Genomic DNA, 288358 nt, shown 5'->3' with positions numbered 1-288358 from the left:
GGCTCCGGCCTCCATTGTAAGCCACTTCCTAACATTACATATAGATAGCCTACCCTAAGCTTAGTAAAGCAAAAAGATCTCAAAAGACCACATACCATTCACTAGTTCTTATAAAAGCAACTGACAAGTACTGAAATCACTTGGTCAAAATACAAGCGTCACTAATACGATCATCCCAATAGGACTAATCCAAAAAATACACATAAACCAAATCATAACATCATATGTAATCACCAAAAACAATACTTTCAGGCCTCTAGTAAACATCCTAGAATTGGTCAACACTCTAAGTCAACCCCAAACTCGACATACAAGAAAACATTCTACAAACAGTGTAATTTCATAGTTTTGTTTGATTTTGAAAACACACAGTTTGAGTTTTCAGTAAGGTTTAAGTTTCCATTTTGTTACCAGATTTCAGTTTGCTAAAGTTTACAAGTTTTTTATTCTGCTTTGCACATACAATATCATAATCCATTAATTCTAATTTTAATTAAATATTATTAATATTTAATTCAATAATCATTAGATTATTACAGACAATAATAATCACTAATTTATTAATATATATAATTATTAATACGTAATTATTCATCTAATAATAAAATAGTAACTATAAAAAGAAAATAATAATAATAATGTTATGTTATAACATTTCTAAAAATTTAAAACTAACATTTAATAATTTGACATTTACTAAAAATTAACATTTTAATACAATATTATTAATTTAATATAATTTAATAAAATTAAATTAAAAAAAAAAAAAACCTTATTGTGCGATAATTTTAAATCCTGTAGTGCCATGGCAGCTCTGCTGTTGTGACAACAGTGTATTGCCACAGACAGTACTTTTGTTGTCATGACAACAAGGTCTACCGTATAGCCCTTTAATGGCCACTGATATCCCTCTCGATGTCGTGGTCAACGGTGGGGGTTTGGTGGCCCCGCTCCCACTCAATTTTTAATTAATTAATTTTTTTTTTTAATATAAAAATTTTGTTTAATAAAAAACAAAACAACCCCCTTCTATATATATATATATTAAGAAACTATGAAAAATACTTTGATAGGGGAAACCCAATAAACCACTCAATTTTGCATTCTAAAAATTCAATTTCTTTTCAAAACCCTTCTTGATTAAAATACTCAATTGTTAAAATTCACAAAACGAGGGTTCTAAAAATTCCATCACTTGAATACAAATAAATTTATTATGAATAACTATAAAATTTGCCATGAAAGATTCATCTCAAAAAAAACTCTTAAAATAGATTTATCAAACATGATGAAGACAGGAATTTCGAAGAACATAAATCATTGTGCGAATAAACCACAAGAATCTACCTAAATCTAATGCTAATATGCAACTGCACAAAGAACACAAGAAATCCTCTTTCTCTCTAAAATTCTTCTTTTCGAAAATTCTTTCTCCAAAATCTCAGTCCCTACGAAATGAGCTCTAGATCTTTGATAAAGAGTTCTCCTCTAAATTTGGGGCTTTGATTGTGCAATCATGTGAGGGAACTTGTTGATCAAATTATTTTTAATATTTTATTACTTTTTGAATATTCATGCACACTTTTTACAATTTAAAATATCTTAATTAAATTAATTTCTCTTTCTCTCTTTAATTAATTTTCAAAGCATTTTTGATAAAAATATTTATTAACTTAAGTAATAATAATATTTAGCATTTATTTAAAAATGATCTCCTAAATATATTATTATTAAATTAAATAAATATTATTACACTATAAAATTAGAACTATAATTTTCTCTTTAAATTTTATTCTTTTATTTAATACGAACAAGACAAACTATGAAGGGTAACATCTACAATACTTGTCCTACTTTATAGGAAAAATGGTTTAAGGATAGGATTCAGACTCAAGAGTTATCTCCCCTCTCTTACCATTGAGATATTGTGATAGAGTACGCTCATCCTAGCAATTCAGGGAAGTCGATACTCGATACCTGCAATCTGCATCAAAATCCACACATGTACAACCACATATATTCTAAACTAAATGGGCAATCGCAGGAAGTGGTGCATCATGTAGATCTTGACTAGTAGGTGGCTACGACTCCCTTCCTCAACCACATTAGAAATGTCAACATAAAGAAAACATACACCATACACCATACACATGTAAGTATGGGGTAAGTATCCATAGAAAACACGTATAAATAATCTATCTAACATCATTAAATAACTAGAATCACTGTAAAAAATCATCATCAAAGTATGATCATGCATACATGAAATAACTAGTACCAAGGTAATCTCATCATATAGTCAACTGAGTATGAAACAATATTCAATAATTTGAAAAACAATGTCACTGATCATCAAGCATAAACATAAAGCTGGTCTAAAAGAGTTTGACAATAACAACTAAAAAGTAAACTAGGGGTAGGCACTACAGTTTGCATGTAGGTGATTCTTCAGAGTTGTGGGGTTGATCTTTCATCAACTTCAACATGGTATCAGAGCTCCAGATCTTCATGCCCTTGTTATGTTCTTGAGAGTTTTGGCATCAATTTTTAGATCTAAGCTTTCAAAGGATTTTTTTATTGGATCTAGGGGACCTATTTTTGAAGCACTATGAGCTCAAACAAACATCATTGTTGAGCTCAGAGCACTTGAAAACCCCCATTTCCATATAAAATATGTCTAGTTTGGATGTTGAAATCTGAGACAATTTTTTTTTAAACTAGGTCGTTTTGACTTGGGCACACAAATCGAGGTAAAGTCAATGATTTTTTTATGCGGTTTTCCTTTTTGGGAGATTGCTGGTTTGTGGAAGATTTGTGGAAGTTTTACGGGCTCCCACTCATCATAGCTAGTTCGGTCAACCTCTATGTTGATGTGTTAATTGGCATTTTTGGTGGGAAAGGGTGTTTTTGGCCCTACGCACATTCTTTTTCGAGATCCCTCCATCGATCTTGAGCGGTCATTGTGAATGAAATATTTTTTTGAGGGCACATGAGACTTGTGGGTACACATGTGATAGTGCAAGGCCCACTTTTGCTTTACATTCTCCTAGTCAGTGGTGCACTAATTTTGGAGATCGGGTTCCTGTTTGGGGTACCCCGCACCTCTTTTTTCAAAGACTAGCAGTGAAATTTTAGGAATATTGCACTTTTTCTTTGTCCTTATTGGTGGTTTCATTCTTTTGGATGGTTTTTCTAGCAAGGAAGGTAAAGCCACTAGTTTTAGACCTATGACATATATTGGAGGGCATTGGACAACAGGCCCATGTTGTTTTTTGGCCACCACACCTTTGGTCAAAGCTTGGCCCACACCATTTTTTGATTGGAGAAAGTGCATGTATTTTTTTGGAGAAAGACCACACACTTGTCTTTATTTGCATCTACTTTTTCTTGGACTCCACATTTAGATGTGTGTGGGATAATTTCTCCTCATTTTTTGCAAATTGATTTTTTCATTTATGGAACATGTGGGAGGAAAATGAAGATAAGGTGTTGGTCAATGGCTCTTTATTGGAGCCGATTGTTTCTTAGCTAGGCTATATAGCCCATTAACCACCTCCAGCTCTGTCTACAACCCTTGTTAATGGAAAGGGTAGTGATGAAGAGAAGGTGATCGAGCTTACCATAGATGAAGGCTTGGATTTCTAGGGTGAAGTTTATGAGCCACCAGGTTTCTTCTGCCTTCGCCCCTTTGTTTCTCTCTAGCTATATTGATAGGCAGCTTGTTGTGTGGGACATTAATGTTTGTGCCCAATTTTGAAGGGCATGTTATTACAAGGTTGGCAATTTTTTGGCCACATCAATGGACCCATGATTGTGCCTATCCATCGCATAACTCAAGTCCTTAGATTTCCTAATCAAATCAAGCATCTTTTTCTGTGCTTGGTAATTGTCCTTTGAATGTGTCCTCTTTTCCTTTGATAGTGGTAGTCTCATTTAATGAGAGTTTGGACTCTACCTAGGCCTTGGATTCCACATGACTTTAGATTGGCACTTACCTTTTGGCCCACATTTTTTGGTTCCACAATTCGTGATGCTGAAACTTTTTGGTCTCGAGCCCTTTGTCATCTTGTGAATGTACATGATTGCTTGATATTTTCATGCCCATACATAAAGGGGTATCGATGTGGAATTTTGTGTGGACCGCCAACTCAGTGACTTTTTTGGTGGGAGTGCATTGTTTTTGGAACCAACTCTCTTTTTTTCCAAACCTTTTCATGCTGTCATCTTCATTATTCGTGGAGAATGTGATGCTTTTTCATGCATCCCCACAAGATTATTTATTGCATTTTTTTTTCCTTTTTGTGGCATTTTTTTGCTTCGACGATCATTTCCCCGTCAAATTTGGGCTCGTCACTTGCTAATGTCAGTGCCATGTTAGTATTGCATCATCACTTATGTCACCTCTTCAGGCTCTATTTGGACCTACCTTCATATTTTTGCTCATATCTTGGGCATATGGACTCTATTTTTTGCAAAAAAGATATCACTGAAAAGCTGATTTTGAGCCCATCATAGTGGTATAGTTAGTTTTTAGTTTTGATTCTTTTTTTATGGTTTTTTTGCTATCAAAGTTAGAGGTACAATTTTGCATCTGGGAGACATATCTTGAGCATCTAATTTCTGATTTGGTAAATCTTTATATCCTTGGAAAGGTCTTTCTGAGTTCTTTCCAGTGATGCTAGCTATTTTTTCAGATTTTTCTCTAGGCACATTCTATTGAATCTTTTGCATTTTTGCATTCTGGTAGATACGTTGGTTGTTTCAGGACCAAGGATTGATTTTGTTACTCAAGATGACCTATCATGATTTATACTATCTATTGCATTAGTCTTATGTCTCTTTTGGTCTATCTAGACATCATTTATATGCATTCTTGCAAATGCATTGAGATAAAGTGTCATATTGCATCTATATTTTTGTTTTAGTTATTTTTCCTTGTTTTGCCTTCTGATTCGAGCAATGTCATCTGAGGACACTCATAAAAATTATTTTATTCTTGGAATCCACCATATTTTGTGCCTTATTATACATGCACTACTCTAACAAAGTCTCACGGGGGATTGATGTTTTGCCTTTGTTTGTCATCTTCCTTTGTCTAGTGAGTTTCCCTTTCATGACATTAACCTCATGACATGTCTGAGATTGATCACCTCAGTATACACATATGTACTCTTTTTTGCATCTTGATCATGGTTCCTTGACATGTAGTTCTTTGGCCCACTTTTTTAGTTGCCTGTCACCTAATCCTTGTTTGCATTAGGGGGGTTCTTCTGTTGTTTCTCATGCTTCCTTAGTTTGATTGATCAACTCTTCAAACTTTGGTGTTTAATGCCATCTGTATCTTTGATTTCACTTGTTTATCTTTGTGTGCCTCCTGATTTGATGTAGATTATAGTCTTCTCTACCTAGTCAAGTTCTATTTCAGTGGAGGTTCTTTAGATCAAAAGTTAATTTTTGATAGAGCTTTGCAACTTCTATATGCTTTAGTTGTATTCTTTATGATCATCCTTTCTATTAGAAATTTTTTTAGAATAATTGAGAGGGGGGGTGAATTAGTTATTCAAGGTCCAAATGTCCTGATAAAATGTTTTCACCAAGTAAAGTGAGCCCAATTAAACTACTCATGCATCCAAGCTAAACATTTTTCTTAGCAAGTTACTGTAAAATCAACATGCAAGAATAAGACATGAAAGGTCAACACATAACACAGTGATTTACATGGAAACCCAATTTGGGAAAAACCACCAGTAAAATGCTACTCAATTCTCACTCTTCAAAAGTGATGCCCTGTGAAAGGCTTGCCTTGTTAAAGGGTACAACACATTGTTAAATGTGATCTGGTTAAAGGATTTCATGCACCCTATTAGAAGTGGGCCTGGTTAGAGGACTTTAGAGCATTCAATTGGAATTCCACCCTATTAAAGGATTTACAAATAGCTATTAAACCAACCTAAGTCCATAGGATTTTACCCTAACTGATACAATTGTTAGAGAGTAAAAATAAGGGCTTTTGATCTGATACAACTTACAACTTAACTTGTAGATTTTAGATCTCTATTTGGCTTTCAATCTCTATAGCTCTGACAACTTGTCCTCCTTTCAAGCTTCATCTCCTCGAGTCTCCATGCTAGATATACTAGTGTAATCTCCTATATAGCCACTTATCAAAGCAGTCTTTGTGCTCTATTCTTCCTTCTCAATGCCTTCACTTTAACACCCTTCAACCACTTCAACCTAGCTACTCTAGCTTCTTGACCTATGACTCCTTAAATAGAAGTCTGGAATGCTCTTCCCACTCGAATCTTCTTGCTTTTAATTTTAGATTAAATAGATTAGGTAGGATTTAATGAATCTACCCCTTATCTTGTTTCTTCTAGAAACATCATGAAGAATCCTCTTGAATTCACCCAAAAATGGTTTACCTAAAATTTTTTGCTACCAACTCATCATCCTTATCTTCCATCTAGTTCACAAAATTCAAGGTAACAAACTTGTCAGCTCAGATTTGGTGAATCTTTGACTTTTCAAATAATGTAGCAGCTCGACACTATTGAATTCCTGATGCTCATCACATATTGTGTTACTCGGCACCAACTACATTTTACTAATGCTTGACACCTACTATGGATTCACTCGACATCAACTAAATTTTTACTGATGCTCGACACCTACTATGGATTCACTCGGCATCAACTAAGTTTTTACTGATGCTTGGCACCTATTACTTGCTCAGCACTTGAATTTGTTCATCTCCTTCTATTTCACTTGGCACACACTAGATTTTACATTTGTTCGACACTTATTCAAAATCTGTTTGGCATAAACTAGCTTTCTCAACATCCAGTAATGAACTTAGTTACGCTTTGTAGACAATCTTGTTACAACTTATTCTTCTAGATTTTCTAAGTGTGGCCAACCTCTATATCTTCAAGTATATTATCAATACATCATTTTATCATTGTCTTAACTGATCCTTGTACTTCATTACAAAACCATAACTCAACCTTTCCCTTAGGTGGTTTTGTTACATCTCATTGATTAAATCCTCTTCATCAATCAACTAAGTGATAGCACTTGGATCTTATAAGAAATTGTCATTCCAATGAATACCAGGTTTGACATCAGTGACAAAATAATGATTGAAAACATTCTTTATACCAACAATTTCCCTCTTTGCAATAGTCTCCCTTTTTCAATAATGATCTTTTCAATCAGATTTCCAACAATCTCCCTCTTTGGCATTGATGGAAAATCAAACTGATCAACCAAGTTATCAAAATGCCAACTAGGTTAAAATACTAAGTCAAATGCCAAAAAGAAATTTGTTACAATTGCTATTTTCATCAGCTTTCATATCTCCCTCTTCTCTGATACATTTTCTTCTTATTGATCTTTGAGCTAATATTTCCCTTTCTTCTTGTTTTCTACTATTCTCCCTTTTTAAAATTTGCTACTTCTCCCTTTGCATATCTGATTGCTCTTCCTCTTAACTGTTATTTCTCCCTCTTATGTTTTGTTCCTTTAAATGTGCCATTTCTCCCTTTGCACATTATTCCTCCCTCTATATGCATTGATCAGTTTCTGCTATTTTGGTATCTCTTTCTTTTGATCAGTTTAGCTACTTCTCCCTTTGTCCATTTGCTCTATAGTAGATTTGATCAATTTCTACTATTCTGGTTCTCTTTCTTTTGATCAATTTAGCTACTTTTCCCTTTGCCAATTTGCTCTAGTAGATTTGATCAATTTCTGCTATTCCTCCCTTTGTCCTTTTTCTCTATTGATCAGTTTCTGCTATTTCTCCCTCTTTGACAACAATGCCAAAGATACATTATTTCAACATCTTATCATGTAAGTATAGCATTTACAGGAACTCCAATTTCTCCCTCTATCACCTTGCTTGTGACTTGTTTGGAATTTTAGTACTTTGATTACTTCAGGCAAAAACCTAAAGTAAATATCCTCTGCATCAATTTATAACATGTCAACAATCAACTCATTTGATGCAGGGCAATCTTTCTTATGCTCAAACAACCTTGGATAGGGGTATCACCCCTAACTTACTTCTAAGATACTCAAATGCATCTTTAGGTAATGCTTTTGTGAAGATGTCAGCAATTTGTTTCTTTGAGTTGACATATTCCATCCTCACTTATTTTTCTTCCACCAATTATCTTACATAGTGATACTTAATTGCAATATGCTTTGTTTTGGCATGCATCACATGATTCTTTGATATGTTGATGACACTCGTTTTATCACAATAGAGTATCACAGGTTCAGTTATTTCTTCATTCATACCTTGCAACAGACATTTGATCCATACAATATTGGTACAATTGATAGCAACAACAACATACTTGGCTTCTACTATGGACTGTGAGATACAACTTTGCTTTTTCCTAGTCCAAGTGACTAATCTTTTACCTAAGAAAAGTGCTCCTCCACTGGTTCTTTTTTTGTCATCAATATTGCCTCCCCAATCTACATCAATGTAGGCTTTCAACTCAAACTTTTCAATCCTCTTGTAACATAATCCAAAATCATCAGTTCCTTTTAGATACCTCAATATTGTTGTTACTGCCATAAGATGATTTTCTCTTGGATTGGTAGAAAATCTTGCCACTATTCCAATAGCTAATGCAATGTCAAGTCTACTATACACAACATACTATAACTTTCCAATCATTGATTGATACATTGTCTGATTTACTTCAGCTAACTCATCATTGTTGGATAACTTATGTCATGATACCATTGGTGTACTGACTAGTTTTGAATCTTCTAAGCCAAATGTCTTGAGTATCTCCTTGATATATTTTGATTGGGTCACAAATATGCCATGTTTTAGTTGATGTACTTGCAATCCAACAAAGAATTTGATTTCTCCAAACATTGACATCTCAAACTCATGTTTCATCTAATCAACAAAATCTTTGCATAGGGCATCTTTTCCTCCAAATATTATATCATCAACAAAGATTTCAGATATCAAAATGTCTTTACCTTTTTCTGCCTTGATATACAACTTGTTATTGTCATCTGTTCTCTTAAATTCTATCTTTACAAGATATTTGTGAAGTCTCTCATACCATGCTCTAGGTGCTTGTTTAAAACCACAGAGTGCTTTATGCAGTTTTCAAACCACATCCTTGTATTTATCATCAACAAATCCTTTTGGTTGTTCTATATAGACTTCCTCTTCTAGTATACCATTCATAAAAGAAAACTTTACATCCATTTGGTAGACTTTGAAACCTTTGTAAGTAGCATATGCAAGTAGATTTCTTACTCCTTCCATCCTTGCAACAGGGGCAAATATTTTCCCATAGTCCAGTCCTTCCTCTTGTGCATAACCTTTGCAAACTAGTCTAGCCTTATTTCTTGTGATCTCACCATTCTCATCTAGCTTGTTCCTAAACACCTCTTGGTACCAATCACATTCTTATCAGTTGGTCTTGGAATTAAGGTCCAAGTTTTGTTCTTTTCAATCTGCTCAATTTCTTCTTCCATAGCTTTATACCACTCATCATCTTGTAGTGCATCTTTCACTGTTTTAGGTTCAATCTTGTTCAAAAACCATGATTCATTCCTTAGTCTTTTCTTTTTCATTGTTTTGGCATCCTTGTCACCAATGAATTTTTTTGCAGGGTGATGTCTTCTCACATACTTGGATAGTCTTGGTTCTGTCCTTCTTTCCATTTTTGGTCTTTTAGCTTCAGAGTCACTGTGCATGTCTCTTTCAGGTATTTCTTCATGTCTTTCATGTGTACTAATTTCAGAATCAGAATGTGCATTTTCTTCATTCTATAACTTAGCTTCTAAATGCAACTCGACATTCATTGTTTGTGACTCAGCTGATACTAAAACTTGTTGTTGATTCCCAACTTGATTGGCAACTTCTTCTTCAGTAGGCATTCCTTCATAGAAATATACAAAGGATATGTACTCCTCTGGTTTCTTGGATTCATCAACCTAAGCTTTTGCATGCTCATCAAAATTTATATTTGCACTCTCTACAATCTCGTTAGTGTTGGTATTCAAATAGTTATATGCTTTACTTTTATTGGAGTAACCAAGGAATATGCCTTCATCACTCTTTGCATCAAACTTGCCATTTCTAGTATCTTTAAGAATATAGCATTTACAACCAAATACTTTGAAACATTTTACATTGGGTGAGTGGCCATGCCATAATTCAAAAGGTGTTGAATTTGTACCTTTCTTGACTTGTACTCGATTCAGGGTGTAAACAACAATGTTAACAACTTCTCTCCAGTACTTTAGTGCAACATTCTTTTCCATCATTAATGTTCTTGCACAGTCTATCACTGATCTATTCCTCCTTTATGTAATTCCATTTTGTGGGGGAGTTCTTTGTGCTGATGTTTGTCTCTTAATTCCTTTTTCATTGCAAAATGTCTCAAATTCTTTTGATGTAACTCTCCTCCTCTATCTGATCTCAGGCACTTTAGACTCTTTCTTGTTTCCTTCTCAACCTTGGCCAAATACCACTTAAACATTTCAAATGCATTAGATATTTGCTTTAAGAACATGGAAATCATCATCCTAGAGTAGTCATGCACAAAAAACATTATATATTTGTCTCCTTTGTAGTTTTGCACTTCTATTGGGCCACATACGTCTATATGGACTAACTCTAATACTTCTTTGGAAGTGTAAGTTTTGCTTTTGAAACTTGACTTGGTCATCTTTCCTAGCTGACACTATTTGCACATTGTTGTCAAGCTTCTTCATTTTAAGCAATCCTCTGACTCTCTTCATTTTGCTGATGCTAATCAGATTATCAAAGTTGACATGACATAACCTTTTATGCCATAGCCACACATCATCAAGTTTTACAATAAGATAGGTTTCATCTTCCATATCTAGGTAAAACAGATTACTCCTAGTTTGGTCACCTTTTCCTATCAGATTTCCATCAATGTCATAGATTTTGGCAGTTTTGTTTTCAAATTCTACTTTGCAACCTATATTGCCTAATTGTGACACACTCAGCAGATTTGAGTTTAATCCTTCAACATAATATGCATTATCACATGAAATTTTCTTTGTAATTTTAATAGAACCTTTTCCTTTGATTAGAAATTGAGCATCATTTCCAAATCTAACACTATTTCCATCATACTGAGTAAAGGTACTAACCTTACTTTCCTCTCCTGTCATGTGATGTGAGCATCCACTATCTAGGATCCACTTGTCATTTTTGTTCACATAGGTTACCAGTGTTGTTGCCTCATCTTTATTTGATTCATCCTTCATGGCTACATAGACTACCTCATCATCATGTTCATCATAATCTTCTTCTTCAATAATGTAGCACTTTTTTCCTTTGTCTTTGTAATCTTTGCTATCATCTTCTCTTATATTCTTATTCTTGTTACCTTCTCTGTAGCTCTTCTTCTGAGTGTACGTTGCAACAATATGTCCTACTTCATTGCAATTGAAACATATGATAGGCATCTTACCTTTGAATTTACCTTTGCCTCTATGAAATCTTTTGACCAGTAATGCTTCCAATTGTTCCACATCTTCTTCATTTGTGATGCTATCACCGGTTGCATATTTTACCTTTTTCTTCTTCCTTTTTGGTTTCTCTTCCTCGGTGTCTTTCAATGATAGCTTGGCCTTGAAAATAAATTCAAGATTATCGGGTCTATAGTTATCAAAGTTGGATAACTCAAATGCAGTAAGTCTTCCTACTATTCCTTCAAAAGTTAGTATGTTTCCTAGTATGCATCTTAACTCTTGTATGGCTGAAACTCTAATAGCATAGATGGGGAGCAAGGTTCTTAAGAATTTTCTATTGATAGTATCATCTTCTAAATGACCACCCAAACTTCTTATTGCACTTACTACTTCCTTTATTCTAGAGGCATATTGAGCAACATTCTCACCCTCCTCCATTTTCATGTCATCAAACTTTCCTCCATAAATATCAATCAAGGCTCTCCACATCTTGAATGCAGAGTCACATCCCTTGATGTCATCAAATTCAGCATAGTTGAGGGCAGAGGCAATCTCTAGCATTGCTTGATTGTGCTCCTTCTTTTTATTCAAATCTTCTACAATAGGGGCTCTAGTTGGATCAAGATGTTCCACTTCAATTGAGGTTTTTGCATGATCACCTATTGATCCAAGGTGCAACTTCATTAAACTTTTCTATGCAACAAAGTTATCTCTTTTGAGCTTTGGAACTTCTCTCTTGGACATCTTGATCTTCATGCTTCTAGTACTTTTAAACTAAATTAGCAGACTGCTCTGATACCAATTGTTAGAAATGCTTTTAGAATAACTGAGAGGTGGGGTGAATCAGTTATTCAAGGTCCAAATGTCTTGACAAAACTTTTTCATCAAGTAAAGTGAGCCCAATTAAACTACTCATGCATCCAAGCTAAACATTTTCCTTAGCAAGTTACTGTAAAATCAACATGCAAGAATAAGACATGAAAGATCAACACATAACACAATGATTTACATGGAAACCCAATTTGGAAAAAATCACCAGTAACATGCTACTCAGTTCTCACTCTTTAGAAGTGATGCCCTATGAAAGGCCTGCTCTATTAAAGGCTACAACACACTATTAAATGTGACCTGGTTAAAGGATTCCATCCACCCTATTAGAAGTGGGCCTAGTTAGAGGACTTTAGAACATTCACTTGGAATGCCACAATGTTAAAGGATTTACAAATGGCTATTAAACCAACCTAAGTCCATAGGATTTTACCCTAATTGATACAATTGTTAGAGAGTAAAAACAAGGGATTTTGATCTGATACAACTCACAACTTAACTTGTAGATTTCAGATCTCAGTTTAGCTCTCAATTTTTCTTAGCTTTCAGTTGCTATAGCTTTGAAAACTTGTCCTCCTTTCAAACATCATCTCCTTGAGTCTCCATGCTCGATATACTAGTGCAATATCCTATATGGCCACTTATCGAAACAGAGTCTCTATGCTCTATTCTTCCTTCTCAATGCCTTCACCTTGACACCCTTCAACCACTTCAACCCAACAACTCTAGCTTTTTGACCTGTGACTCCTTAAATAGAAGTTTGGAATGCTCTTCCTACTTGAATCTTCGCACTTTTAATTTTAGATTGAATGGATTAGGTAGGATTCAATGAATCTACCCCTTATCTTTTTTCTTCTAGAAACATCATGAAGAATCCTCTTGAATTCACCCAAAAATGGTTTACCTAAAATTCTGTGCCACTAGCTCATCATCCTTATCTTCCATCTGGTTCACAAAATTCAAGGTAACAAACTTGTCGACTCAGATCTAGAAAATCTTTGACTTTTCAAATAATGCAGCAGCTCGACACTATTGAGTTCTTGATGCTCGACACATACTGTGTTACTCAGCACCAACTATGTTTTATTGATGCTCAACACCTACTGTGGATTCACTCAGCATCAACTAAGTTTTTCCTGATGCTTGACACCTACTATGGATTCACTTGGCATCAACTAAGTTTTTACTGATGCTCAACACCTATTACTTGCTTAGCACTTGAAGTTGTTTGGCTCCTTCTGTTTCACTTGGCACACACTAGATTTTGCATTTTCTCGGCACTTACTAAAAATTTTCTCTACATGAACTAGCTTGCTTGACACCCACTAATGAACTTAGTCAAACTTTGCAGATAGCCTTGTTACAACTTATTCTTCTAGAGTTTCTAAGTGTGGCCAACCTCTATATCTTCAAGTATATTATCAATACATCATTTTATCATTGTCTTAACTGATCCTTGTACTTCATTACAAAACCATAACTCAACCTTTCCCTTAGGTGCTTTTGTTACATCTCATTGATTAAATCCTCTTCATCAATCAATTAAGTGATAGTACTTGGATTTTATAAGAAATTGTCATTCCAGCAAATAGCAAGTTTGACATCAATGAAAAAACAATGATTGAAAACATTCTTTATATCAATGATCTCCCTCTTTGCAATAGTCTCCCTTTTTCAATAATGATCTTTTCAATCAAATTTCCAACACCTTTCTTCCTATCTTCTAGGAAATTCCCTAGTTTGGAGGCTTCTTCAATCCTTCACTAGTTTTTTTTCAACATTATTTCCATCTATTTTTGGAGTAGGGTTTTTTCCATGTGTTTTTCTCTATTTCTCCTCTTTTCAGAGATTCGGTTGTTCTTGGGTACCTCATTAGGCTTTGTTTTTCGGGACCTATTTCTACTTTCAGTAGTAGTTTCTAGATTTTTAGCTACTCCCTAAGTTTATTTTAAGGGAGGGTGTTAGAGAAATTAGACATTTTTTAATTAAATCTAGTTTTCTTAACCTAAACTTTAGGCATCTTATAATTAATTCTTTTATTAATTATGATGATGCAACCTAAGTTAGACCTTAATAGGGTTTCAATATCCTTTATAAGGATGATCTCTCATTGTAAACATTATTGAGATTAATTCATTATTGATAATAGAAATATTTTTTTTGCTCATCAAGAATGTCTCATCTATGGATCTAGCAATTTTAGCTTCCATAGCTTTTTGCTTCTCTCTTCTATGATAGGTGTTTGCATATAGGTGATTTTTGGGAGCTTTGTGGTTGATCTTTCATTAAATTCAGCAAGTGTTCGTGATGTTAGATATGAGGAAATGTATGTAAGGTTATTCTTGGAGACTCTACAAGGTGTGGCTACTAATTTTTTTTACCATTACCACCATGTACTTTCACAAACTAGGCTACTTGACTACTCTCATAGCCAAGTTTGAGGAAAGGTTCAAGCCTCCTGAAGATTCCCATACCTTGTTGGCACCACTTTCTCAATTGAAGAAGTCATCTCACATGCCTATGTGTGAATTTGATGCTCATTTCAACAAATTGACACAAAGAATTCTAGTTGTTGCTCAACCTATGATTGTAAATTTGAAGTGTTTCTTTGTTAGTTCTCTCAAATTCTTGAAGTTAGTTTTCTATTAAGAAGAGTAGCCTCAACTACTCCTACAATTACATAGGCATTGGCAATTGAAATTAAAGATGATATTATTCTTGTTGGAAAAATAAGAATTGAAGCAAGTGGATTTAAAGAAAGTCACCATTCTTCTAATTCATTTTCTTCTAGCACAAGGATGGATCTTGTAGTACAGAGATTAGCAAATGAGTTACTTTCCCTCAAAAAGAAAATAACTGAAGGCAAGTTCTATGTTCCTCATGAAGATGAACAAAGGAGGCTATTCCTCAAAGTTCTATTGTTGGGAATCAAGAAAAGTTACTTTTACCATCAAAGAAGCTTGCAATTGAGGAATCATTAGAAAAGAAAGTAGTGAAGCATCCTATATCCAAAGCTAGTGATCTTGTTATTCTCTTTCAAGAAAATAAAGAAGACATAGCTGATGATTCTTATATCTAGTGCATGCAATCTTAGAAGGCCAAAGATGAAAAGATAAGGAATGGAAATATTTCTTCCAATAATCATGTTGTAAAATGAGACATGCAAGTAAGTTCTAATCAAGATGAAAATGATGTATTTATGTCTTAAGGTCACGAACTTGAGAACATTATGCATAAATTTTCTGTCCCAAAGTTTGAAAAAGAGTTTGGCATAAACTATAAAGTCTTTACCAAGTCAAAAGTTTGTAAACAATATGTTGATCTAGGAAATGTAGTGATGTTATCACATAAATCCCATGAGCAAGATCTTCTTGATCATCCTAAGGTGTTGGAAAACAATGAACCAATCAAGCAAGTTGTATTTGGCAATAAGAATGCATAATTTGTTCATTCAAGGGGTGCCCAATCTGAAATCTTGCTTGGTTGGAGGCCAACAGAAAGCTGGAGATTCCACATGTACCTTAACATGAAAATATTGTCAAAGAAGAATTCAAAGAAGCATGTTTATTTCTGGAGTAGTTTCAATTCATGGATGTATCTTGGAGAAGCAATACACATGATCCATTTAAAAAAGGTGAATTCTTTCATCTCTTTCAAGAGGTGTTACATTAGGGATTGACAACATTGCTCTAGTTGTTTGTGTTCCATCAATATGAAGTGTCCTATGAACATGCAAGGTACTGCAAGCTGCTGAAAAAAGGTAGCTGTTTTGTTGAGCCAATAAATGGGTTCATCTAAAATTTGAATTATTGGCTAGTTTTACTTTTTTAGGTTTTTCTTTGGTTTTAATGAGAGTGCTTGCACATTTTTGTTTTATTAGCTTTGATTTCTGTTAGCCACATTAAATATTTTTTGGTTTTTGGTTGCTTGACTCTATCGCCCAATGGAGTGGATAAAGGCACCTAAAAAAGATGATTCACTCTTTGTTTTCAAGAACAAACGAGCAACATTCCCCAAACAGAGCCAATTGTTGTTCTACATTTTGTCACTACAAAATGTAGGTAACTATAAAAAATTTAAAAAATCAACTAGTTTCACATTTCTCTAAGATAGTTCATTATTTAACTAGCTAATATTGATCAATCAATCAACTCCGATTCATATAATGATCCATTTTGCTAAATGATTTCATCAAGTCTTTTTCATTTTTCATTTTATAAATATTTTGCTTTATTTATGAAGCCTTCAATGCCCTTTTCACTTTTTTGAGTGTGTGTTTTAATGATTTTGGTCTTTTAGTTTTATTCAAACTCTCTCCTTTAGGTTTCTCTTTGATTCGGTATATCTTAGGCTTAATTGAGCTTGGTTGTCAAAATATATGACCATTTAAGTGCCCAAAAAGATACCTCTATATGTAATTGCATATTTTAAAATATCATGTTATAGTTTAATGTTGACATTCAATTTTTGAAAAATATAACATAAATTGACTTTATGTTATGTTTTTAAGTCATCTTATTACTTAGATTTATCACTTAAGTGACTATAGTGCACTTTATGTTATATTTTCTCTTTATGTTATATTAACTATATAGTTTGATTTATTTTTGAGTTACTTTATGTTCTATTTAAAATATTTAAGTTAAATATGATATTTGCACATAATATATTACTTATATATTAAATGTTATTTTTTGACCCAATTAAGTGACTTTTCCTCAAAAATCAGTAGACATGTGCTTAATATATCACTTAAGTTATAGTGCATATACATGTTTTTCAACCCATTTACATGATTACATGCAATGGACCTCGAGAATGTGTTTTGCACTAAAAATGCATGTAATAGACTCCCTAGAGTCCATTTTGCATAAAAAACCTCCTTTACATGTAATTGCATCTAGAGTCCACGTTTTCCCCTTCCAAGGTCAAATTTGTCAAATGCATGTTACTTGTTACATATTTTTAAAAATATGTAATGAGGGTTGGAGAGTGCACTTTGCATTGTTTGCCCATGTTTCATATTTTTATAATATGTGACAAGGGTTGGAGAGTGTGTTTTGCATAAGATTGACACTTACATGCATTTTAAAATATGTAATGAGGCTTAGAGAGTGCATTTTAGTACTACTTGCATTGTTTTACAATTTTAAAACATACAAATGCACTCCAAGAGTATGATTTGAACTTCCAACCAATGGCTTTTATATTTAATGTGTCTTGGAGAATCCAATTTTGCATTCAAAACTCATGTAATCACCCTCCAAGATCCCACTTTTGCATTCTAAAGCCAAAAATGTCAAAGTACATGGCATGTATTACATATTTTAAATATTAAGGAGGTCTTGAGAATGTGATTTGCACTTACATTCATCATATGAATACAATGTAAGCATGTGAATGCATCCATAGACCATGATTTGGCATTTCAACACATGCAAATGCTATTGGAGACCATAATTTTACATTCCCAAGCCAAAAATGGCTTAGATACATACATTTTAAGGGCATGTTTATGCTAAGAACACCCAAAAAATGGGTTTTCTTTCACATTTTTTACATTTTGGAGCCACATTTTTGCTAGAAATGCCTAGATTTTGGCATTTCCAACTTACATTTTTGGTCCAATAGGGGGCGTTTTGGAGTTTTGATGCATGTTTATGCATTTGGTGATCACATTTTGATGCAAGAGCATCCAGAGGTATAAGGGAAATCCTGTGTCACCCAAAAAAATGTACTTAGACTTAGTTTCTGTTTCATGTGTTTTCATTTTTGGACACCCATTTGGGTCAAATAAAGGTTCCAACTCTCACAGTTCAACTATCAGTGTGCTAGAAAATCCTGAAAAAATAGGAGCATGCAATTTGGCCATCATTTTGGTGACCTAGAAGGTGTGAATTGGCTAGATGAATGTAATTGTGATTTAGAGCATTCCAGAAAAAGAATCAGGTCAAAAGGCCCCACGGTTTGAGAGTTATTGCAGTTTTTTGAGTTTTGGAGACCTCCTAAGAATGCTTCAAAGTCAGTTAGGGGCACTAAATGACCTCAAAAAGGGCCAAAAAATGGGGGACAAGCAAAGATTTTCCATAGGGCTATAGAGCGCTTCGAGAGCTTTTCAAAAATGTAAACGATTCATCAATTGGAACTACAGTTCAAAAGTTATGCCTCCCGAAAGTTCGGTTACCATTTCTGGATTTTTCTAGATTTGCACTGACTTCTAACGTAGCTTCTGGAACCTTCTATTTGGTCGATGGATGCCTACTAGCACTTTCTAGAATGTACTCCTAGTCCTTAACCCTCCGGGGTCTATTTAAGGAGATTTTTGGCATTTTAAAAGGCAGTTCGGAGTGGAGTTTGAGAGGAGGTACTAAAAGGAGAAATTATCTCCATATTTATGCTATTGTAAGCCCTTAGGGCGTGTTTTGAATTTTATTTTCCTGTACTATTTGTACTAGCTTATTTTTTCAGTTAATATAATTTGCCCTTTTCTGTTGTGTCCATTATGTTCTTGGTATTAATCCCCATCAAGTGGTATCAGAGCAAGTTTTCCTGAGTGTGTAGACAGAGCGTCGACTGTGAGCCAGTTTGCACTAGGACTGTGTGGTTGTGGATTTGAGTTAGGAGATGCCTCCACGAAGAGAGTGTGGTGGAAGGGCCAGAGCTATTAATCTCGAGGAGGTTAGAGCCCTCCAAAGGCAGGTGCAGGCATTACAAGAGGAGCTCCGTAGAGGAGCAAATGTTGCCGCAGGTGACGACAGTGAGGATGACAATGAAGAAGAAGTAATGGAACCAAAAGGGGAATTTGACGGGGAAGTTTTGAATCATGCAGAGGAAAGACTTTTTAGGGCCATTACTAAGTTTGGGAAAAGACCTACAATTGAAGTGGGTGTATTTTCAGGAAATCTGAAACCAGATGAGTTGATCAATTGGATCAATGAACTGGAAGAATACTTTGAGTATGAGGATATAAGGGACCTAGATAGGGTTAAGTTTGCAAAGGCCAAACTGAAAGGCCATGCCAAAATCTTGTGGCAAGAGGTCCAATTGGAAAGAAACAGAAGAGGAAAGGAGAAGATCACAAGATGGGATCGCATGGTGGACAAATTGAAGAAGCAGTTCATTCCTGTGGACTACGAGCTTGATTTGTTTAAGAAGATGCATGGGTTAAAGCAAGTAGGAAGATCAGTCCAAGAATATACAAAGGAATTTTACTGACTCTTGATTAGAGCGGGACATGCAGAAGCAAATAAGGAGAAGGTTGCTCGTTATATCAGTGGGTTGCGACCTAGCATCCAGGAGGAATTAAGTCTGGTAAGAATGACCAGCATTAAAGAGGCATACCAGTTTTCCCTACGAGTTGAAGAGAAGCTGAATAAAAGGTTTGAAGGAAGAAAAAGAGGGTGTGATCAAGGAGGAAGGGGAAGTGGTAGATCATCTGGAGGCTGCAATGAAACCCAAAAGAAAAATGAAGATGTAGGTACTAGCAGGAACTAGAGGAATGAGGGTTTCAACTACTCCCATGATCAAGACTTTGGAAATCAGAGAGGAAGAGGTAGAGGATGTGGACAAGGAAGAGGAGGCTTCTGTGGTACCTTTTTCTATTGCAATGAAGAAGGTCATCGTGCCTTTGGATGCCCTCAACGACAAGGAAGGACAGATAGGAGAGCTGAGGGCCAAGCTAGGGTTGCTCATGTGGATGAGGATGCACAATCATCACATTCAGAGGATGCAGAAAGAGGAGAGACCTTGATAAATGAAAGAGTCCTACTAAGTGGTGAGATTGAACCAGGACAACGGAGGATTTTTTTTCGTACCAGATGCAAGTGTGAGGATAAATGTTGTGATGTGATCATTGATGGTGGTAGAACTGATAACTTGGTATCAGAAGAGATGGTCTCTAAGATAAAGCTCAAGAGGGAGAAACATCCCCAACCCTATCGAATTGCTTGGGTAAAAGATGATCATGAGGTCCTGGTAAGTGAACAATGTTTAGTAAAATTCAAAATTGGGAGTTACCATGATGAAGTTCTCTGTGATGTTATTTCGATGGATGTTTGCCATCTATTTTTGGGTAGACCATGGTAGTTTGATAGACATGCAGTGCATGATGGACATGCAAACACATACTCTCTGACAAAGGATGGAGTTTGCCACAAATTGAACCCCATGAAAAAGGAAGGTGAAAAGGTATGTAGCAGTGCTAGGATTTGTCTTGTTGATGGAAGGAAGTTTTTAGATGGCATGAAACATCAGCATATGTGCTATGCTTTGATTCCTAGGAAAGATAAAGAAAGTAGTAGTGAAATACCACTTGAAGTTTCAGATTTACTAGGGGAGTTTGGAGATATTATCTCTGATAATGTTCCAGATGGATTGCCAGCAATAAGGAAAATCAGTCATCAGATAGATCTGATTCTAGGAGCTAGTTTGCCTAACAAGGTTGCTCACAGGATGACTCCTACTGAAACAGAGGAGCTAAATAGACAGGTTCAGGAGCTGTTGAGGAAGGGCTTGATTTGAGAGAGCCTGAGTCCATGTGCAGTACCTACAGTACTTGCACCAAAGAAGGATGGAGAGTGGAGGATGTGTATAGATTCTCGAGCTATAAGTAGGATAACCATCAAGTACCAGTTTCCTTTGCCAAGGATGGATGATCTTATGGACTGCTTGAGTGGAGGTCAGTACTTCACAAAGATAGATCTCAAGAGTGGCTATCATCAGATATGGATTTGAGAAGGAGATGAGTGGAAAATAGCCTTCAAGACCAAGGAGGGTCTTTATGAGTGGTTAGTCATGCCCTTTGGATTGACGAATGCCCCAAGCACCTTCATGCGGCTCATGAATGAGGTACTTAAGAAGTTCTTGGGAAAATTTGTTATTGTTTATTTGGATGATATTTTAATTTTCAGCAAGATTTTGGAAGAACATTTACTGCATATTCGTAGTGTCCTTGAAAGGCTAAGGGAAGAGAAACTGTTAATTAATCTGAAGAAGTGTATCTTTGCAAAAAGGGAGTTAGTCTATTTGGGGTTTGTTATATCACCTGAAGGTCTCAAAATGGATCCAGAGAAGGTAAAAACCATCTTGGAATGGCCTACTCCAAGGTTTGCTACTGAGGTAAGATCATTTCATGGTCTGGTTAGTTTTTATAGGAAGTTTATTAAGAATTTCAGTGGCATATGTGCACCCCTAACTGATACAATAAGAGGGGATAGAAAAGAGTTCAAATGGACTGTAGCAGCTGCGATAAGTTTTGAATTGCTGAAGAAGAAGGTAACAGAACAGCCTATTTTGGCACTTCTAAATTTTAGAAAGGTTTTCCAGGTAGATTGTGATGCCAGTGGCAGTGCTATTGGGGCTGTATTAAGCCAAGAACGTAAGCCTATTGCATATTTTAGTGAAAAATTGAATGATGCAAAGAAGAAGTATTCTGTTTATGATCAAGAGTTCTATGCAATAGTTTAGGCCTTAAAGAAATGGAGGCATTATTTATTGTCAAAGGAATTTGTTTTGTATACTAATCATCAGGCATTACAGTACCTAAATAGCCAAGGTAAATTGAATCAGAGGCATATGAAGTGGGTAGAGTTCTTGCAGAGTTATACATTTGTGTTGAAGCATAGAAGTGGAAAATCTAACAGGGTTGCAGATGCACTAAGTAGGAGATAGTTGTTGCTTACAGTAATGCAAGTTGAAGTAATTGGGTTTGACTATTTGATTCAGGATGGCATGTTGTTTAAGGGTAGTCAATTGTGCATTCCAAGGAGTTCCATGAGGCAAAATCTGATTAAGGAGAAACATAGTGGAGGGATGGCAGGATATTTTGGTCGAGATAAGACCATTGCCATTCTTAGAGAACATTATTTTTGGCCTCAAATTTCATAGGATGTGAAGAAGTTTGTACAGAGTTGCCAAGTTTGTCAAATTTCCAAGGGGTTTAGTCACAATACTGGCCTATATCAGCCATTGCCTATTCCATCAAGGCCATGGGAGGACATAAGTATGGATTCTGTTCTTGGATTGCCAAGGACACAAAGGGGTAATGACTCAGTATTCATGGTGGTTGATAGGTTCTCCAAAATGGCACATTTCATTCCATGCCACAAAACTCATGATGTTGTCCATATTGCAGACTTATTTTTCAAAGAGGTGGTAAGACTACATGGTCTTCCAAGGAGCATAGTTTCTGACAGAGATACTAAATTTGTGGGGTATTTCTAGAGGACATTGTGGAAAAAGTTGAGAACAGACTTCAAATTCAGTTCCACGCATCACCCACAAACTGACGGCCAAACAGAAGTGGTAAATAGAAGTCTGGACAATTTGCTGAGATGTTTAGTTGGGGATAAGCCCAAGGGGTGGGATTTGATTCTACCACAAGCAGAGTTTGCTTACAATAACTCTATAAATAGGAGTACTGTAAAATCACCATTCCAAATTGTATATGGGAATAGCCCAAGGACTGCACCAGAATTGAGGAAGATAGAGCAAGGGGAGAGGACAAGTGCTGAAGTGAAAGAATTTTTTGAACATATCAAGCATCTACATGAGGAGGTTCAAGCACACATTACCAAGATGAATCAAGAGTATAAAGCTAGGGCTGGTCAAAGGAGAAGACATAAGGAATTCCAAGTAGGGGATCTAGTCATGGTGCACTTACGAAAAGAAAGATTTCCAGCCGGTACTTACAACAAGCTAAAAATGAAGAAATTTGGCCCCTGCAAAATTTTGAAGAAACATGACTCAGGAAATGCATATGAGGTGGAGCTGCCAGATGGTATTCACATTTCTCCCATTTTCAACATTGTAGATTTAACAGAGTATCATGATGATGGTGCAGATGAGAAGCTGGTGTTAGAGCCATGTCTGATTCCTGCTTCTAAGAAGGAGGAGATAGAAGACATTCTAGATCATCATGTGGGTAGGAGTACCAGAAATAGGCAGTATGAAGAGTATTTGGTCAAATGGAAAGGATGACTTATCGAGGACTCAACTTGGATTTCAGCAGCTGAGGTTTCCCATTTGGGATTTCCTCTATCATTCATAAAGTGACTAGGTCACTTTTCAATCTACCCTGGGTGTCTGATGTAGGAGCATCCAAAGGTATAAGGGCAATCCTGTGTCACCCAAAAAAATGTACTTAGACTTAGTTTCTGTTTCATGTGTTTTCATTTTTGGACACCCATTTGGGTCAAATAAAGGTTCCAACTCTCACAGTTCAACTATTAGTGTGCTAGAAAATCCTGAAAAAATAGGAGCATGTAATTTGGCCATCATTTTGGTGACCTAAAAGGTGTGAATTGGCTAGATGAATGTAGTTGTGATTTAGAGTATTCTATAAAAAGAATCAGGTCAAAAGGCCCCACGGTTTGAGAGTTATTGCAGTTTTTCGAGTTTTGGAGACCTCCTAAGAATGCTTCAAAGTCAGGTTAGGGGCATTAAATGACCTCAAAAAGGGCTGAAAAATGGGGGATGAGCAAAGCTGGTCCATAGGGCTATAGAGCGCTTCAAGAGCTTTCTAAAAATGTAAACGGTTCGTCAATCAGAGTTACGGTTCAAAAGTTATGCCTCTTGAAAGTTCGGTTACCATTTCTGGATTCTTCTAGATTTGCACCGACTTCTAACGCAGCTTATGGAACCTTCTATTTGGTTGGTGGATGCCTACTAGCACTTTCTAGAATGTACTCCTAGTCCTTAACCCTCCGGGGTCTATTTAAGGAGATTTCTAGCATTGTAAAAGGCAGTTCAGAGTGGAGTTTGAGAGGAGGTACTGAAAGGAGAAATTATCTCCAGATTTATGCTATTGTAAGCCCTTAGGGCATGTTTTGAAGTTTATTTTCCTGTACTATTTGTACTAGCTTATTTTCTCAGTTAATATAATTTGCCCTTTTCTGTTGTGTCCATTCTGTTCTTGGTATTAATCTCCATCACATTTTTATTGTTCTTGGTCAAAAACATTTTATATTCTTGCAAAACGTGGGCATGTTTTTATCCAAAAATGTCCCATATACATGATTTTTCCAAAAACATTTTGTATATTAAGAGTTTGAGATTACATTTTTGGGAATTTACATACAAAAACATCTCATACAAAGCCATCATTTGCAAGCATTGAAAAGGTCAAAGAGTTTGTTGGAAATTTGAAATTGGAGGAGAAACTTTCTTTCAAACCTATCAATCTTCCACTTTTGGCTCTTTGATCACCAAGTAAGTAGAAGTTTTCAAACCTTTTCTATTTTGTTGCATATTTTGGCTTATCATTGCACATGTGTTCATAGATGTGACATGCATTGTGCAAAGTTCTTTTAAATAAGATGAAAACTTCAATTTTTGAATGCTTGGAATTTTCCCAAATTCCAATTTTGAAATTGTATATAGGAGAGCAACTTGATATTTTGTCAAGTTTTATTCAAAGCAAGGGGTATATTTTTGTGTTTGTTTGCTTGCTTGTTTACGAAGAAAATTGAATATTTTTTCTGAAGAATGCAAGTGCATATTGCATCCATTTCACTATCCACATTTCCATGCAAATGCATCACACCTTTTCGTATCCCACCAATTCATGTCAAGTGCGTATTGCATCCATTTCCTTCATATGCAATTACATATTTAGAGAAATTACATGTAATCTCATTCTACATCCTATATGATATATAATTTTATCCTTCATATGCATTTACATGTAATCTCATCTTCCATCTACATTTACATGTAATCCATCGTCCAAACCTAATTACATGTTTACATCAAGTAATAATTACATGTAAATCACTTCAAACATAATTGCATTCAAAAAATACAACTTTGGTAGGTCACTCTTTAAACACCAAAGTTGCCATTTGCACGCATCTATATGCATAGCAATTTGCATTCTTGGTCATACCCATAAAAGCCTATTTTTGCCCACATGCAATCCACCCTTGAGAGTTTGATTTTGGCCCTTTTCATCCAAATACATATGCTTTTTGGTTCATTTTCAACCATCACATGTTCCATAAGTATTTAATCTATACTTTGAACATTCATCCCTCATGGATTCATCATTGTAAGTCAAATCCCAAAGTTCTGAAGGATTCAATTTCATTAGAAGTTATTTTCAACTTCATATTGTGGCACACTCTTCAAGATATAAGAACATATGACATCTTGTCAAGACGATATGCTTCAGATCCAAAGAAGAGGTAATTCATTTGTCTCCATTTTCCCAATGGCTATTCGAAAACTTGAGTTCGTGTGAGAATGCGCCAAACACTTTGCTTCGAAAAAAGAGAGTTAAAGGTGCTAATGGAAAGTTGTTCTGAGTTTACATTCAAACACCATCAAGAAGGTTTTCAAATTTTTAGATATTCTAGAATGTGCCAATCTACAAAGAAGAATTCACAACAACTAGAATAAGAAAAAGCTTGATCACATCAAGTTTCTAAATGAAAAATAGAAACCCACCAAAGAGGATATAGTGGTGTTGAACACAAGAATCCTCGATCCCATAAGTATCACCAAGTACAAGGCCCTTCAAAACAATCCCTATGATTGTTTCAATTCACTTCCATCTTCTTCTTTCTTTATTTTCATGCATGTAGTTAGAGAGGATGTATTGCATGAAATTGTGTAATTACATGTAATATGATTTGCATGTCCTTATGACATGTAATCCAATAATTTCTCTTATTAGTTAGACCAGGTCAAAGTTGGTTGAGTTGTTCCCACTTTTTCCTCCTTTTTTTCAACTCATTTTCCTATATAAAGGTGTGCCCTCTCATTGTAAAAATAATCTTTTTTTGTATGCAAGAAAGCTCTGCTAAGCTTGTGCAAGCATAACTTTGATTGTGTAGTACAAATTTGGGAGAAAGGTTAGTAAAAAATGCAATCAGATTCAAAGCTTTGACTAAAGAAATTGTAATAGAGAAATTTAGAAGATTTGATTGTAGTTTGTGCCTGTTGTCTTTAATTTATGTTATTATTGTGTGTTCAACAATAGATCATAGTGAGTTAAGAATCAATTGGAGCCAAAGCTTTGACTAGGAGTGATTGTGGTAATACATAGACTAGAAGCTTTGGCTATAGCTTGTGTTACCATATCAAATTCACAAATAGTTATAATTTTCCTACTTTTGAAAGTCTTTGTACCCCAATGGTAGAGGTTTTTCTTATAGATTAGACAAACAAGACTTAGAGCTACTCTGCTATGCTTTGAGCTAACCTTTGAGTTAGTGTTGGTTTATTGACATCACCATTTAGAACTTTAGATAGAAGTGTAGGTAGAGGTTTCAGCTTGCTCATTACTCATTCTATGGGGAAGTGGATTCTTTTCTAAAATTTAAGAGGAAAGAATATTGGTAATACCCTTTCAAAATCTCTCAACTTCTTTCTTACCTTGAGTTGATCCAAGGAACTGTGAGAAGGGGGAGCCTTCCCTTTAAGGTAGGAGAGATTATGTCTCACACACTGTGGCTAGTCTACCTATTTTATGATTGGATTTTACCCAAACTGTTGGTTACAAAATATCCACGCAACAAATTGGAAAAGAAAGATAATGGTAGACATGACAATAATACAAACATTGGCCTTAACTGGCTCATTTCCCCTGGAATAAAAATTAAAATAAATTCATTAACAAGTGAAATAAAAAATCTTTTATCTTAAATAAAACATCATAATTATTTATCATATGTGTGTCACTTAAAAAATAATACGCTCACTTAAAAAAAAAATATTTTCACTTAAAAAATATATTGATATCTTAGTTTACAAATATTATTCTTATGTGTACAACTATTGAGGTAGCAATGTATACGTTAGCGTATTTCATATTAACAATTTTTATTATCACAAATATAAAAGGTAAATACTAATAAATGTCTTGATCTCTAAGCCCAATTTTCCTATTAATGTCTAACACTTAGTCATTGCCAAGGCAGTACTGGCAATCATCACTACGACCAAGCCATCTAGAGAAGGTCGAGCTACAAAGGACTTGTCTACATTTTATCATAAGTTGAGCAAGTCAGAGTTTGTTGTGCACCCTAGTAGAGACTGAGTTAGCTAGCATACATGTTGAGTAGCAGAGAAGAGACTAAGCATTTATAAATTTAGTTAATGTCGAGTGAGTGATTATATGCCAAGTGCATAGAAGTCGAGTGATAACATGAATGTTAGTTATGACCGAGTGTTAAAACATTCAAGTGTTGAGTAAACTAGTCTTGACATATGAGTTTGTAATTGCACAAGCACTTACGTAAATTATTTTAGCCACTTCTACATGACATTTAAAGATTGTAGAGACATATAAGGAGGATATTACATGTTTTATTAGAAGGCATTAATCCCAAGAAAAATAGATTAACCAATCATAAAATTAGAAGGTAAAATGGAAAAAGGATGGAATATGGATTGTTGATCCTAATCTTTAAATTTACATGATTATATATTTAAGAAGGCTTCCAACCCTAGGATCATAATGATGATGGTGAATGAATGAACAAGCTAAGTACAAAGCGAATGAAGGCTAAGTTTGAAAGGAGATTAAATAGAGCTAGTAACCTAGTAGTGAAGCACAAACTAGAGATATCAGATAAGGAGATTAGATTGAGATTATGAAGAAGGAGATCTGTAATAATATCTCAAAGCAAACCAAAAAATCAAGTACTGAATCAGTTTTAACAGATTGAGTTAGGGCATATCTCTTAACACAACGATTCTAATTAACCTATTTAAATCTCCTAACAGAGTCCTTACTTTATTGTAGGTGTAAAATCCTTTAACGGTGTGAGACCTAACAATCTTAAATGCTCTTAGAAGGGAAGACCCCTCACAAGGTAGATCATCAGATATGATCAAAATGTAGCCCTAATAGGCGAACTTTGTTGTTTTAGCAATACAAATTTGTGGGTTTCATCCCCACCACAATTTTACCTTCAACTTGAAGTGTTTGTAGGTTACCAAAATCATTTAATTATGTGTTGATATTTTACATGGATGTTATGCTTAGATAGATTTTATTTCAACATTACAAGCTTATGATTATATGGTATGATATTTGAAATATGAGATGGATTAGGTGTGAATACAGTTAATTGTTTTATCAATGAAAAGTTTTATAGATCCCAATTCACCCCCTCCTCCCCCAACCCCCCCTCCTCTCAGTATCTTGTTTCGCATTAAGATTTCCAACAATTTTGTATTTTCCCATGATAATGTCAAACAACTATAGTGTTAACCTAATGGTCCCTTTGTGTTGGACATATGTTGTATTTTATATAATAATGTGTTATTTTAATAATGACAATTTGTTTTTGCATTGCAGTATTTGTCCTTTTCTATTTGATATAAAAGTTATATTTATGATTACTAATAACTTCTTGGTCCATTTAAGTTACATATATTTTATATAGTTATATGATATTTTCTTAATAACAAATCATATTTTTAAATTTAATTACTAGATATTTTTAGATTAGGTTTTGGTTCAATATTTAAAAAGTTATTTTTTGGACACATTTCACTAGATGTGCTATTTTAATGAGTTGTCTAATGAGTTACACCTTCAAATCTTAGATGTAGGTAGTTAAATGTATATTTTACAATTCCAAAAAAATGAAGATCTTATGATATTCTATGCAACAACTACATGTTGACAAAGTTAGCACTCATGATTATTGGTCTCTCTCCCCTACATCACGACTTCACCAAATTTGGCACAAAGACATCAAAACTTGCAACTAGCACCAAAATTCAATATGTAACAACAATAATCATTTTATTTTTTTACTACTCTATTTTCTACATCAAATTATTAATATTATACTTATAACATTGTGAAAATATTTTTGGGTTTTATTCACCTTAGAAATAAATGATTTGTATAGTTCTTACAATAAATCACTTAACAACTATTAAATTCACCAGGATAAGATTTAATTCAAGATTGGAACTAAAATATCTTGTGAATTGGCTCTTGGATCCAGTTGTTAGATTATGAGGGTCTCTCATTTAGATGCAAGAAATGCTATAATATCAGGCATGCTGCGAAAAATTGTGTGCTTGAAAAGATCAAATCCAAGAAGCCCACTTGGTGGTTGGGGGCTCCATGACAACATTATACAATGGTCAAAGTGCATGAATTTGGTGTGGATGCTCCTAAAGATGATTTTGTTTTTCAATGTTAGGATGCTAATGTTGTTCCATCTTTTGTTGAGGTTACTAAGGTTGGCCATAAGGATGATATAATGGTGAATTTAAATGGTTGTTAAGTGATTTAACAACTATTAATTTTCACATAAAAGTTAGCTTTAAATGGTTTAGATCATGTAATACCTAGATAAAAACAAAACTTCCCTTTTAACAAACCATTTTACAAATAAAGCTTATAGCAATGTTGGTTTTTATTAGGATTTATTTGATTGTTCTTTTTATGTGCTATAGTGGGGGTTCTTGGGCCACCCAAACCTCCTTCACTTTTTTATCTTTTTCCTTGCATTATCTTGTAATGAAAATAGAATTTCATTTGTTTGTGATATTAATTGAATTCTTTGGATATTTTCCTATTTCTTGAAACATGAGAGCCAATGGTTACCACAACTTATTTCCCTTGTTGTTTTCTTCATCTTAAAACTCTTTAAATAATTATTTCTCATCAATTAAGAAATGAACTTGCATGGGTTATTAGTAGAAGAGAAATATAGAATGGGCGAGGTTACTAGTTCAAAAATTGCCATGCAAATTTATAGTAGATTGAAAAACACTAGTTGGGAAGATGGGTGCCATGTGGCATTATTTAATTTCTTCTGCAATGGCAAATATTAATTAACCTACTATGGGTCCATATCAACCAAGTAATTGCCACATCAACACCTAGGTGCCACCTCATCATGTCATGTCATCTTTCCATGCAAACTATATGACTAATCGTGTCAATAGGTGATTAGTGAAACTACCATATCACCTTACATTATCATGTCATGATGATATCATCATTGATCCAGCTAGTCAACCTTTGACTAACAAGCTATATACTTTACGTATGAACTTTATTTTTTAAACTGAATATAGTTCTAGAATCAATGCAAAGAGTATTATGATTTGGTGTCATTTTTTCTTAGATTTGAGATAACCAATTTCTAAGGGTTTTTTCTAGTCCTTGGTGCACCTATTTGACCAAAAATTTGACTTAGCATAACTCATACATATGAACTATATTTTACGTGAAAAAAGTTGCATTAGATTAATCTTTGTAAGCCCTCCAATTTGAGATTATTTTAGCCTTATTTGGTTATTGTCAACTTTTAGTCAATCATCTAGCATCCTCAACCATTGTTGAACTTTGATTGAGCATATCTTGAACAATTGGACTCCTTTTGACACATGAAGTTGCACCACAGATATTATGTTATGCTTTATGTATTGATGCTAGTTCTCAAAGATTCTAAGTTGGTTGAATTTTTGAGGTTTTTGAGATCCACTTGGACTAATAGGCTTTCCATATTTTTATTTTTTTAAACTTAGTTATGAAATGAAAAATATATCTTGTTATGAATTCTACAAAAAAAAATTGAATGATAACAAAAATAGTTTGAATACATTGCATTTTCACTAATGTCTCTACAAGTTTTGAAATGAGATTGGCAACATAACAAAAGATTAGATGGTTCAGATACCATATTGACAAATTTCATAGAACAAAAAGAAAGTTTGTCAGAAAACAATTTTTTAGAATTGGATCTCCTTTGTCACAAGAGAATTCCTATACCAACTCCTTTTTATATAGATGAGTTTTTTTAGCAACTTGTAATACAAGTAAATGTATCATTACCAATCAAGAAATAATTATTTTCTCATCTATAATATTATGTGTGTTATTATTACAACTCTTTTCACCTTAAATACATTATTATTCACATGAGTGCTAATTCACTAATTTCAAACATGTAATTTATTTTATATAGAGTTACAATACACTAATATTAGAAAACTAATTTAGGATATAATTGATGAGACCTCCAACACAAGTTACTACATTCCAAAGGCTCATACAAGGCTCTTTCATACTAATTCTAAATGAGCTATATAAGAGTATAGTAGATATTATTTATTACTTTTCCTTTTTAGTTGAACTATAGACACCAACCTAGGATGATTGCAATTTTCTTTGAATATAATATAATACAATCTAGAATAATTAGTGCTCAATTATGGATTTAGATGCAAGTGATCAAAGGTAGGGCGAGGCCAAATGGTGTTTAAATATTATGTCTACAATATTTTGAACAACAACATTCAATAGAAGATGGGCATGCTTGTTACTTCTTAAACCTGAGTAGTCAACATGATTTCCATTAAAACAGTAAGTTATTTCACTATTATAGAATGGATTCAGATATAGTTTGTTTCTTGACATGTTATTTGGGTCTTCTAAGCCGATTCAATGTTATCTAGACTACAATATTCTTTTGATATGCATGTTGGGTGATGGGCTACCTTATAGAGAACCTGTAAGACATATTAATAATTTCAAAAAATATAAAATTTGAGTCACATTAGATATGTTCTCTTTTATTTTATATTTATACCAATAAAATTTCAATTTGTATTCTAGGGTGATTGGGGCAGGGGAGATTGACTAAGGATCATACCCTTGCTATTGTGCACTAGTGTGATTGTATTGCAAAAGAAAAAGCTGACTGCATATACCTACAAATAGACCTTTACCTCTTATATTAGTAATTTAGGAAAATTATGATTGAATCATTACCTTATGACAATATGTCATTATTCTTACCATTTCAATCACACTTAGAAAAATTGAACTTTTCCTAGATGATAGTCTATCTCAATGCTTACTATGTCATTCATTGGTAGAAAATTTATGCTAGTTAATTACAAATGGCCTTACATTTCCTTGGCTTAGGTAGAATCTTCTTAGATTTCTCTAAGATAAGGTTATTACTTACTTTTTAACGTGGTTAATCTAGCCATTGGAATCCTTTTTCATATGTTCTCTATGGTCACTACATTGTAAATCCTAGGATTTACAAGAAGAGTACATTAATCAACCTAAACATAATTTTCCCAATAACTAATCTTGAGCTAAGGTTCTCTTTGTTCTTTTTGCAAGACTCCACTAATTTAGAAGATCCGCTTCTTCAAATTTTATACAAGGTAGGTTATGTTTACTAGGAGCTATGAAGTTTAACTTTTTTGGGAAATAATTTAGGGAAAATATGTGCCAAAAATGATGATTTTAGGGTTTGATTAAGCATGGAAAAATAGTTTGAATACCTTGCATTTTCACTAATATTTATACAAGTTTTGAAATGAGATTGGCAACACACCAAAATACTAGATTGTTTAGATACCATATTGACAAATTTCATAGAGCAAATAGAAATATTGTACGCAAACTATTTTTTTAGAATTGGATCTCCTTTGTCACAAGAGAGTTCCTATATCAACTCCTTTTTTATATAGATGAGTTATTTTAGCAACTTGTAATACAAATAAATGTATCATTACCTATCAAGAAATAATTATTTTCTCATCTATAATATTATGTGAGTTATTATTATAGCTCTTTTCACCTTAAATACATTATTATTCACGTGAATGCTAATTCACTAACTCCCAACATGTAATTTATTTTATATAGAGTTACATTACACCAATATTAGAAAACTAATTTAGGATATAATTGATGAGACCTCTAACACAAGTTACTACATTCCAAAGGCTCCTACAAGGCTCTTTGATACTAATTCTAAATGAGCTATATAAGAGTATAGTAGATATTATTTATTACTTTTCCTTTTTACTTGAAATATAGACACCAACCTAGGATGATTGCAATTTTCTATGAATATATTATAATACCATCTAGAATAATTAGTCCTCAATTATGGATTTAGATGCAATTGATCAAAGGTAGGGCAAGGCCAAATTGTGTTTAAATATTATGTCTACAATATTTTGAATAGCAACATTCAATGGAAGATGAGAATGCTTGTTACTTCTTAAACTTGAGTAGTCAACATGATTTCCATCAAATAGTAAGTTGTTTCACTATCATAGGAGGGATTCAAATATAGTTTTTTTTGTTGACATGTTATTTGGGTTTTCTAAGCCAATTCTATTCTATCTAGACTGCAATCTTCTTTTGACATGCATGTTGGGTGATAGGATACCTTATAGGTGAGGGGAATCGAACCCGTAAGACATATTAATAATTTCAAACAATATGAAATTTGAGTCACATTAGATATGTTCTCTTTTATTTTATATTTATACCAATAAAATTGCAATGTGTATGCTAGGGTGATTGGGGTGGGGGAAATTGACTGAGGATCATACCCTTACTATTGTGCACTAGTGTGATTGTACTATGAAAGAAATAGATGACTGTATATACCTACAAATAGACCTTTGACTCTTATATTAGTAATTTAGGAAAATTGTGATTGAAACATTACCTTACAAAAATATGTCATCATGCTTACTGTTTCAATCACACTTAGAAAAATTAAACTTTTCCTAGATGACAGTCTATCTCAATACTTACTATGTCATTCATTGGTAGAAAATTTATGCTAGTTAATCACAAATGGCCTTACATTTCCTTGGCATAAGTAGAGTCTTCTTAGATTTCTCTAAGATAAGTTTATTACTTACTTTTTAATACAGGTAATCTAGCCATGGGAATCCTTTTTCATATGTTCTCTATGGCCACTACATTGTAAATCCTAGGATTTACAAGAAGAGTACATTAATTAACCTAAACACAATTTTCCCAATAACTAATCTTGAGCTAAAGTTCTTTTTTTTTTTTTGCAAGACTCCACTAATGCAGAAGATTCACTTCTACAAATTTTCATGAGGTAGGTTATGTTTACTAGGAGCTATGAAGTTTAATTTTTTGGGGAAAGAATTTAGGGAAAGTATGTGCCAAAAATGAGGATTTTAGGATTTGATTAAGCATGGAACAATAGTTTGAATACCTTTCATTTTCACTAATGTCTCTACAAGTTTTGAAATGAGATTGGCAATAGAACAAAAGATCAAATGGTTCAGATACCATTTTGACAAATTTCATAGAGCAAACAGAAAGATTTTACGCAAACAATTTTTTTAAGAATTGGATCTCCTTTGTCACATGAGAGTTCCTATACCAACTCCTTTTTTATATAGATGAGTTGTTTTAGCAACTTTTAATACAAATAAATGTATCATTACCTATCAAGAAATAATTATTTTCTCATCTATAATATTATGTGAGTTATTATTACAACTCTTTTCACTTTAAATACATTATTATTCATGAGAATGCTAATTCACTAATTCCCAACATGTAATTTATTTTATATAGAGTTACAATACACTAATAGTGGAAAACTAATTTAGGATATAATTGATGAGACCTCCAACACAAGTTACTGCATTCCAAAGGCTCCTACAAGGCTCTTTGATACTAATTCTAAATGAGCTATATAAGAGTATAGTAGATATTATTTATTACTTTTCCTTTTTAGTTGAACTACAGACACCAACCTAGGATGATTGCAATTGTATATGAATATAATATAATACCAATATAATAATTAGTGCTTGATTATGGATTTAGATGCAATTGATCAAAGGTAGGGCAAGTTCAAATTGTGTTTAAATATTATGTCTACAATATTTTGAATAGAAACATTCAACTGAAGATAAGCATGCTTGTTACTTCTTAAACTTAAGTAGTCAACATGATTTCCATCAAATAGTAAGTTGTTTCACTATCATAGGAGGGATTTAGATATAGTTTGTTTGTTGACATGTTATTTAGGTCTTCTAAGCTGATTTCATGCTATATAGACTACAATCTTCTTTTGACATGCATTTTGGGTGATAGGCTACCTTATAGGTGAGGGGAATGGAACTTGTAAGACATATTAATAATTTCAAACAATATAAAATTTGAGTCACATTGGATATGTTCCCTATTATTTTATATTTATACCAACAAACCTTCAATGTGTATGCTGGGGTGATTGGGATGGGAGAAATTGACTAAGGATTATACCCTTGCTATTGTGCACTAGTGTGATTGTATTGCAAAAGAACAATTTGTATGCATATACCTACAAATAGACCTTTACCTCTTATATTAGTAATTTAGGAAAATTGTGATTGAATCATTACCTTATAACAATCTGTCATTATACTTATTTTTACTTAGAAAAATTGACATCTTCCTAGATGATAGTTTGTCTCACTGCTTACTATGACATTCATTGGTAGAAAATAAATGCTAGTTAATTACAAATGGTCTTGAATTTTCTTGGCTTAGGCAGAACCTTCTTAGATTTCTCTAAGATAAGCTTATTACTTACTTTTTAATATGGGTAATCTAGCCATGGGAATCCTTTTTCATATGTTCTCTATGGCCACTACATTGTAAATCTTAGGGTTTACAAGAAGAGTACATTAATCAACCTAAACATGATTTTCCCAATAACTAATCTTGAGCTAAGGTTCTCCTTGGTTTTTTTTAACAAGACTCTACTAATGCAGATGAATAGTGTTAACCAAGTGAGTGAGTATAGTGTTAACTAAGTAATGGAAATATGAATAAGTTATGGAAGAATCGATTTGAGGTTGTCATTTGGTGAAAATATGAATTGATCGAGAATTTTATAAGATAAAGATGAACTAAATGAGAGAATGAAATAAAGGGATTGAATTGGTTATAGTTTGATGGTGGAGATTCAATGATCAAAAGAGGAGTTCAAAGTTGTAGGAGAAAATGTGTTGACTGAGTGTCTAGATTCAATGAATCCAAGATGGAAGATGATCGGATGGTTGTGACTAAGCATCAAAATATTGGAGAATCTAGTTAAGAAAAATTAATCTTTTTATATAAGGGATGAACAAGAGGTTTACATTTTCTAATTAGAGTCATTTGTGAAGGAGAAGATAGAAGAGGATATTGAGCAAGATCTAATAAGTGAAGTACGAAATTGTTGTGTGTGAGTGGATTAGCCAAAGACAAATAAACTTGTAAAGAAGATGAGAAAAATGGAGATCTAAAACAAAAAAGATAGTTGAATTTTTATTAGATGATTTCAATATTGCTCTCTAGCAATTATAGCAGAAAATCTCTTAACTGGGTGGACTTAACAATCATATTTGTAAATCCTTTTTGAGGTGACATTACGCTAAATATTTGTAAGTCCTTTAGAGAAGGCCTCTCAATTAAGGATTGATAAGGTCTAGATGATCTTTGGTGTAAATACCCTAATAGAATCACATTAACATTGTGCATGTAACCTTTAAGAAGGTTAGTTCCTAACCAAGCTCATTTTAGAAGAGCAATTTTTTTGGGTTACCAGTCTGAGGTGGTTTTTTACTTAACAAGGTTTCCATGTTATAAATATTTGTGTCAAAATATGTGGATGATTGTATTGAATTTTGTTTCATATTTATTTGATGATTATTGTTTACTAATGCAATTTAGTATACGAGGAATACAATTAGCAATCACTTCCTCTGATACTCAATATAACCTAATTTTTTACTAGTAAAGATTGATTTGGATGTTATTGTGAAGTTTGAATCAAGTTACCGAGTTTATATTTTGAAATTTTAATTTATTAAATTGCTGAAATTCATAAAAGGAACCAAGAATAACTAATTCACTCACCCCCAGTTATCTAATAGTAGCATTGCGTCCCCATTGGGCTTTCTATCTTCATCCCTTGATGAGAAACATACTATATATTTCATTAGTCTACAACACTAGATTGACATTTTAAAGGTATATATTGAGGGAATTCTCACAAGTCTAAGTTTGATCTTAAAAAATAATTAATCCAAACCATAATTTTTGCATGCACTTTGGACATACAAGTAATCATGAGATACTTACATCAATTCAATACTATTAGAAAAGATATATAGAAAATAATGCATTAAGCCCTCCTGATATTACTTTGGACTAAAATGGCATCTCTGGAGATTTCTAGAATTGAGAGAATGACACTCTTGATAATTCATATACATATATCTCCTTCAATACTCTACCTAGTAGTCACCACATTAAGATCTTATCAGGATTTTATTATAGAATACAAGTAATATTGGGAGCCAATTCTTTAAGGAAGACACCATGTTGATTTTCTTCTTATCTCATCCTTTATTTTGGGAAATAAATACTTTATCTTGTTTCATACCCAAATATTCAAGGATTGGACATATTTTTTGAGTGTAATATATGGAGAGATTATAGAGTTTGTAATTTCAAAGGGTTTGAACAAAATTGCAAAAAGAAAACATAAATAGAGAATACAAAATAAACAAGAGAACAAATGTGATTTATAGTCATCCAAAAATTTCTACATCCATTCATGAAGAAGGGGAATTATCTTATAGTGTAGGGTGAAATGTGAAACAATCATAAAAGGGATCAATTACTCCACATTCTAGAATTAACCTTACACCTCAAAGGGAAGTTAAGGAGATTGATCCTTTCAATTTCAAAGGTAACTAGATATAAGAAGATTAGTTAAAACTAAATGATAAAGGAACACTAATGCAAACAAAGATCTAATGATTATAGAATTAGAGAAAGAATGTGAGATCCTTAAAAGCCAAATGTAGCAAGAGCTATGAAATGAAATAATGATATAGAAATGGAAAGAAGATGTGATGAAATGGAGAAAATAATTAAATTACTTAACTTGAAAAGTGATGTGGATTATAGAATCTAACTTTCTAATTTTTGTGCAACTCCAAACAATGAGCAAATCTTGTTTTGAACTTGAAATAGTGAGATCTAGAAATATTTATGCTCCTAATTAGGGTCAATATTTATTAGTGTCTGTGTTTAGTAGTCTCCAATCATGAAATAGTTTTTGAATCTCTAAATTTATTTGAAAATAGTATTTGAATTTTTTCTCTATTTTCCCTTCCAAAAGCCGCAACCTGCAAGAAAAAGTTTGTTTTTTTGTTATGAGGTTTTACCTTGGTTAACTCCTAGTTTAGGAATTAACTTTGAAATTAAAATTATAATCAAAATTTTAGAAATGTAAAGTGAATGCACGAATTCACCTGACAATATTAGGATATCTTGAATCAAATGTAATATGCTCACTTTACCAATCAAATCAATCAAAAGGATGTGAATATAGAATAATGATGAATGTAAAAGCCCTTCCTTGATGAAAAGCTTCACTATCACCAATGAAGGAAGATAGATCTTGAAATTTTATGGCACAAACATATAAGATATGATGAAGCCCCCAAATGAACTCCTTGAAACTCCTCGAAAAAACCTTGAATGAAAGAGATCTCCTCTCCAATGGCATACAAAAGGATATCCTTGAATGTACTTGAAGATGGCTTGGATGCTTGAGTGCTTGTGCATGCAAATGATGGATGTCAATTGCATGTGTATGGATCATGTATGTGATGGATAAAAAAAGAGACGAATGGGTGGGCTTATAAAGGGCTTAGAATAAAATTTCTCTATGTATCCATTTAGACTCAAAATTAACACCTTAGATCAACCCAAACACATGGCTTGAGAATGGGATCCAAAAATGGGTCCTAATCTAGAAACCCATGGGATTCCTCAAGGTCCTAAAATAGGTCCCAACTTTAGGAAATCAGGTGCAAATCTTGAGAGAACTTAGTTTTGGGGTGAAAAAGAGATTTTGAGTGATTAAAGGAAGAAATGGGAGGACCAAAGTGGATAAGTCCTACCTTAAGATTTGCACCATGAAATATGAATTAATAAGAGGATAATTAAATCCTACCTTGATTCTATCTTGAAGGATTGAAAAGAGATAAGAAGAAAAGGGAGAATATCAATCAAATGCAAGCCTAGAATTAAATCTCTCTAAATAGGTGCTAGACCATCATTACATTGAAGTGCCTCCACTTTAAGACACAAAATTTAGCCCTGAATTTAGCAAGAGTATAGAATTGATTTAAACTCTAGTAAAGTAGAGCATAAGGCATAAGATAATCTTATCACAATCAAGGAGACATAGAATACATAAAGCCATCAAGGGATTGAGCCTTTGCTAACTCCATGATCATAACAAGAGGAAAATTATTAACTAAGAGAATTAGAGAAAGAAGGGGTGATATTAATTCATATAATGGGAAGTGTACATCTCCTTGTGAATCACAAAAAATCAAAATCAGAATAGGTGCTACTTGTGTATGGGACTTAACACACTTGAATTTGAATTCATTTCCCATATACGAAATTTTTCATATGTGTTTGAATGTATTACCCATGCATGGAACTTATCATATTGAAAGTGAAAAATAAAAAGAGGCCCAATCTTAAGGATTCTCACTTCCTCAAAGAAATAAAAGGTGTGCATGAAGAATCCACTCTTTGGATTACACATAATTTGTAAAGGGATTGACAAGTGTATGTATAAGCTATAAAGTAAATGTGTGTGTGCAAAAAGTGAGAAGCTTGTATAAAACCCACGTTAAATTATTTCTATTATTTTAATAGGAGCAATAGCTTTAATGGAATGCATGTACATCCACTTAGAGATGTTTCCACTATGAAATGCCCCAAATAGAAGATAAATCAAGAGGAATAATCACAAAACATATATATATATATATATATATATATATATATATATATATATATATATATATATATATATATATATATAGAGAGAGAGAGAGAGAGAGAGAGAGATGTATCTACTAAATTCAGGGTCACTATGATCATGAGATAATATATGAATATTATTGAAAATAAAATTTAATAATTCCCCAATGAAAGTGGAACTATGACACAATGGAAGAGAGTGTGTAAGAAATAAAAACAAGGTTATTTTTGGACTTCCATCATGGATACCAAAAAGGATTGGTTCTACCATATCACAATTACAAGCGAAAAAATACAAGGATACAATTACAAAAAATGACACATGTACAAAACAACACATAAAAACATATAGAAGAAGTGAGACACAAATAGAAGAATGACGTGAAAGTTTGATTCCTTTATGACCTTGTGCTAAAAAAGAAACAAGGGTCATTTAAAGAAATCTAAACAAACATAGAAAACACAGTACGTGAGAAGCACATCATAATAGGAAAACACACAAAAGGTACTATGATAGAGAAATCACTCAAGAACATCACTTGCATCCCCAATCTCAATTTGTATAATTTAAGGAAGGTAGAAAACATCCAACATAGTAGGAATAATAGCCAGGTTTGAACAGGGATCCCCTTAGCAGTTGATATGCTTTAGACTAGATGCAAACAAAATTTATTTTGAAAGGATGTTAAGAAAGTCATTATCAAGATCAATAGTATAATATTCATCATCATTACTATCAACATGATCATCTAATGTATCTTTTTCATGAAGATTATTTATGATAAAATCCAAAATATGAATTTAATGTTTATTTATTTTATCATTATTATTATTTTCATCCATTGACATAGGATGGTCAAAGGAAGGAGGAGAAGAATGAGAAGCATGTAAACATTCTTTAGATCTAGATTGATAAAAATAAATAAAAAATTATCACGGGCATGTTAATTATGTTTATTCTTGGTGCAAATTGGTTGGGAAGAAGAAGGGTCAATAGACATGGTTCTCTTTCCATCTTTAGACAAAAGAGTCTAGAAGGAATTATGATAGGTTGAGATATAAGAGGAGGAACCACATTAAGTAAAGAATTTGATATGAGAGGAGGTGGCTCATTAGGAATGGAAGAACTTGAAGAAATAGGTGTAGAACACATAGGAAAATGTCATGCCCAAGATTTTGGGGCAAAAACACACCAATTTTTTTTTGAAATAATTAATTTGCTACACGAATGCACACTACATTGATCAGGTTAAGGAAAGATGACATAGCATCAAAGTGAGTTTTTGAATATATATTATTAAGATGCAGAGTTGACATCTTTGCAAAAAGTACAAGTTCCAATCCCTAAGTCTTAATGATATAGGTACAATAAGCTCTGGTTGAATGAGTTGATCAAACGCTTTTTAGATTCAACTTTCAAATTCAAATTACATTTTGGGTTTATTCTCTCAAGCTATATAAACAACTTTGAATCCAACACACAACTAAACCATGATATAACAATTTTAACTAATTAAATCATTTCTATTTGTCTTTTAATAATATTAAAATATTCACATCTTTCTAGGACATAACCTGATTCCTTAAACAAGTTATCCGGTTAACTTTAATCTATAATACTCTCATAACCCTAGCATCTATTGTTTTCAAAATATAACTCAAATCTCACCTCTTTTAATTTTTTTCTAATTGTTAAAGTCTACCCATACATCTTTTAGAACGTCTACCCTCAAGACATCAAATAATAATCCATTTCTAAAAAATTTATAATCATAATCATAATGATGCACATGTTTAAAAACCAAGACACTACTAGTAAATTAAAACTAAAACTAATAACACTAAAATGATAATGCTTAAATCTAATGATTATAAAATTACTCAAAACTAAATTTAAAACCTATGCACATGCTAACCAACCAAATAAACATAGACTAAACTCCCCACAAAATAAAATGTTACAACTATTCTTTCTCTAACTTTACTCTAAACTAGTTATATTTAAATCTACAATAAAAAATTTCTAATAATAACTATATAATTAAAAATAAATAGAACTAAATGACAATTCTTTAACCCAACTAATTATCTTAACTTTGAGCATGCCAACTTAACATTACACTACAGAGTCTAACTTAAATTTTTTACTAATACATTTAAACAAACAACATACTTTATAAATTCTAATACTTATCACATTCTAAAATATAACCATAACTTTAACTAACACTTATCATCTAATAATTAACTAAAATAAAATTTAGTAATCTAATTACACTAATTTAACACATATAAAAAAAACTAAACTGAACAAACAAATTTACTATTAAAAACAATTAAAACTAACTTCACTAAATTAATGCTTAAATCTTATACTAACAACTAAATAATAACCTAAAAAGAAACAACTAACCTAAACAATACTAACCTAACCCTAAGCTCTACCCACATGCCAAATTCCCCAAATCTTCTAAATAAAAACAAAAAAACTACACTCAACACTAACTAACCTCACCCCACTAACAATTTACCCAACACCATTAATCATTCCCCCCCCCTCCCCCCAACTTGCTTACCAACTAAACCATGCGCTTTCCAAGGGATGGCACGCTGAGCAAGGAAATCCAAGTGCTGACTCTCCCCTTGTACACCTACCAAGGAATGTTAAGACTAAAAAAACAACTAGCAACATAAAATTGTTCCCTCCTACTAGGCATGACACATGGTTCCATAGGCAGCAAGGAAACTGCTGAAGACAAATCGCATGGAGGGAGGGGGAAAAAAAATGCTAATAGCCCCTTGTCAAATCGCATGGTGGGGAAAGTCATCATTCAAAACAATGACTTTGGTTTAACTCAATCTGCCCCTACTACCAAAATTGACGCCTAGACCAAGGTGGAGGTAGGGAGAAAAAGAAAAAAGGTAAGTGTGAACACTTTATTTAACTAAAACAACTTGATCAAATAAATGTCAATCAAGTACATATGGGAGTGTGTAGGGAGGCAACCCATCCCATCTAAAGTATATTTTGGTCAATAAGCATGCGCCCATTCTATAGATGTAGCAGTAATGATTAATGATTTAAAGTAAAGTAGTTGGGATTTTAGAAAAATTAGGATGTTTTAGGATATTACATATATTTCTTTCTTTATTTATTTATATTTATATTTGTGAATATAAAAGAATAAATTGAAAGGAGTATCTGCAAGGAATATTCTCTGTCAACACAAAGGGATTTAAAATTCTCTCCTCATACAAACTCCAGAGAGTTTTTACTCCTAGGAGACAATTTTTTTATTTTTTTTTCTAAGTATTGAATTAATACCATCATCTTCATTAGCATAAGGGAAACATTATCATGAATTTATTTTATTTTTTCATTGGATTTAAAACATAGGATTATAATGTATTGTGTGGTACAATAGTGTAGGGTTAATTTCCATTAAATCAAACATGGAAGAAAGCAAGATGAGATCTTTATTCATGTAACTTTGAATTTACTTGACAAGATTTGAATTTAAATTGCTTACTTATATACCCTAATTTTATCAAAATAACATAAATCTAGTGGATGAAATTTCAAAGTGTATAATTGTCGCAATAAGGTGAATCATCATCACATCAAATTTGAACTAAGCATATGCAAAGGAAAACTAAAATACTAATTGACTCCAATTCAAGAATATTATTCAATCATTATTTTATTGACCACTTGATTCAAAGGCTCCGTCGGGAAAGAACCAATAAGAAAACCTGACATCCTTGCCACTTCAACAAAAACTTTAAAAAATACATTTTTACATAGGATTTCAATCCCAAACATAACTGAACTACAATAAAAAATTGAATTTTCTTCTTGGCCCTTAACAAGGGATCCATTTCAAATTTTCCAATACATCACGGTGATCGTGGAGAGAACGAAAACTAACCAGGAGACAACCAATTGCAACATGAAGACAAGATCAGACATTCACTCCCATATCAGGTTTATTTTCACAACAAATTAAACATTGAACCAAAACTAGGGAGAAGGTGGATTTTTCCAATAGGAGACATCAGATACAACACCATAACATATGCCCAATCGGGGCTAAAATATCAAGAACTTTCGTTCTTCCACAGATGTCCTTTCAAGGCTAATATAACAAGAACTTTTGTTCTTCCATTCTTACATACCAATACTCAAAATGTGGTTTGTGCTGATAGGTAGGGGCCCATAACACCCTATCCTCTTTCCCTCTTCTCATCCTAAGAAGAGACTCTACACTATTGGAGTCCAACTGAAGACCTTTCTCGAAATTGGCCACTTCTGCCCTATCCGACGGTGAGTAATGCCAAAACACCCATACAAGAAAACTTTGAAATTCAAGAAAAACATGAAGGAAAAGCGCTCAAGAGAACATGTTTCAATCCTTCCCAAGCATACCCAACATACATACAAGCATACCAATGAACAACATAATAACATAAGCATGAACCAAGCATGAAACAACATGAGCAACATGAACAACATGAACAACATGAACAAAGGAGATGAAGAACTCCTACCTTCACAATAGGGTTATGGTAAAATGAAAAAGTTGAGAAGAGCTTCTCCTTCCTTGCCTTCAATCTTCCAAAACTTCACTCTAAAACTAGAGATTGGGTAACAACCAAAACTACTCAAAAAAAAACCTCTAAATAAGATCCAAACTCAACGACCTAAAAAGGGCAATAACTTCCCCCACTTGCCTAAAGATCTAGAGCTTTCTAACTCAACCAAACCTAAGGTTAACCTCTAAGTGGAGTTGAGGTTATTCAATCCATGGTAACAACTTTCAATTTTCGCACTAAGGCAAAAATAGACTTTTTGAGTGACCATAAAAGTCAACAAAAGGGGCCAAGGGGGTGAAAAATGCCCCCAACCCATACCCATACCCCTTGAGTATTAAAATTTCATGATTTAAGGCCTTAGCAATTGATTTGGGACCAAACAAATGCTAAGAATTTTTAGGACTATCTCACAACTCCAAAATGCAGATTAAGCACTAATCTAGATTAGGGGTAACTAAACTCGATTAAAAATAGATTAGCAAAAAAGGGCACTAACTTAGTCTAACTTAGGTCTATAGGTTACATAGTCAACCCAAACTAGCATGCTAAAAAGCACATACAATTCACGAGTGTCAAGTGACACTATAAAAATATTGTTACAAACGTTAACATTTACTAAATTATGGAAAGATACATTCATACATCTCACAATACAATTAAGATACGAACAACAAGGTTTTCACGAATGGCACATAGGGATCAGTTCCATTCCTGCATTGAGTTTCTCAGCTAAAATATCCTGCATACTCATTGCACACATCAGTAGCTCAAGAAAATCACATACATATATTCAAAACCTATCTGGATAGTTACATAAATCAAAACATGAATCTTTCATATAATTAACTGTTTAATTCATTTCTACTCACATTTAATCATCAAAAATCACAAAATCAATATAACATAACTTAATCATTAATTCAAATTAGAGTACTAAAATATTCATCATTAGGCATGCATATACCTAACATCATAAACATCACCAGTTAAGAATACTAAACTGTCTGAAGGCATAAAACTTAATCACCGAGGTATCAAAATCAACACCCTCATTATCAGGTGAAATTACCTCGCATTATTGTTTGTGAAATTTTAATGTTTAACAGTCAAGAAAATGTAGTAGTTCTCAAATCAGTGATTATTAAAACACAGATGTATCCACTAATCTTGATTTTCATTAGGACCTTCACAACATAAAACATAACTTCATATCTGTTCAAATCCCCTACAACAAACTTAACAGAGAAATTCATATTTAATAAGTACATACGAGGAGGGTCCTTACAAAAAATACCACTACTAAGATCCTTAGGCATACTCAACTCAACAATCTTTCTACATTTATGAAATTGGTATGATTAGAAAAGATAACTAGGATGAGTAGGAGGTGTACTAGGAATATAAGACAAAAATAATTCAAGTGTATAAAACTTCCAAGGCCTATAGGGATGGTAAATACTATTATTGATCATCTTAATCTCACTATCATGAGGGAATTTGATGCATTTGTGAATAGGAGAAGCAATGACTTTCATGGAAGTCAACTAAAGTAAACCAAGCTAGACATCGAATGGATCAGAAGTAGGAATGATTAAAAGGATAGTATTCACTACTTTACCAAAAAGTTAAATAAAAAATGAAATGGAATCATGAGGTGGATACAAAAAACAATTACAAATCTGAATCTTAGTATTAGTTGAATGTGAAAACTCACGATGCAATTATTTGGAAAAAAAATGTTACTTAGTGGTGACATTAACCATGGAATTAGGATCAACAATATAACCATAAGAAGGATAATTATAAACCCTAATAGTAATGTGAAGAGGACCATTAGTAATTGTAATAGTCTTATAATCATCAAAGGTGATAGTAAGGTCTCTATCATGCTTAAGAGAAGGCTTAGGCTTAGGTTGAACTCGGGGTTTAGATTGAATCTTAGGAGTAGGATGAGGTGTATTATTAGGTACATACTCCATAGTTTTAATGGTATAGTCATCTCTTTCTTTAGTTGATTATAAGAAATGTTTGTAATAGAGGAAGAAGATTGGGTAATCATATTAGTAGTGTGTTGAGGTAAAGAATTGGTGTAAATTTGAGGATTTTGATTAGGAGGTGCAACATATATATTACCACTATCAATATTATCAATAGATAACACATTGGAATCAATCGAGTCTTGAATTTTATTTTTCAACGTATAACATTTTTCAGTATCATGGTCAGAATGATGATGATATTGATAAAAGGATTTAGAATCAAAGTGCAGACTTGACGTTATAGAGGGAAGATGCATTTTAATAGGAGTGAGTGTAATAATATTAGCACTTTACTTAATTCCTATAATTTAATGAAAAGAATTGGAGAGAAGACTAAAGTTATGGTTCATCAAAAAAATAGAGGAAGAAGCAATGACACATTTCAATGCAATAATTACTTGTTTAGCTACTATATTTGTATTATTGTTGATCTTGACATAGTTATTAGGTTTTTAAAATTTATTTATTTTAGGTGTGGAATCACTCTTATCAACATATACATGAGCCATTAGAGTGGCACTCTCAAACTAGCTCACTTGCAATTGATAATGATGAAGCACTACACAAACTTCTGAAAAGAGGTAAATTTAGTAAGCAAAATCTTATCTCTAATATCTTTTTTATAAATTAGCAATAAACATGTGTTGAATATCAATATCAGGCATTAGATAAGAAATTTGAGCATGGAAATGCTGAAATCTACCAAAAAATTTGTCATTTTTTCCTTAGGTCCTTGTTTACAATGCATTAAATTAGTCAAGGATACTTGAGGACCAATATTGTTGTCAAATTGATGGATAAAAGAATTAGAAATTTTTTGAAAGGAATGAATGGAATAAGGTGGCAAGGAACAATATCATTGCAAGGCCCTTTCACAAAAGGTGCATGAAAAAAACTTGGCTAAAATAATATGGTCATGGGCATAATCACTACATAGGATTTGAAAAGTTTGAACATGAGTCACAGGGTTACCCTTACCATTATAAGTATCAAGGAAAGGCATATCAACTTGTTGAGAGGCAATGGCATAGATAATGTCTAAGGACAAAGGACTACCCATGTCACATGTAGGCACACTGAACTTGGACTGAGTTAATGAAGAAAGTTGTTGTTGTAAAGAAGAAATGGTTTGAGAAAGGTTAATGTTGGTAGAATCATTAGAGGAAATGGTTGGCAATTTCACATTCAATATACTAGGAAGAGTGTATGAATTAGTTGGAATGGAAGGTGATATGGGTGGAACAATAGGAATCACAATAGTTGGAGGTCTAGGATAAATGTAAGGAATGATATTGTATGAATTCTTTGAGGTAATAAATGAAGAAATAAAAAGACTCACATATTGAAGAGAAGCAATAGGAAGAATCAGAATAAGAGTAGGGGAAAGTTTAATAAATGTAGCCATAATAGCTGGAACATAAGTAGGGATACTATATGTAAGAGTAGAAATAGGCAAGGAGGGCTCAACACTAGTGGTAGGTGGAACCATTCCTATTCCATACATAACTTTTGCCAAAGGTTTAACATGTGAATGGACAAGTTGTGTAAGACCACACAAAATAAAAGCACCATGTTCATCATTATGTATCACTTTCTTAAGTGCATCAAACATAGCAAAAATATCAGTATTATGATTCTTTTGAATAAGACAATCATGTATCTTGTTGGTCTCAGTAGCAAGCTAATGAACTTGTTTGGGAGGAACTCTTAAGACCTTATCTTCATCATGAGATGAATGAGAAAAGTCATTCTCCATAGAAGGATTAGGATAGTGAGAAACCAAAGTGTCATTAAGGTTGCAAGAGGGGTGAAGAATATTTTGGATCAAAGGAATCCATGAGAATATGACTTCCCCCAATTTGAATACTATAGGTAGGAGTTAAGTTAATAAAGCTCATACAAAAATAAAGGAAAAAGGAAGATGACACTATAGGAATATAACCTTGAGGTATGAACTAGATCCAAAGGAAGACAAAGCACATGATTTAATCTAATGGAAAAGTAAAGACATATAATATGCAAAGAGAGATCACAATATATGTATATAACAATATAATGAAATCTAAATCCAAAATATAATAGAATACAACAATGTAATTCTAAAATCAAAAGAAGGGGCAAGAATTTAGGCTCACCAAAATGTATAGGGTGAAATTTGAAATAATCATTAAAGGGCCCTATTACTCCACATTTTAGGATTGACCTTACACCTCAAAGGGGAGTTAAACAGATTGATCATTTCAATTCAAAAGGTAATTAGATCTAATAATATTAGTGAAAACTAAATGTTATAGGAACAATAATGCAAACAAAGATCTTAAGACTATAGAATTAGAGGAAGAATGCAAGATCCATAAAACCTTAATGTAGAAAGAGATATGAAATGTAATTATTATTATAGAAATAAAAAATTAGATGTTTTGAAATGAAGAAATAAATTAAATGACTTACCTTGAAAATTGAGGCAAAATATTGAAACAAATTTTTGACTTTTGTGCAACTCCAAACAACAAGAAAAAATGGTTCCAGACCTAAAATAATGAGATCTCTAAAACCTACAAATATTTAGGCTCTTGATCATGGTCAATTTGAATTGGTAGTGTCAACTTAGAGAAGTAGGGTTGATTTGCTAGGGTTGCATTGCATCCCTATTCAAGAGTGTTTGACCATGAAATAATTTCTGAATATCTAAATTTCTTCTAAAAGGGTATTTGAATCTACATTTTGGTCTCCCTCCTAAAATCCTCAACCTACAATAAAAGGTTTATTTTTGGTTGATGGTGGGGCGGGGGGGTTCGTTGGTCAAACCCCACTTTAGGAATTTACCTTGAAATTGAAATAATTGAAATGCCAAAAATTAAAGTAAATGCATGAATTCACTTTACAATAGTAGGATATCTCAAATCAAATGTAATATGCTCACTTTCCCAATTTAATGGATTAAGAGGATGTGAATTTAAAAGAAAGATAATTTTACAAGCCCTTCCTTGATGACATGATCCACTATCACCAATGAAGGAAGCTAGATCTTGAAAGCTTATGGCATGGGCATGGAAGATATGATGAATCCCCAAAATAAAATCTTTTAAGATCCTTGAAAGAACCTTGAATACAAGATATATCCTCTCTAATGGCTTGCAAAAGGAACTCCTTGAATGTACTTGAGGATAGCTTGAATTCTTGAGTGTTGGAGTACTTGTTCATGCAAACGATGGATGATGGTTGTGCATGTATGGATCACGTATGCAATGGATTAAAAATAAGACAAATTTATGGGATTATAAAGGGATCAAAATAAACTTTCTCACATCAGAAGACTAGACTCAAAATTAACATCTCAAATCAACCCAGACACATGGCCCAAGGAGACCCAAAAAGGGTCCCAATCAAGGATGCACTACATCATCAAGGAAATACTTCATCATCAAGGATACACCATGTTCCCAATTCCTAGGTCTAGAAACCTCTGGGATTCCCTTGGGGTCCCAGAATAGGTCTTAACTTTGGGAAATCATGTGGAGATCTTTGGAAAACTTAGTTTTAATGTAGGAAAAAGAGTATGACTGAATGAAGCAAGACAAGGGAGGAACCAAGTGAATAGGTTGTACCTCAATATTTTCTTCATGAAATAAGAATTCCAAGGAGGACCATTAAATCCTACCTTGATTCTGTCTAAAAGGAATGAGAAGAAATAATAAGAAAGGGGAGAATGTGATTTAAATGCAAGCCTAGAATTAAATATCACTAAATAGATGCTAAATTGTTATTAAATTGAGGTGCTTCCAATTTAAGATGGTACATTTATTAATCACTATTTTAAAAAGTATAATAATACACAATAACTGAAGCATAAATATAACTCTAGTTGGCCATTTATTATCTAACCAAGGAAGCTGAAAAACTATAAGAAATTGGAGGGGAAAGGAATTCAACCATTGAGTTTCATACACCACACAATCTCTCTCTTGGCATCCAATAGATTCTATAAAAAACTTATTAATATACTTTTATCCTATTATCACATCTTGACAATGTTGAGAGAGCTCAACAAAACCTCAAAATTCTCCCATGGAATAATCTTCATCGATGCATAAACTAGAGTTTATTTGGTGTCAATATTATCAACTTGTATCTTACCTTCTTCAACCACATGTTGAAAGTGATGATTATGAAGTAAATATGTTTATAATTTCATCAAGATGTATGATGCATATACATAAAAATGGTGTCTCTACTATCACAAGACATAACAATATCATATAGCTTGAGGCTCGATTCTCTAAATCAACCTTGAAACCATACCATATCACTTGCTCCTTTAGAGAGATCCATATATTCAACCTCTATATAAAAATACCAAATAAAAATTCCAATTTGGAACCCCAATTGATACTTTCCCGAATAGGTGAAAAATAAACCTATAGTAGACCTTCATTTGACTAAATCCCCATCGAGATTACAATCTAAAAATAATTGAAATGGTGTTTTAAATCCTTTCCAAAAAAAAAAAAAAATCAAAAGAACCTTTTAAGTACCTTATGATCCATTTGACCACCTCACAATGAGGTTTACGAGGTTTTTTCATAAATCTACTTAACATTTCCATTGCATGAGTGATATCTAGATGAGTAAAAGTGATGTAATACATGATACACCCAACCAAATATGTATTAGGAATTCCTTTCATAAATTCCTATTCCTCTTTTGTTTTAGGACACATTTCATAAGACAAATAAAATTACACTTAGCTCAAATATGAAAAATTTGTCCAATAACTTCTCAACATATTGTCTTTGTGATAACCAAATTTTTATATTGTTCTTGTCTTGAGAAACAATCATCCCAAGAAATATTTTTTAGGCCCCTAAATATTTCATGGAAAATATATTAGCTAATTATTTCTTAAGGTCACAAACAATCTGCATTCTAGCTCTAGTCACTAATATGTCATCCACATAAAGTATATGTATAAAAAAAATTATTATGAAACCATTTAAAATAGACACATGGATTAGATTTAGAGCATAAAAACTTATGGCCAGTCATAAATTAGTCAAATTAAAGATATTATTCCTTGAGGGCTTACTTAAACCCATACAAGATCTAATTCAATCTACAAAAAATATGTTCACAATCCTTTTTGAAAAACCCTTCAAGCTTCTCCATATACAATTCCTTGTCAACATATCCATGTACAAGGGAAGTCTTAACATCCAATTGTGCAAGCTCAAGATCCCATGTTGCTACCAAGCCAAAAATAACTTAGATTGTAATAATTTTTACAAAAAAAAATTCATCAAAATCAATTCTTTATTGTTGAGCATACCCCTTGAAAACTATTCAAGCACGATATTGTTTGTTAACTCCATCTTCTTCTTTCAATTTGTAAAACCACTTGTTCTTCAATAGTTTCCTATTGCAAGGAAGAGATACCAAATTCAAAGTTTGATTCATGTTTAATGAATTAATTTTTTTAGGGAAACCCTAACCAAGGCAAAACCCCTGTGGTGTTGGTACCCATAAAATGATCAACTAATCATAAGTATATTATGAAAGATATTGACCAAGTTAAGAGTCTATTATATCTGTGGAGTGTCTTGGTCCTTGTTAGAGGACTAGGCCTTGTTAGAAGGCTCAAACCTATTAGGATTTTTTATATAAAAATACAAAATGTATGCAAGATGAATCCACTTCCCAAATATGCAATATACAATATAGTTCCTTCAATACAAAGAGATAGATACAAAAACTTTTTTATTGCTACTAATATCTTGTATATCTGATATTGTCTTTGTTGCTAATCAACAAAATTTGCATTCCTCTGATCATACATCAAAATTTCAATCATATATCATTTCATCAATATCACATTGTACTACTCAATCACACACTTAACTTCGCATTCACAATCTTTCCTTTATACCTTGCTAATGACAAATTATCTTCTCATACGGCCTTCATATATTTATCAAAATACAAAATTAACTTTCACTGACTTAGGGTTAACATCTAGGATTTTTTCCCTAATTAGTTAAGTAATTATTTCTTAAACAAAATAATTGCTTAACCTTATTTCTTTTTCATACTTTGTTCTGCCCGTATACTATTGTAACTAGTAATTTGTCCATAACTTTATCTGTAGTATCTATATTGACCTGCAGGTTTGAATATGTCATCATTATAGTCTTAGGTAGCCATACCTAACTTCACACATGTAAATTTTGCCTCTATAAACCATGTTTATAAAAAACTATATGATTTTCTAGATACACTAAGTGATACTTACACAATTTTTGAAGTATAAATTGCATGTCTTTATCTCCATGATCTATCCTCTTCACACAAATGATATATGTTGCCATAAATGACAACATCAAATAGTATAAACTAGAAAAATTTACAACAATCTCCCCCATTGGAATTGATGGAAACATATGGGAAATTTGGCTAATTCCCAGAAAAAAAAAAATTCAAAATTGGCCTTTAAAAAATTTCAAATTTTCAAAATTGTAGATCATTACATATTTACCATCTTGCCTTATATCTCCTAATTGCAATCACTTCCCCTTTGACATCAATGACAAAGGTGTCAAAACTTATATACAAATCAAAATTGTATTACCTTTTGTTTATGTAGAGTTTGATGTTCTAGAAATGTAGTTTGCAAAGCTTGAATTTAGACTTTCAAAAACTTTCTACCAAGTTTCTTTAACTACCTTTGATATGCTAATAAGAACACATAAGCCATATGATTCCACTTCTTGTGCATTCATATCAGAATATACAAACTTCTCATAAGATTTCTTTGTTGCAATACATTCATTCAACTTCTTTAATTCATTGTTAATATTTAAGGTTGAATCTTCTCCTAACAAAGAAAACCTTTTTATTACTCTTTCCTTCCTCAATTTTATGTTCTTAATTTCATCATGAATCTCTGCAATATCTACCTCAATATCTTCAATCTTCATATCAAGTTTTTGTAGCTTGTTTTCCAAATCTCGCAACTCATTCATCTTTGTATTTAACTCATCATTTGTATCCTTAATATGATTGTATGACAGGGTGCACTATCCATACAATATTCTCCCTTCTACCAAAAATATTCTCAATTCCTTGATACAAGCATTAAGTGTTTGCAAGTCATTCCTAATATTTGTGCATATTTTATCAAACAACTATGCATCATGCTTGATTTGTACTTGAATCATTGTTATCTCTGATAAAGGAGTAAACTCATTGTCAAATGTGTTTACCAAAACTTTTACTCTTTTTTGGGGATCTGTCTTTATAATCCTAACTTATATAACCTTTTGCAACTTTTCTGAAACTTCTCCCAAAGTCTTTTCAAGAATTTTCACCTTCTTGTTTTTCTCAAACTATTATCTTAAAGATGATATCAGGCCTAGCTGATAATTACCATCTCCAAATAATTTTCTCATATCCATTCTAGAGGAGATTTATCTTTCTTTGGTGTCTACAATAAGATATCAACCTCATGTTGAAATACCACTTTGTCAAATTCTATCTATGTGTGTTTTAACTGAGGTAAAAATTCATATTCTTGCATTATTACCCTTCAATTAACTTTGACAGGGTCTTCTTGCCTTTTCTTCCCATCTTCTTCTTTCTTCTTATTTTCTTATTTTTCTTCTTCATCTTTCCTCTTCTGTTCTTCTTATTTCCTCATCTCCTCTTCTTATTTCTTATTTTCTTCTTTTGTTCTTCTTCTTTCCTTTTATTTTTCTCTTCTTCTTTCTTTCTTTATTCCTCTTCTTCCTTTCTTTTTTTCTCTTCATCATCTTTAGAGCTGGTGTAGCTTACCAAATTGCTAACAATATATTGCTCGTAATCCTTAAAAGGATCTTCTTCTATGTCAATGGTAATCCTTGTAATATCCACTTGTATGGTATTAATAACAATGGTTACATGTGGTGTTGGCATTGTCATTATTGTGTCCTTCCCAACCTCTTCCACTAACATTACTACTAGTACTAGTTTTGCAGATGTCTCTGGTAAGGTTACTGGTGTTGTTATAGGCTCAACTGGTGGTGTCTTCTCTTCTCTCTTCTCTGCCACTGTCGGGATTGCTCCCACTAAGTCCTTGATTGATTGATAAGAACTAGGCGAGGAGGTCATGAAATCAATAATTACATGTTATGTTTCCCTATTAACTTCTTTATAATTTCCTCCCATCAATAATATTGCTCTCATCTTATTTCCCAACATGTGCTCAATACCCTTCATTATTGTTTCAAAGTCTTCATCACTACTTACTTTACATAACTATTTTTTGGTATCTTTAACCATTTTTTTTATTAGTTTCAACACTTAGTCATTTAAAAGGCAGAGTTAGATGGCCATTACTGTGACCAAGCTACTCTATATAGGTCGAGTCATGTACATAAGAAAGTATGTACCAAGCTCTATAGGCCCTGAGGAAGTTTTTGGTCATAGAGTATTTTCTATACAATCTGAGCTCATCAACAACTGAGCGAATTCCATGTATACAAGTGTCAAGTTATATAGTGTGTGTCAAGTACAATACTATTGAACATCAAAAGAGTAATACAAGCCAAGCAAAAACAATGTTGAGCATCAAGAAATAGTAAAGACCGAGCAGTGTAGAGTTTACATAAAAGTTAGGAATGGAATAATGTTTGAGGAAAAACAATTATCCGGCTGACTTGGAAGGAAAATTTAAATTTTGTTGAGGTTGTTACAAAAAAATTAATACATGCAGAGGTTGTTACAGAATATTTACATGACATGGATCACAAATCCCTATGTTGTGTGTTCAACGATCAAGATGAAGAGGCAAAACATGGAAACATATAGAAAAATCTTTATCAAATTCTTTAAATAGTGATGATATTAACCTAGATTGTAAGCATGTGGAGTAAGAGCAAGGGTAGAGAGGTGTATGCATGCGAACAAGAAGCAATATGGAAGAGAAGGACTGAGAATAGATTAGAAGTTAGTGAAGGGTTATGTTATCATCTAATAGAGCAAGTCACCTAGTCATGGAAGTGAAGTGAAAGGGAAAGAAAAGTGATATCAAATCAGAGGAGAGGATCAATTAGCAAGGAGAAGACTTGAAATTAGTTTACAGAGAAAACTAGGAGTCAAGCACTAAATTAGTTTTAACCAACTTGAATTAGGGTAAATCTCTTAACAAAGTGGTCTTAATTGATTTTTGTAAATCTCCTAATAGAGTCCTTACTTTGTTGTAAGTGTTAAATCCTCTAACAAGTTGAGACATAGAACTCTCTTAAGCCTTTAACAGGGTAGATGCCTCACAAGGTAGATCATATCTTATGATCAAACATTATAACCTTAACTGATTAACTTTATTACTACAATAGTGAAAGATTTGTGCGTTTCATCCCCACCCCAATTTTACCTTCACCTTGGAGGGTTTCTAGCTAACAAATATTGTGTTATGTGTTTTATTTTCATGTATGTGATTGATTAGATTTATATGTTATAATAGATTTACATTACAAGTTTTACATACACAAGTTATTGATAGATGTGAATGGTGAAAATTTTGAAGTGTTAAAGATTATAATTCACACCCCCCCCCCTACCACCACCTCTCGATATCTTTTTAATCTTGTTTATTACTCAATTAATCAACAATTGGTATCAAATAATTGGTTCTCTAACAGAAGCTTAATATCTTGGAGATTGAGGCATTCAAACTAGATAAGGTTATTGACAATCAAGTGATTGACATCCAACTCATACTGCAGAAACTTGAGAAGGCAAGACAAGGTCTGAAGGATTCCCTAAAAAGGAGAAAGGAAATTGTCATCTAGATAAAATAATTTTCCTATGAAGAAGTTGAGATTGAAGGACTATTTGAATCAATCAATCCAAATGACAAAGCATTTTTTGATCTACTTGATAAAAAAACTCCTGAATGAACAAATAAGAGGATAGAAAAGAGAACATGAAATCCAATCAGTATGACTATGTGGAATAACTAAACAAATGAAGAAAGTGGAAGAAGATAGGACTATGATTGAAGAAGAAAAAAGGGTAATAGCTACAAGATTTGAAGAAAGGATATCAAATGTGCAGAAGCTCACTAATATTCAACTGGACATGATGAATCAACTAATTCTTGCAAATAAGGAATTGAATCACAAGGATGTGGAAATTGAAAATATCAAATCACAAAATGACATGCTAAAGAATGAAATGAAAAATAAGAAGGAATCTATGAAGAGATTCATCAAACCAAAGGAGACAATGAAGTACTTTGAAGAACTTATGAAGTCATCAAGTTGTTCTAATGGGTTAGGACATTCATGCACCAAGAAAGGAGAATCATCTAGGAATGGAGAACTGAGGAATGCAAAGTAAAAGGACAAACCAACATGTTATCATTGTGAAAAACTTGGTCATAATGAAAATATCTATCGAAGTAAATATGGTATGAAAAATTCTAAACCTAAGTTTATTGGTTACTATTTCTACTATAAGAAACACAGACATCAAATACCTAAGCATAGGTCAAGACTGAGGAAAACACCTAGTACACCTAGATTTGAAGGATATTGCTATATCTATCAAAAATATGGGCATAGAGCATATGAATGAAAATCACAGACAAAAACCTACTAGACAAATCAAAGAAAGAATTATCCACCTAAAAATGCATGTTCCAAATGTCAAAAGTTTGGACATCAAAGAAAGAATTGTAGGACTCAAGTACATTCAAAAAACTAGACAAAGGACAAAGGCAAAGGCAAAGTGGACATTGAGAAAAATAGGAATGAAATGAGCCAAAAATGGAAAAGGAAAACAAAAATATAGAAATAATGGAGCTAATGGAGTTGAGCTCACCCAATCCAATGGAGAAGGTGATTATGTCATATCAAACTTAGGAAGAGAGGTGTGTATGGAACTTTATACTTAATTGATATATCATACATCAGTTCCTTACATGTAAATGTGAAAAAAGTTCATATTTGCATACATAAGATGTATAAAAACAATTTTTTCAAAGGTTGTCAAGTGTCAGTAAAATTTTCTAGGTTGACCAAGCATTGCAACATAGACTACGCATTTCAAAAATGATATGGAAGAGACTGAATGGAATGATAGAGACCAAATGACATGGAAGAGACCAAGCTCTAATACAAAGACCTAGTTAAAAGGCATCAATATCGACCAAAATAGCTAGCTTCCACTCACCTAAGTATACAACATTAATGGAGACCCTTGATTAGATAAAAGAAGGTATATAATGAATTTCAAAGACATTATCACATACCTTGCATTTAGATTTTTAAGAGCACAGAGTGATTTGGTGATTTTAGCAACCAAAAAAGATTTCAAAGTGATTTGATCAAGAAGCTTGAACGAGTGAAGATCTAAATTGTTCCAAGTATCTAGAAAAGGAACAACTTCAAACCATAGCTATGAACATGGAAGCTTCATCAACCACTAGAATAAGTCAAGAGGTTCATCAAATCCAAGTAGTGAAGAGTGGCGCTTGTCCTCCACCTAAGTTTCATGCTATTCCAAAGATTTCTATGAAAGGAGACTCAATGGGTGTGTTATCCTCGATATCACCTAAAGTCATTATGATCCATGATGCAAAAGTCGTAATTGGAGAATTAGGATACTATGAAATCAAAGAAGCTTATGAAAAATTTTGCAATGAAGGAATCTTGAAGGAAAAATTTCAAATTATTGAGAGGAAAGGGTTAACTCACGCCCTAGAATTCTTGAGGAATTTCAAAATTTAGTGGATTAAATTTATTTTGAACAAAATTTATGCCATGAAGTATTGGCCATAGAATGGACTAGTAGAGATCACAAGTAAAATAATTCATAGGGTTATAGGTTATCCAACCCTAGACAAGAAGAAATCCATGAGATGTTTGAGCTATGAAGAAATAAAGGCAAACATGGGAGCAGAGTGGAATGGACATGGTCTATCCATTACAAGAATTTCTAATCCACTAATTGAATTTTCAGTGAGAGTCATTGCTCACAAATTCTATCAATCAAGCAGATTAAATAGTGTACCTTGTGTGGTTGTGGATCAAGCGTGGAAGATTGTGAGGAAAGATCATGAGTATGATCTTTCCAAGCTATAGAGATTACAACTTGTAGAGAATTTTTCATCAATAAGAAAAGAGAAGAATTCAATGTGTAAGTTTGAATCCTTCATCATTTGTATTTTCTTTTACATCCAAAAGTATTTTCCTAGTATTGGTGATGTTGTATGGGAACAAGAAAAACTAGTGACAAGGCAGATCAATGAGTATATTACTCAATTGGGAGAAAATTTTGAAAATGTAATGAATGCTTACTTTGATGAATTTAAGAAAAGGATGAAAAGGAGAATGAGTATTCCTGAAGAATTGTTCACAATTTTTTTATTCTTTTTTAAGCCAAAGTGGGGTTACCACCATATTTTTATTAATAAATAGGTTCAAAGACTCCCCCCATGGAAGAACCAGAAAGAAACCCAAAGATCATAATCATACACAAATATATCAATATATCATTTTGTACATATTGGTTTATAGGAGCAAAATACGAGATTCAAATAGTGAAGAAATACACACGCATTGACTTATCAAGCATCCACCCATCCACTCATTTTCATAAGTATAGCCATGTGAATGACTAATGCACTGATAATACCATCCACCAAACAATAACCATCGAGTGTAAATTTGAATAGTGACAGGCATCACATCTGCACACTTGAGGAGTCTCCATCAAATTCTGCCCTATCTGATTGGAGTATATGTTTTAGCTAAGCATTATGTTTTAGGATTACATCAAGAATACAAGACTCGTTGTCATGTCCATCACATCCTTTATTTTCTAAATAATTTGCTACTTTATTACCATCTTGCAAAGTATGTGAGATGTGGACTTATTGGAATTTGTTCAACAATTGCCATATTTTCTTAAGAATGTATGTGATTCTCCAGTTATGAGAGGTTTGATTAATGCATGCTGAAATTATGACCATAGAATCACCTTCAATATGAATCTATTGACATCCCCCCTTTTTTGTTAGTACTAATCCCTCAAATAATGCCTAGGCCTCTGCCATGTTGTTTGTTCCAAATGGTCGTGGGAAACATTTTATAGTGACATATGTTTTCTTGTTGATATGAAAAACACTTTTGTACAAGTAGTTAAGTCGAGGAAGGCCTTGTTATAAAGTTTTGAATATGAGATAAATAGTGATGTAGTGAGTGCAAAAATTGATACACTATTGAATGAAGAGATAGATGTTGAGCTTGAACCTTTTGATAGATATGAGGAAGCCAAAGCAAGAAAAAATTGTGGACATCAAGATAGCTTCCAAGGAGAAGAAAAGGAAGAAAATGATTGAAGACCTAGAAGATAAACTAGGCAACCTAGGCAAGGGAAAAGAACCATTACAATTGACACAAGGTCTTGATGAAGATGAAGAACAAGATAGTGGTGATGAGGAAGAGGAAGGAGAAGAAGGTGACAAGGGAAAAACCCTAGTTTTTGTCATGCCATGGAACAAGAAGACTCAAGAAACAAAGAAGAAGCGAACAGTGACACCTCCACCACCAAAAAAGCCAAGGGCCACGACATCTGCTACTGTCAAGCAGTCTGCAAAGTAGAAAGTAGTAGATTCTACTGAGCCTAGTGCCCCTAGAACCAAAAGAAGGAGATTTTTTAGAGGACCACCTTAGAGGAAATCTAATTCTATTGATGAGGTATGTGCAAAGATAAGGAGTTCCCTAGGTTTATTTAGTTTTAGATTTGTCAAATTTGACACACTAGATAATGATGATAAAAATAAAATTGAGGAGGTTATGATAGAAATGATCTCAAATTTCAAACTAGCTCCTAGTGAAATAGAGAAACCTCAAGACTTATATGATAGATTGAAAATAAGATGGGAACAGGCAGAGAAGGAAGAGAAAAAGATAAGAACTAACACATTAGTGAGAGTAATGCTTGATCTATCCTAGGAGCAACAAGACACATTTTTGAAGTAGTATAGGAGCATATTTGTTCCAAAATATAGAACATTTTTGAAGTAGTATAGGCCAGAGTTGTACAACAAGAAAGTGAGTTGATGTGGAAGATCAATTTTGGGTTAACAACAAACAAAGAAAAGACATAAGTTGCAAACATAATATATGGTTACAACAGTGTAGAAAGTTCAAGTGTTCCAAGTCCACAAGGCATCATGTTCCCTATACATGCTGACACCCCTGACACTCTAGAGGCTAAGTAGTTAAGGATCACAAATTAAAAGGTAGATGGTGAAGAGAAAGAAACATGTGTAAATAACAAGATTATTTTAGCACCTCATATTGAGGAAGGTAAAGACTCAAATAAATTTGAATTGAGTGCAACTATTGTTGTCTCAATCATAGATGCACAAGCAAGATTGAGTGGTGAAATCCTTTCACCAACTCTCAAGGTAGTGCCAAGAAACAACATTCCTTCACCTAGCAGAAAGAGGAAAGCAATAAAAGATGTTTCACCAGATTTTGAGGCTAGTCTGGATGAAATAATTAAGATGCCACAAACAGACCTAGCAAATCTCACCTTGGAGCAAACTATTTTTCTATAAGTTTTAGTGAAGAAGAAGAGACAAGAAGAGCTTAGGCTAGAGCACACACAGAAATATGTATTGTATGATGTAAAGCATATTTTTGTTGATTCTTTTGACATTTAGAATTTTGAAGAAGATGCACCAATCATAAACCAAATTGTAAATATAGTTGATCAAGTGAATTCTAGAAGTATGGAATCAAATGAGAAGAAAATGGATTGGTTTCTAGAAGACTTGAAACTAAGGCTGTGGAAAAAGTTTCCATAGCCATTGCCGAGTTGAAAATGCAACTACAAGAGAAATTACAAGTTATGATTGATTTAATTCAAAAGGTACAACATTTGCACACAATTTTTTTAGATGTGCCAAGATTCACTAATAATATTCAAGCACAAATAAATAAAATCCTAGCTAAGATGAAGATATTCAAAAACATAATTTCAGAGTTAGCATGATCAAGTATTGATCATTACAATAATCTATTGAATGCTCAAGGCACATTGGTCAAGCTTCAAGTAGCTGACAACAATATGAGATCCAAATTGATCTCTATTCAGGCAATGATGATACCTAATTTGAAGGTCATATAAAGAGAACTAAAAATAGCCTAGGATCTTATTATAGAAGATCATAATCTTTTAGTGCTTGATAGTTTAATTGATTTGGTTGCAAGATTACAGTTGTAGAATCAAATTTTGGAGGTAGCAAGAACCCCATGGGATTATGCATTGACTATGATTACTAGATTTCATAAGGAATTCACTAAAACATATGGATTACTTACACCCATTCCACCCCAGCAATAATGATATATAGTGTTCAAAAACTAGGGGGAAATAAACTTGATAAGGGGAATGTGATGTGAACAAGATGTCAAATAAAGGTAAAGGGACAAATATAGATTTGAAAAAAGGTAAAATGGATTTTTTATTCATTTTTGTATTGTTTATTAATTATTCATAAGTCATAAGACTTAGGGGAGAGCTCAGTTATTAGACTATATTGTAAAGATGTAAATATGACAAAGTGTTTTTTCCACTAGTATCAAAGGGGGAGATTGTTGGTATCTCTAACCATTGTCGTCTATTAGTGTCAACCACTTAGTCATTTACAAGGCAAAGTCAAACAATCATCACTATGACCAAGCTACTCTATATAAGTTGAGTTGTGTACATAAGCATGTACCAAGCTCTATAGGAGCCAAGTAAGTTTTTGGTCACAGATTATTTTCTATATGAGTCGAACTCATCAGTGACCAAGTGAATTCCAAGTATACAATTGTTGAGTTATATAGTATGTGTCAAGAACAATATATGTTGAGTATCAAAAGAGTAATATAGGTTGAGAAACAACAATGTCAAGCATTAGGAAATAGTAATGATCAAGCAATGTAGAGTTTACATAAAAGTCAGGAATGGAACAGAGTTTGACGAAAGACGATTATCAAGCCAATTTGGAGGAAAATTTAAATTTTTTTGAGTTTGTTAGAAAATATTTAATATATGTAGAGTTGTTATAGAATATTTACACGGCATGGATCACAGATCCCTATGCTATGTGTTCAATGATCAAGATGAAGAGGCAAAACATGGAATCATCTAGAAAACTCTTTATGAAACTCTTTAAATAGCAATGATCTTAACCTAGATTGTTATCATTCAAAGTAAGAGTAAAGGTAGAGAGGTGTATACATAAAAAAAAGAAGTAGAATGCAAGAGAAGGATTGAGAACATATCAAAAGTTAGTTAAGGGGTCTGTTATCATCTAACAGAGCAAGTGACCTAGTCATGGTAGTGAAGTGAAAGGAAAAGACAAGTGATATCAGATCAAAGGAGAGGATTAGTTAGAAAGGAGAAGACTCAAAATCATCTCGTAGTGCAAACCAAGAGTTAGGTACTAAATCATTTTTAGTTGGCTTGAACCAAGGTAAATCTCTGAATAGAGTGGTCTTAACATTTTTTTGTAAATATCCTAATAGAGTCCTTACTTTTTTGTAAGTGTTAAATCCTCTAACAAGGTGAGACCTAGTAGTCTCTTAAGCCTTTAACAAGTAAGACTCCTCACAAGGTAGATCATATCTTATGGTCAAACATTGTAACCTTAACTAGTTAACTTTATTACTGTAATAGTGAAGATTTATGGGTGTCATCCCCACCCTAGTTTTACCTTCACCTTGGAGGGTTTCTGGGTAACAAATATTATGTTATGTGTTTTATTTTCATGCATGTGATTGATTAGATATATATGTTATAATAGATTTACGTTACAATTTTTACATACAAAAGTTATTAATAGATGTGAATATTTTGGTGAGAAGTTTAAAGTGTTAAAAAATTTGATTCACCCCTTCCCCCCTCTCAGTATCTTGTTTATCATGTTTATTACTCCATCAATCAACACTTTCTTATTGTAAGGAAACTTACAACAAAAAAAATATAACCATTCCCACCTAACCCATAATAGATCTAAAATAAATATGCAATTAAAATCCACATGCAAGAGAATAGACAACATGCACACAAACTGTGACACAAGATATACCCTGGGAAACCCTCATTGAGGGAAAAACTAAGCCTCCAAAAGCATCCATCACCATGTATTATTCAACAAAAAATACTATTGCAATACAACCATGGAAGCCTTTAATGCCATAGCCACAATCAAGCAATCTATGTGAATAAGCATGAATCCACACATCTCATGCCATGCTTCCAACCTTCACAAATGCGCCCTTGGCGAACCTGTCAAGCATTGTCCACTTGACTCTTTCCCTTTTGCCCTTTTGTTTTCTCACACCAACAACTACCCTTTTGGTTGCTTATATAGTAGCAAGTCCCACAAAACCACCAAGTGGTATTACATAAACCATGTGCTACCTAACCTATTGACCCCACATTTAATATTGGAAATTTAATTATTTTCTCCAATATTAAATAATTACATGAAATATTATCACAATGTTACAATACAACTCGTCAAGTATATCCCATGGGAATCTTTATATGTTGCATGTCCATCTAGGTGCAACATTCCATAATAAAATAATATAATATAATATAGCAATATTATGCAATGTGTGCAACACCCATTATCTCAAAAATCTCCCACTTGTTGTATACATTGCATAGGGTCAATCTGTAGCCACATAAATGAACAAGGGAACAATCCCTCCTAGCACATCCACCATCATGGATCAAAATACACTATGTGCTCCATCCTGGTACTCGCAACAAAATAAAAGTATCCAACTTCTCAAACATGAATGATCTCACCTCCTATTATGCCATTGCCATTGAACATACATAGAAGCCATCCAAAGAGAAAGCCACTCAACTTGTCACATTAGAAGATCATAAAATTATGTACCAACTGAAATGCCAAGCACAAAAATCTAATCTAAAGGTAATCACATGTATACGTAGTTGTCAAAATATCCATAGCTAAAATAACACCCACAGGAAGTGCTAACCCATCCAACTATCCATACCTTCAAAGCTATACCAAGTAAATCTTAAAAAATTGATATATCCAATCTATAACCTACAATCCTAACCCTCAAGAGAAATAGCTTTCATATATATACCAAGAAGCTCCCACTACAAAAGATAATGTCAAATCTACAACCAATCAACTCACAACATCTCAAAGAAGTGAATTCATGTAGTCTCAAGGACATCCACAATACATTAACCAATAACCTACAAGAATAATTCTCATAACCAATCTCCAATTCTCTCTCAAGTTCTCCACAACCAATAGAGGAAAGAGATAAATGAATAACCATTTCATCTCTCGCATGACATACATGAGCACAATCCATTGATCACAATCTCTAACCAATCTCAAATCCAATGTAAGAAAAATTGAACATCTAGGAAGATAACCAAGACCAAAGAGAAACCATGCAAATATTAACATGTATCATATCCTTCTACACACACATCTAGATGTAAATTATGCAAGTATGATCTCCTCCATAAAACCCCAACAAGAAGTGACAACAACACCCAAACCATACTATATAACTAATTATGGATGTAAGGCTCCCACAAGAAGATCAAACTCATAAATCATTCCTAATCCAAGGAATGTGCCCAATATAAAACCATCTCCCAAACTTAACCAGCATAACAACATATGCCAATGGAGATAATCAATGCTAACCATCTCTCAAATGAACCCTTTAGAACTAACTCATGTACTTTAGCTCAAGATCCATATCCATGAAAAATAAGCATAAACATAATGCATCTGAGAGAAATAATGGGCTATACCTCTTAAGTAGTAAACCACCAAGTAGACCAAGAGTGGGGAATGAGAATTCTCATCAAGATATCCAAGTCTCCAACCAAGACTTGTCTAAGAACAATCTCTTCTCAAGTACATATCAGGTGAATGCCCCTCGGACTTTCTACTAAAATCAAACAACCATCCCAACAAATACTGCGCTAATCCAAGAGAAATCAGCATCACCATTGTCTCTATGTATCCATGATCACCTGTAACCAATCAATCCATGCCAACTCCAAATGCAGCATAGCAATATCATGAAGTATCCATCTTATGATCAATACACTCAATATCAAGAAACTAAACCAAGATCAATGTCAAAATTCCAACTATGGCCTCAGGAACATAAACATGACAACATGATCTAACCATCTCAACCAAAGAGATCACATGCTACACATGAAGATACTATAACATGTCAAAACTTTAAAGGTGTATCAAGAGTATATCATGACATAATAATGAAACCATCGTCACACCAAGGATAACCTATCAAATGAAAGCATAAACCACACCTTTACTGAGAACCCCATAAGTCCTCAAGATGCAACCATCTCCACACACCATGAAGAAAACCATCTCCACGTACCATGAAGAACCATCTCCACACACCATGAAGATAACCAAGAGCACCACACAAATGTCAAAGATTCTTGTACAACAATGGGATCTAAGAAAAACCTCCAACATCTGTAAACACTCAATAAATATATCAATTCCAACAGCTCCCACTCAACTATGGTATTGAGTAACCCATGGCATCAAAAAATCCATCTCCTACATAAAAATCCTCTAAGTCTACACTCACACATTTGAAGTGTTAATACCAAGTGAAACCAAGATCTCCAAACCAAGAAGATACAAACCAAACCAGAAACTAATCCTGCATTATCACCTCATCATTGTCACAAGCTCCCACCAAACTATGCATCCAAGCTATCCATGACATCATGATGAAAAAATCATCCTCTAACCATGAGAATCAATCAAGGCATCAAACCATCAAAGAACTCAACTTGCACATCATGAGCTCCTCAAAAGAAACTAAATAACCATGATCCTCAACTAAGAAGATATACCACCACAACCAAATTAGGAATCCAAACCAATGAAAATCAAGGATGTGCCTATATATCCAATCATGTCATGCCAAAATCTATGGCACCATGATCACATCTATGAACTAAGCAACTAACTCTCAAATTTTTCCAACCTGTCAACATAAAATAGTCAACCACAATCCTCCACCATGATTATACCTAGTAACAACATTTAATCCCTTCTACATGAAGAAAAATCAGCAAATCATGTGACTTAGGGCATAGAAAACCCAAATCTAAGCCACCAATTTGAATATGCATCAATAATATAAGATCAATGGGCAAAGACAACCCATAACCAAGCCATAAATGTAACTTGTAAGTATAGACTGCTTACAACATTGCACAACTTGTAGACCCAACAAATCATTATAAATATCCAAACCAAATATTGATAACCATATCATAATGACACCAATCTGAAATATGAACTATGTATACAATGACATCAAATCTTAAATCTCCTAACATACAATGTCATAAACTCACAATGCTACCATAGTCAATATAAACCATAAACTATTTATATTGATATATCACCAAATAAATCATGCCAAACCTACACCAAATATGAACCAATGTGTAAATCTTTCTAAGAGCTTTCTGTTGACTACTTGAAGTCCAAAATTTGACTCTGTATGCCCAAGTTATACCCTAATCTATACTCAAAATAAACAACATCTAACTTTTGGGCTCTTAAAACTTGACAGAATGTCAAAATCATAGAATCAAACCTACACCAACTTGTAGTCCTCTAAATTAGCTTTCCAACACCTATAAGAAGTCTAAAATTTGATATCTTGAGTGAAAGTTATGGCCATTTTACTAAGACAATATTTTTACCATTTTCATTGCAACTTTTTTTTGTGACAAAAATTTTGACGGGATTAAATTTGATGGCCATCACGGGCTGAAACTAAAAAACTTCTATTTCCTTTGAACATGGTCAAACTAGGGCAAATTATATATCAAAATTTATGGAAATGTTAACTTGTATCCAATGGCGAGGTCTGTTTTTACTCGGGAGGTCATTTCTGCAAGATCTCCCTAAAACCCTCATTTAAATGAAACATCCAAAAAACCTTTTTGTCCAACAATTTCACATGCTCAAAATCTACCAACATCCCATCATAATAAAAAACCCAAAACCCTCATATATGCAATAAACAACTCATATATCTTACCCTTTATTTTATCCTCTCATGTGTTCCCATGGATTCAATCTAGGGTTACAATAATAAAACCATAGCTCTGATACCAATTGTAAGAAAATTTGCAACAAAAAATACAATCATTTCCACATAATCCATAATAGATCTTAAATAAATATGCAATTAAAATCTACATATAAGAGAATAGACAACATACCCACAAATTGTGACGCAAGATATACTCTGAGAAACCCTAATTGAGGGAAAAATACAGCCTCCAAAAGCATCCATCACCATGTATTATTCAACAAAAAATATCATTGCAACACAACCATGGAAGCCTTCAATGTCATAGCCACAATCAAAAAATCTATATGAATAAGCATGTATCCACACATCCCATGCCATACTTCCAACCTTCACAAATGCTCCCTTGGCTAACCTGTCAAGCCTTGTCCCGCTCGACTCTTTCCCTTTTTCCATTTTGTCTTCTCACACCAACAATTGTCCTTGTGGCTACTTATATAGTAGCAAGTCCCACAAAACCATAAAGTGGTATTCATAAACCATATGCTACCTAACCCATTGACCCCACATTTAATATTTAAAATTTAATTCTTTTCCCCAATATTAAATAATTACATAAAATATTATCACAATGTTACAATACAACTCATCAATTGTATCCCATGAAAATATTTATATGTTGTATGTCCATCTAGGTGCAGCATTACATAATAAAATAAAATAATACAATATAACAATATTATGCAATGTGTGCAACACCCATTATCTGAACAATTATCTGATTCTTTCTTATTCTATTATCCTCATCAATAACTCTTCTCTTTCTGTTAATCAACCTATCATACAAACCTTTTGGTATCTATTTTTAAATATCCTCAAATCTTTTGTCTATCAAAATCATGTGTCTTACAACAAAATTCTCCAACTCTAATCTATCCATGTTATTATACAAATCATAAAACTTATTTATCTGTACAAATTTACTATTATCTATAATTGGAACTTTAATATCTTCAACCTTTAATTTTTAAGGCTTTCTTCTAGATGGTGTCTTCACTTCTTCCTTTGGTTTCTTTTCTTTTCTTGTATCTATTTTCTCTTCTTCAGAATCCTCAAACTCAACTATCTGTAGAGTTTTTCTTCTCTTACCTAGTCCACTAACCATCTATTTTGTTCTTTTCTATGAAGGAGAATCTACTTTCTCTTTCATGACCTCAATTAACCTCATAGACCTCCTAGTGCCAAGTGGGGTAACTATTTGAACCTTGGTAAAACTTACTTCTTCTTCATCTTTTCCTTTCTGTATTGATGTCACGACCTTTGGTTGCACTTGTGACACTATTGCATAGGGTCCACTAGCTTATGGTCTAGCTACTATGATCCCTTGTGATAATCCAACATCAATGCTAATGGATTTTCGAGTAATACCCCAGTATAAGCTAGCTATTATGATCCCTTGTGATAATCCAACATCAATGCTGATGGATTTTCCAAAAATACCCCAATTTGACCACTTTCTCTCATCTCCATAGCAATTCCCATTTTTTCCTTGTATCTTCTCTTGTCATACCAAATTCTTTCAAGATTGTAAATTTGTCACTTGCTTCATCATTAATATATATAGTACCATTATAAATCTCTTTCAAATATAAGATACTATATGTAGTACCTTTAGAAAATCATAACTTTTCCAAATACTTATCTAACCTTGCATACCAAGTTCTAGGTGCTTTCTTTAGTTTGCACATGAAAAAATTTTCAAAATTTCCTTAAATTTTTTTCAAAGCTCTCCTTTAATTCTTGCATGATCAAATGGTACTTAATAACTTGATTTTAACCTTTAAATCACTTTCAATTCATCTCTTTATTAATTACAGAAGTACACAATCAATAAAAATTTGTTTCTAATTACCAAAAGACTTGATTTCCTTCACACATTCATATAAAAATTCCAAATATATGATTAATGGTGTTCCCCTAATTACCTTAAACACATAACAAAATAAAAGAAATAACATCAATATTGTAAGAAAAAATATGGGCTTCTTATCATCACTACATATATGGAATTACAAAATCCAGGGTTACAATATGCTAACCCACATGGCCACCTTCATTATAGTAATATGCAAGAAAAAGCTTTGAACTATCACCCAGAGTTGTCCTAGATAATGTATGGGCAATTCTTAAATAGGTAATTTTATGCCACCTAGGAAAGTTCTAGATATTCAAACTTAATACCTAGGGTCGATAAACCCTAACAATACATATGAAGTCGGCCAAATACATTTTTGCCATTTATTTTGGAAGTTTTGGCTGGCTCAAATTTGGAAGGCCATAACTCTCGAACTATTTCTCTGATTGGTTATTATAACCACTTTTCAAAATTCTCACCTTCTGATATACATGATCGGATCCACACAAGTGCCCATCCATCGAGTTTTTAGGGCTCATCCAAGCACATTTAGGCCTTATACATTGAGGCTAGAGTTTGTAAACCAAAATTGTACACCAAAATTTTTCAATAAATCCATGAATACTCATGATATGACATTGGGCATCAATTGCTAGCCTAATATACCCAAGATGAATATCCACCTCTGAAATTAGGACATTCTAAACTTGTATGACTAACTTACTAAGAAGCAAGTCTCCAGAAACAACATCTCTATGCTAAGACAACCCCTTTTTTAAGAAAATAAAAGAAATACTTTTGGATGATGCACGATTACTCTTACACCCAAGATGCTCCTGCACCAATTTTTGTGCACTTAACCACAACTTCTACATATCAAGTTCTACCTCATAGTAACCATGCATATCTTAACTCACTCTCTAATATCTCTTCTATCTTTCTAGTGCTTGATCATTTATAAAAGTGCTTATTTTAGATATGATGAATCAAATACAATTTTTGACTTCAATCTTCCTTTAGGTACTTTGTTTGATTTATGTTCCAATACTACAAGTTAGCTTGATGGATCTTTAGCTTTGACAAATACTTGAATTCTTCTACATGTTATTTTAGATTGTTTTTCCAACTATCATTTTTGTTATCATTCCTATAATTTATGTTCATGTTCCTTCTGAAGTTTGGATTCTTGGTGTTATTCCTCATGTCCATTCTACAAAATCTTTCTATATGACCAAAGTTGCCACATAACTAGCATATTGGTGCATTATTTCCAAATCTATGTCCAGGCTTATTAACAGGTGCTCTACAATTTATTGTAATATGTACAAAGTTTTTGCACTTGTAACATACAATGTTGTTCCTTGCTTCGTTGTTTCTTTCTTCAAATCTTCTTTCTACAGGGTTTCTTACAATTAATTGCTCTATGACCAAAACCATGAAAATTATAACAATAAAAATTAGTGAATAATTTAAATGACTTACCTATGTAGTCCCTTTTCATATGACCAACTTCATTAAATGCATAGCATATACCTTTGAATTCATATCTCACTTCTTTATGTGATTCAGCTTGCTCATGTTGCTTAGGTTCATCAACTAGTTCAGATTGTTTGACTTTCTCAATCTCCTTAGGTGCATTATTAAAATTGATTCGACTCAATCTTATTTAGATCCTCTTTATCTCGCATAAGCTAATGAATTTTAGCATTAGGTTCTTTTCTAGCTTCATATTTCTTAGTTGGCTTTTCTCCAATGAAATATTTGAGACTAGTCTTATCATAAGAAGGTCTCTGTAATGACATTTATTCATATATCTTCTCATTGCTAGAATATAAGTTCTCACATTGTTGCTTAGACTAGGTTAGCTCTCCTTTCACAATTATATTGTACTTCTCAAGTTCCATATACTGAAGCTTGGTAGAATTAAGCTCAGATCTCAATTTGGTAAGGTTAAATCTTAGATCTACATTCTTAGACTTCAAATCTGATTCAATTTTACCATCATCATTCTTTAAGATTAACATTAGATCTTTAATCTTAAGTTCATGCTTCAAGATCTCATTTTCTTTCTTCATTTTGGAAACTTTATCACTCTCCTTGATCTGATCTTGAGGATATTTCTTGGATTTGAGATGTATCATCTTGTCTTTCAACTTTCTAATTTATTTTTTAGCATCTTGATATCTTTCTTTCAAAGATCTCTTTCTTCAGTAAGAATATCAATCTACTAGTGAGCTTCTTCTAGGTTCTTCTATGACTATTCCATATCCATAGGGATCTTACTTAAGTTTTTAAGCCTCTTCTGAGTAACTGTGCTCTGATACCAATTATTTGAAATATGAAATACTAAGGGGGGAGGGGGATGCGAATCAATATTTCACAACTTTTAGCCCAAAAATGGATATATTTAACAACTATATAATATTCATAAGAAAGTAAACCAACTATCTTGAACTGTAAACATAACCATGCAATAAAAGAACTCATAACACCATATTTTTATAACTTGGGGAACCTAAGCCAAGGGAAAACCTCGATGGGAATGGTACCCATAAAATGATCCACTAATCAAAAGTATCCTGTGAAAGATATTGACCCAATTAAGAGTCTATTACATTTGTATAGTGTCTTAGTCCTTGTTATAGGACTATCCCTTGTTAGAAGCCTCAACCCTATTAGGAGTTGTTTTAAACAAATACAAAATGTATGCAAGATGAGCCCACTTCTGAAGCGTGCAATATACAATATAGTTCCTTCAATAGAAAGAGATAGATATAAAAACCTTTTTACTATTGCAAATATCTTGTATATCTGATATTGTCTTTGCTTCTCATCACTAAATTCACATTTCGCTAGTCATACATCAAGATTTGCATCATAGATCATTTCATCAATATTGCATTGTACTACTGAATCACATGCTTAACTTTGCATTCACAATCTTTCATTTATACCTTGTCAATTACAAATTATCTACACATTCGGCCTTTGCACATTTATCAAAATACAAAATTAACTTTTTCTGACTTAGGGTTAACATCTAGAACTTCATACCTAACTAGTTAAGTAATTATTTTGTAAACAAAAAATTCATTAACCCAAAATATCCATTTCTCTCTGATACTTTGTTTTCCCTTTATATTGTTGTAACTAGTAATATGTCCATAACTTTATCTATATTGTTCGTATTGACCTATGGATTTAAACATGTCATCATCATAGTCTTAGGTAGTCATACTTGACTTCACACATGTCAATGTTGCCTCTAAAAACCACTCTTTTCAAAACTCTAGCTATTCTGCCAGATATACTAAGTAATGCTTAGACAATTTTCTAAGTACAACTATCATGCCTTCATCTTCATGATCTTCCCTCTTCACACAGATGACATGTTTTCATAAATTAAAACATTAAATAGTCTAACCTAGCCAAATTGCCAATAATTACATCCTTTCATTGATGAAAAATAACATCCTTCATAGCATCTTGAAAGTTTGTTGGCTATATTTGATAAAAAATAAACAATGTTGGATGTACATATTCAAAGAAAAACAACTCATAATCTAAGAGCCTTGTAGGAAGTTTCCTCTACCTAGAAAACCTCCTCAATTCATAAGTTTGGTTATTGTGCTCTAACTTTAACTACAAATTAATTGGTATTTCCTACACATTATTTCTTTCTATAAAATTTGGAACATTACAAAAACCATCATGTCCAAAAAAAAATATTAGCAAGTTGATTTGTGATGTGATAGTTACTAGAACCCAAAACTTCATTTATGGTGTTAATTTGGGTTGTTTCTTGTGAATTGAAAAACTCACATTGAATTTTTTTGTCATAATGTTAGTAGTTTGCAATTAATTTTCATGAACATTGCTAGGAAAAGTCCTTGGGATGATGGAGGCATGAAATTCCTTATTGACTTGGACAAATCACTATGCACTAAGGCAGTGCATGGTCTTTTAGAGGTTACATGGGATGGAAGAGTGTTTCTTACTATATGGGACTGATGAGTGTATTCCTCTATGAGCTTAATGCTAAATTCATGGATTGAAGTAGCATGATCTACCTCATCATGAGACCCAAAAGGGGAAAAAAATTGCATAATCCAAACATGTGGTTCCTTGTGGCATGATATTTTGGTCCACAAAATGTGTATACTTATTTGGTGATTATTTGAATGTGGAATCCCTAGGGGAAAAGTAAAATAAAGCTAAAATGATTGGATTGGACTAATGAATAATGCTAAAAGTCATAGAATATTGATATGAAGTAGAAACTAGGGATAAAATAGAGTTGGATGAAGACATAGAATGAAACACTTCTCTTGTTCTACCTTACTATGAATCACCTCCAGATGACCCTTGTGAGTGAGTATCTTTAAATGATGATAATGTAACATATTCCATGGTGTCTACTAGTTGTGTTTGCTAAAAAAGAGACATATTTTCATGAAATATAACATCTCTACTTTGAATGATTTCCTTATCAAGTAGACATGATCTAAACCCAAATTGATCTTTTTCATACCACAAAAAAATACACTTCTATGATTTGAGATCCAACTTGGCTCTTCTTCTCCTTAGGAACATTACTAGAGGCTTCACAACCAGAAACTTGAATATGTGAATACAAAATTCTTTTTCCTAGCCATTCCTCTTTTGGAAAAATAAAGTTCAACCAAGATGAGGGACTTTGATTAAGCAAATACAGTATGATATAATATGATTCTACCAAAAATTATTCTTAGGATGACATTAGAAAACATACAACTATAATATATATAAAATAGAATAAAATAATTTGCAAGACCTTCTATCCTCCCCTTTAATGATCTCCTAGATTCACGTTTACACTTATTCTCTTATTTCTCCTACGGTCAAGTTTCTATCCATTTCTGGTGACCCTTATTGCATCCATGAGACTTGAGAGGCAACTCTGAGGCCCAAAAATCTTAAGGTAATGGAGAGGTTGTTCCTTACCCAAAGGTAAGGGATGAGCTCATCCCTTACCCCTAGGTAATGGAGGAATCCATACCTTACTCAAAGGGTTTTCTTTGGATCTTGGGTCTATTTTTTGGTTTTTTGATTTTCTTTCCCACCTAGTGCAATTAGACCTCTTGATTTTAATTTCAAACTTTGTATGAAAGGAGGGTTACTAACTTCATTTTTACATCACATACACATGCAATAATTTAATCTACACTTCATTGAGAATTTATTATTATCCATTGAGAGAAATATTGATTCAATGAATCATCCATTCCAAACAAGATTGATTTAAGGAATCATCCATTCTAACAAGATTTCAAGAGCATATCTTCATTCATGGATCTATGATTTAGTACTAGTGGATCTATTTTCATTTGTAGAGACATCCTACATCACTCATATTTAACATCTTCTTACAAAAAATGATAATCTTTGTGGAGAAAGGATGCAAATCCTTTTATTGAGGTTATACAAGTGAGATAAATAGTTACATTTGTCTTAGTTTTTACAAGATTTATCTCTTTAAGGATGATTCCTCAACACAATTTTTACCAAGGAAAGACCCTTCCCCCACCCCCCACAAAAAAAAAAACCTTTTTTCTTTCTTACAGGTACAAATTAATAGGTTTTTAAGTTGCATAACTTAGATTTGTGAATTAAGTTTTTAAGTTGCATGATCAAATTTAGAGCCTCAAACTTGTACACAACATGTGAGGGATGACCTCATCTCTTACCCAAGTCATCACTAAACCTATATTCACCTAGAATAGGGAGGTTGTCCCTTTCTTTTGGCCTCCATATTTGAAGAATTGAGAGATCTCAGTCTACAAGTCCTGAATCCAAAACAATTCTAGTTTTTGATAATTCTCATTACAGTTTTCCAAATCTGAGTGGATCCTCCTCTTTGACCTTCAAGGTGAGTTTTTTTCTTCATTTATTATTTCATAAATTCTATTTTGATGCTTCATATATGATCATTTCATTTCTCTTGAATTTTTTTTTAATATTTCAGTTGGTCAATTTTCATGCCCTTCATAATCACTTAATTCAAATAAATTTACATCAGTATAATTAAGGGAAAGTTCCTTTTTAAAAGGTTTCCTCTAAGAATAGATTTTTCTTATGACTTGTATTCGGCATTATATTCCTCCCTTGAGTTTTATTGATCTAGTTCAAGCCCCTTTGAATGTTTGTGCTTGAATGTCCTTCTTTTACTTTCCTAATATGGCATACAAATTTATTCATAACATTACATAACCCTTCATTTACATTTCATAGATTTCTTTCACATTTCATCATTATGAGCACTTTTTGATCTTGCATTTCTTGAATTCTTGATTTAATATATTTAATTCATTATCTTTAACATTACTTTGCAAATTTTTTGTGTATGGGATTTATCACTTTGAGTCCCACCTATAGCATCCCAATTAGAAGTTGTAAATTCATGGGCTCCTTTGACCCCAAATCAACCTTCTTTTGTAAGACATTCATGAGACCAAAATGCTTCCTAATGATATTAATCCTTACACAAATCATAATTACTCTCATTCTTCCCATAACAATGATTAAACCTTACATTTCCCCCTTTCTAAAGTCCATATTCTTACCAATGAATTGAATAAAATGGAAAATTGTCTAGTGTAAGAGAATCATAATCCTGAGGCCATTTGTACTATAAAATTTGTAAGGAAGCTTATTCAAAATGATGAGCATGAGATAAATAATTTGTAGAGAATTACCCATCTCTTTTTATTCTAATGTCAAATACTTTGCAAATATTTCTTAAGCTATTGGATACATTCCCCCTCCTATGTGTGTTGAGCCTAATTCTCTCCCTATTCCCACTTCCATTGTTCCACTTATGTGTCACATATTCTCACTATGTATCTCCAACCTTCCAATCTTACCTTTATAAGTCTTCCTAATCCCACTCTCCCTATAAGTGCCCCAATTTTTCATTACCTTCATCTATGTCTTATTAAAATATTGTTCCCTTTACATATTCAAATCCTCCTCTAACCACTTCTACTATGATTCATGCCTCATCTAACCTTCCTTATATGTCTCATAAATTTCCTAAAGCATCCAATGTGTCTCTTCCTATCATTTCCTCTATCAATTCAACCATTAATATCCTTCAGAGATATCATATTTTCATAATCCATTATAATTAACATTAAAAAAATTGGATTTGATTATGTGTGTATTTTTAGCATTAACATTTTGGATCACACTCCATTTTCCATCATCAGGATAAAAGTGAGAAAGAGATGTAACAATTATTTTTGTTACATCTCCTTCTCACTTTCAACGTGATGATGGATCATGGAGTGTGATCTTAAAAATTAATGCAAAAAATACACACACAATCAAATCCAAAAAATACTAATATCCTTGTTCAATTAGTTTCTGTCTTGCAACAAACACTTTCTTCTTTCGCACAAACTAATTATAACATTCCTACATGTGACACTATTAGTCCTTTTTCCTTAGACATCATTTGAGCTATTATACCTCCTAGCATTGAGATTCTATGTCTTGACACTTATAATGGTAATGGTGATTGTATGACTCATGTGAAAAAATTCAAACCTTGTGTAGTGATTTTGCCTACGATTATAGGTTCATGACTAAGTTATTCTCTAAAACCTTTCAAGATAAAGCCTTGCAAGGGTATTGTTCTTTGCCTCCTTATTTTATTGAGTTTTCAAAAACTTTCCAATTATTTTATCCAATACGCTCAAAATAATATTGGTCCTTAAATTTATTTGATTAACTTAATGCATTTTTAAAAGAATTTAAAGAAAAGATTAGTGATTTCATTGGTAAATTTAAACAATTGCATTCTTAATTTACTTACCCTATTCCTAATGTAGATATACTATGTATCTTTATTTTTTATTTGCAAAAAGACATTAGAAATAAGATTCTTATTACTAACTATACTCGTTTTTCACAATTATATGTAATGCTTCATTATAATCAACCACAAGCAATCTAGTTTGAGAGAAGCATTCCAATGGCTCCTACTAGAAGTGATCAGAATTATTTTGCATCTCATCCTAATAATTTTTAGAACCCTATAAATCACATTAAGATCAACAAATCATCTAATGTGGTAAATTATCAAGTGGTAGCCATGTCTAAAGGTGCATCTTCATTGTCCTTTAATTTTAGACCTAATTGTGCATATACTTCTTTATCTAATTCTTTGCATAATGTGATGACAAAATTACTCAATGTTACTATTATTATGCTTCCCACCACTAGACCATTGGACACTAGTAAACCCCTTCACAAATCTTATAATGCTAACATTTATTGCCACTATCACTACCAACCCAGCCATGACATTGAATAATGTTTTTCTTTGAAGAATGCTATCCAAGATTTAAATTAAAATAATATTACAAATAATTTTTTTGATATATCCATTATTTATCCAAATTAATTACACACACATATGTGTATATGTATATGTACATGTGTATATGTGTATATGTATGTCTATACATATATATGTGATATGTATGTGTATATACATATATATGCATACATACATATGTGTGTATATATGTATTTATATATATGTATGTATGTATATGCATATGTATGTATGTATGTATGAATATATGTATGTGTATATATATATATACACACACACACACATACATACATGCATGCATATATATACACACATCCCTCTTACATTAATATTCAATATATATCACATCTTTCATGAAATTTTTTAATCTTGCCTAATAATTATAAAATTCTATATCTATTATATTAATCAAGATATTGACCAAAAAATTATATTAATCTAAAGTTATTTATTGCAATTCAACATTTGAACTGACGCAACACTTGATATAAAACTACTACCTTCAATATTTATACTCATCAACATCCATGGTAACATGATACACAAAAAAAAAGATGAAATCCAAGGAAAGAGGAGCGTACATACAAAGTGCAAAATTCTCATATTTAACTATAGATATTATATTCCACAACTATTAAGTCAAACAACTAATATCTAATGACATATATAAGGTGGTCTCTATAATTATAACCCATGCGATTGTTAGTCGCTTCTGTAAGGCAAGAGACTAAAGTTATCAAGCTTCTCCAAAGTAATAATTGTCTCATTGGAAATAGTGTCATTTTAAATTATTAGAGTTAAGACTATAGTTTACAAGATATATTGAAATTATGTGATGTCATATATAGAGATTAATATTTTCCTATTTGTTCTTATCTTTTTTGTCAGTGGTTTTTTCCTTTATCACTTCAAATATTACATAGAAATTTCCAAAATGCAATTTTTCATTTGAGGAAGAGAGTTGCGTGTTTGTTGTTGCAATTTTCCAAGCATGCAATGTCTACAAAAAAAAAACTTATTCTCCAGGCATTTTATGCATGCAATTAGGTGTAAGCTTTTGACAGAATTTAGAACATAAATATGTGTGCCAACCAAACAAAAAGTTAAGATAGAAGAAGATTATAAGGAGAGAAAAAGGCAAAGAACAAAACACCATGGTGCTATATCAGTGCACTGAAAATTGTTTGCAATAATTTCTTCTAACAGTACTTTACTTTGATCATGTTTTCATACTGACATCATATATGAATACTGAAAACCAATCAAATTATTTTTGGACACACTTCCTTCTCATCAAGTGGGTGCTAGGGCATAGTAAGAAGGCCAGGCATGTCTTTTACCCTGCCTCCTCTTGTTGTCTATACACTAAGGTGAATCCTAATTTTCTTTCCATTCTAAATCTATAATAAAGGTAATAAATGTTTAGATGAATTCATCTTTCTTTGCTTTACAAATGGATTCTCCCAGAAAGATATGTTTTTTCTTGTAGATAACATGAAATATCCTTCCCGCTTCACAAGTAAGATAAATTTAGTGGAATTTGTGATGTTGAGGAAAACCCTAGGCTTTTGCAATTAGGGTGGACAATTATGTAGCACACATCCTCTTATTTAGGTAGTGATGGGAAAAGGAGAAATTTAATTTTGGTGATTTCACTTGGAAAGGGAACTATTATAGTAGTCTGAGTTATGGTCCTATGAATACACCCACTATTTTTTTACCATCTAGATTGAATTTGGTCTTTATATTAGATGACTAATAACATTTATTTGCCTATTCAATGGTGAAATACCAGTTCCCATACTAAATCTTGGAAATGGCTCTTTTTTATCAATAGGTTCAAACATATAGAATTACATTTCATATGAACCAACGACATTATTTTAGAAAGTTTTCCCTTTTACAACCTCATAGTCATTTTATTTCAATATTTCACATGCATAGATTGTTAAGGCAATAAATATTTTTCCAACATTGATACCATCATTATTTCCTTGATTTGAAATTTCTTAAAGTTGATGATGCAATGGATTTCAGTTGGTCTCCAATAAACCTGATACCATAGCTATTTAATCCAAGGATGCGATAGGAATGAATCTGTAAGAGTGAGCTTTCCAATATTATTACTTTGAAAACTTTTTTGACATTTTCTAGTTCTAAAACAAATTGCATACATTGAACAAGCTCTGTAAACCACTATTGTCTCCAAGCCACCATGTTAGGTAGTTTAATATTGTTACTTTGACAAAATTTTTACACTTTCTAGGTCTACAAAAAATTGCATAGATTATGCTCATAGTTATGTCCATGAATATTGAACAAGCAGTGTGAATCACTATTGTCTCTAAGACCCTGTATTAGATAGTTCTCTTAAACGAGTTCCATTTCTCTAGGTTAATCTTCTAGGAATTCTTGGCCGAGCAGACCTGAGGCCAAAAAAATACTTTTTAAAGTAAGTGACTATAAGATTTACTACCAGAATGCCCATGTCCAAGATGAGAGCATGGCCCTATGCTTTACAAAAATTTAGAACATTATTGGTATTGAAAACTAATGTGTTCTCTAGCCCTAATAAAGAATATAATCCATCTCATTTTCTTATTTGTTTCCTTACATTCTCTTCTCCACTTACTACTACAAATTAGCTCACTTAATAAGTTTAACAAAGGGCAATACAAAAGAGTACTATTTATGTATTGTAAAATGCCTATAAGTAATTGATAGTATTAACAAAGTAAAAAAGTAACATAGTCTCTTTTTCTCTTTGAACATATATGTAATGTCTCTTTTGTTGTATGATGTTGTTTGTGCTGATAAAAAAGTCATATAAGTTTGGTTGGTGAACCTTGCAATGATAGAAAAAATGACCTCTAATAAAGCCTAAAAATAGAAGTATATTGTTAATGAAATTGATAATTGAATAAAGAGACAAAGTCAACAATTGATCTGAAGTTTGTTTTAGAATTAGGGTACCAACAAAGGTATAACCTTCTGTACAATTATTGAGAAAGATCGCATTCACAATTTCCTATTAACTAAAATTGAACATTACAATAAAAGGATTGTATGTACAAATTCATAAATGTCCTTGTATGAGGAACTTGTCATAAATTCTCCAATCTTCTATTTTGTAGAGTGAATTCTAGCTTGGTCTACTTTGAAAAAGTCTTGTTTAACATAGACAAACTCATAGGATAACAATAGATTGTTGAAAGTAGATACATAATTCTTATGTCAAAATTCAATGAAATAAATTGCATGTGCCCCACAATAGAAGTTCATAAATAAGCATTTTCTCTTCAAAATCCAACTCATGAGAAATATACACCCCAACTACCGATCAAAACCAACATGCTACACCAAAAACCCAATCTAATGTAAGGGGATAAAAAATAGTTGGACTAAATTGAGCCCTCTCTCATCTCACTATGTCATAATACCACTACACTATTCCTTCTACTAAATTTTGCAACTAGGCCCGCTATCATTTCCCCCCTTCCACACTTCCTTCCCCTTAAACCGCCCACAGCAGGGGCTCGAGCTGCTCACACAACACTTGTTAATATAAGATTTTGTTGATGTCTTATGTGTCCCTCGATCTTTGCTGAAATGCCCTCCTTCCTATAGTGGATCTCTTCCCTTTCAATAGTAGGGGGTAGGGGTAGGGGCCCTTAAAATAGTAGACTGATTGATCTGGAACTGGAACTAAGACTAGTTTACCGATGATATAAAGGGTGAATCTATGCGCCAACATTGAACTAGGGAACTAGAGGGGAAAGTCCACCCAAAAACATGCGATGTATAGAACGTAGCAACCGCTACCAATGACGATCGGCTCATTGTGCCTCATTGATTCACTCTTTGCATATATGTCTCAGATCAGTTTCAAATACCTTTGTTTCTTCAATATTATTCATATTAGAGTCAAAATTTTATAATTTATATTAGTTTGAATATTTTAATGTGGTATCACAATTAAAAAATAATAATTTGTTTATATATTAATATCTACATTAAGACCATTAATTATCAATTTAAATATTTTGATTTTATTTAATAGTCAAATATTTAATATAAAATGAAAAATGGACTTAAGTTGGAGGACATATTAGAAGGGGCTTCAAAATTTACATCATGGAAGTTTTGAATGATGCTAGCCTTAGAAGATAATTTTCTAGATAACTTTGTGCTAGATAATAATAAAACTTCACCCTCTAATGAGTTAGAAATTTAGCAATGGAAGAAAAACAATGCTAAGGCTTAAGAGAATAGTAGCAAAATTAGTAAAAGATCACATTGTGCCAATCATATCCAAACTTCATATTTCTAAAGAGATGTTTATGACATTAGTGAACATGTATTACATTAACAACAATAGTAGAACACTTGTACTTAAACAAAAGTTACACCATATTAAATTGACTTAAGGAGAATCAATAATGTCTTACTTTATGAAAGCATGTGAAGTAAGAGACCAACTCTCAACTATTGGTCATATTGTTAACATTAAGGAATTATCAATGCTATCCCTAAATGGACTAGCTAACTCATGGGAATAATTTGTGCAAGACATTAGTGCAAGATCAAAATTTCTAAAATTTGATTGATTGAAGTTAGATTGTTTACAAGAGGGAATCAAGATTGTTAGGAATAACGAGACATAATTTATAATTACATGAAAATACAACCAATATCATAAAATAATAAATCATATAGAAGATAACACAGCCACAAAGATTTAACATGTTTCACCCAATCCCTAGGCGATGTCCACCAAACATCGAGTCAAATATTCTTATTATCCAGTGATTACAACCTAGTTATAATCCACAATCCCTTACAACTCAATACCACCACAAGAAGATACAAACTCATCATACATTATGAAATTCCTACCCCTAAGCCATTTTATACAAGCTTTTTGGTGTGCACAAACTTAGGGCTAGAATAAGTTGTCCAATAGAAAAGTAGAAGTCAATGTCTTTTACAATAATAAAGTATTTTCCCTAGAGCCACGCGAGGGGCACTACCCCTAAACCCTTATAGAATAATCTAGGGAGAAACCACACCAAATGACGTAGGGAGAAATTAACCTTCAATTCTGATTAGGATCTATATAACAAGATTTATTACTAAAGGAATTTTAAAAAACTATAATATTGAGGATACACTTTCTCTAACCACTCAAGCTTCAAAGAAGCATAATAGGTAATATAATTTTAATATAAATAATGACAATTCATCCTCTAATGACCATTCATTCAAAAGGAGAAGATACATCCCAAAGATTTGATGTTATATTTGTAATAAAATTGGTCATTATGCAAATCAATGCAAGCACAAAACACTAAACCCAAGCTATTATTACCAAAGTTGATAAAATGTTACAAGAAAGGACTCAAATGGATTCTTATTTTTGTGAGGTCCAAACCTGACCCATCATAGTACAATTGACACATTCAAATTTTTATACCTTATGATTCGATATTTTAATACACTTTTGAGTGATTAGACAGTGACTCATATTGTTTGATGCCATGTGATGATCTACCTTATGTTGATTTTTCATATGAGGTTGACTAGGACCTATCTTATATTATTTGATTACACACACACACACACACACACACACACACACACACACACACACACACACACACACACACACACACACACACACACACACACACACATATACATGTATATATATAGTTATTCATTTTTATGCTGAAAATTGAACCATGATTAGATTTAGAATGTTAAATGAGTTATTTTTTAAAGTTAAGAATTGATGTGGATGATTATATCATGACATTCAAAATTTGCAAGTACTTTATATGAACATCTCTTTAGAAATGAAAATTTTATTTCAAATTAAGTTATGTATGTCAAGCCAACTATGTAATGTTGATTTGATATGTGTGTGTGTGTGTGTGATTTTTCCTTGGAATATTGATGCTCAAGTTTAGCGTGTAGGGAAGTAACCATGGTACTGATCAGAGAATCAAGGCTAAACCTATGTACAATCTATAAATGCCAAGGTTTAATCTCTTGAAGAGATTAAAACCTTATTGTGATGGGTTTTATTTGTAAATGTAATTTGGATGTATGTTATTAATTTAAATTCATTGTGTGATTTAGATATGTCACTTGTAATGTGAAATATATTTTAATGGTGTCACTTGATACTTGTATTGTCTATGTGAAAGTGACATATCAATTAGGGGTTGGCAAGAGATACCTAACCTAGTTCTTGACTAAACCTAATAGGATACATAAGTAATCTCATTTGATTATAGATGTTATGTGAGGTCCCATCAAAATAAAATTCGAACTCAAACATCATGGAGACTTTTGAGGGCTAAAATGTGATCCTAAGATGTCATTTTAGTAAAAACTACCAACCCATATAGTGGTACTATGAATAAGGGAATTATTTTTAACTATTAGAAGACCTAGAACACTTTTATGACCACTTTTCAAAAGTGGAGGAAAAAAAAGAATTCATAATTACCTTTCCTTGCACCCACTCTTGGTTAAGCTTATATTTATATAAGGGAGACAATAGCAAAAGAAAATGGTTTTTTTTTTTTTTACTTCCACTTTTAACTAGGGTTTTGCTAGTGGGTTTGGATGCCTTTTTAGAAGACTTTGGAGGACTTATTAAGTGTGGACCCATTCTCTAATTTTAGAGACACTTAGGGTTTTGGAGTTGGAAAAGGATAAGGAGAAAGAAAAGGAAAGGATCTCTTCTCAATCCTCATTTTCCATTTTCTCATGAGCAAGGTTGATGCTCTTGCCATGAAAAAGAACTCGTGTATGTTTTACTTTAATTATTGTTGTTGTTGTAGGAAATGAATATGTAGTTTTGTTATGCATTTCTTGTTGTGTAAATTAGATTGTTCATGTTTTGTATGTATTGGATGTGAGGATTTTGCATTATTTTATTTTTGCAATTTTGATTTTATGTTATTCTTGGGTGTACAAGGCATCACTCACCCTTGGCAAGGAAGTAGTGGACTTCAATGAAGGGATTAATTGGACCTCTCATTTAAGTGTAGGGTCTCTTATCTTGGAGAAGAGGGAATACATGGAGTATGGGCCCATTATTGCCATCTTTTTACTATTGCATTTTGGGGGTGATAAGGAGAAATATTAGATGGAGAGACTTGTATATTTTGAAGCGTTGATAAGGCATATAATTATTTGGTATAATTGATTGTATGAAATCTCCTCCTTGATTAGGCCAACCTTCACCCTTGTTCTGTAAGGAAAATTGCAAGAAAAAATATAACCATTTCCACATAACCCATAATAGATTGAAAATAAATATGTAGTTAAAATCCACATGTAAGAGAATAGATAGCATACCCACAAAAATGCGACACAAGATATACCCTGGGAAACCCTCATTGAGGGGAAAACCCAACCTCCAAAATTATCCACCACCATGTATTGTTCAGCAAAAATACCATTATAATATAACCATGGAAGCCTTCAAAGCCATAGCCACAACTGAGAAATCCATGTAAAAAAACATCAATCCACACATCACATGTCATGCTTCCAACCATCACAAATGCTCCCTTGGCTAACTTGTCAAGCCTTGTCTTGCTCGACTTTCATTTTTTCCTTTTATATTTTCGTCTTTTTTGCTTGTCACTACAACTACCCTTGTGGTTTCTTATATAGTAGCAAGTCCTAAAAAATCACCAAGTGGAATTACATAAACCATGTGCTACCTAACCCATTGACCCCATATTTAATATTGTACATTTAATTCTTTTCTCCAATATTAAATAATTACATCAAATATTATCACAATTTTACAATACAACTCATCAAGTTTATCCCATGGGAATATTTACATGTTGCACATCCATCTAGGTGGAACATTACAAAATAAAATAAAATAATACAATATAACAATATTATGCAATGTGTGCAACACTTATAATCTCAACAAACTCCCACTTCTTGTATACATTGAGTAGGGTTAATCCATAGCCACATAATTGAACAAAGAAACAATCTCTCCTAGCACATCCACCATCATGGATCAAAGTAGACCATGTGCTCCATCCTAGTACCCATAAAAAAAATCAAAATATCCATGCTCTCAAACATGAATGAAGCCACCTCCTATTATGTCACTAGCACTGGACAAACATATAAGTCATCCAAAGAGAAATCCAACAAACTTGTCCCATTAGAAGATCATAAAATCTTGTACCAACTAAAATTTCAAGCACAAAAACCTTATCCAAAGGTAATCATATGTATCCATAGTTGTCAAATTTCCATAGCTAAAATAGCACCCATAGCAAATGTCAACCCATCAAACTATCCATACCTCCAAAGGTATACCAAGTAAATCTTGCATCATCAACATATCCAATTTGTAACCTACAATCACAAGCCTCAAGAGCAATACATGCCACATATATACTAAGAAGCTCCCACTGCAAAAGATAATATCAAAACTAGAACAAATCCACTCACAACATCTCAAATAAGTGAATCCATGTAGTATCAAGGACATCCACAACACATAAACCAACAATCTTCAAGAAAAAATCTCATAACAAGTCTCCAACACTCTCCCAAGTTCTCCACAACCAAAAAAGGAAAGAGATAAAGGAATAACCATGTCATCTCTCACATGAAATACATGAACACAAACCAGTGATCATAATCTCCAACCAATCTCAAATCCAATATAAGTGAAACCAAATATCTATGAAGATAACCAAGACCAAAGAGAAACCATGTGAACCATAACCTGTATCATGTCCTTCTACACACACCTCTAGATGTAAATTGTGCAAGTATGATCTCCTCCATAAAAACCAACCAAGAAGCCACAATAACACCCAAATCATACCATATAACAAATCATGGATTTAAGCATCTCCTAAACCAAGGAATAACCATTCCAAATCCAAGGAATATGCCTAATATAAAACCATCTTCCAAATTCAACCAGGATAAAAACATATGCACAAGAAGATAACCAGTGTTAAACCATCTCTCAAATGAACCCTTTAGAACTAACTCATGTACTATAGCTCAAGATCCATATCCATGAAAGACAAGCATAAACATAATGCACTTGAGAGAAAGAATGGGCTATACCTCTCAAGTAGTAAACCACCAAGTAGACCAAGAGTGGGGAATGAGAATTCTCATCAAGATATCAAAGTCTCCAACTAAGACTCATCTAATAAAAATTCTCTGTCAAGTCCATATTAGGTGAATTCCCCTCAGGCTTCTTGCTGAAAACAAAAAATGTCCCAATAAATACTTCTTTAATCCAAGAGAAATTAGCATCAATGTCATCTCTAAGTATCCATGAGCACCTATAACCTATCAATCCATGCCAACAACAAATGAAACATATAAATATCATGAAGTATCCAAAAATTGATCAATGTACTCAATACGAAGAAACTAAACCAAGATCAATGTCAAAGTTCTAACCATGGCCTCAAGAACATAAACATGACAACATGATCTAAATATCTCAACCAAAGAGATAACATGATCTATATGATCATACCATAACATGTCAAAACCCTAAATTCATATCAAAATTATACCATGACATAATAATGAAACCATCCTAATACCAAGGATAATATATTCAATGAAAGTATAAATTAAACCGTTACCAAGAACTCCATAAGTCCTCAAGATGTAACCATCTCCACACACCATGAAGAAAACCATCTCCACATACCATGAAGAACCATCTTCACACACCTTTAAGATAACCAAGAACCCCATGAGTCCTCAAGGTCCAACCATCTTCACACACCATGAAGATAATAAGTGTACCATGCAAATGTCAAAGATGCTTTTGTAGCAATAGGATCTAAGATAAAGCCAAAAACATCCACTCAATAAATATATCAATGCCAAAAACTTTCACTCAACTGCGGTACCAAGTCACCCATGGCATCATAAAATACATCTCCTACATGAAGATCCTCCATGTCTACATACACAACCAAAGTATTAGTACCAAGTGAAACCAAGATCTCCAAACCAAGAAGATACAAACCAAACTAGGAACTAATCCCCATATTGCCACCTCATCACTATCACAAGCTCCCACTAAACCATGTATCCAAGCTATCCATAATATCATGATAAAAAAATCATCCTCTAACCATGAGAATCAACCAATGCATCAAACCATCAAAGAACTCAAAGTGCACAACATGAGCTCCTCAAAAGAAACCAAATAACCATAACCCTCAACTAAGAAGACATATACCACCATAACCAAATCAGGAATCCAAACCAATAAAAATCAAAGATGTACCTATATATCCAATCATTTTATGCCAAAATCTATGGCACCATGATCACATCCATGAACCAAGCAACTAACTCTCAAACTTTTCAACTTGTCAACATAAAATAGTCAACCACAATCCTCAACCATGATTGTACCTAGTAACAACATCTTGTCCCTTCTACATGAAGAAAAGTTAGTAAATCATGTGACTTAGGACATAAACAACCCAAATCCCAGCCAATAAGTCTAAATATGAATCAATAATGGAAGATTAGTGGGAAAAGACAACCAATAACCAAGTCATAAATGCAACCTATAAGTATAGACTGCATACAACACTACACAACTTGTAGACCCAAAAAGTCATCATACATATCCAAATCAAAAACTAATAATCATATCATCACGAGACCAATCTAAAATATGAATTTAGTATACAATAACACCAAGTGAAAATCTTCAAAATATACAATGTCATAAACTCACAATGTTACCATAGTAAATATATATCATAAACTATTAAAATCAATATATCACCAAATAAAACATGTCAAAATTGCACCAAATCTAAACCAATATGTAGAGCTCTCCATGATCTTTATGTTGACTACTCGAAACCCAAAATTTGGCTCTGTATGCCCAAGTTATGCCCTAATCTGTGCTCAAAATAAACAACATCTAACTTTCAAACTCTTAAAACCCGACCAAATGTTAGAATCAAAGAATCAAACCTACACAAAGTTGTAATACTCTAAATTATCTTTCCAACAATTATAAGAAGTCCAACATCTGATATCCTAAGAGAAAGTTATGGTCATTTTACCAAAATGAGATTTTTACTGTTTTCAATGCAATTTTTTTGTGATAAAAATTTTGACGGGATTAAGTTTGATGGTCGTCATGGGCTTAAACTAAAAATATTTTGAATTTTCTATCAATATGGCCAAACTAGGGCATATTATATATATCAAAATTTATGGAAAAACCAAGTCGGATCCAATGGTAAGTTATGTTTTTACCTAGGAGATCATTTTTGCAAACTCCCCCTAAAACCTTATCTAAATGAAATATCGAAAAAGTCTATTTGTCCAACAATTTCACATGCCCAAAATATACTAACATCCCATCATTTAAAAAAAAAAAAATCCAAAACACACATATCTGCAATAAATAACTCATATATCTTGCCCTTTCTTTTACCCTCTCAAGCATTCCCATGGATTCAATCTCGGGTTACAACAATAAAACTATAGCTTTGATACCAATTGTAAGAAAACTTGCAAGAGATAATATAACTATTTCTACATAACTCATAATAGATTGGAAATAAATATGTAATTAAAATCCACATGCAAGAGAATAGACAACATACCCACAAAAATGTGACACAAGATATACCCTAGGAAATTAAGGGAAAAACCCAGCCTCCAAAATCATCCACCACCATGTATTATTTAGTAAAAACACCATTGCAATATAACCATGGAAGTCTTCAAAGCCATAGTCATAACCAAGAAATTCATGTGAACAAACATGAATCTACACATCCCATGTCATACTTCCAACCTTCACAAAAGCTCCCTTAGCTAACATGTCAAACCTTGTCTTGCTCAACTTTCCTCTTTCCCTTTTGTCTTTTCGCCTTTTTGTCTTGTTACTACAACTACCCTTTTGGTTGGTCATATAGTAGCAAGTCCCACAAAACCACCAAGGTGAAGCACAACAAAAATAGAATAAAGATGATAAGAATGAAGAGTTGAAGGTAACAACTGCACCAAAAGAAAAAATTTTCATACAGACTCTTGTTACCCTACCAGTTTCTATAACTCCTCCCAGTAGTCATGCTCCTTAAAAGCTAAGCACACATGTGACACGTTTGCAAATATCAAGGCCAAGTGCTAGCATATCAAGGAGCACATATGAAACCTCATATGAGGATGTCAATTTAAGATGAGGTGATTTATTTGCCAAAGTTTGATTTAAACACAATCACTATAGAGCAGATGAGCATTCTACAGAAATCTCTACAAAGAAAGAAGAGGCAAGATTTGTTGAGAAGGGAGCAAAATAAAAAGCAAGTTTTGCATGACATCAAAGATATATTTCTTGATGCTTTCAGCCTTCCTAAGCCATATGAAGCCAAACCTATCATTAAGCAACTTGTTGATATGGTTGATAAGATCAAGGATGAAGACCTAGATTCTAGTGCTAAACTTGTAGAATGGTCTAAAAGTAAATTTCATTCAAAGGTACTTGAAAATATATCTAGTGTTATTTCACTTAGACAAGTTGATCTAGCAACCAAAGTGGAAAGTGTGAAGGTACTAGAGAATATTTTCTCTCTCTGCACCAAGCTATGTGATGTAAATCTATCCACACAGGAATTTCAGAGGGCTATTGACCAATTACAGGGAGATCTATAGCTTATAGGTAATACCTTACAACTATCTCTTGGTCAAAGTCAGCCTCATTTTTAGAGGTTATTGTCCACACAAGGTAGGCTTGCCAAGCTGCAAGCACATGATGCTACTATTAGAGCTACCTTGATAAGTATCCAATCCATGCTGACCCCACACATGAAAATGTTGCAGAAGGAACTATCCTATGCTAAGACATTGATGAAGAAAGATAACCAACTTTCAACTCATGGTGGCTTAGTTGACCGTGCTGCCCAACTAGATATTCAATATCACTGTCTCGAGGTAGCATACAACAATTGGGATGCAATATTGAAAATTATGATGGAGATCCATAAATCATTTTTGGATAAAAACACTATCTATGTACCACCCAGGACATAAGTGTCAAAAAAGGGGGAAATGAGTACAAAGGGGGGAATGAAAAATGAGAATAATATAGTTTTGGGTAAGGGGGGATAATAATGTAGAAATAGAGGACAAAAAATCTACTTAGCACAAGTATCAAATTCAGATACAGAAAGAAAACATTTACTCAGGGGGAGTAATGAAGAAATAAGGTATAACAATTACTCATAAGTTTTACAAATTTGCAAATTTTGAAATTTTGTATGAGAGCCAAGTAATGCATACATATTGTCTGAGTTGTGCTCATAATAATGATTGTATATGCATGACAAACTATTTTTTTTCTCATGTCAAAGGGGCAGATTGTTAATCTCATATTGGTTTTGATGAGGCATTGACAAAACACTTAGTCATTTTCTATCAATATTACAGTGCACGATGAGTGATCAGAGAAAGCCAAGAAATTAGTGTGAACCGAGTAATCAAAGCATGTCAAGCATCAATTGCTAGACAATACATGTCAAGAAGATAGTATGTGCCGAGTCACTCAAGTGTCAAGCAGTCTATATATGTCAAGTGATTTAGGTGCCAAGAAAATAGTGTATGTCGAGCCATTTAGAAGCTAAGTTACAACATTGAGAATGTAGTGATGGTCTAGCATCAGAGCCTTCAGATGCTAAGTGAATAGTTTTTGGCATAGTTGTTTTTCATGGTACAAACTTCTATGTAAACCATTTTTTGGCTAACATAAAGATTATTTTATGATTCTAGAAGATAAGTATGGAGGCATATTGTGAATCTCTATGCAGTACATGCAACCAATCAAATTAAGGGGTGAATTAAGTGGTGATATGGATCAACCACAACCATTGATTCTTACCTTACCCATTCCACCTATGTTTATTTAACAAGGAAAATCATAAAGAGTTTGTAATGCATGGAAGGAGATGAATACTAAGTGTAGAGAGAGCATTCATGGTGACTATGGAGGTTTTGACAGTGATCTAAATTGCATAATCAGTTAGAGAGAACACAGGAAATCATAGATAGGAGAGAGGAGACATATCTAATCAAAAGGATTAAGGATTTATTAGTAAAGAGAAGATATGACATCTAGAAATAGTGTGCTAACCAAAGGATTATAATGTTGAATCATTTTAACGAGTGATGCAGAGTAAATCTCCTAACAGAGTAGTCTTAACGAGCTTTTGTAAATCTCTTAACCGAGTGCTTGCTTTATTGTAAGTTTAAGTCATCTAACAAGGCACACTTTTAACATGGTGTTGAAATCCTTTAACAAGGTGAGACCTAACAATATTTGTATGCCTTTAACAAGGAAGACCTCTCACAAGGTAGATCATAGTTTATGGTCAAACTCATTGTAACCATAATTGGCTACACTTTATAGCTGCTGAAGTGAAGATTTGTGGGTGTCATCCCCACCCTAGTTTTATATTCTCATTGGAGGGTTTTTGGGTAACAAATTTATTGTCTCATGTGTTATTTGTTTCATGCTATGGATGAAAATGTGTAGTTAGCTATTAAAGTTTATATGTTAAATTATGAGATGGATGTGTGGTGAATGTTTTATGGTTAAAATTTTTAATTGTTGATTCATCACCCACCCCCCCAGATTTTACTTTCCCATTGTTATTTCCAACAATTTTTATCAGAGCTTTGTTCTCTTAAAAGGAAATTTCTACAACTTTGGAGGTAAGATCTTGAGGATGGAAGTCTAAAAGTTAGGAAAGACTATTGAGAACCATAAGATTGAAACACAGCTTGCCCTACACCAACTTTAGGAGGTAATTGATGAACTGTAATGTTCATCATGGAGAAGAAAGGAACTAGCTATTTAGCAAAATGACATTCATTACCAAGAAGAAGACACTACTGGATTGTTTGAGAATGGAAATTGTTGGTGTAAATAAGTATTTACTTATTACACTTACTTAAGTTTACTTAGGTTAATGCATTATTTATTATTTGGCATTATTTTATTATTTATTTGTGAAACACTTAGGAGTTTGTGCACTTTTTTGAGTTGTCATATTGACAACATAGGAGTACGCAACTCTATTTTAGCACATGGTGTCTACAACACTATTTTGTGTGTCACACCCTTGTAGGCTTATCCTCACATCATCACACATACTTTCATGCTTAATGGAGGATAACCATATCTGGTGGACATGTGCTCGGTTGTATGACACATCATGGTGTTGAGTACGAGGCATTCTAGATGCACCTCAGAGGCCTTTATATATAGGCACTCCTAGTGTACTTTTACATTGCATGAATTATGGAATATTGAATACATTGTCATTCCGATCATACTCTCTCTCTTTGGTTTACTGTGTGCTTGTGTTTGAGTTCTTAGTTCCTAGGTGAATTTTTCCCTTAGGAAAATTCTTATATGGTATCAGGGCATAGAGACTCTCTCATCACAGAGTCATTCGAAACCACGCTTGCTTCATCACCTCAGCCTGAATCCAGAGTACTGCAGATATTGGGAGCATCTAGAGCCAAATCTGACCTCGCCATTGCATCCAGAACATTGAACCAGTGAAAATTGACTATAAACTCACCTACCTTGGCCCAAAGTCGACCGTGAGACAAAAAAATTTGGCAAATCAGAACCTGAAGGCCCCAATTTGCAATTTGGGTATGGTCATTATTTTCAGATCTGATTAGTTATTTTTTGGATCTAAATTTCTCTATTATTTTTGGAATTATTTTCCCATCAGTTGTAGAAGCAGAGAAAAAAAATTGCCGAACCGGGCGGTGACACCTCGGCTTGGCTCTGTATTTGGTGTGGCAGAATTTTGGTATTATTGCAAGGTCTAATTTATTAATCAAGCGAGTCGTACCTTACTGTTGCACATTCACAGTGACCAGTCCCTTTAACACAAAACCCAGCCACCAAACCTCCACTGGTGACAAAGCCTACAGCCGGCAGAAAGCTCTTTACTTTGTGGTGCGCAGCATTTCCCTTTAAATAGCACAAAGCACATTCCCACCATCAATGTGGGATATTTCCCACTAACCTGGCAACATAGGCATATTTTGCCTGCAGATTCTCATCATCGACAATCACAGACTTTCTGGCAATGTGTTTTGTTTTGGAGAATTTCGGCCCCTACATCTCCCATTTCGGCTCATAGTCACAAATTCGGCAATCGCAGAGGGTTTCCACAATTTTGGCAACAGCGAAAGGATATTTCAGCAATGTTGCCACTACACCCATCTCTGGTGTCAGTGACCTTTTTTGGTTTGAATTCTCACTACAGCATTAAAACCTCTAGTACCCGACGGTGTGAAAGATTTCAGGAGGATAAAGTTTTCTGCCAATGGCAGAAGGGAAGGAATATTCTGTCGTCGATTATGTTTACTTGGCAGTTTTTTAATCTCTAACCTGCGGTTTAAAGTCACGCCCAACAAACATGTGGATCTCCTCTACCACACAGGATAGCAGCCGACCACACCTTCAGGTTGCCACACTGTTAAACACCTTACCTGCCACATAAGTGAACAGTGACACATTAGTTCTAGTATTGCCACGTCACCTGTGGAAACTGAGAAAATTTGCCACATCATTGCATGGACACACCTACACAGTCAGCATCTTTGACATGTCGGTACTACCACACCACCACATGGAAATTGATCCTATGAGTGCCATGTCAGCACATCCGTACAATGCCACATCACAGGTCATACATCCTGTCATCCGACATGTCAGCAGGAGCAAATTTTTTTGCATCATTACACTGGGTTAAAATTGATGCTCATCTGACTGTTAAACCTAATCATTTTTTAATTGCCTCGACGATTGTTTGAACGTCAAATTTATACTCACAGTTTCTCTTCCAGACCCCTCCCCAAATTGCTTTTGAGTTTGGCAACCTAACTTTGCGAGCCCATAACTTGAACATTCGAACTCCGATTCAGGTGCAATTTTTTTTGAAATTAGATAGAATTTCCTAAATTTTCCAGTGGTGGTGTTGTTTTCTAGTTTTGGTGCATATATTTTGCAAAAACTGCATTTTTTGGGTACTGTACCTACATAATCGTACGTTTTGTAACTTCAAAAGCTCTGTACAGGCACATCTAGTCACTTTTTCAGGTTCTATTTTTTTTGAAAGTGCATTTTTTTTGTCTACTTTCTAGATCTAAAGTTAGATTCTAGAGTTGTGTGCACCAATTTCTCACTTTCAAAATCAGGCCTTCTTTGGCATTGTAAAGCTTTGATTCTTTTTCAAAATTGTTGTAAAACTAAGCTACAGTGCTTAAGTGACAGATTTTAGCCTCATAAGGTAGTTGTAAAAGAAAATTTAGAAAGTCCACTTTGTTGATTTTGACTACTTATAAAGTGCCAATGGCATCTTTTTGGGGGCGTCTTTTGATTGAGTGAAAAGAGGGGGTGTACTGTGTTTTTTGTGTCTCTCTCTCTTGTGCTCTTTTCATTTTTGCATCATGGGTTTTAAATGTCCTACTTTAACTTCACACAACTATTCTGCATGGAAAGATATTGCATGGAGTAGATTAATGAAAAAAGAATATAGTCTTTATGTTGATGATACAATTACCAAACTTATTGATGCTAAAGAACTCATTAATTGGCAAAAACAAGACCAATAGGCTTTAGGAGTTATCAGGAGTTGTGTAAATGGGGATCTTCTCTTTCACATTAAAAATTGTTTAGAATCTAAAGAAGCATGGGATAAACTTAAACAGTTGTATGGTAAAGTGGATGAAGAAAAGGGATTTCAGATTGAAGATGATCTACTTCTCTTGGATCCTAAGAATTGTGACACAATTCAGGATTACATCATCAAAGTCATGAGTATAGGGCACTTCTCAAAGATTTTGGAAATCCCATGAAGGATGACAGGTTGATTCATCGCATCCTGAAGCAGCTACCTGCTGAGTACGCCAACTTTGTTTCAAGTTTTAATACTCACAGGTTGACCATGGGATCTGCTTACTAGAAGCCTTCCTTTGATGCATTTGCAGACATGTTGATTGTTGAAAAATCTCACTTGGTGGATTTTGGACTTCTCAAGTCATCAAAGACCAAAGCCTTGGTGGCTAGTGATGATCACAATCAAGTCAAGGGGGGAAAAGAAACAAGAAGAAGAAGTAGTGGAAGCAGAAAACATAATCTAAGACACAACAATCCTCCTCTCCACAAGGCAGTTCTTCTCCAAACAAGAAGGGAAGTAATGAAAAGAATGAAAAACTCTTTTGTGCATACTATAAAAAGATAAATCATGATGAGCATCATTGCAAGATAAAAAGAATCGATGAGTTAGAAAATCTACTCAAGAAGAACAAGATTCAAGTGCCAGGTACTTCCAAGGATTCTACTCCAACCTCTTCAAAGGGTAAAGGTCAAGATCTTATGGCAAACACAAGTTCTTCGGAATGGATACTTGACTCAGGTGCCTCTTACCATATGGGTTCTTCAAAGGAAGAATTTTCTTCATTGAAGCAATCAAAGGTACCACACATCTTCGTGGGAGATGAGACTAAGATGGAAGTTGAAGGGAAAGGACAAGTGGAAATGGAAAATGGGGAATTCAAAGATGTTCTCTACATCCCAAATCTAAGCTCCAATCTCCTATCAGTTTACCAAATCACTCACCTTGGAGATGGTCATAAGGTTGAGTTCCTTCCAGATTCAATGATTGTGCAAAGTCTTAAAGATGATTCATTGGTAGTAGTGGGGAAATTCAATGATGACAAGAGGCTTTATTCCTTCTCCTACTTTGTGCCTAAGAGTCCTTCTCAAGCCTTGTTAACTCACTCTACTTCACACATTAATTTATGGCAAGAGCAGTTTGGTCACCTTGACTTTCGCTCTCTTCAACAACTTTGCTCTAAACATATGGTCAAAGGTCTACCTAATATCAATTTTTCTAAGGGAGAATGTTCATCTTGTTCAGTGGATATGAATCTCAAGGAGAAGTATGATAAAGGGAAGTCTTCTCGAGCTCCAGTTGTTCTTCATCTAGTTCACATGGTATTAGCAGGACCCTTTGCAATGACTTCAGTTAGCTAAGGCCACTACATACTCACATTTGTTGATGACTTTTCTAGATTCACTTGGGTCTTCTTCCTTCATCATAAGAATGAAGTGGTTCATAAGCTTCAAGACTTCAAGACTCACGTTGAACACAAGTCAAGGAAAGCCATCAAGGTATTAAGGGTGGACAATGAGAACAAATATGTAGATAGAAGACTTAAGAACTTTTTCAAAATTGAGGGGATTGATCTTTAGAACTCACCAAAATTCAATCTATACAAGACAGATGTTGCAACTATGAGGATTAGGACTCTCAAGACCATGGCAAGTTGCATGATAAAGGCCAAGTCTCTCGATCCTACACTTGAAGTTGAAGCCATTAGCAATGCTACTCACATACTTAATAGATCTCCTCATCCAACCTTAGATGGAAAGACTCCTTTTGAGGCATGGTGTGGCAGAAAAATAGTTGTGAGTCACCTTAGAGTCTTCAGTTGTCTAGCATGGGCTAACCTATCTTCCAGGAGTTGCAAGGAACCGGCACCTAGGCCTTGTACCTTCATTGGTTATGAAGACAATGCAAATGCTTACAGACTTATGGATCTAGAGACTCACGAGATTTTTGTGGAGAAGGATGTTCACTTTGAGGAAAGTTCTCCAAGCTTGTCCTCTACTCCTCTCTGCACATCATACACAATGGAAACTGATAGTGACACTAGCGATAGTGCTTCAACAGGTTCAGACACGTCGGGTTCTATCGACAGTTGCAGTGAGAGGTCACATTAGTCAAGTCCACATGCTTATATTGCCACAGTGAAAGGTCCAACACACCATGGTACATCTTGTCTTCTAGCTCTAGCTTTAGTTGACTTAGGAGACAGACTTGAGGACTTACATCTTCTTATTGATGATGATTCTTCTATAGTTGTTGCGAGGACTCACTCTAACCCTCATGTCCATTCTCTACATGATCAATCTTCACAAGTTGGCATGATTGTGGATCCTTATGAACAGCAATTAGTGGAGGTCTCTTTGTTAGTTGAGGAGATAGATGGTTCAGTGGTATAGGTTCAACAAACATCCTTGACCAATCTGTATTCATTCTTTTTAGCACAATTGGAATGGGTGAACTTCGGCATTAGCACAGGGATACTTGAGCAGGTTTCAAGGCCACCATACATCTTCAGGAGTGTACCTTTTCCATTTTTTCTTCCTAAGGGGAGGAACACTATTCTGCATTCTTGGACCAGCTTCTTCATCGGAGCAGCTTTCACTTGTTGGCATTCTTCTTTTGGGGGGGAGCCTATTCTGTCTCTCTTCCTTCTCTCATTCTCTTTTGTATATACTAGATGTATGTTGTAATGGGGGGGTCTTGATTACTCCATCCATCGATGCATCCTTATTTATCTCTCTTTTTGGGGGAGGGTTTTTCCCATGAGTTTTCCCTCTTTCCCCGCTTTATGGGAGATTGCATCTTCATTATGTCCATGGGTACCTAACATGGCCTAGTAGCTGGGACCCATTATGCATCTTCATCCTAATTTCATAAGCTTAAGGGCATTCCCCTAAGTTGCACTTAAGGGGGGGTGTTGGTGTAAATATGTATTTACTTATTACACTTACTTAAGTTTACTTAGGTTAATGCATTATTTATTATTTTATATTATTTTATTATTTATTTGTGAGATGCTTAAGAGTTTGCGCACCTTTTTGAGTTGTCATGTTGACAACACAGGAGTACGCAACTCTATTTTAGCACATGGTGTCTACAACACTATTTTGTGTGTCACACCCTTGTAGGCTTATCCTCACATCATCGCACATATTTTTGTGCTTAATGGAGGGATAACCCATATCTAGTGGACATGTGCTTGGTTGTATGACACATCATGGTGTTGATTATGAGGCATTCTAGATGTATCTCAGAGGCCTTTATATATAGGCACTCCTAGTGTACTTTTATATTGCATGAATTATGGCATATTGAATACATTGTCATTCTGATCATACTCTCTCTCTTTGGTCTACTGTGTGCTTTTGTTTGAGTTCTTAGTTCCTGGGTGAATTTTTCCCTTAGGCAAGTTCTTACAGAAACTCAAGTGAATTTGATGGAGCAGTTGTAGATTTGATGGAAAAGAACAATGCCCTAACTGAAGAGATCAGAATTCTTAACATAGAACAAGAAGTCCAATCAGTATTACTATTTATGTGAGGTGATTGAACAGAAAAATAAAATTGAAGAATAAAAATACATGATTGAAGATAACAAAAGGATACTGACCAACAGACTAGAAGAGAAGACATCAAATGTGCAAAAGCTTGCTAACATGCAATTGGATACAATGAATCAATTGATGCTTACAAACCATGAATTGAATGGAAAGGACATTGAGATCACAACCCTAAAGTTATAGAATGATCAATTGAGAAATTAACTAAGAGAAAAAAAAAAATTTGTTGAAAGATTCAAAAAACCTAGTGAAGCCATCAAATACTTTGAGAAACTAATGAAATCTCCAAGACCTAATAATGATACTATTAGATTGGGATACACTAGTACTGAGGAAGGAGAATTATCTAAAAGTGGTGAGCAAAGGAATAACAAAGGTAAGAACTACAAACCCACTTGTCATAATTGTGGAAAGCTAGGTCATATAGCAAATCTTTGCAGGAGCAACAATGCAAATTAGAACCCTAAGTAGAAATTCAAGGGCTATTATCATAAGTGCAACAAGCAAGGACATCAGGCACTTGAATGTAGGTCGAAGACCATGAGAACTTAGAGATTTGAAGGATACTTCCACAATTGTTAGAAGTATGGACACAAAGCATATCAATGCAGATCTATGCCAAGTGGACATCAAACAAGCAGACAAAGGTACAACCAAATGAAAAATCCTATGATTGGGATTATAACACAAGGTATAGTTGTCACTACTGTCAAGAATATGGAAATGTTCCTAATAATTGCATTAGAACACATTTTAGAGGCAACTACTATAGATGGTTGAGTGAGACTACATGCTTTAGTTGTCTCAAGACTCTTCATATCAACATAAACTATCCAACTAGGTCACCTACACTGAGTAATAAAACTACAAAAGGCAAAGAAAAGGTCAATGTTGAGAAGGTAAAGGTGTAGATGAACAAGACATGGAAGAAGAAGGAAGATTGTAGCACATCAAGCTCAGATGAGGTTACTTCATCCAATGGATCAAGTGGTCACATCACCCCCAACTAGGCAATCAAGAGGTATGTGTAGGACCAATATTTCAAAAGTTATATTATACATCAATTCCAAGAATCTAAGATCTAAAAAGATTATATATGCACGAATTAAGATGCAATGGAGTGATTAGAACCGAGATGAAATCTATAGTTTTTTTTTTTTTCTATGTTAGTGCCAAGAATGGAAGACATTAATGTTGTTTCCAAACAAGAAAAGGAATAGTGGTTATAGTTAAGTTATGGAGACATGGTAGAAAGCATCAAGCTCACAATGTTGATCGAGCATGTTTAAAGTCCTATGATAGTTGAGCTTACAGTTGTGTAAGCACTGAGCATTTATTGCCAAATATGAAGGGTTATATAGTTGATTTTTTACTCATTTTCACTTACCAGAGTTTTTAGAGTGCATGAAGAGCACGAAGGTGAATTGAGAAATAAGATTCAAGTGTTTGTGAATTGGATTCAACTATTGCTCGTCATCAATCATCAAATTTGAAAGGTGTTTAACTATTGTCGAGCTATGTTGTTTGAATTTTCACAAACCCTAGTATTTAAAGTGGCATCTAGCTCTTCTGCAAATTTTAGGAAAGAGGGGAAGGAAGCTTTTAATTTTCAATTGATAAGTAATGATGTTAGGAAACCCGCTTTCTGAGCTATTTCTGAGATAGCATATAAAGGAGACCTGTCTGGTGTGTTATCGATGATACCACCAAAAGTATTGATGACACAAGAAATATTGGAGAAGTAGGTGACATGGAGATAAGAGATTCCTACAAAAAATTGTGTGATAATAGAGTCTTGAGGGAAGAATATAAAATTGTTGAATGAAAAGGGGTAAACTATGCCCTAGATTTTCCCCAAGTGTTTAAAACTGTGGATTAAAAATTTTTTGAGCCACATACATGATAACTATATTTGGTTGGAAGGTGGACCAATTAATATCACTAAGAGGATCATAAACCAAGTATCAAGGTACCCTACCCTTGATCGACCTAAGAGCATGTGAAGTGATGCGAAGGAAACTCTTGAAAAGAATATAGGTGTAGTATGGAACAAAAGAGGGATGTCTATTGACACAATCTCAGATCTCCTAATTTTCTTTGTAGTGAGAGTTATTTCTCACAAGTTCTTTCAGTCTAGTTGACTAAACAATGTATCATGTATGGTTGTTGATTTGGGTTACAAGATAGTAAAGAGGGACCATTCCTATGACCTTGTTGAGTTTCAACTACAACAACTATTAGAAAACTTGGAGGCCATCAGGAAAGAAAAAAGTGATTCATGAAAATTTGGTTCTTTATTCGTTTGCATATTCTTTTATGTGCAAAACACCTTCCCCACCTTTGGCATAGATTCTTGGAAGACCAATAGGCCAATTGCACAACAAATTTCAGAATTCATAGAATAGCTAGCAGATAACTTTGAGTCAGTAATGACTAGCTACTTTGAGGATTTCAAGAAATCCATGAAACAGAGGTTGAGGATCCTTGTATCCTTAGTGTAAAAACATTATGATGATGTTTGTTTCCTAGTGGATTCAGACCATACATATGTGCAAGCAACAATACCAAGATTTGGATGGTTAAAACCCTTGCCGTATGAGATTAATGTAGATGAGACCTCTGCAACTATTAAAGCTTTACTAGAAAAAGATATTGACAATAGTGCCACCTCATTTGGTAATTATGAGGAAGCTAAATAAAGGATCACAATAGACCTAAAGATAGCTACAATTCTTAGAAAGAAGAACAAACTAGTGAAAAATTTGAAGGGAAGATTTGGTGAAGAAGATGAAGAAGAAGATGATGGAAAGGAAGAACATGGTCAATCCCCATTGACATTAACTCGAGGCCTGGGAGAAGATCAAGGAGAAGAAATAGAAGGTTTTGAGGAAGAAGAAGTCAAGGGAGCACCTCAACCAACTAAGAAGAAGAGAAAGGAAAAGGAGAAAAAAGTGGAGAAACCTACAAAGAAGCTTGTGAATCAACCACAACAGAAGCCAACAGTATCTACTACTAGGTCTAGCACAAGGGCAGCCACCACACAAGAAAAAGAAGTTGAGAAGACTAAGGTAAAAAGGACTATTGCCACAGTAGAGCCAAGTGAGCCTGCTAAGAAGACATACAAAGATTGAAAAAGAAGTCAGTGCCTCAACTAGATTCAGATGAGGAGAAGACCGAGTCATGTGATGTGAGTCAATACAAGATGGTAAGCCATAATCCCTCTTCTAACATAGATAATTTGTGTGAAAATATTATTGCAAATGCAAATTTTTTAGGGTTCACACATGTTGATTTTTTTTTAGATCAAGGTAAAAATAGGTTTTGAAGGGACCCAAAACCCTTAATAGAAAAGAAAAAGATAATCAAGTAAGAACAACTAGGTTTTACAAGGACCTAAAACTTGCAGTATAATGGTTACAAAATCAGGTTTTACAGGGACCTAAAACCACAAAATAAGACAAAATAACGAAACCAAGTTTTACAAGGACCTAGAACTTAGTGTTTAAACAAAAGGATCAAAAACTAGTTAAAAAGCCTAGACCAAAGACCAGTTATCGGAACCACCACCAGAATAGAGACCAGTTACCAAAATCACCACTAGCAGCTATTGCAGCTCCTTGATCATTTTCACCACCTCCGCAGTGTTTTGGATGGTGTCAACAGCAGATCCCCCAGTTACCTCAGCCCCCTTCTTTCTTGAAATCTTTCTTGTTCTTTTGCTTGTTCCCCCAGGAGACATGATTTCTTCATTGTTTATCTTTCCTAAGCTAGCGATGGTTGCACAAATGCTTGAAGTGACCTACTCCATCTTGCTACCACTCTCTTTAATCAAATGATAGAGTTTATGTTCATATTCCTTTAGCTTCTCTAGGATATTGCCAACCTAAACTTCCTACTAAATGATCTTAGCATGGTCAGCTTCATGGTCATGTTGCATCTTTCACATTCTTCTTTTCAAATTCATTATCTCATTGTACATCCAGAAGTCACCTTGTAGAGAGGAGTCAGGCTTGAGCTTAGCAGTGTGAAGGAAAGAAAGCATTGTTCCCTTACCAGCAAGTTCATCCTTCTCCTTCTCCATTTCTTCCTCTTCATTCATAGCACCCTTACCAGTGAGGTCCTCCTTCTCCTTCACCATTTCTTCCTCCAAATTTTCCTCCCTCGCTTTTTGGGTTTGCTCACTCTGGTTTTTATCCTCTTCTCCAACATTTTCTAACCCTATATTTTTATCACTACTTTCCTTAGCCTCATCCTTACTAGTCTCACCTTTGTTGCCAGGGTAACCCTCCAAATTTGAACTAAAGTCTCCCATATTCATGTTCTCCTCATTCTCCATATTATTATCATCATTATTGTCTAAATTCTCAGACTCAGTAATTTCCTCTATATTTTTTTAAGGCATTTCTTGCTTTAGACTCCTCTTTCTCACACTAACCCCTTCCTCTCCCTTACTCTTCCTAGAGTAGGTTTCACTAACAGAGCCCCTCTCTTTATCAGATAGAGAGGAAGATACAATAGCCTTATCCTTATAGTAATTCTCAATTAAAATAATTAGCCTTTCATGTAAAATTAGATGAGAATCTTTTTTCCTATGGGCTTGAAGACTTCAAAGAAAAGATAATCTCAGATAAAAAGGAAATGAGATCCTATCCTTCTACTGAAAATGGTTCAGGAACAAAAAATGAAATTTATAAACATGCTTTTCCCTACCATCTAAAATGAAGTACTCATGGATACAAGAGAGAACATCCTGCCAAATATCTTTTATTTGACCCAGCTCATAAAAATCGTCATTCTTCTCTAGATTATTTTCCTTCTCTTTAGTCTTCGAAAATTTCTTAAATGTAGCATTGGAGATATTGGTTTCCTTACTGAATTGTATGCCCTCCTTAGGTAGCCTTGTAATCTCACACATGTTGATTTTGATAAGCTAGGGAGTGTAGATAAAAGTAAGGTCAAAGAAGCTATATACAAGATGATGGCTACATTTAAATCTACTCCACTAGAGGTTGTTGACTCTTTACCTAAAAGTCTCTATAACCAAGTTGAGCAAAAGTGGCAATATAGTTTGACCACTGAGAGGAAAATAAGAGAGGCTCAATTAGCCCGAGTTATGTCTGCTTTGGACAAGCAGATGATGGCTAAAGCAATGAACAAATACAAGGGGAGATTTGTCCCTAAATATAGAGCTTTCAAGATTTTGAGGAATAATATAGAAGTGGTAACTCAAAGAACATTTATTTGGAAAGACATTTATGGTTTATCCACCAAGGCCATAGTAAAGAAAGAAGATGAAGAGAAAAAGGACACTAAGAAAGGTGAACAAGAGGTATTAGATATTGGAAAAGAGGTCCATGTCAAGGATGGTAATTTGGAAGGCACTGGGGAGATAGTAGCAGAGGAGGCCACATCTGATGAAGAGAAGGAGAATGTACAAGATGTTAGGTGTCAAGTGAGAGTCCTCCACATATAGACCAACTGAGTCAATAGGACTCAGTACAAATAAAGGATGTTCCTAATAATTTAGCTTAGAATATCAATCCCTTGACTAAAGAAGATTTGAAAAAGATATTGAATAATTCCACCACAGTAACAAAACTATGCTCAAATTCCATACTGGTGAGAATTGATGAGATCTAGAATGTAGAAGTTGCATCAGCAAGGGAGTAACCAAAGGACGAATCTAATGTGACCCCTCAATCCACAGAAGCAAAGGAGAAAGAAAAATAGGATTTACAAATAGATCAAAGTGCAAACCTAGAACAAACAGTTGTTACAACTAAGACACAATTTGCAATGCCTATAGTTGCATTTTAGATAAAAGAGGCAGACACAAAATAGAAAGATACATAATTTCCCAACCTAAAAATTTGAGATTTTCCAACTATATTAACTATTGAGAAAGATGGAACTAAAGTTCACATAGGTCAGGAAACAAGTCTTGCACCTATTTTACAAACACAAGGTGAAGCACACAACATAAAGAGAATAAAGATGATAAGACTGAAGAGTTGAAGGGGAGTATTGCATTAGAAGAAGAAAAATTCCATATAGGCTCTGGTTACCCTACTAGTTTTTGTTACTCCTCCTAGTAGTCAATCTCTTTAGAGGTCGAGCACAAATGTCACACCTTTGCAAATATCAAGGCCAAGTGCTAGTATATCAAGGAGCACATATGACACATCATATAAGGATGTTAGTTTAAGATAAGGTGATTGATTTTCCAAATTTTGATTTAAACACAATAACTATAGAGCAGATGAGCATTCTACAGGAAACTCTACAATGAAAGAAGAGGCAAGAGTTGTTGAGAAGGGAGCAAAAGAAAAAGAAAGTTTTGCATGACATCAAAGATATATTTTTTGATGCTCCTAGCCTTCCTGAGCCACATGAAGCAAAAACTATCATTGAGAAACTTGTTGATATGGTTAATAAGATTAGGGATGAAGACCTAGATTCTAGTATTAAACTCTTAGAATGGTCTGAAAGAAAATTTCATTTAAAGGTGCTTGAAATGATATCTAGTGCTATTGAACTTAGATAGGTTGATCTAGCAACCAAAGTGGAAAGTGTGAAGAAGGTGCTAGATCATATTTTATCTCTCTACACCAAGCTATGTGATGTAAATCTATTCAAACAAGATGTTCAAAGAGCTATTGACCAATTGAAAGGAGATCTATAACTTACAAGTAATACCTTACAACTATCTCCTGTTCAAAGTCAGTCTCATTTTCAGAGGTTACTATCCACAAAAGGTAGGCTTGTCAAGATGCAAGCATAGGATGCTACTATTAGAGCTACCTTGATAAGTATCCAATCCATTTTGACCCCACATATGGAAGTGTTGTGTAAGGAACTAGCCTACACTAATACATTGATGAAGAAAGATAGCCAACTTTCAACTCATGATGGCTTAGTTGACCTTCTACCCATCTAGATATTCAATATCACTCTCTAGAGGTAGCATGCAACAATTAGGATGCAGCGTTGAAAATTATCATGGAGATCCATAAATAATTTTTGGATAAAAACATTATTTGTGTACCACCCAGGACATAAGTGTCAAAAAAGGAGGAAATGACTATAAAGGGGGAAATGAGAAATGAGAATAATATAGTATTGAGTAAGAGGAAGTAATAATGCAAAAATAGGGGACAACAAATCTACTCAGCACGTGTATCATATTCAGATATAGAAAGGAAACATTTACTCAAGGGGGTAATGGAGAAATAAAATATGATTGTTATTCATAAGTTTTGCAATTTTGCAAATTTTAAATTTTGTATGAGAGCCGAGTAATGTATACATATTGTCTGAGTTATGCTCATAATAAGGATCGTATATGCATAACAGATGGTTTTCTCCACTCATGTCAAAGGGGGAGATTATTAATCTCATATTGGTTTTGAAAAGGCAATGACAAAACACTTAGTCATTTTCTATTAGTATTGTAGTGCATGATGAGTGATCAAAGCAAGCTAAGAAATCAGTGTGAATCGAATGATCAAAGCATGTCAAGCATAGTTTCTAGACAATAAATGTCAAGCAGAAAGTATGTGCCAAGTCACTCAAGTATCAAGCAATCTATACATGTCGAGTGATTTAGGTGTTGATTAAATAGTGTATGTTGATCCATTCAAAAGTCGAGTTACAGCATTGAGAATATAGTGATGGTCGAGCATTAGAGCCTTCAGATGTTGAGTGAACAATTTTTGGCATATTTTTTTCTTATGGCATAAACTTCTATGTAAACCATTTTTGGGCCAACATAGCGATTGTTTTACGATTCTAGAAAATAAGTATGGAGGTATATTGTGGATCCCTATGCTATACATGCAACCAATCAAAGTAAGGGATGAATTAAGAAGTAATATTGATCAACCACAATCATGGATTCTTACCTAACCCATTCCACCTATGTTTGTTTAACAAGACAAACCCTAAATATTTTGTAATGCACAAAAGGAGATGAATGCTAAGTGTAGAGAGCATTCATGGTGACTATGGAGGTTGTGATAGTGATATGAATTACAGAATTAGTTAGAGAGAACAAAGGAAAGAATAGATAGGACAAAGGAGAGATGTCTAATTAGAAGGATCAAGGATTTATCAATAAAGAGAAGATCTAACATCTAGAAACATTGTTCTAACCAAAGGATCATGGTGTTGAATCATTTTAATAGGTAATACAGAGTAAATCTCCTAACAGAGTAGTCTTAACAGGCTTTTGTAAATCTCTTAACCGGGTGCTTGCTTTATTGTAAGTTTAAGTCCTCTAGCAAGGAACACTTTTAATAGGGTGTTGAAATCCTCTAACAAGGTGAGACCTAACAGTCTTTGTAAGCCTTTAACAGGGCAGACCCTTCACAGGGTAGATCATAGTTTATGGTCAAACTTGTTGTAACCATAATTGGCTACACTTTATAGCTATAGTAGTGAAGATTTGTGGGTGTCATCTGCACCCTAGTTTTACCTTCTCATTGGAGGGTTTTTGGGTAACAAATTTATTGTGTCATGTGTTATTTGTTTCATGCTATGCATGAAAATGTGTAGTTAGCTATTAAATTTTATATGCTAAATTATGAGATGCATGTGTGGTGAATGTTTTATGGTTAAAGATTTGAAGTGTTGATTCACCCGCTTCCCCCGCCACCCTCTCAAAGTTTACTTTCCCATTGTTATTTCCAACACAATAGCCTCCAATAATTCAATAGTCTATTCAATTAAATACATGGTCATAATGATAATTAGTAAAAGTTAGTCATTAGTAAAAATTAAGGCCTTTATACACACACATATAGATATAAATACATATATTCTATACACACACACATATGTGTATATATACCTACACACACACATACATATATATATATATACATACATACATATATATATATATATATATATATATATATATATATATATATATATATATATATATATATATATATATATATATATATATATACATACATATATATATATATATATATACATATATATATATATATGTATATACACACATATACATATATATAGTTGCAAAATGGAGAATGGATTCAAAAAGTAAATCACATGCATACTCCTGTCTTAAACAAAAAAAATGGTTTGACCAATATTTCTTGATAATAGGTCATAACCTTGATATTTGTATAAATAAAATAAAATATGCAGGTCCTCAAATCAAGGGACATACTAACATGAAAGAATTGGGGGAAGAAAACCTCTAGTTGTAGCCCCTATAACTCCTATACTACTGAAAAATCACATGATTAGATCTCATATTTTTCCTTGATTTTACATGCAAAGTAGTTATATTTAGTGCACTTAGTTCTTATATTGGCACAAGGTTTTATCCTTTCCTATTACATTTAATCCTTTTAACAGGTTACAAAGGGTTTGCCTCATATACTTGTTGTCTCTCAAGCATATATAAAATCCAAACCATAGCCTATTCATTCAAGTCCCTTCTATTATTTAGAACATTACATGAGTGTACCATTTTCTTCCTACCATGGATTATCTACTTTTCCCCAAGGATATAGTAGGTTGCTAGTTTGTAATTGTCCTTGTCATCCCAAGTGTATAAAGAGCCTAAAAATTTTCCTTGGTTAAGATTATTAGAAACTTTTCTTAGAATGAATTAAAGACAATAGAAATATTTGATATTATGAGTAAAAGAAATGTTAGACATTATAAATAGTTGTAATAAACATTATTTATAATAGTACAAATATCACATAGAAGCATCAAAATGTCTATTTGGTCCCCTCCTAGGTCAAGAAGAGACACCAAGAAGCGGGAGGTAATGTTCGTGGACATGAGATACCTCTTCTTATTTCTTTAGAATTCATGGTTGAGGACCATGAACAAAGCATAGCAGAAAAAATGTCTATTGGAATCTTCCTTGCAAACCATAACAAGAACATGCTCAGGTATCATGCCCAAAAAGGGCTTTTGCAAATCCATTTTGCTACATGTCAACCTATTTGGTGTATCCATGACAGAACTAGAAAACAAGTTGCAAACCTATAAATCTACAAAACAATAACAAATCTACACCAAACACCTAAGAAATTCTAAAAACTACCAGAACCAAGAACCCAAAATAGAATTGAGAATTTGATAGTGAAAGAGGAATTGAAGAGACTCTTTAATAGAATTTTCCTTAAATTGTTCAAGATCTTTCATATCTTTAGTTCATGTATTCCTATTAATTCACAAGTGTGGGAAATGTACTTGCATTAATGTCAAAGTGCCTACCAAGAAGGCTACAAATGGAATGTATTAATTGTAACTATCAATCCCATACTTTTGATTTTAATCTTGATGTGGCATTCACTATATTCCAATTAATGGTTGTCATGCAAAACTTGCCACGTGTCTCCATTCCAAAGAATTTCACACAGCTCCAAGTATTTTTGAGCAAATAGCCCTAAAATGCATCTTTTGTCATTGATCACCTATTAATCAATGGTCAATTAAAGTAACATATTAATGGTACCAAAGTGGTGGTAAACAAGTAGGTGACAGTATTAATATTAGACACTAGTCAGTACACTTGGCAACCATAAATCCTTAAAGGTCATTGGCAACCATAAATCCTTAAAGGTCACTGGCCACTACACTTGGAAAGTTTTCTTTCAAATTAGAAAAAGATTTAGATATTAATGTAGCCACCACCAAAGATTAGCCAAGACCATTACTATTTTGCCTCTTAGAACAACAAGGATAATTCACTACATTAAAAATGATTTTTGTTAGGGTGAAATAAATTTTGCCAACATTTAATATTTTATTTTCTTATGTTGAACAAAAAAATCACACTTGAGATGAAAATTTTCACACCCATATAATGTTGGATTCATTGCATTGTACATATTTTTGTTGATCTTGGATTGGTTTTGAAAATTGAGTGTCAACACACTTAAAATGTTCACTAAGTTCATATTGAACTAAGTAATACGTGTCGAGTATGATATGTAAAAATAAACCATGTTGAGTTGAAATGAGTGTCAAGTCACTCATGTGCCGAGTCACTTACGTGGCGAGTAGACAATACATGCTGAGTGATTTAAGTGTCGCGCAAACATTAGATGTCGAGCAGTTCAGGTGTCGAGTTAGAGATAGAATTTTAGTATGTGTCGAGCATCAATAACCTCAAGTGTTGAGTAACATAGATTTCACATAGTTGTTTGTGATTGCACAAACAACTATGTAAACCAGTTTTCAGCCAATCTAAAGACATAATACAATATTTTGAAGATAAGGATGAATTTGTATACGAATTTCCTATGTAATTACATGTAGCCAATCAAAAAAAGGGAAGGATTAAGCGGTAAAAAGGATGAATCTCAATTGTAGATTTATACCTAACCCTGAGTCTTCTAGTCTTCTTAAGGAGGATGAAACCCTAAAACTTCATTAAGAGTGAGTGTGTAAGGAATTGAAGGTACAAAGCAGTGAAGTTTGCATGGAGACTTAGAAGTTGTAAGAGAGAAAATTGTAGAATTAGTTTGAAGAAGAACAAAGGATAGAGGATACAACATTGACATATCAAATCGGAGCGGATCAAGAAGGAAACAGTATGGATTTGATCTTTAATCAGGCTACAAGAGCTAATCACAAGATCTATGCTAAAACATCCTAACAGGTAATTTTGGTTAAACCTCCTAGGCAAAGTAGTCCTAATAGACTATTCTAAATCTTTTAACAGGGTGACATTCCAAGTGGATGTTCTAAAGTCCTTTAGCTAGGCACATTTCTAATAGGGTGTTGAAATCCTCTAACAAGGTGGGACTTAACAGTCCTTCTAAGCCTTTAACAGGGTAGGCCTTTCATAGGGCAAATCATGTCTCATGGTCAACTCATTGTAACCTTAATTGGTGACACTTTATTGGTGCAATAGTGATGAATTGTGGGTGTCATCCCCACCCCAATTTTACCTTCTCATTTGTAGGGTTTTTTGGGTAATCATATCAAGTGTCAAATGTGTGATTTCTTATGTGTTTACATGTTTTAGATGTTTATGCTTTGCATGTTATTTTAAATTTATCTATTGAATTCCATGAGATGGATGAGAGGTGAAAAGTTTTATGGGTTCATATTAACTGCTAATTCACCACCCCACCCCCCCTCTCTTAGTAGTTTACCATTCCTACTATAATTCCATCAATTGGTATCAGAGCTAAGTTCTCAGAAGAAGAAGCTTTGCAGCTTGGAGGAAAGATCTCAAAATGGAAGTCTACAATTTGGGAAAGACCATTGAAAACTGGGAGATTGAGATACATCTCATACTACATCAACTAAATGAAGCCAAAGATGCTTTGAAGAGTTTCTTGAAGAGAAGGAAAGAGATTGTTATAGAAAAAAATGACACACAATACTAGGAGATTGACACCACAAATCTATTTGTAGATGGTAACTCCAATGAGTTTGCTACAGAAATTACATATGTAGTAGAAAAGAACAAAGCACAAGCTGAAGAGATCAGAAATCTCAAGTTGGAGCAAGAATCACAAGCTATATTTTTGTATGAGGTGACTAAACAAAAGAAGAAAGCTATAGAAGACAAGGTCATGAATTCTAGCAAACAGATTGAAAGAAAATTCAACAATGCTATCTAGGATCTCAAACATGCAATTGGATACCTTAAGCCAAATGATGAACACTCATCATGAGTTGAATGTCAAGGACATTGAAATAACCACTTTAAAGCTACAAAATGAACAACTACAGAATGACTTAAAAAAAGAAAAGGAATTTGCAGAAAGTTTCAACAAGTCGAATGAAGCCATCAAATACTTTGAGCAACTACTAAAATCCCCTAGATCCAGTAGAGATACATCAAGATTGGGCTACACAAGCACTGAAGAAGGAGAATCATCCAAAGCTTCTAAGGAAAGGAACAATAAAGGTAAAAACTCTAAACCTACTTGTCATCATTGTGGTAAGAAAGGACATACAACTAATGTTTGCAAGAGAAATAATACAAGTCAGAATGCTAAGCCAAAGAACATGACTCATTGTCACAAGCGCAGCAAACAAGGTCATCAGGCACATGAATGCAAAACTAGAACCATGCATGCATGCATCAAAATTTGAAGGAACACTACTACAATTGTCAGAAGTATGGATATAGAGCCTTTCAATGCAGATCCAAATCCACATGGCCATCAAGCAAGCCAACAAAGGTAAGAAGCTATGAAGACTCCTATAACTGGGATTACAATACAAGATATAGCTGTCACTATTGTCAAGAATATGGACATTTACCTAAAAACTACATCAGGAATCACTTCAGTGGTAACTATAAGAGATGGTTGAGTCAAACCACATGTTTTAGCTATCACAAGACTGGTCACATCAGCAAGCATTGTCCAACTAGGTCCAAGGCACCAAGTTGTGAATTTGATAAAGGTATAGGCAAGGTAGACGTTGAACACATCAGGAATGAGATGAACAAGACATGGAAGAAAAAAGATGTTGGTAGTACATCAAATGGAGAAGAGATCACTTCACCCAATGGGTCAAGTGGTCACACTTCGTCAAACTAAGCAAATAAGAGGTATGTGGGACTGATACTTAAGTGTTGCATTGTAAATCAGTTCCAAAAGAAATTAACATTGAAATGATTCCATTAGCATGAATTAAGATGCAAGAATTCACGGAAAATTCAAGGTTAAAATCTTCAAATTTTCATGTTGTTGCTGAGTAGGAAAAGTCTTCTATGTATACCAAGTGAAAAACTAGTTAGTGTTGAGATGCTAATTAAAGATAGTTAGAGCCAAGTCTGTAGTAGTTGTCGAATGAAGGAAGTCTCTATAGATGCCGAACAGAATAGTAATTGTGTTGAACTTCAATTGCAACAGATAAATGAAAACCTAGGAGCCATCAAAAAGACAAAAAGTGCACAATGTAAGTTTGGATCAATCCTTGTGTGCATATTATTTTATGTGCAAAATAAATTCCCATCTTTTGGAAAAATTGGACAGAAGATCAATAGGTCAGTGGCTATCCAAATAATGAATATATTGAGCAAATGGGAGAGAATTTTGAATCAATCATGACAAGATACTTTGAATATTTCAAGAAGTCCATCAAGCAGAGATTGAGGATACCTATTTCCTTAGTAGAATACCACTACAATGATATATGTTTTCTTGTATATATTGATTAAACTTATATTCAGGGAGTAGTACCCAAGGTTAGATGGTTGAGACCCCTAGGATATGAGATAAATGTTGATGAAGCCTCAGCTGGCATTACTGCACTCCTAGTAGATGAGATTGACAAATCGGCCAAGATATTTGGCAATTATGATGTAATGAAACCAAAAGTTGAAATGGAATTGAAAATAACTTCTACATTAAAGAAGAAGGAAAAACTGGTAAGAAAACTTAAGGCTCAATTTGGTGATGAGGAAGAAGAAGATGATGAAGAGAATGAAGAAGAAGAAGAGGTACAAGCTCAAGAACATCTAGCCTTGACCCAAGGCATGGGTGAGGACCAATAAGAAGAAGGTGTAGAGGAGGAGAAATCAAAGAAGCACTAGCTCAATCTGCACCAAAGAAGAGAAAGGCCAAGCCTCAGCTTGTGGCCAAACCAAAGGCAAAGAAAACAATGAAGCCCAGCCCAAAAAAGCCAATAGCACCAACAACTAGGGCAAGTACAAGGGCTACTTCTCAAAAGGCAAAAGAACAATAAAAATAGAAAACAAAGGCCACTAAGCAAGAGGGCCCAGTGCAAAAGAAACAAAGGAGAAAGTACATTGCATAGCCTGAAACAAATGATGAAAAGATCGAGTCTGAAGATATAAATCAATTTAGAGTGGTAAGTCATACACCTAAATTTGATCTTGAAAATATCTATGATAACATTAAGGAAAGTGAAGATATGATAGGTTTAAAGAACATTTATTTTGGAAAACTTGATAGAATAGAGCAAAATTTGATTGAAGAATCAATTTATGCAATGATGTCTAAGTTCAAGAATACTCCACTTGAACTAGACAATACAATGCCAAAGGAACCATATAATTTTTTTAAAAATAAGTGGCATTACTACCTGAACCTAGAAAAACAAATAAGGGAACCAACATTAGCCCAAGTAATGCCAGATTTGACCAAAGGTCAAATGGTCAAGGCAAATAAGAAGTATGGTAGCAGATTTGCACCAAAATACAGAGCATTCAACATACTCCAGAATAATATTGAGGATGTTGTAAAGAAATCCACTCAAATGTGGAAGTTAATATATGGCTTGACAATAGTCAAACAAGGAGAAGAGGATCCCTTTGAAGGAAGAAACAATGGAGAAGAAGAGGAAGACAAGGAAGATGAAGTAACTAAAGGAAAAGATGATGCTACTGTGGAGGAGACAAAAGAAAATAGATGACATGGCTATAGCTGAAGAGCAGCATGAAGAACAGAGTGTGCAAGACACACAAATGCCAAGCATGAGCCCTCCACATGACACAAGCATGCCTGCAGATACTATAATTGTAAAGGATGTTCTTGACAACTCAGCTCAGAAGGTCAATCCCTTAACTATAGAAGACCTAAAGAAGATCCTTGACCAATCCACACTACAAGCAAGATTGTGTGAGAATCCAGTATTCGTCAATGTTGATGAACTTCAGAAGGCAGTAGCTAATATTACAAGGGATAAGATGAATACACAAGAACCACCTTCTACTATCCCTTCAGCTACCAGTGCTCAACCTTTGATGCAAACATCAGAAGATACATCAACAAAGGATGACACAATTGATAAATTTGAACAAAAGCAAGTAGAAGAAGAGAAGACTATAGAAGAACAAATAGATATATTTGTACCTACAGCACAGACACAAGGTGCAAGTTAGACAATAGTAAGTGATTAAGGGAGATCTAAAGAAAAGGACATACCAAAGGAGAAGGAGCAAGAAGTTGTTCAAGCATTGGTAACATTACCAACATCTAGCACTCCTACAAAAGTCCTTCAAGAGTCGAGCACTAAAGTTGTACCATTGTAGATTTCAACACCAAGCTCCAATTCGTCCAAGGTTGCCAAGGTAATTCACTATGGAGATGTAACTTTAGATGAAGAAATAGTGATACCTAAATATGACTAAGCAACCATTACTTTGGAACAAATAGGCTTAATGCAACAAGCCTTAGAAAAGAAGAAAAATCAAGAGATACTCAGAAAGGAGTATAAATAGAGACAAGTATTTTAGGAAATAAAAGATATTTTCTTAGATGCTTTCAGTTTTCCTACACTTGAGGAATCAAATCCAATATTAGAACAACTATCAAATATTATGGACAAGTGAATGATGAAGACCAAGATACAAATGCAAAACTGATGGAATGGTTAGAAGGAAATTTCAAGAAAAATTCAATGAGAAAATATCTGGTGATATAGCATTGGTACAAGTACAATTGGCTACAAAAATTGAGACAGTGAAGAAACAAGCCATAGAATTCTGAGTCTGGAGAGAAATTTAAAGGTACATAGATTTGACATAGTTTTTTGAGATTGCACAAACAACTACGTAAACTGGTTTTCAGCTGACCTAAAGATAGAATACGATCTTTTGAAGATAAGGACGAATCTGTATGCAAATTTCCTATGTAATTACATGCAACCAATCAAAAAAAGGGAAGGATTAAGTGGAAAAAATGATGAATCTCAGTCATAGATTCATACCTAACCCTAAGTCTTCTAATCTTCTTAAGGAGGACAAAACCCTAAAACTTCATTAAGAGTGAGTGTGCATAAGGAATTGAAGGTAGAAAGCAATGAAGTTTGCATGGAGACTTAGAAGTTGTAAGAGAGCAAATTGCAGAATCAATTTGAAGAAGAACAAAGGATAGAGGATATAGCATTGACATATCAAATCAGAGAGGATCAAGAAGGACATAGTATGGATTTGATCTTTAATCAAGCTACAAGAGCTAATCATAAGATCTATGCTAAAACATCCTAACAGGTGATTTTGGTTAAACCTCCTAGGTGAAGTAGTCCTAAAAAACTATTTTAAATCCTTTAATAGGGTGGCATTCCAAGTGGATGTTCTAAAGTCCTTTAGCTAGGCACACCTCTACAGGGTGTTGAAATCCTCTAACAAGGTGGGACTTAATAGTCCTTGTAAGCCTTTAACAAGGCAAGCCTTTCACAAGGTAGATCATGTCTCATGGCCAACTCATTATAACCTTAATTGGTGACACTTTATTATTGCAATAGTGAAGAATCATGGGTGTCATCCCCACCCCAGTTTTACCTTCTCGTTTGAAGGGTTTCTGGGTAATCATATCAAGTGTCAAATGTGTGATTGCTTATGTGTTTACATGTTTTAGATGTTTATGCTTTGCATGTTATTTCAAGTTTATCTATTGAATGCATGAGATGGATGAGAGGTGAAAAGTTTTATGGGTTCGTGTTTTAACTGCTGATTCACCCCCGCCTCTCAGTAGTTTACCATTCCTACTTGTAATTCCATCATTTTTTCGGGAGAGGTTTCTTAAAGGTATCATTGTATATATGTTATAATAAAGTGATCTAATTTAAAAAGTAAATATTGAATGGGGTTCCCTTTGGTTTGGTGGACCCCACACCATACCCATCTCCTTAATATATTAAAAAAAAGCCTTTTTTAGCAAGTATGGGATGTGCCCCCCTCTTCATGTGGGCCCCACTTCTTGTGACATTGCCTTTTTTTTAATAAGTAAATTTACAAGTTGGAGGGGGGTTCATAAAAATTTGTGCACTACCCTATTAGCAAAGGTATATCTTAAAATAATTTGTTAAATTTTGTTTGGAGTATGAGACCCCAATGGACCCCACATGGGTCAGCCAGCTTAGCCAACCACACTTGTCGTATGATAGGGTGGTATGCCAAGCAGTCAAGCTTGTGTGATAGTTGTATGCCCCCTTATAGGGGTTGGTGTTAAATGTTAGGCAAGATATTTTTTAATTTAGTTTTTAAATTTTTTTGTTTTAATTTTATTTAATTTTATCTTTTAAATTGTATATTATATATTTTAATATATTTTAATTTATATGTTGTTTGATATATGTTATATAATATGATATATATTATTTATTACATCATTCAAATATATATTATTTAATACATTAGATTATGTTATTTAATATTTAATACTATGTGCTAATTAAATAAAATTTTATTGATTATAAATAAATAGGTTTTTTAAATTAAAATGAAAATAATAATCAGGGCTTAGCTAGCCTTTCTATTGGTTCAGTTTTTTGGTTCCTCAAATTGGATACAGAATGTAAATATAAAAATATAAATGAAAGGATAGTTTTATATGCATTTTTGGGAATCTTGAATGAATTTATAATCTGGGTTCAAATTCATCATTATTTGGTTTGGAATTCGTTCATACTGATAATTCAACATGATTCACTATATGCTCTGGTATCTATTAGATTTTAGATTTTATTAAGATCTTTTGAAGAATGGACTTTATATTAAACAAAGTTCTAAAAATAAAATTAATTAAGTTCTCTCTCATTAATATCTCCAAAATGTCAAATGGATTAGAATATGGGGTAGTGGAATATTGGTAACTTTAATTTTCAGATATGTTCTCTCTAATTAGGTATGTGTTTTTAATGATCTCTGGACATTTGCTCCCCTCCTTTTCGTCTCCCTTTCTTGCTACTTTTTTTTTTTGTCCTTCATCAAGTTTGGTGTGGTTTCATTCTTGTTTCTTTTATGTTTCATCCTGTATTTCCTTCTGCTAAGTTAGGTTTATGTGATTATTTAGTATGTTCACAACACCTGTAATAGGTGCAGTTAGGTAAGGATGATAATATATCGCCAGTCAATATATATTTCTTCTTCATTTTTTTAAGTCTATAAGTATTGAATCAAAAAGGAAGGTTATGTCTAGATGCTATTCTAAACCCAAATGAAGAAGTTTGTAAATATAAATATCATAATAAAAAGTAAGGTATTATAGTAAGGAACTTGGAGTCTTCTCTATTCATGATCAATTTTCGGATATTCTATCTATCTTTCGATTTATTTCAATATAAATGAGTAAGTGATCGATTATGAGAAGAACATGGCATATGTTCTATACTCACTTTGTAGCTACATAATTCAAGGTTGCAGTAGGATTTATAATGTCTCCTAAACACTGAGAATGGAAGTTTTAAATAGTCTTACTTTGTTAATATAAAGAACATATCTGTAAACATGTAGAATTCAATCACAATGCATGCTAACTTTTAACAATTTTAATGAATATTGAACTATGAATGAATTTTAATTAGCTACTAGTGACTAATGAAACATAACTTAAATATTAGCAAAGGCATTAGTATATCATTTGCAATCAAAGAGAACTCAAATAAACACTTACATGCATAGGTAATTAACCCAAAATAATTAGTAACCACAGATTAAAATGATAAGGCATTAGCATTGGTAACACTAGAGATGTAAAAAGATATATACTAGCCCAAGTATAGACATAGGCATCATTACTGATTTCCTAGATTTACTTCATTTAAACCCTATTGGGTCATTTTATTGAATAAGGAACTAATATATGCATAGATCAGTAAATACTAAAACAATCTAAAAACTAAAGACAAGACTATACCATTGAATCTTATAAGATAGTATGAGTAATTTCTCGCAAGATAAATTGTGACATTTACAATGCAAATGTAAATATAACATTGCCATCAGGAAAAATCAAATGCAAAAGAGGTAAGAGTAGGCCTCAAGGTTTTCATAATTATAATAATATGGAAAGAATAATATTAGTTATAGAACTTCCCCTAAAAAATTGTATATTTTAATAGCATAATAATCAATTCCTCCTGGAAAAATCTTTTTAATCATAATGTAATCTAAAGCATTATAAAATCTCTATTAACAAAATAGCACACAAAGGCATTATTCCTACCTATTAATTAAAGGACTATGAGGAGGAGATGTCAACATGGATTGGAAAGAATAAGCAGCCAAGTGAACCTAACACTATATAATTAGATAAGGAAAGACATCAAAGAGGATGTTAAATTAATCAAACTAGGAATTTTTACTTAACACAACTCTAATCAAATTCTTCAATACTAATACAATCTCATTTGTAAATTCTTTATAAATACAATAACAAATTTAAATAAATGTTTTTTATTAAATTAATATATTTGATAGTACTTCTTACTTACACTAAAAAAGCAATAAGATAATGATTTCTTTTTTGAGAAATAATGAAGATTTCTGCTAACAATGGTCTTTCCAAGATGAGTCATTTTGTAGCTATCATAAATTTAGGAAAAGGAGGGATTTGTTGTCACAACACCTAAGCCATATGAAGTTACATTCTCAGCACGATATTTGGTGCAAAATGAGGTTCTAATAATGTGTGCTTTATCATAAACTAAAATTGATATTTTGAATAAGGGATCCTTTAATCATTCAAACAAAGAAGAAAAGGAGGGAATTCCTTCCTAAGACCCCAAAATGACAAGGGCACCTGTATAAAAAACTTAAATTAATAGAGAAGCCTGGATACAGATGTAAATAAGGGTTAGCCCTTCATCAAGATTTGGAAATAGGGGAATGTCCCTTTTAATTTGTAGTTTGTATAGGACTCGTGTCCCAAGTAAGACTGGAAGGTTTTCTTCTTCATTCTTTCCTACCAATGCCTATTTAAATGCAAATTATGTAAATTTTGTGTATTAATATAATATATCTAGCTTCGACCTTTTACTGATAAAAAAAAAGTTGATATCAAAATAACATTATAAAATACATTTATTATTATATTAAATAAATATATTCATTTAACATAGAATTAATTAAACGTTTTATTTATACATATGTTTTAGATTAATGTAATGGTTTGAGATTAGTGATGTAGAAAAATGTAGAATTGTAATAAAGGTTATCATTTAAATTTTAAGATAAAAATTGATAATTGTTCATTAGAACAATATTTAATAAATAATTCATTTATCATCCAAAAATTATTATATATATTCTATTATTTAATTATTAGAAATGGGATAGTTGAATTAAGAAGTAATCAAATATGATGGTTAATGTGAGGATGATTGTTTGAGTAAGAGAAATTCTCAAGATAATAATGTTGAAGTTATGATCATCTAACTTGAATAAATTTAATATTCATTTTGACCTTAGAATGAATTAAAATATAAGGCAATCAAATTAAGGTACTTAGGTTGCATACTTTAGCAAACCAATTAAAGTACTAATACAAGTGTTAATTAAATACCCTCCCGTTATAACCCTTCAAGTGATCATGCAACCATGATAAATGGAGTGTGTTTCCTTCTTACCCTGATTAGACAAATGACTTTAGAAAACTAAATGAAAACTTGAAACCGCTAGTACATTCAACTTAGATGATCCACTTGTAAACCTTGAACACTCAATATGATAGTCAACCTAGTTGCAACATAATAACTTTCTCATATTTGTAGTGTAACCAGTTCAACATTTTGAAAGAAAAAAATGTTAGTATGTTTTGCCCTAGATTTTGGACATGACAATTTTATTCATCTCTTTCCAATCATGCACCTACTAAACATAGCACCTTGATAATTGATAGAGGTGTGCATCTTGTCACATTATAGGATTTAGAGGACACTTAAAAGAGTTAGCTCAAAGGAAATCATTTGATCAAGTGACCATTGGAGATAATTCAAATTATGGTGTTGAAGAAATTGGAACTACCTTCCTAAAAGTTAATTCTAGCCTCTCCCTACAATTAAATAATGTCCTGCTTGTTCTGGGAATCAAGTGAAATCTTGCCTCAGTATCACCCATGGAAGATGACAGACACTTAATTGTATTTACAAGTGGCCAGATTACTATATGGTCAAAGAATCCTAACATCAAAATAACTAAGGTTACTGGAGTTCAACATGGGCATCTTTATAGCCCATTCTTTATTCCTAATCAAGCATTGATTCACAATTCTCCTAATTCAAGTAAAATTTGGCATAGAAGATTAGGTCACCTAAATTTTCTAGCACTACTCATTATGGAGAAGATAGCCATTTCTTACCAAAACTTAGTCATGCACGTGAAGGGACATGTAAAGGATGTGCTTTAGGCAAAAGCACTAAAGGTACCTATTGTGGTTTCACAACACACACCCCAATTTTTACTTTGGAAATGGGGACCCCCTTTTTCTGGGCTCACAAACGCTCATTCATCAAAATAGGGTATCTTCCAAGGTGCCTTGGGGAATGGGACTTTATAGTTCAAGTTTAGGAGTATGGTCAATTATCATGATTTTTAACCCCTAGCACCAATATATTGATGTTTATCTTTTATGTAGGTCATCATGGCATCCTCATCATCCATAGAACAAAAAATTACCATGGTATTGCATGTGCATTTTCAAAACAAGCGCCTTAGGAGTTCAGATAGAAGAAGCAGAAGGAGTTTAAGTCTATGAAAATGTTGGGCTATAAAGTGGGCCTAAATCATAAAAAAGATCAAAATAAGTACACTAGAGTGCTCTTAGACCCCATATGAGAAAAACCTAGAAACTATTTTTAAAATTGGGAACATTGATTTTTGGGTGAATTGAGCACCTTACACACTTCCCCAAAGGTTCGTAGGTGTAAAGGTGTGTAGGCACGCAATTTGATGATTAGGTGAAAGAGTTGTCTGCAGAAGGTGTACAAGTGTGCATTGTAATTTTGAAATATGCATAAGTTGAAGGACTCTAGAAGATGTGTAGGTGTGAAAGTGTGCATGTGTGAATGTGTGGAGGTGCACAATTCTGAAGTCTTGAAGTTGCCCAAAATCCCAAAGATGCTAAGGTGCATAAGTGCACAATTTTACAAAGTTTTGAAGAGAAAAGTGCATAGGTGCATAGGTGCAAAAGGTGCAAAAATGAGCCTAAATCATCAAAAAGATCAAAATACGTACACAAGAGTGATTTAAAACCCATTTGAGTAAAACCTAGAAACCATTTTCAAAACTAAGAACTTTGATTTTTTGATGAATTGAACACCTTGCACACTTCCTTGAAGGTGCACAATTTAAAGATTGGTGAATGAATTATCTCTAAAGGTGTGCAGATGTGCATATCTAAAATATCTAGATGCCCCCCAAGGTCTTAAACATTACAATGGCTTTCTCATCTTCTGCAATAGCTAAGATCACACTCAAACCCATGACTTTCAAGTTCCAAGCAATGCACAAGAAGTCACACTTCATGATTTCCATAGGGAAGTGAGGGTAAAGTATGAAGCTTCAAACTTGTTAGCTCCTCAAGAAATCATCTCTTCCATCAAAAAGTTCAAAGGGGAACATCCACACATCAATTTGGTTGAAGTTCAACAAGACCCAAATGATGGAAACTAAAAATTGTGGACTTCAAAAAATTCTCACCTTGCAAAATTGTGAAGAAAAATTATCACCTTGAAAATTGTGGAGTTAGAAAAATTCTCACCTTGGAAAATTGTGGTTAGAAAAATTCTCACTTTGGAAAATTGTGGAGTTAGAAAAATTCTCACTTTGAAAAATTGTGGAGTTCGAAAAAATTTCACTTTGGAAAATTGACACTTAGAAGAATTTTTGGAGTTTTTGGGTCCTATCACCAAGGTGTACTTTTTGAAGGTGCACTTTTTGAAGGTGTGCTGACAATTTTGAAGAAGCAGTGCACTGACAATTAACTACTAGTTGCTATTTTAGAGCATTCTATGCATTGAAAATGCATTTTGATGACAGTTCAACTCCCAGAGACACCTAGACAAGGTCGAGCTTCCTTTTTCAAAGTTCTCAGTGACTCCTAGACCATCTCATGGCTTCTAACTTCTTATATTCTTCTTCTTTTATTGTTTTAAGTCATGTAAAGGCACACACACACATTAACTGATATAAACAAGGGTTGAGACCTACATAGCACCATTTAGAGAGTCATTTTTTATATAATTAGCTTTATTTTACTAGTTTTTTAGCAAGATTTTTCATTAGAAGAGGTCTCACTCCTAACACAAAAGGAAGAGAGGATTTATTTTAAATACATGGATGTAGTATGTAGTCCATGCCATTATTTTGATGCAATAATAAATGTTATTGGTGCTTTCATTCTAAGTGTAGTAAATCTTGTCGAAGTGTCAATTCTTTTACTGCATTGTTATGATTGTGCGATCTTTTAGTTCTAGTGTTTTCCTTATGTTAACAAATTCTACTGTTGTGATGAACTGGAGAAAGGATCATCTATGTTATTACATGGTTTTTTGTCTTGTGTGAGTCCACTTTTTGTGGCCTTGTGATTTGATGAAATGTGAAAAATATTTTGGCTATTATTTAAGTTCCCATTGAAGATTGCATAAGTGGAGTTAAGGAAGCATTGCTTCTAATTTCATTAGTTTCCTACCAGATGCTTTTGATAATTTAATTTGCAAACATGTTGTTACTTTGTCTTATGTCTATTAGGAATTTCCCTTTCAGTTATTTTATTTACTCTCTTGTTACTATATCTTTGTTATTTTCTTTTCAAACACTTGGTTAAAATAGGAATTCATATAGTTGCATTCATAAATTGCATTCATCATAAAATAGAAAATACAAAAAACATCTCTCTTTTGTGGTTACATTTCAACAACAGGTGTGCAAATTTGTGGGTACCAAAAAAGGCCTCCTCATGAACTTGCACATTTATCTTCAATTGAGTTACCCAACAGGTTGAAAAACAATCATCTAAAACCTTGGAGTTGATCATTGATCAACTTTCAAGAGAGAGAACCAAAAGGATTTATTTTGTTAAGCATCAAGCAAAATGACAGCTCAACAATTCCTTTCACAATAGAAAAAATAGATCTAAGTATATTTAAGAACTCATTCATTTAGACATATTTGGCCTTATGTCTATTTCTTTCTTAAGTGGTTTTTATGTTGTATTATTTTGTTGATGATTACTCAAGAAATACTTGGATCTATTTCCTTAAAAAAAAGAATCTTATGAAGTTCTTATGAGATTCAAAGAGTGTAAAAACTTAATGAAAAATCTACCTGAAAAGAAAACTAAAGTCTTAAGAACTGATAACGGAAGAGAATACTTCATCCAACTTTTAGAATTATTATGTTGAATATGGGATTAAAAGGAAGTTTAGTGTTCCTTATAATCCTTCAATATAGAGTAGATGAAAGAAAAAATAGAACCATTGTGGAAGTGGCCAGAACCATGATTCATGATCAAAATCTTCAAACTTCAATTTGGGCAGAGGCTTCAAGATCTGTTACGCAATAGAAGCTTGCATCAAATTTTGGATTTAAAAAACCCTAAATAATCCTTCACGGAAAAGAAACATGACATAAGACATTTTAAAATATTTGGTTTTCGTGTTTACATACACATACCCAAAGATATATGAGCAAAGAAAGACCCCTCTGGTAAGAAAGAAATTATCATAGGCTATAGTGAAACATCATAAGCCTACATGATATATATGCCAAACAAAGATCTATTGAACTAAGTAGGGATGTCACATTTGAAGAAGATATTTCTTTTATAAATCCAAGGATACCAATGTAATAGAGGAAGATGATCAAGAAAATCCTCAAACTATGAAAGAAGATAATACTTATGAGATTCAAGGAGAAGTTCATCAACCTAAAGTAGAAAATGGACCATTATATCATACTAAAGGTCCCAGAGTCATGATTGTAAATCAGAAAAGGCCTCTATGGGAAAGGAAAGTAATAAAGGAAGTTGGATTTTTAATAGAACCTAAAGGATCACATAGATAAATTAAGAGATTACACAAGTTCTCAAATTTTCTTGCACTAAGATCAAAATCATTAACTCAAAACCCACTGATGTTGAGGAAGCCATCAACATGCAATTTTGGAGAGATCCAATGAATAAAGACTATCACTCAATACTAAAGAACAATGTTTAGGGCATAGTACGTAGACTGAAGGAAAGTCAATTATTTTTTCTATGTGGCTTTTCAAAATCAAACATGCATATCTCTACTATTTCTTGATAAACATATGTCAAAACCATCATTTCCATTGTTTCCTCCAAAGGAAGGAAAATTTATCAAATGGATGTCAAAACCACTTTCCTTAATGGGATAATTGAAGAAGAATATATTAAACAACCATAAGGATTCATTATACACCACAAAGAAACTCATGTCTGCAAATTAAAGAAAGCATTTTATGAATTAAAACAAGCTCCCAAATCTTGGTATGAAAGGATTGATTCCTACCTAATGAGCTTGGGATTCTCTAGGAATGATTTTAATTCAAACCTACACTTCAAAGTATCCAATGGGGAAACATTAATCTTAGTACTCTATGTGAATGATCTACTTATCATAGGAGCAGATCATCTAATCATCAAGCATATGCAAGAGACTAGCCTCTGAATTTGAAATGAAAGACATTGGATTATTACATTACTTTCTCTAGTTAAAAGTATGGAAAAATATATATGAAATTAATATATGTCAAGGAAAATATACCATAGACATACAAAAGAGATGTGGCATGATAGACTGCAAACCTATGACCATACTCGTGGAAGCAAATTTGTATAAGTTAGAAGCAGTTGCACCTGAATGAAATTTGGCAGATAATACTCTATATAGACAAATGATTGAGTCTCTAATGTATTTGATCAATACTAGACTAGATATATGTTATGTAGTTAGTGCTCTTAATCAATTCATTTGTGAACCAAGGCAAATAAATTTAGTTGTAGTAAAACACAACTTAAGATACTTGTGAGGGAAAATTGGATGTGGCCTTAGATATTTCACAAATACAAACCTAAATCTACATGGATACATAGACTCTAACTAGGAAATTTGTGTTGCTGATAGAAAATCCACATTTTGATGTTGTTTCAGTTTAGGCTCGACAATTATTTCCTAGTCAAGAAGGCAACAATCTTTAGTAGCACCAAGTTCCACAGAAGCTTAATATATAGTTGCATGCATGGATGTTCATGAAGTTATTTGGCTCTGAAAGCTTCTTATAAGGTTATTTGGAAAACAATCAAAGTACACTATCATTCATTGTGATAAAGTTGTATAAAGCTCTCTCTAGTTCCTATGTTTCATGACAAAAAGAAGCATGTGGAGATCAAATATCACTATGTAAGAGACAGAGTAGAAAGAAATGCTATTAAATTAAAATATATCAGGACTGGAGAACAAATGACTAATATTCTTACCAATTCACTCCTCAAAATAAAGTTTGAATACTTTCAAGATAAACTAGGTATGATAGAGAATGAATCCATGACTAAGTCTCTTTGATTTATACTCAGATTTAGAAAATAAATAGTAATATAATAATTATTGATTTCATATGTGCCTATATTTTGAATGTTCTTATAAGGTGGTGATCGTACATTGATCATACACTTGTACATCATAATCCTCATTGTAAGGCGACAATCTCATAATAAATATTAATTGAAACCCTTTAAGTTAGATGTTTAATTTTCAATATCACGTGAGGTGGTATCCAAAGAGCATAACACAGTTGTTCAAATATAATTTAAGGTGAGGAACTTAATATAATGGTAGATATCTATTGTTCAATAGCATGACTTAAGGTGGTATCCAAGGAACTTAATATGGTAGTATATATCTATTGATCCATACCACTTAAGGTGGTCTACAAGGAACTTGACATAATGGTAAACATCTAGCATTCAATATCACCTAAGGTGGTATCCAAGGAACTTAACATATTAATAAAATTCAAATGTTCAAAAATCACAGAATGTGATATCTGAGGAACATACCATTATGATAGATATCTTATGTTCAATATCATATGATATTATATCCAAGGAATATACCATTATGATAGATATCTTATCTTCATTATCATATGAGACGATATCCAAGGAACACACCATTATGATAGATATCTTATGAAATGATATTTGATATCACAAAGTGCAATATCCTAAGAACATATTATATTGATAATATTGAATGAAATATTATCTCTAAGATAGAGCATAATGACACATACATTATAATTTATCTAAATATGAAAGCCTTCCTAGCTAAAGAGGGAGTGCTGAACATTAGCTTTGAAAAGCTTAAATACTTAAATTAAAATAATATTACAAATTATTTATTTGAGATATTCATTATTTACCCAAATAAATAATCTATATATAATTATATTTATTAACCCTTCTAAGATTTATATTCAATATATATTATAGCTTTCATGAACTTTTATTGTTTTATCTAATAATTATCAAATTCCATATCTATTATATTAATCAAAATATTGACCAGTCAATTGTGTTAGTCTAAAGTTATTTTTTGTGATTTAGTATTTGAATTGATATGACGCTTGAACTAAAATAGTTGCTTCCAATAGGTATATTCATCGGCATCCATGTAAACATGAAACACACAAAAACATAATGAAAATCAACAAAAAAGGCAAGTGAAGACAAAGCACATAAATCTTATATTTAACTATAGAGATATTATATTCCTATCAAGTCAAATTGTTAATATCTGATGACAAATATAAGTTGTGATTTGTAATTATAACCTAAGCAATTGTTAATATAAGATTTTTTTGATATCATATTTGTCCATCGACTCCTATATAGATATCTCAACAAGTTTCAGATAACATTCTTTCTTATATATTATTATTCATATCAGAATCAAAATTCTATAATTTCTATTAATATGAATATTTTAACAAGTCTAAAGCTATATATGTTGATGTTTATATTACTCATGGGAAAATATATATATAGCACATCCTAATCAGAATTTACAAATTTACACTAACCCTTTACCATCTCACTCTATCAATACAATTGCCCAACCTTCTTCATCCAAAAAAACATATTAGTTACAATGATAATTTTGAAGAAGTGAATTATGTTGTCAACCATGTTGAACATGCCCAACTTGAACCTGCACCTCATCCTCCACCTTAAACTCAATCCCAACCTCAACTAAAACATTGTATCACTTTGATAATACTAAGACAATTAATGCACTAGATGGTCCTCTTTACATTTATTCTAGGTTAGTTCATCTCCCTTCTCATGGTGTTTTAGTAAAGCCTTCTTCTATGGTTAATGTTATAAGTAAACAATACATCTTTAGTAAATGATTGCATGAGGATGTATATGATTAGTCTAATGTTTGGATTCAAACTTCTAATGATTTTCTTTATCATCCCCATGGTAATATATCTCTACCTATTACGTGGTAAATTTGTGGATACTATATTTGCGGCTCTTCCTACTTTTGAATAAAATGAAGCTAAGCTTGGTATTTCTTTTCTTTTTTCCACACAAGATGGAGCTTCTCTTGTGCATAAATGTCTTAAATTTCTTCATGATGGAAATATCAAAACCATTAACCATAGATTTTATCATCACTTCAGGCCTTTTGATTTTTATACTATTAATTTCCTTTGGCCATCTATTAGAAGCTCAACACCACTACATCTTGATCATCTTTTTCACTCTTATCAAGATTTTAAGGTTCAAAAGATTCTTGAACTTAGTTTACATAAGATTTTTCTTCCTCCAATGGTTCGTCCTTTGTCAACATCTCCATCACCTACTCCATACACTTTACTATCAATTCTTGTGTAGTCTTTATGTTTTTTCTTGTTGTAATTTATTTCCCTTGTGATGTACTTCTTTTTATATGTTATGAATAGATTTATTTATACAACCCTTGTTGCTTCATTGGTGCAAGGTGATAAATTAATCAAACATGTTAGAATCATTCTTCTCTTTGTAGCTATCATTCTTCTATATGTTGTTACATGGTGGATTGTACATGTGTTATTTTTTGCAAATGTATCTTTTTGTAATCTAAGTTTGGGATATTATGACATGGTAGAACCAAATTGTTTTTATTCTCTAAGATGCCAACCCAAAAGACTCTTCTTCATAAGTCTTATGTGTCTTTCTTCCATTTTGTTTTAGTTATACTTCCTTTGGGGAATAATAACATTTCATATTTGATATAATATCTTACATATTATCATATGGTCATACTAACATTAGAGTTGGTAAATCCCCTTTATGCTCTCTTTCTTTCTCATGCAAATATTTCCCTTGATGTGTCCTTGTTAGGGGTCATTTCATAGTGGATGCATGTGCACTCTTGTTAAATCAAATTCTCCCATTTAGGTAGTAGTAATTGCTTCAACATGGGGGCATAGACTTTTCTTACATTTTTCACATATACACTATGAGCATTGAAATATTTGGATCGGTAATTGGACTACTTATAGTTTTTAACGTTGGATCCCCTACATTCCCGGATCCCTTATTTGACTACCAACAATATGTAAGGCATGATCCCCTACATTTTTGGATCTCATATTTGACTACTAGTAGTTTGAAAGGCATGATCATTGCATTTTTTATTATTGATGTGCCCTGATCCATCAATTTTCTTTTTTTCAATCCCTTGAGGATACATGCATCCTTATGCTTGGATCATCTTTTGGATTTCCCTTCTTGTGGACACAAGTATCTTAAGGAATATCCTTGATGGGTTGACTAACATGTCACACACACTTGCTAGGTTATCAATTTCATCTTTTGTTGTGCCTTTGGTGTGATTGATAGTGGGAGATACAAATCTCATTGGGTGAGTTGATCACACTCTTTTTATTATTTGTTTCTATTAATGATATTTCTCTTGTACTAATTTTAGACCTGACATGTATTAAGTTTATTAGGGGCTTGCTTTTTCCTTGTCTCCTTAGTCTTGATAAGATTATCTTACATTTTTTTTATCTACTTGATCATGAGTATGAGTTTGGCTCATACTCCCGCTAAAGTGGGGGCTAAATGAACCATCTAGAAAAGGAAGAACTTCCTTTGTAAGACCTTTTATACCTCCCTTGGATGATCGCCTAGAATCATGTATGCACTTGTGCTTTAATTGCTCTCTTTCTCAAGTGTCTGCCCATTTTTTGTAACCCTTTTGCATCCTCAAGAGCCCAAAGGCCATTTAGAGGCCCAAACACCCTAGGTTAAAGGCTAAGATTTTCCCTTATCCCAAGGTAAGAAATGAGGGCATCCCTAACCCCCAGGTAAGGGACAAGGTTATCCCATACCTAAGGGGTTGTCCTTGGATCTTAAGCCTATTTTTGAAGTTTTCCATTTGTCTTCCCACCTAGTGCAGTTAGCCCTTTCAATTTTGATTTTTGAATTGGTATAAAAGGAAGCTTACTCACTCCATTTGGACATCACATGCACATGCAAGGATTTCATCTACACTTTATTGAGAATTTATTATTGTCCATTGAGAGCAATATTGATTCAAGGAATCATTCTTACAATTAAGTTTGTAATGTCTTCTTAAAAGAATTGATACATCTTTATGGAGAATAGATCCTAATCCTTTCATGGAAGTTTTACAATTAAGGTAAATAATTACATTTGTCTCTATTTTTACATTCTTTATCTCTTTAAGGTTGATTTCTTAATTGGGGCTTGACTGAGGCATTCCCCTCACCCCCAAAAAATATTTTTTAATTTCTTGTAGGTGCAGATTTATAGGTTTGGAAGTTGGAGAACTCAAATTTGTAGATTAGGGTTTTAGGTTGTACAAAGATCCAGAGCCCTAAACTTCATGCACAATAGGAAAGGGACAACCTCATCCCTTACCCAAGTCATCCCTAACCCCATCTTGACTTGGACAACAAACGTTGTCTTGTCCTTTAGCCTCAAAATTTGCAAAACATAGATATCTCAGTTTGTAGGTCTTGAATCTAGAATAATTCCCATTTCTGATGATTTTTTACTGCAATTTTCTAGATCTTAGTGGATCCTCATCTTTAAAGCTCAAGGTGAGTTGTGTACTTCATTTATCATTGCATAAAGTCTATATTGATGCTTCATATTTGATCATTGCATGCCTCTTTACTTTCATTGTTTTCTTAACAATTGGTCAACATACTTGCACTTCATAATTACTTAAATCAATTTACATCATTACAATTAAGAGAAAGTACCTTGTTAGAATTTTCCCTCTAAGTATAGATCTTTATTAGGTAATTAGATTTGGCATTGGCATGCTCACATGTGTTGTGTCGATCTAGTTTGAGCCCCTTTGAAGGATCATTCTTGAAGGTTTTTATTTCACTTTTCTTATGTGGCATTAGAATTTACATATAACATAAATCAATAAACATTCTTGAATTTTTATTTTACAACAACAAGGTCTCTTAAGAATTTCCTAGAATAGTTGTCCAATTGATCCATTCTCTTAAGGAGTAAAGGGGAAAAAATCAATTCTACAAATGCTACTATCCATGCAAAATCTATACAATTTTGAGGGGCAAAAATATCTTCCATTATCCATTAATGAGCACTTGATTTTATGTCCAATACAATTCTCAACTAAAGCCTTAACAAGTTTGAATTTAGATAACACTTCAGATTTCCTATTGAGCATAAAAATTTGACCCTTCCTAGTATAATCATTAAGGAAAGTTACAAAATAATAAGAACTTCTAATTGAAGCTATCTTAGTTGGTTTGAAGACATTTGAATAAAAATCTCCATAGGAGTGAATTTCTTCCCCCAACGTCTTCAAGAAGTTGACCCTCTTTTGTTTTCCATAAAGACAATTTTGGCAAAACAATGAATCAATTAATTATAGACCAATAGTTTTTCTCTTTTGAGAATAACATCAAGGTTGTTCCTTCTTGTGTGTGACCCTTTGGTGCCAAAGCTATGAGTTTATTTTCATGACTATTATAGTAGCTCTCACTTTAGCATTAGTTTCTATAACAAATAATATATAAACTACAAAATTTGTTTTCCTCGGAACCTAGTGCATCCTTGGTTACTTCCCAAGCATCGTGATAGAATAAAGTGTTACAACCTTGAGTATCAAGCTAACCTCTTACGTTCAAGAACATGATAGACATATTTTAATAACAATGTTCCACCATCTTTTAATGGAGAAAAATTCACCTTTCCTAACAATTTCACAAGCTTTATTGCCACCTAAAAATAATTATGCAAAAAAATCTTCTTGGTAGTTATGAAATAATCTTAATATGCAATGATATGGAACAAACCATCAAAATCTAAAACCCAAGAATCTATATTATTTTCACTTATTGATAATATGAAAATACTATCATCATTATCATAGGCACTATTATATTCATTGTCTCATACTTTATCTTGCACCTTCTTATAGGATAAACAATTCTTCATTGTGTGATTAGGTTTTCCACGAAATCAACAATTACCATTCTGCCTCTTGACTTTGAACATTTGCCCAATTGAGATCTTCTTCTATCATTATGATTTCCCCTATCTTGAGGCCTTCCCCTACTAAGACTCACGATCATCAAGGCTTTGCCAAAAGGGGGTTCTTGATTATTTTCTCTTATATCTTTATCGAGAAGAGTAGTTGCAAAATGATGAAAAACTAATTTATTCTTGTTGGAAAATGAAGTGTTAATTGTTGTCACAACTCCATCCTAGCTACTTGGTAGAGAACATAATAATACAACAATATTGTTCTCATCATCTTGTGTCATACCCACTAAAATTTCTTGGTTGATAAGGGTATTAGATTCATTAAAGTTACTATCCATGGTCCCTCATTCCTTCATCTTTAGTTTATATAAGTTTTGCCTGATAAAGGATTTATTTGCAGCTGATGCCATTGTATAAATGGCTGCAATTTTATCCCATAAATCCTTTGTTTTCTTCTTAGTTATGATTTTGAACAAAATAGTAATTGGACAACAAAATAAATGTTATTTCTCTTTCCTTTTTGTTCATCTTTTCTCAATCTTCATCAGCCATCGTAGTTGGCTTCATTGCTTTCCCTACAAATGTGAGTGAGAGGTATTTTTTTATCAAAGAAGACTCCATCTACACCTTCCATAAACCAAAATTATAATTGGAGAACTTCTCTACCTTTGCTTCCTCTATAACTAAAAAAAACCAATCATTAAATTCTCGACCAACAATAACGCCTAACTCTAATACCAATTGTAAGTTCAAAGTATGCGTATAAAAGTGCCAAAATAAAACACAAAAAGAGAAAAGGAAATAAATAAGAGAATTAACATGATTTATAGTATTCAAAAATCGCCTACATCCATAATTGAACTGGGGGAATTGTCTTAATAATCATCTTTTAAAAGTATATGACAATACACATCAATTGAAGCATAAATACAACTCCAATTGACCAATTCATATCCAACCAAGAAAGAAGAAGAACCATGAGTAACACTGGAAGGAAACAAAAGTTAATTATGGGCTTCATAAACTCAATAAAGTTTTATGTCAATTTTAATATTGCAACATGATGAAGGGTGCTCCCCTTAATACCATAAACACATAACACAAACAAAGAAACAACAAAAAATGCGAGAACAAAATATGGACTTCTTATTTGCGCCTAAATGTGAAATTACAGAATTCACAAGTACAATATGCTAACCCACATGGGCGCCTTCATTACAGTAATCTGCAAGACTAACCTATGAGCTACCACCCAGAGTTGTCCTAGACAATGTTCGAGCCTTTCTTAAATAGGCAATTTTATGTCGTCCTGTAAGGTTCTAGATGCTCAAACTTAATACCTAGGGCTGACAGACCCTCATAAAATATATAGAGTCGGCTAAATACATTTTTGACAAATTATTTTAGATATTTCAGGTAGCCCAACTTCAAAAGGCCATAACTCTAAAACTGTTGCTCTGATTGGCTATTAGAACCACTTTTCAAAAATAACAACTCTTGATCTGCAAGCTTTAAATTTCACAAATGATCTTCCGTCAAATTTTTGAACCTCATCCGGGCACTCTAAGGCCTCCAATGGTGAGCTTGAAGATTTTTCTGCAAATTTTTCCACTGAAAATCCGCAATAACTTCTCTAATACTTAATTTGGAGCAATGAGATTTTTATGGTGGGCTTATAATTCCAAAATGAACCTTCATGTAGAAAATGAGAACATTCTGAGCTCGTGTGAGAAACTTACTAAAAATAGCAAGTTCCCATTAATATTAACCACCCTGTCTACTAGTCCTTATTAAAAAAAGAAAATATTTTTAGGTGATGCAAGATTACTCTTACACCCATGAATGCTCCTACATCAGACACCCGAGGTAATTTAAGAATTGACTCAGTCACGTCTCAAGTGTTCAGAGGAAAACCAAGATGGTTAACCTCCTCCCTTGCTAGCCATGTTGAATTTTCTACTGACCACCCTTTCCATTTGACTAGATATTCCTCATAAGTTGTGTTCCTTGTACTTTTACCAACACGACTATCTAGTATCTCCTCAATCTCCTTTGTAGCCAAACTAGCTACTAGAATACTCCATTGCACTTTTGCAACTTAATCTCCATCACCTCCTTCATAATACTCTGTCAAATCTAAAATGTTAAATACTAGTGAAATATTCAATTTAGCAGGCAACTCCACTTTATAAGCATTTCCAAAATCATGCATTTTTAATATATTGCACGGTCCAAACTTCTTCATCTTCAACTTATTATATGTACCCACTAGAAAATGCTCCTTTCTCAAATGAACCATGACTTCATCACCAATCTAAAATTCCTTATACCTCCTTTTCACATATGCTTTAGCCTTATACTATGTATTCATCTTTATGATATACTTCCTCACCTCCTCATGGATGTTCTTCAAATGTTTAGCAAATTCTTATACTTTAGCACTACTTATCTCTCCTTTATCCAACTCCTTCAATTTGGAATCATTTCTAGGACTACTCCCATATACAATCTAGAATGGTGATTTATCATTATCTTGTTGACATAATTATTATATTCAAATTATGCCTATGGTAAAATCAGATCCCATCCTTTTGGCTTGTCTCCAACCAAACATCTCATTAAATTTCCCAAACTCCTATTCACCACTTTTGTTTATCCATCAATCTATGGATTATGCGATGAACTGAACTTCAAATTTGTCTTCAACTTCTTCCATGATGTACATCAGAAATACTCAACAAATTTGGTATCTCGGTCTAAAATTATACTCTTTAGCAGGCCATGTAGTCTCACCACTTCTCTGAAAAACAACTCTACTACATGAACAACCTCACTAGTCCTCTTGCAAGGAATAAAATGTGTGATCTTTGAAAACTTGTCAAACACCACAAAAATAGAATCATGCCCATGTTGTGTCCTCAGTAATCCAAGAAAAAATCCATGCTGACATCCTCCCACGACTTCTCTAGTACAGGTAATGGTTGATACAATCCTATATTCTGCTTCCCTCCTTTCAACGTCTGACATACTCTGCAACTTTATACAAACTTCTTCACATCTTGTTGTAACTATGGCTAGTAATAATTCTCAGCAACCAAAGCAATGGTCTTATCTCTACCAAAAGGTCCATCCAATCCTCCACTATGCTTCTCCTTGATGAGATTCTCTCTCATTGAACTTCTAAGAATGCACATCTGGCTTCCTTTGAACAACATACTATCCTAAATCATAAAATCCAACCACTTTGTCATGTCAAGTGTAACAGGTTATGTACAAGCGTTCCACACTTCACCAAAATCAGGATCATCTGGATACAAAGTACTGAGTTCCTTGAACCCAACCACCTCTATCTACATTTTTGTTAGCAAAAGTTATCTCCTACTAAGAGCATTTGCAACTTTGTTAGACTTTCCACTCTTGTGTTTCAAAATAAATTTAAAACTCTGCAAAAACTCAACCCACTTCAAATGTCTTTGGTTCAATTTTCCTTGAATATTCAAATATTACAAAGCTTGATGATCAGTATACAAAACAAACTCCTTAGGAAGAAGATAGTGTCTCCACTTCTTCAATGCTTAAACTATAGCATAAAATTCTTGATCATAAAAAGAATATTTTCTTTTTACATCATTCAATTTCTCAATAAAATAAGCAACAGGTCTATCTTCTTGGCTCAAAACAGCTCCTATTGCAATATCACTAACATCATAGTCTATTTGAAACACCTTATTAAAATCATGAAGTGTTGAAATAGGCTACTCAGTAACTTTCTGTTTCAACAAATTAAAACTCTTATCTGCTCCTATAGTCTACTTAATTTTTTTCCTATACGCTCATCATTTCATTCAAGGGTCCACAAATACTAATAAAACCTCTTATGAACTTTATGTAAAAACTAGCCAATACATAAAATGATCTTACATTTGTCGCACTCTTTGGAGTAGGTCATACAAGGATAGCCTTCACTTTCTCTAGGTCCATTTTCAGACCTATTGCTAAGACTACAAATCCCAGGTACACCAACTCCTTTAGAAAACTACACTTCTTTAGGTTTATCAGCAACTTTTTTTCCCTCAACTTATCAAACACCTTGTGAATATGGATCAAATGCTCCTCCAATGTCTTACTAAAGATCAAAATATCATCTAGGTAAGTAATGACAAACTTACCAAGAAACTCCTTCAGTACCTCATTGATGAGCTTCATGAAAGTGCTTGGTGCATTGGTTAGCCCAAAAGGCATGACTAACCACTCGTGCAATCCTTCTTTTGTCTTGAAAGTAGTCTTCCACTCATCACCTTCTCTAATAGGAATCTAATGGTACCCACTCTTCAGATCTATCTTTGTGAAATACTCAACCCCACACAAATAGTCCATAATATCATCCATCCTTGGAAATGGAAATTTGTACTTGATTTTGATCTTGTTGATAGTACAAGAATCTATGCACATCCTCCATTCTCCATTCTTCTTTGGTGCTAATACTGTTGGTACAACACATGAACTCGGACTCTCTCAAATCAACCTCGTTTACAAAAAATCATGAATTTGTTTGTTCAGCTCTTCACTTTCTATTGGTGTCATTCTGTGTGTTTCCTTATTTGGAAAACTAGCTCCTGGAACCAAATCCATCTGGTGACAGATCTTTCTCACTAGGGGCAATCCATTGGGTACATTATCTGATACAATATCAAAAAAATCTCCCAACATATCTGCAACCTCTACAGGTACCTCATCTACTTCTTCTTTGCTATCTTTTGGAATTATAGGAAAACACATATGCTCATGCTTCATACCTTTGAGAAACTCTTTTCCATCAACAAAACATATTCTGGTAGCATTACATACCTTTTCTTCTTTCTCCTTCAACGGCTTCAATTTATGTTTCACTCCATCCTTGGTCAAAGTGTAGGTATTTGCTTGCCCATTGTATACAGCATGTCTATCAAACTACCACAACCTACCCAACAACATATAACATATGTTCATAGGTATGATATCACGTAGTACCTCATCCTAGTAGCTTCCAATCTTGAACTTCACTGAGCACTGCTCATTGACCATGACCTTGTGGTCATCTTGCACCCAAGTAATACGGTATGGACACGGATGTTTCTATCTCTTCAACTTCGACTTTGTTACCATCATTTTTGACACCAGATTTTCAGTACTTCCACCATCAATGATCACATCACAACACTTATGTTCACATCTGCACCTTGTGCGAAACAATCTCCTTCTTTAATCAAGTTCATTCTCACCACTCAGCAGGACTCTTTTGTTAACTAGGACTTCTCCTCTTTCAGCATCTTTAGAATATGAGGATTTGGCACCTTCATTAGCATGTGCAACTCTAGCCTGGCCTTATGTTCTTTGATCTATCCTTTCTTGGCGCTAGGAATATTCAAATGCTCTATGCCCTTCTTCTCCACAGTGAAAACATTTCCCACAGAAGCCTCCTCTCCCATATCCTTGTCCTCTACCTCTTCCTCTTTGATCTCTATTGTTTTCCCCTCTTGTTCTGACTACTACTTCTAGCCTCATCCATGTTCTTCTGATCATCATTATGGCTTCCATAAGATCGTCTACCAGATCTTCCACCGCGACCTCTTCTGCTATTCTTGTTGTCAAACTTCTTGTTCAATTTTTCTTCAACTCTTAGGGAAAATTGGTATGGCTCCTCAATACTATTCATTTGAACCAAACTCAGCTCATCCAGAATACTTGGCCTTAACCCATTAAGATAACAGGCCACTTTCTCCTTATCAGCTTCTGCATGGCCAATTCTAATAAGAACTCGATAGAACTCTTCGGTATACTCTTGAACAGAATTTTCCGCTTGCTTTAACCCTTGCATTTTCTTCAATAGATCAAGCTCATAATCTGTAGGAATGAATTGTCACTTCAATTTACCTATCATCTTATCCCATCTACTTATTTTGTCCTTTCTCTTTCTGTTTCGCTCCAACTGAACCTCTTGCCACCTGATCTTTGCATGTCCCTTTAGTTTCACCTTCGCAAACTTGACCCTATCAGGATCCTAATATCTTCATAGTCAAAGTACTCGTCCAATTCATTGATCCAATTGATCAGCTCCTCTGGGTTAGGATTTCTTGAAAATGTGGGAACTTCAAACTTAGGTCCTTTTCCAATCTTTGAGATGGCCCTAAAAAGCCTCTCTTCCTCTAAATTTAGAACTATCTCTGCTTTAGCATTTTCTTCTACTTCATCCTCATCCTCGCTTCATCTCTTATAGGAAGATTTATTCCTCTATGCATTTTTTCTTCCAATGCTTGCATTTTTCTTTGGAGGGCTCTAAAACCCTCAAGTGTAACACCTACAGCTCTTCTGCCACGCTCTCTTCATGGAGGCAATTTTGCACTTTCATTAAAACCCTAGTGCAAACTGCCTCACAATCAATGATCTATCTAAATGCTCAACTAAAACCACAGTCCTGGTGTGAACTACCTCACAGTCAGTGATCTCTCCACACACTCAAGGATGCTAGCTCTGATACCACTTGATGAAGGGTGCTCCCCTTAATACCATAAACACTAATAGAAACAAAGAAACAATAGCAAATGTGAGAACAAAATATGGATTTCTTATTTGCGCCACAAATGCAGAATTACAGAATTCACAAGTACAATATGCTTCATTGTAGTAATCTACAAGACTAAGCTACAAAGTACCACCCAAAGTTGTCCTAGATAATGTTTGGGCCTTTCTTAAATAGGCAATTTTATGCCGCCCCGGAAGGTTCTAGATGCTCAAACCTAATACCTAGGGCCGACAGACCCTGACAATACATATAGAGTCGGCTAAATACATTTTTGACAAATTATTTTAGATATTTTGGGTAGCCCAACTTCAAAAGGCCACAAATCTTGAACCATTTCTCTAATTAGCTATTATAACCACTTTTTGGAAATGCCAGCAATGATCTACAGGCTTGGAATTGTGCAAGTGCCCTTCTGTCAATTTTTTGAATCTCATCCGGGCACTCTAAGGCCTCCAACGATGAGCCTGCATATTTTTTTAAAAAAAATTTCACCGAAAATCTATAATAACTTCTCTGATACTTAAGTTGGACCAATGAGATTTTTATGGTGGGCTCATAACTCCAAAATGAACCTTCATGTAGAAAACGAGAACATTTCGAGCTCGTATGAGAAACTTACTAAAAATAGCAAGTTCCCATAAATTTTAACCACCCTATCTACTAGTTCTTACTAAAATAGAAAGGACTGAAAAGCAAATATTTTTGGGTGATGCAAGATTACTCTTACACCCAGGATGGTCCTGCATCACAACATCTAGTAACTAAGGCAACGGTACTAGTGTTGAATTAGATATTCATCCTTATTGATGATTAATAAATTGTCATCTCCAATTTGGAATTTATTGGTCAAACACAAGCCTTGCATACATATGTGCAGGTAATCTATCGTTATCAATAATTTGTTGCATTGAATCATCTAGTGTTGCACATAAAAATTTGATTGAGTGTTGTTTCAAAGATTTGTGTTGAAGTTCCTTTTATTGCAAATTGAAAAATCCATTTGACAAATCCCAAATCAAAATTGTCATTAGTAACCTAGGTAAACTTCAAAGCATAATGAGTTGCATTCTATTTTAAAATTAATAGAGATTCTACTTGCTAGTCTATCATTGCACATTTTTCTATCTTGTTCTTGTATCTATTGGAGACATTACAATCAACCCAAAAAATTCTCATGCTCCTCCAAATTAATTTCCTCTTCCCAACCCTCCTTTGGTTCTACTCACTTATTCACCTATTCTTATTTCCATTCCTTCTATGTTTTTTCCGTGGTCTCATGGAAACTGCCCTACTTGTACTTCTTCATATGATGATTTCCATCTTCAATATCTTGATATTTGTACCCAATAGTGCAAGTGTGCCAAAATAAGTACTTTTTAAGTGCCCTTACATGTGTGGTACCACAATACCTTCCATGTGGTTCATTGCCAACCTAGGCTTCATCTCGTACATATGTTTTATCTCTAATTATTGCATCTTCTTTATGTACTTCCTTTTTCACATTTGTCTAGTATTGACAAGTGACAGAATCCAAAATGTTTATTGCTCTGAAAAGTCCCCTACTCATGAAATATGTTTAATTTAGAGCTATTAACAATTTCTCGAATGGGCTTATCGTTAAGTGTTGCAAATCTAATCGCTATATTGCAACCATCATGCTTTCTTTATACGGTCCCTACTAACAAACTTAAACTTAGTACATTTAATTTTTTTGAGACCATTATATTTCAAAACTAACTAATATGACAAGAAGTTCATTCTGGGGATATTCTTAACATGGCATAACTCTCATTAGCAGTGCAAACTTACTTTCTTTGGTAGTGAAAACTTACTTGTTGAGGGTACAGAAGCATTCATTAGACTTTAAACATAATTGAGGCGGTCCTTGACAACAATGCACAAACTTAGAACCATGTGCTTGCATGCACCATTTCCTCCTTGTATATCAATTGGAATACATACAATGTTTTCCTAAAGTATTTTGAATGGTCTCTTCTCCACATCTTCCTCTTTGATGCTAGAATACTTTGATATCACCAAGACCAATACCTTATTTACCAATTTTTCTTGACCATTGGCTTGTGGGTAATATGAACTTGGAAGGATGTTAAATATTTTAAACCCAGTAGTCATTAATTGGATGACACAGCTCACAAAATGTATTCCTCGATTACTTATGACTAGAATTAGAATTTTTGTACTAAATAGTAGCATTTTCAAGAAGCCTCCAATCCTTTGTTTACTTTGTGAAGTACTATATTGCTACAACAATATATGTAACCCTATATGTCTATCATACCTTCAACAGTCCAACAAAACATAAACACCTCTCAAAATTTTCCTAGGGTTACAAAGGTAACAATGGAATGAATTCACATTTTAATTGTTTTCTATCTCATTGGTATGTATCACATCCCCCTACAAACTCATGATTATTAGTGTGCAATATTGGCCACTGAACCGTTGTTGACAAAATGTTTAATGTGATTGTGTCTTCACGTGGTTGCTAACCAAGCCTTTGTGCCCTTCCTTTAGTACTCTTGGGATCTCATCTTGCATGATGCATCAATGTAGTATGTGGTCAAGATCCATCTTGTAGAGGAACTTGTTAATGAGATGAAAATTTTTAATTTCAAGTTTTCCAACAAGCTTGATAGTATTTGAAGAAGTTGTTGGCCATGAAATATGCTCTTTCATGTGCAAACTTTTGGTTTAAAATTAAGTATAACAAAGGAAGACAAACTAAAGACTAAATGGTAGAATATGGGTTTTACATGTACAACAAGATGTTTTTCAACTTGTGCAATGCTTTGACTATCTTTCAACACATGATACCACATTTTTGACAAGATGTTAGTTGAATATTTAAGGCATTTCTAGTTAATTGGTCTATATAAAGTGGGAAGAAAATAATTGCATGGCAATTTGCAAATGGATGGAGACATGTCTGAGGGAAAGATTGGCCCTAAGCCTCAAGTGTAGATTTATGGTACCCCAAGTAAAATTGTTTGGTCACATTCTTTATGAGGAGGGATTAAAGTTGGACCTTGATAAGGTAGGGGTCATAATCTAGATGGAGATCCCACTTAATGTAACAAATGTTGAGTCATTTCTTGAGAATGTTGACTATTATTAGAGATTCATTTAAACAATAGCCTAAAATTCTACTCGCTTGACATGTTGCCAATAAAGGAACAATCCTTTGCATGGAGGTATGAGAAAAACAATACATTTGATGAACTAAGTCAAGATTGATAAGTACACATATCCAGACATAACCAAATTAGAACAAGGAATTTTGTGTGCATTACTTTCTGGTGATATCCTTATATTTTACGGATCACTAGACCCTAATGTACCTTGAGAAGAACCCCATCATTCAATGTTGGGTGAGAAGATGTTTTCTTCTATTGTAAGATTTTATAATAATGATTATCATAAGACTAGGGAAATTTCATTTCATTTTTTATCAGTTATCCCAGATCAAGTCAGGAGAGCCACCTAACTAGGTGAATGATGACTTTCCAAATGCTTCTCTCTTTCAAATTTCAACATTACCACCATGGTTCAAGAAACATTGGGGAGGACTAATCCATGTCAATCTTTCTGAGGTAGATCTTAGAGAGTAACAAAGTTGTGTGCCAACAAGCTTGATAGTCTTTGAAGATGTTTGACAACATTCGCTATCAGATTATCTCTTATGATACTCTCAAGGACCTCTTGTAGGAGAGCTTCCTTGCAAATGTACTGGTTAATGGATGCTTCCAATAGATATACAAGCTCTTGCTTCAACTCGTCTTCATATGTGTCTAGTACTTGTCTAGTCGACCAACACATTATGATGTCATACTTCCTAATGCCATTGTTCTTTGCAACTAAGATCTCTCTATATCATACAACGATAGCACCAAATGTATACGCATGAAGGAATCTTGTACAATTATGCAAAATAAACAATAAATAGAATCATATTATACAACATCATAAATTATTGACATAATATGTCCAAAACGAAATATCATTTATTCCAAAATGTTATGCATGCATTCAATCAATGCTACTTTCCAAGATAGCTAAGAAGTAAATATATAGTGCCAAATGATTAGTTAAGATTACCAACCATCAACAACTACCACTAATAACAAAGGTTATTACACTACAACATTACAAAAAGATTATATTTTAATGAGTCATTACAGTTAAATGCAATATTTTAGCATTGAATGCTCAATTACAATTAAACACTTGATGAGAAGGTTTGGAATTTAAAAAGAAGGTATATCTACTATTTTGTTGATTTCAAGAAAGCCTTAAGCATTGTAACTTGATGCAAATTGTGTAGCATAGTTGAAATATTTCAAAACATTATCATGTGGTTGTCCAAAGGTTGTATGAACAAGTTTGTGCCAAAATTAGGACCAAGTAAGGAGCATCAAAATCTTTCAAAAGAATAGGGAATTCGTATTTGAAGGCAACAATTTGCAAGTGGCCAATGCTTATAAATGTCTTGGCCTCAATTTCTGCGATAAAATCAGCTAAGAAAAATGTGAAGAAAAAAGATCAAGGATGAAAGATCTTATAATCATTTTAAAACAAGTGCAAAAGAGCATAACTATGGAACTAGAATTAGAAAAAAATTTATGGGCTGCTAATGGTACCAATAATGGAATATGGGTGTGAAGTATGAGGTCTAAACAAACAGTGAAAGTGGATACAAATACAAATGTAGATTGAGCACCTGGTTTCATTTATCACTAATTTAATCTTCTTTTATTTTGTTTTGGGATATCAACTCGCTACCGTAGAGACTGAAATACAGTCCATGTGTCATTTCAAGAATTATTGAGAACAATCCTTGCCTACATGAAATTATTATCTCACAAACTTTCATGGAATAAAAGTGCCACATGAGTACTTTAGTTTTTCTATATAATCTCATTTCATGCATGTATTTTTTAGTATTGGATCTATGCCAATTTTAGTCCCAAGTTCATTTTGTTCAAAATGTGCAAACAAAAATCATAAAAACTACCATAAAAAATTTCTATCAGTGTGTTTATATTATCTCAGGCTCGCAGCTAATCAAGAAGAAGCAATACGTGTAAAATAAAAGCATTTCTTCTCTATAATCTGAAGATCAAATCACTCGACGCTATGGTGATAAAATAAAATATATGAGCTATTGAAAAATAAGTAACCATGATCATTGGCAAGCACACAACCACCAAGGGGACGACATACACATTGTAAAGAATGGAACTAGAATAATTAAAACTATGATTGTAAAATTACATAATGGATTATTACACATTTTGATATTAGGAAGATATGGTTTACTCCCATAATCCACCTGTCCTTCCTAACTTGCTACAAAAGCATCTACATCAAAAATAGCCTCGAGACAAAATCATATGTTCTATATGAGATTGTCTTGGTTGAGGTTGGGGCATTTCTTATTGTAGCATCAGCCAAGATCGGATTACTAAGTTATCTAAGAAGGTTTGAAAACATAAAGATGTTTCATTGGCCATTGGCAATAGATAATAAGATAAGATAAGATAATTTATTAATGTCCAACATGAGACCACCTAAGAATAGAAACGGCCACACCACCAAACGATGTCCAAGTACAACAAACCAAAACGGAAACAAGAAGAAAAGAAAGGGGGGGTTACAAAATCGCAAAACTAGCAATTCGTAATTGTGGAAAGTAGCTCAAAACAGAAGGATAGCTAGCTGTGTGGAAAGAAATATGAGCCCTATGTCGGGTAGAGGAGGTACATTGTTGTTGTTGGTGCAAGTGATCTCTGCATGGTCTCCTCGATCTGGTGTGAGTATTTGTGGACGGGCACTGAGGCCACTTGGTTCCCCTAGGAGAAGTAACCGGGGTGAAGAAGGAAGTGATAAGCAAATGGAGAAATTAGAGTGTGTAAATTTTTAAAAAAATGTCAAGTGGGTGAAAAAGTGGGGTATCATGTTATAAGAGTGACAAAATAACTATGGGTGTTATGTTAAGAATGTTAGCAGTTAAGTGTATTGAAACCTCTACTCAGAAGTAAGTAATTGATATATATATATATATATATATATATATATATATATATATATATATATATATATATATATATATATATAATTGTTGTCACTATTATATTGCAATGTTTCCACTCTTAAATACCTTATCCTTATAATATTATGCATCAAATATATAGATATTGATTGCATTATGTAAATGATCACCATCAATAATACATGATTTATCGCAATGATTTACAGTTGTCTTATTGCTATTGGTTATCCTTAATCATTCACGCTGATTAGATTATCGGGTGACATCCCGTGCAATATAGTGCATATTGGAATTGTTAAATGGGTATAATTAATACTCATAACATTTATTGCATTAGTTATTGGGTTAACTGTTGTCATTATGAAACAGTGCTAACGTATGTACATGTTGAGGCATGACCACGTAGGGTCATGCCCCTACCCGGTTATGCTTCAATATGTATATATGTTAGTTCCTAAATACATCTATCGATCATATCAATAAAGTAGCATAAAGGTCTTAGATCAGAATTGAATACTACTACAATAAGAACATATATATAATTAAGGAGTCAAGGATATATATAAGAAAGACACCAATCTGATATATTATATAAATTAGACTAAAAGTGATTAATAAGTCTCCACCAACTAAGATCCATTAAACATTACATGGTATCAGAGCCTAATTGGTAGAGAGACTATTAAATCAAACATGTCAAATACCATAAGAGCAGCTAACAAACTCGAAGGTGCTACAAACTTTTTTTCATGGAAAATTTGGATTATTATGATTTTTGAAGAATTAGAACTAGAATCCTATATTGAATCAGATGTTCTAATTCCTGAAGATGAAATAGAAAAGGCCACCTGGAAAAGGTGAAACAATAAAGCCAAGAAAATCATGGTAGACTCCGTAAAGGATCGCATACTTCCATATCAAATCTAAAGAAAGCCTTTGAATTATTCACAACAATTAAAATGCATTTGAAATCAACAACTCAAAGAGATTGATTACTCTAAAGAATCAACTAATGAATACTAAAATGAATAAGGGAGAAACAATCTCATCTTATTTTGGAAGGATCTCTGAAATTAAAAATCATCTAAATTCCATTGGAAACAAAGTAGAAGATCAAGAACTCTTTATATTAGCACTTATTACCACTATCATTGGAAGCATTCATTCAAGTTGTCAATAGACTTTATATCCCATTGTTTGATCAATTAAAGACTAATTGCAAATTAGAAGAGTTAAGATTAATCTCCAAAGCTATTATATCAAATCAAGAGGGAGAAAATCAAGCTTTTTTTCTCAACTCCAAATAATCGAGGGAAAAAGAGGAAATTTAAAGGAAAGAAACATGACTATAAGAAAAAGAATAATAAGTTGAACAGAACTTATTTCTCTAAACTTAAATGTTATAAGTGTGAGAAATTTGGACATATCTTTAGTAAATGTCCTAAAAGGAAAAGAATCTTAGCCTTTTTAGCCGAAAGTAAGAAAGATGAAAATCTAGTATTCTACATTGCGTTATCAAGTGAGATTGCGTTATCAAGTGAGATAAACTCTAATGAAAGTGTGTGGATAATAGATAGTGGTGCTTCCTGACATATAACACGATTCAGAGAAAAAATTGAAACACTTTAAAATTATAGATTTGGAGTTACTATTGGAGACAACTCCACTCATCCAGTCAAAGGTATTGGGACTTGTTTTATTCAACTAAGGATTGGGGTTACATTAAAGTTGAAAGATGTTCTGGCATAAAAAGAAATCTAATTTCAATCTCTATAGTAACTGATGAAGAATTTCAAGTTACATTCAATGAAGACAAAGTGTTGTACTGGCCTAAAAACTCAAATCTAAAAAATGTCATCACTATAGGGACCAGAGATGGGACCTTATATAAACTATGCAACATTCAAAAACAAGCTCTTAATCATGAAATTACAAATTCTAATGAAATTTGGCATAGGAAACTTGGGGATATTGGTTTCAGTTCACTACACAAGATAGAAAAAATCACCTCTGGTATACCAAACCTAGATCCTAAACATATATGTAAAGGATGTGCTCTAGGAAAGAACATTAATAACCCTTTTCCTCCAAGTGAACACAAGTCCAAATTAATCCTGGAACTAATTCACTCTAGTCTATGTGGGCCCATGCCAACTCTCTCTCTAGGAGGTTACTTTTATTACATAACGTTTATTGATGATTACTCTAGAAAGACTTGGATTTTCTTTCTAAAAGTAAAAGAATCAAATGAGCTATTATCAAAACTCAAAGAACTCAAAGAATTGGTAGAAAATCAAGTGTCAAAGAAAATTAAAACTCTAAGAGCTGACAATGGGGGAGAATACACTTCTGAAATTTTCAAAGTTTTTTGTACATCTATTAAGATTAAGAGGGAGTATACAGTACCTTATAATCCTCAATAGAATGGGGTAGTAGAGAGAAAAAATAGAACTATTGTTGAAGCAGCAAAAGCTATGATCCATGATCAAAACTTGCACTACTCATTCTGAGCAGAAGCCACAAATATTGTTGTATACATACAAAACAAAGGTCCTCCCTCCATTCTAGAAAATATAACACCTGAAAAAGTCTTTATAGGAAATAAACCTAACTTAAGTTATCTCTGGATTTTTGGTTGTCCAGGGTATCTACATATACCTAAAGAAAGAAGAACTAAGTTAGAACTATCTAGAAAGAAAGGAATATTTGTTGGGTATAGTGAAAACTCGAAAAAATACAGAGTTTATGTTCTTGGACAAAGATCAGTGGAAGTGAACAGAGATGTCATATTCGAGGAGAACACTACCTTAAAACTATCTACAAGTATAGATGATGAGACCATTATAGACTTAGATGGAAGTCCTCAATTTGAAATTCAAAGGGAGAATATATCAGAAGAAACAAGACCAATAGAAGATGCAGAAAATAGTAACATCTCTAATATCAAGAAGAAACCTTTGTGGGCACGAAAAATGCTTGAAGAAAATAACATTGAACTAGATGAAGTTACTAAGGATGTAGTGCCAACCCCTAGTTTGTTTTTCAGTTATTATTGTCGAACTCTTTTAGGCTAGCTTTATGATTATGTTTGATAATTAGCAGCATTTGATTTCCAGATTGTTTGATGTTATTTCATACTCAATTGATTTATGTGATGAGTTACTTAGTTATTTCATGTATTCAGGATTATTTTGATGATCATACATGTATGTTCATACAGTGATTACAGTTATTTCATGATGATAGTTAGAAGGATTATTTATATCTATTTTCTATGGATACTTACCCCATACTTACATGTGTATGGTGTACCTGTATGTTTTATTTTATGTATGATGTTTCTGATATGGTTGAGGGAGGGAGTCATAGTCACCTATTAGTTGGGATCTACACAATGCACCACTTCTCATCATTACCTGTTTAATTTAGAATATATGTGTATGTACATGTGTGGATTGTAAGTAGATTGCAGGTACAAGTTATCGACTCTTCTGAATTGTCAAGATGAGCGTACCCTATCACAATATCTCAATGGTAAGAGAGGGGAGATAACTCTTAAGTCTGAATCCTAGCCTTCAGCCAATTGTCCTAGAAAGTAGGACAAGAACCTGAGTTGTTTACCCTTCCGAATTCGTCAAGTGACATAAATTTGTGATTACAACCTTTGAGTTTGATCTATTTTTTGTGCTTTATTATGGGTTTTGATATTCAATTTTGTGGGTCTGTGATGATTTTCTATTATAATTAAATCGATTTAAAAGAATAATTAATAATTTAATTTAATGAAAATTTTATAAGGAAAATTCGATATTTAATTATATTTATTTAATTGAGAAATTAATTAAATAAAAGAATTAAATTTAAAGATTTAGTTAAAGTCTAATTTGGGCATAATAATATTTATTTAATTTAATAATAATAATATATTTAAGAGTTCATTTTTAAATGAATGCTAAATATTATTATTACTTAATAAATATTTTTATCAAAAATGTCTCAAGAATTAATTAAAGAGAGAAAATTATTTTAATTAAATGGAAAAAAAGGTTGTGCAGGAATATTAAAATATAATTAAATAATAAAGGTAAAAGGCTTTTCACGTGATTGCACAATCAAAGCCTTAAATTGGGGAAAACTTTTTATTAGCAATTTAGAGTTCATTTCTCCATAACCAGGTTTTGGAGGAGCAATTTCAGAGAAGGGGAAAAAAACAAACAAAAAAAAGGGGGGGGGGGGATTTTTTGCATGCTCTATGTGTTTGTCAGCTTAGAATCAAATCCAAGTAGGATCTTGTGGGTTTATTTGTACAGTGGTTTTCTATTCTTTGAATTCATGTCTTCTTCATGTCTGGATAAATTTGTTTTCGGAGTTTTAAATTGAGTTGAAACCCTTGTGGTAAATTTCATTGTTCTTCGTTGTGAGATTATATGTATATGAATCTAATAAATGAAACCCTCATTTTATTAATTTGGTAATTCGTAGATAAAATCGATTAAGAAATCTGTATTTTTGAATAGGGTTTTGAAAAGAAACCAAGATTATTTATTACAGATTTGATTGTTTGTCTATAATTCTTCTATAAGATTTAATTTGGAAAGATCTTTAAAAAATAAAAAATAAGAATTAAATATATACAATTATAAAATTATATATATAATATAATATAATTTCAAAAAATTTGATTTAAATTGAAATCATAAGGGAGGGGGGGTTTTGTTTGTTTGTTTCATTAGAAAAATTTAAAATAATAAAATAATAAAATAAAATTTATTTGTGAGAGAGAGGCGGGCAAACATGCTACAGGTCAACAAGCCTTTAAACACATCATTTTCTTTTAATTTAAATTATTTATTATTATTAAATTTAATTAATTAATGTTTATTTAATAGTTTTTTATTTGTTAATTTGTTTTATAAATTATTAAATAGTTTAATTAAAGTTTTAAATGGTTTATGATTAATTTAATTAATATTAGTATTAATTAATTAATTGTTATTGGATGTTAATTGGTAATTTTAAATAAATTTGTTTTATTATTAAAAAAATGAATATGGTTATTAGTAATTTTTTATTATTTTATTAATAACTTGTTGATTATTAGTTAATAATTATTATTTGATTATTTAATAATTATTATTTATTTTATTTTATATCCTAATAGAGAAGTTTTTTGTGAATTAGTGATGATTGGGTGATCAAATTTAAAAGTGAATATGGGTTTTTTTATATGGGAAATTGTAAACTTTATCAAATTGAAAACTTACAACGCAATGTAAACATGAACCTTACTGTTAAACCAAAAACTATGTTTTCAAAACCAAACAAAACTACGAAACTACACTGTCAGTTGTATGCTTTCTTTGTGTTGGGTTGGGGTTGACTTAGGGGTTGCCAGTATCAAGATGTTTACCAGAGGCCTGGGGGTTTGTTCTGTGATGTTATGATGATGTTTTGTATACGATCTTTTATACCCAACCTTGGTGATGTGTTGTATTTCTATGATGAGTTGATTAATTGGTGGTTATTACTTTCTAGTGTTCTTGTGTGGAACTGAGGTGAATGGTGTGACTTTTCCAATATAACTTTTGAGTATTCGATCAGTTATCTTTGGATTGCTTCCCAGTTGCTTGTATAGGACTGAAGTGATTATGAATTATTGTTTTTAAGTGATGTCATGATTTTGTATGTGTATTTGATTTTGGATCAGTCCTATTAGGACGATTATATTGATGAAATGTGTAATTCTGATCAGTGATATTTCAATACTTTCCAATTGCGTGTTTAAGAATTGATGTGTGGTTTATGGTCGTATGTGACTTTTTTCTTTTACCGAGCTTAGCGTATGTTATCTATATGTAATGTCGGAAAGTGGCTTGCAATGGAGGTCAAGGCCCTAAAGAGGTAACCCATTGTAGGTTATAATAAGTGATAACATATCATTAAATGAGAGTAAAATGAATTAATAAGCCATTGTTTTTCCTCACTTATGCCTCTAGTGCTAATACAAGCTAAGATGAGAGTAGACAGGATGCTTGGTTGTGACCTTGCTTTGTTAGTATGCCTTGTCAACATGAAAGGATACTAGTGTCGCATAGAGTCGCTAGGGAGGCAGAGTCTAGTCAAGTTGCCTGGGTAACCTTAGAGTTGGCTCATGTGATGACACTTGCCCACTTAGATAGTAGATTTCCTATGTGGCATTGTTGCCTCTGGGTTTAGATGCCATTTGTGTCTTAGTACCTTGAGTTAGATTGCTTTCAGGTTTTCCTTGACTTAGATGTTGATTTTGACTTTAGCGTTGTTATCTTGTTTGGGACTTGAGACTATCTCCTCAACATGGTGGGAGTGGACCCTTTTGGGGTTACCACGAGGCCGAATGGTAGTGCTTTTTACTTTTACCATTGAAATCCGACAGTTTGATGTCGTGGCTAGTGTTCCCTATTTTCCGTTTCCTTTCATTTTATTCTTGTGTACTATGATGGATGGTTATACCTATTGTATTGTATTTTATTTCATGGATCAAAAAAGATTATGTAATCTATTTAATGATGTATATTCTTTCAATCTTTCATACCCTATGACCTGTACAGTGGATGATTGTGCATTTTAATTTTTGTCAAGTGACATTCTAGATAATTGTATATTATTTAAATGGATTTATACTTGTAGTTATTTTTTAATGTGGATGTGTTATTTATTGGTTTTAGTATTAATTAAACTTAAATGCGACTCAACGTCATGGGACCCTTAAGAATGTATTTTGTTTTATGGTATGTGCTTGTGTATGTTATTACTTCCACTATATTATTTTTGTTGTTGTTAAGTTATTATCTTTCAAAAAAAAAATATGTCTGACAAACTTAGTAAAACTTTAGGTTAATTTATTTTGGATTCCCTTGGGGGGGCATTACAAAGGAAGTCAAGAACACCATAAATAAATCATGTTATATTGCACTAGTAATTGAGCTTACTAAATCTGAACCTACATCTATTGAAGAAGATCTAACTTGTCAAGTGTGGAAAGATATTATGGTTGAAGAATATCAATCAATACTACAAAATGATGTCTTGGATATTATGCCTAGACCTAAAGTCAAATTTGTTGTCTCATCAAAGTAGCTCTATAAAATGAAATATGCAGCAGATGGGAGTATTGAGATACATAAAGCAAGGTTTGTTGCTCAAGGTTTTTCACAAAAGGCAAGTATGATTATGAAGAAACTTTTGCCCCAGTTGCTCGTTTCACTTCGATCAGGGAAATTCTTGCAATAGCAATAGTGAAAGGATGGAAGGTACATCAAATGGATGAGAAAACTACATCCTTAAATGGGGTCATAAATGAAGAAGTTTACATTGAACAACCTTAAGGTTTTGTGATAAAAAATGAAAACGTATATGTATGTAAACTAAAGAAAGTTTTGTATGGCCTCAAACAAGCACCTCAAGCTTGATATGAAAGAATTGACAGCTATCTCACAACATTAGAATACTCTAAAAATGAAGCTGATCCTATCATCTATTTTAAAATTTCTAATGGAGATGTGATTATATTGGTACTTTATGTTGATGATCTCTTAATAACAGGTGAAGATCATCTCATTGCTAAATGCAAACAAGATATTGCTGCAGAATTTGACATGAAAGACCTAGGTTTACTACATTACTTTTTGGGTCTAGAAGTATGTCAAAAGGAAGATTACATATTCTTAAGTCAAGGAAAATATACTCAAAATATTTTGAATATATTTGGGATGATGGACAAGCAGCCACTTGCAATTCCAATGGAAACTAATTTACACAAGTTAAAAGAGAAAGCAACACATTCAAAATCTATTAGTCCTACCTTTTACAAACAAATCATTGGATCTCTCATGTTTTTGGTAAACACTAAGCCTAATATCTGCTATTCTACAAATGTACTAAGTCACTTTATGTGTGAGCCTAAGAAAATACATCTAATGGTTGCAAAACATGTTTTGAGATATCTACGTGGCACTTTGGTCTTGAACTAAAATACAGAAATGTTGAAATCAAAATTGAAGGCTATACTAATTCTGATTGGCCTGGTTGTTCCATAAACCGTAAGAGTACCACCGAATGTTGCTTTAGTCTTGGATTGACAATGATATCATGGTTCAGTAGAAAACAACCTACAATTTCCTAAAGTTTTATTGAAGCAAAATATATGGCAACCTCCATGGGAGCACGTGAGGCAATTTAGTTAAGGAAGCTATTATTTGGATTATTTGGAAAGAAATTAAATTCCACTTTGATCCATTGTGACAATCAGAGCTGCATGAAACTTTCTACAAATCCAGTATTCCATAATCTATGTCAACACAAATGATCAAAATGTTGATATTTTCACTAAACCTCTTGCAAGAGTGAAAATAGAGTATTTCAAAACTAAACTTGGTATGACAAATTTGTAATTATATTTTTTGTAAATTTATTCAAGAATATTTATTAAATTAAAATTGTTTGCAAACTTTTAAATGGAAGGTGACGATTTTTCATATATGTTTAAAGGTCTCTATTGTAAGGTGACGATCTTATCAATAGATGACCAACCTTCTAACACCAAAAGTGTTGAAGGTTATTGGTGTCATTGTTACTAGGCTGGATTTTGCCGGACACATAGATATCCATCATAATTATTAGGCTGGAACCTGCTAGACATCATGGAAATTAGTGGTATCATTGTTACTAGGTCGGATTTTGTCTGAAACATTGATATCCATCATGGTTATTAGGTAGGATTTTGACAAACACCATAAAAATCTATTGTTATGGTTCTTTAGGCAAATTGTTGCCAAATACCATATTCTTTTAGATATAATTGAGTCATACTTAATTTTATGAAGAAATTTCAATCCCTCCTTGCAAAAGAGGGAGTGTTAAGAATGTTAGCAGTTAAGTGTATTGAAACATCTGCTTAGAAGTGTGTGTGTGTGTCAATTTCTTACTTCTAAGCAGATAAAATTGTTGTCACTATTATATTGCAATGTTTCCATTCTTAAATACCTTATTCTTATAATATTATGCATTCGGATATATAGATATTGATTGCATTATGTAAATGATCACCACCGATAATACATGGTTTGTGGTGACGATTGGCAGTTGTCTTATTGCTATCGGTTATCCTTAATCATTCACACCAATTAGATTATCGAGTGACATCTTGTGCAATGCAGTGCATATTGGAATTGTTATACGGGTCTAATTAATACACGTAACATATATTGCATTAGTTATCAGGTTAACATTGCACATTGGAATTGTTATACGGGTCTAATTAAATACTCGTAACATATATTGCATTAGTTATCAGGTTAACTGTTGTTAACAGTGCTAAAGTATGTACATGTTGAGGCATGACCACGTAGGGTCATGCCCATACCCAGTTGCCCATACCCAATTATACTTCAATATGTATATATGTTAGTTCCTAAACACATCTGCAGATCATATCAATAAAGCGGCATAAAGATCTCAGATCAGAATTGAATACTACTACAATAAGAACATATATATAATTAAGGAGTCAAGGATATATATAAGAAAGACACCAGTCTGATATATTATATAAATTAGACTGAAACTGATTAATGCGTCTCCACCAAGATCCATTACACTTTACATGTTACAATTCAAAGAAAGCATGTGAACAAGACAACTTGGGATGAAAAGAAGATACCATACCTAGAGAAATTGGAAGGTAGATTATACCTAGAGAAGAGTGGGTAGACATAAGTTGTTTCTATTGTAATCTAGAAATGGTAGAGACAGAACTACATTACATCATGGAGTGGTCTGCTTACAAGGATATTCAAATCAATTACATCAGGACTTTTAAATGTGGGCTCTTCAAAGACTTTTAAATATTGGAAGAAGAAAGGATAAAATAAGTCTCAGTTATTTGATCTAGATAAACAGTAGAATATTGAAGGTACAAAAGGAAGGAGGAGATTAAGTAGGTGCAGTGTCGCCGTGTTCATCTATTCGACTTTCGTGCTTATCTATTTTTCTAGTTGTGTGTGGGTCCCACAGGCCTATTTGGAATACATTCATACATGTATTCAAACATGTATACTTGATCCTTCCTTTTCAACATATGCTATATACTATTTCTAATGCTCAAAAGAAAATATTTGTTCATCTTCTCTCTAGAGTGTAAATTGCATTTATAGTTCATTTAAGCAGCTCCTTTCAAAATGTATATTTTACATAGAAAATTTTATTTTCATTTATATTGGTATTGAAAGTATTTGGGCATTAGGCTCCAAAACGATTAATCAGAGATTTAATACCTATCTCTGTAAGAAAAGATGATTCGCTGCTAGTAAGAAAATATAGTTGTATTGATCCATGGAAAATGTGCAATTAAATTGAAGCAGTTACTGACTTCATCTTTGATATCCACTCCCAAATATTTTTCAAAAGCTAATACAAAATGTCCCTCGTAGATAGATAGTGTAATCATTGAACATCTCCGCATGTAACCTACTATGTTCATTAGGTGCTTATAGCTGTTGCAACAAGATAAAAATATATACCGATGAGGTGAAGAAGAGACTTTAATATGAAATCAATGTACAGACCACTGCATTTCTTTTGCTAATTAAAGTACTAAGAAGAATGATGGTATAAGAATTGTGTGTGATACAGATGCTTTAACAGCTAAAGTAGAAGCACGCATGACTTTGGTTCACTTCAATTAATGAAATGATCTAAAACTCATGGTACCCTTATTGCCCGTCATCCACTTTGGGACCTTTGCTTGTGACTCTGCAAATAAATTTATACCAATATAACTAATAGAATATCACAAAAGGTAGCCCAGAATGCCAACCTTAGTTAAACAAATAAATCTGAAACTAAAATTTCATCATGTCTTCTAGGCTATATATAAATATTTATACAGCTATTTTTTCTCAGCACCGTAAATTCTTTGATTCATCTGTAATGGCCAAGGTACGCCCTTCAGGTTCTTTCCTGAATTGTTGAGTTATCAAGTACGTTTCTATGTTGTTAATCACTGGATTTGAATCTGGATTATTCTGAGATTTCAACTTAGCTATAAAATCTTTTGATATAAGATCTAAAACCTTGATAAATGGCTTAGGATATGTTTGAAAGAGACGGAAACCAGCTATCTGCAGCAACAAATGAAGATATCAAGCAATTGCAGGACAGAAAATTATGCAGGCTGTCCAAACTCAAGTTTGAATGTTACCTTCAAAAATGTTTCTAAAGCAGATCCTGTGAACCGGTTGGGAGGAAGTGCATTTAGAAATCGAGCTAGCCAAGCCCATCCTTCCTTCAGATCAAATGGATTTTGAACACCTGGTATGTTTGTCTGCGATCAGAAAAGAAGAGTTGAAGCTAACATTTTAGCACACAAAAATAACAACTGTTTATTGCAGTTCCCTATAATGAACTAGAAAAGAAAAATAGCTTGTCAATTAAAATAAAATAAGACCAAAATATTGTAGCCATAAGACAGAGTAAACTACACTATCAACCTCATTTGTCCAGATGCTATAGTTCATATCCAACCCCTTCAAATGACTAGGGTTTTTGATGTTCTCACGAGTTATCTTTGTTGTTATTTTTCGTTGATTATGTTCAGACAAAAGCTTCAGTGTTTGCTACTGAGTCAGTATTGCTGGTCTGTAGTTGTTTGCCTAAAAAATAGTTTGTATTGTGCATTTGGGTGTGCTGACTGGATCCTTGTCAGCTTTCATACGCCACATGCAACAAATGGTGGGTGTGCTGGCATTCAGATTGTTTGATAGTGTGCTGGCATGTGACACAAATTCTGCTGAGCCGATGTTCTTAGAGACCCCTGTTCTGTGCTGATAGAGAAATCACTGATGATTGTCTGTTGTCGGCTTGTAAGTATTAGGTGGCTGCAACATCATTCCTATGCAGGGTATTTGTTCAGAAGTGTATACATTCCATGCAAATTTCATTCTTTCACCTGCAAGTGGGCATTACTAAGCACATTGACAGGATCGCTGAGGTAAAGTAGATTATAATAAAAAGATATGTTATCTTATGATGCAATGAACTGCGATTGGGTTAAAAATCATGGTTTTTTAAAATTGTGTGAACTGGGCGACAACTGTAGTGAAACATCCAAGCATTCAAGATAACTGTCGACGGGGGAACTGGGTGATAATATCGGTGCTGCCGTTACTATTAAAAAATGGATGTCAAGCATCTCTGCGGAGGCTCGGAACACGCATTAGTGTTTGTAATATCACTCTGTAGAAGATGATATCATTTTCTGAGATATGATTGTTGAGTGTATATGATTAGGTGGAAAAAAAAAGACAGGTATCGTAGTGTTAGAGAAGTTACGAAGGTTATCAAGCTAGTGTTGCTACATTGGTAAAAATATATATACAGTTCAAAAGGAGTATTTTTAATGTGTGTTGAATTGATTAATATCTTGGATATCATTTGCAGATTGATATATGAAAAACGCTGAGATATAATCAGCGATGATGAACGGAATGCAGTAGCAGACAATGAGTAGAACCACACGACAGTTTGGAGAAAGAAGTTTTTGAATACGGACTGAAGTTGATGAAGCTTGGCTGGGTCTAAGCCGTATATCTTCTGGAAGCACATTATTCTTGAACTGGGTAGCAATATACAGAAACTGGTGTGTGTGATATTTAGTAGTGTGTGTGAAGGTCGAAGATGTGCGCTAGTTGGCTTTGATTCTGGAGTTGTAAAAGATTTTCAAATGTATTCTGAAAGGTGGTGTTAAAACTTTGAGGTTGGCCTCCTATGAAAGGGATATCAAAGCTGTTCACATTTAAGAATAGTGGAGCTTTGGCAGTGTACACATCCTCTGGTGTCAGAATTCCTTGCTGCAGGTATGCCTGGAATTTCCCACGTGATTTTCTGTTTGCGGTGTCCCTCTGCCATGCTTCCTCTGTTTGTGCCTCAGGGTTCTGCTGGTCCTGTGTGTGGCTTAGACCTGCAGACCTACCTGACCTGCTACCTGCTCGGGCTTGTCGGGCTGCTTGCTCTTTCTGTCTTCGCAGGAGTCTCTCGCTCTGCATTACTGTTAAACACTTTTGCTGCCCTCATGGAAACTCCACAGCTTTAGTCTCAACCTTCACCCATCACCTATCAGAGGCTCATTGACAGGATGCCGAAGCTCAAGGCTGAAAATCTTACTCTGCATGACTTGGTTAACTCTCTTGCTGAGAAGTTGATTGTATTGAAGCAACAGGTGGACTCCAATTATCTGCAGATTAATGACTTTTCTATAACCTTAACTACCGAAACAACAGAAAGACGAATGTTGATTCAAACAACGAACAGTTCTAAGAACTCCGCATCATTAAAGACAAACAGGCTGAATTAGATAGCAAACAGGCAACTCTCATGACTGAAAAGGAACAGCAAATTAAATCTTGGGCTTCAATTTGCAACATCAGTCCTGCACCTCTTGTCGGTGTGGACAAGCTTGTTCAGAATAGGTTGGCGGACGAGCGGGTTTGACGGGCTCATGAGCTCAACTTGCGTGTTTGTGACCTCTCCCTCTCTTCCACTGACCCTATTACTGCTGGACATCCTCAGCAATCAACTGGGTATTACAGATATTACACTCGACAGAGCTTTGATCAGACATTGATGGTACTCTCTTTCTCAAGTTTCTCATCTCACACTTGCTGACCGCTTGTGGACTCTTAGGGCAAGGAGAAAGCTCTTTCCTCTTCCCAATAAGATCTTTCTTGACAAGGATCTCACTAGAACACAGGTGACAAAGGTGAGGCATTCTCAGGGTCTGCTGGCAGAAGCTAGGCACAGCAGGAAGTGGATTGTCATCAGGAACCTCGGGGCTGTTATTTAAGATTCTCCCCCCTACCGAGTGGGAATTGAGGTCAGCCGCAAAAGCCAAATGACAGCCACGGCGGCAGTTGGACTTGGCAGAGCCTCCCTTTGGTTCCTTGTTTGTCCACTGCTAGAGCAACAATGGTTCTTTATGGTCCCTGCCAAAAGCCTTTTTCAGGATGTCATTGGTTCTGTCGACATTCTCCTTGTTATAGAGATGCATGAGAGGCTCGCCCATCCTCTTCCAAGTGTCTTTGGTTACTAGTGGTTATCTACGTTTAAGGATGAGGTCAGCTGGTCAGCTGGGGTCAGCAATTCTGGTGAGGTTGCTTGTTTGATTAGAGACCGCCTTTTCAGCATGACTTTTGTGGCTCATTCTAACAGTTCTGCAGGATTAATGTGGATCTGCAATAGCCCAACGATGTCACATTGCAAAGACACCTTCATTGTGATGTGTTATTTTACGTCGGCTTCCTCATACTATGCAATACATAGCACAAAGAGCGGCAACCCTTTCTAGGACCTAAATGACCACATCACTAGATTTTCTGCCATGGGCGATATTATCATTTTAGGGGACTTTAATGCAAAGATTAGAGACCATCAAACCCCCCTCCATGACTGTGGGTTTGATTCGGTTTGCACTACTTAGTTGGACCCAGACACACAGGGCTTGTAGCAATTCTCAAAGGACTGTAAGGGTCCCCTCACTAGATATGGCCACCATCTATTACAGTTATGCGAGTCTTCAAGCTTGCTATCGCGTAGTGGAAGTTTGCCCTCCTCTCCATTCTCCACGCACCTCCTTATTCCACAATCCCAAGCACAATAATACTTACCCCATGAATCAGTGATTTGATGAGGACTACAAGTCCTTTCACCGCTCGATTCACTCAACTTTCTCAACCCTTTCCCCTCGTTTGTCCAATTGAGGCTCGACTACCACCGCTTTCTTCACAATAAGAAGTGGATGTTATTCATGATGCAATGTAGATACCTCTATGCCTCTCTTCTATAGGCTTCAAAGCTCTTATGGTGTACCTTTTTTCCTCACCTCTCCTGCCCCCTCTACTCTAGATCACAGCTCCTTGGTTTCCCACACCTCCACTCTCTATAAGATCCTTGGCCAGCAACCCCTTCACCTCACCTCCTCCAATTCGTTGCCACCTCTTTACGTTCTCCAATATTAGTGAAGAACTTAGATACATGAACAATAGCAGGACGATGGATGACGAAGGGTTCCACGCAAAGTTCTTCAAGATTTATATTGCTCTTTTGGGCTCCCTTCTCACAATGCTCTTTAAAAAAGTGGCTTGTATTCGCATTCCTAACTCTTGGTTGCAACACATTATCAATTCAATTCATATGACTAGGTCAGCCTCGGATCCCAATAACTACAGGACCATCATGGTTAGGCATATGTTCACCAAACTATGTGCCACCGTACTGAATACCATATTATCCAGGGAGCTTGATCGTCCATATTGCCATGCTAGGGGGCAAGCCGGTTTTCGTACTGATTTTCAAACCATAGAACATATTTTAACTCTTTAGGCTATCAATGAGGAGGCTCGGCATAAGTTTATTGCTGCTTTGTGGAATTTCACAAAGCTTTTGACTTTGTCCCTCGGACGGCCCTCTTCCAGAGACTTGGGGACATTGGGATTTTAAAGACTATTGATGGCTATCATATGTTAAGGTAGGATCGTTGTACATGTAATTGCGTTGCCTATGATTTTTGTGTATTCCAAAGGAAACGATCTCTCTTGCATTTATATTGAAGATGAAAGACATGTCCCTTCATGGGAAATATCTATTCATTAACACATATTGTTTCATCATTTATGATTAGTAATTATTAACAAATTGTCTAATGATTACTAATCAAAATGATTAACTAGTAATCATAACAATGTATCTAATGTTAAATCAATCTAACTAAAGCTACAACATTAACACTCCCTCTTAGCTTAGGGAGGATTGCTATAGAATTAACACACCTTTCGCTCAAGCAACACAGAGATATACCATCTCAATTAGATATTCTCAAAAATGGCATATTTAAGGATATCAATATATACCCACCAAATTAGATATTATCTTTCAATATCATTAGAAGTATGATTCAAGAAGGAATATCAAACACATGATATTCATCATACTTATATTTTCATGGTATATCCATTTAGGAGGTACTCATCATAATGATATCATCTCATGATATTAGAGTAATGGCCTAGAAATATCAAGTCACGTGATATTTATTAAGTACTTAGAGTAGTGGCCTCAAAATATCAAGTCGCGTAAATTCACCAAGTACTCGAATGATCATAAGGTATGTGCAAATGTATCACCCTGTGATACTTATAATAGGAACATAACATTATAATCATGGTTTGTTAATGGATGTTAATCCACCATAATATATATCTATACAATACGACGCATATCTCTCAGTTGATATTGATTTACAAGATATAATCTATCATGATTTGCCTAGACATCAACCATATGATATCCATCATGATAGAAGGTTAGATTATTGTAAGATCGCCCCCTTACTATAGTAACCACAAACAAAACTCAATGAAAGATTGTCACCTTCCGTGATGTTTCCACAAAGTCATGTAGTAACTCACATGACATCCACCATGAACATTTCCAGAGCGTGGAACAAAGGCTTTCACCTCAAACTTCTCTCTTATAGAGAAGCATGCATTAAAGTACATCTCAAGTAATCACTGATGTTGAGGCTCCCTCTCACTAGTCTCTGATCCATAACTTTAGGCTTGTCTTCAATAGTGTACAAACTTCACTTTGGCAAAAGGCTTAGAGGAAATATCAGTTGTCAGATATTTGGTGATAATGTGCTCTGAATAAATAGAATCCCAAGTATCCATCTACGATTTAGGCATACATATAAAGACCTTTTAGTTTGCACATATGGAGCTTCATTTCATGAAACATAGTCCTCTGACTACTACAATTTCTTGATCATTGGAGAATCCATCTCGACATGGTCTACTCACTCTAGGAAAAAATGATCAAGATCCTCAAAAGTTAACTGAAACATATCCTCTATCTGCTCTCTGTCATCAAAGTATACCTCTTTTTCCAAGGTTCCCTCTAATGAAATGTCAGGCTCCGTCTTGATATAGAATGATAATCATAGTCTCAATCATCAAAGATATTCTCTTCAAGAGTCTATTCATCTAACACAATCATCAAATGACTAATGAATCCTAGATCAAAACTTCTTTGGAGCTACTTGTTGGGTGGAAATTTTGCAACCGACAATTTGTTAAAATTCAATCACAAAATAGGTAGACCAGCCATGGCATATGAGATAGAGTCTCTCCTACCTTTATGGGAAGGCTCCCCCTTCTCACCGTTCCTTGGATAAACTCAAGGTAAGCAAGAAGTTGAGAGATTTTCAAAGGGTGTTACCAATATTCTTTCCTCTTAACTTTCAAAAAAAATCCACTTACCCGCGGAGTGAGTACTGGGCGAGATGAAATCTCTAACTACACTTCTATCTAATAGATAGAAATGGTGATACCGATTAACCAACACGAACTCAAAGGCTGGTTCAAAGCGTACCGATTTGGCTCTAAGTCCTATTGTAATCTATTCTATAAGAATCACATCTCCTATTGGGGCACAAAGACTACCAGAAATAGGGAATTCTAACTATATTTGTGAATTGAGAAGGTAATACAAGCTAGAGCCAAAGCTTCTAGTCAATGTATAACCCCAATCACTCCCAATCAATGCAATTGCTTCTTAACTCATTTATGCTAAATTATTTAAAACATACAACAATAAGATGAATTAACGATAACAAATGCAACATGAAAGTTTCAATGGGATTGAATTCATGAAAGCTTTAGGATTTTGAGTGTTGATGACAGGTCTATGAAAGGTGAGTGTTCATAGTATGGATTAGATACTTATTGAACACAACTGGTGGTTGGTAATGAACTGGACAGCATATGTATGTGGTCAAAAAGTGCCAAAATCGGACTTAAAAAGGTGGATTGCATATGGGCAAAGATAGGCTTTTTGGTTGTATGGCCAAGAATGCAAGCTGGACGCATATGGATGTTTGAAACATGACTATTTTGACATTTAAAAATGTAACTATTTACCAAAACCGGACTCTCTCGAGGCAATTACATGTGGTAAAAATGAAACATTCTTACGTGTGAAACACATGTAATGGGATTCGGAGGATGCAATTGCATGAGTTGGGGAATGGAGTTTGAGAAAATGAATGAGCATGAATGGTGAAAGCATGTATGCACTTGCATTCTTGCGGCGCGGGGGGTGGCGAGGAATCCTCAACTTTCTTCCAAAAAGAAAGAAAACAAGCAAGCAAAACAAAAACATACCTCTTGCTATGGACTCACACATGACAAACTTCAAGATGTTCTTCTACATACAATTTCATTTTTGGATTTTAGAGGTTTTTCAAGCATTTGCAAAGAGAAGTCTTCAACTTATTTAAACACAAAATGCAAACAATATGGCACGCCTTTGAACATAATGCAATAATGTAGCAAAATAAGCAAGAAACATAAGCAAAGTTGAATTCTTCTACTTACTTGGAGCTCAATGAGCCAAATGTGGAGGAAAGAGAAGTTGAAATGAACAAGTTATCTCTAAATTCAGATTCTCAAAGTGCATATGCATGCAACAAATCAATAGCTTTTGACTGATTCAAAGTTGCAAATGGAGGTCAAATACATGGACATTTCTGTATGTAGAAGGCAAAATGCAAGTTAGAAAACCCTTGAGAATCAAAACGTTTTTGCATAAAACTTGTTCTTGGGCATTTTGATAAAAAACAAGCCCTTCAAATGCCAAAATCTGGGTCATCTTTAGAATTCTTGCTGAAAAACGTGATTATCAAATGCCAAAATATGCATTCAAATGCAAAGATGTGACCTCCTCAATGAATCGTTTGAGCTGGAAATGCAAATTTTTGGGCATTTTTGGCCAAAACATGCCCTCCAAATGCATTTCTGTGAACCGTTTTTTATATTCTTGGTAAAAAACGTGACCTTCACAAGCATTTACATGCAGTCATTTGCAAAATACGTGCCCTAGGAACTCAAACGCATGGGCTGGAAACAAAGATTTCTGGGCGTTTTTGGTCAAAACGTGCCCTTTAGATGTCAATGCATGAAATGTTTTAGCATCAAATAACCAAAAACGTGAGCCTCAAATGCATTTACATGCATATCTGTGCCAAAATGCATTCTTAATGTGCTATTGCATGTGTTACTTCTCTTTCAAATGCCTTTGAAAAACAAGTTTGAGTCAAATCAGACTCTAAGATGGCAATTACATGCAATGTTTGGAGAGAATGCATGTCTTTGGTGCAAATCGCACTCTCCCAGCCTCATTACATATTCAAAATATGTAATAGATGTTATGCCTCAAGAATTTTTAGCTTGGGAGTGAGAGGTCTTGGGGAGTCATGACATGTGCATGTAATGCAAAATCGCACTCTCCAAGGCCCATTACATGTTACATGTTAGCTGGAAAAAGCCATTTACATGCAAATCGTGATCTTGTTGGCCCATTACATATTTTATAAATGCAGCTTTTTATTTACCTAAGTCGACAACTTAGCTTCATAGAACAAATTGCACTCTCCAAGTGCTATTACATGTGACCTCTTTTGCATGTAAAAGGGAGTTTTCACGTAAATGGACTCCTAGAAGTCCATTACATATTTAAACTATGCATTTTCAAGCCAAAATCGGACTCTACAAGTGCATTTGCATTTAGACATGTAAAAAAGACATGTTATTGAGTTTGCACAACTTAAGTAACCAATTAAGCACATATCTAGTTGATTTTTGAGTTATTATTACTTAAAGGTGTCAAATAACATATTTACATTGTATAGTTTATATCATGTGCAAATATTATTCAAAAAGTCAAATTTAACTTAGATGTTTTAAAACAAAACATTAAGTAAAACTCAACATTAAATTAGAACTATATAGTGAAAAAATCACTTAATTGAGAAATTAAAAAGCAACTCAACACGAAAATATAACATAAAGCACACCACAGTCATTTAAGTGATAAATATAAATGATAAAGTACCTAAAAAACATAATATAAAGTCAATTTATGTTATATTTTCCAAAAAGCGAATGTCAACATTAAAATATACCATTAATATTTTAAATATGCAATTGTGCCTGGAGAATCCACTTTTTAGGCACTTAAATGATCATATCTTTTGACTACAAAGTCAAATTAAGCCCTAAGATATACCGAATCAAAGGGAAAACCAAATGCAAGAGATTAGACGAAACATAAAGACTTAAAGCTACTAAACATGCACTAAAAAATGCAAGAAATGAGGTTGAAAGCCTCAAAATCAAGCATAGGCTTAATAAAATGAAAAACAAACAGGACTTGACGAAAGCTTTTAGTAAAAGGATTCATTATGCGAATTGGGGTCGACTGGTTGATTAATGTTGGCCAATTAAACAATGATTTATCTCATAGAAATGCTATACTAAGTTGAAAAAGTTTCGTACTATTACCTACATTTTGTTGTGACAAAATGCAGGACAACACTGCTATCATAGGATTGAATCTTGCACAATATTTGGTAGCATGCCTAATGTACGAATCTTCTTTTCCTAGAAGAACATCCCTGCACATCCTTGATGGTGTCTCTTCTTTGACATCTCCCCTCTAAGGATAGTTCAAATGGGAATGAAACATTGCTTATTATTTCCCCCCTACAATGTAAAATTCTCACTCTTATAACATTGGACAATTTTGAAACACATCAAATATGGGGAACTTCTTTCTGCTCTTTTTCTTCTTTGCAAAGAATCATCCCTAGGAATCAAGACAAAAGAAAAAGAGCATAATAAGGCAAAAAATTCTTATATTATATGCATGGATATAGTTCGGAAATTGACTATGATATGCAAATAAAATTAGTATTCAAGAGGTAATAACCAACAATACTTATCTCAAGATGCTCATTAACATTTGTCTTGATGTAATCTACTTCTTTCTTCTTTCTGAGTATTAGTCTTCCAGTTTGGTCCTTTCATCAAATGAAGGTCCAAACATCAACTAAAACTTATCAATAGCAGCAAATATGTCTATACATGAAGATATGCATGTAGCCTATATGCAACAACAGAGAAGAATCATAGTTGTATCTGAAGACCCATGGTGTTGGTTATCAAAACCGTTCATTAGAATCCTACGAGTCTTGCCTACTAGATGCTGGGATATCTAATCGGTTGTGGCCAACTTGACAGGATCGATCAATATAATCTAGATCCTCTGCGCTTTTGGTTTTGCAAAACTAAGACCTGTACACTTGATCCTAGACAACAAACTTGAATCCAAGACATTTATAGCAGATAAATTCAACGCAAAGACAACTTCTCGACACGGCAAGATTTTAAGGAAGTTTCTGGATTGATAACTGTGAGTATTAATCTTCGAAAAAACGATACTTCTATAGACTTGTGAATGCTGAAATAAGATTTAAAGTGAATTACTAAAACAAATAGATATCACCCTTCAAAGAAAAAGATTAGAATATTGCCAGCATATAGATTGAGAAATATAAGCAATTTAATGATCAGTGCTGAAATTTAAAAGGGCAATAGAGTCAAAACTATATGTTTTAACATACAACTTTATGATATTATGTATATTAAAACTATGAACAATTCAATTATCAGGATGCCTCAAATTATTTCGTTTTATGCATATTTAAATCAGTATATAATTTTTTAACCTTTAAAGGGACAAAATAGATACAAATAAGGAAACAATTACAATATTCCACAATATTTGTGTTTGTCGGGTTTAAATAGCAGCGAATAATTTGATCCACTTATCCTAATAATAAATTATTAATAGAAAATTTTAAAAATCACAAAGGATGAACTATATAATATTTAACTCTAAAGCAAATAAAAATCTTACTGATTATACTGCAGAATAAATCGTGTTGAAGACACTCAAATGTAGATGCTCCACTCAACACAATTTTATATCACACAATATTGAAATGTATGCCCAATAATTTTGATATCCAAGAGCTTAGTTCAGCTTCAATCTCTACTAGAAAAGGAATTTTAATAATATATATGCTTCAAGAATGCCAAGAGTTTTTGAAAATATATATTGAATGGTAATTGCCCCTTTGTTTGATTTCACATCATATATTTATAGAGTAATAAGAGGCATCAGTTACATTTTCAAAACATTGCACCTCTTCCTAACTCATAACCGTTCATCTTTTACATAAGGTGTTAATATAATTTTGGTATTTTGTGACTACCGGTTTAAATTAATATATGATAACCAAACAAAATAATGCGGGCTCATATGGTTTTCTTCGAGAACCTTGAAACAACACACGATTATGATCTGATTAATAATCATCGATTTCTCATTGCCTGTCATTTATCCGCCCAAGTGTGTGTTGCTCTTCCCATTTTTTACGGTTCCTCCATCTGTCGAGTGTTTGAATGTCAAACATCCCACGACTTCTGTATTTTCTTCTCCGGATTCTCCTACGTGTGGTGGCTCCCACATCTGAACGTACACCTACTAAAACATATACAAAGCGCTATAAGTAAGTTTATAGGTAAAAAATTATGGGAAATACTTACCAAAAGATCTTGTGGACATCGCTGACGCTGAGAGGAGCAAACTCGATTCAAAGGATTGCATATATTGTGACTTCCATATGCCATCTTTACCAATGAAGACTTCCGGAAACATCACCATCATTATTGCATCCTCTTATCGCCATCGGATTGCTGTAGACACTGCACTTTATGTCTACAGATGTTATGATATTTACACCCGACAACATCATCTATAGAAAAGGGATGAATTGATGTCGAATTTTGATACTCGGCTATTTTATTGTCTTGGCATATACACAACGGCATGCTGGCACGCATAGTTTGCTATCTGGGCAAATTCTTCGCATATTCTCTCAATCACGACTGTCCCACATCCTTTTGAACAGGGATCATGACCGTTTCATGCTACTTCTGTATGCTGAATGATTGGCTCTTCTAGATGGCTTTATACACATACAATTCGAAATTTGTGAAGGAACCAATTTGAACTTCAAATGCAGCATGCAGGCCTCCTTGATATGTATTTTTAAATTATTGCTTTCAGTCTTTAAGTTTCAATTTACCAAAATATGGTGCATCAAATATTTGACTCAATTCAGAATGAAGTCATCTTCTCCAATATTAGAGGCACATATGCTCATTCGCTCTCTATCTCTATTGTAGTTGCTTTAAAAAATGCTTTCATCTGGGTGCATTCCATATTAGTATAGGGAACTATCCATAAAATGACAAGTGATGTTCATATGTTGTTTGTGTAAGCTGGAAACTCCACTGAACAGTCACGGCTTGTAATAATATCAATTTTCTTTTTTATCATCAATTATACATATTCATCGTGTTCTTTCCTTATTTTTCTAAGTGTTCAACATCCAGTATGAAATAATCTTCCATTCATTATCTGTGAATAGTACTGTGTATATTTATTTTTATTATAATCTTCAGACATCTTCATATACATGACTCTCCAATCCTGTCTTCTTTGCATAGAAATCTTGTTTTTGTACAATACATATGTCATATCTGTACAGAATTTATTTATCATTCACTTGACCTGTCGTTCTTTATCTATGCCAGATACATACTCTGCCACTGTATCTTCACCAGCAAAAGATCAAAAGTTTGAAGAAAGTACTGTCTTTGATCTCAAAAGGCATCTATAGACCTTTATAATTCTGGTTTATCACATTAGACAATATCTGTGACTCTCTCTGCCGCTGCTAAATAAAATCATTGAATATCTTGTTATTTTGAAGAATCAAAATATATGAACAATCACAACTTGCTTGAAACTTTCAGAACAGTGAGATAAGTGTCCCTGCTGCATTTTCCGAATATAATGCTCGTATTAGGTGGTTGATCTGGAACTTCAGTGTCTAACATTAATAACTTGCTTTCTTTGCACATTGTTGCTTCATCAAGACATAAAAAGGACCCATTTTATTTTGAACCTACAACATAATCTCATAAATGGAGGCACAAAATTTCCAGGCTCCATCACACGGTTATATAATAAACTTAAGCCATACCTCCACATCAACATATAGTCCTAGGTGTTATGATAATCATTAATCCACCTTTGCCATAAGTTTATCACAAGAGACGATACTATTTATTTGCCTCATAAGTTTCAGCATTCAAGTGCAAGAAATGAATGAACAGATATACACTTAGTTCATGATCGAATTGTACCATAGTGTTTGGAATCACGGTGGATTACCAATGTGAGATTTGTATACTAGTAGTATAATAGCACTAAATTGACTATCTCAAAATAGTGTAGAGATAAGTTTGTTGCCTTTCACTTCTGAATAGAATCAATAGATACCTCCCATGGCCAAGCAATAATTGATTCTCAAAATTTCTCAATCGAGATAAAATTGTTACCTTCCCTTTCCCGGTACAGTTCCAGTGGGCCCACTAATTAGTGGATGCAATTCTTAAACGTATGAATTTAAAATGGTTCAAAAATATCAAAATATAAATAAGTGTCAATATATGTTCATGTATGAGCAAGTATATCTATAGTTATTGTCCATCGTTCCATGTCAGAGTGAATAAGTTATATCTCATTATCGATCATGAAAAATACCTTCTATGGTATTCTTTGCTAATTCCTATTCCTGTCAGAATCATTTTCCATCCTAAACAATGGTGCCTACGTGAACTCTATCAAAGGTTATAATGACGTCTAAGGCTCATGTATATTAATGACCAAAAGGTGGAATTGTTGAATGTGTATCCCTTCATTATATTAATGTTGATTGTTCATTCCCATTATTTGTGTATGATGATTATTGAGGCATTAAATTTAGCATTTTAGCTACCGCCAACTCTTCCATGCTGATGTCGTCACTGACCGGATTGCTGAATGTATATGGCCATTGACATAATCATTCCCGATTGTGTCTACTCCCGCTACTGAATAATGACATCAATATTCTGAGCGAAGTTATAGAATTTTTTTAAGTGACATCATTGATATTACCGATTTCATGACTAGATAATTATATTTACTACTTGGCATTGATCGACATCCAATATGGTTAGAGTTTGAAATGCTTCGTTCTCCAAGTGGACAGGGTCAATGTTGGATGTTGAGATGACAATCAAGGATTGATCATGATAATTCCATTTATTTCTAAGTCCATGTCATAATTTTAATTGGATTCCAGATGTTGACAATGCCATCACTCATGGCACCAGAAATTACTTTGCAAGCATGTTAAAGTTCATGCCATAACATAGGTGTCCATCGCCTTGAACTTCCCAACTCTCTTCCTTCCAGTCACAAGTGTCAACCTCTGGATCTCACTTTGTTTGACACCTTCCCGTCTAGCAAGCAAACATATGAGTGTCCATGGCTGCCCGATTTTATCACTCTCTGTTTGTTTTCTCAACGTGTTACAGGAAGTTACCTTTGCAATAAACTCCTTGATTTCTTTATGACGGGAACCACAGATGTTGAAACTAAGACATTGCTCCAATTTGTCAAAATGCTTCTGTCAATGTCATTGCAAGAATTGTCAAATACAATCCAAAATTCTCACAGGCAAATTCATTGTCTATAAATCAGTTCCTAGTGATTCCATATCACTAATCCGTGCAATATTTGTACGCGAGGTGTTGATTCAGTACAAGCATCAAATTATATATTTGCAGATATAGTTGGTATCCTTGCAAGGGTGATCATCCATTAGAAGACATTATTGGTTTTAATATTTGTTTAGATTTCATACATTTTGGATGCCATCCATATTTTAAGAGACACTTGTTGACACATTGGACATGCTTTGAATTGAATTGCAAAAATGACTATTGATGTGTAAGCATTAATTTTGGTAGTTTGTTATTTCAGTCCTCATGATTGGATTTGCATCAATAAATAAGTCTCCTCCAAATCTTTCTTCTCCATATCTCCTGAACTACTCAAAAAGAATTGATTCCTATTTCCCTCCATATCTATTAAATCTTGAATTGACGCAATCTAAAAGCCCACGAGGCCATGAGTTCTATCAAAGTCAAAGAATACCCAAACAAGCTTGTAAAAATCTTTTTAAAAAAGGTGTCACATGAGCACAATTTAATTGTCACTCCACCTACACAATTGTCATAAAAAATCTCACAAGGGTCGGACGCCACAATATTCTCAAAGAAATCCTCATAGGAGAAAAAAAATCAATTGAGCTCTAATGAGAATATTATGCTTCAAATCATCATGTTGTACAACCTCCCTAGAATGCTTTATAGGTCAAAACATTCCATCAATTGCCTCAACTTGGCATCAATCACTTAATGCTCTACTCTTTTTGAAACCATGGCTCTAATACCACGTTAAGGTAGGATCTCTACAAATGTAATAGCACTGCCTGTGATTTCTGTGTATTCCAAAGGCAGCGATCTCTCTTGCATTTATATTGAGGATGAGACAAGGAGAGACATGACCCTTCATGGAGCATGTCTATTCATTAACATATACTTTTTCATTATTTACGATTAGTAATTATTAGACAATTGTTGATTATATATATATAGAATGTATATATACATTAATTGTCTAATGATTACTAATTAGATTGATTAACTAGTAACCATTGCAATGTATCTCATGGTCAAATATATCCGACTGAAGCTACAACATTAACAATGAGGTTATATGAGAGTGGGGTGGGTAGGTTTAGGACTCCACCGGGTTTTGTAGATCCCATTCAAAGCACCATCAAGGTGAAGCAGGGGTGCCCTCTCTCCCTTACTCCTTTTAATATCTACATTCATGAAATCAAAACTTTTCTCTAGGACTTCTCACTTCCTAGTGATGGCTGCTACTTTAGGTTTTGATATCCATTTTGTTCTTAGCCAACAACATGGTCCTTTTGGCTTCTTCCTCGGAGGGGCTTCAGCCGCTTCTTAATGGTCTGGCCTCCTTTTGTGATTTGTTACATCTAGTCATGAACTTGGGCAAAACCCAGGTGATGGTCTTCAACTGCTTGAAGACCTCACATCTCCATTTCTACTTTCAGACAACAAGATTGAGAGCACCTCCTCCTATACTTACTTGGGGGATAAGTTGCTTCAACTTGAGACCTACTATGCAACCCCATTAACAAAGGGCTTGGTTCCCTGGCTATACTTGACAGACAGTTCTGCAAACATCACTTCCAGGATACCACAACCAAGATGTCCCTGACTGTCCTCTATTGTTCTATCGAATGGGGACCTTCTCTCCTGGAGTCTAACTAGGCTTTTGTTGAGAAAGTCATAACACTCTTTAGGCACATTATCAGGTGTCATTAGTCCACCTCACATTATATCATCTTGCCCGAGTTCGATTCTCATCCCTTTAGGCTTGGGACTATCTTCAATCTAGTTCGTCGGAGGATGACCTTCTATGCTAAGCATTAAATGGATATCCAAGACAAGATTGTCATCCACCCTCAGTACCTCACCCGCCGCTAGACTCATGGCCTACGCATCTCCTTGGGATCCTTTAGGGAAAGCTCCCATCAGCTATGCACATTGACAAAACATCAGATTGATAGAAAGGATAGGATTTGTCACATCTTCCCTCTTGGGGAGGAGGATTTGAAGACCCATTTTGTTTTTTGCTGTCCCATTTACTATTAGATCAGGGAGACGTTCTATTGCTTGTTCAAAGGGTGTATGAGCCTATCCTCTTTCTTCGGATACATCGATCAATAGTTTCTTGCCCTTTATCTGTAGGAGGCCATGAGGCTTCATGATCACACACTTGAGCTTCAATTCCCGCTGAGACAGACTTCAGACCAGCTCATCACCTCTTCCCGGGAGATGAAGAGGTCATTTAGCCATTCTTCAGGCCACCCCAGATCTTTGAGATCTTGCAGGGAGTACACTTAGCAGCATCATCATATGTCCAACATCTCCTTGAGACGGCTCAGGACTCAAAATCTTCCCGGACTGTACCCTTTCGTTCTGGACTACATCTTGCCTGTGAGTACTTTGGTTTCTTTTGTTCTGTTTTTTGGCTTTCCTGTTTTGTTCTTTCCGCGGACACCGTTCAGTACTCCTACTACTAGCTTTGGCCTTGTACGATTTTCAGTCCCTTAGAGCCATTTGTTGTCTCTTGTTGGACATTAATAAATTTATGTTATTTGGATAAACTCAATGTGAAAATATTTCTAGAAATTTCCAGTGTTGAAGTCTCAACAATCTTTGTTTGTTTTTTCTTAGTATGACTAAGAAATAAGCTATTTGTTTTCAAAATTATTGGGATGTAATTTCATTGGTTGTTGCCATGTACTCGGTTAAGGTGGAGCCTTTTTGGTAGTGAGGTTGTAGCCCTATGTTGAGTTGAAGCTCAGATATTGTACTGGGTTGAAGCCCATTTCAGATTATTAGTAAACTACGGTTTTTTACCCAAAAGGGTTTTCCATGATAAAATTTCTTCTGTCACTATCTTCCTTCTGTTTGGGCTCTATTTTCGTTTTTGTTATTGTTATATTCTAAAATATTGATTCACCCCAACCCCTCTTAGTATTTTCTTTTTGTTTTCAATTGGTATCATAGTTGGTTATCACTTCAAAAGCTTAAAAGCTTGATTCAATCTATCGTGTGTCACCATGACTGTCTTGGAAGGTCTAGCTACAAACCGTGCTCCTCTGTTTGATGGAACAAATTGTGCCTTATAGAGTGTTTGTACGAAAAACTACATTATGTCTCTTTGTTTCGATGTTTATATGAGTCTGGCCAATGGATATATTGTTCCAGCTCAACCCCCTACCGATGGTGATGAAAAAAGGACTTCAAAAATAATGCAAAAGCCATAAATGTAATTTTATGTGGTCTCTCTCAATCAGAATCTGTCAAAGTAATGCACTGCGATTCAGCCAAAGACCTATGGGACAAGTTGTTCAATGCTTATCATGGTGATGATAAATTTATGAAAGCAAAAGTTTAGACACAGAATGATTATTGAAGGCATTTATATGATAGAAGATGAGAGTGTTTCTGCCTATTTTCTAAGAGTTGAAGAAGTTGTGAATGCTTTGAAAGGACTTGGTGAGACAGTTGACGAAGAGACCATTGTTCAAAAGATTCTATGCACTCTTCCCCTGAGATTTAATGCCAAAGTCTATTTTGTTAATGAAATGTCAGATTTGGATACACTTACTGTGGGTAAGGGACACGGTATCTTGATTGCACATGAAATGCGAACAAATGTTTACGGGTCTTCAAAAAGAGAAACCGCGTTCAAGGCTACTAAAGGTAGAAAAGAGGAGCAAAAGCCAAGTGAAAGTTTGGAAAAAGATTCAAATAATGAAATTGTTGATGTTATAATGAAGTTAAAGAAAGAACTTGGCAAACACAAAGGCAAGCTAGCCTTAAAAATGTTTTAACTGTGGTAAAATCGGTCACTTTGCTTTGAAATGTCCTTATGAGAAAGAAGATGACAACTATGATGAAAGCAGCTCACAGCTTAGAAGGTCAAAGAAATTTGTAAAAGGGAGTAGAAAATCTGATATGTTTAAGAAAAGTTTTTATTCAAAGGATGACGGTGATACTTTTTCTAGCAGTGAGGATGGTAATCAGAATGATGAAATTTTAATTATGTCTATAGATGATATGAATTTGAAAGAGCATGCAAAAAGTGGAGTTCCTAAGCTTGACAATACTAGCTTCACTCTTTGGAGTTATAGAATGCTGATCTATATAAAATCTCTTGGTTTTGATATTTGGAATTGTGTCAAAGCTGATTGTGTGCCTCCAATGAAGTCTTTAGATGATGCCAAAGAGAAGAAAGCCTAACAATAATGCTGAATCTAAGAAAAAACCAAAAGTTGGATAAGCTTGGTGAAGAAAAGATCAAGAGGTATCTCTTAAATCTTTAGTTGTGCAAACAACTCTTCTAGCATGAAATGAAAAAGATATTTGGTATATTGATAGTGGTTGTTCTAGACATATGACTGGTCACTTAAATAAATTTCGTCCTCTTAAGAAAATGAATGGCAGAAAAGTTAGATTTGGGGGTAGTTCATTTATTGAAGTTGCTGGCATAGGTACTCTTATGTTGAATAATGGTGAAACTAAAGTTGTGAATGTGTTATATGTCAAAGGTCTGAAACACGATTTACTAAGTGTGAGTCAGCTTTGTAAATCTTGACATTGGATTGCTATTATGGAAGAAAAATCAGAGCAGATTCAAGAGAGTAGCGCATAAGATCTTGTGCCTAAACCCAAAAACAAAAACATCATTGGCACTAAATGGGTCTACCACAACAAACTAAATGAAGGTGGTCAAATGGAAAGAAATAAAGCACATATAGTTTGTAAAGGTTACGCTGAGATTAAAGGTGTGGATTATGATGAAACATTTGCACCTATAGCATGGTTGGAAGCTATTACAATTTTCCTTGCCTTTGCCTCAAATAAAAGATTCAAAGATTATCAAATGAACGTTAAATCAGCATTTTTGAATGGTGATTTAAATGAAGAAGTATATTTTGAACAGCAAGAAGGTTTTACTTTGACTATGTGCAAGTTAAAGAAAACATTATATGGCCCTAAACAAGCTCCATGAGCTTGGTATGAAAGGTTGGACAAATATCTACAGCAGCAAGATTTTAAAAAGGGATTTGTTGATAGCAACCTTTTCATAAAAGGAGGTAACTTTTGTTGTTATCTATGTGGATGATTTAGTGTTTGGAAGTGATTCCATTAAATTGACAAAGAAGTTTGCTGCTATGTTGGGTGAGTTATCTTATTTTCTTGGGCTGCAAATTTATCAATCAGCAGATGGAATCTTTTTATCACAATCAAAATATATTAGAGAGTTGCTGAAAATTTTCAAAATGGAGGACTGTAATCCAGTTAGCACTCCAATGAAAATCGGTTGTAAACTATGCGAAGAAGATGAATCTCCATGTGTTGATCAAACATTTTATAGGTCAATGGTAGGAAGTTTATTGTTTGTTAAACCCACTAAACCTGACATGCAGGTTGTTAGTTATGTTGCACAATTTCAAGCTATGCCTAAACAAGTGACTGATACGTTTGTTAAACCATTACCCTGAGAACACTTTGAATATTTTGGGAGCTGACTTTGTGTACTCCCTCATTGAGTGGTTCTTTTTCAAAGGGAGTGCTTAAATGCGTTATCACCTATCCCAATGTTTCAGATCTGTATTAATTTACTTCATGATCATTGATGTCAAGGGGTAGAAGCACAATTCAGGGAAAGCAGTACGGGATTGCCATCAATGAAAAATAGGAGGAGATTGTTGGTGTTTTTTATTGATTATGTTCAGCCAAAAGATTCAGTGTTTGCTACAATGGAGTTAAGAGTTTTTGGTTTATAGTTGTTTGCCTATAACATAGTTTGTATTGTGCATTTGGGTGTGCTGCCTGGATCCTTCTCAGCTTTGATATGCCATATGAGACAAATGGTTGTTGTGTTGGCATCCAGATTGTACGGTAGCATGCTGGCGGGTGAGACAAATTATGTTGGGCTGATGTTCTTGGAGATACCTGTTTTGTGCTAATAGAGGAATAACTGATGATTGTCTGTTGTCAGTTTGTAAGTGTTAGGTGGTTGCAAAAACATTCCTATGCAGGGAATTTGTTCAGAGGCATTTACAATGTTACATTCCATACAAATTCCATTCTTTCACCTGCAGTTGGGCGTTACTAAGCACATGAAGTAGATTATGGTAACAAAGGCATTATCTTATGATGTGAGGAATTGCGATCGGGTACAAAGATATATCCATGTCATGGTTTTTTAAAATTGTGTGAACTGGGCGAGAACTGTAGTGAAACGTCCAAGCATTTAAGACTACTGTCGAAGGGGTACTGAGTGATAATATTGGTGCTGATATTACTATTAAAAAGCGGATGTCAAGTACATCTGCAGAGGCTCATAACATGCATGGTTGTCAAACACAAGTGTTTGTGATATCGCTCAGTAGGAGATGATATCGGCATTGTAGTGCTAGAGAAGTTACGAAGAGCTGAAGGTTATCAAGCTAGTGTTGTTGCACTGGTAAATAATAATATACAGTTAAAAAGGAGTATTTTGTGTGTGTTAAATTGTTTTATATGTTGGATATCATTCATGGGTTGATATATTAAAAAAATGCTGAGATATAATCAGTGATGATGAATGGAATGCAGTACCAGACAATGCGTAGAACCACACGACAGTTTGGAGAAAGAAGTTGTTGCGTACTGACTGAAGTTGATGAAGCTTGACTGGGTCTAAGTCATATATCTCCTGGGTGCACATTATCTTTGAAGTGGGTAGCAATATACAGAAACTGGTGTGTGCAATTAAGAGTAGTGTGTGTGAATGTCGAAGATGCGTGTTAGTTGGATTTGATTCTGGAGTTGTGAAAGATTTTTCAATGTGCTTCTGAAAGTTGGTGTTAAATTTTGCAGTTGGCCTCCTATGAAAGGGATATCGAAGCTGTTCAAATTAAATAAAACTGGAGCTTTAGCAGTGTATACATCTTCTAAAAGTAATCTTCTGGATACGGTCGGTGTGAAAATCTTTCCCGAAATTTCAAGTGTTGAAGTCTCAGCGATCTTTCTTAGTTTTTGCTTAGTATGACTGAAAAGTGAGCTGTTTGTTTTCAAAATTATTGGGTTGTAATTTTATTGGTTGTTGCCATATACTAAGTTGAGGTGGAGCCTTTTTGGTAGTGAGATTGTAGCCCTGTGTTGAGTTTAAGCTCAGATATTGTACTGGGTTGAAGCCCATTTCAGATTATTAATTGACCATGGTTTTTTACCCATTAGGGTTTTCCACGTGATAAAATTCCTTGTGTGACCGTCTTCTTCTGTTTGAGCTCTACTTTGATCTTTGCTTTTGTTAAAGTTCTAAAATACTGATTTACCCCCTCCCCCTCTCAGTATTTACTATTTTCTTTTTGTTTTCAATCTTGGGATAAACCTGTAAATCGCTAGCATCTAATTCAAACAAATGACAAATGGAAATGGCTGAAACAAAAATCCCAAAATACCAACCATACAAAGCTACCTCACTGGAATCATAAAAAAGTGATTGAATGATCAATCCATATGAATATAAAGTTGCTAAACTTACTAAATTAAATACCATATCTTTAATTTTTAATTTAAAGCACCTTACTATTCTGATAAGAAATCATAACAGAGTTAACACTACAAATGCCAACCTGAATAATCGCTGCATATAGAGCTATACAGGCCTTCATGCGAGTCAGGTAACCATCTGTGCTTTCAACCTTTCCATTATCTTCTTTATACCCAACTGCTTTATAGTAGGCATTTTCTGATTCAAAAGCATTCTGTAACATTTGTAGGATTTTGTTACAAATTTATTTTCATTAAAAACATCTGATGGAATCATCTATTTGCCTTCCTCAAAAAATTAATGTAAAGTGAAATTCAGTTCTGTATAGAAATTCCAGCAACACAAGATATAATAGTTATTAGTTTATTTGTTAACGGACAACAAAAAAGGGATCATGTAAGTGGAAAAAGATAAAGACATGGAAAAACATGGTATACCATTAAAAAGTAAACAAAAAACTGGGACAATATTAGGTATCTAAGTCATAAACCATGGACAGGTTCACCAAGGATGGTGTGAGAAACCTATTTAAATTTTACATCTCTTCTTTTTTGGAAAAAATAAACACATCTCTTGGTTTTGTTTTTATACATTTACATCTCTCTTTTTATCTGTGCATAATTTTAAAAGAAGGTAAAAGTTCTAACAGTCATTCATGCATACGCAACAGTTGCAAGAAGATTTTACAGTGATGTTTAACAGGTTGAAATTTCCCTCATTGAACAAGAAACCAAAGATGTGTTTAGCACCACTGCAACAACGCCCACCCACCCCCCCCCCCCCCCCCCCCCAGCTTTTAAGACAAATAAAACATCAACCAGTCATAATGAAGGTTCAAATCTTTCACTTCTGTCTCATTATGGTAATTTCAGTTTAAAGCCTCTCAGTGGTGCATTCACTTATTTTTCGTACAATGTCCCCTTTTTGGAACATTAGGAAATTTAAAGACATATTCATATAATATTAAAATTGACTTGAGAGTGTGAATTAAATTTATAAAAGGTCACTTTAATATTATGAAGTGGGCTAAAAGTGACAAGAGGGATAAGACGAAAAGACAGGAAGGGAATCAAAGAGTCACAGCTGTGAGGTTTAAAAGGAGAAGAGACTCATTCATTCGAACATGCTTAGTTTATGATTCAGATTACAGTTTCTCTCTTGTGAGAGTTATTCATCCAACGTGAGGACGCCAATCCTCGTTCTAGTAGACAGTGGACGCAAACCCATTGTTTGTGGAGACGTCACATCAGGTGTCTCTCGTGTGCTTACAGGTTCTTTTCTTAGTATTCCAATATGACTGTAAAACTATGTTTAAGATTGGACTTTTGAAAGCTGGTTATTGTATTGTTGATGTATAATGCAATAGCTTATTTCAAGATATTTTATGAGAATCTACAGTTTTATATTATTGGTTTATAATGCAACTTCATATGTTTATGTTCTGAATATTATTCTAAGAAAGAAATCAGGTAAATATCTATTGCGGATATTTCAATGGTACCAGAGCAGTGGTATCTTGCTAGCTTAAAGGGTTACCATTGAAACAATTATTTCTGGAATTCACGAAGAGGATTATTATAGTGAGATTATCGTTATTTGAGAAAACTAAAGATTTTGTGGAATTTATATATCTCTGCATATATACTCTAGTATCTTATCTCTCCGAGTAAAGGAATCATTTTGCAAGTCAAATTATGTTGGAGATTTTAATGTTTTGGAGACCAATCACAATTCACGCAAATGATATTTTAACTCCAATAACAAAGCAGATTGATTTTATTCAGTGATTGATATTACCGGCAGAGGTGTGAAAATTATAATACGATGTGAGCCATGCAACGACAATGTATTCGAATTGAGATTATCTGAGATTTTGTGGCGAGACCAGAACACATCCCCGTTCAAGTTTGTCATTGTCGTAGGAACACTTTGGACATTGAGACAGCATCTTCCCTTAGCATTGGTAGTAACCAATCATAAAAGAGGAAATCGTCATGTGAAAGAAAATATAGCCGCAAGAATAAGGTTGGTAGATAAATATATGGCGAGGGACTGAGATAATAGTGATTTAGTTTAATTGTCATATAATAGAGAGCACATATCTGCGAGCCGTTTCAATTGATAAATAAAGAAAAATTATTGAAGATTGGTAAGATAAATATTTTGTTTTTGCCGTGAACCTTGCCTTCATTCTGCATATATTTTTCTTGAAGGTCCAAATTCATGAACAAGAAAGTACATGCTATGTAATGGCGATGGCTTGCATTCCATGAAGAATATTGTTTCTTTTTCAAGAGGCTCTAGATGAGAGTCATGCATCGAACCTAAATCAATGCAAATTATACATGATCAATTTTGGTTGAGATTGGATTCAGAAAGACATATGAGGCATTGAATAGTTCGAGTGTTAGCATTCAAACAATGATGGAGTTTTGACAGAATTCTGAGTACCAATCGAGAAGACTCTTGAACCAGAGTTGATGTTCTGCAAGTCTGGTGTTGATATGAGAATATAGAAATGGTATTTGCATAGCAAAAGGAATCAGCTTTCCTTATAGATAGTATGTTGAGCATCCACTTAAATCCTTCTCTGCAATTAATCAACCACACAATTGTAATTACTTTGAGAAGCATCGAATAGTAGTTGGGAGTGGAAGATAGTTTACCGGTTTGAGTGTGCTATCGAACTTGAAAGGAATAGAGTCCCAATGTAAGAAGTCGACTGAAAGAAGGCTCATGAATGGCCTTTGCCGTAGGTTTATTGAAGTGAATGCATATTCCAAGTGTTGGCAAATAATCAATTTTATGCAAGTTTGCAGGGTAGATGTGGGAAGTCGTTACATGTTATTCACCCAATATTGACGTGAATGTTTGATTTGCGGTGGGAAGCTATCAAAATGCTACCGAGATCGGTCATATCTGCCATGAGATTCTTTGGCATCAAAGAGACTTGACAATTACAGAAATAAGTCTAAAAACTTGTATACGGCCACCATATGTTGAGCTAGGAATCATTGGTAACGGCAATGATATTTTGATATTCCGAGGGAGAGTTTTTGAATCTTCTTCGTGTCACACATTCACAGGTTGGAATTGTTGGAAGAAAGTGAAACATTACATCTCAGACATCAACAGTTTTCAAAGAGCCTTCTTTTATGGAAACTAATATTGAACCCACCTGTTATAACTGTCACGAAGCGTTACTAAATTAAGAGGGCATTAATTAAGCATCGACAATTTTAAAAAATTGGAGCCACTTATCAACTATAGTAACAGGCCTAGTAAGGTATAGCAGTAATCATGGCTATCGAGACAAAGTGTAACTGGTGAATGATCAGTAGAATGGATTTCATGTTGTTTCGAAACAAATTGGGAATAAATTCTTGAGCAGAAGCAGTCTTCATTAGTAGCAACAAAGTGTGTGTTATTTGTATTGGACGCAGTATCAATACCGAGACTCTTTTCTCTGAAGGAGTATTAATATTTGACTCAATTTTATATATTGTGCCCTGCGGTCATTTCCAGAATCCAAATGAAGCTGTCATAATTTGCAAGCTCGGGGTGGCCTCAACAATTTGAGTTGGTGAGAACATATCGGATCTTTCTTTTATCTTGCCAAGAGTGCTGACAAGGGACCATGGATATCATTTGGTTGCAATAATACATAGTTGTTCTCTTGAATAATGGTGGAAGGCATGTACACAATGTTTTAGACAGAACACGCATTACTAGGAAGTTCTTCAACGTCCCTAGCTTTGTTTGTTTTCTATCAAGGACCCCATGACTATATCACCCTTCCTTCAGAAGCCTAGAAAATGCAAAAGAATTTCTTGAGCCCTGCTTATTGGAAATTGCGAAATATGACATTAGGAAGTTGTACCGCTGCATGTTAACAAATCCTAGTAATTTGTTCGCAAACAAAGTCAGTCTAATCCCAGCCTACAATCTCCTAGAAAGATTTCAGGCAACTAACTCCAGGTAGTATGCCTACAGTTTGACAAATGCCATGTTCATAATTATCAAGGTAAATGGGGATACTTCAACAACAACAAGTCTTCAAGGTATTTAAATCTGCTAATAGGTGATTTAAGCAGTCCATTACAAAAGTGCAATTACAATCATGTAAGATCTGAAAAGCAATGTTTTCTCGGAGGAATTTAACAATACGTTCAATGGTCCTCAACTAGGAGACTTGCAGAAAGAGAAAGATTTTGGTCGGTTATACGCCCTTGGGTTGCAACTGGAACACATGGAATCCTCAAATGATGTTCCCTCCAAATTGGAGGAGGTAGAAACTTATTTGACCAATGTAGATCAAGTAGATTGTAGACTCTTAAATTGGGCTTTACAACCTTCGATGGTGACCTTGGTCCAGCCCAGGTTTATGGAGCATCCAGATAATCAAGTTAACCTTGTGCTTGCTTCCTGTCCCAATGAGATTATGCGAAAAACATCTCCTACAATAGCCTACAATGATGTGGTGTTGAAGAAAGTTTTGCAGTTGATAGTGAAGAACTTGAAGAGTTTACAAGTTAAAGGAATTCCTATGAGGCAAGAACAAATTTGCTTGACATGTGAGGACACTGGTACACCCGATCCTATTTGTGAGAATCGTAACAACAAAAAGGAGGCAAAAGAAATTTAGAACAGCGCAAAGAAAAATGTAGTTAAGATAATTTCAAATGTGGATAAGGAACATACAAGTTTCTATGTTGGTGATTTGGAGGTTAGCCTTGACAAACATGTTGATGAAGTTGGTTGTACTTGAAGTTGCAGCATGTTGGAGTCTTGGCATGATGAACCATATGTTTCTTATACGCATGATATTAACTTCAATGAACAGTTCAAGATGATACCACAAGACGATGAGTTGTATCAACATGACAATAATGAGATGCATGTCTTAAAGAACCAGTTGAAGGTTAGTGAAGACATGGTTGTGGCATCTTTGGGACGTTATGACAGCACTAACAGGATGGTGGAGGATCTCCATAGAAAGGCTCAAAAGGGAGTGAAAGGAGATTTGCTTGTTGCTGATTTGCAAGCAGTCAAAACAGCCCTTGAATCTATGAAATCAAATTATTTATGTTTGCTTTCCGACAAGGATTGTATTCTTAAGGTTGTTGGATTATACGTTAATCAGTTGAATAAAAGAAGGAATGAGATTATGAAGCTCAACAGGGAGCTTAAGTATGCTCATGAGGCATTGGATGATATTCAGATTTCCCTTCAAAAAGCAGAAAATCAGGTTAGGATCACAAATCATTTTTGGGAACATGAGGGTAAAGAGAGGCAGGAGTTTTTCCAAGAAGTAATTGATGAACTTGATAGCATTCAGCAGACTTATGACTTGAATAGTTGTCCCAAAAGACCAAGTACCAAAATTTCAGATCACATTCAGCTTGTAGACAACCCCATGTTTGAAGTAGATGCGGATTGAACTTCCAACAATCCCCTTTTTGAGATAAACGAGGGAAAACTTTTTTATTGTCATGAAGAGGATGATCTTGACTTAAGAATATTGGATCCAGATACAGTTCCTAACAGTGAATCTTGGTCACAGCATTGGTGTGGTGAATTGACTACAATCACTCATCCTTTGATCAGCCGAAATATGGTTCCCGATTTCAACCCATATAGGAGTTGGATGGATTTCATACATCAGTCATTGAATAGATCTTGGGGGAGTATTGATGAGAGTTATGTTTCAATCATAGGGAATGGGTTTTCAACTTCATTCTTACTCATAGCACATATGTACTTAGAGGTTCTCCAGATTGATGATGACAATATGGTATTTGATGTGCCCATAGTGTTGTTTTCAGCTTTTGAGCAGCTTGTTTCTTACATCAACTATTTAGGTCAGGTCATCACCATCTACTAGGTTTTACATAGCTCCTTGATACATTTCTACCTCATCATATCAGCTAGTGATGACAACAGGGTTGGGGATCCAAGTGTTGACCATATGTATCTATGGCATTTTGAGGATTTTGTTGTAGTTCTACACACTTTGAGACTGGATGCAATTATGATCAGAATTGTACAACCTACAAATGCAACGATGCTTCATAGATTAACATGGGATCCAGGGATCTAGTTGATGGATGGGTTGCAGTTCGACACCTTGCTTCGCAGTGTGGCAAGATTTATTTTCAGATTGGGCTATAGAGCTACCTGCAAGTTTCATATGGGATCCTAGTACTAATTGCTTGCGGACAAGCAATCTCGACGAGGGAAGATTTGTAATGTCCTCTTTTTGGGACATTAAGAAATTTAAAGACATATTCATATAATATTAAAATTGACTATGAGAGTGTGAATTAAATTTATAGAAGGTCAATTTAATATTATGAAGTGGGCTAAAAGTGACAAGAGGGATAAGACGAAAAGACAAGAAGGGAGTCGAAGAGTCACAGCTATGAGGATTAAAAGGAGAAGAGACGCATTCATTCGGACATGCTTAGTTTATGATTAAGATTTCAGTTTCTCTCTTGTGAGAGTTATTTGGAAAGCTTCAGCTTTCATCCAATGTGAGGATGCCAATCCTCGTGTCGGTAGACAGTGGACGCAAACCCATTGTCCATGGAAACGTCACATCAGGTGCCCCATGTGTGCTTACAAGTTCGTTTCTAAGTATTCCAATCTGACGGTAAAACTATGTTTAAGATTGGACTTTTGAAAGCTGGTTATTGTATTGTTGATATATAATGCAATAGCTTATTCCAAGATATTTTATGAGAATCTACGGTTTTATATTATTGGTTTATAATGCAACTTTATATGTTTATGTTCTGAATATTATTCTAAGAAAGTTGGGTAAATATCTATAGGGGATATTTCAATCTGGAATTGGGGTTAATCATTCAAATGAGTTAATAAGTTTGTTACTTGTTTAATAGTTTTAAGTTACACTGAATTAAAAATTACCAAGTGTAATCAGTGCATACAATTATTATTTTAATGTGTTGATGTTGGGCACCTAATTGTTGGTGGGAAAAGTAATAGTATATTATATTTCAAATGTTTCAAAAGCTTTGGCTTCAAAAGGAAATATATTTTGAAATTATGTGGAGTGTAAAGTTTAAGCCTCATGGGCAATTTCCCTTTATATGGTAAAATTGTTTCTACAAAATTAGCTTCCATCAACATTGTTGTGATGGATGAAGTAGCCAATTGGAATGAAAGATAAACCCAAAAAAACCTAACCTTTATATTAAATGATGTGTGCCATAGAAGAACAGATGATACACCTGAAATTTGGGCTGCCTCATTGTCCTTAATCATTTTCAATAAGTTTCACTAAAAATAAAATATCACTATGAATTGAATTCATTATAAGTCTCTACATCAATGGTAAAGAGTTAAGCTGCCAAAACTTTTACAAACCTAGTATGCAACATATTCTTTCATGCACAACATTTACCCTCTTTCATACCTTTCCTGGACAACATTCTTCTTCCTGGGATTTATTACTCCACAAATTTCCTAAAACTCTTATCCTAATTTATAAATACATAAAATTCAATTACACTTAACAAATTTATTAGCAAAGATTGATAATGCTCAATGCATGACATTCAATATGATAAAACCAAGTAAACTCGTTAATTTTCCCAATAGGAGTAAAGGCTTAAGTGTAATGTCCCAATTTTTTGCAGGTTCCTGCAGTTGGCCAAGTTAGTTCGCCATCGCAACCCTCGTGAGCTGACAGTGGGATTTGAGGGTCTCAGTTGTGTGGTTATAGGCTTTCCAACAGCCTATGGTGTGTTTTGGCTCTATTTGAGGGACTTACTATTTATAACAAGTCAATCTGTTGGCTCCATTGAGCTCAGTTGAGTTAGAGGAGTTGGATGATGCTCTTAGTTTTTTTTTGGGCTTCTGATTTGAGCTCCAAGAATCTTGGAGGAAGCATCTATTTATAGTAAGTCACCTTGTCAAGTTCATTCATCCTCTTTCATCATCGAGATCATTTTCGTGTTGTCAGATTTCAATTCTGATGCTTCTTCAATTGTTTTTGCAAGACCGGTGAATTATTGTTATTATTCATCTAAATATGCTGAGGTTGTTATTTTTGTTGGTGTTGTTTGTTGGTCAATTCAGTATCATAGCTCGTTGGAACCAGAACGAAAAGTTTTAAATCATGGGAACAAGAAACAACGACCTTACGTGTCAAAATTTTAAGTTATGGCGGAAAAAGTCATTTTTGTGTCAAAAGCAATTATAAATTAGTGTATAATGACACTTTATTATATTTTAATGTTGTGTGTGGAAAGCTTCTTAAGTGAAGTTCATTTGGGAAACTTTGTGCCATTTGGAGATTATAAATATGAACCCATTTGATGAGTAAAGCACCTGATTGAGTATTTATTTTTCTCTTGTTGTCTTTGTGACACTTTTGAAGTTCTAAAATTTTGCGCCCTTGCAAAAGTATAAGGGTTTGAGATCTACAGTTGAAATATTGTAGATTCAATTCTAAGCTTGTTTGGCAAATTGTGTTGAGGTATACAATTTGTCATTTCTCCTACTGTAATAACTGTCGCTAAGGAGAAGTTTAATTTTTCTTGCTGCTAGAGGTTGTTCTAGAATTTGTGAAGGGATTCACTAGAATTGTTATATCAAATTTTGTGCTGGTTAATTTGGAGTTGGTTGAGCGCTAATTTATATCTGTTGTTGGGTGTTATTTTCTATGTGCACTTTGGGAGCACCATTTTCCAAATCTGCAGTTGCATTGGTTCGTTGAAGAATTAATTTGTTGTTGCTGATCTTCCTTTCAGAGGGTATCAAGGCATGTCTTACATGTAAGTTCATGGAATGTAACTGATGGGTATTGTTAATTTAGGTAATAGAGGATATTTTTATTAACTAAGTTGTTGGTATTTTGTGAAAATACTCAATATCTATGTTGATATTGAAATCTGGAATTTTTCAGTTGTATAATCCCTATGTAATATCCAAATACTTGAGTTGAAATTATTATTGCAATATCTTCTATTTTTCTGCTATATTGTTGTATCAAAAATTGCAAAATCTCAAGAACAAAAAAAGAAATCAATTCTTCAGCACAAATTGTTTGACAGCCAACAAGGTTTATTTCAGTGGTATTAGGGCTTGCTTGCAAAGTGTTTGACGAAATGTCAAACAACTGAATTATAAAATAAAATTATAACCGGTTGGAGTTATTATAGTGGTATCAGAGCTTGCTTTCAAAGTGTTTGACGAAATGTCAAACAACTGAATTATAAAAGAATTTGGTGTTTGACAAAGTTATAACTGGTTGGGATTATTACATCAAGTCTTATGCTTCCGACGGAAAGAAATGTTACATACTAAAAAAATAAACAATTCAGCAAAAATAATACTATATTTAGTGACTTAAGATCATCAAATTAGTATGTTCCCACTCATATCCTAGTGATTAACTTTAAAATATGGAGCATGTTGTGAACATTCGAGCGGAAACAAAATGATACATATTAACTTAATGTCATCTACTAAATATGTTTCTGCATATAGCCTCCAAATAACTTATATATATGGAGCATGTTTTACAAAAGCTTAAGGGTTTAAATGGAAAGATGAATCAACATCTTCATCCCAGCTCATGGATGACAAGATGCACTTGGCATTATTAAACATTAAAATGTAAGTTAATCCTGAAATGAGTTTTCATTAAAGCGTTTGCCATCTCTCACCTTTGAATATGGAATGTATTTTGGAACAGTAAAGATGCAAGATTTATGGAACTCGGCAAGAATAAGATCCATTGCAACTGGAACCTAAGATATTGAACAAAAAACATCAAGATTATAAACATTAGCAACTCTTTACAGTAATTCTAGAAAAAGAAAGGAAGGAACTATATTATATTACAAAATTCCAAGATTAATGAAATTCAGTATGATCAACAATCACAGAGAAGTGCTGGTGTAGAAATTCAAAAGACCCTAGGTTGTAAAAAATAACTAAACACAAAGCACAAGGGAATAGTGATGGAACTTCAAGCCAGAAGAGTGTTATACAGTGTGAAGGATTTTTGGTATGAATTGTATGTATACACTGAAATAATGAAGGTATCAAAGAAAATCACAATTCCTGATAACTTAAAGAATTCGAAAAAAGAAATTATGCATTTAGATTATAAAGGAAAATATATATATAAGAATTGCACAAAGCTGTACTTAAAAATTCAATTTATTCTAATTTAGTTAGTTAACAGTAGCTAGCCATCCCAGTAAATGGAAATCCAAGGAAGAGTACAGGAGAACTCTTCCAAAAAAAAGCCAAAGTCATGTAGGAATAATCTTAGTTGCCAAAACAAATTGGATCCATGGATTCGGGCTTCTTTTTTTTCCCAATTATGATTCATGGAGGATTCGTGTATGCGTGTATCTATATATATATATATATATATATATATATATATATATATATATATATATAAAAGAGAAATATACATAATTATAAAACTAAATCATTTCATAGTATGATTCTATGATTCTAGTATGCATCTATGAGTCTAGTATACTTGATAATTGATCTATTTTCACGATTATAAAGAAAATCAACACATTCACATTGAATTACTGAATTACAAAATGAAATTTTGAAAATTCAAAATGCACTTGGGCCCACCATTTTGATATTTTTATCTTGCCTTGATGCGGATCCACGCTGGATCCTCGGGCTACAGCTTGGATTCATGAGGATCCGGACAGGATCCTCGATTCTGCCTGTGGATCTGTCACGATCCGTGGGCCATGGATCCTAATGGATCTGCAGGCAAAATAAAGGATCATGTCCGGAACCTCACAGATCAAGATCCGACCTATATGTCACGAATCTGGCAACTAAGGGAATAATCAGTACATATTTTCTGTAGAACCATCATAGAAACTTGCAAGTCAAGAATTGGTACCCATTTCTTCCATGTTTTAAAGAGATGAATTCAAGATTAGTGACAAAGCTCTTGAAGCAATGAGCAGGGATTTTAGACTATACCATGAATTAAATAAAATCAAAAGGGAGAATCCAAAATCATAAGCACCATTAAAAGCTTATATTATATTTAAAAGTGGAGAACTTGCTCCTTTTATTCCTCAAATAGGGTATATAGCGAAATGTGCTAGTTATGAAGTGTCCTTGAGTCAGTGATAGCTATAATCCAGTATTAGAAAGAATTCCTATATCAAACCTCAACTAAACGTCAAAAGGTATCAATGGGAAATCCTTTTCTTAGCATGCAATCATTTCTCAATGACTTTGTATGTCTGAGTACACCAAAGAGGTCTCAAATCTCCACACAAGCATGCTTAGAATCAAAATTAGAAAAGCTCACAAATATTTGGGGATATTATAATATGGTTCAGTCCAACATTGAAAGAGTTGTGAATATAACTATGTTTTAACACCAAAGAGTCGCTAGATCATTTATAACCCTATCGTGGAATCTTTGCAAAGATGGTCTATAATGTCCCCAATTTATTAAAGTGATAATTAGTTAAATTAATTTTTATTAAGTTGTCGACAATAAATCAAATATTTATATGAAGACTTAATTAAGTTAACTAAATTAAAGCAAAATAATTAAATATTATCAAATGTCACTTTGTAAATATTTCCCTCAAGGTTTATCTTTATAAATTAAAAGAGAGAATTTGTAAAGACAAGCAAAGGGAATTTCAAGAGTCCAATTAGAGGATTATAAAAAGGCGGTGTGGGCCTCATTTAGTTCGTGCTTGGTTTAACTCATTTTCTCTTGGAGAATTTGAAAGCTATAAGCTTTCATTTACAGAAAATTTTGAGGATGGAAACCCTTGGGATTTCTTTGGGATTGGGAAGAAACTTAGTTCCACTTGGACGTATCATCCAAGTATCAAACTCGCATTTATAGATTATTTCAAAAATGTAGAGTCTTCACCAAATGACAAATTTGCAGACAGGTTCTATTCTCAAATTTGATATTGTGCTTGCCTAAAATGTTCATGTTTTTTAATAGGAAAAGGACAATGAAATATTCACTTTAAGTCATTTATGTTTGTGCATATACTAGGCACGAAAGTGCTTGTGCTAGTTATTATCTACGGAGTAATTGAGGGAACAATGAAAATCAACGGGACCCAAATTTAATGAATATGGAGATATAATTTAAGTGTCATTAGTCATTGGGAAATTTTAAGGATTTATCTGTAGCTGTTATAAAGTTTGTGCAGGTGTAATGTCCCCTGGTAATTACATTCAGTTATTATTTAAATTAATCTCAGTTCTTAAATAAGATAAGACAAGATCACAGGTTACAAAGTTGAGATGTTCCTGAGGTCTGGTGGCCGAGGCTAGGCACCACAGGAACTGGGAATCCCAAGCCTATTATTCATGATTCCCCTCCTCTTGGGTTGGAATCGAGGTTGGTCGCCAAGGCCAAATGATAGTCCCAGCAACATTTGGACTTGGTAGACCCTCACTTTGGTTCCTCGCTTGTCAACTGTTGGACCGACAATGGCTCTTTATGGTCCTTGTCGAGTCTTTTTTTGAATGCCCTTGGTTTTGTCATATACTTCTTACTACAAAGACTAATGAGAGCCTCATCTGTCCTCTTAATGATGTCTTTGATTATCAATGGTTGTCTACATTTAGGGATGAGGCCATATTGTGCAGTGTGGTTGCCTGTTTGATTAGAGATTGCCTTTCAGCACAGGTTATGTGGCTCATTCTAACAAATTTGCCAAATTCATGTTCATCTGCATGAATCAGATGACGTCACATTGTAGGGAAACCACCATCGCGGTGTGTGATTTCTCGTCGGCTTCCTCGTACTATACAATTCACAGCACGGACAATAGCAACCCTTTTGAGGGCCTTCATAAGCACATCCCCAATTTTTTTGCCATGAGTGACATCATCATTCTGGGGGAGTTTCAACACAACAAACCAAAGACCACTAGACCCCCGACATGATCATGGGTCTATCTCAATTCGTATGACGAAGTCGGATCTAGACTCGCTGAGCTTGCAATGATTCTTAGAGGATAGTCAAGGTCCCCTCACCAGATATGGTCACCATCTGAGACAGTGATGTGAATCTTCGGACTTGGTTTGAACCTTCTTTCCTAGGTCTGGTCTTTTCACTAGCTGGCCTCACTAAGGTAGTGCAAGTGTGGTCGACTATGCTCTTTCTTTTGCTTCCTTCATCCCCTCCATCAATCACTTCACCATTTCTATCCTTCCCTTGGCCAATCACGCCCTCCCTAGCCTTACCTTCAATGTCTCCCCTCGTTCCCTCCACCCTCGCTCCACCCCCTTCCTGAGTTGGTCCCCACCACCCGCACCTCCTTTCGCTTTGCCGAGAGCGACTATGACCTCTTCCTCCACCACCTAAGATAGCTAGCCTAGAATTCCTTCATTGATTCTAGGGATGCGCCCTCCATGTTTGAATCTTTGGCTACAGTGTTGTGGGAGTCCCTCCTCTCCATTCCCCACCGCACCTCCTTCCTTTTACGCATCCACAAGTATAAAAGTACTTTCCCTGTAATGTCCCCCTTTGGATATAACTTGTAAACTTGGGACAGTTACCTTGAATTCTCTATTCTTATTATAAAAAATGACAATTTAACTTTGAGAACAATCTTGGATCACTTGTGTATCAATGCTACTACTATCTCTGGTTAACTAATTAGATATATGCTGAGTGAATTGATCTTCAATATTTGTATTTTCTCAATAGGATAAACTCCTGATATGGTTGTTCTAATATGCAAGAGGGATCTTTGGTTTTACAATTAGAGGTGTGCCATAATATTATCCTATAATCACTTGTAAGGATTGAATTGTTATCTCAAATACAATCTTTTAAATATACCAATAATTTCCACTTATCCTCTATTGTACTACTTTTCGTGTCTACAATGTCAATGTGCTTTGAATTTCTGAGTAAGCTGCTGTATAATTAATTCCTCCTTGCGGTGTTATTAACAATCTTATGTATTCAACCAGTAAGAAAGTCAAGAATGAATAAGGAGAAGAGATAAGTCTTTCTTGATCTGAATATGTATAGTTTGTAATATCTTTATTCTCAGATTTGATACCCGATGTCTAGCGATGCCTCTAGATGCCAAGTAATCTCCTCCATCTTTACCTGCTATCTTTACTCGTTATTTGGCTTTATCTATCTATATTTTGATTCATAACAAGTCGATCATATGTTTGTTGCCCACCCAATCAATTCCCTGACTGTAGCTTATAACTTATTCTTATGTCTGATAGTTTATGGTTTCAATGCTAGCTTTGCTTGAATTGCTAATTTTGACCAATACTCACAACACGTGCAATTTCAAATATGGAATGAAGAGATCAATCCTAATGATCTTGTTCGTTGTGTATGGTGTATTGTCCGATCTTCCTTGCAATTATTTTCTAATTGTGCCTAAATATATAGGATATCTGCCTGTATGTAATTGTTGTGTGTATCCCTCCAATACGCCCCATCTATTGAAGGAGACATGATACTCCTTTATATCTTCTATACCTATGGACGTGATGGTTCATAACAGAAGGACATATCTCTCCCATCGAGAGGTCATATTAGTTCACTCGTCTTACGAAACCAATTCATGATTTAATTTTAACTTATGAATTTTAATCAAATCATTGATTCTATGGACTTCTATTGTATTTACCACCATCTAGGTTGCTAATGTTATTCACTGGACAGGCACAAAGTTTTCATATCTTTTATTTGCCTTCTTATTTTCATTCCCTTTTAATATGATAATAATATCTTCTTATCGTCATTTAATCGTTGTGCCAAGTTTAGGATTGGACATTGAATATGATAGGAAACATTAATCTGAACATCGTTCACCCATATCCTAGTTTTAGCGTAAGTGGAATAGGTGATTCGCAACTCGTCATATTATTTATTCATAGCTTGTTTGTTAGATTCAAAACGGTGTAAGTCTTGTTAGATTATGCTCAATGTTTTGGACAGCTTTGGAGATTCATAGTCTTGCTTCTTTAGTCATACTTTGATCCAATTGGTCTTTTAGTTATAATGAACACTAATTTATAATATTGAGTTCTTCTTTCACCTATACCATTGACTTGTTATATTAATAATATTTTTGTATTTTTACATTTAACAATAAATTATATATTATAATAACATAATATTTGTTTATTAGTATAAAATATTGTATTATATGCTCTTGTCTTATTATATTAGTATTATAGTAAATTTAATAATAAATTACATTATAGTTTATTATTAAAGAGATTCATTTATTTTTTAATTTTATTGGATGAAAATATGGGACATGACATTCCCCCATAAATCAATGGTTTGAATGACAGAAAATCCTTCTGCCGCTCTAATTTCTCCACCCTTTCCCCCTTGTTTGTCCAGTTGAGCATCGACTACTACCGCCTTATTCGCCAAAAGAAACAAATGTTCTTCACAATGCAGTGTAGATCCCTTTGTCCCTCTCTTCTATAGTCTCTGAAGCTCTTCTAGTGTAACCTATTCCCTTGCCTCCCCCCACCTCCACCCTATACCACAACTCCCTAGTTTCCCACACCTCCACTCTCTACGAGATCCCAACTAGCCTCCACCCCCCTCCCCCCCACCTAGCTGCCACCTCTTCACATTCTCCAATATTAATGAGGCAGTTCAATACATGAACAGTAGCAAGGTTGCAAACGAGGAGGGGTCCCAAGAAAATCTCGTCAAGCTTGGTATTATTGTTTTGGGGTCCCTTCTCACAATACTCTTTAACATAGTTGTTTGTATTGGCTATCTTGACTCTTGGTTGTGGCACATTGTCGACTTGATTCACAAGACCAAGTTGGTCTCAAACACCAGTAACTACAAGACCACCATGGTTGGGCACACTATGCCATTGTCCTAAATACTATCTTATCTAGGGAGCTTGATCGTAAGCAGTGATCATATTGATTTTCAAACCATGGACCTTATTTTGATTCTTTAAACTATCATTAAGGAGACTCGACACAACCCGACAAAAATCTACTACAATCTTGTTGACTTTAACAAAGCATTTAATTCTATTCCTTGGACAGCTCTCTTCCAAAGACTTAGGGACATTAAGATTTCTAAGAATTTATAGACGATTATGACGAGGTTAATGAGAGTGTGGTGAGCAAGTTCAAGACTTCATAGGGATTCTTGGATCCCATTTAGAGAACCATTAGGGTGAAGCAAGGGTGCCCTCTCTCCCCTACTCTATTTGGTAAATACAATGATGAGCTCAAGTCTTTCCTCCTAGACTTCTCCCTTCTAGGTGAGGGTTGCTACTTATACCAGGTTTTGACATTCATTTTGTTGTTTGTTGACAATTTAGTTCTCTTGGTTTCTTCCCCGGAGAGGCTCCAACAGCCTCTTGATGGATTGGCTTCCTTTTGTGTTTCGCAGCAATTACTCATAAACCTAGGCAAGGCCCGGGTGAGGGTCTTCAACTACTTGAAGGCCTCACATCTCTATTTCAACTTTAAAGGCGATGAGATTGAAATTGCTTCCTCCTATGCGTACTTGGGAGTTAAGTTCTTTGAACCCCTCTTCAGCTTAAGACATGCCATGCAAACCCGGGTCAATAAGGGGCTTGGATCCCTAGCTATGGTTGAGACACAATGCCTCAACCATCACTTTCAGGATACCACGACCAAGATCTTCTTAGACTCCTTGGTCAAACCAATTGTCCTGTATAGTTCTAATGTTTGGGGCCCGTTTTTCCTCAAGTCCTATAGGGCTTTGATTGAGATACCTAAGTACCAAGTAACATACCTTAGTATCTCATTCTCGATTCATCCTAACCTCAATTCAATGTGGGAATGGGTTGAGGATAAGATTGATAAGTTGTCTAAATGGAACAATGGGTACCTATCTTTGGCAAGGAGATTACAAGTATGCCAAAATGTCTTCTCAACCTATACCATATATTATTCCTCTCCATGGCTCTTCAACCAAGCCCATATTAACTATGTGCAAAAAGTTGTAAGGAACTTATATTGGCCTAATGACAAAGGCAAGAAGAAAAGGCATGCAATTAGATGGGACTAGTGTTAGAATGAAAGAGTTGGGTGATCTTGGGCTGAAGGACCTCAAATGGAAAGGCATTGTCCTTGCACTAAAATGGGTTGCTAAGTCTTCCCAAGGAAATGAACCTTGGATAATTCTGATTAGGAATAACATATCAAGGGGTGCCCCTGCTGATACTAAATGATGGGTGGGTCTCCACATCAATGATTTGCTCTCACGTAAATGGAAGATCAAGGTTGAAGGTTCCACGATATTTCAAACTATGTGGAAGGGATGGAAGCAAGTAAGACATCTAATACAAGGAAATGGGTTGGTTGATCAAGACTACAAAATCAAAGGGAGAAATCTCTCTGGTGGAATCTTAGAAGGAATGACAAACCACTTGTCCTCCTTCAAGGTTGTTCTGCTAAGAATTAGTCCACAAATGGTATTAATAAGTTCAATGATATTATATCTAAAGGTGATCATATCAGTAGGTAGGAGATGATTTCTAAGTATGATGCTCCTCTCACACAAAAGGGCGTACTTAATCTTGAAAGAGGCGTGTAGCACACTCAATCTCCCAAGAGCTTGTAGCATTGTTGATGATAGGCTCTCTCATTTAAAATGGCCAAATGGATCGCTCTTGACTCCACCAAAGATAAATATGGTTTTCGCCTTCTTTCTGACTCCCATGTTCTCCTTGATCACCTCAACACTAAGTAGGTTTGTAACCTTGATCATCAAAATTTGACCAAAATCCTTAGCAACCTTTAGCACTCACCCATCGAGCCCAAGATCCAATGCTTCATGTGGCGGCTACTCTTGCATAGGCCTCCCATCTTTAAACCCAATGATGGACCATCTATATGTTCGATCTGTCAGCTTCTTGAAACCATCCTCCATGTGTTCTTTGATTTCCCCTATGCCAAGGGGGTTTGGAAGTCTTTTAGCATGCCTGTGGGCAATATGATTTCCATTTTTCAAGTAATATTTGGTTTTGTTCCTAGAATTGATAAAAAAAGTGATCTTTTCTAGTCTATTTTGCTCCTCTAATGCTTTGGCATGTTGAAGTATAGCATCAGTCAAAGTGATATACTCATTACATTGAGTATTTGTATTCATGATTTATATGAACATTGTTTTATGTCTCATATTATTGATAAGAATATATATATATATAACACTGTGTGTGTGTCTATTTATTTATAAATGATTTGACTTAACTAATCTTATAATGAAAAGAGACTATTATGTTATGAAATTCCTGAATGTAATTGTTTAACCACCACATGATTGTCGATTGAGAAGCAAACTAATTGTGTTTTCTTATACACTGACAGTGATCGAATATGGACATGACCCTACGTAGCCTTTAGTCACATAAAGTCATGTCTCTACAGGACATGACTTTGTTGTAGCTTCTATCAGATTAATTTTATCATAAGATACCTTGTTCATGGTAAATTAATGTCATGTCCCCACTCTAGCTCAGTCTAACAGAGACATGTGAGTCAACTTATTATGGGGTCTTGTAGGCTGACAGGGTTGGATAGAGACCCAGTATGGTTATTCAGTGTTGGGGATTAGGTTTTTTGGTGGGTATTGATCAGTTGGGTGACGTTCCTTGTTTTTAGGAGGCAGTTCCTACATTTATGGGGTTCATTCCTACTTTTTAGGAGGTATGATCATGCCCAGGGCTGGGTTTCCATGAGATGACCCTTTGGGTTCAGTTTCAGAGGGATAGGGCTTGTTTCCTAAATTTTAGGAGCATCCCTAGATTTTAGGGATGAGACTGCCAGTGGATCCTTGATTTTCGACTTCAGTCACAGACAGGTGACAGGATGATTTTATGGTTTGTGATGTCAGTTGGGCAGTTTGTGGCTATTTGGGTTATATTTTTAATATTTCCTAAGTTAGTGTTTAATATTTAAATAAGGCTAAGTCAATAGCCATTTTGGAGTAATAAGGGAATTTTGGCCTCATTTGGATGCGTATCCCATGTTATGATAGCTCGTTGGAAAGGTCTTGAAATTCTCTAAATCTTCCTCTTTGGTCTCAAGGCAACTCGATGAACGAATTTATTACTATGGTGGAAAAGGTCATTTTCTAGTGACATGGTCACCTTAAAATAAGATTTAATTCATTTTTTATAGCCAACGCCAATTGGGGGTCACTTTAGGGTTCGAATTGCTTTGCAAGGGGTTATAAGGAGATGGGTGCCATTTCTCATGATTATGCATATTTTTCAAACACTTCTTTTTAGATTTGCTCTGCTTGAGCGATTTGCATTCTGGGACGCAAACCCCAGGGTAATTGCTGGTTGGGACGTAACCCTCAGCAGCATTGGGTATTGGTTTGTCAGTAGTTTCAACAGTATTCAGGAAGAAGGTAGATGCCACTTCAGCTTGGGCCTACAGTTTGTTTTGTTAAGCATGTTCTTTGGCATATGGGAGGTGAATTCTAGCAGCCGTACACTGCCATTTCTTGCAGCCGTACTCTGTCATTTGCAGCACTTGGATACATAGAATAATCGGTTACTCAGCAGCAGATTCTTGCATCTTATCAGCCCGTTTTCATCAACCAATTGTGGCGTCATTGTTAGAGGAAATGTACTGGATCTTTGATTTGGCTCTATAATTCAGAGATCTGCCTGGTACGATTTGTATCAACTCTAACTTTACTGCATATTGTTATTAATTTTCAAACTCTTTTCTTGCCATTTGCTACTTCTCATTTCTATGTGGAATAATCATCAAAAACACAAAAACAAACAAACTCTTTTACATTTCCGTCTAGTTCTACAAGAAAACATTAATAAACGAGAAAAAAACAAAAAAATAAAATAAATCTACAGCAGATTTGCAGCAGAGATCCATCAGGGATCTTTCAATAAACTTTAAGATATATATATATATATATATATATATATATATATATATATATATATATATATATATATATATATATATATATATATATAATATATATATTATATATATAATATAATAGATGTAATATATTATATATTTTATATATTATGCATTATATATTATTATATAATAATATATTACATATATGGTTAATATATTAATATTATATATATGCTTAAAGGTGAGTTATACATATAGTTATTTATTAACTAAATTATCATTAACTATAGGGACATGGCTCTTGAAAAGACATGTCTCCTCTCATATTTATATGAGATCCAAATCAACATTTGAAAATCATCAATTACATTGGCAATGTTACTACATTTGCAAAATCAATCCTAGAACATTAATATGGTATCAGAGCACCAGGCTGCAAATATAGAAAACATTAACTAGGATATTATAGAATTTCATGCAATTGCCACCCACCGGAAACTATTGTGAAGGGAAACATGGAACATTTGAGTATGTGGAAAGAGAGGTCAACAATCAACACAACCATATACATATTGTTTGAAGACTTACGTAGCAACAATATCGCATAGCATGAAGTACAATGGAAATAAGTTTTACTAAACCCATCAGCTTGGAAGTTTGTAAGGAAGATATTTAATATAGCAGACCGTCTATATAGCGACTTAAATAACAAGACGGTGATCTAGATAGAGATTGTTAGACATGTAGTCAAGCATTTGAACAATAAGACCAAAACTATGTGCCGTCTATTTTACAAGGAAGTCAAGTAAGTTACGCCGAAATAATTTGTCTAGTCAGCATATACAGAAACAAATAAGAAAGCTGTAAATTTGGCCATGTCGTCGGGAGTATCAAAAGATGATTCAAATAACATTCACATATGCAGCGATACATTGAAGTGAATGTCAGAAATACAAAGATTACTGGAATCATTATGAAACAAAAGAGACGAAAGGCAGCAAATGACATCCGGTGAAGGAATACCGATGGGAGTATTAAGTTATCCTATACCTGCCTACAAATGCTAAAATATCCAGTCAGAGGTTTATGACAGCGGTCCTGAGTGATCACAAAAATGGAGGTCTACACATTTCAATGTCACATTGTAATTCATTGATGACTATAGGAGTAATTGTGAGCAACGTCATTCTTCAGGAAGCCAATATAGCCATGTCTAAGAAAGTAGAAGGGATTATCTAGGAGATATCTGGGAAAATAATTAATAAACAAGAAAGTGAGAGCAAATGTTTGAAAGAGATGAAACAAGACTAGAAAGGCAACAGCCCATCCTCGAGCAAAAGGTTCGACGAACATAACTTCCGGGAGGAGATTACACCTCGATGTAAACTGTAATGTTCCCCATCTTTTAAATCCTCAATGGAGTTCTTAGCTTTTCATTCTTCGGAGGCTAAGTGGAGAAATAAGGAGAAATAAATTAAATTAAAGTCAACAAATAAATAAATCTAAAGGTGACTTTATATTTAATTAATTTAATTTTCTAGAAGCACAACTAATTATTGTATTGGAAAGGGGGAAGCTTCTAGAGAGTGCAATTAAATAATATTTTATTTTCTTCTAGAAAGGTGAAGGAAAAGAATAAATAGAAGCCATCCGATTATTGTCAATTGCATTTGATATGAACTTGGGAGAAGAAACTATGGGTTTCTGAATTCAGTTAGCCATCGGGGAGCATCAATTCTTCAGTGTTGCAACCATTTGAGGTGGTGAAATATCTACTGAATTTGGCATTTAGGAGAACTTCACTCTGGAGTTCTATTTGTGCTTAAAGTTAAGGAATAACCGAAGGGTTTGAAGAATATTGAAGGACTATCAAGTGCAGACCTGAAGATTCATCTTTGACAACCATAAGTAATCATTTTTATCCTTACTGCTGCAATACGTGTGAACAGTGCCACGCTACAGTACTCGCGCTACAATGTTTATGCTTGATTACGATTGCAACTTTCATCTCCATCTATGGGCATCACTATTATCAGGTTCCTCTTGCAACTATTAATAGTTAGCATTGTAATCTTAGGCATATAATTTTGTTCTTGTAAGTGATAACTCAATATTAGATTTGGCATTGTTGTAGTCATTATTGTAAGCCCATTTGTCTTGGCAAATTCATAGCAACATTATACATGGGAATGAATTCAAATAAGGAGATATATGTTGCATAACTTTTGTTGGACAAAATTTTCATCTAATAACACATATGATCAGCATAATATTGTATGCCAATTGTTTGTCAAAAATGTCAGTTGACTATAGGTATACATTCCATATCTAGTTTCCATGTATATGCATTGAAAATACCAAAAAGAACTACACTTGCATATTAGTTCATAGTAAGAGGTATTGTACTATCATTTGCGAACATTCTAAATTTCTTAGCATCATTCAAACTATATCAAACAATTTGAAACACAAAAAAATCAGAAAAGAGAAAGCAGCATACAAGTGTTTGACAATATTCCTTGAGCTAAAATCAATCAGTTTGGGCAAGGGATATTACATTGGTATCAGAGCTTGCTTGCAAAGTGTTTGACAAAATGTCAAACAATTGAATTTGAGAAGGATTTGGTGTTTCATGAAGTTATAACCAGTTGGGTTGTTACAGTGGTATCAGAGTCGTTTCCTATCATCCTGTGGGGTAGGAAATTTATATTATTTTCAGATTTGTTGTTGCATTTGGAGTGACCAACACTCTAGCATTTTCTAGCCATGGACAGACATAGGAGAACTGGCAATTCTAGAAGTCAATGGAGTATGACGAAGTTAGCGCGAAGATAAATGCTTTGCAGGAGAGTATGGAGAGACTTAAGATTCATCAACAAAGATTGACGAAGAGCTTGTCGGATCCAGAGACAATTGAAAGGGCAACGAGGTATATAATTTACACCTTTAGAAGGCCAACATCGCAGTTGCAGGGAAGGAAGCTTGAGTTTTCCCCGACATGTGTCCATGATATAGATGTACCTATATTTAGTAGGACACCTGCTGGTCCTATTTGCAATGTTGACGATGGACTTAGCGACACCAAGCTTCAACAGGTTGAGGCTCCTAAAGTTGTTGTTACAATTAGTGCTAAGACAGTTGATGCAGTTGTTATCACTGATACTTTCGCCTCTCTTAAGGACTGGATTATTATTGGAGATTTGTATGTAAGATTTCATCGTGTTGCTATAGTGCAGGAGGCAATTGCTTCCTTAAGTGGGACAGAGCCACGTATAGAGTCACTTAGTTGTGATGTTAGTGATGTGGGTGTTTCAGCAGAGTCAGTAGATGTGGGTTTGTGCTCTAGTATCATTGATTCACAACCTAGTGTTGAGTCATGTGTGTAGAGTCAGGAGTCCACAATTGAGGCTTTGACAAGAGATGTCGATGCAGATAGTACGGACACATCTGATGATCCATTTGATGATGTTATGAGATGTACTGGGTATGACACCCCTTGTCAAATATTGGGTGACGACTCCAAGGAGGTTTTGGATGAGTCCCAGGATTGATGCTTACAGGATCTTACTATTGAGGTGGATGCTGAGACATGCGAGGAGATTGATACGGCAACGGCTTCCGTTTCTTTGGATGAGGAGTTGGTTGAGGTACATGGCAATTGTATGTCTGATGCAAAATTGTGCAAGGAAGATAGCACCCGTATGAGCAATCTTGTGGTGGAGAGTTCTGATTCAGTTTCCTATCTCAGTGCAATTAATGAGACAGAGAGCTTGGATAGGAGGCAAGGATTACAGAGGCATCATATGACTTGTCAGCTGAAGGTGAGTGATAGTAACATTTCTTCATCTCTTGATCATTATGGTGTTATTCGTCAAATGCTAGCTACATATGGTTGGGGTGCCACTGTGTCAGATGAGCACGGTGATAGTAGTCTTTCCCTAGCAGAGGTTCATGTGCTTTGATAGGCTGTTGGGATCTTGAAGCATAGTTACTCTCAGTTAGTTGCCGACAGAGATTACCTTCTAGAGTGGGGTAGCACTTGCTATGAGATGTTGTTAGGGAAAGAGGAGGATGAGCTCACTCAAGAGCTTGAGGTGACTATGGACTCTCTTTAGTATACTCAATTGGCTCTTCAAGAGTCACAATAACAGTTGGATAAGGTTACCATGGAGTTAGAATGGGTACAGTCGACACCAGTCCCAGACCCTGTGGCGAACACATTTATTTAGGATATGAGTGTAGTATGTACAAAGGAGGTGAGAGTATTAGTGGAGACGGGATCTCATGGTGATTTTCTTCCTTCTACTGGAAGTGAATCTATTTCTTTTTTTCATACCGTTGGTAGCATTGGACAGTTGGCATTGTCACACTTTCGGAGAGATCAGTTGTGGATTGCGAGGAAGCAAATTGATGCTTCCACATATAATTTCTACTCTATTGAGTCGTTTATGGAGTATTTGCTTGAGAGCTTGGATTTGCGAGAGGTTTCATACAGTATATCTAAGATTACTCTCATTCGGGGCTCTCGTGTTATACAACAATTGGTGAGGAAGATTGTAGAGACCTTGGCTACAATGCTTCGAAATAGAAATTTGGTGGTTGGGTTTGCTAAGAGGGTTGCCTAGGATCCTACCCGACTAATAGTTCGGAGTCAGAGAGTGAAGTCATCTTTTGATTCCCAGTTTGATGATGATGAGCCCTCTACAGAGATTGGGAGATTTTATCAGCATTACACTGTGAGGAGTGCTCATCACTTTTCTTTCAACCCATAGGTAGAGGGTTTGGTTTTTAGCATTATGGATGGTGATAGAAGGCTTGGAATTCATTCTACTCGTAAAGGGCATACTTCTCCGCTAGGGATGGAGATTTTGAGTTACAAGGTATTGGGAAATAGCTGGATGTGCTAGTGAATGAGATGAATCAAAATCACAAACGGATGACCCAACTGATTTCGAATCGGAGATTTGAGCTAAACAAGATATCGTTTTTTCAAAGAGCAAAATGTGATGATACAGTTCCGACTTCAAATTTACAGAACATTTCTTATGAAATACTACATGAGTTGGGCACAATTGACATGGAATGTGATGAGAATTCATGTCCGATTAAGTCAAATGATGCATTTGTTGGCATGAGTTCCCCAGATCATGTATTTGATGGTGATGCAGCAATAGTGGGAGTAGGAGCATGCTAGGATATTGTCATATCAGCATCCACTTTTGTGTCAGTTGAACCATCCAACGAGGAGTTTAACAATGTGCATGCAATTGTTGATGTGTGTTCTAATGATGGTGCACATATGAGTTTTCATCAATTGCAGATTCGGTTCAATTTATTGTTGCGGCAGTTGGTAATGTTCCTGTGTCCATATATTTTGACGTGGCTACACCTATAGTTGATACAGTTGGTATGAGTGCATATGGTTCTCCTGTAGCTATGTCTCTTCAAGGGATTGTTTTCCAGTCTAGTATATATTATATGAGTGGAGATGATGATATTTCTTGTGAGGTTTTCTTCTGGTGATATTCTAACTCCTGCATCATTAGCACAGGTTTCCACTACTATACTGCAGGTTATGTTGTTGATCCTGATGATGTCAGTGGTATGCAGTTGCTTCAATGTTGACAGAGGTGTCACATACTACTTCATTTGGGATCTAAGTGGAGGTTGGAGTTCCTTGTGTTGTTGGATTGCTTGAGAACAAGCAGTTTCAAGGAGGCGGACTGTAATGTTCCCCATCTTTTAGACCCTCAATGGAGATCTTAGCTTTTCATTCTCCGAAAGCTAAAGTCAACAAATAAATAAATCTAAAGGAGACTTTATATTTAATTAATTTAATTTTTTAGAAGCGCAACTAATTATTGTATTGGAAAGGGGGAAGCTTCTAGAGAGTGCATTTTCTAAAAATACAACTAATTATTGTATTGAAAAAGGGGAAGCTTTTAGAGACTGCAATTAAATAATATTTTATTTCTTTTTAGAAGGGTGAAGGAAAAGAATAAATAGAGGCCATCCGATTATTGTCAATTGCATTAGATATGAATTTGGGAAAAGAAACTAAGGGTTTCTGATTTCAGTTAACCATTGGACAGCGTCAATTCTTTAGTGTCGCAACCATTTGAGGTGGTGAAATATCCACTAAATTTGGCATTCAGGAGAGCTTCACTCCGGAGTTCTATTTGTGCTTAAAATTAAGGAATAACCGAAGGGTTTGAAGAATATTCAAGGACTATCGTGTGCAGACCTAAAGATTCATCTTTGACAGCCATTAGTAATCATTTTTATCCTTGTTGCTACAACACGCATGAACAGTGTCGCGCTACAGTACCCGCGCTACAATATTTATGCTTGATTTCGATTGCAACTTTCATCTCCATCTGTGGGCATCACTATTATGAAGTTCCTCTTGCAACTATTAGTAGTTAGCATTGTAATCTTAGGCATATAATTTTGTTGTTGTAAGTGATAACTCAATATTAGATTTGGCATTGTTGTAGTCATTATTGTAAGCCCATTTGTCCTGGCAAATTCATAGCAACATTGTACATGGGAATGAATTCAAACAAGGAGATATATGTTGCATACTATTTGTTTGACGAAATGTCCATCTAATAACATATATGATCAGCATAATAGTTGTATGCCAATTGTTTGTCAAAAATGTCAGTTGGCTATGGGTATGCATTCCATATCTAGTTTCCATGTATATGTATTGAAAATACCAAAAAAACTGCACTTGCATATTAGTTCATAGTAAGAGGTATTGTACTATCATTTGCAAATATTCTAAATTTCTTAGCATCATTCAAACTATATCAAACAATCTGAAACACAAAATAATCAGAAAAGAGAAAAGCAACATACAAGTGTTTGACAATATTCCTTGAGCTAAAATCAATCAATTTGGGCAAGGGATATTACATTGGTATTAGAGCTTGCTTGCAAAGTGTTTCACAAAATGTCAAACAATTGAATTTGAGAAGGATTTGGTGTTTCATGAAGTTATAACCAGTTGGGGTTATTACATAAACACCATTCACAACAAAAGCACCATCAGTACTGAATCACTTAATGAGCATTCATAGCGCTGCACATATTGATGAACCTGAACGTTCGGGCTAAATATTTGATCCTATATGCAATGCTTGGCTAATGAATATGGACGTCAACACTCAAAGATATTATCAATCGGGTTATGATGATAAGTGGATGTTGTCATTTTAGCATCTTAAATGTAGGGCACAAGGATCCAAGGGTGGAAAAGGCACCGATCCCTTTGAGGTAAGTACATGACTTATATTAAGTTTTCTTGAAATTATTATTATTATGATGCATCAAGAATGGTACATTCTATGTGTCATCATTAATTATTTTGTACGTATACTATATGAGATAATATAACCAATAAATATATATATATATATATATATATGGTGATTATATATGTATATAAAGTAAAATATATTTCTTAAACAATTTGTTATGAATATAAGTGAAATTGGTCACTTTAGATTTTTATGTGTTATTAATAAAGGAAATAATATATTAGAATATGTTACTTAAGATTAATAAGTATATATATAGATGGAATATATGCTTAAAATATAGACATTTATCTATAATTTTATGTCATTATGCAAAATCGTTGATTATCCTTGAAAATTATTGTATTATTTAAATTTTATATTTATTTGATCTATACTATATTGGAAATTATATAACGATTAATATGAGTTACAATGTGAATCATGATAATATTAATGAGAAATATAATTATGTTGTAGGAGCTATTTTGCCTTAATCTTTTCCTCCGAGAATGTTCTTGCAAGAAAAGGAGGATTAATATCAGATTCAAAGAGAGTAACATTTTGTTAAAGGGAAGTTTATTTTAGAAGCTTAGAAGATTTAAGTTGAGAGGGATTCTAACACATCCATCAGAGGGAGCAAATAGAAGATATGGTTTTGTCAACCGCCAATGATATCAATCACATTGATTCAGAGGAAGTAAACCAATGTTGTAATGGAATCTTCAGTCATCAATAAATTGTAATAGTCAAGAGGACTGTAATTCATGCAACCATGTGAATGGGCCTACACCTTGTGTACATCATAAGAAAGTTGTGACATTAAATAAACCATCTACGAGTCTCTCTTTGATAAATGAAACTTGATGTATGAGTTGTAGAGTCATTCAAGTGGCACTATCATACTCAATTAAGATATTGGCATATTGTGGACGAGTTTGTGTTCGCTCCTACTATTAAGCTTAATGAATGTTTGGAGCTTCAATGGATGAAAAGAGCAAGTTGGAACTTAGAAAGGAGCTGTCATATTTGATACAAAATTGTTCAACAATATAAGAATGAGTGAAAATTTTACATTGTGGGGGGGATAATAGTCAATGTCTCATTCCCACTTGAACCTTATTTAGAGGGGAGATGTTCCATTCTCAAATAATCTAAAAAGACAAATTTCCGAATCTTCATGTGCAAATAAGTAGTATTCTTATCTTTTTACATTTATCTACTCTTTATAGTCTCTCTTATTTGTAATTCTATACATACTATAAGGGTTATTTGCTTTGATTTTTTCCTTTATGGTTGAGGATATTCCTACAGGAAAAGAAGGTTGGTACTTTACATATGCTACCAAATATTGTGCAGACTCAATCTAATGATAGTAGTTCCAAAGACTCTGATGATTAAGATGGACAAAGTGAGGCTCTTGAAGAAAACATCTTTGATGATTAAGATTATGAGATTCTTCTACATTAAGAGGGAGTATGACACTTCTTCGAAGGCAACGCAGGAGCTTAGCAGTAATACTCAAAGGGAGTCTATAATACATGTGTATGACTGCATGATGTTGATGGGCCTACTCCTATGTATACCATGAGGAAGCGATGACTTATCACTAGAAGATGAGAAAATCAATATCAGATTCAGAGTGAGTTTGATAGGAATCCTTGGGGGAAGAGAGCCTCTAAGGGAGTAACTAGACTTCCCAAGATCATTATTCAGAGGGAGAATTTTGAGGTGTAATCCCTTGTGGATGATATCTTCTCTATGAGGAGAGGTTCTAAGTGAAATTCCTTGTAAAGCATTCTTATCTATGAAAGAGAATTGAGGTGAAAGCCCTTGCACCACCCTCTGACTTGGTTCATGGTGGTTACTATTTCACATATGATGTGCAATGAGAGGTGACGATCTTTCATTGACATATAAATAGAAGGTAACCATTATAAGATGACAATCTTATAAATGGTAGACCTGTTATCATGGTTCTTTGGGCTGGATTTTGCCAGACACAATGATAACGAACAGAGAGAAGGTAATCTTTGTAAAGTAACGATCTTGCAATTGATAGGCCTGTTATTATGATAGTTTTGTTCCAAATACGCCGGAAGTCATTGATAATGAAAGCATTATGATTACTCTAGATATTGTTTTGGACAATTAGAGATCATAATATATGTTATGATAGTGTTCATAAAATTGTGATTGTAGTTATTTGACAAGTCACCATTTCAAAGTGTTAAAGTCAGATAATATGTTGTGTATAAATATCCTTGATTCTGATATCTCATAAAATGTTTTTATCACTTCTCCTTTGCTAAGAGGGAGTGTTTAAGTATAGCATTAGTCAAAGTGATATACTCATTACATTGAGTATTTGCATTCATGATTTATATGAAAATTGTTTTATGTCTCATATTGTTGATAGGAATATATGTTAGAGAAAAAAGTTAATTTAATTTCATTTATTAAATTACCTTTTCTCCCTTCTTAAGATTTCGCTTTATGCGTTTTTTAGCTTTCTCTATTTAATAATTACTTGATCATTCAATTAGAAGTTCATTTTGGTTATAATATTGGTTATAATATAGAATTTGTTCATTTTGTACCAAAACAAAATATAGATTTTCTATCTGAGAAAAAGTCATTCAAACATGTGTAAATAAAATATTTGTAATTCTTAACTTCTCTTTTAAATAGAAGTTAAGAATTACAAAACAGGGATGGAGATAATCTAATCTCCATACTGATTTGAATCGAGATAACCTTGTTGCGATTCTCTCATCTAAAAAACAGAGTACAATAATTGTTTATTATGCATCCAGTAGAATAGCTTTCACCTTTAGGTTACCCTTTGTAACTTATTAGGTTACCCTTTTCGGGTTTCAATCTCCTTTTAGAAAGATTGATCTCTTTGTAATTTATTATCTCTTCTTCATCTAAATATACAATTTGCGTGTTTTCAGAGCAAACCATTGCCTCTTCTTGTCCTTTTCTTCTCCGTGACAGGTTTTCTAAATGCAGGTATTCGAGGGCTTTGTGGATTTGATTTGCATATTTGCTCAAATCCTTCATGGTATCAGAGCCAGATCTGTTATAACTTGTTCGATATCTGGAGAAAAAGAAAGAACAAGGGTTTGACGGATCAAATCTGGTGTTTTTCGGATATTTCCTGAGAAAACTAGGGGGTTACTGATTTTCGAAGCTGCTTGAGGCCAAACAAACCTCACGGATGGATTCAAAACGCGTCAAATTCCCTATTTCCATATAAAGTTTGTCCATTTTGGACAAAGTTGATCTGGAAGGCAAAAAAAATTTGCTCGACAGGGCCATACAACCTTTGCACGCACTCCAAGGCAGAAAATTTTATAAAAATCACAAAAAATTCGTAGTTTTGTGGGTTTTTAACCCACAGCGGTTAACTAACCGCAACGGATCCGCTGCGGTCACCATTGTGGTTACTGCTTAGCGGCGTGCCAGCCCTGCTTTGCTCACCGCCACTCCGCCAGTAGTGGGAGGTTTTTGTTCTAAATTTTATTTTTTTTATTAAAAAAAATATTTTTTATGCATTTCCAGGTGCCCTATTGATTGTTTCTCTGTAACTTGAGCATACGGACGTATTTTTTTGATCCGAAAGAAGCACCAGAAAGCTAGTACTGAGACGGAGACATTGGTGCATGTGTTTTTTGGTTTTGATGCAGTTTGGTTGGCTGTTTTGGCAGTCAAAATCAGATGTTCAATTTTCCACTCCGGAGGGCATATCTTGAGTGTCCCGTCTCCATTTTTCGAAAACATTATATTTTTGGAAAGTTGGTTCCGTCTACTTTTCAAAAATGCTGTAATTTCTTCCAGATTTTGCTCCATGCTCTTTCTATCATTTTTTTGCTTTATTGCACTATGGTGGATATCTTAGGTGTTTCGGGTCCAAGGATCGTTTTAATGGCATGGGATCTCTTCTTTTGGGTTGTACTATCTATTGTATCAGCTCTTTGCCCTTTCTAATCATTGTTGATATCATTTATAAGCATTTTTATGCAAACACACTGAAATAAAGTGCCACTCCTTGCTTTTTGGGATCTTTTTCATTACTATGACTTATTGTAGTCACACTACATTATAAAGTGCCATGGGGGGATAGTTGTTTTCCTTTTAGTGCCCTTTTCCTTTGTTAAGTGAGTGTCCTTTCCACGACATTAGCCACATGATTTGTCGATGACACGAGCCTTTATAGGTGTTTGTACCTCTTCCTCACTCTCGATGTTCTTGGTTCTTTCTGTTTTGCAGGAGATTTTTTGGCCCACTTTCTCAGCTGCCTGTCACCTCACCCTTGTCTGCATTAAGGGGGGTTCTTCTATTGTTTCTAATGCTTCCTTGGTTCGTTGGAGTAAGCTATGCATTCAGTATTTGATCCTATGTACTAGGCGATTGCAGTGGCTAGATACCTATGCATTTCGGTGAGATGGATCATCTACCATATAAACACTCTTCTTTTCGTTCATACTTTGGTTGCAGCCTTCCTTGGTTCGATTGATCACCTCTACAGGTTTTGGTGTTTATGTCATCTGTATTTTCGAGTTCAGTTGTTTGCCTTTGTTTGCCTCCTGATTCGATGCAGATTACAATCTTCTCTACCTAGGCAGGTTCTATTTTAGAGGAGGTTCTACAGATCAGCAGTTTCATTTTGATAGAGTTTGCAGCTTTTTCATGCTTCAGTGGTTTTCTTAATGATCATTCTTTGTTCCTATTTTCTGGAACATTCCTCTAGTAGGAGGCTTCTGCAATCCTTCACTAGATTTTTCAGCTATCTCTTTTTGAACTAGAGTTTTTTCCACTGGGTTTTCTCTATTTCTCTGTTTCATAGAGATTTTGTTGTGATTGGGTACCTCATCAGGCCTTGTTGTCGAGACCCAAGTTTGCTTTCAGCATTGCATTGTAGTTTCCTTGCTCTTTCTGCATTGTTGCTCATCTTAAGAGAGGGGGGGTGTGGGGGGGGTGTTAGAGAAAAAGGTTAATTTCATTTCATTTATTAAATTACCTTTTCTCCCTTCTTAAGATTTCACTTTATGCATTTTTTAGCTTTCACTATTTAATAATTAATTAGTAATTATTAAATAGCTTTCACCTTTAAGTTACCCTTTGTAACTTATTAGGTTACCCTTTTTGAATTTCGATCTCCTTTTATAAGGATTGATCTCTTTGTAATTTATTATCTCTTCTTCATCTGAATATACAATTTGCATGTTTTCAGACTAAACCCTTGCCTCTTCTTGTTTTTTTCTTCTCCGTAACAGGTTTTCTACATGCAAGTATTTGAGTGCTTCGTGGATTTGATTTGCATATTTGCTCAAATCCTTCAATATCTATATATATATATATATATATATATATATATATATATATATATATATATATATATATATATATATATATATATATATTTATTTATAAATGACTTAACTAATGGGGCTCTTATAATCAGAAGAGACTATTATGTTATGAAGTTCCTGGATGTAATTGCTTTACCACCACATGATTGTCGATTAAGAAGCAAACTAATTGTAATTGCTTATACACTAATAGTGATCAAATAGGGACATGACCCTATGTAGCCTTTGGTCACGTAAAGTCATGTCTCTACAGGACATGACTTTGTTGTAGCTTTTGTTGGATTAATTTTATCATAAGATACCTCGATGGTAAATTATCTTTAAGATAAATATCTTATATATATAACATATATTATATATGTAATATAATATACATTATATATATTATGCATTATATATCTTATATATAATATATATTATGCATTATATATTATTATATAATAATATAATAATATATTACATATATGGGTAATATATTAATATTATCTATATGCTTAAAGGTGAGTTATAGTTATTTATTAACTAAATGATTATTAACTATAGGGACATGTCTCTTGAAGAGACACGTCTACTCCTCTCATATTTAGATGAGATCCAAATTTGCATTCGAAAATCATCAATTACATTGGCAATATTACTACATTTGCAGAATCAATCCTACAACATTAACATGGCATACATGGAAATTAAGGAATGAAGATATCTTCAAGGATAGTTGTAAAGTTCTTACTGAGTCTCTACAAAGACTTACTCGTTTTAGCATTGTTTCACAGGTGATTATTCCTTTACAGGAGAAAGATCATCAACTGGCCAAAGTTATCAAAGAGTGCACGTCCATGTTCAGAAGAGAATGCATCCCCTTCGAATTCACTGCCAAAGACAAGGTCAAATTTGATTTTGACTGCACCTTAAAACAGTTCCTGGACCAAATTAAGATGAAGAAGAAGGTATAGGAAATTTCTACCAGCAGCAGACCAGATCCTGATCCTCAGCAGAGCTCTTCAGCAGCTGCCAGCACCAACACTCCTGCCCCATGCATAGCTATGGGTGCCCCACCTCCCCCACCAGTGCTACCGAGGGAAGCTTTGTTCTCTAACCCATACAATATCATCCAGGAATAGGGGCTCAGACTGAACTGGGCAGATGGTCCGCTCCCTTGGACTGCCTGGTTCAAGATTGAAGAACTAATCTGATATAATACTCCAGCTTTTGCAAGCTTTTGTATTTTTGTTGAAATTGGCTCCTTGTATGGGTTAAATGTATACATCTGACTGAGCCACAAATTGTTATGTATTTTGTTGGTATTCAATAAACTTCCTTATATGGTGTTGTAATGTATAGAAAACTTATAATTAATGGAAAATTATCTCTTTACAACTGTGTGTATATCAGATTTCCTTGTTATATATGTACATCCCTCTCCCCTTCATCTTTATATCTTCACTTCCTTGAAATATCTCTATCCAAATAGAAGCGACCATGCTTTAAGACATACTTCTTGCAAATCGCATCTCTTGGAGAATAAACAATCTTTAATAATCAAAACTATGGAGATTAATTAGCATGTTTGTTAAATATTTCTCTTTTACTGTTTATTCTATTATTTCATTACATATTACTAAATTCTATTTCTGAAGGGGGACATCACAGTCCTTCCCTCTCCAAAATTACTTCTCCTCGAGCATTTAAAATTCTTGCTTCTTATAATAATTTGATGGTGGCATTTGGTGACTTAAGTTTTCTCTCATTGTCGAGAGGGATGATCTTAGACAATATTATAATAGTGCCAATTGGAAAAACCAAGATCTCAAATTCAACTCTCTAGCTATTCTATTATACTAGATAAACCAAAGTTGAACCACATGTGGTATACGTACTTGAAAATATGATATGAATGAAAACAAGGAGCATACACAAAACATACACATTGATGCAGGAAGACATGGAGCATACACAATGTATACACATTGATGCATGAAGACATAAAGTATACACAAAGCATACACATATTGTTAGATTCTTTTTAGAATGTTTCCTTGTTTATTCTCTTACCCTACAGGATGGCAAGATCATGCTCTGATACCATTTGTAATATCCCATGGTAATTTAAGTTCAATTATGATTTATATTATTCTCAATTCCTATATCCTAAATTGAATCGACCAGAAAGTACATTGATTTCTGTTGAAGAGATTAGATTTCTTATTTGCAGAGTTTCAATCAGAATTTATTCTTGAAGGGATCTGTATATAAGTAACTGTGAAATACAAATTTAATCTGAGAAGTTGATTGTTCTTCAAGTCTGTAATTTCCGAACTCCAAATGAGAGCGCATTCATCAATTTTCAATGCCTCTTTTTGTTGTTCGGCTGGGTATAAGTATTGCTTCAGAAAGACATGAAACCAAAAGGAATGCCATGAGAGGATATGTCTCATGTTTGCTTATGCCATGACTGTTTGTAGAAACAATCATTAATCTTATACTAATTTGTTTTCTTAATACTTAACCAAATATTATTTATGTCAAGTCACTGATCTGCATTTACTTGGAGAGATCATTTGCTCAATCCTCAAGCAGGCTTATCATTGGCATGTCCGATCGTTACTTGATTATTTTGATGATGAATATTTTTCCATTCTTCTTCCACGTATCTTTGATGACAATTTTATATATATATATATATATATATATATATATATATATATATTATTTTTCTTAAATGCTGATCATTCTTTAAGATTCACCCTACAGGATGGCAAGATCATGCTTTGATACTACTGTAATGTCCCTGGTTAGCTACCTCTGAAGAGTAGGGACAATTATCATAAACGCTTTCTCTTTACAACATTATAACCCTTAATTTTCTTAATAGATATATGTTATCAAAACTTTGGTAGACTTGTATTGTAAAACTTTTTGCAATATTATGTACTTAACACTAATTTTGTCTTATGATAAAGCTATTTTGATATTTGATTGATACTTTCATATTGATAATAGTCACTATAATGTCTTCCTGATATATATATTCTCTGATAAATATTATTTAATTTGAATATCTTAGATCCATGGAAGTCTCAAGAAAATAATAACTTGTTTGTACTTATGTTAGAAACGTTCAGATGATGGCTTTATAGATTACTTCAATTTGATATTAACTTCTCTGATATAAGGATATCTTAATATCAGATTTGTGCCACAATTCCTCTTGTAGCTCTTGTGTATACAAGCTAGGGACTCTTCTCATAGAATGTTACTTTTGCCATGAGTAGTAGTTGCAAGCTGAGCAGGTTCAAATGAGATATGATTAGGATCTGCAATGGTCAGTCCCTTCTATACTTATGCAGACGTCAATCTATATTCTCTAATTTCCACACTGCAGGTATTCCACTTCTACATATGCCGTATATCTCTTCTCTCTGTCCATATGCAAACGGTGGTTATAATTGCAAGAAATTGCTCTTCGTACTGCGGTGGCCATTGTTAGTGGATGTCTAATGAATTGGTAACACTTGTACCTGATGCTTTCCTTATCCAGTCCTATAACCTTCCCATGCTCAGGTGTATGGTACAGATACATATTACAAGACATCTTCCCTCAATTGAAGTTCATGCAGCCCGACTGACTGTAGAGAACTAAAACTACAGATTGGACTTCTTAGATTGCTAACCGGTTTCATTACTATTCTTACTGATGAATCCTTTTAATCAATGTTTATCTGTTACCATTGTTCTCTATAACCATGAGATTCACTTCCTTATTCATTGTTATCTTCCCCTTCTCTCATGTTCGCTGTTATATTTCAAAGGATTCAGAATATATCTCCCTAATTGACTGCCACAAATCTCTGCTCTAAAGTTCAAAAACCTTCCCATCTACGCTCTGTTCCTCGATACCATAATCAAAATACAAGCATGCCTCTTTATTTTATTACATGACTTATATGTCTGAAAACTTATTGTTATTGTCGTTTGAACTGCAGGTCTTTCATCCTTTCTTCAATATCGCTGAATGTTTATAGTTGTCTTCTCCCAACAAACCGGCAATAGTAAGAAGCAGATGTGGAAGGAATGAATAATAATGTCTCTGACAAAACTCTTGCAGTAGTATTCAATATCACTGACTTGATGTCTCCAATAAACTATTGATTTTCCTGTTCAATATCTGACCTCTGTATCCCCTGTATCAGTTCTCTATTTTAATTTTCTATATGAACTGTTCTTTTATAAGTAAATTGTTGCATTTAAAGTGTAGCACTCAAAAAATTTATTACTGCTCCAAAATTCACAGTAACATGCATACTTTTCAGCATATTCTAAATTTAAAATTAACTAAAATGCTGAACCTATAAACCAGTGTTTGACATGTAAATAAGTTTTGCAAATAATGCACTGGACAACATTATAAGTACCTGTGATGCAACGATAACGATCACATGTGCCAAGGCAAAAACAATGGAATTCAAGTCGAGCGTTTGAGTTTCACACTGAGAAACTGCCTGTTTTCCAAATTCAAAATCCAAAAAAACAAAAACATGTTATAGAAATCATATTATAAATCATAAAAAAGATTTATAAACTAAAAAGTGGCAAATCTATTAACTAACCAATTAATAATAATTTCTAATGCCTAGCTACACTCCCTTAATCTTCTCATGTTTTAGCAAAAGTCAAGCACGATAAAATTTTAATCATACCATACATGAAAATGAAGGTATGGCATAACAATAAACAATTTATTCTTGTCATGATTATTGTTCCTAGTCCTTCCTTAAACCAGGCTCAACATGTTGTAATCTTATAAAATAAGAAAATATAGTCCCAACAACATCGAGAAGATAAGTATAGATAAGATAAATTATTAATATCTAACAAGACACCACCAAAAGGATCTAAGGTAGTGATAATTACAACAGAGAAACAGCAGTAAAGAGATCACCAAATGATGCCCGGGGAAAAAGCTAACACCCAATGCCAAAGACAAAAAGAGCAAAGAGAGGGATCATCCAGAGGTCTAGAGAAGTGGTTGACAATGAAGAATAACCAACACAAGTCAATCAACCAATGAAAAGTAACCCAAAACTGAAGGATAACCACTAGGGCAAGAGGGGATCCAAGACCGTCTTTGAGTACCCTTGGGGGTGGAGCGTTGTCATCAATGCGTATGATCAATGCGAAGTCTCACAGATCTGGTATGAACAGGAGTAGACTGGTCCAATGAACACTTGATGCCTCTGGTGGGGGCAACCAGTAAAAAGAATGACGTGATGAGCTGATCAGAACCATGAACTGAGGGAGACTAAAGCTGCAACATGCGATCAAGAAGATGTGTGGCCTCGTAGATGTAAAGCGCAAGAAACTATTGATCGGTGTATCTAAAGAAAGAACCTAAGATTGAGAATCTCTTAAGAGACAATAGAATCTCCCTCAAATCTCATAATAAATAGGGCAGCAGAATAAGAAGTGTGACTCTGTCTCAACCAAACATGTGTCACAAAGCTAGCAAATCCGATCTTCGCGGTCTATCTGGTTGTTGGTTTGGATGTGAAGCCAATGGGAGCCACGTTGAAGGAGCCCAAGGGGATATGTAGAGTATTTGTCCAACACCAGTCAGCATAGGAAGGACGGAAAATCCATGTCAATAAAAGGCCATCCTGGGACGAAGACCCCCTAAGGGATCGATCCATGTCGTGTGGATATAGCGCCTATAGATGTCCATTTTAATGTGTCCATTCAACTCCAACTGGATAGGGAAGAGATGAGCGGTGTCATCCGGTGAATACCAAAATGGATGGAGACGATCAATCTCAATGCCGATAGAACCACGTACAATCAAAGCCTAAGTGTACCAACAACGAGCCCGATGAGTAGGATCGGTCACCACAATCGCCTATGAGGATTGATACATAAATCAAGACCGTAGTTACACCTTCCTAGGGGACAATGGGACTGGGGAACTGGGGGACAAGTTTCCAGGACAGGGGGACAAAGGGGCCTTAATTTGGGGACGGCAAGGGCATGATGGCAGGGGACCAAGGGGGTTGTATATACTATAAATATGGTACTAAAAATGCTAGTTATGAAATAATGTATTGCAATATAAGATATAAAGATGTAAAAGAGTAAATACTTGAAAATTGTATTGAATTGGAACATCGAACATTGAACATAAATAGTCAAATCAGCAAATAGTTAACATCAGGACGTCCCCCCATCCTTGGCGGAGGTGGTGGGATCTGGTGGCACCGTTGCGGATGAGGGAACAGAATTGCCAAGTCCCTAGTCTGTCCCCGTCCTCGTGTGTGTGGCAAAAAGGGGGGGGACGCATCCCCGTGTAGAGTCAGCAAAACCTCAAAGTTGGTGAAGAAACCAAATCAGATCGAAGTTGGTCCCAAGCATGAAGGAGTGAGCACCAAACTCGTCCAAAGTGATACTGGCGAGGGTAGTCTAATGGCACCTAATGGTGCGTTGAAGGAAGGCCTAAACACATTCAACAAACACCTAGTTGGAAGCATTTAGGAAGGGGCCCCATGCTGCAAAATCATAAAGGATAATCGATCTGATTAGAGAATCCATGAGGGTCATCTTGAACAAGGTGTCCTAAAAAAGGTGTTGAAAGAACTGTCACTCAAGCAAAGCGACGTAGCCCAAATTGTTGTTCACCCAGTGTTGCATGGTCGGTCTCATAATGAAATGAGGTCCACAGAATCTAACACCCATATATGTGTTAGGTAGATGAAATCTCAATCTCCTTGCCTTGGAAGAAGAAGTGCAGATGAGAGGTCTTCAAACAGTTGAAGACCATAACCTAGGTCTTAGCCAGGTTAACCGTAAGTTGTCTCAAGTCACAAAAGGAGGCAAGGCCAGCCAAAAGGCGCTGGAGGCCTTCAGGAAAGGAGGCCAAAAGGACTACATCATCAGCAAAAAAGAGGATGGAAATCAAGACCTAATACAGATAACACTTGTCATTGGGGAGCAAGAAGTCCTTGAGGAATGCCTTGAGCTCATCAATGTAGATGCCAAATAAAGTGGGGGAAAGCAGGCAGCCCTGCTTCACCCCGATAGTGCTCTGAATAGGTTAGGAGAATCCCTAGGGTCTTGAACTAGCCAACAACACAATCATATAGTCTCATAATAGTAGTCACGAGAATCTCAGGAATCCCAATATCCCAGAGTCTTTGAAATAAGGATACACGAGGAACAGAGTCGAAGGCTTTGTGAAAGTTCATATAGGAACAGTGCACCTTCGTCGCACGGTGTCTAGCCTCCTCAATGATAGTCTGAATGTCTGTCATGGAACCAACCTGGCCTCTAGCCTGACAATGGCATCTATCAAGTTCCGTGAGGAGAATAGTATGTAGATCAATAGCATAGAGTTTGGCAAAGGTGTGGCTGACCATGATGGTCCTCTAGTTGTCGAAGTTCAAGGTTAGCCAACTTTGGGGATCGGATGGATGATAAGCCATGACCAAGAGGAGGGAAGACTAGTGCAAACAACTCTATTAAAGAGCACCGTAAAGAAAGAACCCAAGATCGAAATATGCATCTTGAAGAGTTCTGCTTGGAACCCTTCCTCGTCAGCTACTTTGCTACTGTGCATGGATCTAACAACCTCACAGATGTTGGTGAAGGTAAAGAGATGACAACGAAAAGTGGGGATAAGGTGGATGGGGGGTTGGTTGGGAATGTCATAGAGGGTGGAGGTGTAAGGCAAGCACACAAAGATCCAAGGTGGATGGGGCGAGAGGGTGGCGAGGAAAACAGGTGCACGAAAAGAGCTAGGGGGACAACCAGAGGGAGGGGTATAGGGACTTGCACTATGAGAGCTAGAAAAGAAAGCCTCATCTGGGGAAATGAAGGGGCCTGGGAGGAGAAAGAGGTGTGGACCATGCAGTGGAAGGATTTATAGTTGTCGTCGGACCACTGGTTCGAAAGGAAGGAACATGAACAGTGGGGGGTGCGGCAAACTATCAAATGGCAATGTCAAGGTGGTCGAACATGGCAGAGGCACAAGAGGTGTCAATGAAGAGTGACTGATGAAAAGACTTTGAGGTGGGAGGTGAAAAGGTTCGAGACACGCATACGATATTTCTTTCCCGTGGGTATCCTTCATGAAAAAGTTGTTGGATGGCAGGATGTATGATTAGGCTACTGTATTAGTGGAGTGGATGTCTAAGTTTATGACTCTCTAGCACAAGACTTTCTATATGCCACATTACACCATAGGATTGTTGTTGGATGCCATGGTGGAACACATACTAAATGACATTTTGTTGAAGGAGATCTGAATAGGGCAGTTGACACCTAGTAAGCCTCCTAGTATAAGATGGCGGCACTTACACACACCTGGGGGGGCAAAAGGCAGTAGCAGGATAGAAACGAACTAGATAGGAGCTTTGTCCAAGCTTGGAACATGGGGACACTAATAGCGGTCTCTAGATACTTCTGATGGTGAGAGTGTTACAGCTAGCAGTCAAGATGACGAGGAGAACAAGGTGGAGTTAGTGTCTGAGCCTCAATCATTATTTGCACGACCGATGTTGTCTTGCACAGCACACTTGACACCTGTTGCCAACACTCTCCTCGTTCCAGCATTTGGCCAAGTTAGGGCTGCTGTCGTTATGACTCCACCAATAATAACTCAACCTGTAGTGAACACAGAGAGACCCTAGGAGATACTCCCTACCATGGAGAAAGCTCCCGTAGTAGCACCTGAAATAGCTTCAAGATGAGTTACAGAGTCACACCAGTCGCCATCTAGAGCGATGACTGAAGTGGTTGAGGTAATTGAAGACTCAAGAGATAGGCTTGATGTAGTGGGGTTAGATGTTGTGGTAACAGTTTAACAGTCGATGCAGCATTACTGGTTGACCCGATGGGTATGGCAGAGAAAATCGGAGAGCCTTCCCCACCGAGAAAGGGACGCATTCCCCCGCAGTGGGGTGTGCTAGTGATTATTTGCTACTACAGTTTTAGACTACGCCACTGACTCGAGGCACCTCTATCCAATCTCCCATGCAAGAGGACCTCCATTCCGAAAAGATGGTGTTGGATAGTGCAGCACTAGGCATTTTGATACTTGAGTTGGAGGGCATCGGAGGTGGCGAGCAGATGACCCTTATGGTGGTAGTTGATGTTGCTGAGGAGGGATGCCTTCAAGGTAAAGCATTGGTTGAGGTTGGGGTACAAATGGCAGCAAAAGTGCCAAGACATCATACATTTGATGAAGATCTTGAGACATATATTGACACTCTTATTACTGCGATGGATAGATGCAAGCACATTGTGCAACGTGTGTTTGTAGCGCAACATGAGAAGGCTAAGGAGAGAAATAGGGTAGTTGCAAGGAGATCTCAGGAGGAGATGGCTAGCCACTCAGCAGGCGGCTTGGGCTAAGGAGTGCACAACACTCATGCCACAATTAGAGGCAGCCACACAAAGTAAGAGTTTTGTGGAGACGTAGCTGGCAATCACGACACAGGAGAAGTGTCTACTAGAGACTCAATTGGCAGATGTTACACACAAGAAGTGTTTGGCAGAGACATAGTTGGCAACAATTACACAAGAAAAGTGTATAGTAGGGACCCAGTTAGCCAAAGCCAAGGAAGCATGCGACAAAAAGGATGTTGAACTACAAAACGTTGCCCTCATGTTAAACGAGGTAGTTGAGGCAAACTCCGAGATCCGAGCAGATTTGGACATCTAGACCCAACAAGTGTACCAACTTCGGAAGTTGTTGCCATCTTCCACATCCCAATCAGCTACAGGGACACTTCCTATGCCTTTTTCTTCCTCTTCTTAGTTCATTTTCTGTAATTGTATCATTCCCATTTTGTGCTTTCATCCCAGACATTTTTTGATGTTGTCGTCCACAAATGACTTTCTTTGTTGGGGGGATGATGTTGTTTGGAAACTCAGTGGTTAGGCAGTCTTGCATAACCAAGGCCGCTACATAGGTGCGATAGTTCGCCTCGCACCCCCTCGAACACTATATGTATATACCTTCTTCATAAGAAAAAGCATGTTGTGTGTTGTGAATGTAACCTTGTGTTTGATAATTGATGAATATATGAATTGCTTTTGAGTTCTCTACACTTCTTGTATTGAATACCTTGTCCTATATTTATGCATTAGTTCCTATTACCCCCACGAGGAAAAACAACATAGTATTTTAGTAAAAATCCTTTTTACTATCTTAATGTATTGTTCACCTTGACAAATGTATCTTTCCAACATGCGGTGGTTTATCTTTACCTTTTTAGTTTTTATCTCTTTTACCTTCACCTATCTTTTAATATAAGAGTGCTTTTATAGCTTAAGTACTCTTCTAATTCAGTTTTGATTAGATTTCCTATGATAGTGCCCCTAATTTTGGTACCATATACAAGAACCTATGTAAAACAAGCAAGTTAAATAAGTAACCTTAGTTTAGATGCCATGAAATTAAATCTTTATAGAATAATTATTTATTTTTAAACAAAATGAAATGAATATTTTGAAAGAAATTTTAGTTTTTAAAGTATAATCACATTATAGTCGAATATTTAATTTATTGTTTGGAATCAAGTTATGTAAATTTTTGTGATATTTTTTATATTGTGCATTTATATTAAGTAAATTATATATTAAATTATTTAAGAATGTTTTAGTACGAGTCAATTTCAAGAATCCATCATGCATACTAATCAACAGCATTGCTTACACTCGACTCAACAACATGAAGATATCATTTTACTATTCTTTAGGTCTTGAAAACAATGGACACCAATTAATATATTGTACATGACCAATGTATCAAACTAATAAGTCACATGTCTCATAAGATTTAAGTTAATTTTGCTCTTACGTTGGATTGAAGTTACTCAAAAATTTCTTCATAACTTATAATATATTAACCGAGTATATCTTCCTATCGACGTAAACATTGCACCTTGTTGGGGTGCAATTGCTAGTTTAATTTTGTTACGCTGCATCATTAAAATTTGTACAAATATTAATTATTTCTCTATGGTTCTTTATACTCGATCATGAGCATTATTTTTGTTAAGTAAATAAAAAGCCTAACATAAATTTACTAAACGAATATTGCAAGAAGAGAACAAACAAACATATTAACAAATCTACGTGTCACAATAATAATCATATGAAGAGAACAATAGTGTAGAAAATTTTGCAAGTTGAATGATACCTTTGTGGCAAAGCTTGTAAGTAGAACAAAGTTAGGAAAACGATGGTTGTTCACTATTTGAAGCAGCTCGAATGCTTTAGCCCTTCATAAAAATACAAATATCAAATATTGTCAAAACAACATATTTATTTCATATGAAAGAGATCATAAAATAAAATTTGAATGAACTTTTTAAGTTTTTCTACATTCTTGATGATAACAATAAAAACCTAGACTAATGTTTACTTTTTCTTATAATATTGATGGGCTCGACTGACAAACTTGAGAATAGGAAAGAAAGACAAATGTTTGGTTACTTTCAAACTAATAATGCCAAAACTATTACTGTTTGTAACTTTGTTGACTTCAAGAAAGCTTTTGACATGGTACCAAGGAACAAATTGTGGAGTATAATGAAACATTTGAAAATTTTGGAACATTATTATTATGTTGTTCATAGGTTATATAACCAAAATTGGGCCAAAATTAGAACCAAACCAGGTTTATCAGAATAATTGGAAGGGATTTTTTTTTTTTTTTACAGGTAAAAGGCCTGAGCACAATGAGTGTTACAATGCTTTAGTGAATAATTATTAGATTCATTAGATCATTCCTTTTTATGGCCATCTGTTAATTATTCTCTTTTTGAAAGAAATTGCTGGTTTGTTTGTCTTTGATCGTACTGTTCTTTTGCCCCAACCTACAAGACTCCATGCCTTGACTAAGATCATTGTTAGTACTAATATATTTGATGATATTCAGTATAGATATTTTATCAAAATTTAAAAAACCTTAGCAATGCTTGATAATTTTAATAATGAAGAAACCTCTAACAAATTTGATATGAATTTATTTATTTTAGTTTGTTACAAACATTGATGCTCTTACGGATATCATTAAACTAAATAAATGTAAAGTCACCATTGATTAAATCTTTTGAAGGATCGTCATCTTATAAATTTATAAGTATTAATTTACCTCTTTTGAATTTAAAACTTAATTAGGAATAAGGAGTTATTTCTCAAGAACAAGTCTTCACTGTCTGCTCCTTTATAGGCTAGTGAATCTGCTTCCTTATTTCCTTCTCGATATATATGCTTGATTATTATTTCTTCACATTTGTCCATTATTTGTAATGCATATTCAAGTTTGGAATTTAATATCCAATTGGGTGTGCTTCTGTTCCTAAAGGGCATTTAGTATTATTTGAGAGTCTCCTTCGATTAGTAACTTTTTAATCCCTATTTTTAGACTAAGACTTAGTCCTTCAATCAAAGCCTCCAATTCTGCTAGATTATTCAATAAGATGCCTAAAAATTTAGACTGTTTAGTAATCCATGTGTTGTTATCAGAGCGGATAATACATCCTAGATCCGTCGGTCCTAGATTTCCTCTTGATGCCCCATCGAAACTGAGTTTTGCCCAGCCCACTGGAGGAGGCTCCCACTTGCAATCAATTCTAGCCTGTTTATCAGATGTTGAGTAGGTCATAGGAGGATTAGTTAGCTTGAACCAATTTTTACGCATTTCAGCATCCCAATCAGAGAAAGATCCTTCTTATTTTTTAGTATTTCTGAAATTATTATTTTCTACTTCTATAATACTTGCTTCAACTTCACTAAGGAACGATGTTAGATCCATACTTCCATTTGTGAAAATTCTTCAGTTTCTTTATTTCCATATTTTCTAAAGCAGTATGGAAGGAGATATTTTACAAATGTTATTATAGACTTTAGAATTAATCCACTAAAATCACTAACTTCATAATTAGGAGTGATTAATCCTCCAAATTTCCCAAGATACGTTCTTTAGTTTGTTATTACTATTAAAGTAGGTTCCCTTATTTACCCGTTTCCATTATACTACATTTCATATGACTGGTTGATGAAATTATGAGCTCAAACCCTCCTCGAAGATCAAGACTTTCTAAACTCTAGAACCTTGTGCCAAATATTGGCATCATAGACAACTCAAAAAATTATTTCTATATGAAAATATGAATGAGGAAAATCACCAAAATATTAGAATTTTATCTACCTAACTTGTTCTTGAGTTCCAGTTATTTGCCTAAGTCTTATACCAATCTGCCTTTCACAGGTCTTCAATTCCTACACCAAAGAAAAAGTAACATTAGGATAAGACGCAAGCCATATAACATAAAGTTTACCCTATTTTTAATGTTAGATGTCCTGAAATATAAAAGGGATTTTTATTTCAACCTTATTTCAACAAACAAAGGCTATTACAAACAACCAAATAACATATTCAACCATATACCTCGTGAAGTGCTAAATTTCAAAAAGGGTGGCAACACAAATAAAGCATAGACAAGAACTATAAGTTGCAAAGTTTCTGTGTACTTCGAGTCTAATCTTAAAAATTTATAACTTATTTCCATTCAAGCGTACAAAAAAATCCCACACATTGCACAAAAGGCAACAAATGAAAAGAGATTGAAGCCTTGTTCACAACTAAGAACTTATTGAACCAATTTAATCAAGATTCCCAAATAGATAAAAACTTGGCACAATAGAACAAGAGAAGTTGTATAAATTAGGCAATTCATTTCCCAATACTTAAGAACTACTAAGCATAGAAGCAGAAATCTTCAAAAAAGAATGATCAACATTTATTAAAACAAAGTATGATTGTTGAACTTTGCAGTCTACACTTTTTGATGAATTTACTCATGATAACATTTAAATCGGTCTTATAAAAATGCAAGTTATTCATACTATTACAATTTTTTCCAATAAATCGCAACCTTAGCAGATTAATACCCTTTCCTGTAGAATTTCCTCTCATTTTTGTCTAATTTTTTCATGTTTTCACTTCTGTCTTTTTAATATTTCAGAGCACATTTTCCAGAAAAAAAAACCTTGCAACTTCAAACTGCCTTTACAAGGGTTTTGGGTTAGTGTTAGGACATTGTAAACCATCAAAAAATATCCCTAACCCTGAACCTAAAACAAATCTGCGGTATATGATCAGTGGCAAGATTTAATTTTTTGCAAGATATGTTGAGATTTAATCTTAAAAATCCATCCAACCCTCCCATCTTGCCCACACTGCATTTACACTCCCTTGCAAAACAACAAATAATTTCACACAGCAGCTGCCGAATGGCAAAACAACTTCCCACAGCTGCCGCAGGATGTTGTTTTGCTGTCAAGTAGCTGCCGTCAGTCATCAGTTGCTTCCCACAGCTTTTACAAGTGGTGATCTTGTTGTCCCACACCTGCTATATGTTGTTTGCTGCTTGTGGCAGTTTCTACTAGAAATTGTGTTGTCATTCTGTAACTATAGTCCACTAATGTTGTCATCTTTAATTTTTAGTATTTGTGTAACACTATAAATGTTGATGTACTCGTAAAAGTCTTTTCTTAAGCCCCTCTATGGTGCACTAAACAAAGCATTCCACAAGATTACACTCTTTGTATCAAAATCCAATGGAGCTTCATCATTAAGGATTGCAGTCCCCTAAGTGGATTGTACTTCATAACATCTAACCTCATTGACTCCATCCACTTTGTGCTATTTTGCAGTTTTCACTTTTATGTTGACATTTATATTTTTAAGTTTGCAATTGACTTTGAGGCTCAAACAGACATCAAATTATGTGGAATAATGCACTAACCACATAGCACTGTGATCAATAACCTAAAAAATGATAAGAAAAACTCATATTGGTTAGCATTCTCTATTACATATACTCTTTCATCCTGTGCATTTAAGATGGCTTAAAGTATTAACAAAAATCAAATATTACTCTTGTAAAAAAAATTGGTTCCTGATTTGACCCCAATAAATTGAAAAGAACCTTAATGTTTTACTTCGCTGAGTTATTACTGAGAAAGGTATTTGTATGTGTATGCTACTAATTATGATTTTTAAGAGAAATAATAAATGCAAATGATATGGTAACGGTAGTGATGTTCAATTCTACAAACATGGAAAGTATGTAATATTGTTCCATGAAATTAAGTGCCCAACCATTAAAAAGAGGTTTACCACAACAGGAAAAAAAAGCACCATGGGCATTTCCAATTTTAGCTTATATGGGACAACTGTTATCATAGCTTCTTAGGTCTGTAATCTTATTTAGGTTGTAAAAATTGCAATGACAGCAAAACGTTCACAATTAATTATATCACAAATGCCAAGATTACTGTTGCTCTTCACATGATGCAGCTTTTCAAAATTTTCAATTGAAATTAATATTTGTTATTTATATAAAGTAAACCTTGTTTATGTTATGGTGGGGCGGTCCACACAAATGAAGGGCATTTTCAATTAGTAATGCAGTTCTACTGCTACCCAGCATGACAAAATGCCATGATGGTCACGTATGACAATCTATTTACAAAGTTTATGAAATAGTATTGATACGTATAGACATAAATGTCATGTTAGACAGGACGAACTTATCAATGGCTACAAATAAGTTCCAAACAAACGATTTTTTATCAGCCACAACAAATATTAAAGAATTTAAGATATTTCCAATGTTTTTTAAACAGATTTGAATAGTAGGTCTTGCGAGTAGTTAGATATGAGTTTGTTAAGTATATCTCCATGATATTGCCCAAAATGGTCCTGTTAATTTGTTATAAATAGGTTGAGTTCACAAAGATGAAAAGCTTAAACCTTCAATGGTATCAGATCTCTGCTGAAAGAATTGTTCAAACATGACATAAAGTAATATTCAATCAAACTCGTTATGTAGGACTTGCAAAAGACTTGAAAGTTATAACCCTATTGAGTTCAATAACCATGGTTATAATTTTCTGCTGTTGAGTGAAAATAATTCTAGACTTGGAAGAGGTAAAACAAAAGATAAAAGAATTTTCTGCTGTGAAAACATGAGATAAAGGAATATTCAATCAAACTAGTTTTGTAGGACATGCAAAAGACTTCAAAGTTATAACACAATTGAGTTCAATAACTGTGGTAACAGGTTAAAATTTTCTGCTATTGAGTGAAAATAATTCTAGACATGGAAGAGGTCAAACGAAGTAAATGAGATAAAGGAATATCTAAAAAACTTGTTTTTAAAAGGCCTACAAAAGACTATAAGTTGCAAACAAATGAGTTCCACAATAATGCTTGTAGTCTTCCAACAGAATGAGATATTTCTACTTAAAACTATTATGAAATATTTCTCTCCTGGCACCTATTTTTCCTATCATCTTCCACCAATGACTTGCTACTTGTCTTGGTAAAAGTATTGTTGCAGGTTTGTTTCGGGTGACGACTCCACTTTCCTTTCTAAGGAGAATTTCATACAAAAGAAAAGCACTTTAAAACTGTGAAAAAATAGTTTCATTCATAGAGGAATCCTTTTATTGCCTGCTATAGAAATTTGCTTGAGATTTATTAAGTTTTAGCACGGAATTATACCTTACTTAAATGTGGATCGGATCTTAGGTGCTGACACTGCTCCTGTACAGCATTTAGTTTTCCAATTCTCTCCATCTCCTGCTTTGCAGCACTTTCAGCAACTTTGACTTTCACACCTGCCATATAAAATCAGAAAGATCAAACCAAATAAGGTATCTCAGACAAATTATTAGAAGAATGCTGTATCCTGATGTAGTGAAATTATGACCCCTGAAATACATGCAATCATTAAAGAAAAAGTGAAGGTTGAAGGTACTTGTAATCGGGCTATTAAGCCCCCGATTGCAAGTCGTCTTAATAAATATTCGTTTTAAATGCTTGCAATCAGGATTTTAAAGCCCAATTACAACTTCTCGTTACTTTTTTTTTAATGCATATAATTAGCAAAAGCACTTGAAAAACTCAATTTAAAGGCATTTGTTGAGAAAGTATGTTTTTATAAGGCATAGTGCTTAAAGTCGGGCTTTTGAAGCCCAGCTACAAGTGTTTTTGCTTTTAGACGTCAATGCTTGCAATGGTGCTTTCAAACCACGATGATGAACGAGTTTGTTTTCAAATCAATACGTAAGATGCCTAAACCTTGTAGTGGGGCTTTTAAAGCCGGACTTTAAGAACAAAACAACAAAACATTGTAACGCCTTTTAAAATATGCAGCCATTACAATTCATTTTTTGAAATTTGAATGGAAAGCCAGACCTTGCTCTTTAGTTGGAATTCCAAGAAAAAAATATTTCTGATCCAGCACATGACATCAGGTTTCGAAGGCTTGATTTCTTTATTGTTTCATTTTCAAGCGCCTAGCACATGCAACATTGAAAATGAACCTCGATCAAACTTGGCATCCATCATTTTTAAAGATATGAAGGTATTTTTAATATCATTTTACATGTAATTGGGCTTCTAATGCTTGACTACATCGATATTCAAATTAGAGTTCCTCAACGCTTTCTGAAGCAAAAATAAAGCTCGAATTAGGGCAAGATCACATTGTTTCTTTCCATCCATTGCTTAAAACAAAGTGTGTTTTTCCTCATGGTCGCCATTTTTGGCAAGGAAGACAAGTCGACTTGCGAGAACAATCATGAAACCCACCTTTGGTTGTTGAATCAATCTTTGGCTTCCTAGGATTAAGGATTTTGGCTTGCAAACTTTGCCATTTGTCAAAGGACTCTTCAAGACTGAAAATGCATTGACTGAGGAAGGGATTTGATCATTTTTCACTTGCCTATATAGCCATAATTTGAAGATATTTCCCTAGATTCAAATCAGCAATTTTGGGGATTTTCTTCAAGTTTGTGCAAGGCATCTAAGTTCAAGACAACATTTTCAAAGCATTTTTTAGAGGTATGGCATTATTTATTTGCATTTGATCTTCATTTTTCAAGAACATTTTATTAAGCTTTTCCCTCTTTGCTTAAAATGCCTAGGATTTGTGTTTTTATGTTTATGTATGTTTTTGTATATCTTTTTCAGAGTTGCATATGTTTTGGCTTTAAAAGATTGAATGTATTTTTTTCATAACAATGCAAGTTCTTGTTAATGTCATTGATGTCAAAACCATAAGTCCCAAACTATATCTACAGAAAACATATTCAAATATGACACATGTAATAACACTTTGATATGGTGGATGTTGAGGTTTGTAGCTGCAATAGATATCTTCATCTCTGATTTTATAAAAATATATTTGTTATGACCATTATGGTCATCTTCAGCTGAAAGAGATATTTGTGATTATATAATGCAAAAAGGCGTGTCATATGTCATGTGAAGAGGCATGCATACGGAAATATTAAGTGTGGAATATGTGGAAATATGAAGGGTTTTATTTTTGGAACTCAGAGAGACCCTCGTGTCAATTCGAATGAGATGTACATGAACGTATATGCCCACTTAAAATATGATGTATACACTAGATACTTTTGTTGAGAATGTCATGCCTCTGTGTGTGTGTGTGCGCGCGTGTGTGTGCGTGCGTGCATGCGTGCGTGTGTGCATGCATACAAGTATAAATAGATATAGGATGATATTTTTATATTAACACAGAAGTGTCGTGAGTCATATTGAAGGCTGCACTATATATATCTCTGCTCTACTTTTGCAAAAACTGGTTTCACATCTACCAGCAATTGCTTAGAGGCCGATCCGAGCATCAAGGGATCAATATACTGCTAAGTCATGCAATTTCTCAATTTATCTTTATTCTTGCAAATTGATGTATGAGGCTAGTAAATCTAGCCTGGGAGTTAAAAGAACGCAATAATATCATAGTTAGAGCCTAGCTCTGAATGAACTCTTTATTTCACTTAAGTTTAATTTTACAAATATAATCAAGAGTCAAGTAATATGTTGCAAATTGTAATAATTCATCCTTTTAAGAGTCTTGTGTTAATTTGGAATGAGATTCAATCAATGCAAAGCTTATACAAGGGAATCTGATATATATACCTTCTAAGATAAAAGATAGCACTCTCATGTAGAGTCAGGAAATAAATTACAAAGCATCACAAATCTTTTGTTAAGCCTTAAGCCCTTAGACAGTCACCCCAAGAATTCATCAAAGAAGACCAGAATGGTCGAGATGAAGGGTGTGTACTGATAATTATTGAACCATGGGTTATACCTGCAAGATAAGAGAAGAAATCAGAAACAAACATTGACTATGTCAGCTCAGGGTAAACAAATGGTACAATTCTTGATGTCTAGCCGAGTGGTGGGTTGACACTCTTAACACCAGGTTGCTTAGTGACAGGACAGGTCGTCCCATGTCTATTCTTAGGTAGGGAGGGTCTTTCTTAGTTGAGATTGTGTGGAGATATTTAGCAGTCCACGGTTGGAAGGTTAAGCCCCTGCTCTCCACCAGATGTCAAAACTAGCACAAGACAGAGATATGGTTTGCATTCAAATATCTTCTAGTAATGGGTATCTTACTTTTATAAATTTGCAATTTTAAGTTGAAGATATGTTTGATGGTTAACATCGTATAATCAGTTTTTTTCTTTTTCATTATTTCATTATAGCAGTTGGTTCTCCTCAATCTAAATATGTAAAGTAGTTGTAAAACTGTTTTGATGTGATTATGAAAAGTAACATATCTTTATTAGTAGAAAATGATCTCTCTTTCCATTAAGTCATGGTTAGTTATGATGGCAGCTATATATGTTGCATATGTTGGTTAAATGTTATTTCATTTGTTGGTTAAGGCAATTCAGTTAATCAATTATAAAAATTAATCTCTTGCATATGAACACGTAAATAGCTATTATAATTACACTATCCCCATTTTTCCCAGCATTGGAGTTTCAAGGATTAGCCTATTATTGTGATCCTCGTAGGCTAATTATTGTGAATAGAGTGTCTTTTGTGGTAGTGGCTTGGCTTGGGAGGGTCTTATCTTCTCCACATTTCAATAAGCTACAAGTTGGTCTTCATTTGGCTCAGATCAAACTTTGTTTGGGCTTAGTTTTGTGTACTTACTATTTGTGGTAAGCTGATGTTGATTGAGATGGACCCTTTCTATTTTTGGAAAGTGCATTTGGTCACATGGAGAAATAATAGGTATGACTCCTATTTTAGATGGCATATTTAAATGATGAGTATTTTGGGAGTTGTTATATTTTTAGTGGCCAAATTATTATTAATTATTAAATGGCTTATTATAAAGTTACGATTTAACTTTATAATCTAATAGAAGCTTCCAATTAATATTGTGTGGTGAAGCTTCTCGAGTGAAGTTACATTTTGGTAAGAAAAGGGAATGTAGAGGTTATAAACACAAGCCCATTGTTGAGGAAAGGATGCTTGGATATATTAATTTGCTTTTGTTACCTTTGTGGCTTTTTTCTAAGTTCTGTTTTTCTGTGCCCTTGCTGAAGTATAAAGGATTGATTTGAGTGTTTGATTCTAGAGCTTCCTCTACTGTTTCTACTGTGGCTAAGGAGCTGACTGTCCATTGGTGAATTCAATGTCTTTTCATATTGTGCTTCCTGTAGCTGAGAAGACAAGTCTTGCTGAAGAGGTCTGGTACATCCAATTCTGTGCTAAGGTATAGCAGATTTGAACAAGAGATTGATAGCATTGATTTGGTGAGTCTCTTGTCTATTCATTTACTGTGGTAAGAAGATTTTGGCTGTGAAGGATTTGCAAGTTTCAAGTATACAGTAGGCACTTGAAGAAATCTGGACTTTAAGCGTTGGCTTACTCTCCAATTTGGGAAACCATTCCTTGTTCATTTCGCACCACCATAACTGTGTAATCTGTGACTAGGTGGGTTGCATTGTGTTGGGTGTTCGAAGGGCTGCAGTCCTATATAAAGGCAGCGAATTGATTTGTTAGTAAGCTGCAACTTCCTGTAGAGGCCTGTGTCTATTCCTTGGAGGCTTGTGTTGACATTTTGGAGGTCTGCAAACACTTGGAAAGGCTTACGTTGAAGAATAAACAGCCTGCGTTTATTAATTACAAGCCTGCGATTTACTCTTCTGCCCTGCATTTGAGTGTTGGGGGTATGTAATGCACTATCAGACCTTGTTCCTTACATCATAGAGATCAGCATGGACTATAGGAGGGTGGAAAACACAAACAAGAGCCTTGCAGCTGGAGTTTAAGGCGTTCAAAGTCTGAATATTTCATCCTAGAGCTGAACAACCTGCAAATTAATTCTGGAACAGGTTCTTTGTATGCAATCTTAATTTGAAATAAGTTCATCACAGAATTGTATTTTCTCTCTATCAACTAAGTTGGCAGAATTGAAATTGATTAGATATCAATTGTCATTGTTACTTTTCAAAATTGCAAAAAGAGATTAATATGCAGGCAGAACATTCATTTTGATTATATCAAAGAAACATTAAATTCATTTGCATTACACTGCTGGGGGAGTTTGTTTGCCAAATGTTTGATTAAATGTCAAATCTTTGATTAGTAAAAGAAAATTTGAAGCTATAATTGAGCGGCATTTTTACAATAACTGCCTTCTCATGTTCATGAATATGGAAAAGTAACTGTGTTCAATGATATGATAGTTGTTATTTAAGGCTGGGAAAATGGGTTATGTCATGTTTCCAGATTCATTTGATGGTATTGTTTAAAGGCAAAAATACCAATTTGCAGTGTTGTGTTCACTGCACATGCCTTTGATGAACAAAATCTTTGCATATTTGTTGCTCGCTCTAAGCGTCTACATGTACAATGATGTGTTTGTTCTGAAAAATGCTTCCCCAACAAAAGCCAAGTATATATTATTTTTGTTTCATTCTAATATGTGTCAGGTTGAGACGTCTATAGCATGTATTGTGCAAGATAGGAATATGTATATTGATTAAGACTAAATATTCGTGTGGCTTTGTCTGTGACGAGACGAATAGAATCAAAGATGATTGTCAGGTTTAATCCTTTTATGATGGGTGGTTTCGTCAGTTCGACCATCTGTAGAGTTTTCATTAAATCTTCCTCTTAATATTGTTATCAGGCTAAAAAACAATATAAACGATATTATGTTTGCTGGAACATAAGTTGTTTTGGAAAGTTAAAAAGAGAATTGAAGCGCCACGTTAGATAACGGTTGGTGGCGGTTAGAAGTTTGCCTATAACTTCCATAACTTTTCAAACAATTTAATGATCTTTGCCTATATTGATTGAAGAGTCTTTTCGATAAAGTGAGAAGCATGATTGTCTAAGATAAAAAGAAGATGAAATCTCTAACTTGATCTTGACGAGAAATTTAAATCAGTTGATAAGGTCAAATAAAATTCGGGAAATAGTTGACACAAAGTTTGACAAAGCAATTTCATATTTTTGAGAAGAAACTCATCTATAGAAGGAAGAAAGACAATTGTTGCAAGGGTTATATTACACAAGTATAATACTTTTAACCATAGTTACATTGCCCTGGGGGACGGGGGGACGGGGGGATGATGGAATGAAGGAACACATTTTCGAGACAGAGATACAGAGAGGCCTTAATTTGGGGATGATGGCAGGGGAACTAGGGGGTTGTATATGCTATACATATGGTACTTAAAATGCTAGTTATGAAAAGATGTATTGCAATATAAGATATAAAGATGTAAAAGAGTAAATACTTGAACATTGCATTGAATTGGAACATCGAACATTGAACATAAACAGTCCAATCAGCAAATAGTCAACACAGGGACATCCCCCCCATCCTCGGTAAAGGTGGCCAAATTTGTTGGCGCCACTAGGGAAGGGGGAACGGAATCCCAAGTCCCCCAGTGCGTCCCCATCTTTGAGACGTGGGGCAAAAAGGGGGGGCGACGTGTCCCCAAGTTACTATGCTTTTAATACATGCAATTTTCCAATTAATTGCTTCTATCAATACTTGAATGCTTTCTCACGTTCTACAAAATATAGTTTGTAAAAGGAGTCATCACAGGTATATCAATGTCAGAAAGTTATTTACTTGCAGTATTGAACTTTCTTACGATACATTGGGATTCAGTCAAATAATATTCAATTCATAAAGCATAATTTCTCAGACCTTCAATTCAGTTTTATTTGTACAAGGTGTGTCAACTTGTTGTGTAAGAGTATGAAAAACTCTAAAGTAAACTGAATTGTAAATCATTTCTTTATTATTAATGAGTTGGTGCTCATTTAAGAGCGGGTGCTCTGATGGAAAGTGTTGTAGCTCTAAGAATAGGAGTTGAAGCTCATAAGGGTTGAAACCCTTAAACAATGTAATAGGTTCCAATTTAAGGCAAGATTAGGGCAGTAGTGTTAATTCCATAACTATGAAATCATACTGGTCTGATTCTATAGATCGTACAGATCTGAGAATACATGAAATCCCTTTGGAATTAAAGCCCATAAATAATTGTCTCTTCCTTTGGTTATGATCAGCGTCTTCCTTGGGAAATACTTCAAGAAGAAGAAGGGTAATCAAAGAAATGACAAACCTAAGAAAGATTTGTCAAAAATAAAATGTGAAAAATGTGAAAAATTTGGACACTACAGATCTGATTACCTTGAGAATACAAACCAGCAAGTAAATTTTACAAACGTTATCAGGAAAGAAGAAAGCCATGATCTTGAGAATCGTGTATTGTATTTTGCACTACCAAATGAAGTATCAAGCAAAGCATGCGTAATTGATAGTGGATCATCTCGACACATTACAGGATACAAAGAAGTACTAGATTCTATATCAGAAGAAGTTGATAGCGAAGTTACCATCGGTGATAATTCCTCTCATTTAGTCAAAGGAATTGGGAATTGCACCTTGAAACTAAAGTCAAGTATTTCTCTACATTTCAAAAGAGTACTCTATGTACCAAGAAAAAAGAGGAATCTAATCTCTGTTACAAGTTACAACACTTGAAGATGATGGGCATAATGTTGCATTCATGGATAGTAAAGTAATGACCTGGTCTAAGAACTCTTCATTTAAGAAATCAAAGTTGATTGGTCAAATAAAGGGATTCTTGTATGAATTAAATACAAAATCTACACAACCTATTCAAGCCTTAATTCATGAAGTTGTTGATATAAACGAAATATGGCACAGAAGGTTAGGACATCTAAATTTCAAAGCCTTATCAACTATGGAGAAGATGGTTACTGGTTTACCTAACTTGAATAAAGATCATTCAAGCATATGCAAAGGATGCGCTCTGGGTAAGAACACCAAAAGTTCATTTCATGATAGCACTAGAAAAACTAACAATGTTTTGGAATTAGTCCACTCAGATTTATCTGGACCTACGTCTATTCCTTCTCTTGGAGGATTCTGGTACTATATACTTTTTATAGATGACTTCTCTAGGAAAACTTGGATTTACTTCTTAAAATGTAAAAAATCAGAAGAAGTCCTTAAGAGCTTTAAAGAATTCAAAACCTTAATTGAAAACTTATCAAGATACAAAATTAGAACTCTTAGGACTGATAATGGAGGGGAATATACTTCTGATTTGTTTAAAGAGTTTTGTAAAAAAGCAAGAATTAAGAGGGAGTATATTGTTCCTTATAACCCACAGCAAAACAAGGTACCAAAAAGGAAGAATAGAACAATTATAGAAGCAGCAAGAGCTATGATATTTGATCAAAATTTAGAATATTATCTTTGGGTAGAAGCCTCTTATACTGCTGTCCATATTCAAAACAGAAGTTCTCACTCCCACCTTAGAGATAAAACTCTTTTTGAAGTCTTTTACTAAGGTTAAACCTAATATAAGCCATCTTAGGATATTTGGTTGCCCAATATATATATATATATATATATATATATATATATATATATATATATATATATATATGTTCCAAAAGAAAAGAGAACTAAGTTAGAACCCTCCGAGAGGAAAGGTATTTTTGTCGGGTATAGTGAAACATCTAAAGCATATAAAATTTTCATAACTGGTCAGAAAAACATTGAACTTAGTAGGGATGTAATATTTGAAGAAGATTTAGCTTTCAAAAGAGCCCTAAGTTCTAAAGATCCCATACATTTAACTAGTTCTGAAGAAAATCATGAATCTAAGTTTCAGAGGGAGAACACTGAAGAAATTAAAGATGAAATTCAAAATCTTAATCTTGAGGAAGCTCAAAATTCTAAGACCACTTTGGGCTATTAAGACTGTAGAGGAAGCACAAGACTTCGTTGTGCCATCTGGAACCTTCAGTGAAAGCAAAAGACCCAAAAGATTTTCTAGTTATGCAGCAAACATGTATGATTTCTCTAAATCAGAACCAACCAATGTGTCAGATGCTATTAAACATATAGCTTGGAAGAATGCTATGACGGAAGAATATCAATTCATTATTAAGAATGGTGTTTGGGAAATTGTTCCAAGACCTTAAGGAAAATCTGTTGTTTCTTCTAAGTGCATATTTAAAATCAAGCATGTTGTTGACGGTAGCATTGAAAAATATAAAGCCAGATTCGTAGCCAGAGGTTTCTCTCAGAAGCAAGGAATTGATTATGAAGAAATCTTTGCTCGAGTTGCCAAATACACCTCTGTATGAGCAGTCCTAGCTATTGCAGCATCAAAGGGATGGAAAGTACATCAGATGGATGTAAAAACAGCATTTCTAAATGGAAAGATTACAGAAGAGGTATATTGGGAACAACCTAAAGGATTTGAAACTCATAACCCTAAAGTTTTGTTTGCAGGCTAAAGAAAGCTCTCTATGGGCTTAAACAGGCTCCAAGGGCATGGTATAAAAGAATTGATAAGTATCTCACCAGTTTAGGATTCTCCAAGAATGAAGCTGATCCAAATCTCTATTATAAAAAGGATAAATATGATATGATAATATTGATACTATATGTTGATGATTTACTAATAACAGGTGATGATCATCTTATATATCAATGCAAGAAAGATCTAATCAGAGAATTTGACATGAAAGATTTAGGACTCCATTACTTCCTAGGATTGGAAGTATGGCAGAATTTTGACAGCGTCATACTTAATCAAGGAAAGTATACATTAGACATCTTGAAGAGATTTCGAAGGTGGAACTGCAGGCCTATGTCTTCTCCAATGGACACTAATCTACATAAACTTAAGAAAGCAGCAGCAGAATCACCCTTCATAGATTCTACTCTTTACAGACAGATGATTGGATCTCTTATGTACTTGGTAAATACAAGACCTGATATTTGCTATGTTGTTAATGCTTTAAGTCAGTTTATGTGTGAGCCAAAGGAGATTCACCTAGTTGTAGTTAAACACATCATGAGATACTTGCAAGGCACTCTTAACCTTGGGCTCAAGTATGAGAAAGTTGACTTGGACCTACATGAGTACACAAACTCAGATTAGGCTGGAAGTGTTACTGATAGGAAAGGCACTTCAGGATGTTGTTTCAATTTAGGCTCAAAGATGATATCTTGGATATGCAAAAAGCAAGCATCAGTAGCACAAAGTTCCACAGAAGTTGAATACATTGCAATAGCAATGTCCTCTCGGGAAGCAATTGGCTTAGAAAGTTACTTGTGGGATGATTTGGTCAACCCATGAATCCGACCATTATTCATTGTGATAATCAGAGTTCCATCAAACTTTTTATGAATCTAGTTTTTCATGACAAGTCCAAGGATATTGAAATTCCTTACCATTATGTAAGAGATACGGTAGATAGGAATACTATAAAATTAGAATACATTTGTAGTGTAGATCAGACAACAGATATTCTTTCCAAACCTCTCTCTTGAGTGATGATAGATCACTTCAGAAAAAGACTTGGTATAGTTGAATTGTAATACATTTGTATTCTTTAATTATTAATAATTTTGAATTAAAATTATTATTGTCAGGCTACTGACTGTTATGGGCTTGACCATTTGTATTCATTATCTAAGAGGTGACAATCTCTGAGATAATGAACACTTGTATAAAAGACATTATGAGAGATGGCAATCTCTTAGATAATGTGTTGAACAGTAGAGATCTACTGTCACATCTAGATGAGTTCAAGATCACATTGTGATATAGACATTTCTATGCCTATGAGTCACAACTTGGATAAAGAAAAAATTTAATCATTCTCTGGATTCTTTCCAGTGAACTGGTAGATCTTAACTCAGGATCATATTGTGATATAGGCCTATCAATACCTATGAGTCACAACTTGGATAAAGGAAGAATTTAATCATTCTCCAGATTTTATCCTGTATGTTGCATTCCATGCAATACTATTATCACTAATATAAGTGATAAGTCATATCATAGGTATAGTGATATGACATAGTATCATGTGTTCAATGATACCGCATGCTTAGAAGATTCAAATAGATATAGAGTATCAATCTATGCTTATTCATCTTAATTGATGATGCTAGATATGTTATCTCTCATTATGATTATCAAGTTAAGAGGGCGTGTTAATTCTGTAACTATGAAATCATACTGGTCTGATTCTACAAATTGTACAGATCTGAGAATGCATGAAATCTCTTTGGAATTAAAGCCAATAAATAATTGTCTCTTGCTTTGGTTATGATCAGCGTCTTCCTTGGGAAATACTATTAAGACTAAGCTTGATCAAACTTAGATTAAACACTAACTAAATGTCTTTAGCATTTGACGCTGATTGCAAGGAAAAGCAATTAAGGCTGACTAGAAGGGGACATTTCCTTTCTAAGGACATGCCCCTTGGTTGCTATATTTAATAGGGTGTGAATGTGTATAAAGAACACACATCAATACTAAGTCTGCTTCTTTAGCATTCTCTACCTCATTTGAATTATTGCAGAAGTAAATATTATTGCTGGTCTTAAAAATAAAATGTTCGTGACAGTAGACTAATCAACAAAGTTAAATTGAATTCAAAGTTATTATACACTCCTAATTAAGAGGGTGTGTTGGAGATAAAGCTTCGGGAGATATCTTTTTCTCCTAAATTTGAAATATATAAATAATCTAATATTTATTAAAGTCAATAAAGGATCCTCACCTTGAAGGGACAAGACATTGAAGAGTTAAGACAATGAAGCGTCAAGACACCAAAGCGTCTTCTTTTGTAACTACAAGACAATGAAGAGTCCAAGCAATTTCATATATTCTTCAAAGAGGAAATCGTAGATAGAGACATATATAGATTTGATATTCTTTGTAGAGTGAATATAGTATATGGGCATTGTAGGCAGATCATATTGATGATTATTGCTTCAGTTTGAGCCCTGTGTTTGGGGAATTGTATTTCAGACTTCTGCTCTTTCATTAATATATAAGTGATGAATTTGTCGCTGGGTTTTTCCATTCAAGTTAAGAGGGTTTTCCCAGGATAAATTGTTGTGTCTTGAGTTCATTATTTTCGTTTGCTGCTTATCTTATTTATGATCATCAAATCAACAAGAATCTCTAGCTAACGCACTGTGTGCCCTTTTGCAACTGTTCATGTATGTCTGCACACAAACCTGGTATGGCGCAAAGTACATGTATCTTTATAATTATGCATATAGACATCTATTTCTTATGAGATTGCGTAAAAGTATTTATCAGAAGAAACACCAAAACAATTTTTTGGAAGATACGAAATATGAATATTAAATACTTGCATTGTTTTTTAACCCTTTGTCTCTTATGATGTTGAAAGCAAAATTAACTTCAAGTCTTAAAATCCATTAAGTGGAAACACAGGTTTCAAATTGACGAAAGCAAACCAGTTCATCACACAAATAAGAATTTGCATTTTACCCAAAGCATGGTGGTTTTATAATGCAGAAAAAACAAAACATATTCATACATAACTTGTATGAAGGTCAAATGAACGATGGTGAAAAACAAGTTGATCTTCTAATTTTACATGCATACTTCAGAGTTTAACAAAAAATGATCCACTAATAACACACACACACGCACAAAGATCAGTATTTGTAAGTAATTTGACAAACCTCCGATCAATGTCCCAGTTGAAATATTTCTTTGCGATGAAATCCTCTCTTGCTCCTTAGATTTCATCTCTGCTTCAGCTGCTTTTTTCTCTGTTTCAGCCACTTTCCTTCTCTCCGCTTCTGCAGCTGCCTTTTTCTCTTCTTCTGCAGCTGCTCTCAGTGCTTCAGCTTCACTTTCTGCCCTCAATTTAGCCTGTTGCAGCAAAATACTAGCACTGTTCAAATTGTTCAATGCTTGGCATGATAAGAAATGCACTCTATATACTAGAAAAGGAAGAAAAATCAGTTAACATGCAATAGTTATTTACCTTTAGGAAAGAAACTTTAAACATTTACAGCAATTAATAAGGTTATGTTAAAATTATAACTAGAAATTGTTAAAACCTCGTGAGGTCTTATCACCAACAATGAGGTCAGCTCTGCTTATGTTCATGGGTGCCATGCCCTTCTATCTAATGCTTTGGATATTAAGTATCGCAAATATAACTTCTACATACGTTTCCACACCCTACATCACCTCACTGAACATGAAATTCTTAGATGGACTACCTGAGCACCTGAGCATTTGACCATTTGAAAGACTGCCTTTGATCTTGGTACATTTCCAGCATATCCTCTTGGGATTTTCATTTGTCATATGGCTTAACAGCCTCTATGCAAAGTTGCATGGCCATGGATATAGATACAACCATTTTAAGACCCCCAATATGGATGTGCCTGGATATGACATTAATAAAATATGCATCCACGTACATTTAACACAATTTTCTAAGTTATTAGAAGAGATAAAGCAACTAAATAACTTTAAGTTAACACTTAACACTATGCGAAAATAGTAGAGGTGCATCAAAAGATAACCGAAAAAATGGATTGCTGGAATAGAAAAAAAAATCATTTCTCTCTTTTGGTCCTGGTTTAGCTTATACCGAAGAAAAAATTAAAATTGCATAAATGAAGGTTTTCAAATTAAAGATGGGAAGATCTACATCAAATTTTAAAAAGTTCAAATCACACAGTATTTAGAACAGTTGGAAAATCAAGGCTTTTTGGGCACACATGGGTATAATATCCAACATGTATTTGGGTAGAATCGGATACGTATCCAAATTAGATACAAGGATACACAGGCCCAAGAAGACACAATATAATGTCCTCAAATTTAGTTGAAATGAATTAATTAACTAATTAATCTAAAATTGTCATAAAATATATTTATTAAAGGGATGATGTTATTCTAATTAATTTAATTAAAAGTGACTTTATTTAATGATAATGTTATTAGAAGTCACTTTATTTAATGATAATGTTCTCCATCTTATTCTAGAAGCTACATCATGACATGGAGAATGGCAATTTTACAAGGTTCATCAAATTGTTATAAAGGGAAGAGTTTGCAACGCATTTGACATATTAAGATGTTATTGGATTCCATATGAATTTGTTTGATGCTTTGCACTAGTTGAATCTCTGAGGGAGCAAAACTTCTGCAAATTGTCAGAAGAGTTAGAAAAACCCTTGTTCTTCTAACCAATAGATTGCTGATAGAGTTCACACTTGTGCCAAATTTATAAGAATTGGAATTTGTTTTAGAAATAAAGATATTGATTTTGAAAAATAAATTCGCTATGATCTGAAAAATATTGGCTGTGTGGAAAGTTGTTATGTTCTTAATGGTTTGAAATGCTTCTAAATAAAGGAAAAAGCTGTTGTTATTATTTTGTTTGGGATGCATTTTTTGGAAGAGAATACTGAGGATAAGGAAGAGCTCGATGTTGCCACAACAGCACTCTATGGTTTGGACACCAAATTTGATTTATTATAATCAATCATTGATCATGAATATAGGAAAGAACCAAAAGAAACATCTCGATGTGAATTACTACAAAAGGGGTATCTGTCATGCGAAATATGGGTCATATTGAATATAAAGTTGTGGTAAATCCGTACATTTGATTGTGAGGTGAATATTTGCTATTGTGCCAATATATTTACTTGTTCTCATATTGGCATCCATATAAATATTCAAAACCAGAATTAAGGGGTCTTCGCTATATTTCATTGGACGCTTTAATAACTAAGCAAGTCATTGATTAATTGCTCAAGCTTCCTCATACTCCAATACAGGCCAAGCTGAATCCTACAACTGCTGCGATGCCCTGATATTTAACCGGTTCTTCATGAATATTTTGTTTTTCTTGAGTATGGTCATATCACTGGTTACAAAGAACATCTTAATTTAAAGGAAAAAGATTCTCATCTATAAGTCATAATTGGTGATGATGCAAGTTATTCAGTAAAAGGGTGTTTGTTCTACTTCATTTTTATTAGGTTTTGGAATTCCTCTTCATCTAAGTGATGTATTATTTGTATCTAGCATAAAGAGGAATCTTATTTCAATATCAGCGTTAGAATACAAAGGGTATCATGTTATTTTTGGCGATTGTAAGGTCTGGGCATGGAAAAAGAATTGTAGTATTCAATGAACTCGTGAAATTGGAGTTCACCATGATAGTCTCTATAAGCTTTGAGCATATCCCTTGTCCCTTGTATGCACTTGCACTTATACTTCAGATTCAAATGAGCTTTGGCACAAGACGTTTGGGCATTTAAATTTCAGAAGTTTAGCCACTATGGAGAAGGTTGTAGTTAGTCTCCCAAAGCTGAACCAAAATCATGAAGGATTTTGCAAGGTATGTGCTCTAGGTAAGAATATTAAGAGCACTTTTCATAGTAGTGAAAGTGGAGCTAAGATATATTAGAAGAATACAATCAAATTTATGTGGTCCCAAGTGGTTTTGGGCATTAAGTTACATTCATAGATGATTATTCTCGTAAGTGTTGAATCTATTTTTTGAAGTATAAGGAGTCTAATGAGGTGTTGTCAAATTTCAAAGAATTAAAAGCTCTTGTTGAAAACTTTCTAACAAAAGAATTAAGATCTTAAGGTCTGATAATGGAGGTAAATATATCTCTCATATATTTCATGATTACTATGTCGGAGTTATGATTAAGAGGGAGTTTTGTGTTCTCTATAATCCTCAACAAAACGGTGTAGCTGAAAGAAAGAACTGAACAATTATTGTGGCAGCAAAGGCAATGATTCATGATTAAAACCTTCAAGCCGTCATGATCAAAGCTTTCAAATTTTTCACTCTAAAATTTTTAAGTTCATATTCAGAATCGTAGTCCTCGTCAGTTTCTTGACAACATGACCACTAAAGAAGCTTTTACAGGCATCAAACCAAACATTAGTTACTTCAGTAGTTTTGGGTGTCCAGCTTATATTCACATTCCAAAAGAGAAAAGACCAAAATTAGAACCCTCAAGAAAGAAAGGTATCTTTGTTGGATATAGTGATTCTTTAAAAGCTTTCAAGATTTATAGTCCAAGTCAAAGACAAATTGAAATAAGCAGGGATGTAACTTTTGATGAAGATGTAGCTTGCAGATATCCAATGAGTCTATCATTGAAATTGATGGGGAAGAGCTTGAGCATCCTCAAGATTCAGTGACCATTGATCCAGTTCCACCTTCTGAGATTCACGGGAAGAATGTAGATGTGGAAGATTCAATTGAACCGGTTGATCCTATTGATACTTCAGCAGGTCCTAGTAGTACTTCAGCCAACAAGAAAAGACCATTGTGGGCCAGAAACATTGTGGAAGAAGCTGAACATGATGCAGCCCTGTGTGGCACCTTCAAAGAAAGTAAAATGTCTCATAAATATGCTAGTTATGTAGCATTACTAATCCACATCATTGCATCTGAACCTTCCAGTATAGCAGAGGCTTCAAATCAGCGAGCGTGGAAAGATGCCATTGCAGGAGAGTACCAATCAACCATTAAAAATGATGTATAGGATATAGTTCAAAGACCAAATGGTAAATCAATAATTTCTTCTAAATGGTTGATTACAATTAAACTTGTTGTTGACAGTAGTATAGAAAAATATAGAGCCAGATTTGTTGCTAGAGGATTTTTTCAGAAGGAATGCATAGACTATGAAGAAACATTTGCACATGTAACTCCCTACACTTCCATTAGAACAATCATATTGATATTGCAGCACAAAGACCTGGAAACTTCACCAAATGGATGTAAAAACAATCTTTCTAAATGGAGTAATTGAAGAGGAAGTTTTCATTGACCAACCAAAACGTTTTGTGATTCATGACAGGAAGTCTCATGTGTGCAAACTGAAAAAAGGCTTTATATGGTGTTTAGCAAGCTCCTTGTGCTTGGTATGAAGGAATTGATCACTATCTCCTAAGTTTAGGTTTCAATAAAAACAATGCTGATCCAAGTTTATTCTTCAAGGTAAATGATGACAAGGTGTTGAATCTTGTACTTTACGTTGACGACTTGTTTCTTACTAATGATGATGATCCCATTGTCAAGTGTAAGAAAGAACTTACTTCAAAATTTGAAATGAAAGATCTTGGTTTGTAGCATTATTTACTTGAACTTGAGGTATGGCAAAGATCAAATGAAATCATTTTAAGTCAAGGTAAATATGCAATAGATATTTTGAAATATTTGGAATGCTAGAGTGCAAATCTAAGATTACTCCTATGGAAGCAAATCTTAAAAAAAATACATGAGTATGAAGTTGTATCAGATTTAGTTAATTCTACCATGTATAGTAGCTATACAGTGAATACATTTAGTTAGTTTATGTGTAAACCAAGGAAAATTCATCTTGTGGTAGCCAACATGTATTGAAATATGTTCATGATATAGTAGAACATGGATTGAGATATTCTTCAACTGTTGAGCTGAACTTACAGGGATTCTCTGATTCAGATTGGGCAGGGTGTATACCTGACAGGAAAAGTACTTCAGAATGGTGTTTCAGCCGTGGTTTGTTGGTGCAGCAGGAAGCAATCTTGTGTGGCACAGAGTACAGCTGAAACAGAATATGTTGCAGCATAGCTACAAAAGAAATCGTGCAGCTTCATAAATTACTTGCAGATTTATTTGGGCAGTCTTTGGAACCTGGTGTAATCATGTGTGATAATCAAAGTTGTGTGAAGCTTTCAATTAATCTAGTGTTTCATGAGACAACAAAGCATGTGGAAATCAAATACTATTATTTAAGTGATATGGTTCAAAGGAAAGCTATTGAGCTTAAGTACATTTCTACATAGAACCTGTCTACAGACATTCCTACAAAGACACTTTCGAGAGTTGAGTTTCACTATTTCCGAGATAAGCTTGGTATAGCGGAAAATGATTCTCTTGTTGGAAGAGAATCTCAATTTCAGTGATTTGCATATTATTAATGAGTTATTTTCTACGAGAGAATTTTGAGGCGCAATCCACTGTTAATGAGTTCTTCTCAATGAGAAGTTCAAGGTGAAATCCCTTGTTAATGAGTTCTTCTCTAGGAGACAACTTCAAGGCACGATACCCTGATTAATGAGTTCTTCTCTATGAGAGAAGTTAGAGGTGCAATCCCTTGTTAATGAGTTCTTCTCTGTAAGATAAGTTCGAAGTGAAATCCGTTGATCCATCCTCTACGGGTAGGCATGATGGAAGTCATGAGTTTGATTCCATGACTTTATTATATGCTTATTGGTTCACTCTCTAGGAGTAACTATGGTGAATATTGTTATGTTGAGATAACATTTTTTTAATCTATGATGAGAATTATTGTTGGCAGTATCTTTTGTTGCAGCATAATATACTTGTCACAAGGTGGCACTCTAAGGATCTCTCTCTTGCTAAGAGGGAGTGTTGAGTTCAAAGGTAGCTGTGAGACAAATCCTACCTTGTGAACATTTCTGCATTGGTTAAATTCATCTTATGTCATTAAGTTCTCCACCAAGCTCCTCTCATTGATGGTGTTCGTTCTTCATTTTCAACTGCTCCAATATGTTCTCAGTTTTTATTCTCATTCTATATAGTTTAAACTTCAAAGTTTCTGATGATTCATCCTTCTCATCTTTTATGCATGACTCATATTTATTATTATGAGTCGAAGACTATGCAGATTATTATGAGTCAAAGACTATGCGGATTATTATGAGTTGAAGACCATGCAGATTTTTCTTGGCTTTGTCCTACTTGGCATCCTTAGTCTTGGTCATCCCTCTTGGCATTTGCTCATCCTAATCATTGTATTTGATTGGCATCCACGTCCCCCTTAATGTTGCGCTATTATTATATGATTGATTCTTCATTCTTGGTAACTGTCGTCCAGGACTCTTTGGTTACTCTCTTTATGTTGGAGTGTTGCTTTCTTCATATGCATGTCTTTATTGCAAGCCATGTAAATGGTTGTGCGCAATTCACTATCTTCAGAAAATTAATAAAAACAACAGAGAGTATTGAAGGCCCAACTATGAATGATCATTAGTATTTAGATATCGTCAATCTTCAAAATCATTAAGTTGTATCACGTTTTTTATCATGTGTTGTATAGCATCAAAATTTGAGTGCGGTTATTGTCATTTTATAATGATTTCCCTTTATGCTAGATATCTTAAGGAATTATATCAGTCTATCTAGATTTTCAGAATACATGACATTTTTCTGAGTCTGTGCATTTGATGTATAGTGTATTGTTTGCAGCTATTCATATTGTTTTCTCTGATCAAAGTGTATTCATTGTGGAGAACAGAATTTGAAAGAGTCAGAGAATAGAATTCGAAAGAGTCAGAGATCTATCTTTTGGCAGGTTGGGTTGTTTACCTCAGTGAGTACGTTTTTTCCCAGGATAATTCTTGTGTTCTCTACATTTGTTTTATCAGTTTTCTTTCCTTATATGTTTTTGGTACAAATGAAACATATACATGTAATAATTATACCTAGAAAGTTTGTTCCAAACTTGCAATATTGTTGATTTTATCTTGCAGGCATTTTGTCAAACACTCGGCATATAAATTTGTTTCTAGATTCAATTGTGTATGTTTTCTTAGTATCAACATTTCAGATCACACTCCGTGATCCATCAGCAAGATGAAAGATTGTAAGAACTGAATAGCAAAATATTACACAATCGAATCTAGAAACAAATTTACATTTCAAATGGATTGTGGAAATATGATAATGCTAACAAACACTTGGTATGAATACAACATAAAATGTTTGTAATTTGTTTGTTCCAAAATATCATCATAATCAAGCAACTTTAATGTATATATCCAGACATTTGATCAAACATGCAAAATTTCACAAAGTAAGCTCAGTGACATTTCATCAAACAATTGGTAATCAGTCAATATTGAATTTCAGAATTAGGAAAAGCTGCAACTTACTCGTGTATTGATACTTAATTCCTTTTAAATGAAATTAAAAATAACTTGACAATATTTCCCAAACCCATGATTCCAGTCATCTCCCTAACATTCCATCTTCCTCTCCAATTACTAGCATATAGTGACAATTTCAAATTCAGTAATAAATTCTTTAATAATCCCTTGTATAGCACCTTCAAAAAATAATTGATCGAGGCTGCAGCTACTAATACACAGCTAAATAAGCCTTCAGAGAAAAATCGCTGCCCTTTTTAATGTAATATACTGTCAGCTACAGAAGTGTTTGGGTTGGGATGGCCGGGTTTAACCTTACAGAAAGGGGAACTTTATAAACTTCAATTTATTTCATAATTTTTGGGAATGAAATCCAATATAAAAGGCTTTCAAAATATTCCACTATTAATCCACAAATAATTGAATCTTTAATTTCAATTAATCATCTAAAAATTCCAAAATTATATCAATTCAGCACACGTCAAATTTCTGATCTGAAAGCAGAAACTTCTTGCAATTGATAAAAACTTAACATTTGATTGTTTAATAATCAAATCATTTTTGCATATCCAGCAAAGGTTGCAAAAAATATTAGAATGGACTGAAAATGAATTCCGATAATTCCAAAATATTCTTAAACGCTCAAGAAACTGAACTTGACAAAAATTGGTTCTTTCCAAAAGTAGTTAAACCTCTTTAAGAAATTGTGGAGAGCTCCCTGAATAGCAAAACTGAATCCAAAAAGTACCAAGAAAGTCACACAATTCGATTTACTAAACCCACCACTCGTACCAAAGCTCCCAAAGATAATGTAAAGGACAGAAAAATGGGACATTACAATTCAAATGTGAGGATCACTTCCTTTCATACTAGTTGGGAGGCAAGCAGAAAAAGAGAGAACTAAAGATTAAATGGTTGCATAATACAAAATCAAGCATGCACAACTGTCTTCACATCAATAAACTCAACCAACCTAGGATGAATAGTGTAGGATCATTACATGATCCAATCCATATCAATTATCTGTTCCCTAATTAACTTTCCATTAAATTAATGACATGGGAAAGAAAACAACAAAGCTCATATACAAAAGTCACTTAGCAACTGGCATCCACTATCAAAACTCAGATTTTCAACCAGTGTTCTTTAAGTTTTTAAGGCAGTCTATTTTCCAACTTTGATCAAAGTCGAAAGGCAACTGTAAATAATCGCATCGCAGTGACAAGGGAAATTCCTTTATCGAATGTGTAGGAAACAAAAATTAGCTAAACAGGGGCAGGAAACAAGTCCAAAGGCATTTAAAAGAAAATAATTCAAAGAAGAACATCCCATGCTGACTACCCTTCTCAATTGATTAATGGGACAAACAAAAGCTAGAACATTCAGACTAAGGATGTTTTGCATAATGAACATACAGAGTGCAATACTTGGCTCATCCAATTTTCAACTTTCAACAATATTATTGTTTTTAGCATGCCATGTACCCTAACAATCACATGGTTATATTGAGTATTGCAGACAAGAAGCTGAAATTCATTTGTCATAAGAGATAGGCATAAGCAAGCAACAGATTTCCATATTCATAGGGTTTCTGCAATATAAGTATGTCATTAATGAAAAGGATACATGTGTAGAGCTTTCTAATGACAGTTTACCCTTGATGAGGCACACAAAGACTCTTCAAACTCCAGTTCAGAAGTTGTATATCCTTGTCCCATTGTAGCGAATGGGGACAGCTGCTGTTAGATATAATAAATTGGAACATCAACGAGATATCTTCTATTCAAAATTGAAAACCAATTACAAAGCTGAAATTGTATCATATATCCAAAATGGGACTCTAGCATCAACTAGGTACAAAACTGAAAATATCATCTATTCCGATTTTTACTTTTCCACTTTTGTTTAACCTCCTCCATCACCCATACCTTTGGATGTTACCTTAACGACCAAACCGGAAAAAATCTTACATCCCAGCTTTCCATTCATTCTTAATCCTAGTTATTGGGTCTTCTACCTCCTGTTCTATTCCAATAATCACAAGTCCTTCCCCTAATGCATTATCCCAGAAGTCAAGAGCTAAAAGAGGATGCATTAATTAGTAATGTCCATAATCACTAGAAAGACAAAGGTCATGTCATGCCCCGCCATGAAATGATTTCAATGATCAGGAAAATCATCTTATTTACAAGACTTCATTATTTTATATCTGGATAAATATGTAAGACAGTGGCAATCTTCATGAGGGAAATGATGAAGGCAGCAAATGACACTGATTGATGATAAGGGACAGTTAATACATTAACATTAGCGATTCTATTAATTTGGAAGGCAACTAAGATAAACAGCAGTATTGATTATTATACAAGCGTTAAGCAGTGATTAATAAAAAACAGCAATTAAGAAATTCAACCCATGTAAAGCAACAATTAAGAAATAAAAAAGGGCGCCATTGATTTTGGCGAGGCATCATTTAGAGATCGGTTATGAACATGCATCATTACGAAAGTGATGCAGAGCACACTCATATTATGCTAAGCATCCTATAACTTCTTCCAAAGTCCTAATCATTAAGGACAGATAATTCAAAATTTCAAACCAATTGTGAGATACAACTTCTCACATCAAAATGTCCCCTTTCAAACACTGATCTGATTCTCAACTTGGATCAATACCAAGATCCCTCCCACTGATCACATACCATCTCCTTACTTCTCCACAAGAACTATTAATGGTCAAGGTTACTCGATGTCTATGCCTCAAGTCTCTAACAACTCGGATCACACTCTGATTGCTGATCACACCCAAACTGATTGCATGATTTCATGAACTCCTATTACTGATTTCTCTTAGGTCTTCCTGACCCAACACCCTCCATTACAGCATTACACTCCAATCTCTACATAGGAACATTCTTTGTCATCACTGACCGCATTCATATTCATCTTTCATCCTCTCACTTACATCATTATACTGTCCACTCATTTACTGTCCTACTCCCATGGTCATCAGTCAATTTTCTCATCCTCTGACCCGACCTTGACCCTTGGGATTCTAAGCTTCACACAGCTCTAGGCTTTGTCCATACAAATCCAACACACAATACTCAGACCTCATTAACTTTTACAACCAAAATCTGAACTTACAACTCCACTTACTGAATTTCACATAGACCTGTACGCAGTCAAGTGTAACTTTTGAACCCAATAAGATTCTGTCAATCACTCCAGTGAGATCCTGCAAATTTGATTTCAAGCAACATATGCAAAAATGGGTAAAATCCAACAGCTAGTTCAGAACCCACAGCCCCCGCACTGAGACTGTATTTCTGTGACAGTCCACAGTCACTTTTCATGGATCTAATGCATGTGGATCATCATACATGTTTCTCTACCATTGTTTTCAACATAGAATACGAACTCTCCCTGTTACATCCCAATTTTTTACCTAATTTAAAATATAGCCGTTGAGGTTCACATGAAGTCAGTTGACAGTTAAATTTGTTATAATTCTGCGAAATGGTAAGATGGTTGGTCGTTATAATTATTTATCACGAATTCATGAAATTGAATAGGCGGTTAGCCGTTATGATTATTTATAACTTGTTATGATAATATGATTTAACTGCGGAGAATTTCCTTGTAGAAAGCACGGCAAAGGGGTGGAAGCATTGTCATAAAAGAATTAGGCACAGGAGCATCACCATCACTGGGCAAATGGATTGAGGACCTAGCGACTTGAACACAGGATATAATTGTGGGACTTGCTTGAGCTATTAAGAAAATAATCTAGGAAAACATAAATAATTGAGTTAAAATATAAAACGTATCTCAAAGGATTTTAAATAATCTTTCGCCATATTATTATAATATATATGTATATACGTACATATAGATATAAAAATGAAATGGCATCATTATATTATAATAATTTATTATTTAATAAAGTGATGTCACCTCATTAATATATTTACATGTACATATATAAATATAAAATAATAATAATATTTGAACTATAATCTTCCAACTTTATTTTTTCCATTTTATATTCTTTGCTTTTAACCGATTAACACTTGGCATGATAAATTGACAATGATCAAATTATAATCTTTCCAACTCTTTCTTCCAACCTTTTATTTTCCCTCTCTTTTACAATCGATTTAAACACTTGGCTATATGAATTTGCATATAATCTTTTAACCTGCGGAAGCCAAGAAGTCACGATTTGTTATTTAAATATGGAAGCCGTGAGAAGAGACGGGCATATAGTTCATACACCCGACTCTCTCCTGCTAAATTTTCCAGTCTTCTCTCCGCCCTCCATAACACCCGACTTCCAGGTATTTCGTGTGCCAAAGTCTCTTTTCTTTCAATCAAAAACATCCATTATAAGCAGCAGCTCTGCCGTATGTACTCGGCCATTGAGGAATAAGTATTTTTGCATTGATACATCTGCAGCGTCTAAAGGAGAGCAGATTTGCAATTCAGATTTCAAGGATCAAACATATTCAAAATATACCTTAGGTCATGCAATGTCATTTCAGTATTATTTTACTGCTTTCCATAACAGCTAGCTAGGCTCCTAAGACTTTCTCTTTTCCAGATTTATTTCAAGATACAAATATGAGTTTTGCTGCATACTTCATGCCCTTTGTTATCAGTCCTCTTCTTTAGACTTTCATAATAAATTAGATACAACCCTTATGGAAGCATTTTTCCAAATGCAATAAAATTTGAATCTCTCAAATAAACCAAGATATCTCCCTGATTACAGGGTGGATTTAAATGAAACAAGACCCAAATGCAATATAATCTCTCAAATCACAGATTGTGATAAACTGGAATAAATGTTAATTATGAAACAGTTGAGAATCACAGTTTCTAAATAAACCAAGATATCTCCCTGATTACAGGGTGGATTTAAATGAAACAAGACCCAAAAGATAACAGGTTCAGAACTTCATTAAACCTAGACAGAAAGAGACCAAACCAACGATTCCTTACATCCAAATCGGGTCTGCTACAGACAGGAATACTGGACAAAACAAAAGTTATTGCAGAGAATCAAAGTTTTATTAGTGACAGACTTAATAAATTGACTTCTCATCCATCAATCCCCACTCATAAACATTGCTCGATCAGTCTGTCCATTATCGGGCTTGATCATACATTTATAAGTCCGCGTAGACTGTCATAACTGAATGCCTACCCCAAAACCCATCATAACCATCATTTGACAATCGGTCCGATTATATAGTTTATGTTGTACAGTTGACAACAGAGTTGTCAACTCAACAACTTTCATCCTCTTATACTCAAATATTAGCCCCCTTACATTCAAGTGGTCATTATAAGAACTCACAAACATAATTATTACTAAATCCTTAAACTACCCCTCAAACTCTTATAATAGCCCTTGTAGGCCAAATTAGGCAACATTTATTATATTAACACGACATCGATTCAAATTGGCTTTATTAGCCCATTACAACTCAATGACCTTATTGGTCTTATTTGGCTTCATATTCCCTTGGATCACCATGTGCCCCCATAATGTTCTTTTGATTCTTTGGTGCTCCTGCACCAGAAAGGGTATGACCATTCTTAAAGGTCAGCAACTTCCAAATGTTGCCACTTTTCATAGAAACATAAAGGTATAAAATGTAGAAGACCGCATTGCAGGAGGGCATCAAGGAAGAAAAAGACAGGACAATATTAAGTTATAAGATCTGCATTTCAAAAAGCGGTCATAATTAAATACAGCAAATATTAAGGTATGCATGAGAATATGCTTGATATGTTTGCCTAGGGTGAGTAAATATCTCTTACCAAGATGTTATTAGACTTGCTTCTTTAATTAATATACAAGTTTATCTATTCTTTATTCCCACAATCAACCATAGGAGAATGGAAGGCAATATATAAGACCAGTTCCCTCGAACTATGTGGGCCACACCAAGTGCTGGAGTGGGTGAAATGAAGTTCTGCTTCCACACCATTTTCCGGTCAAATTCTGTTTAACAAGCACAATTCTATATTATGGTAAAATAATAAATGTGTTGTTAAACAAAGATCATGACTGATCTATATATTCAAGATACAAGAGAATGTTTTTATAACGAACAAGAGAGAGGAAATAGAAACACTCTTGTAGAGTGAAAAAGAAAGTTTCCATAACTTATAGGAGTTTATGGAAACATTACAAAAAGAGTGACCATTAGAAATAGACACAAAAGAGAAAATAGAAACTATCTAATCGTAATACCCTCCCTTAATAGTCAATCTATCTTCAAAAAACAGAAATTTGCATGTCCTCAAAAACCATAAAAGGCAGCCTCGGGTTGATCAGAGAGGTTTGCATGTTCTACAATGTTGGTCTGTGGTAGCTTTGACAATGATTGGACGAGTCTCAGTACCCAAAACAAGCACCTCAAGGCAACGGTACTCAAAGATCATCATCATTCTTTGCTTCCAGGTGTTGTAGTTCTTTCCGTTGAAACGTTGACTGCCTTCCAGCATGAGACTAGTGAGAGATGCCATTGCACATTTTTCAATGAAAAATCTAAGACGACATGAACTTTGAGACAAATTGACAAAAGACCCAAAAAATTTGAAGAGACACCCAGATAAGAGCTCGAAAAACTCACAAGGAATCTGAAATTAGATTTTGATTCTGCTAGCTCAAAATCTAAGGCACGAAAAAGGATGCACCCAAGAAAAATATAGACCGACCCAATTAAGATCTGCAAAAAAATCCACCAAGAATCTGAAAAAGTTTTTAAAACTGGCACGGAAAAAGAGAGTTTCGAAAGAAATCCTAGCCATTTTTTTTTAAATGGCAGATTTGACTGTAAAAAAAATGGTGAAAACAAAACTGCTGGACGAAAATCAGAGATAGAGGGTTTAAAACACCCTAGACGTCACCCATTGTAGAAGATATACAGAAAAAAGTCATTTTGAAAATGCCCAAAAAGAAGGCCACAAAATTGCAGACAAAAAATTGAACGCCAAATCCCTAGTCGAAAGATGTAAATTTTGAACACACTTGGGCAAATATTTCAAAAATATTTTAACTAATAATTTCAAAAAAGAAATTAAAAATTTTCGAAGAGGCTAGGAATTTACTCTGGTACCATACTATGGTAAAATAATGAATGTGTTATTAAACAAAGATCATGAATGATCTATATATACAAGATACAAGATAATGTTTCTATAACGAACAGGAGAGAGGAAATAGAAACATTTGTGTAGAGTGAAAAAGAAAGTTTCCATAACGAACAGGAGTTTATGGAAACAAAAAGAGTGACCATTAGAAAAAGACGGAAGAGAGAAAATAGAAACTATCTAATATCGTAATATTCTAGGTATAACAATACATTCCTTCCCCCATACATGTATGTGCACACACATGTATAAATAAAATATAGCTAAGATCTTAGCATAAAGCAGCCATAATTGTTAAACTCTAACTCAATAGAACACAGCAGCATATGAATGAGTGGAATCAATCAAAAAGACTACAAAAGAACTGCCACAAAGGAACTGGGACAAGAAACACAGCTTCCCCAACAAACATAGACCTTAAAGCAAGAATATATACAAACCTCAGCTTCTGCCCTAGCTTTCTCCTGCCGTTCTCTGATCTCCCGGGCTTCTTTTTCCCTCTTCCTGGCTTCTTCAACAGCAACTTCTTTTCTAATTCTGCGTTCTTCTATTTGAGAACGCTGTTGGTGGTCCCGTTGAACTGCGGACAAGTGACTATCACGAGCCTCTGCTCTGTTGTCAATAACATGATTAGATATAAGCATTATAACACTCAAAAGACAGAAGAACAAAAATATTTTAAAACAGTACATCTACATAAGCAACTGCTAATTCTATCACATGAAATGCACACACATTCACTAAGGTATAATTAGTGCATGCTCCAAATTAGGTGCAATGGTTTAGCCGATAGTAACATATACTAAGTGTTTGATTATTTAACAATGTCAATGTGAATTTGATGCAGTCCATTCACGTCAGTATTGTGGGGCTTCTTTGCTTACATGGCAAATAGTACATTTAGCTGGTAATCAATTTTGGGAGAGGTTCCTTATAGTTTTTATTGTAGCATCACAGATATATTGAGAATGTGTATATGGTAAAATTTCTTAAAACAATACCATTAAAGACATCAGATGAAATATCTAAAATTGATGCAAATAAGCCATCAGATGGTTTAATCAACATTCACCATTCACTTAATTGAAAATGAGACACTCGCATTTGACATAAAGTTATCAATAAACAAATAATGAATATACATATACAAATACTTCCCTTGTAAAGGACAATATAAATGCTAGACTTGGTATAAACCCTAACAAATCTATGATAATTAATACGACAAGTTCATCTATACATCCAACGAAATAGAAGTAATAAAGATAGGAAATTAAAGTTATTCATGAGAAACACAAAATCTTAAACCTTAAAATTCTCCAACAACAGTACAAGAGTAAATACAGCAATCTAAGAAGTCAACAAAGCCAAAAGATGAGCATAATTTAAAGCAAAACATCGACAATAGGCATAAGAAATATTTATGATCTGAACGGAGTCACAAAACAATAGACATAAGCAAAATTTAAAGAAAAAACATGAACTACCTATCCAATTAATAAACAAATTATTTATTCTTTGAAATGGGTGTGGCTCCAAACCAGATACATTTGTGCTCTTTTTCCCTGGCTGCTATCGCTCTCAGTGTCATGTCCCCTCTCTAGTCTGACTAGCAGAGTCATGCGAGTTGGCCTATTATTGGAGTCTTGTAGGCTAGCAATGGTGGATAGAGACTCATACTTGATACTCAGTGACCAGAGTTGGTTCTACAATCAGTTTGAGAGCCAGTCAGGGCAGTTTCTTAATTTTAGGAATTTTCCTAAAATTTAGGAGGTTGTGGCAGTGATCAAATTTGAGGCTCCTCGGGACCAATAAACAGTTTCAGTTTCAGAGTGACAGGGTATATTCCCTAGTTTCTAGGAGCATCCCTAGTTTTTAGGGATGGTACTACCAGTTGGCCCACATTGCTCGGCATTAGTCACAAGCGAGTGACAAGACCCATTCACTAATTATTTGGTTCGTTTAGCCTTCAAGTTGAATTTGGCTTTCCAGTTGAATAAAAATATTTCCTAAGTTTGCGTTTAAATAAATTAAAATAAAGCTATTTATATAGCTAATTGGAATAATAAAGGGATTTTTGGCTTTATCTGGTCAAGCAGGCCTATGTGTTATAGCTCGTTGGAAAGGTCTTGAATTATTATTACTTATTTTCATCATCTGGAGACCTTCGAGCACCTCGAGTTATGTTATTTGAGGAAAGGGGCGTTTTTCCTATATATAAAGGCCTTCTAATTGAGAAGATGCCATTTTATAATAAAGGAAAAGGGATATTCTCCCTTTAGGGTTCGATTGGCTTTAAGAGGGAGATAAAAAGAGATGTTGGCTCATTCTTTTATTATCTTTTACATCTTCATTCTTGGTATTTGCGATTTTGCTCTAAGGAGCACTTCTAGAGGACTGGGATGCAAACCCTAGAGACTAGCTATTGGGACGCAAACCCCAATAGATGGTTTCAGCAGCATTCTACAGTATTGTTCAGCAGTTGACAAAGATTGTTAAGTTCAGCGTTTGAGGGTGCTTGTGCATTGCACGTTGAGGGTCTTGTTTGGCACGTTGGGATCTTCTTGCTGCCTTGGCATGACTATAGCAGTTGTACGGCTGCCTTTCAGTTGGCACGTGATTTGTTGGTTAGCTTACGTCAGCCATCTCTACCCTTTTGGTGTGTGGCCGGTCCATTCTTGCAACTAGCATCGTCATTCTTTGTTTGTAAACACCTTTGCTGGCATACTAATTACATATCTTGCCTGGTACGATTTGCAGCTATTTTGGTTGACTGAATATTATATTATTTGATGTTGTTGTTAATTATTGTTTTACTTATATCTAGAAAATACAAAAAAAAAAAAAATCTTTCTGCAACTTTAGTCTAATTTTCTAAGACCACAAGGAAAGCACAGGAAAATCTATTATTTTAATTAAAATTTACAGAAGTTCAGTGAAAGGATCCTTTTGGGATCTTTCACTTAGGCATACAAGGATTGTATCCATCTGAGATTTGTAAAGAAAACAGATCTCCGTCATGGTCAGTTGTGAGGTGGAGGTAACGTGTAGAAAATCTAATGTGCCGCCTGAAAGTTCCCATCCTTGAGAGATTTTGTCAAACACTTTGTGTGCCTTGTATTTACATCCTCATTTTTCTACCACAACATGTCCACCTTACTATTTGGCCAAAATCCCTTTCATGATGTTATGGATATCCATATCCTTGTCCAAGTTCCAATATTTGCACAGGCAAGAAGGTTGCTGATGAAGGCTTTCGATGTTGGGTTTGTTCCTGCCAATCGCACTTGCTTAAAAGTTTCTAAAGCTTAATCAACAAATACGTTTTGGGCATATCCTGCAATCATTTCACAAGTACAGTAGCAGTTATTAAATAGTTAAATCTGATATGGAATGACTGCCAAGAATGAATCTCCAGGTCTGCTGTAGATATACCTTCCAATCCTTCAAACCATTGATGAAATCTTCACTTTTAATCACAGTAATTTCCTCTTGCCACGTGGGGTTTATATCAAGCAATGGTTAAAGTTTGTCAAGTGCAGATTACATACTTGTTGGAGGATATTTATGGGACATTGATTGCCAGTTTGTAGTTCCAAAATTTGTGGTCATAAGAGTTTTCAGATCTGCAGTTCATTCCAGGTTTTTCTATTCTTTATATATGCAAATATTTACATAGTTATTACTTGCATCTCTTTCAATTAAAGGAAGCTTGGAGGTAACATGCCAAGTGTTTGTGATAATGGCCTTTGGTTGTAGATGAACATTTTACATGTAGAAATCATATGTTTGCATTTAAAGAATCAAAAAGGATTGCATTTGCATTCTTGTTCCTTGTCTGGCTTTTTTAATAATTATTTGCAAGCATCTGAACTAAATTTAAAACCATTTCAAGCAAGAAAAAGCAAATGACAAGAGAGAATTATATTGTTAACTGTTTGGGTTCAGAAAAGGGGCAATTAAGGAGAGACATGTCTCTTCAACCAACGGATACCTCTACTTGGTTGCAAGTTATATAATGAGAATTAAATTTGACCTCAAAGGAATCATGGGGCCTATTTTGTTTCCTAACCCATTTGTAGTTAGTACACTCCTAGCCAATTCCTTAATCACTCACTATAGTCCTTAATAGGATAAGTTGGTCTTGTGTAGGGAGAGTCAGAGTAAATCCTCACAAGCTAGGTGAGTCCCAAGACAGGTAAGGACATACATTTCCAATGCCTTGACAGAAAAGTCCCAATATCGGTATGAACATGCAATCCCAATACCCTGAGAGCGACTGACTGTAGTTTGGTGTGCAAGTGCCCTATGACAAGTATATCCCCATTCTCCTTAGGTTTGATAATTAGGAAAGAAGAGATTGGACTTAAGAATGTTAACTGTCAAATGTATTATGAATCGTTAATTGTTTCTTACTTTGATCTCACTTAAATGCATAGTTATATATATATTTATCATTGGAAATTGGCAGCCTCTTTGAAGGGAACAATACAGAGACTGGATAAATTGTCATTCCCAAGCACAATCCAAACCCTAATTGGGAATTTTAGGGTAAATCAAGTAGAGTCCTAGTTGGGGACATTACATAATATTAGTCAATTCCCTAAATGGCCTCTCCATAATCGTCAACAAAGTTCTATATCGATCAATCAGGTGCATAAATGTTCCCTTCCATTGGCTTTGTGGCTGCTTTTGAAATGTAAGCAGATATGAAGTCAATATGCAATACAAAGTACTATACACTCGATAGTCAATTCCCTAAATGGCCTCTCCATAATCGTCAAGAAAAGTTCTATATCCATCAATCAGGTGCATAAATGTTCCCTTCCATTGGCTTTGTGGCTGCTTTTGAAATGTAAGCAGATATGAAGTCAATATGCAATAATAAGTACTATACACTGGATTGTTTTCCTAAAGCCCAATGTTGACATGGCCAGAAAAGAGGCACTCTGGTATATATGGCCCCATGAAAAGCCGAACTGATAGTAAAATAAAGCTGATTGATGAAAATGAAACACCAACCAATAAACTGATATTCAAACAAGGGATGTATCAAGACCAAGGAACAAGACCAATTGTAAATCAATGAAACAATGCAATCTGTCAACTGCAAGCAATGCTCATACATTTTACGTTGGTATTGCTTGTCCACACGACGAGCCATCTCCCATTTTGCATCCCTTTCTCTCTCTACATGCGAAAGTGCTGTAGCAGATCTCTCTGTTTCAGCTTTCAGTTCTGATTCCAGTGATAGCACTCTTTCCCTGATTTCCTCCTGTGGAAAATTCCAAAATGTATGCTTATACCTCAATATGTTAACTTCTTAGCAGAAAACAAAAAGTAGACACCCTGACTGTTTCTCATTGACTCTATCAAGTTGTCAACAAAATATATAACTATATAGCTATGTTTTACCTTTAAATTTACTTCTAGTTAAGAAATTCAAAAAAATAACATAGAATAACTTTCAAGTAAATTGACAAACTTTCTTCACCCCTTGTACATTTAACTCATTTCTGGAAGGTCATAACCATCAAACTCTACAATGGATGAGATTCATCATTTATGTAATTAAACAGGAATCTATGTGTTCTGATACAAAAACAGTGTATGACATCTAGCATCAAGGCATGGCCGAAAAGGCAACAAAATAAATGAGTATCTGACAAACCTGAACTCTTAGTGTCCTCTCACGTTCTAACTCAAACAGAGAACCTTCCACCACACCAGTACTTGGCATTAATTGGTTTGTAGCTAACTTGAAATCCAATTGGCCATCAGTAGCTTCCACACCACTACACCCAGAAACCTCAGTACAGCTAGCATCATATTGAAAGTCAAAAATTAAATAAATCAAAATAAATGAATAATTCAAAGAATGGAAGAATGGCACTTTGTCCATCTATAGTCAGAATATGGTTAGTAAAAAAGACATTATTGCTCATATTACTAGCCCTCCAGTTCAGAGGAGAAAAAATTTCAGAGGCAGAAAGGCCACTAATGATGCTATTTATCAGTTCTTTTTAAAGGGAAGAAGAGTGAGTTGGTAAAGCTAATCATCTAGAATATATAATCAACTCCCCATCAAACCTAGTCAGGCTAATGTTATGGAGATAATCATAAGATATATTACTCTTGATGGTAGATGCACTCCAATTTGTGGAGTGCATTTCATTTTGTTAAATCATTTGTGCCACTTGCTATTTGTTTCTTTCCCTCATTTTCTTTTGGTTTCTGTAGATTCAGCAATTATGTAGCCTTTTCTTAGAATGTTTCTGGATTCAATGGAGTCACTGTATTTTGCATCAACATTTCGGATCACACTCTGTGATCCATCATCGGGATGAAAGATAGAGAACATAAATGATGAAAGTAGCAGACTTAACCTATAAAAAATGGAGGGGGAGGGTGGGGGGAGAGATGGGAGGAAAGACAGAGAGAACCAAGACTAGAAGTACAAGTGGCCAAGGAAAGCGAAGACATGTCTCAGAGGAAAAATCAAAAAGAATTCGAATAGCCTTGTAAAATGTCAAATCTCCATGTTAATTGGAGGGTTAATTATACTGATTGTGAAGTTTATGAAAGCTTTTTCACCTAAAACTGGTACTAAAGAAGGTCAGGATTAGAAAGAAACAAAAACTTTCTGTTTTACATTTTTTGAATTTGAGCTCTGATATAGAGGAAGATGAAGACAAGGGGTCACCCATTTCAGAAGAGGTGGAAAATACTGAGAGAAACAGAAGAGTCGAAAAGAAATCCACCAAGGACAGAAAAATGATCTCTAGGTCTGAGGGCTCTCAGAACAGTGATAAAAAGGAGGGAAAAATCTGAGCAGAGCAATAAGGTTAAGAATGGTGGTGAGACAGAAAAAGACAGAGATAAAGGTAAAGGGAAGGAGGGGTTGGGAAGAAACAAACTTGTAAGAACCCTATGGCTGATATTGACGATGTCCTCAGGTATCAAGGTTGTAATCTACACATGGTTTATCTGAATATCTCGCCTATCTCCATGCAAACAGGGAATAAATTTATGATGTTCTAGGTCTGGCTAGAGATCAGGTTACAGCCAATTCAAACTGACCAAGCGATTCTTCCTGGAAATGACCAAAATTAAAATTAAAGGTTGATAATAGTAGAGGATTCAAAGAGAAAAGGGTTAGGCATATCTCTAGGGACACGGCGATTAAGTCTAGAATGAAAGAAATGGCTAATGCTATTATGGATGTGAAAAATGATTTTAAAAAGGATAAGTATTTGGAGAAGAAGTTCCTTGGCATAAATCAGAATTTGGAGCTAGTGGTGAAAATGAGTCACTGCATCATTGAAAACAGTGTGGAGGGCATTTATATATTAACTGAAAAGCTAACAGAGCTCAAAAAGAAGCATGTTATTGAGTCTATCCCTACTAGGAAAAAGAATAAGGATTAGAGCAATAAGGATAAGGGTAAGCAGGTGTTTCAGACAAAACAAAAAGTGTTGAGTACTCATATAAGAGGTGGAGAGAAAAAAACATTTTAGGAGAAATAAAAATTAGCCAGTAAGGCTGATGAATCTTCATAACGACTAGTAGAGAAAATGGAAGTGGCAAAGGCCTTGAAAAAGATGTAGTAAGGCTTCTTTGTGTTTTTTGTTGAGGCTGTTTAGTCTCTTTTTGTTGGCTGTAATTTTGGCTGCTGGTTGCTTGCATCTTTTCTTTTGGCAGCAGTGTGTAATGTGGTTTTGGGTCCCCTCAACACCAGTTTTATTCTTTAATAAAAAAAATATTGCATTTAAGGCTACCTGAAGTAGGCTTCTAGGGCAGAATACCCATAATCTCACTATCAAAATCGTAATTCTCAATCTATAATACCAATGTTTCATAGTGATGTTTTAACCAACTTTGAATCAATGCCATAAACATGATTTCATGTTAGCCACATTCAGTATTACAATAACATCCACTAATGATCCAAGCTTGATTTTCTAGCACTTTTGACAAACGACAACTCCAGGCAATACCTTCAGCCTATTAGTCCCTGTTGGTCACTAAAAGATGGGGATCCTTGCCAATAACGACAATTTTAATGATGGTTCTGATTGCACAGTCACAAAAGATAACCAAAGTCGAAGATTAAAAGGATGTTTATGGATATAGAAAACAGCCAACCTCAGTAGTTAGCTGCATTAGAAACAAAATATGGATTGAAGTTATGCTGACACATAAAATTATCTGTCTGTTTCCAATAATTCAGAATTTCATAAGTAGTGCCATACCTTGTCAACTTCGTTTCTGGCAGCAAAGACTGATTGCTATATTTTGAAACATTGCCATCCTTATCTTCTGAATCAGAATCCTCTTCATCGTCACCAGAGCTATCATCATATGCACGCATCGCAAAGGGTTTCCTGCTTCTGCCAAAATCCGACACAACAGACAAGTCTCTGCATGTAAAGCTGTTGGCAATCAGGCAGAAAAAAAGTTAAATGAATGTGAGAGGGAATCAATCACCAAGCAGTTAATAATGTTTCACAATTCAAGCAGTTTACAAGAATATAAATAATAAATTCAAATATGAAAATATAAATAATTTCAAATAAAAATGGAAAGATGTAGAAGTCCACTGAGATTTACAAGTGTTCCATTAATTCTTAGAAGAGATGGGTTCTGGAGGGCCACTAGTACTACTCATGAAAAAGGTTCAATGAGTTTGACTGGAAAATTACACCATTGAATCCTGATAGCAATCTCACAGTCCACTGAGTGTCAACCTCTTCAAATTAGATATACACACCTAGAATGTTCCTTTGATTTTCCTCTACTTTCTTTACATAATTAAAATCTAACACACAATACTAGTTGCACAATTAATTATAAGTATACAATCAACTTAGAAATTGTTGTTTTAACAATACATATGTAATTCAGATTTAATGCTTAGAATTTATCTCTGAAAGATAGGACTTATCCTCTATATTAGCTGTTGATTTTTCTCTAAACTACAATATTCCATTGTTATTAAAATGCCTTTGAAATGTCTTTGAGTCTACTGAATGGGAAAGTTTTGTCCACTGACTCAGCAATGGGAATTAAGGGGTTTTTGTCCTCTAATTTCAGAACTTAACGGGTGTCATCCTCAGGTTGCTGAACCACAGTTCACTCTCCACAAAAAGTAATAATATAAAAATGTCTTCACAACTTGATGTCCCATTCATCTTGCTTTATCTTCCTTATATAGACTTTATTTTTACAGACATAACACTTCATTTACATATCTTTTAGTTTTTCTGCTTTCATTAAACCTCAACTTTTTTAAATTTCGAATTTTAATTACATTGATTATTCTCCTTAAAGCTCCCTCTATTATCATTAAGAGAATCAAAGGAGAAAGAAAAAGCTGCTGCGGCAAATATAAAAATGTATTTAAAAAGGGGCATTACAACACCATTCACAGTTGACTTGATAAAAATCTAAGAAGGGTGTCCAGTAACCTTGAAAGATTTGCATATAACTCCCAAAGTACACTTATTTCTGCAATAGCCTTATAGAAATTCTTGCTACAAGTCCTCAATATGTACGTAAGGGAAGGATCAACATTACTTACAGGGTACCACTTTGTGGAAGGCATTTGTTTTCTGGCAACAATTCAGTGCTATACTTCGCTGCAATCTCCTTTAGTTCTGCCTCAAGATCATCTAAATTCCAGTCAGGTTCTGGATCCAAGGATACACCATAAACATTCTTTGGGGATATGTCCAAGTTGAAAGAGTCCCTGTCGAAATAAAAATTAAGGGAATTAACATAAAGACTAGTGTTGAACAAGTTGTGAGGTGCTATTATCAAGAAAACAAATTCAATAATGTACAATATAAAACATGATTTCTTTTATTTCTGCATCCTCCTATGCCTTTAAAAGGCTCCTATCTTACACCAACAGACATTTAAATAAAAAACCCTGTTCCACTGAGGATGAAAACTAAACATCCATTCCCTTTTACATGCTTCATCTATTTCATCTTATTACTATCACTTAGGTCCAATGCATATAAGTGAAGAGTTCTATTTTTTATATTGAGAAATTTTAAATATAGCAGACACGAACAACTGACTTAGCTACTTTCGGGCAACCGCAATAGAAGTCAACAATGGAAGATCAAGAGTCACACCTCAAGAACCCAATCTTACAAGTCACATCCACACTAGAAGCCAGCAATTGAATACCAAAAGTCAAAACTGTGAACTCCACAGTAGACATCACCTTGGGGATTCTAAACTGAGCCTCCATAACAAAAAACCAATGATGTAACAGATTCAGTTCAGTCCCCTTGACACATGCAGAGTAAACATACACACTTGGCATTTTTTTTCTGTTTTGAAGTATTTATAAGAAGTTGGAAATGAAAAAATGGTATAACATGTAGATTTCGTGAAGTAATTTAAACAACTAAAATAACTTGCAAATACAATATTTCAAGGTAGCAACAACTAGCATTAAACTGAAGAGTGAAAGGACACTACAGCATCGAAACAGCCATTCTCTCCTCCCTTCAACCTCCCCCAATTTTTAGAAAGTTTTAGTCTACAACATATCTTATTTTCTCCTTTTGCTTTCTCTCAATCATCTTGATAATGGATCATGGAGTGTGATCCGAAATGATAAAACTTCTTACAATATCAATTCCTAAAGCAGTACTCAAAGAAATCTTATGGATTGTGGAAACCTACTCACTATTGTTATAAGATACCCAGATGATTACAATCAAATATCCAACATATCCATTTGCTGATTACATAAGTATTGAGAAGTGAGAGAAAATTCAGCAAACTGGTATCAAGATATATGGAAGCCCTCGAATCCATGTTTTACATGGCATGCTTCTCTTATTCCTTGTATACCTAAGTCTCATATCAAATGTAGTTCACTAATAGCTTCTAGTCTGCGTAACCATATTTGAAATCTGTAATGTCACTATGTGTGGAGCTGAATGTGCTTTATGACAATTTTGACAGTGGCTAACATCCGGAGTGTTCAAATCTTTCCCTTTGGCAGATCAAGCTTCAACTATATATTGCAAGTGACTGGTCTTTCTAAGAGCAACGATGTCAAGATTGTATGCTTGGATATACTTGTTTTATCTGCAGTCAAGCCTGGATGTGAACAACACTGGACACATGGTGTTCTTGGAGCAAATTCTTTTGGTCCTTTGGACCCCTTTATGATTGGGCAGGATGTCCAACCTTACTTTTGAGATGTATACCATGTGTATCTGAATGTAAGTTACCTGGTAGCCACAAGACATGGACTTGAGAAAAGTTTATTTAAACCACCTAGCAATGTTTTATAATTATTGAGCCCATAGATTTTCAAAAGACGAATGCCATAAACATGAAAGCTGAGCCTAAAGGACCCAAATCGGTGGCAAGTTGAATGTTGGTAGCTGCAATTCAATACACCTATGCCGTGTGGCTCAAGACAATCAAGACGAGTACAAATACTGAGCAAGATGACATACAAACAAAGATTTGACTTGGCAATTCTTGACTCGCTAATTTTAGCCAATGGACTTTTTATATGACCTTTTAAGCCTGAAAACTTCACTCTTACAGTTAGCATGTTTTCCTGTTTGGTTGCTTCCAGCAATCAAACAGCTGAAAATAGAGCAGACCTTGCAACAAACACCTGACATCACGTAAGGGGTTACCGTGTTTGATGTTTGGCAATGGAAACTGGATTACTGAAGACTTATTTTATCCTCTGCCCATCGGCATGAGGAGAAACTGTCCGTAAGACAGATAAATGGGGAATTGTTGGCCAAGAGCAGAAAAGGGAAATTTTCTCCCAGCCATTCTTCCAGGAGATTAGTGCAAAGTATCAGCATCATAAGAAGGATTTCCACACTGCATACATCCCTAGTTTACATTCTTCCTGCTTTATGCATTAATGAGTTAAAGTTAAGGCATTCCTTTATCTTTCAGAAAGGTCAAAATGATTTGCAATATTTTTAGCATGAGAGCAAAGCCCACTCTGCCCTAAACCCCTACTGTAGTTGCCAAAGATTAAACCCTTTGTGTAGTCTCTATTTCCTACTTTATAAGTGGAAAGACAGTTGTGATAGCTAGCCACCTAAGTGTATTCGTCTGAACTGTCTTTTAGTTTTCTTTTACCTCACTGATTTTCTATGCCACATAGAAGGAATATTTTTATTTCTGACCATGTTTTGACAAAATAATCACAATGCTTTTCGCTCAAATAGTGCAATATGCAAATATGATGCGGTAAGTAGCACAGAATTGAAGGAATACTAGTGATGCTTATATATATATAAGAGATCAAAAAGACCGAGCAATTTTTAAGCACATTCGCAGTGGCAAGTATGCTGACATTGCTGATATCTATGAATGGTTGTTTCGAACAATTTCAAATTAAAGGATTGGCCTGAGCATCTGGTATCTGTCTCTGCAGGGAATTTGGGAGTATTGCCTAAAGATGCATGGCAATAGTTTCAAGAACCTGATTTCCTGTGCCATGTGACAATAATTATGAAGACTCGGTTGTAATTGTTACAAATTCTGATTTAGATTGATAGAAAAGTAGTAAGAAAATTTGCATTGTGGAAAAATAGTTTATAAAAACTGCAAAAACTTAAAACATAATGGCTTGCAAAGATTGCAAAAGATTTTGTGCAATGGCAGATGCTTAATGTTCAGGTAATTGCCTTCTCTAATTCATAAACATACAAGGTATATATAGGAAATTACGTGACGGTGTTCTAAAAAGCACAAACTATTTAACTGAAGCTAAAAATAACATCTACTTAAGCAACTAAATGATCATTAATAGAACAACTGAAAATTGTGGACTAAAGGAAACTAAATATTCTAAATTTCTAATGTTTACAGCACCTAAAAAGCATTCTGGTTATAAGAAGAGTTTTTAGGCAGAAAGAAGGGTACAACAAACATTTAGCTCATGGGTTACTTCAAAATTACTGCAGTTTATTTTCTCTAAATGCAGATAAGCAATAGTGTGCATGTAGATGAACTTACATGCCATAATTGAGTAGCCAACATTGAACGATCATTACATGTAACCGTAGGCAGGTAGTGCTTTTGTTTTTAAGATATGCCTTTATTCAAAGAAAGTGACTATATTGACTGTACGTTTTCCCCAACATGGTACAAGTTGGACATTAGAATAGTTTATGTTCTTGTAGGCTAACATGGATGCACAAACATAGTAAGGCCAATGCCAGAGTTGGGTTCATTGATAAAGAAATACCTAGGCCTGCTATGCTTGGGGCAACTTGATGTATCCTTGGATATGGTCCTTTCAGGAAAATCTCAAAGCCTTTTGCAGGAAAATGTTATAAAACCATTTTTTTCTGTTTATTGTATCATTGTTTTATTGCAGCATTAAATATACTAAATACGTACTGAGCAAAAACTCAGTAGAAATCCTAAAATTCATTAACTCGCAGAAACTCGGAGACTGTCATTGTAATGGAGCTGTAGTTTAGATGAGAAAACTTTTGGTTAAAATAGATATTTGCTTTTACAAAAGAGAAAATCTCAGTTTAAACCAAAAAGATAGCTAGCAGGCAATGAGATTTATGTGATTAATCTCATTTTGTCTCATAGAAAGATGACATATCTGTTCTGATTATAGTCTTATATTTATATTTTTGCTAAATTTATCAAGTTATAAACTTTTCTTCTTTAGTAAATGTGCAACTTTATTTTGTTTCTGTGTTGTTAGAAGATTTTTTTAATGTATTGTGCTGAAAGAGCATTTCCTTCATGGTTTAGTACTCGAGCAAAAATACATGCCATCTTCCAAACCATTCAATTTTCTTACTATTCTCAAGTTGACATTTTTTCTGCCTTCTTGTTGTTTAAGTGAGGGCTGCCAGGTATAGATCATATGATTTTCTTAATATGGTTTCCTGTCTTTTTATTCTTTCAGAGAGGACTGCGATGAATAGATCATGCCTGCCTAAATTATACATCCTCTTTCAATTCCATTTCTCTTTGAGCCTCTTAAAGCAATTATATAATAGTTCCTATTTGACAGTCCCTCATTCTTGTCAATCAGCTTACAACTCATGCCACCTACATAAAACATTGATTTGTAAACCGAATCTTCCCTGATCCTTAGTGATTGTGTTACATTGATCCATTTGTGTGTATAATCACATACGATTGGTCCATATCGTTCAGAGCTGCAGCATGACCTGTACATTTCTTGACAGCAAATGCGTAAGATTTGTTTATATTCTTCAGAGCTGCAATATGGCCAAGAAATTTGTCAGCAGTAATTTTTTGTTTATGTCAATTGTCTATATTGTTCAGAGTGCCACAGGAACTGTAAATTTATCAGGAGCAATTGTGTGTGCACATGCACGTCTAATTTGTCCATATTGTTTAGGGCTGCAACGTGACCTTGAAATTTGTTAAAGGCATGTGTGATTTGTCTATATTGCTCAGGGCCGCAACGTAAACACTGTATTCTATATTTGGCTGACTTCACTCAAGATGCTGTTAACCACAAGTGCGTAAAACTTTGTAATTGAAACAGATCACAGCTTAGGTGCCAGCAATTTGAATAGATAAGAAAAAACTTACAATAAAAGAAGATCGCATCTTAGCTTTTTGAAAACTCACAATTGTGTCGACAAGCCAGTATTGCGGCACTTTCTACAAAACTGCAAATAATTGAATAGTACAAAGTAAAGAAAACAATACGTCAGGCAAACATACTTGCTGCACAGTTTGCAGGCCACCTTGAGCTTTTCTCGCAAAGAAAAGTCTTGTCTGTGTGCATGATTAGAAACAACTATTATTCATATTCATATTTTTCAATTGTTAGATGTATCTTTTCTACAGTTTTGTTGAATAAGCTGCATACCTTCGTCTCTATATAGGTCCAAACGAAAAAAATGGCCGATATGGAATTGTAAAATGCCACTTGGTAGCCTGTGAATTTCAGTTAGACTACATTTACTCTCTGCATGGTGGTTGTCTTTTTGCTCTCGCCATTTCTGCTTATTCTTTTTGCTACATACGCAGAATTTTGCATCCAATCACACTCACAAGGAAATTAAACTTGATGTGTAGAAAAATATCATTTCAAAATGTTTAACTAAATAGCATGATAATATACATTATATTTACAATTTAATTTCAAAATTATAATTTGAAAATATGAAACATCTGCACGAAAAAGCATGCAACCACTAATTTTAAATGTGGCAGCTGAAAACATAACGAGGCCATTAAAAGTATCATGCTGGTTGCTAGATAATTAACCCAAAATCACATTTTGCGGCACTGGTGCATAGTAAGATTTCATAAAAACTCGATCCCAATGAAGTAACAGTGGCAACAGGCAATTGCGTGCAATTATTCGCCTGTTTTGTCAGACTTCAAATTCAATCTGATTGCCCTACTTGCTAAATCCGCGTCTAATTGTATCGTGATTCTACAGAGGCAAATCCGAATATAATATATCATGTTCTTGAATGTTCTAATTTTAATTCTCTACAAATTAGAATTAGATGCCCTGATCAAAGAGTTGGTCTGTCTTGTTGAGCCAGCATTTCATGCTCCATTGCGATTTCTGAAGCTCTATTTATAGCTTTACTTCTTTTTAATACATCCAGGCACTTTATCAAACTGTTTGTACTGATGAGTTCATACATAGAACAAAATAAAAATATCAACAGGTGTGCCATGTCGATAAATTCTTTTTAAAAGCATTTCTCACACTCTGCCCAGGTAATTGTCCTCCAACTTTACCAAGGTAATCTCAGGCCCATAGGGACAATCTTGATGAGATACAATAATGCAGCATAAGCCTTCTAGGGTTTATATGCATGAAATTCATCAAACTTGAGTAATGAACAATTCAGCTAAATCTAGATTGTACAAAACATGTCATGAAAATATGAATAAATTACTTACCCGTACCTTCGCCTGTGTGTCAACGGTGATGGAGAGAGAGACATATTTGAGCATAAGTTAGCTCCTTTTATTATGTCTTCTAGACTGTGACTAATGTAATTCGATAAGCGCAAACAATATGGAACGGAAAATTTCAAGGCAGCAGGACTGTAGAGAACAATCGCTGGGAGGCTTCACATTTGACATTGGTTGTACTTTTTTCTTCCATGGCGGACGCAAATGTTCTGCGGGTCCATAAAATTTCTTGGCGCCAGGTGGAAATAAAAGTATTTGAAGTTTGGCAGACTTCCCGCCTGTGTTTTGCACGTACGCTTCCGGATTGAAAGAAAAAAAGAAAATACTTATATTGTTCTTCAGTGCCCGGATGAGTGAAAGGATTTAGCAGTTCTCATCAGAACTAAAAAGCAGAAATATGAGAGCAACTATGCTAATTCTGTCCTACGTCTCTCCATTCGATGAAGCTATGCTGAAGCGAGGAAATACCGAACTGTGGTTTCCCTATAGAGATATTATAATTTCGTAGGACGTTGTATTATTAGCTTTACTTCTTCTTTTTTTATATTCACTTTATAGGTCTATATTTGCTTTTCTTTTATTTTTATATTCACTTTTATAGTCTATATTTTGCTTTTCTTTTACTTTTATATTCACTTTTATAGGTCTATTATTTATTCACTTTTGTAAAAAAATAAATACTAGTATAAATATCTTAAATAAAGTTAAAAATAGATATCCATTATAAAATGAATAAAATTTAATTTATTACATCTAAAAATATGTATATTTGTCTGTATTCTTTTTTTGCATTCTAATTTTTTTTAAATTAAAAAATGATTATTTATATCTTCAAAGTTCATAATTTTAACAAACATTGTATGCAGTACTTCTCTTAGATTACGAGCAACAAAGTTTGTAATATAATGCAAAATGGCGACAAAGCAATCCAAGCGAAAACAAGCAATTAACTACCGAAAAGGCAATTAAACCTAACTACATTTTTCAAGTGAATAGTCTTTGCCCTAGTAGAGCAAAATTAAGTACCCAAAATCCTTCGTTTCACCCAAACTACAGACGAAATGTTTAGCAAGAGCGGTCATACCTTCCTACTAGCAACAAATATGTTGTTTTATCAACTAAAGAAGGTAAAGCTCAGAAAGAGGTTGTTTTCAATACTATAGTCAAGCTGCATGAAGCTAGACACAAAGAAATTATCAAAATGCAAGGAAAACGGAACTTAACCTACAAGGAAGAAGAGGGATGGCAACAAGTAACAAGAAGGAGAAGTAGGAGGGGAAAGGCAAACCAAAAAACTACAATGATAGCCACTAATAACTTAGAGGCAAAAGAGATTATTAAATGACAAGACATTTATTTTAGCAAAATACAATATGCAAAGAAATTACCAAGGGTCAAGGAACAGATAGTACCAATAATTAAGCCCAATGAAGACAATATTTCAAGAACACTAAAGCTTGTAAAAATCTTAGAAGTAAATCAAATTTTGTTAGGTCGTTGACAACAACATCCAACACCTGGCATTGATGTAGGGTTTCCACAATAAAACCTCACAACTTGAAACTCTACATTCCCCTACATAAAAGATTAGATGGAAGGAGCGACATGGCTGATAGAGGATCACCTCCTTCTACAAAAACTTTAACTAATCATAAACTTTTTTTTGATATACTAATCATAGTGACATGTATGTAGAAGAAAAATGGATGGAATGCTTAGAGCTAGGCATATTTGTACACTGGAGCAGACCAAGTAGGTATCAACCAAACGTGGCAAAGAGATTAGAAAATGTTTGCAAGCAATAGGTATGTATTAGCACTTTTTCAAACTCTTCATTTTATGTTCACTGTAAAAACAAGGAAATTAGGAATAAATTAATCTCAATTTCAAACTACTTTTATAAAGGATACTTTGTTAAATTTCTAGCATGGGAACCAGATTAGAATGATGAAAAGAAAAATCAAGTACCTAATTGGTTTGAATGTATAAAATTTGCACCAAAAATTAAACGTCTCCAAACCCTAATCAAAATTGGCAAATCTCTAGGAAACTTAATAGGTATTGAATCATATCATAACCAATCTAGCAATATTAAATTTTTAATAGAAACAGAGCTAGGTCAGAAAGAATTGAACACTAAAAACTTAATTACAAACAGATCCATATATAAACTTGACTTTACAAAGTATGAAGGATAAATTAAGGGAACCATCAAACCTAATCTAAACATAGATTACAATATATCGAACATAAAAGAAGCACTTAGTAGTATGAGCAACAAGAAAAGGAAGGAAAGAACAAAGAAATTAGTAGATCATAAGGAAAAGAAAGCATAGGAAAGTAAGGATAAAAGAGAATAGAATGGTAAAACACCAGTAAAGGAAGTCATGTGTCAAAAAAGTCAATTGGTAGAAAGAGTAATAGAAGGAAAAATCATAGCACAAATAGTACTAGGAAGAATGGGGGAAATAGAAAAGAGAGCATAAGACATTCATGAGAATCATCTCAAATTGAATGTCCTTAGAGATTGCAAGGTATGTCAAAGGGAGAATAGAACACTGGAGGACACAGAGATGAGTCTACAGGAATTAAATAGAATGACCCCTGATGTCCTACTACTACAAAATGATATTGAAGATCAAATAATGATAGGAGAACGATTTCACTTTGATCATGGGAATAGGAAACAGCAAGATGAGAAGTAAGGAAAAAAGAAAGAATCAATTGACATAGAATCAAAGGGGAGGAAATCAGGGGAGAATATCATAAAAGAAGCTCCAGTAGAAATCACAATAGAAGAAACCTAAACCAGGAAATTCTTGATAAAGAGAATCCATGTGAAGAAGGAGAAATATCATTAAAACGAGGTACAACGGGAAACAATCAGGATCATACTATTGATCAAAACATAGTGACAAAAACAAGTACTAAAAACATCATAGGAATAGAAGAGACAAGAGAGAATCAAGAATGGGGAAGCTCAATCCCATCAACTTCTTCAGCTCAATGGAGCAACATAACAATTCAGGAAAAAGAAAAGAAAAAGAGTTATAAATTATGGGAAACACCGATGAATGAGGAAGATATCTTTGGAGAAGAAAAAATTAGATAACAAATTGGTATAGAGGGATATTTAATCCCCTTGGAAGTAGTAGCATTCATAGAAGCACAAGAACTAGAGAATAAAATGACATATGAGGAGGAAAGAATAGAAGCATAGCACAGTGGGCATAGCCAAAAATGGGAAGAGTTTGGGGTTCTAGACGACATATATAAATCAAAGGTAATAGAGAAGGTCAATGAAGTAGAGAAACAAAGGAATAATGGAGAAGAAAAGGAATTAGAAGATCAAATATTTAAAGAGTTAATAGGTGAGGGTGAAGACAAGGAAGAAGAAACAAATTCAAACAATAACCAGTACTTAACAAACAACCTGGGAATCTCTATAAATCAAGAGGGCTTCAGAACCCTAAAATGTGGCAAATAGAAAATGAAGAGAGGAAGGAAAACACTAAAAAAACTAAGAGAGGTAGATGGACAAGCAAAGGAGTAGAAAAATATATTTGAGGTCCTAAATGGAGGGAAGGGGAAGAGCCTTCCCAGTGATCAATGAGGATTACAACATGGAATGCTAGGGGCTTGAATGCCCTTGGAAAGCAACGATTGCTAAAAAGCAATCTAATTTTATTTGAATCGGATATAATATTAATACAAGAAACTAAATTAAATAAAGAAAAAGGAGACAAATTAGGAAAGAGACTAAGTAGATGGAAAATATAAATTAGAGAATCAAATGTGGGCTTCAGGAGGAGTGGGAGTCATCTGGAACATGCAGATAGTAGACATCAAAACCATAAAAACCAATAATAATTGGATTGGGAGTAGAGTATTCGGCTATAGATATAATCTCTAGCTAATAGTAATTAATGTATATGGACCTACACAAATGACAAATAAGAAAATATTATGGGATGAAATCAACATATTTATGGAAAAATACTCCAATAAAAACATAGTCATTGGAGGAGATTTTAATGCCATTCTGGACCTTGATGAAAAATACAGAGGAACTCAAGCTATTACTAAAGCAACTATAGATTTCAGGAACTAGGTTGGGGATAATAAGCTATTAGAAATCCCAACCAGCAATAAAATATTTACTTGGAACAATAGAAGGAAAGACTTTAATTACATAGCAGAGAAATTGGACAGATTTTTCTTTAAAGGAGGTTTAGCAAACCTGGATTTAACAGTTACAACAAATATCCAACCTATAGCGGGTTCTCATCATTATCCGATTATAATAGAATTTATTGAACCTAAAAAACCAAAAAAAAATCCTTTTAAGTGCGAAAAAATGTGGTTTCTAGATAAAAACTTCATGGATTGCATTAAACAATGGTGGCAATAAGGTAATTTTATAGGATTAAAAATGTATTGCTTTGTATCAAAATTCAAAATGATCAAAGAAAAAATATTAAAATGGAACAAAACTCACTAAAACAACATTTTCAAAGAAAATTTGGAAACTGGAGAAGAACTTAAAAAATTAAATGAAAAAATAATTAAAAATTGTATGGATAATGGAAAATGTATTAAAGAAAAAGAACTTCTAGCTAAACAGGAAGAAATATTAGTGAAAGAAGAGATATTATGGAGGCAAAAATCAAGGGAAAATGGCTTGCAGAAAGAGATAGAAATACTGAAAAAATTTCATAATAGCACTACCCACAACATAACTATTGACACAATAACTAAAATCAAAGATACAGAAGGAAATATGGAAGATAACCCCTCAAAAATAGCAAAAAAATTCACAACTTATTATGAAAATTTACTCAAAATTTTTGATTCCTCTAACCGAATTGCTTAGGAAGACATGCTAAGGGTTATCCCCAAAGTAGTAATAGAAGTTGATAACTTGGTACTTAACAAACCGTTCACCAAAGAGGAAATTAAGTTAGCCCTCTTTAATATTAACTTAGATAAATCGTCGAGGCCAGATGGATTTTAGGCCTTCTTCTTTCAAAAATGTTTGCAGATTCTAGGAGAAGAACTATGGAGGGCAATTAAGGCATTGTTGTCACAAAATTTTGCACCCTTGGTAGAAATTTGACCTAAAGGCAACCTTGGGAAACATGGAAACAATCTCCAAGTTGTGAGACTTGAACAGTGAGATTGAGTCTCCGAAAAAAGGTCGAATTCCTTACTATCAGGGTACACCTAACTACTTCTTGAGAGGAAAAGGAAGAAAGGAATGCATGAAAAATCAAACTACCTGATCTAATCTATAGGGGTGATACACAAAATAGTATGTCTAGTCTTATCTATGCCTAGAAAAGCACAATTTATCAATATAATCTCTGAATATAGAGATTAAATCCTTGTTTAACTCAACAACCATGTGTAGATCAAAAACCAAAAGAGTGCTACAAGGAAGGAGGTTCACTCTATATCATTCAAAGGGCAAATAGATACAATCATATAGTTAAATAATGGAAGCAATACATTAATAGAAGGCAAGAAGGTTTTGCACATGTATTAATGGAAGAAAGAGATACAACAAAGAATTATATCAACTCAGAGGCAAAAGGAATTATAGTAGCAGAGAATGCAATACATCTGATACAGAATCAGAGAAAAGACCGACCCTTGAAAGAGTTATAAAACTTGCTTTTATAGCTTAAGCACAACTAAGAAAACTTCCACCAAAAGTCAAAACTCAACTACTGCCTTCAAGTTGTAGAGAAGCAATCATTGTTGATCCCTAGGAAGATTTGATTAGGGTACATGTTCATATGCAGAAAGTTTGAACTTTATGTGTACGGGCTCTAAAGAGACAGAAATGGTAGCCATAATTGCTTTGGCTGGTAGATGGATTACCATGGCGGTAGTAGAAGGAGAATTGCATTTATCAAGCACAGAGATCACTCAAAATAGTGGTTGCAAGCGATTAAGGACTTGTTTGCCATCAAAGAGCTACTTGATTTCATGTTTGCGACCATGTCAGGTCAACTGTGTCATCAAGTCAACAAGTTTTAACCGTTAAACTCCCCATGTGGCCCTATATCCTTCAAATATTATGCCATATCATCTAGCTTTTTTTTATTTTTTATTATTAACCTGTCAAGCATGCACCTTCTCGTGACTTTGCAACTCATTTCCTTGATGAACTATGTGCCCTCGCGAAACCATGACATCTCCATTCATGTTGATTGCCTCTTCGCAACCTAAAATCACTTTAGCTTGCTAACTATTACAACTTTGCGATGACCACCAAATTGACCTTCTCACAACTGCCAGATCCCAACATTCCTTTAACCATATGATGTTGTGAAGCCCTTGTCTTTAATTACGTCACCTCCTCACAACTGCTAGACATAAAGCCTATTCTAACTGTGAGACATTGTGAACACTACCCTAGATGACTACCAACTCTCTTCACGACTTCGCAACCAAAACTCATAACCCCATATGAGTCCCTGAAATATTGTGCCTATCCTTTAAATGCTTCAACATTACCCTTTCACAACTTTGCAACTAGCATCTCTCTGTAATTCAAACACTTGCAACGGTGTGATGATTATTTCCTTTGACTGCCAGATGTTCTTCACAACCAAAAAATGTTGCTCCTGGCTTAACCATGGGATGTTGTGATGACTATCAATTTGATTGTTTTCTCATTTATCACAACCTTAACTCTTAACCCATCTTTTAACCCCGTGAAGTGGCAACAATAGGCTTTCATCACTTTGCCACTCTGACCCAAGGTTTCCTTTAACCATGTGTGATGGAGCGACAACCAGATCCTACTGAAGTTATTGATTGTCACATCATCGTAACTTGGAGCACTGAAGCTTATCGATGGAGTGGTATCGATTGAAGCTTGTCTACATCTATCAAAAAGTCATTCCTTTGAAACTGATAATCATTAGACTTCCTTCTGACCTTGCGACAATGTGAAAAGAATCTCACAAGAATCAGGCCCACCAAGACATGTTTCCACTCATCGCTTCCTCGCAACCTGAAACTAGAGTTAGGCCAAATAGCTACGAAGTTGTGTTAACAGTGAATTTAACTATTTCACACCTTCGCAACTCATTTGATGGTTAAGTCCTAAATCGAAGCAACACGGCGATGAAGGGGAATCACATTGTCGCAACCTGAAGTGCTTCATACAATGCGAAGAATTTAAAAGACTTAAGGATATAAAGAAATAATCAATTTTTTTACATATCCGTAATATGCTTGCATGACAATTTATGAATAATGCAAAGAACGTAAGACATGGCTATCCCCCTGTTGTTCCAATGTGAGGCTGGCAACATTGGAACAACAAAGGGGAGGGAATAAATGGCTAACACTTATGGCAAATCAAAGTGGATGCTTGTCTACTAAACATGGACCAGTGGCCTTAAGCAATCCATTGGGATATAGAGTCACAAAAATGGCCCTATTCTTCAACGAAAATGCAACCTCTGCAACTGCAAAAACTTCAAAACTTGTTATCTCATGGGGAGATAGCATGTGCTTGTGCACTTCTTTGAAAACAAGAAAACTACTCTATTATGTACATAACCCTTAACCTTCTCTAGAATCAAGGTTTAAGGTAAATTCCATTGACTGCAATTAGTAAAATATCACCATCAAGCTTGGATAACTAAAAGGCATTGACCTCCTTACAACCGGTGATAACATATGGACCACTCCACATAGCATCAAACTTGGAGTGTCTACCCAGTTTAGCTATGTCTGCATCCATTTGAGAACAAGGTCTCCCTCCTTGAAAACCCTAGCTTTAGCCTTCTTGTCAAAACTCCTTTTGACCTACTGCTAATGTGTCTCAAGTGTTTGCATAGCATGTTATCTTTTTTCTCCCAATTTCATCAATTGTGTCATCCTGACTGTCATGGCATCATTTTCAACTAGCTCCAATTGATGATCTAATTCAAGAGAGGGAAACTCTAGTGAAATAGGAAGCCTAGCTTCTCTTCCATATACTAGCATGAAGGGTGAGTTCCCAATTGCTCTCTTAGGTGTAATCCTATTAGCCCAAAGTGTTGTTCTTAACTTTGAATGCCAACACCTCTGATTGTCCTCAATTGTCCTCTTAATAATCTTGATTAGGTTCTTGTTGTAGGACTCAGCCAAGCCATTTCCCTGGGGATGGTAATTTGAAGAAATGCTCAAATAGATACCATGGTCAATTGCCCAAGAGAAAATGTGAGTTCCAACAAAGGACTTGGCATTATCTAATATAATTATTGAATGGACACCAAACCTAGTAACAATTCCATAAAGGAATTCCACTACTAAAGTCTCTGTGGCATCCTTCAAAGCTACTACTTCTATCCACATTGTAAAGTAATCTATTGCAGCTAAGATCCACTTGTGACCAAAGTTGGAAAGTGGATTGATTAGACCAATTAAATCCAACCCACACTGGGAAAATGGTTGATCGACCTAAATAGGATGAAGGGGAAGAGCTGCTAACCTTTGTTTTCCTGAAAAGAAAGCACATTTTTCACATTTCCTCACATGTTTATGATAGTCATTGAATAGAGTTGGCCAATAATAACCATCTCTCATTATCTTCATGGTTATTGTTCTAGCTGAGAAGTGGCCACCATTAGGGCCATCATGAAAATATTTGATCATTCCATCTGTTTTATCAGGGTTAATGCATATTAAAAGGGCTCTATTGAGATCTCTCCTAAAAATAATCTAATCCACTAGGACAAAAGGAATAGACTATAATGTGAACTATTTTCTTTTAGCTCTATCTGTCCTTGTGGATATCCTCCTCCCAACAAGAAGGTTGTCATATCCTGTATCCAATTATTCAAATTTTTATTCCCTATTGGTTCTGCATCTTCTAATACTAGTGTAACCTCTTTAATCATTTCCTAGGATTAAATCATTTGCTTACATAATCCTTTACCTCTCACAAGCTTTTTGATCTTAATGTCAACACCATATTCCATGACCTTGGCAATCCATCCAACTCTTTTCTCATTGATATCTTTGTTCAAGAGGAACTCCTTCACACTTGCATGTAGAACTAGGAGCTGGACTTTGTTATGTGATAATAGATGTCTAAATTTCTTTAAAGCTCTTATGATAGCAAGAATTTTATTTTCCACATAACTGTATTTGTCCTTATAATCCTTTAGCCCTTCACTAAAAAAGGCTATAGGTTGCTCTTCATCTACATCATTCAACTGTGTCAAGATAGTTGATATGCTTGACTCACCCCCAAGGGTATAGAGAATGAAATCCTTATCAAAGTTGGGGTTGATAAGGGTCGGAGTTGATGTTATTGCTGCTTGGATTTCTTCAAAATTGACTCTCCCTTCCCTTGTCCAAGTGAAAACCATATTCTTCTTCAGCATGGTTGTAAGAGGTTTGACCATGGTAGAAAGGTTAGGAATGAACCTTCTTACATAGTTGACTCCGCCAAAGAAACCTTGCAGCCCCTTCTCATGACTAGGAAATGGAAGAGCAAGGATTGTTTTTGTTCTGTCTAGATCAATGGTTAAGCCATCCTTAGACACAATATGTCCTAGAAACTTTCTTTGACTAGTGGCAAACACACACTTTCTTGGATTTAAGGACACACCATATTCCTTGCATTTGATAAACACCTACCTTAGATGACCAAAGTGGTCTGCCACATTCTTTGAGTAGACAATTATGTTATCAAGGTAGACCAGCACAAAATTCTCAAGCATACACTTGAAATCCATCTCCATTTCTTTTTGGAAAGTAGAACCTGCATTGGTTAGTCCAAAAGGCATTTTTCTATAGTCATAAGTGCCTCATTTAGTAGTGAAGGTTGTCTTGTATCTATCATACTCTTGGACTAACAATTGGTTGTAAGTTGAAAACCCATCTAGGAAGGAAAATCTTTCAGAGTCACTGACCTTGGACAAGATTTGTTCCATAGAAGGGAGAGGATGGTGATCTTTGAGAGACACCCTATTTAGGTCTCTAAAATCTACACATAATCTGATTTCCCCAATCTTCTTTCTAACAGGAACAAGGTTAGCCACCCAAGAGGAATGCTTAATAGGAAAAATAATATTAGCCTCTATCATCTTGGATAGCTCATTTCTCATCATAGGCACAATCTTAGGATTGATTGGTCTTTGCTTTTGCCTAATAGGCTTTGCATCACTATTTAAATCTATGGTATGTTGAAACAAACTTGGGTCAAAACCCTTTAAATCATCATATGTCCATGCAAATACATCATAAAATTCTTGACATAAATGAATAAAATCTTCTTGCTTAGTTTTAGAGCATACCTTCCCCAAATTGAAAACCTTTCCATCAACAATGACAACTGGTATACAATCATCCTTATTTGCAGCTAGGCTCATACCTCTACTCCTTGCTTGATCATTAGGATTGAAAATACTCTCTAAGGTAATTAGACCCTTAGGAAACTTGTTGGAGCTGAGGTTCATGATCTAGTCACCATATTGGCTTTATAGCCTGGACTGATTTCTATCAGAGAATTCAGCTTCACTTTGTAGAAAGTTGACAATTTGTACATCGAAGTCAAACACCTGCCAATTGACATGGTTATTTGGAACCGCAGGTCTTACAACCAATCTGATGTGTTGCTCTCTTTTGTCCTCAACATGCTCAGGTACGTCATAGTGAGCACCCATTGTTGCAAGTCTATCAACATGTTTATTATCTCTTCTAGGGACACTTTGGATATTGAATTCTTGGAAACCCTCTAGCAGATCCCAAACTCTATGCTTGTATGATTTGAGCAAATTATTTTTCATGACACTCTGACTCCTTACTTGGTTAACAACCAACTCACTGTCTTCAAATACCTTTAAAGATTTGATTCCCCTCCTTTGCGCAAGTTGGAGGCCTTGAATCAATGTTTCATATTCTGCTACATTCTTAGTGTAACTGAACTAGAGTCTATAAGAGAAGTAAAACTTCTCCAAATTAAGGGAGACAAGCATCACACCAACTCCTGAGCCATTCTTGTTTCTTGATCCATCAAAGAACATGCTCCATAATCCATTTGTGTCCTCTTTTGTTTTTATGAGACTAGGAATAGGAGTACCTTTCTCCAATATGCAATGCATGCCAAGGCCTGTCTCTAGAGCTTCTTGTGTTGGTTCAATCTAAAAAGCAGTGACCCATTCATCTAAAAGATAATCAGGCACCTCTATTAGGGAAGTGACAAGTTCATGAGTCATGCCTTCATCATCTATCTCATGAATTGTACAATTTATGTTTATAGGACTAGGTGTATAGGTTTCTATGTGATTAAGGGCTAGAGGTTCTGCCCTTGTGGAAGATTGTGTCCCATATCTTGTCCTAAAGAACATATAGGACCAATTCTGATGCAATATAACCACCTATCTATACAGTGAAGTCTCTAGAAAGACAAATGGCAAAATGTGGATCAACCTCAACTACTGATATGTCTTGAGTGACAATACAACCAGGGCATGCATGCAATGCCATCTCCACAATTTTTAGGATCCCTACTATTTTAACAGAGCTCATGAGTCGTGTCTTTATCATCTATCTCATGAATTGTACAATTTATGTTTATAGGACAAGGTGTATAGGTTTCTATGTGATTAATAGCTAGAGGTTCTGCCCTTATGGAAGATTTTGTCCCATATCTTGTCCTAAAGAACATATAGGACCAATCTAATGCAATATAACTACCTATCTATATAGTGAAGTCTCTGGAAAGACAAATGGAAAAATGTGGATCAACCTCAACTATTGATATGTCTTGAGTGACAATACAACTGGGGCATGCATGTAATGCCATCCCCACATTTTTTAGGATCCCTACTATTTTAACAAAGCTACCATCTAACTGAAGTACATCTCTAACCATTGGTTCATATTTAATACCAAGGAGGTCAACTATACATTTGGGCATCACTAAACTACTAGCTCCACAATCTATCATGCAATTATGAACTATTTTGTCCCCTATAATCAAAGAGACATAGAAAGGAGGAGGCCTTTTTTCTTACTTGTATCTCCTTCTTTTGTTGCCTGCACCAAACTTATTGCACCATCCTCTCTGGCTGACTGATTTGACACCTCTATACTCTTTAACCCTTGTTGTAGTAGCTTGAACTGCGATGACATAATGGAAACAACATCCCACATAGGGATATTAACAACAATATTTTTCATTTGATCTAAAATGTTGAGAGGAGTGCCAATTGCTTTGACTGGAGCCTTGGGAGATATAGGAACCAATGATTGAATTTGAGCATCCTAAGGTTTAATAGACTTCTTGTTGTTTATGTTTTTCTTTTGTTGGGGAGCAACATTTAATTGTACATTTGTAACTAGAACTTGAGGAGCAACACTTGAAGTTGAAACCTAATTTGGAGCAGGAGGTGTAGCATTCTCAACAGCTCTTCTTTTGCTTCTGGTATTATGAGCTATAACATTATAGTTATCATGACTAGCATGGCAATGTTCTTCTGGCTGATGGTTCATAAAATAACAATCACCATGCTGATGTAGATGAGAAACATCTATAGGTTGACTAGCACTAAATTGTTGTCATGTTGCTTGATCTTGTATGACTAATGCTTGGGATGATTCTGCCCTATGGCACATACAATACTCATATGAATAATTGCAAGAAGGACAAAAATATTGCTCTTGAGAAAGGTTGTTTTGAGGAACTAACAGCCTTGTTGGATTTGTGCCTGTATTTGCAGCATGGGCATTACCCATGTGTCTACTTTAGTTGTGTGAAACATAACCCTATCCTTGATTCAGTGGTCCAATATACATGGAGTTTTGAAAATGAGGCTGGATAGGCCTATTTCTTTGAGCTTGTTGCCTTTCCAAGCTCACGAACTTGTTATTTATCTTTTGAAGCATTGAGAAATGGTCTTGAAACTTCCTATCCATATATGTGCTCTAATCCTTGATCTTGTCAACATTTTGCATCAAGATTTGCATCATGTTCTTCAACTCTCCTAACTTGTTGGAGGATGTAGAGGCTATTGAGGTTATGACAAGAGGTTGGCTTGTGGATGTGGCAGGAACAGGGGCTATTGTAGGTTAATGAGTAGGCATTTCAGGAAAGAAAGACATTGGAGCTAACTTCCCTCCTTGAATCAAGGTATTTTTTGCTCTTATGGCAATTTCATATGCAGCTGGTAAGGTATCCCATCCCATGGTTTGTAAAGTAGTAGCAATATCACTATTGAAAACTCTTAGGTAATACAAGAAAGCATTACTAGGGGAAGGGTTCACTATAGCAGCTATTTTATCCCATGTCTTTTGGAATCTATAATTAAAACCTATCATATATTCATGGGGTGCTCTCTTAATGGTAGTTAGTTGCTCTAAAAGTGATAAGTGGTCACTTTTATCTTCAAAATGTTTGCATAATCTTTCTCCTAACTCATCCCAGTTATTGATAGAATTATGTGGTAATCCCCTATACCATTATAAAGCTTTTCCAAGCTTTAATGATGAGGCTAAAAGTCTAACAACAACATCATCCTCTATAATGCCATCTATATTGCAGATATTTGAAATTTCTTGAATGTTCTCTATTAGGGAAATATAAGTTTCACCAATGAAGTTGGGTATGCTCTCGAGAGCAGATACTGGGATATCATGTTTTTGGGCTAAGATGAGAGGACTTCCACCATTAAAGGTGGAAAACACTTGATTCCTAGGGAGGGCCACATGGAATAATGATCTATTCAGATGGAAACATGGTACCCTGGGTTGTGATCTATCAACTATAGGAGTGGAAAGAGATCTAGAAGGTGTATGTGCTACTTCTGAACTCCTTATTGGTGATAGAGAGAGTCTACTTATTTTTCTCCTAGGATTTGAAAATGAAAGTTTAGTATATTGAAAAGTACCTCTACAAGATGCCCTTGTTTAAGCCTTGGGCATGAATTACAAACAATTCTAGTCTAGAAACCAAGATGTAGAAATGGAGTTGCCAAGTGCTTGAATGTGAACCTCTTAAAATCTTGAAATGCTAGGAGCAACATTGTCTTCTCACCACAATTTGAAGTCCTTTTCTTGACACTAGTGAACCGGTAGACTTAAGAAGTGCTTCAATGTTTGTCCCATTGGGCGTGCCAAAAATTGTTGTCGCAAAAGTTTTCACCCTTGCCTAAAGTTTGACCTAAAGGCAACCTTGTGAAACATGGAAAGAATCTCCAAGTTGTGGGACTTGAATTGTGAGATTGAGTCTTTGGAGAAGGTCAGCTTTCTTACTATTAGCGTGCACCTAACTACTTCTTAAGAGGAAACAGGAGAAAGGAATGCATGAAAAATCAAACTACCTAATCTAATCTATAGAGGTGAAACACCAAATAGTATGTTCAGTCTTATCTTTGCCTTAGAAAAGAAAAGTTCATCAATATTATCTCAGAATACACATATTCAATCCTTGCTGAAGTCAAAACCATATTTAGATCAGAAACCAAAAGAATTCTATAAGGAAGGAGATTCACTCTACATCATTCAAAGGGCAAATAGATACAATTATATAGATTAATGAATGGACGCAATACATTAACAGAAGGTAAGAAGGTTTTGCACATGTATTAATGGAAGAAATGTTAGAAACAATAGTCCACCAAGATAACTGAGAGAGGGGGTGGGGAGGTGAATCCGTTATCCAATAATTAAAACATTTATCCACCTTAAATAATCTTAACCATTCAACCAAAGTAAACAGCAGCCATAGAAAGTTGCACATACACAATTACACCAGATATGTTAACTAGGGAAAACCCTAGTGGGAATGATACCCACAAGATGATATAATAATATAAATATTCATTGTTAGAGGATGGACCCTGTTAGGAGTCTATTACAACATTTAGTACACATGAGTCCCTATTAGGATACTTTGAATCCTTGTTAGAAGATTCCAACCTGGTTAGGAGTTGTAGAAGATAGAAGGATCCACTGTCTAAACAACTTTTGGGGCAAGATCACCAAACTCACTGTCCCACTGATCTCTTAACTATTCCTTGCATAATAATCATGTGTACTATACTTTAACTTCTTTCCTTTGTCCTATCAACTAGACCAATCATTGTTAGACCTTTTAGATCAGGTCACGAACCTCAAATCCAAGTATCAAACTTTGGATCACACAATAAGACTTCGGTAATGAAGTTTCCTTCACATCCACTCTGCTCTGCTTATTTTCACATTCTGCTCTTTCTGCTACTTATAATCATTCACATTCATCCATACACCTCTCTTCTCAATAAAGGAAAATTTCCTTCCTTTATACCTAAAACAATTCCCTGAGTCAGCTATTACACCTTCTCGATTAATTATTATAGGACCTCATTAAGAACATGTTACACTTGGCGATAACTTAATCTTTCGCCTTGAAACTTGAATAACTTTACGTACATGAAATATTATGACAAGTGAGCTTAGCTACATCATCTCTAGAATGTCTTCTTCACATCTTTAACTTTGGCTTCACAGAATAACAACTCTACTAAGAGATATAAAAAGTTCACCAAAACATGCCTCTGTAAACTCTATCGTGGAACAGTCTCCATTGAAACTTGCATAACTTCTTCCAGACATAATATCTTGTGCTTCTAAGGTTAGTTGCATATACTAGACACTTATTAGTATCTCCCTTAAACCTCACTCAGTGAAAGTACTCAACTGTTTATTTATACCAACCTGATCTTTCCATTGTTCTTCTGGCAGATACCACTGAAAACTGCTATGTTGACATCAATGACAAACACGGTCATAAATGTAACATATCATCATGATAATGATCTAATTATATTTCTACAATACTCATCCATAGGAATATCATCAACATATATGCTTCCAACAATATCCCCCTTTGGCATTGATGGCAACATAGATAAAAAAAACATCTAGTTCCAAAAATACCAACTGCAAAAGACTGTTAACCTTTCTTTTCAAATCCTCTTCATCAATCATTCTTCCCATTGATATACCTCAAAGTGCTCTATGTTGTACTTCTCCCAAACTATATATTCTTCTTCTAAACTATATTTTCCACACTATTTTTCATTATTTTTCGTGTTGTACTTCTCTCCCCCATTGACATTAATGTCAAAGGTTTCAACAACTATCAACCTCTGTAACAACTATCTCTGATTAGCTCAAGTATTAAAAGAAAATCCTAAAAAACAATATCCAACAAGAGTCCTAGATGACTCTATCCATCACAGATATTCCTCCATATAGGAAGCATCAACATTTAGTCTAGACAAACAATAGTGCTCTGTTATACTGGACTGATGCACTCTTGCATCATCTACTATGGTGTAGGAAGGGGCATAACCCCTAGCATACCTCACAAATACTCAAAAGTCTCTTTGGGAAGAGGCTTAGTGAAATATTTGCAATCTACTCTTTGGTTCTTACATACTCCAATCTAATTTCCTTTTTCTGCAACTTTTTCTCTCAACATGTGATACTTGATAGAAATGTGCTTAGTCATAGAATGCAACACTGGATTCTTAGACATATTCGTTGTGCTTGTGTTATCACAATGTATGATAACATGTTCACTAAATTCTATCCTTATATCCTTCAACATCTGCTTCATCAAAACAACTTGATTACAATTGTTTGTTGATACAACATATTATGCTTCTATTGTACTTTGTGAGGTACAATCTTGCTTCTTGCTTAGCCAAGAAACCAATCTTCGTCCAAGAAAGAAGGCTTCACCATTGGTGTTCTTTCTGTCTTCCATACTGCCTACCCAATCAACATCAGTATAATCATATAGAGTAAAATTATTAGATCTATCATACCACAATCTGAACTTTGGTGTTCATTTTAGGTAGCTAAAAAGCCTTTTGACTACTGCATAATGTGCTTCTCTGGGGTCAGCTTGAAATCTCGCAAAAATTCCAACTATATTTGTTATATCTGACCTTGTGTGAGTTAGATATTGCAATCCTCTGATCATAGATCTATACTTCTTCTGCTCAATAGTAGGTGTCTCATCCTTTGTAGATAACTTGTGTCCAATTACCAGAGGTGCTCAATGAGTTTACATATTTCTAAACCAAACCTTTTTAGTAAATCTTTCAAATACTTGGTTTGAGAAATAAAGATTCCTTCTTTATCCTATGCAATTTGTAATCCTAGAAAATATTTCATTTCTCCTATCATGCTCATTTAAAATTACTTTTTCATTTCTTCTACAAACTTGTCAATTTCATCATCATTTCCTCCAAATATGATATCATCAAAAAAATATTACCAAAGCCATTAACCATCATTAATTTCTTTCCAATATAGATTACTATTTGCCATACCTTTGTTATATCCTACCTTTGTCAAATGCTTGTCCAACCTCGCATACCAAGTTCTAGGTGCTTGCTTCAAGCCATACAATTCTTTCTTCAATCTGCATACTATGTTCTTGTCATCTATTAAAGGACAACTTTCAGGTTGTTCTATGTATACTTCTTCTTCAAGTTCTCCATTCAGAAATGTTGACTTGACATCCATATGATATACCTTGAATTTCTTATATCCTGCATACGCTAAGAATAATCTTACTACTTCTATTCTTGTCACATGAGCATAGGTTTCATCATAGTCTATTCCTTCTTGCTACGAGTAAGCTTTACATACCAATCTTGCTTTGTTCCTTACAACTTCACCTTGTTCATTCATCTTGTTTTTGAATACCCATTTTGTTCCTATCACATTCTTGTTTGCTAGTCTGGGGACCAATACCCATGTCTCATTTTTCACTATCTGATCCAATTCCTCTTTCATAGCTTGCTTCCAATAGTCATCTTTACATGCTTCATCTGCATTCTTAGGTTTAACTTGATATATCAAACATAGTTCTTCATTGATTCTACTTCTTGTCATCACACCTTTATCTCTGCTCCCAATGATCTGTTCAGGTGGATGATTCTTTGTCATATTCTTACCCAAAGTAGGAGTTTTTATCTCAACTCTTCGCTTTGTTGAAGGTTATGAGCTTTGCTCTTGCCTTAGCTCTCCTTCATTTTACAAATCATTGTTACTCTCAAAGAATACTTCATCATTCCTTGGTTTAGTGACAAAATTCTCATCATCTCAATTGTAGTCAACTATTGTTTCTTGTATCCTGA

General features: G+C 34.3%; 1 protein-coding gene across 5 annotated transcripts; it reads right to left on the bottom strand.

Annotated features, from left to right (window-relative positions):
• Window positions 1-155814: 155814 nt before the first annotated feature.
• Window positions 155815-270737, bottom strand: GLE1 (nucleoporin GLE1-like protein). 5 transcript variants are annotated; one of them, XM_089789198.1, is made up of 15 exons: window positions 270195-270737; window positions 263839-264006; window positions 262511-262690; window positions 259930-260077; window positions 259385-259533; window positions 254699-254870; window positions 239841-240033; window positions 227486-227601; window positions 224123-224193; window positions 222107-222188; window positions 215331-215417; window positions 188033-188116; window positions 178420-178551; window positions 156475-156597; window positions 155815-156394 (listed from the first exon to the last, which is right to left on the bottom strand). In XM_089789198.1, the coding sequence occupies exons 1-15, from the start codon at window positions 270236-270238 to the stop codon at window positions 156173-156175; spliced, it is 1971 nt and encodes a 656-aa protein (XP_089645324.1). In that variant the 5' UTR covers window positions 270239-270737; the 3' UTR covers window positions 155815-156172. The 5 variants fall into 5 exon arrangements, with proteins under 5 accessions (XP_089645324.1, XP_089645361.1, XP_089645343.1 ...); XM_089789235.1 differs by having other exon boundaries at window positions 155815-156026; XM_089789217.1 differs by having other exon boundaries at window positions 259930-260053.
• Window positions 270738-288358: the final 17621 nt, after the last annotated feature.

This window comes from Cupressus sempervirens, chromosome 1 (genome assembly GCF_028749045.1).
Source record: "Cupressus sempervirens isolate cs-2001-9-10 chromosome 1, ASM2874904v1, whole genome shotgun sequence".
Lineage (NCBI taxonomy): Eukaryota > Viridiplantae > Streptophyta > Pinopsida > Cupressales > Cupressaceae > Cupressus > Cupressus sempervirens.
This window is presented reverse-complemented; position numbering and strand designations above follow the sequence as displayed.

Coding starts and splice junctions, on each gene's coding strand:
- GLE1 (XM_089789198.1), bottom strand. CDS start 270,238: ATGTCTCTCTCTCCATCACCGTTGACACACAGGCGAAGGTACGG. Junction 262,691..263,838: donor CTTCCACAAAGTGGTACCCT/GTAAGTAATGTT, acceptor GATTGCCAACAG/CTTTACATGCAGAGACTTGT. Junction 156,598..178,419: donor TATATGCAGCGATTATTCAG/GTTGGCATTTGT, acceptor TTCTGATCGCAG/ACAAACATACCAGGTGTTCA.